This window comes from Typopeltis vanoorti, chromosome 4 (genome assembly GCF_054136105.1).
Source record: "Typopeltis vanoorti isolate ZY-2024b chromosome 4, IOZ_Tvanoo_1.0, whole genome shotgun sequence".
NCBI classification, from domain to species: Eukaryota; Metazoa; Arthropoda; class Arachnida; order Uropygi; family Thelyphonidae; genus Typopeltis; species Typopeltis vanoorti.
Genome location: NC_143552.1, coordinates 154,238,333 through 154,526,690, shown reverse-complemented (window position 1 = coordinate 154,526,690; position 288,358 = coordinate 154,238,333). Strand labels below are relative to the sequence as shown.

At 35.4% G+C, this 288,358-nt stretch overlaps 3 protein-coding genes across 5 annotated transcripts in view; 2 read left to right on the top strand and 1 right to left on the bottom strand.

The window, feature by feature from the left end:
* LOC150107770 (beta-hexosaminidase subunit beta-like) overlaps window positions 1–24,717 on the top strand; it is a 76,533-nt gene extending 51,816 nt beyond the window's left edge. The window contains exons 11-13 of one of the 2 annotated variants that reach the window (XM_090391531.1): window positions 3,414–3,504; window positions 10,456–10,560; window positions 24,583–24,717. In XM_090391531.1, coding sequence (XP_090247657.1) covers window positions 3,414–3,504; window positions 10,456–10,560; window positions 24,583–24,649 — 263 coding nt within the window. In that variant the 3' untranslated portion in view covers window positions 24,650–24,717. Of the gene's footprint in view, window positions 1–3,413; window positions 3,509–10,455; window positions 10,561–24,582 lie in introns of those variants that run through there. The other variant, XM_090391532.1, reaches the window with a different exon arrangement.
* A 5,292-nt stretch (window positions 24,718–30,009) lies between these two features.
* LOC150107769 (leucine-rich repeat protein 1-like) lies at window positions 30,010–85,493 on the bottom strand. Its single transcript, XM_090392183.1, has 7 exons — window positions 85,017–85,493; window positions 77,458–77,654; window positions 74,081–74,179; window positions 66,431–66,847; window positions 46,726–46,869; window positions 40,937–41,088; window positions 30,010–30,247 (listed from the first exon to the last, which is right to left on the bottom strand). Exons 2-7 carry the CDS (start codon window positions 77,635–77,637, stop codon window positions 30,010–30,012), a joined length of 1,230 nt encoding a protein of 409 aa, XP_090248309.1. The 5' UTR covers window positions 77,638–77,654; window positions 85,017–85,493.
* A 24,926-nt stretch (window positions 85,494–110,419) lies between these two features.
* Window positions 110,420–260,717, top strand: mh (DNA-dependent metalloprotease SPRTN). Of its 2 annotated transcripts, none has more exons than XM_090391530.1 (8): window positions 110,420–110,486; window positions 126,801–126,943; window positions 135,685–135,851; window positions 153,052–153,160; window positions 182,092–182,136; window positions 207,325–207,399; window positions 240,112–240,352; window positions 260,050–260,717. In XM_090391530.1, the coding sequence occupies exons 2-8, from the start codon at window positions 126,812–126,814 to the stop codon at window positions 260,469–260,471; spliced, it is 1,191 nt and encodes a 396-aa protein (XP_090247656.1). In that variant the 5' UTR covers window positions 110,420–110,486; window positions 126,801–126,811; the 3' UTR covers window positions 260,472–260,717. The 2 variants fall into 2 exon arrangements, with proteins under 2 accessions (XP_090247656.1, XP_090247655.1); XM_090391529.1 differs by having other exon boundaries at window positions 240,112–240,376.
* The last annotated feature ends 27,641 nt before the right edge of the window (window positions 260,718–288,358 follow it).

Here is a 288,358-nt window from a genome sequence, read left to right as displayed (position 1 = left end):
TCAAATATGTAAGTTCTCTTTTTATTTGAAGAGTGTGCTGTTTGTCCTTGGCAGTATATCTTGATGTGTTGACAATATATGATGCATATTGGTTAGGAGAAATAACTGATTGTTCCTGGACAGTCAGGGTGCCACTACCTGGTTTTCTTAGAAGGCTCCATGCTTTTCTACTGCAGTGCCGAATTTTGAGTCTTTCTACTGTCTCAGTCCATTTCTTCTGTCAGTTGGTATTAAGGCTGTGAATGAGTTCATATGCAATGTCAGGATCACCACACTCTAGGTATTCTTGTTACAGGTTATTACTGTCATTTTCCATCCAGGGATATACTCCTTGCGGAAGTATCTTGGTATGGTCTTCTTACCTACAGCTAAAACAGCTCCCACGAATCTCTTGTAATTATTGCTTGTTGGAGGAATCCAATGGACATATTTGTCAAGATAGGCAGTAAATGTATCCTAGTCGACTTTCTGGAAGTTCCAGCAGAGATGTTGGATGGATCTGACAAGGGCCACCTGCAGACCTACCTCTAATATAATTGGTCTATGTTAGCTTCACGGAAAGTTGGAGAGAACTCTTCTCGATGTAGGTAACAGTTATCCATTTATCTTGAGTGATGAAGCAGAGGTCCGGGTTGTACTCCCTCTTTCAAGCTACTGACCTGAAGGAAGATCTGTCTTTTGCATCAAAAATTAGGTGCATGTTGTGAATTTCTGCCCATTCAGTCAAAGTCTCTCTGCATTCACTGTTGGAAGCATATTTCCATAGTATGTAGTGGCTGTTGAAGTCACCTATATGCATTGCAGGGTGGTTGTGCATTGGTAGAACTTGTGGAGACCACAAGAGGACGTGGGGTTTATACATATTGGTAATGGTTATGTTCCCTATCTTGGTTGTTATCAGATGCACACCGCCGACAATGTTGGAGGACGAGATGTTTAGTACAGTTATGTTACAGGTATAAAATGAGGGTGATGACAGAAAAATGATTATTCAAGTTGGTTTAGTAAATAAGGAGAGGATTTTAATTAGAGAAATACAGTTTTCACCAGTCAGTGGAAATTTGAAAAACTGTTCCACTCATTGGAGGAAACACATGCTGCAATGTTAGTGTGCCTGATTTCTGAAAATATTAACTAGAGATAAGTAACTTAAACTCATTCACAATTTGCTATGGCACATGTAATATTTAGATGACTTTTACATCTCTCTGGAAAAAAAAAATTTAGGCTATGTAAATCGCTACATAATTTATACTAATTGAAAACAGGTCATGTTTATTTTTCCTTAGTTATGGGTGTTGTACACTTTGGTCAGCTATGTCCCAAATTGCCAGCCCATCCATGCTCATTCAGTATCCAGTGGATATCTACTAACAGGGCACACCACATGATGGTAAGGATTGAACATTAGGTCAGAAGCTCCAGTCAGTTCTCCACATTCCTTAAAAGTGATGTGGAGGTCTCCTCCCAGTTATTTGACTTTGACCCTGAAGTGATCCCCAAACTTAGCTCTTTGCTTTATGCAGATGTCGTACTGCTAAACATATTCAGTACAAGTCTCCAAGGTTCTCTAACTAAATTGAATAACAGCTGTAGCAAACTTGGCATGAAAATCAGCAATAAAAAGACCAAAACTATGAAAACAATCAGAAATATAGAAAACTTCAGCTGCATTCTACAGAACAAGTAAAATATTTCAGCTAATTTAATTTGAAAATAAACAACAGAATAAGGGAAGTTGGTATGGTGGGGAACCAGTTGAATAAGTTTATATGGAATAAGAAAGAAACTAGCCAAAATACCAAATTAGCAGTATACAAGATAGTGTTCAAACCAGTTTCAAGTTATGAATCTGAGAATTGGGTTAGAAATGAAGTACTTGATTTAAAGACTAGAGACCACAGATATGGCAAAATCATATTAATAATGAAGATACAGGAAAGAAACTTGATTAACATTCAAGAATGTGTGAGTGAGCTGAGCTAAACTAAGATGTATGGCCACTTAAATAGAATTGGTGAAGAACAGGGGCGAATTCTCCATGCTTGCTGTGCAAGCTCATTAATTGAGAAAGAAGTAATATTTATTTGTTAATAAATGCATGCATTTATAAGCATTCCATTTAGGCTTTTATTTTTGTAGACAGAAGACATCTTAAGCTTGCGCAGCAATAATTGGGCTTTGCATTGTGTATTGAAGGCCGATACTTGCTTGTCTAGTCAAAGCTACCTTGGCTTGCTCGGCTGTAGGAGCTTCCATGTCCTCACTGCAGCAATGTGATTTCATGCGCATGCATAGCCATTTCTGCTCCCTTCACATCATCTTAAACACAAGGCCATGCGCAGTCAAAGTAGCTCTAGCCAGCCTTTACAAGTGTGTGTGTTGCTTGGGAAAATTAAGTTACAACCAACTTTTTATGACAATGTTATTGACCAGTTCATAAAGAAGAACCGTAGGGTAGAATTTGTATTCAAGTGGCTAAATTGAAAAAGATAGAATATCATTTGTAAAATAAATGTTGTATTTGTATGATTAAATGTACATACATTTCTAAATATATAGTTTTAAATAGTCAGTAATTCATTATTCCGCTAATCAGACTTCAATCATATCTCTCACCCCCTGAATGATAACAAGAGCAAGCGTGAATTTCAAGACCAGCATTCGCCTCTGGTGAAGAAAGATGGTGGCAGGAAAAAGACTGAGAGGAAAGAACAAAGTCTAAGTGGATTGATTCAGTCAGAAGTGCCTTAGAAGAATGAAATGTTAAATATAATGTTGGAGCTGACAACCAATAGACTAATTTGGAAGAAAATTGATAGGAGGTTATTAATAATGCAAACTTAATGAATGTAGTGGTGCCATAGTAGCTAGAACACCCCTTGAGGGTACATATCAGGAAATTGATGATGATAGTTATGGGTTGGTGGGGCACCTACCCAACAATATGAGCCAAGTTCTAAATGCATGCAACTATCATGTGATTTTGCATCTAAAATCATTCCTGAAGCTCAAATGAGCATGCTATGTAGCGAAATAAGAAATAGATTGTGCATATAAAGTAATAGATAATAGATAATCTGAGAGAGAGTGGAAAGTGCACAGATTGAATAATCTGTTCAAGGAAGTATGAGAGGCATAGTGACAGTTAAAATAGACCTCACAAGATAAGTCCACAAAGATTAACAAATAAATGGAAACATGCTGCATTTAAAAACTTAAGTGATATATACTCTCAATACAGCAAAAAGAAATAAGCCTGTATAAGGGAAAAAAATTATAAGCTAAAAGTCAAATTATATAATTATATACATGTTAAAAAACAGTTAATATATCTAATCTGTTTATAGAATTTAAAAGTAATTTCAAATGGGACATAAACATTAATATGCATATTCTTTGAAACTCTTCAGGAACCGATGAAGAAAAGGACCTCGTAATAGGGGGTGAAGTCTGTATGTGGGGAGAATATGTTGATGGCACCAATCTCCTTGCTCGATTATGGTAAGTAATTTTTGTCATCATTTATTATAATTTCTCAATATTTTCACTCTAATCTGCTTATGAACAGGAGATTTAAGGGTATCTTCAGTTTGCAGCATGTCCTCATCTTCAATATGTGCACATTTTTCGGTACTATCCCTTGTTATCAAGAAATCTAAAATATTTATTAAAAGCATCTTAGCCTTTTTTTTTTTTTTAAATCCATACACGGTGTTGTTCATAGACTATTGCTGTGTACTGGTGTGAATATCTTTAATATTTTGAATAATGTCTGTGAATGTCTTTAATATTTAATGTCTTTAAGGTGGCAGATGATTCTCAATGGCCAGTGTAAGACCATCAATTTAGGCTTTTTTAATGAAGGTCTGAATTGATTGGAAAACAAAAGCACACCATGCTTGGATGTGCTTTTGTTTTCCACTTTGATACTAAGATAATTAGTATCAAAGTGGAAAACAGATACTTAGATAATTTTTAGCTTCTTTGGGGTACTAATATGCAATGGGGTATATAACCTTGCAGGGACAATTTACACTGAAAAATGTATACAAAAATGAAATCAAAATATATAATTTTCATCATCATCATCAAATTCCTACCATGTACCCTCAAGGGGTGTACAGGATATGACAGTACTACATGAAAAAATTACATCATTACTAACTTCCTATCTACAATTTTCCTCCAAATCAGTCTGTTACTTGTCAAGACTCCAACATTATCAGATCTTATATTTCTATCGTCTAAGGCACTTTGTACCGTATCAATCCACCTATATCTTGGTCTTCCTCTGGGTCGTTTTCCTGCCAACCTGGCAGAGAACACTTGTTTTGCTAATCTTTCCTCTCCCATTCTATTTAAGTGACCATACCATCTGAGATTAGCTCTGCTAACGCATTCCTGGATGCTGACAATGTCAAGTTCTTTCCTAATATCCTCATTTTTAATATGATATTGCCATTGATGCCATCTGTTCACGCCTCTAATCTTTCTCAGGACTCTCACATCTGCGGTCTCTAGTCTTTGGTCAAGTGTTTTACTTCTGACCCAGCTCTCAGATCCATAAGTTAAAATTGGTTTGAACACAGTCTTGTATACAGCTAATTTAGTGTTCCGACTAATTTCTTTCTTATTCCATATGAATTTATTCAATTGACTTCCCACGATACCAGCTTTGCTGATTCTGTTGTCTATTTCTATATTTAGTTTACCATCTTCAGTAAAAATTGTGCCTAAGTAGCTGAAATGTTTTACTTGTTCCACAGGTTCTCCATTCACAACACAGTTGACATTTTCAATGATTCTGCCTATTTTCATTGTCTTTGTCTTTTTATTGCTGACCTTCATACCATATCTATTACAACAGCTATTCAATTTAGTCAGAGAATCTTGCAGACTTGTAGCGGATTTATTTAGTAGTATAACATCATCCGCATAAAGCAAAGAGCTGACATTAACATCTCCAATTTTGATATCAGGTTTAATACCACATTCCTTCATAATGTGATCCATATAGATAATGAATAACAGAGGGGATAATGTACATCCTTGTCTCACACCACATTTAACATTAAACCATCTTCCTGTATGTCCTTCAATTCTAACTGCTGACTCACAACTCAAATAAAGACTAAGTATTGCTTGATATAATGCCTCATTGACACCATATAACTGCAGCGTATTGAATAGCTTCTCTCTTGGCACCTTGTCATAAGCCTTTTCCAAATCGACAAAACTTAAATACAGATCTTTGTTATATTCCCATGCTTTCTCGACTATTTGTCGTAAAGTGAAGATCTGATCCTGACAGCCTCTATTTGGCCTGAATCCAGCTTGTTCTTCACCAAGCTTTTCTTCCACAATTCTTCTCAATTGTTTCTCAAGTATACTTGCATAGATCTTGCCAGGAACACTCAGTAGGGAAATACCTCTGTAATTCTCACATTCAGTTTTATTTCCCTTTTTATATATGGGTACTATGAGAGCTCTACTCCAATCATCGGGAATTCGTCCCTCTGTCCAGGCTTTCTGAACTATGCAGTGCAGCCACTGTAAGACTCTTATACCACCATACTTCAGCATTTCTGGTCGAATATCATCTACTCCTGCTGCCTTTCCACATTTCAAGCCTTTGATGGCTTTTTCTACTTCAAGTATGGATATGTATTCCTGACTGCATGCCTGGTCAGTGTTTTTTACCACTGTGCTGTCATCACTGCTTGTTTTATTTAGCAGTTTTTCAAAGTAATTACTCCATACTTCAAGGATATCTTTTTCTCCTGTTTTCATTTCACCTTTATCATCTCTAATTCCTTTTACAGCACTCTTTCCTCCATTCCTAAGCTTCTTCAACAACCTCCAGAATATTTTGCCACCTTCTTGATATTTATTTTCTATATTCTTGCCAAAGTCCTCCCATGACTTTTGTTTAGCTAGTTTTACACACAGTTTAGCTTTCTTACATTTGTCTCTGTATTCTGTAAGAGTAAAAGCTGACTTATTTGCCAGGAACTTTTGATATGCTTTCTTCTTTTCCTTCACTGCCTCTTTAACTTCCTGTGTCCACCAGGGAGTTCTGATTTTTTTATCCTTGCACACAACCTCACCACATGCCTCTCTGGCAGAATCAATCAATGTTTCCTTCAGAGTTTGCCACTGAATCTCCAAGGTTTGATTCCTGTTCTCAAACTCTTTCATTTTCTTTTCAATAATATTTCTGTATTTTAGTCTACAGTTCACATCTGAGAGCAGCTCAACTTTTATTTGCTTTAAAACTTTCTTACATGTTATTCTTTTCAATATGAAACTCAATTTTATCCTGCTCAAGACTAAATAGTGATCACTTCCAATTTCAAATCCTCTGTACACTCTGGTGTCCTGCACCAGGGAGAAAACATCACTATCAACAATAACATAGTCAATGAGACTTTTCTTATTCCTAGCCTCTTCTCTCCATGTGAATTTGTGCACATTTTTATGTTGGAACATGGTGTTCGTAATAACCAGTCCATGTCCTGAGCAGAAATCCAACAGATATTTGCCATTATTATTAGCTTTGCTCTTTTCTCCAAATTTTCCCAAAATATTTTTGTATGTCTCACAATCATTTCCTACTCTGCTATTTAGATCCCCAACAAGGACCAACTTTCCCTTTTTCATTGTGTCAGTTGCTTTTTCTAAAGCCTCAAAAAATTCCTCCACTTCTACCTTAGTAGAACCTTCTGTGGGACCATAGGCACAAATAAGTCTCATTGTCCAGTTCCCCATTCTCATATTTGCCCACATTACTCTACTTGAGACTGACTGCCATTCAAGAAGATTAGCCTCGTATTTTGTGTTGAATACTATGGCTACTCCTTCTTTTCCTTGATTATCATTGCCTGAATATAACATTTTGTATTTATTGCTCAGAAAGATCTCACCAGTTTTGGTCTTTTTTGTTTCAGTCACCCCTATTATGTCGATCTGGTACTTATCTAATTCCTCAGCTAGCTCCATTTCTTTGCCATTCAGGCTTCTTACATTGATAGTACCGATCTTTAACTCTTGTAATGTTGAGTTGGGGTTTGTTTTCAGATTTTTTCCAGTAGCTGACTTTTCGCTGTTCGCCCTGGTTCCCTGGCGAAAACAACGGGGGCCTTGTTTAACCGGGCGACGCCCCAGCCGGCATGAAATTTTGTCATGTTGTACCATCATTTTTTATTTTGTTTTAACCAATAAGAATACAATTTGGTCGGCTAAATCCCAAATTGCCATATATAATTTTAGATTTCTTTTATATTGTTTTTCTTGTTTAAGAAGTTATTGAATATGTCATAGTAAAATTCTCTATGCTATATTAGTTTTTCACATTTGCATTTATCTCAAATGAGAAACTTCAGATTTTCAGCTTGAAATATTTAAAAAAGAAAATGGCAACCTATGGATACCATCATTAGGTGATGGAATGATTAGATTGATCAAAGGGTGTTTGTCAGGAGCAAAAATATAGACTATGAAAAGCCTGTAAGGAAGATGTCAAAAAGAACTGGTATGAGTGGAGAGTGGATTATAACATTCTGTATCACAGTTGCCTCAGTTTGGCCCTATTAAGACAAATAGACTATGCCCAGGAGTTCATATAATTCACCTTGTTTTTTTTTTTTTTTAAGGTTTCACTGGCCTATGCAGTCAAATATAAATATAGTACAGAGTATTTTCCTAATAATTTATATATGCAACTACTGAGTTCACTTATGAAAATATAACTTTCTGTCTTGGGACTCTTATGGTATTGAACAGAAGGTTTTTGTCATCTTATTTTGTCAGGCCAGCCAATCAAACTTGCACACACTAATAAAAAGTATATAAGCTCCTGGGGTCCATGCATTTTAAGTAGTGCAATTCAAGGCAACTGTGATGTCCAAGGTAATATTCTCATAAACTCTCTGGTAAATTTTGCAAAATAAGTTTCATTGCTATCTGGCTATAACAATGATGGATCAATAATATCCTTAATATTTATATTATATATATTTTTATGGTGATTCCAAACATGAGATGTTCAATCTACAGTACTCTAATGCCATGGCTGGAAAGATGGAAAGAAAGAACAAACTTATTATATTTCAAAACTTGCAGCTTGTGCTTCTTTTTTAAGAAATACATATGCATTTTAGGAGGCTGATGATAATATTAATACAAAAGGGATAGTTTTGCAAAAAATAAAAATAATAATGAAATACAAAAAAAAATACAAGAAAACAAGATCTGTCAGAATACTAGAAAGTGAAAGTTGGTGCAAAAACATGTTGAAACTAGAGATTTATTAAGAATAATAACAAAAAATAATGATGAGTAAAGTAGAATTAGCTTTTACTCAGGAAAGAAAAGAAGAGTGATTGTTGTGAGAGGAATAGAAGGTATATCACAGACCAGTATTTCAACAGTGATGGGTAATGAGAAATATAAAGGTATGTTATAATAATTAGTAAAATTCCAGAAATATTACAAGTGAGAGTCTAACACTGGGTTAGTCCAGCTTATTTCACAGAACATTTTTTTTTTACAACTGATTTGTACTCTTATTGCTTTTTTTCTGGGTGGGGGAGGAGGAGGAAGGTTAATGAAAATATACAAATAATGACATTCTCTATGCTTTTTATTCTCAAAGAGAATAGGCTTCACTCTATAGCCCTAATTTTTTAGAAATTGGCTTGCAGCCATTCTCTGCTTTTGCTATTGCTGGAAGATCAGTGTTGGATTAATGGAGTACAGATACTCAATTAATTCTGTACAAATCTGCAAGATTCCCTGACTAAATTGAATAACTGTTGTAATAAGTTTGGTAAGAAAATCAGCAATAACAAACAGGCAGAACATTAAAAACAACTGTATCCTGAATGGTGAACCTGTAGAAAATTTCAGCTATTTAGGCAAAATTTTTTAATGAAGATGGCAAATTAAATATGGAAATAGACAGTAGAATTAACAAAGCTAGCATGGTAGGGAAGTCAGCTGAATAAGTTTATATGGAATAAGAAAGTCAAAACACTAAATTAGCTGTACACAGGACAATGTTCAAACCAATTTTAACTTATAGATCTGAGAGTTCAGAGAAAGATTAGATGAGTGAACAGATAGTATCAATGGCAGTATCATATTAAAAATGAGGATATTAGGAAAGAACTTGAGACATTGTTAGCATTCTCAAAATGTGCTAGTAGAGCTTATCTCAGATGGCATGGTCACTTAAACAAAATGGGGGAAGAAAGAAAGAAGAAACAAAACAAGTGATCTTTGCCAGGAAAAAAACCCAGAGGGAGACCAAAATGTTAGTCTTCCTCTGGGTGGATTGATACAGTAAAAAGTGCCTTAGACGACCGAAAATAAGATCTGATAATGTTAGTTTTGGCAGATAACAGATTAATCTGGAGGAAAATTGCTGATTGGAAGTTAATAATGGTGTAACTTTTTCATGTAGTACTATCATAATATCCTGCCACACCTACTGAGAGCACACATCAGGAAGTTGATGATGAATAATTCATTATCAGTTGCTCCCTTAATATAGTGCAACTGATCTAATTTGCTAAAACTGAGTGATCATGTTTTCCACCAAATCAGTTAGCACGTGATAAGTAATTATTGAGTAATAAGTAATTTCTTTATACTTCCTTGCTGACTGATCATTAACATTTGCAACACAGATGTTATTTCGTTCAGTTTTGAGAACAGAGGATACGCTACCCATTGTTGTAATCGGCTTGCAAGCAATTTTTATGACCGTTCATAAACAGTAGTATTCCCTTTCCTGAATTACTTCCATGTTTAAAAATACACGGCTTGATCACTGACATCACAGAACACTTATTCACTTTCCACGGAACACAATTTGGGAAACCCTGACCTATAAGGTGGCCAAACAAATGGAGTTTTCACTTAAGAGGGTGTGTGTGCGTGTATATATCTATATATGGAAGCATAGTGGATGTGTAGAAAGGCTTCGTCGTCGTCTGGTAGCGATCTCTAAAAACAGGGTTGCAGCAGATGAGCAGCTCTTCTTCATTTCTCTCTGTCTGTTGCCTCCATCATTCTTAAACCAGTCCATTCCATGATGTCATCAACCACTCTTTGGTTGGCCTTCCATGTCCTCTTCCCTTCAACTTTCTTTCCTTTGTAATATAGTTTTGTCAGATGTCCTGCAAATCTACTCTTTCTTTGCATGTTTTTAAGCAGTGTTCCTATAGATTATGTCAATCAATGGCATTACACACCAACTTTAACCATCTGTCGCTTCTGTGCTAAGGATCTTATCTGTGTATAAAGAAATTTCAAATGTTAAATTGAGCACACATGTATAAGTTTTTTTAGTTACTTCTAATTTAATTATATTTATTGCTAATAATGTATTAGATGGTACACCAATTTATTGCATTAATTTAAATTATTTTTCACCTTTCTTAAAAACAGGCCAAGAGCATCAGCTGTAGCAGAAAGACTTTGGAGCCCTGCTAATGTCACTGATACTGATAGTGCTGCCTTCCGCCTCGATCAACAGCGATGTCGAATGCTCAGGTAATTGCATTTCTAATCTCCAAACTACACCTACTCCTGACTTTTCTCAATGACAAATGTCATTATTGAGAGAGGTTCACTCTGATATCCCATGCCAGGGTGCTCGGCCTAGAATTTCTTCTTGATCATCATTATATTTTATTAGGAGAGTAGTATAATTAACTATCCTAACATAACAATGGCTAAAAATTATATTAAAGTTTTTGATTTTCTTTCTTTAAATCTCAATTTTTTTTTCAATATTCTTTGCTAAGAGCCAAATCTTTTCTTAGATATCTGAATGTTCACTACTTCATTTGGCTTCCTTTTTCCAACAGCATCGATTTAATAGGTAGAAATTAACAAAGCATTTGCTACCACTTAACAATCTTACACAAACCATTCATGTGCCTATAACGTAATGCTTATTCTATTATATAAAATATTTGCATTCAGCCACTGATCAGAGACAATAACAATGTGCATTTTTTTTAGGCTTAGGTGTTGGTTTAAGCTCATCTTCAGGCTTAATGGAATGAAAACAGCACAATGAAATAATTAAACATAGGTTTAATAGTTCCAGTATTTCATTTTTGTCATGCAGAGATCAACTGGGATACAGCATAAATAAAAGTTGTAATTTATTTATTTATTCCTATGGCAAAAGGAATACAGAACAGCTACAGGTCAATGTTCAGTCTGGAAAGCCAATCCAAGGCCTCATCCGTCACTTTGTGGATGTCCTGTAGATCACCACCATGAAATTGAGCCATGGGAGAACAATCACAATAAGGGTGGTCTAACAGCACCCATTTATGTAGTAGGTAGCTACATCTGCCCTTGTTAAGTTCTGATCCTGTTGATTGATGACCAAATCTTCCTAGGAAGAGCAAAAACCAGGCTGCAGAGCACATGGATCTTCTACCAGGAAGCCGCTTGTTGGATCAGTATCCTCTCCATGTCATGGCAGCTGAAAAGAGTTCATCCATGGACCAGAAAAGCTTTGTAAGTTTTTAAGTGAAGACTAGGTGGATTTATGAGTCTGGTGCAGGGGCAGGAGTGGGTTGCTCATTGCTTTATTAAATTCTTTAATCGAGGCTTGTCTTCTCCATGTTTGGTGGAGCAATGTTAGATAGGACAGGCAGCCAGGAGAGAGGGGTGTTTCTCACTGTCCCACTAATTGTGTTCATGGTAGAGTTTAGCTGGGTGTCTATAATATTAGTGTGCACACTTCTTTCCCAGACAGTGGTACAATATTCTGCTGCAAAGAATGTGAGGGCTAGTGTGCAGACCTTAAGACTTCTGCACCGCAACCCCAGGTTGTTCAGGCACGCCTTGAAATGATATTGTTTCTCATTTTAATTTTGTTGGACAGGTTGGTGATGTGCCTTTTATAGGTTAGGTTTCTGTCCAGGCTCACTCCAAGGTATTTTGGGTGAGGCTCGTGTTCTACCATTTTTCCACGTCGATTCGCCTCTGCATTGTTCAGGTGAAATACTGTGGACACAGTTTTTGTTGGATTTGGCTTCCAGGATGTTCAGGTCTATGTTCAAGGTTGATTTCAGGTTGGCAAAGGAGGTAGATTGATTTAAGGTCACTAGGTCATCAGTGTTATGTGGTAAGTCATACACATAGATGTTAAGAAGTAAAGGGGATAACACAGAGCCCTGAGGAAGACCGTTGTGAAAGAATCTAGGCCTGCTCTTTTTTCTGCCAATATGGACCCGGATCTTTCTGTTGGAGAGAATGAATTCGAACATTTTTTCATCCATTTATATTTCTCATCCCTCCATGTACACACAAACACAATAGTACTTCACTTGCACATCACATCTAAAATGTACTCCGTCCAGATTATAATATAATTCTGTGAAGTTCTTTAGTTAAGTAAATTAGTATGCACTATCACAGACAATTTATTACATCATGTTCAGTAAAATATGGACAAAGTCTGAATTGCATAAGCCAAAAAATGAGTCACTGTGTGATAGAGGTGCCAACAAAAAGCTGGAAAGTTTTTTTTGCACCTTATATTTCCTAGCTTTAGGAGGAGGCCCCTGATCCAGACTGTGTCATAAGCTGATGTTAGGTCAATGAAGTGGCTCCAGATTTAAGTTTCTTTTGGAAGCTTGCTTCAATATGTGTTGTCAGGGCCAGGACCTGGTCACAGCAACTTTCTGGCCTGAAGCTAGCTTGTTCAATCAGAAGTGCTCTTTCGATGAGTGGTGAAATTCTTTTAAGAAGAATTCTTTAAAAAAAAAGCAAGGAAGAGCAAAGCAAGGAGATAGGTCATAGATTTTTCACATCATTTGGATCGTTCCCTTGTTTGGACACAGCAATTATTTTGGCTTCCCGCCACAGATTTGGTAGTTTACCAGTCATTATAATTTTTGAGAAAAGGGTGGTCAGCCATGTTTGGCCTTGTTGACCGAGATGTTTTAGAAACTCAGGGAGGATACCATCCACTCCTGCAGCCTTACCATTCTTGGTGAGTTTTAAGGCTACTTAAAACTCACCAAGAATGGCAATTCTTGGTCTGTATCTCTTCCTGAAGATACTGGGTGTACAAGTTCAGGAAGCTCGGGGCCCGTCTTCAGGATTTGTCTGATGGAAGATTGCACAGTAATTTTCCTGATAGAGCTGGGACCTATCTTGGAGGTTTTCAATAAATGATTAGCCATTTGATCAGGAGTTATCTCTGTTATTTTGTGTGTTGTTGGTTCTGCTCCACCTAATTTTCTCAGAAGTGCCAGCTTTTCTAGCTAGATGTGGTGAAATCGAGTTCATGGATAGTTGAGATCCATCTTTCCTGTCTGTTTTTATCCAATGTTGCTATGAGCCCCTTAGCAACAGTTTGGTCTTCGGTTTTTTCATATTTGGCTAAAAGTTCCTCAGTTTCTTTACTCCAGGGATCTATTGTTTTCTGTAGCCTCTAGGAATAGAGGCTTTTGGCTGCAGTTTTGATTAGTTTAACAAATCTTGGATAGCAATTAAGAAGGGGTGGAATTGCTCTAATGGTTTGCTCGATTTGTTTCTGAAATGCATTCCAGTTAGACCTGCGAAGGTTCCATCTTACGCTCCATTCTCGTAATAGGATGCATCAATCCACCTGAAATTTGTTCTTCTCTGTATCTTTTTCCACTGATTCAACATCTTGGATATCTCGCCTTTTGAGAAACCAGTCAGCTCTGCTATTTTCAAAATCATGACTCCAGCAAGGCAAGCACCTACAATTAATTGAACTCTGATCTTTTGTTTTTCCCATGTGATCAACACTATTGATGAGCAGCATTCTTAAATAGTTGCCTAGAACATGTGGTGATGCACGTGACCAAGTATTTTGCATATATGATATTTACATACATCTGCATAAAGGTTTCTAATTCAGTGGCCAGTATGTGTAGACTGATTCACAAGTTTGAAACATTCAAATGAAGAAACTATTGCAATACCAAATTGCTACCTATCCACGACAACTGGATTATAAATTTATCAACCACTCTACTAATGATGAAATGAATGGTGTCTAAGGGTCTGGATTTTGCCTTGTTTTCTTGACACCTTACTTGGATATTATGGTAGATGTGGATAAAGGCAGCAGGGAGTTACAGATGAAGCAAATAAGTTATAGTTTGAAATTGCCAGCCTTATACAAAGCAAAACCTCCTCCTTTGAATATACCCTTCTCAGAATTACAAGTTCTTTGCTCCTTGAATCAAATCACTAATATTATTTATCACAAAGCCTGATAAATGTAATGTTGTAATGAATACCACAGGGATAAATCATAAAATTAATATCTTACTGAGGGAGAGATCAACCTACAGCATGATCAGCAGGAACCCAACAAAGAGTCATATCAATGTATTAAATAATTAGACTATGTACATCATGTTGCACCATCATATTATTTGTGGTTAGCAAAATCGTTGTTGGATGCCAAGTTGGCAGGAAAAAGACTGAGTGGAAGACCAAAGTCTAGGTGGATTGATTGAGTCAGAGGTGTCTTAGAAGAATGACATGTTAGATACAATATTGGAGAGCTGAGAAGTAATAGACGAATTTGGAAGAAAACTGTTGATAGGAGACTGTTAATAGTGTAAACTTAATCATGCAGTGCTGTCATAGTATCCTAAACACCACTTGAAGGTACACATTAAGAAATTGATGATGACTAAATACAATCTTGGAATGCTACTATTGTTGAGAAATTATGAACTCATCACTCATCCAACAGGTCTGTATAGTCATCTTAAAGTACATAAACTACTATGCCCAATAGTGGAATATATTTGCTTTTCTACTTACAACCTTGCCAAATGTCTTTCTCATCTTCAAAATATCAGTGGTCACACTAGTTCTTATATCAAAAACGACTTCAAAGAAAAAAAAATTAAAGATTTGTGTCAATTGGATTACAAAATAATGGTCCTTTGATGTTGTTTCCCTATATGTCAATATACCACTGCAAGGGACTTCAGTTTTTGCAAGATGATTTTGCTCAAGACATTGTAAACGTTTAAATTCACCATCAATGCAGGCTATATTTTACATGGTAAAATAAGTTGTTCAAACAAATCAAAGGAACAGCAATGAACATCCTATCTCACCTGTTTTGGCTGATTATTTTATGGCACATCTAGAAAACCAACTCTTCCATGCCATTTTCTCTCAACCTCACATTTGATTTTGTTTCTCTGATGATGTCTTTGCAATCTGGTTCCACTTAGAATTACTATAATTTCTGGATAAAATAAACTCCTTGTACTCCCATATCAAGTTTACTATAGAATGCAAATCCAACAATGAATCTAACAACAGTTTTTCCCTTATTGGATACCTTATGGTATCCTAAGTTTTCCCTTTTTGGATATCTTGTGTTTCCTGAATAATAATAATTAATCTGGCCATACAGGCAGGGTATTTTAATTTATAGAGTAGTCTTCCTTTACTGGCAGACAGATTTATTCATCCTCACAGATAATAGATATTAAAAAGTCTTGTATACAGATGTGGTCTGATCTTCTGATTCCCATCAGATAAATTAAATAAAATAAAATTCACTAGTGCCAACAGTTATAACGAAATTAAAATTGACAGTTATCATCCATCAGCCAGACTATAATCTGATGCGACAAGAACTGCCATTTTCTTAGCTTAAGGGAATGTCTGAACAAATAGCATGAATTGTTTGCAAGTACAATCTATATACGACACTTGATAAAAAGAGGTTATTACTATTACTATTACTATTATTACGGGCAACTCCAGGGAGTCATTAGACTCATCGAGGGAGGCCCCAAATCATATTCATCACAACTATCTGACATTCATACAGTATTTATCATACCTCGCCTTAAACTCATTCACTGTCACAGCATCCACTACAGACTCAGGGAGCGCATTCCACTCATTCACTACTCTAAAAGTAAAGAACCCAGCTCTAACACCTTTACTAACCACACTTTTGCCCAGTTTCCATGGATGTCCCCTAGTCCTCCCACAACCAGCCCTGTTCTCAAAAATATCTTCTGAATTAATTTTATAGAAACCCTTCAGTAATTTGAATGTCTCAATCATATCTCCCCTCTTCCGCCTATCAACCAATTTTTGCAACCCACAAATCCTCAACCTGTTCTCATACGGTTCATTCCACAGACCTGCTATCATCTTGGTCACTCGCCTCTGGATCCTCTCCACCTCCTCCCCATCAAGAAGAAACCTAGGTGACCAAATCTGAGCACAGTAGTCTAGATGGGGTCTTATCAAGGCTCGATAGAGAGGAACAATAACCTGCTTGTCTCTGCTTGTCAACGTATTCTTCAGCAACCAAGTGATTTGATGAGCTGTTTTGGTCACTTTTGCAATGTGTCCCCTAAATTTCAATTCCTTATCCACCAACACTCCTAAATCTCGTGCCTCATCAATTTCCTGGAGCAGGGTTCCACCAATGCAGTAAACTGCCGCCAATCTTTTCACCCCAAAATGCATAACCTTACATTTTGCCACATTAAACTGACACCCATTCTCCTTAGCCCAGACCTCCAATCTATCCAAATCATCCTGCAAAATTTTGACGTCATCTGCATTCACTATCGCCCTACCCAACTTCGCATCATCCGCAAACAAATGAACTGTTCCTCTCAGATCATTTCCTATATCATTTATGAACAAATTAAACAGCAGTGGTCCAAGAACAGATCCTTGTGGCACACCACTAGTCACAGGCCGTCTTGTGGACTCTACTCCCGAGTAAACCACTCTCTGATATCTCTCCGTCAACCACCCTCCTATCCATCTCACCAACCCTATGTCCATTCCCATATGCTGCAATTTACTGATTAGAATTCCATGTGGAATCCTGTCAAAGGCCTTGGCAAGGTCCAGTAGAATCACCGTAAACCCATTACCCTTATCCAGTTCAGCCGTCACTGTGTTATAATACGTGAGCAAGTTACCAAGGCATGACCTACCCTTCACAAAACCATGCTGTCCCCGATACAGTATCCCATTTTCTTCTATCCAATCTTGTATTTTCCTCTTGACTATTTTCTCTAAGACCTTGACAATGATTCCTGATATGCTAATCGGTCGGTAATTTACAACAGCAGTCTTGGAACCACCTTTATGCAGTGGAACTATTTTCCCCTCTTTCCTTTAAATGAAACTTCCAAGCTTCATTACTGCCACAACCTCTATCAGGTGTCTATCAACTGCCCTGTTCACATCAGCTTTGTTACTTTGAACAGACTGGCTACTCTGCTAAGATTAAAATCCAAGATAAAGACCATTTTTAGAATCTGACAAGTCTGACCTTGCTCCCCATGACATTGATACCAGACACAGAGTTCTTAGGAAACAGACCAAGATTCTTCATTTCAGCAGATTCAAATTTGACTGTCTTCCTTGAAGTAAGTGAAACATTGCAGAATCATCTGAACCTTAATTACTCTGGCTGTAAGCCAATTACAAAATTTTGGGCATGATTAACATTTCATTAACGATTAATTTTTTAGGTTATTTTTGATTAGGTTATGTAATTTTAATGCTAATTTCTGTGCCAAATTTGTTACACCAGTTATTCAGTTTATGAGTTTAATACAGTATCTCCAACTTTCTTATCAGGTTTAATTCAACTTTTTTTCATAAGATGCCCATGTAGATAATACATAACAATGAAGATAATATGCACTTTTGCATTACAACTGAGATGATATCAAACCATTTTCCTATTTTTGCAGAAAACCTCACCAATTGCTTTACTGGCTGAGAATCAATGTCCTTTCCACCCCCAGATTCTGCCACTAGGTGTCCACAGTTTGGTTCTTGTTTTCAAATCCTTCCCCTCCCCAAATCAGGTTTCTGGTATATATACATAGAAAGAGAGGAAGTAAACTGCAGTTTGGATAGATAGAAAACAGATGTGAGATTTTACTCAGAAATTAATTCAGAGGAGAATTATAAAGTGAGTGGGAAAGAATGAGATGCAGTGAAGATGGGAATGAGAAAATTTTTATGTGAAGACTGGTGGGAAATATTAATCAGTGTTGTGAATACTGAGAATGTAAATTGTGTTGTGAATATCAGTGTTGTGAATACTGAGAATGTAAATTGTGTTGTGAATAGTGAGAGTTTAAGATTCAACATGATACAATGTTGCTCATTGAGTGAGACTTCCCACAATGAGTGTTCACTTCATGGAGGTGAGTAATAATATCTGAGTCTACAATTTAAATCTGAAAGCTGTTCAAAGTTTGATGCCTTTTAAAAACTTTCATAGTTTATTTTCAATGTGATATTCATTTTATCCTGCTGAAAACCACTCATTTCTATAAATGAGTGGTTTATTCATGACTAGAGGATGGCCAAAGTGAAGTGGAGGTAGCTAGATGCTTGTATGCAAGTGTTCCGTGATTCATAGACAGCAAAACCAAATCCAACAGCATGTCGAAGATACAGGCTACAACCACAGTGGGCAACCATAACCAATCTCCAATTATATGCTTTTCAAAACAGAACTGCCACCTCATATCATCTATGATCTGAGCTCACATTGACTACAGGAACATCAGTGTTTGCTTCCACTGTGTGCAAGAGGCTTCGTGAAAGTAGTATGTATGCAAAGTGACTGGTAGTCTGCATGCCCCTTTTCCCACACCACAGGAGAGAACACTTGCAATGGGCCAGGCTCCATGTCAAGTGGAACAGTACCAAGACCAATGGGGTTGGTACTGTTTTTAGATCAGTCTTGATTTGCTCTAGCAATACCAAGCATGTTATGATCCTCTAATATCCATGAAGGGGACACCTATGGTATAGGTAGCACGATGGTTGGGGAGGACATCTTGTTGAGTGGATGCACTGGCCTGTATGTGTTTCCTAGTAGAACCATGAATGCTGCAGCATATAGACACAAGTCCTGAATCTTTATGTTCATCTGTATGTATTTGTGATGATAGGGGAGACATCATCATACAAGATGATAATGCTTGACCTCATCTAGTGAAGCTTGTGGAACAACGTTGAAAGTTTATTTTTCACTTGGTTAGAGTATAATAAATTTAGTTTAATCCTTTATCCAAGTGTGAGCAAACAAAGTTTGCGCCTGAAAGTATCTTCAGGACTGGAGTAAGGTGGTACAACACCAGGGCAACTCGTTGCAAAGGTGGAGCAAGAAGATACTTTCAGGCGCAAACTTTGTTTGCTCACACTTGGATAAAGGATTAAACTAAATTTATTATACTCTAACCAAGTGAAAAATAAACTTTCAACATCTTTCTCTAAATCCAGAGTAATTTATTAAAAAAGGGTGGCACACCATTTGGCAACTCCTATAGGTAGAGATGACCTGCTAATGCTTCTGCCTGGTATCTCAACTTGGGCCTAGCTCCCACTGAAGAGACCTCAATAAAGGTCGAAACTAGTCTGGGTAATGGCCCTTCCCTTGATGCATAACATTAGACATATCCGCAAGGAGATGTGTTTTGCATTATAGGAGATACTGAGACAGGAGTGTTGGTAGCTTGCTCCACCTTTGCAACGAGTTGCCCTGGTGTTGTACCACCTTACTCCAGTCCTAAAGATACTTTCAGGCGCAAACTTTGTTTGCTCACACTTGGATAAAGGATTAAACTAAATTTATTATACTTGTGGAACAACATCTTCAAGAAAAGACTATCATACTTATGGACTGGCTGGCCAGACAGCCAGGTCTCCTGACCTTAATCCTATTCTCAAGGATGCTCTAGGAAGACATGCTGCTGCTCTCACCACCCCCTCCCCAAACTTGAGAGACTTAAGGAAGCTTTGTTACCAAGTGAGCTCCTGAACATCATTATATGAAACAATGTTGAGGATGACCACATACAAGGGTGGACTGAAAATTTCTCAGTCTAACAAGGAAAAAACGAATTTATAATTTCAAAATTATTTTTATTTTTCAACATAATCTCCCTTAAGACTAATACATTTATTCCAGCTATGCTCCAGCACCATTATCCTGTCTCTATAGTGGTTCTCAGTAAGATCTGCAAAATACCCCTCTACAGCTGCAACATCTCTTGATTAGAAGAAAAATGCTGACCAGCAAGGAAGAGTTTTAGTTTTGGGTAGAGATAGAAGTCAGAGGGAGCCAAATCTGGGAAATAGGGTGGATGTTCCAACAATTCATAGTGCAGATCCCTTAATTTTCCCATTGCTAAAATACCTTTGCAGGCAGGTGCATTGTCCTAATGAAAGATGATTTTTTCCTTCTGCAACTAGGTGTTTTCTCACGAATCCAAGTCTCAGCCATAGTAACAAATTGATGCACAAAATCAGTTTCATTCTTGTTAAAATGCTCCAAGCACTGTTCGGAGATTTTAATGCAAGTGCGTTTTTGATCTGCTGTGAGCAAGTGCGGCACCCATCTTGCGCAAAGCTTTTTCATTTGCAATTCTTCATGCAAAATATATCCTACACATTCTTTTGAAATGCCTATAGTCTCAGCAATTTCACACACTCTGACTCGCCTTTTGCTTCAGACAGCTATATAAAACAAACTCCTTGATAGAATGACTTGCAGTTTCACATGGAATGCTTATGACAGATGTACCAACCTAGAGAAAAAAAAATCTTGCTGATAGTGTTGCCATCTATTGTCGAGGCAGAGAACTTTTCAGACCACCCTCGTATGTTTCTGAGGCACTATGACAATCTCATTTGGACCTCTTTGTTTTTGACCATTGTCTTCATGTATCCATTTGCTACTGAACTAAACTATTTATTTGCATTTTTCACATCTCATATTTCGGTGTTTGGGTTATTGTGATTTTTCTTTCTTTAATTTATGGAAACCAGTATAAATGGTAATCACTGCCTATTTCAAGCTTCCTACATATGCTTGTATACTAACTCCATTGATAAAACAATCTGCAATAAAGTAATAACACCTGTCCCACATCTCTCCAACATAAAGATCTCCTTATGCAGATCTTTATGTTGGAACATGGTATTGCAGTCAACTCTCACATTAGCAAACAGTGCTATAACAAGATCAATAACAAATACTCATTATACTCTAAATGTATTTAGAGTATAGTGAGTATTTAGTATTTTTAGTAATTGTATTTTTGTAGTTCTCTGTTTATTTTGTATGATGTTCCTTTAATATATGGAATGGTTATAGTTTTACTGTAGTCTGGTTTGTCTTTGTTTTTTATTGAGGTTTTGTAGAGAATTTTGTTAATAGTGTTTCGGCTGTATCAGACAAAATAAACAGAGTACTACAAAAATACAACCTCAAAGCCACCTTTAAACCTCCTGCAAAGTTAAAAAGCTTACTCAACTCACCCAAAGACCCACTCCCTCCACTAGCCCACCCTGGAGTATACCGTATTTATTGTACTTGCAACATGCCATATATAGGAGAAACAGGACACACAATTCCTGTCAGACAAAAAGAACATAAACGACACATTAAATATAATAATTATGGTGAAGCTGGCCTTTCAGATCATGCCCTGAATTCCTTTATACAGAATTGTCTGGAAAAGCACTAGCTGTCTACATTACACTAAAACATGGAATGAACAGAAATTTAAGGAAACCTGTGAGATCATTATCAACCACTCCAATCTGAATAATAATGATGGTCTTAAATCTTAAATTTCCCAAACATATGGAAGGCATATATTCGACCCACAGAACCTTTCGCACTAAGAACAACTATAAACAAGACTGTAAGAAATCTTGTATCTTAAATAACAATTGTAATACTAAAAATAGGACATCATTGTTTCTGAAAGAAAACCATCTGTAAGAAAGAATGTTTAATCCTATCATCATAAATAGAATTTAGCTTGACGTAATTTATAATAATTTTTTTTTTCACTAGAGGATAGAATAATATGATAAAATCATTGTTTCTCTAGCTTACAGTTAATAATGTAACTCAGCTTGTCTTGTATATTTATGTATGCTCCAGATGATGATCTTGATATGAAGATCGAAATGTCGGGATAACAAAAAAAAAATTTTTAACACGGTTGTAAATTCCATAAAATTTTTTAATGAAAGTTATAACAATTTGATTTGGAGCACAGCATCACCTGCATCGAGTAAACAGCTTAGATTAACATCTCCATTATGATATCAGTTTAATGCACTTCCTTCACCATGTGATCCATATCGATGATGAATACTACGAGATCATATGCACCCTGATTTTACACAGAATCATCTTCCAGTACTTCAGTTCTATTCTGTTCTGCTGATTTACAATATATTGGTGTGTGTTGTCTCCTTTACACCCAATAATGGTAAGGGTTTTGAAGAGCTTTTCTCTTGACACCTTATCATATGCCTTTTCCAGCTCTACAAAATTTAAATACAGATTCCTGTAATATTTCCCAACTATTCTGTTTGTTTTTAAGTGAAAATTTGATCTTGAAAACCCATATTTGGCCAGATGAACCAACTATATTTAAATCTCTCTTCCACAACTTTTCTCAGCCTCTTCTCAAGTATGTTTGCATAAATCATACCTGGAACACTCAATGTATAAATTATTGAACTTTCCTACTAAGTTTTATTTGCCTTTTTATAGATGCATACTATAGGAGTATGCAAAGACTTTTGAATTGTGTAGTGTAGCTACTGTAAACTTTACCATCATATCTGAACATTTCTGATTGAATATTTAATATCATTCACTTTTTTAAATACAAAAGTTAAAATTTTAGAACACACTTTACTGAAACTTTGTTTTGACTAAAAATTTTAACAAATATACTAAATACCAGATTTCACTGGATTTCAACCAGCACAGTATCATTATATCGGTTTTATTTTTATTTTTTATTTTTTTTTGCCAGTAACAAATGCTCCAACTGAAACCCATATTGAACAACATGGCCATATTACTGCATGTCTTCTACATCCCAAATTTTATTAAACCCCATTCTGTCAGAATAGTTATTGCAATATATATATATATATATATATATATATCGCTAGCATTTTGTCCCTTTGTCTTGGAAATGGTCCAGTTAAAACAAAAATTGAATTGGCTTCAAAATTTTTGTTAAGATTCCAAATTTTCCCTACAAATCTGTTTGGCCAAAGTTTCAGAATTAATGATAGAGAAAAACCAATAGAAAATGCTTATGAATTTTACGAAAAAGCACCTGATGAAGAACAAATACTGGCTTGTCTTCTACCGATTTATTTGCTTTACAAAAAGTATAGAATTATTATAGGATCTTGCTTTTATAGAATCTTCTTTCAATTCAAATTCCATACTAATTTTTGTGTTTGATTTTATAAGGTAGTAAATCATATATAATTTATTCTTCAAAGGCAGAACTCACCTAGTTCCAACTTTTGCAAACAATATGCAGGCAGTCTCCAACCTTAGATGAATTCATGGTTACTCATGATATACAAATCATGGGTAATGAGAGTACAGAAGACAATTGCACTATGGTCTGAAACAGTAACTTTCATGTAAATTTTTCTAAGGCAGAGACTAACTCAGGAAGTAGCAAGAAAAACATGCCTGGAAAGTATGCTAGTTGGTGATCAGAATTGTATTTATGCAATTCTAGTGATTTCTACAATTCATACGTTTTTCTTCTGAGAATCTAAAATTACAGAGATTTTTATCACATTTCATATCAAAATTTTATATATTTTATACAGAGGTTTTATATATATATAAAAAAAAAACCTTAGTTTTTTTAAAGGGCTGGTATAATTTTCATCCTCTGTTCAGTAGAGCCCTATCTCTTCTTTAAAACTAGTTTAATTAAACTTTTCATATACTCAGTGTGGTGTTACAGAAGGCTGTTGAGTGATCAGAATTGTATTTATTCAACAACTTTCAGACAATACAGAATTGTATTGTCTGAAAGGCAGACAAATGGATGGGTAGTAGAAAGGATCAGTAGAACTTTAAAGCTCTTTAAGAATACTGACAGAAGAAAGCTGAAATACTTTGGACAAAATGAAAGAGGACTTGCAGAACAGTAATAGAGAGTAAAGTTCCTGAAAAAAAAATAATAAATAAATAAGGAAGGGGTAGACTATCAATGAGAGGGATGGAGTGTCTAGAATGACTGATCTTTAGAGAACTGAAGCTTCCAGAAAAGCCTACAACAGGACCACATGGCAAGGACTGGTGTGGCACATCAAGCATCTGAGTGACTATATGGCATGTCCAATGAACAGATGGATGGATGTACTCAATCATACCTTTATCTCCATATTTTGCATTTGCTCTTGAGAATTGTCTGTAATTCAATATTACTGTGGCATAAGCTTTGCTTCCTGATATCAGATTAATGAAAATTACCTACCATCTAAAAGACAATATTTAAATACATCTGTGACATGCATATATATTTATATCTCTGTGTACCATCCATGTAGCCAACTAGAGTGACATTTGTTTGCATGTGTGTCATTTACAACTGCGTACATGCACACAGTTGTGAATGACAAAATTTTCTTTAGTGTATTTGCAAGTTATTTTCAATTTTAAGATTTTTTTTATTTTTATTTTAGGAGAGGAATACCAGCACAGCCCATTTTAAATGGCTTTTGTGGAGACTATGAATGGGATATGGACTAAGTAAAGATAACCTAAGTGCTGCATGTAGTTTCAACTGTATGTTTTCAATAAATTACAAAAAACTTCAATGCTGAATGAACTCATTTTAAAATCATAAGCTGCTAATGTCCAATAAATCCAAACCTGTTTTTTGGAAAAACAAAAACACTGAGAAAATTTTTTTTTTTTTAGCTAAAACTTCATCCTCTTGCTCTTCTTTTTCGCTTCTTCCAGTAACTCTTTCATATCTTTCCTCAAACAATACTTCTCACCTTTCAAGTCACCGGTTCTAGTCAAAACAACGAATTATTTTTAATCTTTATCAACCAGTTTATCAAAAACCTACCTTAACTGGCAGATACATTTAATGAAATGTATCTGCTCATCACACCTCTCAAAAAATTGGTGTTATCAAGTCTTTAATTAATAGGGCACATAAGGCGTGCTCCTCTCCCTCAAGCTTACTACAAGAACTTCTCACTATCAAAACACTAATGGAATTTAATGGTTAAAACCCTAATCAAATCCAACAGATAATTGACTTCTATGTTCCAACACCTCAGGATTCTTCAACAGACTGCAGATTCTGATCCCTCATATTTCTGGCATCTTAGAACCAACTGTTAGAATTTTGAAGAAGTACCATCTCATTCACACATATTTTCTGATCAACAAAATTTCTCATCTGTTGCCATCTACAAAAGACAAACTGGCACCTCTATCATTAGCTGACATTTACCAGATACCATGTGAATGTAATCTAACATACTTTGGAAAAACAGGCCATTCTGTAGAAAAAAGAATTAATGAACACCAATATTATATCGAGTATATGAAACCTCAAAAGTCTGGTCTGGCACAACATAGTACTGACACTAAACACAATATCCAGTGGGATAAAGCTCGTCTTCTCCATAGATGTAGTTTTAAATATGAGCACCTTTTCAAAGAAAGTTGTGAAGCCCTTTTACATCGGCCAAATCTGAACCGGAATGATCGTCTCTCTCTGTCTCCCAAAAGTCTGGGAGATTCTTATCTTGTGTAACCATCAAAAATAGTTTTTAATAATATTATTTATTAATACTAATTTCTAACATGTGGCAACAGTTTTTAATTGGTAAACCACCGATTTGTAATCCGGTTCCTTTGATTGCTTGTTTTCCACACACACACAGATGATGTACTGTTATTTTCAGTACGAAATATCTGTACTTTCATTTCATTAAAGTTAATTACTGTGGTTATGTAATTTATTATTTAATGAATTCTTTCACCTTCCCTTTCTGCATTCTGACAGCATTACTATTATGAATTTTTGCACCAGGGAAACAAGATTTTGTAGCAGCACTTTCATGAAGTACCCTCCTTATAGAATTGCCATAAAAATTATCTGCTTTTGCTCTTTCTCTTGTTTAGTCTTACAATTTTATTTTTGACTTTGGACCTCTTGCTTTTTTTCTGTTCTCAGTTCAACTAATCTTCACAGGCTTCATAAATATAATCTGTAGATCCTTCAGAAGTAAAAAGTTGTGGGTTATACATTAAGTTACAGAAGTTAATAATAGCAAATATTCATTATATAACTAATTAAGCACATTAATATACTGCTAATTATTCTAATTAATGAAACTATGGAGGTTAATTTAAATTAAAGCTAATGAGAGACTAAGAAATTATCTTGGTCTTGCTTATAATACCATGCATACAAGAGATGTTGAAATATTTATATACACCAGAGATCACTCAAATTAAAAGGTGGATTCATTTAAAACAATACTAAATCTGCTGTCATTAAATAATGAAAATTTTCAGCACAAGCACAATGGCTTTTAATTAGGTTTAGTCATAAGTATGTCATAAACAGCAACAATCACACTTGAAATTCATGTACATTCATATGCATTCCTTCAAATATAATTTTAAATTCTCTAAAAAAGAGAAGACTGAAAACCCTTAGTGCTAATCTGCTCTGGTCATGCTGCTCTCAATTTGTCAAAAATCATTAATCTTCCTTGAACAAGCATATACATTTGAGTAATCACTGGTCACTACATGGTTAATATTGTTCTTTGTCTGAGGAGGTATAGTCATTAGTAACTCAACATGGCTTGCTCTATGCCTTTCAGGAAATTACAGGACCATTACTACTAATAGCCCTCAACAACCGTATATCCAGTTTATACACACAGCAGTGATATACTGTAGGTTCTGCCACCTTTCGCACATGGGTCAGATATAAAAAAAAATGTAAGAAGGTAAGCACCAAGACATCTGCTGTGAATAAAAGCCATAAACTCTAATGAAGTTAGTCAAGTGTTGAGCAATATTGGTGGTAATGGTTATGTCTCAGCTAGAGAGGTATGAACTTGGTGAACACGAGAAGTTAAAGAAGCAGTTATGGAAAAGAAGAAAGCATATCAAAAGTTCCTAGCAAATATGTCAGCACATGTCCTAAAAGAATACAGAGAAAAAGGTAAGAGAGCTAAGCTATCTATAAAAGTAGCTAAATAAAAGTCATGGGAAGACTTTGATAAGAATACAGAAAATAAATATCATTAAAGTGGCAAAATGTTCTGGAGGCTATTGAAAAAGCATAGAAATGGATGAAAGAGTACTGTAAAAGGAATCAAAGATGATAAAGGTGAAATGAAAACTGAAGATAAGGATATCTTAAATGTCTGGAATAATTAATTTGAAAGACTTAAATGAAACAAGCAGTGAAAGAACCATACTAGAACATTTTCAAGGGGAATGCAGAGAGGAGCACATATCAATACCTGAGGTAGAAAACACAATCAAAAACTTTAAATGCAGAAAGGCAGCTGGAGTAAATGACATTCAAGTTAGAGGTATGAAAGTTCTGCAGTGACTACACTGCATAATTCAGGGGGCTAGGACAATAGGTCAAATTCCCAATGGTTGGAACAGAGTTCTAATAGTTCCCATCTATATTAAAAAAAAGAAGCTGAATGTTGGAAATTACAGAGGAATTTCTCTACTAAATGTTCCAAGCCAAATAGAGGTTTATCAAGATCAGATTTTCACTTTATGGCAAATAGTTGAGAAATCATGATAATAAGACAAGGACTTAAGTTTTGTAGATTTCAAAAAGGCATATGAAAATAGGCAGGAGTATAGAAAACTTCAGCTGCATTCTGAATGGAGAGAGATTTTAGAATGGAGAATATTTTAGCTATTTAGAAGATGGCAGGTTAAATCTGCAATTAGACAACAGAATAAGCAAAACTTGAATGGTAGGTAGCCAGCTGAATAAATTTATATGAAATAAGAGAGAAATTAACCAAAACATCAAACTAGCAGTATATAAGACGGTGTTCAAACCAGTTGGAATAGAAATAAAGCACTTGATCAAAGACTAGACATCACAGATGAGGTTCTGAGAAAAATTAGGAGAGCGAAGAGATAGCATCAATGGCAGAATCATATTAAAAATGAAGATATTAGAAAGGAACTTGACATTGTTAGCATTCAAGGATGTGTAAGCAGAGCTAATCTAAAGTAGCATGGCCACTTAAATAGAATGAGTGAGAAAAGGTTAGCACAACAGGTGTATGACACCAGATGGCAGGAAAGAGACCTAGAGGAAGACCAAGGTCTAGGTGGATTGATTCAGTCAGAAATGCCTTAGAAGCACAAAATGTTAAATCTACCCTATATATATAAAATGATAAGCCTTTTTATGTCACGTTTTGAAACTCGGGGGCTACCCTGAGTGTCGAGTTTTCAAAATTCGCGTCATCAGAATTCAAGGAGAATTGGGCCTACCAGTCCAGAACTCAAGGGGTTGGGCACCCGTAGGCACGGGGGGGGGGGGTCAGAAGCCCCCTTTCGAGTCTTCAAAATTCAAGGAAAACCAGCCTACCAGTCTGGAACACGGAAGGCATAGCCCCCCCCCCCCTAGTATGCCAATATTAGAGTACTGACAAATAGTTTCTTTTTTTCTGTTCTCAGTTCAACTAATCTTCACAGGCTTCAGAAATATAATCTGCAGATCCTTCAGAAGTAAAAAGCTGTGGTCTATACATTAAGTTACAGAAGTTAATAATAGCAAATATTCATTATATAACTAATTAAGCACATTCGTATATTTAAGCACATAGCGAAACTATGGGGATTAATGTAAATTAAAGCTAATGATAGACTAAGAAATTACACTGGTCAAGTGTTGTGCAATATTGGTGGTAATGGTTATGTCTCAGCTAGCGGGGGGGGGGGGGGGGGGGGGTATGTGATGAACTTGGTGAACACAAGAAGGAAAAAAATTGTGGATAGGAGATTAATAATAATGTAAACTTAATAATGTAGTGCTGTCATAGTAGCCTCAACAACCCTTGAGGGTACACAGGAAACTGATGATGGTTATGTAACCTACAGTCTAGTGCTAGCCAAGTTGGAGATGCCAATGATTAGTTATATAGTACAATGTGCTTACCTAAATCTGACCAGACTTAATCTTACAAAATCTGACCACTGCATGACACCACATTTCTTTCAGCCTCAGACTTCAATAACTTTCTTGCAGTGAATATCTTTAAAACTTTTGATTATCAAATATTTCTAAGAAACAGAATTTGCAAGATTGTCTCATGATTCCCTCATCCTGGCTGTCAAAACTATTCTGGGTGTCGACATGGAGCTATCATAGTTGTGCTAAAATGTAATGCTGAAATACTTCAAAGTGGTTAATCAACAGTCAATCATCATAAAACCCATATTAGAGCATGGATTTTAACATTATCTGCTGACAAATTCAATTCATAAGACTAAATTTTTCACCTATCATTGTTAGCAGTAGTGATACTAAAATAGTACTGCTATTATAGTCACATTTCATTAGTATATCATACTGAATAAATCTAAATGGAGTGATGAATGTACAAGATTAATCTGATGAGGGTAAATCATATATTTGTTATATGTTGTGATTAGTCTTCAGTTTTGTCTCACTAGTTGAGTAATTGATTTAACTGAATATTCTCATACATTTCAGTACCGTTTTATGTCTCCATAAATATCTTCTAACAATTATGACAATCAAAAGCATATCAAATGCTTGACAATTAAAACAATATGAAAATATTCTAGATACCAACAAGCTGCTTCCCTCCCATCCCCTTTGTCTGGAGAACTTAACTAGTTCCATTATCAACTGTGAAAATAAATGTTTAATTAGTGTAATAAATTACTGAAGCATATAAAAAGTTAATTGTTTTAGAGAATTAATTATGAACAAATTTTGACTGATGTCATATTTTTTAGTAATCAAGACAACTGATTAATTATGAAGATTTTTTTTATTATTAAATTATTATAATACAAAATTTATAGGTACTATACAGTGTGACAAAATGTACAAAATGTTAAAATAATTGTCTGTTTGCATATTTTTGTTGGCAAAGAAAAGAACAAAAAATCACCTTTATTGGTATAAAAGTCCTAATTCTCTCAATCATGACAGTAGCAGCAAGGTGTAAATAATTCAAATGCATAGTACCTATATAAGTCTGATTAAAGACTAATCTTCCACAAGGACATCTCTGAACAGACGACAGATATGAGATTAGTTTCCTTGGTAAATCTTCTGCTGTATACTGGATACTAAGAAATATATAAATACTATTAGAATTATCATTCACAATCCATATGCATTTCTTTACATAAGCAGTTATAGTACTTTTGCCCCTTCTCACTCTCACACACCTCTCACAAAAAGTCTCAATGCATACACAAGCTGCACCTCTAATTCCTAATGAAATCTCAGCTAGCACAAACTGTCCACCTTTAGTGCTTCAACTATATATTGTATATGACTACATCTCACATAAAAGCAGTATATCTCTAGAGTATCCCTTTAAAATTCCTGGCTCATTTAGTTCATTTCTTTGTTATTAGTTTATTCATAGTTTTGGTTATATGAGAAGTATATCTACACTCAGACTATTGGTTCTTCGCCTTCAACACCTCCTAATTACACACCAGCTCAGTCTAATCAAGTCCTAGTCCAAAGTACTGTATCATTCTTACCATCAAAAATGCACACAGGTATGTCAAATTAATAATCGTTATTTAATACGATCGCATTTATTTAGCATTTCTGTAACCTAGTTGGATAATTCTTAATAAAGAGGTGCTCCGTTATATAATTTCAAATATAAAAGCAACATGATTTTCAGAATTTCAAAGTATTAATACTTTTTTTTTATAACACCATTTTCACTAGGCAAACTTAAATTTATATGTACACCACAGATTATTTCACCATGAGTTTGTCTGTTTGTCCCCCCCCCCCACTCGACTACTTGTATAAACCAATGCAAACAAGAATTTATGAAGATTTTAAAATAATATAACCAGAAACTACATACAGAATTTTTTTAAAGAGATGCTTGCACAAAATGTTGTACTAAAATTTGCTAAAGCGGAAGGAAATAAATCCATTCCTGGTAATAAAAAAATTTGCTACTATACTTCAAAATCTCTCAGTTACAGTATATGTATAGTTGTATGTTTGAGTTTGTTATATCTATAACAAAAACCCAAACACATAACTATATCCATAGAAATAAAAATCAGCTGAAATGTCTCTTAGGTTCCAAAAAAACTTTTCCAACTAAATACAACTATTAATTAACAGTAATTTCTACATAAAGAAGAGTGTCAATAAAAAATGGGATAATCTAATGGATTTAGTCACACCAGCATGCACATCTTACCTTCCTTTCCCCCAGCTTCACTTACACCATGCCAGAAATAAGTAAACAATACTTTTAGAACAATTATAAATTTATCTAACTATGCACTGTCTCTGGATGAAATAAAGGTATTGAATAAAAAGTCTTAATATTACTCCCCCCCCTGCATTTTTCCTAAAAAAGAATGCCACTGAAGGTCAAACCAAACTAGAAAATGATTCATTTTCATCGTCAAATTCCTGACATGTACCCTCATAGGTAGTAGGTACAGGATATTATGATAATACTACATGAAAACCTTATCAATAGTAACTTTCTATCAACAATTTTCTTTCAAGTCAATCTGTTACATGTCAAGACTCCAACATTATCAGATCTTATATTTCTGTCTTCTAAGGCACTTTTTATTGTATCAATCCACTATATCTTGGTCTCTTGGTCTTTTTCTGCCAGCCTGGAAGAGAACATTTGTTTTGCTAATCTTTCCTCTCCCATTCTGTTTAAGTGACCATACCACCTGAGATTAGCTCTGATAAATAACACATTCCTGGATGATAATAATGTCAAGTTCTTCCCTAATATCCTCGTTTTTAATGTGATATTGCCGTTGATGCCATCTGTTCACACCCCTAATCTTTCTCAGGACTCTCATATCTGTGGTCTCTAGTCTTTGGTCAAGTGTTTTATTTCTAACTCAGCTCTTAGATCCATAAGTTAAAATTTGTTTGAACACTGTCTTATATACAGCTAATTTACTGTTTGACTAATTTCTCTCTCATTCCATATAAATTTATTCCGTTGACTTCCTAGCATACCAACTTTGTTGATTCTGTTGTCTATTTACATATTTAATTTACCGTCTTCACTAAAAATTGTGCCTAGGAAACTGAAATGTTTTACTAGTTATATAAGTTCTTATTCACAATGCAGTTGATATTTTCAATGCTTCTGCCTACTTTCATTGTCTTTGTCTTGATATTGCTAACCTTTACACCAAATCTATTACAACAGTTTAATTTATTCAAGGAATCTTCCAGACTTGTAATGAATTAATTTAAAAGTATTTTTAAATAATTTAACATTATCTACATAAAGTAAAGAGATGAAATAAACATCTCCAATTTTGATATCAGGTATAATACCACTTTCCTTGCCAGCCTGGTTGGCCGAGTGGTTAACATATCTGCTCTCCAGCCAAAGGCTGTGGGTTCGAATCCCTCCATGGGCATGGATGTTTGCGATTATCTGTGAAAATACTAGTAGTGGTGGTTGGCAGTAGATGCCATTGGTGGAATGTTGGAGACGGCAAGCTGTAAAGTAGGTGCACTCCCTGGAGGAGTTAAGTAATAATAGTTATAATGTGATCCATATCAATGAATAACAGAGAGGATAATGAACATCCTTGTCCGACACCAGATTCAACATCTACTGATTTACAACTCAAACATAGACTAAGTATTGCTTGATATAATCCCCCCTTTGACACCCATATAACTATAGCGTTTTGAATATCTTTTCTCTTTGCACCTTCTCATATGCTTTTTGCAGGTCTACAAAACCTAAATACAGATCTTTGTTATATTCCCATGATTTCTCAACTATTTGTCGTAAAGTGAAGATCTGTTCCTGATAGCCTCTATTTGGCCTGAATCCAGCTTGTTCTTCACCAAGCTTCCCTTTCACAATCCTTCTCAACCATTTCTCAAGTATACTGGCATAAATCTTACCAGGATTTATAAGGAAATATCTCTAATTCTCACATTCAGTTTTATTTCCTTCTTTGATATATGGGTACTCTGAGAGCTCTACTCCAATCATCTGGAATTCGTTCCTTTATTCAGGCCTTCTGAATTATGCAGTGCAGCCACTGTAAGCTTTTTATACCTCTATACATGAGCATTTCTGGTCAAATATCATCTACTCCAGCTGCCTTTCCACATTTCAGGCTTTTGGTGGCTTTTTCTACTTCAAGTATGGATATGTATTCCCGATTGAATGCCTACTGAGTGTTTATTACCACTGTGCTGTTACTGATTGTTTATTTTAGCAATTTTTCAAAGTAATTACTCCATACATCAAGGATAATCACTTTCTATGTTCTTACCATAGTCTTCCCATGACTTCTGTTTAGCTAGTTTTACAGTATTTAGCTTTCTTTATTCCTTTGTTCAACCAGAGAGCCATGTGGTGAGGTAATCTGCATGGATAGATTTTTCTATCCATGCAGATAACATCACCACATGGCTCTCTAGTTGAATCTATTAATCAATTTTCTTCAGTGCTTGCCAGTGAATTTCCAAGGTTAGGTTCCTGTTCTCAAACTTTTTCATTTTTTCTTGAATAATGTTTGTGTATTTTAGTCCACAGTTTACATCTAAGAGTTGCTCAACTTTTATTCGCTTTAAAACTTTCTTACATGTTCTTTTCAACATGAAATTCAATTTCATCCTGATGAAGACTAAATGGTGATCACTTCTAATTTCCAATCCTCTATACACTCTAGTGTCCAGCACCAGTGACAAACTTCACTATCAACAATAACATATTCAATGAGACTTTTCTTATTTTTTGCCCTTTCTCTCCATGTGAATTTGTGCACATTTTTATGTTGTTAGTAATAACCAGTCCATGTCCTGAGCTGAAATTGAACAGATATTTGCCATTATTATTAGCTTTGCTCTTTTCTCTAAATTTTCCCAAAATATTTTTGTATATCTGACAAATCATTTCCTAATCTGCTATTTAGATCCAAAAAGGACCAACATTTCCTTTTTCATTGTGTAAGTTGCTTTCTCTAAAGCCTCAAAAAATTCCTTCCCTTCTATCTTAGTAGAACTTTCTGTGGGACCATAGGCACAAATAAGTTTCATTGTCCAGTTTCCTATTCTGATATTTGCCCACATCATTCTACTTGATATTGCCTGCCATTCAAGAAAGATTAGCCTGATATTTAGTGTTGAATACTATAGCTACTCCTTTTCCCTGATTGTTATTGCCTGAATAGAGCATTTTGTATTTATTGCTTAGAAAGATCTCACCAGTTTTTGTCTTTTTTGTTTCAGTCAAACCTATTATGTCAGTAGTCTGGTACTTATCCAATTCCTCAACAGAGCTCTATTTTTGCTATTCAGGCATCTTATGTTGATAGTATTTATCTTGAACTCTGGTGATGTTGAATAGGGATGTGTTTCAGAATTTGTTCAGGTAGCAGACTTTTCACTGTTTGCCCTGGTTCCCTGGTTAAAACAACAGGGAGCTTGTTAAAAAGGGCGACGCTCCAGCCAGCATGACATTTTTTTCAAAAGATAAATAATTTCACTAACAATAAAGTAATTCCACAACAACATCTTTCCCAAATGTTTTTCCACAACTTTCACATAGTATAAAAATTTTAAATATAACTAATATTATCATTAATAAAGCTGACAAAGGAGATATTACTACAATAATTAACAAAGATTACACAAAGAAATTCTAATCATTAACCACGCTACCGGCCAAGACACCTATAGACGTCAAGGTTATCATGGATGTGAAGTGTATATTAAAATTGTAATACCATTGATATTACATTGAAATATATGATGGATACGAAGCATATGAGGATGCTTATTTGATCCATAATGGCTGGTAAGGTGGTTAATGCCTAGAAATTTATCATCATCAAATTCCTGCCATGTACCCTCAAGGGGTGTACAGGATATGATAGTACTACATGAAAAAAATTACATGATTACTAACTTCCTATCTACAATTTTCCTCCAAATCAGTCTGCTACTTGTCAAGACTCCAACATTATCAGATCTTATAGTTCTATCATCTAAGGCACTTTGTACCGTATCAATCCACCTATATCTTGGTCGGGTCGTTTTGCTGCCAACCTGGCAGAGAACACTTGTTTTGCTAATCTTTCTTCGCCCATTCTGTTTAAGTGACCATACCACCTGAGATTAGCTCTGTTAACGCATTCCTGGATGCTGACAATGTCAAGTTCTTTCCTAATATCCTCGTTTTTAATATGATATTGCCATTGATACCATTTGTTCACGCCTATAATCTTTCTCAGGACTCTCATATCTGAAGTCTCTAGTCTTTGGTCAAGTGTTTTACTTCTGACCCAACTCTCAGATCCACAAGTTCAAACTGGTTTGAACATTTTCTTCTATACAGCTAATTTAGTGTTCCGACTAATTTCTCTCTTATTCCATATGAATTTATTCAATTGACTTCCAACCATACCACCTTTGCTGATTCTGTTGTCGATTTCCATATTTAATTTACCATCTTCACTAAAAATCATGCCTAAGTAGATGATATGTTTTACTTCTTCCACAGGTTATCCATTCACAACACAGTTGACATTTTCAATGATTCTGCCTATTTTCATTTTCTTTGTCTTTTTAATGACCTTCATACCATATCTATTACAACAGTTATTCAACTTAGTCAGAGAACCTTACAGACTTGTAGCGGATTTATTTAGAAGTATAACATCATCTGCATAAAGCAAAGAGCTGACATTAACGTCTCCAATTTTGATATCATGTTTAATACCACTTTCCTTCATAATGTGATCCATATAGATAATGAGTAACAGAGGGGATAATGTACATCCTTGTCTCACATCAGATTTAACATTAAACATCTTCCTGTACTTCCTTCAATTCTAACTGCCGACTTACAACTCAAATAAAGACTAAGTATTGCTTGATATAATGCCCCATTGAATCCATATAACTGTGGCGTATTGAATAGCTTCTCTCTTGGTACCTTGTCATATGCCTTTTCCAAATCGACAAAACTTAAATACAGATCTTTGTTATATTCCCATGCTTTCTCGACTATTTGTCATAAAGTGAAGATCTGATCCTGACAGCCTCTATTTGGCCTGAATCCTGCTTGTTCTTCACCAAGCTTTTCTTCCACAATAATTCTTAACCGTTTCTCAAGTATACTTGCATCGATCTTGCCAGGAACACTCAGTAGGAAAATACCTCTGTAATTCTCACATTCAGTTTTATTTTCCTTTTTATATATGGGTACCATGAGAGCTCTACTCCAATCATTGGGAATTCGTCCCTCTGTCCAGGCTTTCTGAACTATGCAGTGCAGCCACTGCATGGTTCAGAACACCATACTTCAGCATTTCTGGTCGAATATCACATTTCAAGCCTTTGATGGCTTTTTCAACTTCAAGTATGGATATGTATTCCTGACTGCATGCCTGGTGAGTGTTTTTTACCAGTGTGCTGTCATCACTGCTTGTTTCATTTAGCAGTGATGACAGCACACTGGTAAAAAACACTCACCAGGCACGCAGTCTCCCATTTACATGTCACCTTTATCATCTCTAATTCCTTTTAAAGCACTCTTTCCTCCATTCCTAAGCTTCTTCAACAACCTCCATAATATTTTGCTACCTTCTTGGTATTTATTTTCTATATTCTTGCCGTAGTCTTCCCATGACTTTTGTTTAGCTAGTTTTACACAGTGTTTTGCATTCTTGCATTTGTCCCTGTATTCTTTAAGAGCACGAGTTGACTTATTTGCCAGGAACTTTTGATATGCTTTCTTCTTTTCCTTAACTTTCTGTGTTCACCATGGAGTTCTAATTTTTCTATCCTTGCAGGCAACTTCAACCCATGCCTCTCTAGCTGAATCAATCAGGGCTTTCTTCAAGGCTTGTCACTGAATCTCCAAGGTTTGATTCCTGTTCTCAAACTCTTTCATTTTTTATTCAATAATCTTTGTGTATTTTAGTCTACAGTTCACATCTGAGAGCTGCTGAACTTTTATTCGCTTTAAAACTTTCTTACATGTTATTCTTTTCAATATGAAATTCAATTTTATCCTACTCAAGACCAAATAGTGATCACTTCCAATTTCAAATCCTCTGTACACTCTGCTGTCCTGCACAAGGGAGAAAACATCACTATCAAACAATAACATAGTCAATGAGACTTTTCTTATTCCTTGCTACTTCTCTCCATGTGAATTTGTGCACATTTTTATGTTGGAATATGATGTTAGTAATAACCAGTCCATGTCCAGAGCAGAAATCCAACAGATATTTGCCATTATTATTAGCTTTGCTCTTTTCTCCAAATTTTCCCAAAATATTTTTGTATGTCTCACAATCATTTCCTACTCTGCTATTTAGATCCCCAACAAGGACCAGCTTTTCCTTTTTCATTGTCTCAGTTACTTTTTCTAAAGCTTCAAAAAATTCCTCCACTTCTACTTTAGTAGAACCTTCTGTGGGACCATAGGCACAAATAAGTCTCATTGTCCAGTTCCCCATTCTCATATTTGCCCACATTGCTCTACTTGAGACTGACTGCCATTCAAGAAAATTAGCCTCGTATTTTGTGTTGAATACAGTGGCTATTCTTCTTTTCCTTGGTTGTCATTGCCTGAATATAACATTTTGTATTTATTGCTCAGAAAGATCTCACCAGTTTTGTCTTTTTTGTTTCAATCACCCTATTATGTCGACCTGGTACTTATCTAATTCCTCAGCTAGTTCCATTTCTTTGCCATTCAGGCTTCTTATTTTGATAGTACCGATCTTTCACTCTGGTGATGTTTAGTTGGGGTGTGTTTTCAGATTTGTTCCAGTAGCTGACTTTTCGTTGTTTGTCCTGGTTCCCTAGCAAAAACAATGGGGGCCTTGTTTAACCGGGCGATGCCCCAGCTGGCATGAAATTTTGTCATGTTGTACCATCATTTTTTATTTTGGTTTAACCAGTAGGAATACAATTTGGTTGGCTAAATCCCAAATTGCCAGCCCATCCTCGTTCGTTCAGTATCCAAGTAGATACCCAACAGGGTGCACCACAAGAAGGTGAGGATTGGATATTAGGTCAAAAGCCCTGGTCGGTTCTCCGCATTCCTTTAAAGGCTATGTGGAGGTCTCCTCTCAGTTATACAGCTTTAGTCCAATTCTCTTTTTTTAGATGCATCCTTTCTATATACCAATGATGATGTGCTCAAAATCCTGGGCATTTTTCATGCTGCTTATAAATGACTAGAATCTATCAGAACATACAAAATTATAATTGTCAGTCATCCTCTCACTAATACAAATAATTTCTACAAATTTCTTTAAATACAATGGACATATTTACAAACAAACTTTCGGTCTTCCCATGTGCCAAAACATTAGTGGTCTCTTGACTGAACTTTTTTTAAAAAGGTTACCAATAATTCTCGGAAGTAGAAAAGTTCTTGTAACCTTATCAAAAGACAGTGGATAATACCTAAGAAGTAATACCGAGGAGAAAATGCAATTGTTTATTGCATTTTCTCCTGGATATTATCTTTTATCATAGTTCCATCACTGACTACTTCATTTAATAATTTTTCACAGTAATCAGAAGAGAAGCAGATTGCTCTATGACCACATTGCCAAGAACTTTTTATGGTTCTTACATATGAACATATGTGCATTATTCTTTCCAAAAACACAGTGTAATAAAATCGCTGTTCATTGCTAGAATCTGTTCAGCAAAAAAATTTTGCTCAAGACATACAGAACTAGAAAGCTAACCTCCTCTTTCAACAGCTATAACCCAAGAATTACTGATAAGATCGCTAACCATTTTTCTCCAAATTTTACAAGAGATGACTTCTATGCATAGTATTACAATTCCAAATCGGCCTGCCCACCTAAAGATAAAATTCCTCCATTGTTACTGGCATCTATTAAATTCTATGTAACTGTATCTTATTCTATTTTGGCCAAATGAGTTGATCAAGTGTAAAAATTTCAGAATACCAATCATGTATTAAATTGATTAAATGTCACATCCATGGAGAACCTATGTACTCTATTTAAAGAAGTGTTTACATTTTTGTGGATACTTCTTTAAATAGAGTACATAGGTTCTCCATCATCCTAACCTAAATCAATGACCAAGTATACCCAAAATCTGGGAAATTATTATAAGAAACTGTATGTCATAATTTTATGGATCTTAAATGTTTAGTAACAGTTTACAATCTTACAATCCTGACTGCACATAAGCTAAACTATTTAGAGCACATAGTCTGAATGAAATGAGTCAGATTTGAAATACACCAACTGAAATAACTGTATGTTAATAGTTTAATTTTATTAAACTATCTTTTTACTATGGTTATGTATGTTTTCAATTCCAAATTAACACAAACTGAAATCAGCATGCAATGCCATTACAACATGAATTATTAAATAGTAAAATGAGAAAGAAAATGTTTGGACAAGATTAAACTGAATCATTTTATGATATTAACTATTATATCTGACAAAAATTAATGAAATTACACCCTCTGTCCAAAAAGAAACTGCACTTTTGATAGAAAATAAAACACAGGCCAATTATAATTATTCAAATCATTTATTTCAATCAATATACTCTCCCTCAGCTTCGATATAGCATTTGACACAGTCAATTAATTCATTAAATGAATTTTTTATATCTGTTTTTGGCATACTGTTAAGGGTTGTGGTTACTGCCACTTGAATGTTTATAATGGTGTCATATCGCTTTCCTTTCATCGGCAAATGAAGTCGGGGGAAGAGAAAGAAGTCACAGGGTGCTAAATCAGGTGAATACAAGTGATCCAACACACAAACTTGGTTTTTGCCCAAAAAGTGTCTCACAATATTCGAACGATGAGATGGTGCATTATCGTGCAAAAGTGACCAGCTGGTATTCATGCCGTACATGACGAATTCTCGCTATCAATCGCTTCAAAACTTTGAGATAAAACTCACCATTGACCGTTTGGCCAGGCAGAACGAATTCTTTGTGGATAATGCCCTTGGAATCATAGAAACAAATCAGCAGTCTTTACTTTTGACTTCTCCAAGCAAATTTGTTTTCAGATGCTCCTCTTTTGGTGGTCTCCACTGAGTCCAAAGCACTCTAGCGTTTTTGGGCTCATACTCAAAACACCACGTTTTGTCACCAGTAATGATCGTTTCAAAGGATGTTTGAGTCCTTGAAACGATGAGCAGTTTTAATGAGATCCTTGCAGTGTTCAATTCAATACATTTTTGTCATTGGTCAACTTGTGGGGAACGAATCGCAAATTCAATTTACAAAAGCCCAAACTCTCGGTCAAAGTGTTGTGCACAGTTGATTTTCTCACGGACGATTTCGGGTTTTCTTTGATGAAATTATGCACTTTTTGGAGGTTAACTTCGCTCAGTCCAGCTTTTCGTCATCCTCAAGCATCTCACAACCACTTTGAAATTGCTTAAACCATTCGTAAACTTAAGTATGGGATAAGCATTCATCACCGTATGCTTTTTGAAGCATTTGATGCATTTCGGTAAAACTTTTACCAAGTTTAACACAGAAGTCAATAGCAGCTCTCTGTTTGAAACTCATTTACCGACCGTTCGTCAAAAAACACTGCCACTCTTGGCACTATAACTCTGCTTCTAATGAAACAGATGTCAAACAGTTGACATAACACTAATGAAAGTTGCCGACAACAAAAAGATACAACAGGTGGTGCCCACTAGTTTCTTCTATTTGCGAAACGTTCATTTTCTTTTTGGACAGAGGATGTAAATAAGAAATTAAGGTGATTTGTATAGGTTTACCTATTTAACACAACTGAAATAGCAGCCAATTCTTGCAAAGAAGGAGGACTAGTATCACTTGAAGAGCAAGATGTACCTACTTGAGGATCAAAGGGATTTTGATGTATGTCTAAAATATCCAAATTCAAATTTCTAATAGTACAGGGTAATATCTGAAACATAAATCAATGACTGATGAGAGCAGAGTAATTTTAAAATAACAAAGCTGTTAACTGACACTATTCAAACATATAAAATATTACCAAACAATAATAGGCACTTATTAATGCACTCAAGGTGTATTAATAAGTGTTTATGCTTGCTATAGATATTACAAATATTAAAATTAACAAATATATAAATATGTTAATAAAAATTTTAAAAAAAGGCCAGAAGTGTAAGTGTAAGATTAAATTTAATTATACATTAGTGTAAGATTAAATTTAACATCACTGTCGCAGTGAAAAATTTCAATCTTTGTGTGAGATAATAGTTATTTCATATTTTAAGAAAAATTTTACCAACACTAGTTTATTCCCTTCAAGTGCTTTTGTATGTTACGCCCCCACTTCCCAAAAGGTAGACCTTAAACAGTGTCATGAGTATATTAAAAGTCAGATAATCTGGATGCCCTGCTCTACACCAAATGGAGTTTTACAATCTATTTCGGACCCTCTGATAAAGAGCATAAAAATTCAATCATCAAATTCCTGATATGTATCCTCAAGGGAAATAGGATACATCATATGATATAACCTATGTATCATCACAGGATACTATAATGGTAATATATGAAAAGTTTACATTATTACTAACTTCTTATGCATAACATTTTCTCCAAATTAATCTGTTATCTGCTAGGACTGCAATATTGTCAAGATTTTATATTTCAGTCTTCTAAGGCACTTCTTAACTGCATCAATCGACCTACATCTTGGTCTTTATTCTACCATCTTGGCACCATATACCTGCTTTGCTAACTTTTTCTCTCCCATTCTGTTCAAGTGACCATTACCACCTGAGATTAACTCTGCTCACATATTCTCAAATGTTAACAATATCAAATTCCTTCCGAACATCTTCATTTTAATAAGATTCTACCATTGATGCCATCTGTTCACTCTAATTTTTCTCTGGCCCATCATATCTGTAGTATCTAGTCTTGGATCAAGTGTTTTTTCTAATCTACCTCTCAAATCTCATAAATTAAAACTGGCTCATCATTATCTTGTATACCACTAGTTTAGTGCTCTGGATAATTTTTCTCTTATTCAATATAAATTTATTCAGATGACTCACCAACATACCATTTTTGTTTATTCTATTGTCTATTTTCACTACAAATTGTGCCATAATAGCTGAGATGTTGCCTTGTATATAGGGAATAGTAACGGTATTACTGTAGTCTTGAAGGGACAGATAAACAATCAAACTTGCTGATTTTGTGCTGTAGTTATTCCATTAATTGTATTATGGAATGTAAGCCAGTACCTAAGCCTAAACACAAGAAAAGTTTGTTCAGTGAGTTTGAAACAACTGAATGGGGACAATGATGACTGGTCATCATTGTCCATTTTGTGCATGATCAGAGTGAAGTGGAGGAATGGTGGTAACCTAGTTCAGTGAAACAACATCCATAGAAACACCTAGAAAAGACAATGCATCAATGGACATGGAATCTTTTTAAGTGAAAATCATCTCTCTCTTCTGGATGCCACCACACAGACCATTCTGAGGAAGGTCTGTGTGGCAACCCAGATGTCAAAACAATATTGTAAGGTTGGAATATTTGAAATTTATAGAGTTAGAAGCTGAGGAAAAGGGCTGAAAAGATGTAGACATGTGTTTATACCAGACAGGCTACATGAGAGAAACTCAAGAACAGAGAAATGATCTTGGCTGGTTAATGGAATGTTATTGAAAATGAGACATCTTTCTTACAGGAAATAAGACAAACTATTTTTGTTACCATTAAAATTCACTAAATTATCTTCATCCCACTTGATAATGACTAGAAGATTGGTGTTAAAGGCAATGGCCATAGAAGATCATAAAGCACGAGTCATTCTGGGCATGACAAGGTTTTGTGAAGAACAAAACAGAAGCAGTGTACCGTCACGAGTAAAACTACGAACAGGACTGTATGCTAGCGCAGTTCTTGAGGTATACTCTGATAATGATGGAAAAGACAGATTAGATGCAACCATCAACCATGACATGCAATGAATGACCAGGGATGAAGCTGATAATCCACTCAACAAAGGGAAGAATGGATAGAAGGCTGCAATGCCAAATGCAATCAAATTCCATGGAAATATCAACAGCAACCACATGAGATTCTTCAAATCTCCATGGCGTGCATTAAAAAGGTGGGTAAGATTAGTAAGGTCTGCTGCAGAATGAGAATTGCAAGATCCACACTGGTGATCACTAATTAGCTGATAAGGCTCCATGTATTGAAGAAGCTGGTTGTTGATTACCTTCTCATCACTTCTAATAGTATTGGGGCGAGGGTCGTGGAACAATAGTTTGACATCTGCCTTATCCTCTTTTTCAGAAATAGGCTGGAAAAAAGGTTGCTTCCATGTTCATCCCAGTTGGCAACATTGCAGTGTCATAGGATATGAAGCTGATATTAGGTGGTAGGACAATCCATAGAAAAAAGAAACAGGTGAGTTTATGGTGAGAGTTGCTTAGAGGAGAATGACTGGAATTATGTTCTAGTAGATTGGTAAACAATATATGTCAGATTATTATTGATAGCAAACAATTCAGCTTCTCTTCCAACTAGGCATGTGAAGATAGAGAAGGGGAGCTAGCCAGAAATATGGATGTTGAAACCTACAAAAATTATCTCAGTATTTAGGTTATTATACTGATCAACTTTCAGAAGTAATCAAAAAAAGACAGTATAGTCATCAGGATTAGGAGAATGATAAAAGCAGCTAATGAAGGCAATTTTATTTATTTATTTATGCTTATGGCTACATGAAAACTGGTAAGTGAAAAGTACAATCACAATTTCCAGAAACAAATGATGAAAATTTTAACACACAAAAGTTCATTACATAAAAGGGCACAACCTGCTTTCTAAGTCTTTCTTTTTTTTTTTTTAAATATAAAGCAAAAGTAACTTGTCATAATTAAGCCAGGGACAATTATCGTCCTGCTGCACCAAGTATGACAAGGCTGCATGTTCTCACAACACTTCACAACATAAAAGTAGCTGTATCCGAGTAGAGAGCAGTTGTGTCTTGTGTGAGAAAACTTGATCCATTAGAGGAGGCCCATTTCACACTGTATCATCATCTAACATGAGGAGGAGTTCTGCTGATACTATGACGAGGACTATGAGAGTAACTACAAGAATAATGTCTTCGTGGTGAAATGGGACTGTGATCTTCTGTTTCCTCCATAACCACCACCACCATTATACCAACTACAGGTCAAGGTCCAGATCGGAAAGCCAATTCAAGGCCTCATCCGTCACCTTGTGGATGTCCTGTAGGCCACCACTGTGAAATTGGCACCTTGGGCAGTCGTACACAATATGAGTAATCGTCTGAGCCATGGGAGAACAATCACAATAAGGATGATCTGACAGCCCCATTTATGTAGAAGATAGCCATATCTGCCCTGGCTAGTTCTGATCCTGTTTATGGATGACCAAATCTTCCTAGGAAGATCAAAACCAGGCTGCAGAGCACAGGGATCTTCTACCAGGAAGCTGTTCGTTGGGCCAGTATTCTCTCCATATGGCAGATATTGATGGCAGCACAGCTGAAGAGAGTTCATCCATGGACCAGAGAGGCTTTCTAGATTTGAGGCGAAGACTAGGTGGGTTTATGAGAGTCTGGTAGGAGTAGGAGTGGGTTGCTCATTGCTTTATTAAATTCCTTAATCAAGGCTTGTCTTCTCTGTATGTGTGGTGGAGCAATGTTAGATAGAACAGGCAGCCAGGAGAGAGAGGTGCTTCTCACTGTCCCACTAATTGTGCACATGGTAGAGTTCAGCTGGGTGTCTATAATGTTAGTGTGTGTACTTCTTTCCCAGACAGGGACACAATATTCTGCTGCAGAGAATGAGAGGGCTAGTGCAGACAACCTTAGGACTTCTGCACCACAACCCCAGGTTGTTCCAGCAAGCCTTGAAATTATGTTATTTCTGGTTTTAATTTTATTGGAGAGATTGATGATGTGCTTTTTATAGGTTAGGCTTCTGTCCAGGCTCACTCCAAGGTATTTTGGGTGAGGCTCATGTTCTACCATTTTTCCACAGAAGGAAAGGTTAAGTTGTCGATTCGCCTCTGCATTGTACAGGTGAAATACTGAGGACACTGTTTTCATTGGATTTGGCTTCAAGTACCATTGCTTGAAGTACCTCTTCCAGGGTGTTCAGGTCTCTGTATTCAAGGTTGATTCTAGGTTGGTAAAGGAGGTGGATTGATGTAAGATCGCTAGGTCATCGGCGTACATATACTTGCTTGATCTGGTATGAGGTAGATCATACACATAGATGTTAAAAAGTATAGGGGATAACCAGTGGTGAGCTATGAAAATTTTAACATAGCACTCGCATAGATCGAGCAAAAAAAAAGAGGCCTAACTTAGACTTTATAATACTTATATTGCGATTTTGTAGAGCTTCTGACAGATATGATAATTCCTGTAGGATATCAATCATTAATGGTAGATCTTTTAAAAATTCCAAATTGAGAAGTCGGTTTAAAAAGCCCTTAAAGAGACGTTCCGATACCAAGGTCTTTTGAAATCTTATTTAATTCTCGTTGATTTTTTGATGATTGATGATAAAAAGCATATAATTTATCCATAAATATTTCAAAATGATTTATTTCTTTAATGTTTTTTTTTTATCGAATTGTCTAATGCTAAGTGTAAACGATGAGCGCAATGCCAAATCACAACGTTGGGAAATTTTTGTAGAAGTTTGATTACAACACCAGATTTGTTTCCTAACATTACACTAGCTCCATCAGAACAAAATGCAATGAAATGATTTTTTATATAGTTATCAGAAAATCCATATGAATTCAAAGTAGTATGTATACATTCCATGGTGGTATTTTCTAGTTCTACAAGATTATTAAATAAGAACAAGGGGCTCGTGCGAGCTCCTTATAGCTCACCACTGGGGATAACACAGAGCCCTGAAGAAGACCGTTGTGAATGAATCTGGGCCTGCTCTTTTTTCTGCCAATATGGACCTGGATCTTTCTGTTGGAGAGAATAGATTCAAAAAGTTGTAGAATTTTTTTACACTTTATAATATTTCCTAGTTTTGGGAGGAAATGAAATGAAGCAAGGAAATCCTCAGCCAAAATAGATCATATTATAAAGGCGATGCCTTTGACATGAGGTATGAAAGACCTAAGAAAAGTACATATATTCCATCCTTCTGACAAAAAGCATCATGTACAATGTAATGCTGAAACTTGAGGTGAGCTGCAGTGTGTTAAATGCCAGCTGAGGTTCAGTAATGAATAAAAGAACAAGTTTACAAGTGGTGCACATCACTGATGTTGATAAAGTCTATGTGGAAATGCTTGTGAAATGTTGGATATTGGAAATCTTGCTGTTTTTTGCAATTTTTTTGTTGCATTTTTGCAACAAAAAATTATTTTGTAGGTTTTGTGGGAGTTATTTTTTTTTATAGTGAAGGGACATATATGATATGAAATGATTTTAGCTGAAACTACTAGTTTTAAGATGTCTTAAAATGAAAATTATTATAAGTCACAAAACAATATGAAACACCAAATTAAATTAATTTTTTTTTTTAATTTACTTTACCTTAATTTGATTCCCACTGGCATGAAGACTTCTTAGAGTTCTTAGTTTACCAATATCAACTGGAAGAGAAACAAGTTGGTTGTGGTTCACAGAAAGTGTCTGTAGTCTCTTCATAGCACAGATATCACCAGGCAAAAAAGTGAGCTATATTAGGTTTTAAAAAATCATCTGTAGATATTAAAATAAATACAATGCAATTTTTTAAAATCTAGCAACAACAAAAAAAAATATTAAACACAAATAAACAAGACTTCAAAATAATAAAATGCAGATCTACAACAGATCTATATTTTAACATTTCAACAGATTACTAAGTGGTACATTTAAACAGCTTATTAAGTTTGCTACTTTGATTATTTTTATTTTGTTTTTTGCAGAAATTACATACATATAAGCATTTCGAACAAATGGCATCACATTTTACCACTTCTTTTCCACTACAAAAACTATCACAGATAAAACCTGCATCTAGATTATTCATGCAGGCTCCTGATGGCATGATGTATAAATGAAAATACAAAATATATTGTCCAAATAGAAAACACTATTCAGACTGACAAGTTCTTTTAATCCCATCCAACTCATTCCACATGCTATCATTTTTAGTTCTTGTTATGTCTAGAATGTTCAAATCACAAACATGCCAGATACTTAAAATTAAAAAAAAAAATAATAATAATAAAATAAGTTTCAACGACTTTATTAAAATATATATATATATATATATATATATATATATATATATATATATATTATATAAAAGTCTAATATTTTGTGTGGAATGCATATACAATAGGGAGAAATAGTTATTTTTGTGCATATTTGAATTAATAAAGACCAGCTAAATGTTCTCAGACCTCAAAACTATGTAATTCTGTGTAATTTGTAGCTACTCCTCAATGTGTGCACTGGAAGCCTTTTTGCTTCAATACAAAACCACCAACGAAAGATCAAAAAAATTGTATGCATGAAATGAGAAACACTGAATATTATTATTATTATGAGACCTTCAGGGAGCCAAGGACTCATCGAGGGAGATATAAATTACCCAAACCTGCTATCATACCGTTCCTTAAATTCATTCACACTAGATGCACTCACTACTGCGAAGGACAACTATTCCACTCACTCACTGCTCTCTAGGAGAAAAACCTAGCTCTTACAACTTTTTTGACTACAAATAAATTTAACTTCCATCGATGCTCCCATGTTCTCTCCCCACATATAACAAAAAATTTCATCAGATGACATGCTATAACACCATTCAAAAGTTTATAAGACCTCTATCATATCACCCCTCTTTCTCCTGTTAACCAGAATCTACAATCCACATATTCGCAATCTATCTGCTAATCTAAATCCCATAATCCAGATATAATCTTTGTAACTCTTCTTTGCACCCTTTTCACAGCTTCTTTATCCCCTTGGAACCCAGGAGACCAAGTGTGGTCTTATCAAAGCCTTATAAAGAGGCAAAATGACTTCCTTATCCTTACATGTCAAGGTTCGCTTCAACATTGCAATTATCCTCCGAGTTGTATTTGCAACTTTTGCTATGTCACCTTTGAACTTTAAATTTCTATCTGCCAATACCTCTTTGCCTCTTCAGTTTCTTGTAGTATAACCCTGATAATATAATATGCCACTGGAACTCTAATCACAATCTAAACTGACAGCCATTTTCGTTTGCCCAAATTTCCAGTCTATTCAAATCATTTTGTAATTGCTGAATATTAGTAGCATCCCTGATTATCCTGCCTATCTTCGCATCATCAGCAAACAATTGCATATCGGATGTTACATCCTGCCTTATGTCAAAGTATAGATTGAACAATAATGGCCCAAAGACTGAACCCTGAGGTACACCACTGATCACATTAAATTAGGCAGATTCACACCCGCTGTATACCACCTTTTGATATGTCTGTCACCCATCCCCTGATCCAAGTCAAGAGTTCATATTCCAATCCCATATTCTCCAGTTTATGCAACAGCCTTTCGTGTAGTATCCTATCAAATACCTTAGAAAAATTCAACATTATCATAGTGTATCCATTCCCTTTATCCAACTTGGCTGTAACATTGTTATAAAATATGAGCAAATTGCTAAAACATGACCTTCCTTTAGTAAACCCATGCTGTTCCTTGCAGAGTATAGCATGTTTGTCCCTCTGTCCAGGCTTTCTGAACTATGCAGTGCAGCCACTGTAAGACTCTTATACCACCATACTTCAGCATTTCTGGTTGAATATCATCTACTCCTGCTGCCTTTCCACATTTCAAGCCTTTGATGGCTTTCTCTACTTCAAGTATGGATATGTATTCCTGACTGCATGCCTGGTCAGTGTTTTTTTATCACTGTGCTGTCATCACTGCTTGTTTCATTTAGCAGTGTTTCAAAGTAATTACACCATACTTCAAGGATATCTTTTTCTCCTGTTTTCATGTCACCTTTATCATCTCTAACTCCTTTTACAGCACTCTTTCCTCCATTCCTAAGCTTCTTCAGCAACCCCCAGAATATTTTGCCACCTTCTTGATATTTATTTTCTATATTCTTGCCAAAGTCCTCCCATGACTTTTGTTTAGCTAGTTTTACACACGGTTTAGCTTTCTTACATTTGTCTCTGTATTCTGTAAGAGTAAAAGCTGACTTATTTGCCAGGAACTTTTGATATGCTTTCTTCTTTTCCTTCACTGCCTCTTTAACTTCCTATGTCCACCAGGGAGTTCTGATTTTTTTTATCCTTGCACATAACCTCACCACATGCCTCTCTGGCAGAATCAATCAATGTTTTCTTCAGAGTTTGCCACTGAATCTCCAAGGTTTGATTCCTGTTCTCAAACTCTTTCATTTTCTTTTCAATAATCTTTCTGTATTTCAGTCTACAGTTCACATCTGAGAGTTGCTCAACTTTTATTCGCTTTAAAACTTTCTTACATGTTATTCTTTTCAATATGAAATTTAATTTTATCCTGCTCAAGACTAAATAGTGATCACTTCCAATTTCAAATCCTCTGTACACTCTGGTGTCCTGCACCAGGGGAGAAAACATCACTATCAACAATAACATAGTCAATGAGACTTTTCTTATTCCTAGCCTCTTCTCTCCATGTGAATTTGTGCACATTTTTATGTTGGAATATGATGTTAGTAATAACCAGTCCATGTCCTGAGCAGAAATCCAACAGATATTTGCCATTATTATTAGCTTTGCTCTTTTCTCCAAATTTTCCCAAAATATTTTTGTATGTCTCACAATCATTTCCTACTCTGCTATTTAGATCCCCAACAAGGACCAACTTTGTCTTTTTCATTGTGTCAGTTGCTTTTTCTAAAGCCTCAAAAAATTCCTCCACTTCTACCTTAGTAAAACCTTCTGTGGGTCTATAGGCACAAATAAGTCTCACTGTCCAGTTCCCCATTCTCATATTTGCCCACATTACTCTACTTGAGACCGACTGCCATTCAAGAAGATTAGCCTCGTATTTTGTGTTGAATACTATGGCTACTCCTCCTTTTCCTCGATTGTCATTGCCTGAATATAACATTCTGTATTTATTGCTCAGAAAGATCTCACCAGTTTTGGTCTTTTTTGTTTCAGTCACCCCTATTATGTCGATCTGGTACTTACCTCAGCTAGCTCCATTTCTTTGCCATTCAGGCTTCTTACATTGATATTACCGATCTTTAACTCTGGTGATGTTGAGTTGGGGTTTGTTTTCAGATTTGTTCCAGTAGCTGATTTTTCGCTGTTTGCCCTGGTTCCCTGGCGAAAACAACGGGGCCTTGTTTAACTGGGCGACGCCCCAGCCGGCATGAAATTTTGTCATGTTGTCATTACAATTTACCATGCAAGGTAAAATATTTCCGATTTAGCTTTCCTCAAAATACTTATACTTTTCTGGCCTGAGCTTTATATATTTCATAACTCCTCTCACTGTTATTCTCACTATTTTTTCCACATCATCTTCTTGTGGATTTCTTGCTTAATAACTTTGGACATCCATTTCACTCCCAACCTATTTATTCTTCAAATAGGGATACATTCAGATACTGCCTCATTTAAGCACTTTTTTAAAGATTCTGATGCATTGCTGATATTTTTCCCATTCAGTAATTGACACCATGGGACCAAAGATAGTATTCTCCTAAGTCGATCATAATTTCCAGCTTTGTATTTCAGCATGTACAATATACATGGAACATTTATCATAAAACGTGTGTGTAAAATTTGATATTAATATCAAAAACTGCTTTCATTGAATAATAAAGAGATCACACATTCATACTGAAAATTTATCTTTTTCTTTTATGATTATTATAGGAATACAAAGAAATCCAAGTTATCAAGAAAAGGAAGTTGACAAATGTTTCATGCATGAGAGCTAAACAGTAAGGTATCCAAATGAAAAATTTGAAGGAAAATGGTGATAAAGTACCTGTTAGATTTCTGCTCACAACACAAGTAAGTCATTACTAATATAACAAATTATAAAATTACAAATTATATAACATATTACTAATAACTAATATATCCTTTGTATAGAGCAATCTTTGTAACTCATTTCAACTATAATAAGACATTCTGTCTGCAGCTGAAAAGATGTGGATTAGATTTTCAAGTTGGATACGAGAATGGCAGATTTTTTTCTCTCTCCTGCAAAACAGGAAAACTGACTAGAAAACACATGCAATTAACAGACAAAAAAACTCTGCAGTGTGTGTGTGTGTGTGTGTGTGTGTAGTAAATAGTACAGCTCACACAGAGCCATACTATTTACTGTAGAGTGAACTAAAATGAGTTCTGGGACTTTATAGAGACATGTAATCATAATAGTGATATTCTGAACCCTTCTGCATTACTATGCTGTGGTGATTTATAGAAATGACACAATTGAACCATAAGCATTATAATGCAAGGACTATAGTGGTATGGTATAGGAAATGAAAGTGCAAAAGCTGCTTAGCATGGCAGCACAGACTCATGAAGTGAATCCTACAGCCATTTTTGGAAAAAGTTACAATGCCAACTGAGGACAAGATAATTTAGCCTCACTACAGGAACACCTGTTTTGGTAGTGATATTTGAAAGAGTGGCAATGATCACCACCAAAAGATTGGCCAACAGTTGGCCTATCTGTACTAAAGTCTGTGAAACAGTCATATCCATATAACTCTTCTTCTTTCACTACGCGTTATTCCCGCTTCCTATGCAGGGTTCGCGTGTTACTTAGATGCGACTTCTTGTTAGTACTACTCCCAACCGACCTGTTGCTTGGTCTGCCGCTGGGGGGGGGGATATATTTTTGACTGTAGAGGCGTATGTTCACGGGGCCGGTTTGCCTGCTTGCAGGATGAAAAATGCCAGATAAACTGGCAGAAAAAACCCTACTGACCGCACCCAAGAACGGCTAACTTGGCTATGCCTGAGGATCCTCAAATTCCTCACGTCTATGACGGGAATCGAACATGGGACACTCCTTCCCCAGGCATATGGTTGCGAAGCGCAAAGCCACTAGGCTAACCGCGCGGTTAGTCATATCCATATAACTAAGAATGGTTAAAACAAAAACAAGTTTGTTTTCAGTGCATCCTATTTTCAATATCGGCTAATAACACTGAAGTATACATGCAATTTTTTAAATGTAAAAATGTTAAATATCTATAAATAACAAACTATCAAGATATGGTCATGCTTAGATAAGTCATTTTAGATACTGTGAGGACTACACTCTTAAATCATCTCTTGAAATAGTTCCCCATCACTAAGCATATTGCATGCGCACACTCACACAAAGAAAATCAGAAAAAAAAAAAAAAATCAGCTAACGCCTTTTTATTCCCGTATACAGGGAGTAGGTGAGGCCATTTAGCCCTATCTAACTTTTGGAGACTGAGTGGGCAGTTCAATCTCCACTGGTACCAATCAGAGATAGATGGCCCAAGGCTATCACTAATTAAGCGGTACTCAGCGAAGAGAGACGGCTCAAATGTGCCGCCATCTCGTGGTCCCTAACCCTAACACAATATATTTAATGTCTGAAATAATGTGGGTTCTACGGTCGATTTTCTTGAGTTTACAGGACGAAAAACCCGAGTTTCCGGGAGGAAAAACCTGCTTGCCCATGCCAGAGATCGACTAACTCGGGAACTCGAAAAAAGGCTTAGAAAAATTTCCTCTAGTCACCGACTAGACTCGAAACTAAGTCTTCCTTCGTGCGGCCAAGCGGCGTGGTTGGCAAACGCCACATCCAAAGTGTGTGTATATATATAGGCTTCTATCCTAAAAACAGTATTGATGTATACATATGTTTGAATTGTAACTATTGTAAAGCCATAAATTTACATTGGGTTACAAGTTTTTGTAGGAAGACTTGCAATCTCTTAGTAACTTTCCCAATTTTTCCCCTTGCATTTATACACCACAGAAGACAAGATATATATTTTTAACTCTCTGCTCAAAAGTTTAAAAAGCACCAACTGCTCATGTTCACCTTTATCAGTTCTTTAAGTTTCACTAGCTTGACATTTGAACTCATCATTTTCATCAGTACTGTAGAAATCAGCATCAGAAAGTTATATTTTTAGGTGTATAAATTAAGATTTCTGCCAATTTTCTGCTAATCTCACCAACAGTTTGAAACAACTGTCAAGTCAATAAAAGCACTAATAAAAGGCTAACATACAAGCTTCTGGGAATAGTCTGTCTTAAATAGTGCAAATTAGAGCAACTCTGATGCTGAAGGTTGCATTTTCAAAAGCTCTGTAGTAAATTTTGAACTTCAAGTTTCAGTTCTGTCTGGCTATAATAGTTGCTAGATTAATTATACCTTGCATGTTAATAGCAGTTTGTAGTATTTTGCCAAAAAGTATCAAGGTTCAAGAAATGTGAAAATAAGCCATAAGTTTTAATTGAAACTATGCATTAAAAATGGAATAATCAAAAACAATAAATTTGAATTTTCTATTTTAATGAGTGCTAGCCATACCAAGACCAATTTTTCAATTCTAAATTTGAAAAAAAAATGACTGGATAGATTGGTTTATAAATGTTGTACACAAGGTAATGAAAATGTTAATTACAAATTAATAATAATATCTTGGATATCCTTTCAAGTATATCCAAGAGAGAGAGAGAGAGATCACATGTTAAGAAGGATGCAGTATGATTTAGGAGAGACCAATGACAAACTTCCTTTTTAGGCAAGGAACCTGTTTTTTTCGTATGTGAATCGAGTCCATGAACAGCTGCAAACTGCACAGTATAGCACATAGATGGTACCATGGATGAGTTAAGAGTTAAATAATCTGAAAACTGTTCTAGAGAACCGAAAATGGAATCTTTTCAAGCTAGCTCAAGCTTTTTAATAAGTATGGTAGTGGTATCATCAGTGATGAAATTTGTCTGACACATCACAACATTCACAAAACATCCAGACCAAGGGTGGAACATCAAACATTTCACTAATTCGAGTGGATACTATTTACTGGAACAATCAAACCAACATTATACAATAGCTATGATTTATTTGGATTTTGGCAAAGCCTCTGATGGAATTTCACATAAGAACCCACTGATTAAAATGCACCAAATATGTACTAATCATTGCATAATGAGATGGGTATAAAACTGGTTGACAAGAAACTGTTGTAGAAGGTAGTAAAGGAGTGAGGTATCCCAGATTTGGTGATATGACCATAGTGGTTTAACATATAACAACTTAGATTCAAATGTCAGGATTAAATTTTCCTTTGCTGATAATGTGAAAATGGTGAAGTAGTCAGCTGTTGGGATGAATTGCCCTTTTAACTCTTCACTCATTCTCTCTCTCTCACACACACTAGTAGTATCTGATATAAGGAGGAAGTAGCACTTAATGAATATATATTCAATGGGCTGTCTTTAGAAATAGGTAATGAATACAAAGATTTGGGGTGTTTTACCTGTTAAAAAATTACATTGGCAACACAACTAGTAAAATTCATGATAACTAATATTTAAGGAATTGACAGCGTATACTAGACATATAGATTAAATAAACTTTAATTTATACTTTCCGATATTTCGGCGAACGTCACGTTGCCATCTTCTTGGGAACTTACTACTAAGACACGTGCACACCAGTACTAATAACAGCAAATGAGACTAAAGCTAGGAAGCTAGCATTTTCCTAAAGTCCTGATGGTGCCCCCTGGTGGGTTATATTGGTAGTTCTTGGCCTTTGGGCTGAAGTTCTTCTGATAAACGTTTCCCAAATTTGGGGCAGTCTCATGCATCCAAATTTGTTGAGGTTTGGCATGTTCCTAAGGGCCGAGGCTGATTCCATGAATAGTCTTTCATACTTGAACTTGCTGCGGTGTATTACTGTGGCTTTCTTCCATTTTATTCTGTGGCGAGTATCCAGAGCGTGGTCTGCAAGCCCAGAGTGGCTGTACTGGTGAAATCGGATGTAATCCTTGTGTTCTGAGATTCTGATATTTGCTGTCCTGCCTGTTTGGCCAAAGTAGGACAGTTTACAGCTGCAAGGGACCTGGTATACCCTAGACCAGGTAGGTCTAGGGGGAGTGGTTGGTCTTTGGTGGAGCGGATAAGGGATGCCAGTTTTCTATAGGAGCGGATAAGGGATGCCAGTTTGAGACTGCCCCAAATTTGGGAAACGTTTATCAGAAGAACTTCAGCCCAAAGGCCAAGAACTACCAATATAGCCCACCAGGGGGTACCATCAGGACTTTAGGAAAACGCTAGCTTCCTAGCTTTAGTCTCATTTGCTGTTATTAGTACTTGTGTGCACGTGTCTTAGTAGTAAGTTCCCAAGAAGATGGCAACGTGACGTTCGCCGAAATATCGGAAAGTATAAATTAAAGTTTATTTAATCTATATGTCTAGTATACGCTGTCAATTCCTTAAATATTAGTTATCATGTTTAACCAGCGTATAAGCCTCTCAACAAGAATAGTAAAATTCAGAAGAATATAGGTTTAATTAAGAGAAACTTTATACTTATAACAGAAAGGAAGTTATCTTGAAAGTATGGTCAATCCAATTGCAAGATTGGATTGACTCAATTTTTTATTGACTCAGTTTTTTTTAATGAATATCAAGAGAACTGACCATTCAAAGCAAATTCACTAAATATTTACATGGAGGAGATGTATCTTAATAAGTTATAAGAACTGGTTGGGCAGTTGCAATTTGCTGAATTTATCTAAGAGATGGAGAAAAAATTAAATTAAAGTGTATAGTTCAGGCTATATATATATATATATATCTTGATGAAACTTGGATGAAACCCTATAAAAGAACATAATAAAAGATATTGAGGAGGAAAAACGTTTTTTTTTTTTTTTTTTTTTAAATGTTGAAAATATTCAGAATGGCATTTGGTAACAAACTTATAAGAGCAGTGAATATTAGATAGTTACAGTTGGAGAGCACAGTTAATTATTACATATGTATGCAATATGTAAAAAAGATGTACATTTCAGAAAGAATGGATGAGGGGAGAATAAGCAATGAGTGTGAATGTAAACTAGTCAAATTTTAGTCAAATGGTAAATCTCATATTACACATACTGGTGTAGCTACAATGCATATTCAAGTACATGGATCCCTAGACATGTAGAAAACCTTAAGTGTTGGCAGTTAATCTTTTTTTTTTTGTGTGTGTGTCTGGATGCAAAGAAAATAAGATAATGAACATGTGTAAACAGAAGTCAATTATATTTCGTAGCTGCTAAAATTACTCATAATCCTAAACCTCCCCTCTAAATATACCATCTACAGAATTGAAAGCAGAATTGAAAGTCTTACGTGCTTTCAAAGAAATAATCTTATTATAACCAAAACCAACAAAAAGGCAATATTAATGTTCTTTCTGACTTCTGATTATAAATAGAAAGCAGACTGTAAAACTTATGCATTAATTGGCAGAGACCCTGCCAAGAATCAACTAAACAAACTTAACTCTTTATGGGATAATGTATTTTCACTTAATCCAGATACAGTTCAAAAAACATAAAACTCACTGCACAAGACCACCTATTTATGGCTTACCCAAGTTACATAAACCAGGATATTTTCTCCATCCAAACTGCTGATTGCATAGGCAGCCCTACATACAAATTCTGAAGTTTCTTTCAAATCTCTCTCTCTCTCTCCTCAACTGTGGATGCTCCTTTTATTTTTAATAAAAGGAACTTTATATATATAATTTAATTGAACTTTCACTCTGCAGGTTTACTAGTCAGCTTTGACATAGCTTCACTTTTTTTACACTAATGTTCCTCTGACATCCCTAGAATTTTTATCATCTAAGTGTTTCCATTGGATTTAGGCCCCTTCATGTTAATCACGAATTCTGGAAAATATCCAGAATTCAGCTGGAATGAAAAGCTTTATCAACAAACTAAAGCTATTGAATTGGCTCCAATATCTCCAATCTTTGCTAATTTCTATTTAGATCAACAAGAACAACAAATCTGCTAATGCCTCTTATTCCATATAGGGAATAGACTGTTTTAATCCTATCTAATTTTTGGAGGCTGAGAGGCAGTTCAAACTCCACCAGTAGCCAATCAGAAATAGATGGCCTAAGATTATCATAATTATACATATCATCAAGTCAAGAGAGACAAGTCTCACCAACTTGCAATCCCTAAACGTAATGCAGGGTATTACTGTCTGGAATAGTGTGAGCTTTATGGTCAACACCGTAAAGTTTGTGGGATGAAAACCCACAAGTTTTAGAAGAGAAGACTTGCAAAGAATCATCATTCCATGCACAAAAGGCATTTTCAGAGTGCATTTCTTGTACCTTAAAGAAGTAGAATATTTCCGCAACTTTCATGCCTATTAATTCAATTAGCCCCATGATACCATCTCCAAAGGATAAAATTCCAACTCCACTGCAACCTGAAGTCTATTCGGTAACATGTGATTGCAAGTTATTCTATTTTGGCCAAACAGGCTGATCAGTTTATGTACACCTTTCTGATATATTCCTTTCCACTGCTTAGTGATACTAATATTGGAACTATTTATAGTGATATATAAGTTGACTGGACCACTACACTCTGTGCTAACATTCTTTTATGACGTCTCATCTATGAAAGATTAGAAATCTATAGCACCTTAGTACTGTGCTTAAGCCATGCATTGTTCTTTTGAACACTTATACAAATTTTGCATGTCTTGCTCACAGAATACCACACCTATATTTGTGATGGAATACTAAAATGTTTAAAATTCTCGATTCTGTTCCACAAGAGAGTATTTCAAGCCTATTAATTTGGCCTGGTTGGCCGAGTAGTTAGCATACCTACTCTCCAACCAACAGGTCGTGGGTTCAAATCCCACCTAGACATGGATGTTTGCGATTGTCTTTAGGTGGAAGATGAATTTCATCACCCAGTGTAAGACTACTGCTCTGCATATTGGAAGCCTGAAGTGGCTGAAAAAGTTATGTTTGGTCTGTAGAGCAGGGTTTCTGGACTATGTACTGCAATATTGACTGTAAAAATAAATAAAAAATTACAAAAAATATATATCATTGATAAAAAAAAATTTTTTTTTTAAACCATCAGCTTATCCACGGTACAAATGTACCATCACAGTTTAGTAATAACCTTTCCTTTCGTGGGTGATGATAATAAAAATTTCAACTAACCATAAACCCATCTCTAAGAGTTGTATTAAGCTTTGCCATTAGATATCTTATATTGATTTTAAAGTAAGATAGTTCATGAATTTTGGATGTGAAACATTACCAGGGGTTGGCAACCTTTTTGGATTGAAGAGCCATTTTTAAAATTATATCTGTTAAAAAAAAAATTTAGGGAGTCGCATGCAGTGATGAGCAACCAATGGTCTGCAGGTTGCATGCGGCCTTCTCAGGTGTTTTGTGTGGTCCACGGTGTTCGTTTTGTACGGCAGAATTAGTATATTTTAATTAAAAATCTATTTTATGAATGTTGATTTTTACATGTGGATTTATTTGTGCAGGTTAAAAAATTAAAATATAGCTAAATAATGGAAAATAAATTAATACTTTCTTATAAAAGAAAAAATTCTTTATGCGGATCGAACTGAGTATTTGATTTACTATTTAATTGCTCATCACTGACTTAAATTTAGAAACTACATTGAAAAATATTATAAATAAATTATTTATTCAGTTTTTTTTTTTATTTTTACACAGTAACACATTATCATCCTTGTAAAACACAGGGGTGGCATGTCAGACGAAATTATGATATGTTTAAATATTAAATAATAAAACAAAGATTTACTCCTCCTTACAAAAACATATGTATAAAATCCAATAACATACCTATTTCATTAATATTTTTTTTAAATTTAAAATATCTTCTTAGTACGACTTTTGCTGTTGAACTTCTTGGGATAGTTTCTCAATATGCGGCAAATAAGCCATAATTTTCATTTTCAAACATGACTTATTGTTTGAAAATGAAAAACATGACTTATTGAGAAATAAGTAAGTTTCTCAACTTATTTTTAATAAAATTCATATTAGAAAATATTTGCTCACAGAAATATGTTGATCCGAAAATTGATAGAAGTCCAAATGTGCATGTTTGAAATCACCGAATGTAAGGGTCCGGTAAACAATTCCACGTGTCAAATACAATCTAATCTTGCTTTTTAAGATCTTCTATTTCAGACCATTTTTTTTTGTACTGCAAGGGTAGAGTTTTGAATTGCACAAATCCTGGGTTTTGAGGTCCTCTAACTGAAGTTGAAATGCAGCCTCCTCAATTCCAGCAAAAGGTGAAAAATTTAATTCGGTAGGATTAATTTCAAGTGGTCACAATAAAAATGACATAGTTGCCTTGTTCTTTCTAAATTCCTCAAATCTCCCATCAAATTCATCATCATCATCATCATATTCCTGCCATTTACCCTCAAGGGGTGTACAGGATATGATAGTACTACATGAAAAAAAAAGACATCATTATTAATTTCCTATCTACAATTTTCCTCCAAATCAGTCTGTTACTTGTCAAGACTCCAACATTATCAAGACATGGACTGGATAGTACCGATCTTTAACTCTGGTGATGTTGAGTTGGGGTTTATTTTCAGATTTGTTCCAGTAGCTTACTTTTCGCTGTTCGTCCTGGTTCCCTGGCAAAAACAACGGGGGCCTTGTTTAACCGGGCGACGCCCCAGCCGGCATGAAATTTTGTCATGTTGTACCATCATTCTATATTTTGGTTTAACCAATAAGAATACAATTTGGTCGGCTAAATCCCAAATTGCCAGCCCATCCTCGTCCATTCAGTATCCAAGTAGATACCCAACAGGGTGCACCACGAGAAGGTGAGGATTGGACATTAGGTCAGAAGCCCTGGTCGGTTTTCCGCATTCCTTTAAAGGCTACGTGGAGGTCTCCTCTCAGTTATACAGCTTTGACCCTTAAGCACCCCCATCAAATTAAGATCGCATATTTACCATAATTTCTTTGAAAAAGGTTAAATTTATGGAATTATTATTAGCCTGTTCTTGTTGATATTTCTTCAACGTAGGAAAATGTAATAATGTGCCTTTCTCTAAGTCTGCTGCAAACAAATATAATTTTTGTTCAAACGAAATCACTTCTTCTAAAAGCAAAACAGCTGTATTTCCCTTTCCCTGTAATTTCTTATTTAGTGCATTTAAATGGGAAGTCATATCCACCATAAAGTAGAATTTTTGTAAAATGTAAATAGAATGTAAAGAAGGATTATCGTGTATGATTTCAAAGAGTTCAAACATGAAAGTATTAAATTTTTCAGCATCGCATGTACTATTTTCAATTGTAAAATATTCTTGACTTAATGTAAAATGTCCTTAATTTATTGCAAATGCTAAATTTAGGGTTTTTATAATTTAATAAAATGAATATAATAAAATTAAATGAATGTTATTTAATAAATAACATTCATTTTGCATTATTCAAAAATAGATTGTTTAATAACAAAAAGAGCTGCAATTATTCATTCAAAGAGCCACATGCGGCTCCGGAGCCGCAGGTTGCTGACCCCTGGACATTACTAATATAAAAATTAATAAATTATGTTTATTAAATACTTTCATCAAAACCTTAGCATCTTCAGGCAACAAATAAATCAGATATAATACTAAAGCAGTGTGCATCAGCACTGCACACTGTTAGTATTATATCTGTGTCTTATGCACTGTCTTAGTCAAATTGGACCATTATATTATTACCTCACAAGCATGAGACTTTGGTTGACCCTTTTAATTTGTTAAATTAGTAACATTAATTACAGATTCTGTAGATTCTTTCAGAATAGTTAACATAGCTTGTATCACATCCAAACTCTTCATATTGAAGAAACTTGATGTAATATTTATTTCTTTAATTCTTTAGGAACAACAGTGGGAAAGAAATAAAGCTACCAGAAGAATTGCAAAGTGCCATGTCAACAATTGATCTCATTGAGATAAGACAAACAGGCGAGATGCTTCTAAATGATGACTATAAGATGCTTTATCTAGATTGTAGTGATATGAGTAAAGAGATGGTTGTGGTATTTAACCCTGAATACAAAGATAAATTTCTTGAATGGCAAGTAATTTCAAACAGAGTAAAGTGAGAAAATCGACTTAGTTATGCATAAAATTCCATTTAAGGTTCTAGTATAGGGAAGAAGTTTGAGTTATTTGAAAGGGCATCTCACAAAGAAAAAGCCTTCATTTCTTGGAGACCTAAACAGCAGAGTAGGAAATTAATACCAGACTTTGTATTAATCCTACACACGAGGAGTGTCAAAACCTATAACACAACAGTACTGTGTGTAGGCAAGTGATTAAAGAGCAAGAAGAAATTTCAACAGCTTTCTAGCTTTATGGAAAATCTAGAAAAGCAGTATGGGGAAGACTAATCCAAACAGAGGTAGAGAGAAGATAAGTTGGTTTGATACGTCTAGATTTTGACAAGTGGCTCTCCTGTTCTTATGTGATTAAATCAGAAGAATGGTGGTGGCCAGTTCAGTGAAATAATGTCCATAAAAGTATAAAAATAAAATAAAATGCAGTAAGTTCTTATGAGAAAGTGACTAAACAGCATCTTTTATAGAGGGGTTGCCTGTTCAAGTAGCTTGCTCTCATCTATACAATCAGAAATTCACAGGAGTGGTGTACAAATGTGAGAGCAGTATTCTAAATCAGTCAGGAGTTGAGCAAGAGAGAAGTAATGTTTTAAATGAAAAAGAATACAGCTACATCCATGGTCTGCTCAACTTACAAGTTTTTTTGGAAACTGAAGAGGCTAGGAGATGTGATATGTTACTACTAAAGATATGCTAGTGAAAGCCAGCCCAAGAAATGAAAACTGATCTTGACTGGCAATCAAAATGTTGTCAGCAGTAAGGAGTGTAGTAAGGATCTTTCTTGAAGGTAATAAGAACAAGACTGTTTTGATAGCATTGAAATTCATTTGATTATTTTCACCCTACTTGAGGATGGTTAGGAGTTAGTGTTTAAGACATTAGTTATTGAACATCTTGAAGCTTAAATTATTCAGCACCACAAGGTTTCTCAAATGATGAAGAGGAATGGAGAGCACAGTCATAAGCAAAACTTGAGAAAGGATTTGAAGTTAGAAAATATTTTAGGTATAGGAGGAAGGGCATGAGTAAGAATACAGAACTCTGGGGTTCCCAGCACTGATAAAAAAATCTGATGAGAGGAAATCATATCCACTATGAATTCCAATGAAGAACCAGAGAGGAAACTGACAATCTGATTACAAAGGGCAGGAGGGAGACCATAAAATGATAGCTTGGTAAAAATATCTTAATATTAGACATGATCAAATCCATTCAAAATATTAACAGTGACCACCTGAGTCTTCAAATATTTGGAAATGTTTGAGGAAAATTTTAAGAAAAGCTAATGATAATGCTAAGTGCTTGCAAGATTGATTTTTCAAGGAGTAGACTGCTTATTACCAATACCACATTACAAAGATATGCAGAAATTCACATGGAGAGAATATACAGGAGTGGTGTACAAATGTGGTTCAAGAAACAAAAAGTATACAGATTTGAAATTGGAAGTGATGAAAAACAAATTATGAAAGTTTTTGACCACTGAAGAAAATAGTGAGTTCTCCAAGAATATATAGCTTGTAACAAGATTACATTCTCCAAGAGCATATACTGATTTCCTTTCCAAAAATTCAGTATATGCTCTTGGAGAATGTATTAAGGAAAATAGTTCCCTAAATTATCTGTAAAAGTAGCCGAATAGTTGTGGGAAGATGTAAGAATATCGTGAAGATGGCAAAATGTTCTGGAGGTATTGTAAAGGAATCAGAAATTATATAGATAGCATAACATAAGACTGAATATTTCCTATATATCTAGAGTAATTTTTTTTGACAGGATATAAGCAATGAGAGAACAGTGGTTGGTCGATTGACTGATTTGATTTTTATGGCACAAAGATATCAAAGATCATACTGTGCCAGGGCACAGGTTACAGCAGTACACATGGTATATGGTTAGTAGTACAATCACAAATATTCATGCCCTTGGCAGGATTTGGAACCCACAGCCTTTGATTCGAACAAAAGCAGGACTGAAACCCAGCTAGAGAGTGTACACTAACCACTTGGCCAACAAGAGAACAGTGGTAGAAAATATTCAGAAAGAGTGAGTACATTTCATTATAGTAGATAGGGAAAAAAAAAACCATCTGAAATGTAAAAACAAAGCTGGAGCAAACATAGAGGTAGTTTCATATATGGAGTTATACAAATTTTACTGTTGCTATGTACAGCCACAGTAAAATTTATATGATTCCATATTTAATATTTTATAACTCTCCATATATAACTTCATATATAATGTTTCTTCAATGTGCGAAATCTGATTTTCTGCTTAGCAGAAAGTCAGATTTTGTACATTGAAAAAAAAAAAGTAACTGCAATAGATATTTTACTAGGATTATGCTGTTAAATTACATATTGCAGTTTACATATTGCAAACCATCTTCAGTATGAAAGAATAAACTATGAAAAATTCAAAACGCAACAAATTAAAACTGTATGCTATAAACAGTGGTGATCTTCACATCAATAAGTTATTTTATGTGAAAAGGTTCCATTGTTTATTCTTCCATACTGAAAATGGTTTGTGATACACAAACTGAAATATCTATAATTTAACAGCATAATCATAGTAAAATATCTTTACTGTGGTTGCATGTGTTCTTTTATTTCAGAAGATTTCTTGTAGCACCCTTCAGTGAAAGGGAAAATAAAAGGAATGAATGAACGAATGAACTGTAGAGGAATTTCCCTACTGGGTGTTCAAGATTTATCTGCATTCCTGAGATGATGATGATGATTATTAAGAGAGACGTCCAGGGAGTCAGGGACTCATCAAAGAAGGCCACATACTACATGCACCAGCTATCATACTTATTCTTGAATTCATTCACACAGCTTGCTCTCACAACATCAAATGGCAATCGATTCCAATCACACACCACCCTATGAGAGAAAAATTTAGTCCTCACTCCCTTCTTAGTGGCATTCATTCTCAGTTTCCAAGGATGCCCTCTTATCCTTTCCTCACCTTCCATCAACTGAAATCCTATATGACTCTTTCAGAAGTTTGTAAGTCTCAATCATATCACACCTCTTTCTCCTGTTTGCTAGGGTCTGCAGTATACAAATTCTCAATTTGTCTTCATAATCAGCATTCCACAATCCTGATATAAATTTTAAACACTCCTTTGCAGTCTCCACTACATCAGAATCACAATGGAAACTAGGAGACCAGACCTGTGCACAAGTCCCAGTGAGGTCTTATCAGGGCCTTGTAAAGAGGCAAAATGGCATCCTTATCTTTACACGTGAACGTTTGTTTCAGCATTGCAATTATCTTTTGAGTTGTATTTGTAATCTTGGCTACATGGCCACTGAACTTCAACTTCCTATCTACTAGCACTCCAAGATCCCTAGCCTGATTGGTTTTTTCTAGCATAATATAACATTTATTACATTCATAACACTCAATATAATATAACATTGGGTACACTTGCAGGAACACCATACTTTTGAAGAGGAAGTTGAATGAGTGCAAGAGAGAAAAAGAGAACAGCTGTTGCATTCATTAGAACACAGAAAAAGACGATGTTCTAAAAAGGAGTTGAAGTTTTAGAGGAGAAAATAGTTTTAAGGAATTTTTTTTAATAATAATGAGGTGCAACACCTTTTGGCAACTGGTATAGAAAAATATGACTTCTGCATTACTACAACCTTAGTATCACCTCTGGATCCGGCTCCCGCTGAAGAACCTCAATAAGGTCAAAATCGGTCTGGGTAGTGACCCTTCTCATAATACATAGCATTATACATGTCAGCAAGGAGATGTGCTTTGCATTAAGGCAAGTGATGTGAAGTCATACCACCTTTACCATGAGTTGCCCCAGTCCTGAAAATACTTCAGGCACAAACTTTGTTTGCTTACACTTGAATAAAGGATTAAACCAAGTACAGTAAAACCGCGTTTTTTATTTGATGTTTACATTCCTCAGCACTAAACCACCTGAAGAAAGAGCATTACAAGTTTGAGTTCTAGTCGTCAAGTAGAGGAACTTTTTTGAAGCCTTTTTTCGACTGGTTTCAGAGTTAGTCGATTTCTGGCACAAGCAAGTGAGTTTTTTCTCCCAGAAACTCTGGTTTTTCGTCCCATAAACTCAAGAAAATTGACAAAATGCACACTGCTTTCAGACATTAAAAATATCATGGTAGGGTTAGGTATTACAAGATGGTGGCACTTGTTAGCTATCTCTTCACTTGCATACCACTTAATTAGTGATAGCTTTGGGCCAGCTATCTCTGATGGCTACCAGTGGAGATTGAACTGTCCACTCACTCTCCAAAAGTTAGATAGGGCTAAAATATCTTCGCCTACTCCCTATATGGAAAATAAGAAGCATTAGCTGATTAACTGTCATCAAAGAAATGGAAAGCCATTTAACAATTTATATTCAGAATCAAAATAAGAGTCCAACATTTTATCTCCACTGCAAAAGTATTAACAGAAAGTTGAGTTGCTACAACCAAATGTAGGAAGGAAAAAAAAAAAAAAAAGCTAAAAATATTTAATTCTTGACAAATTATATATTTTAAATAAACTTATCGTAAACGTACATATCAAATTAATAACTTTCCATCAGCCGTGTACTAACAGTTATGCCTATGTAACGTTTCTCTTCCCCTAAAAATGCAAGAACCAAAGAGGACTGTGTATAATTAATTGGAATAAATTATTTTGGAATTATTAATTTTTACTATCTCAGTATTAAGGTAATTTATTTCAAGAATGTATTAAAAAATTAACAATGTATTTTATGAAAAGAATAAATTCAACTTAAAAATACATTTCTGTGAATGCATTGCATTAGTAAGGGAGGGTTCATCTGTACTAGCATATACAGGATATCCATTATTGATGAGAGGCATCACTGATGGGGGGGGGGCTTACTCTGGTTTTTCTTCCAGCAAAACATACTTATTCTTGAGAACACTCATAAATCAGATACAATATGACAATGCCGAGCCTTAGCTACATTAGAAATCAATTCGAACGGTAACTAATTCTTTCTAAAACAAACAAAATTTGATCCTGGCTTAAAAGTGACCTTAAGTGTTAATTACTTACCATGTTTTCATTAAGGTTCAGTGTTCTTAAAGATTTCTGCATTTCTCCTTGACATAATTCATAGGGATATTTTTCTAACTTATTACCAGATACATTCAATTCAACAAGTCTAAGTTTTGACAGCTCTGGAGGTACATTTACTAGTACATTATTACTTAAATCAAGTTTCTGAAGCTGATTAAGGTGCAAGATTTTGGAAGCTATATTTTTCAACCTACAATTATGAATAGTTAAAGCCATTAGGCTATGAGGAAGCTTCTTTACATAAGCACAATAATCAACAGCATCTTCTATGACCAATTTTGTCCTTGGCTTCTGTACTGTAGTTGGAGGCTGAGAATAATGAATGTTTATATCCTTTTTCTGAATAGCTAAATGAAGTGCATGACAAAATCCTTTCAACTGAATGGGATCAGCCTGAAAAATAAAAAATTAACTCACTTTCATTTATAATATATGGTTTTGATTTTTAAACAAATATATAGGTGATTACAATTAATGTTATATTTGACTCAACACACACAGGTCCTATATTTAAAGTTTCTAATTTTAGTTATATGATCAGATGTAATGCAATAAATAAAAGTTCTCTCTCTCTCAGACACACACACACACACACACACATTCAATGCTTTGATTTTTGAAATCTAATTTCATCTAACTTCAAATAGAAATGAAGATGCCCTGTATAACCACCAACATAAAGTTAAAAATTCTTTGTACAACATTAAAATTTCATATCAGAAAGAAATATACCTTTTGAAGGCAAAAATGATTGGTGTAAACTGATCATATTATTACTTTACTCTTAAAAAAAAAAAGATTAAAATTTAATTTTTTTCTGCCCCTGGAAATATTTTGGTTAACCAACTCATATCCCATCAAAATAATGAGTAAGTTAACATTTAAAGTTTAGAACTAGTTGAATTTTAGGAAAAGGTTAACAACAGCCTATAGAAGTGCACGCATATTACATTTCTGGAAACAGAAAACACCATGATAACAGTTAAGTCAGTTTGTTTGTCTGATCACAGTATATTCTTATACCACTGAGCTTGCTATTTATGTGGTTATCACCTATGAAAGGTAGTAACTAAACCTATAGTACAATAGTACCATAGGTGGGCAAGGATTTTTTTCCCTCCATTTTTGGCAATTATATATATTTTTTGCAAATTTACTTGTATACTGTCTGGAAACACTGCACTAGAGATCAAACATGGAACTTTTATTTTTCAGCCACTTCAGGCCTTCAATAAGCAGGGAAGTGGTCTCACACCAGGCAATGAAATTCATTTTCTACCTAAAGACAATCACAAACATCCATGCCCACAGCAAAATTCAAACCCACTACCTGTTGGTTGGAGAGTGGGTACACTGACCATTTGGCCAACCAGACCAGCAAATTTTTAGACTTCTGTTGATCAGAAACAGTACCAAATAATTCCCAATTCATGAAAATGATTAAACAAGCATACTGTTCAATTTATCAGGAAAATGCTTGGTTTATGTTTTATTGGAGCAAGGACAACAAAGGTGATACTGTGCCACAGCAAAAGGTTATAGCAATACACAAACAGTCAAATATAAAACAGTGAATAATATGCATGCACAGATATCAAGTTATGCAATGCGCATCTACATATAAACAGAATTACAGCAAAAGCCACAGAAGCAACAGTCAGAGGGAAATTAGCAAATAGCATTCATGTACAAATATCAAGTCAAGCAATACACCATCCACATACACTGGTGTCTGAAAGCTATGGCTAAACTACATTTTTACCTGTATATGAAAACATTTTCATAACTACAGCCAAATGTGGACATAAATTTATTGATAGTGATATCTTCATGCTGGTTCAGAATATAAGTCTACAGAGGATTTGAAATTGGAAGTGATCATCACTTAGTGCTAAGTAGTAAAATTACACAAAAAAAGTGTTATAAATTTCATATAAATTAAACTAATATGTTTGTAGCAAAAGTTAAAAGTTTTCTAAGGATGTAGTTAAGGAATTAATGTACAGTTTCATTTCATCAGAATTCATCATAATGTTTCATTTTTTCTTCAATAATGTTTCTACAGTTGAGTCTACAGTTTACCTGTAAAAGCTGCTCAACTTTTCTTATATACTGTTCTTTTCAATGTGATATTCATTATTTTGCTACTTAGCACTAAGTGATGGTCACTTCCAATTTCAAATCCTCTGTAGACTCATATCCTGAACCAGCATGAAGATATCACTATCAACAATGACAGTCAATGAGGCTTTTCTAATTTCTTGCATCTTCTCTATATGTGAACTTGTGCAAATCTTTAAATTGGAACATAGTATTAGTAATGATTAGTTCATATCCGAGCAGAAATCCAGCAGATACCATTATTACTTGCTTAGCTCTTTTCTCCAAATTTTCCCAAAACATTCCTATATGAAGTGTTAAGTGTTGAGAGAAACTCATTAGAGCCTTAACAGAGTGAAAGAGCACTAAGAAAGGAATAAACTGTTCATTAATTCTTTCAATATTTTATCTTAGTCACTGAGACATAATCAGGAATTACAATATGCAACTTATCTCACACAAAACTAAGTGTGCACGAAAGACTCAAATCCTAAATAGGTGGGGTGAGCTCTGTGGGCAGCCTAGAATGTAATCTGGCACCATGAAGTATTAGTGTTTCCCACATTCCAAGAAGTTTAATGCAAACATATTTATTTAGATTAGGTTTGATTTTGCTAAGAATGTGTTAGCAGAGCTAATCTCAGGTGGTATGGTCACTTAAAAAAAATGGGAGAGGAAAGATTAGCAAAGCAAGTGTTCTCGAAAAGGTTGGCAGGAAAAAAAGACCCACAGGAAGACCAAGATATAGGTGGATTGGTACAGTAAAATGTGCCTTAGAACAGGGTTGTCCAACCTTTGGTAATCCTAGGGCCGCATTTAAAAAAAAAAATTTACCCGAGGGCCACATCATAATGTGTATCTAGTAATTTGGTGAGCAGCAGCACCACAACCTCGATAGCTGAACAAACTAACAACACTAATCACGCGCACGTTCCCCGTGAGCATGAGCGGCCAAAGCATGCGCATTTGAACAAAACAGTATAAGAACGCTTCTTTGACACATCTAATATTTGAAAAACATACTATATAAAATGAAAAACGGTACGCATTCGATTCAAATTGTTATTTTATTCGTTCATGAAAATCAAAACCCACTGGACCGCATGTGCCCTGTGCTTTGGACTGCCCTGCCTTACAAGATAGAAATATAAGATCTGATAATGTTGGAGTTTTGACAGGTAACAGATCGATTTGGAGGAAAATTGTAGATAGGAAGTTAGTGATAATGTAAGTTTCATGTAGTACTATCATATCCTGTACATCCCTTCAGGGTGCATGTCAGGAATTTGATGGAGGTTTGATTTTTTGAACAGCAGCTGCAGCTCTAGTCTTTCATCCATGAGTTTCACTGAGTTTTATGTTGTCTTTGTGTATTACAAGTCCTATATTGTAATCCCTGATGATGTCTCAGTGACTGAGATAAAATATTGGAAGAATTAACATTTTTAATATTTTTTGTAGTGCTGTTTCACTCCATTAAGCCTCTAACACGAATTCCTATATACCTAGGGATTCATTTCCTACTTTGCTGTTTAAATCTCCACCACTTTTTACCATTTTCTTTGTCAGCTGCCTGCTCTGCTCTAATGACCTCAAACAATTCCTCCACTTCTTCCTTTGGAGAACCTTCTGTGGGATCATAAGTGCAAATAAGTTTCATTGCCCATTTCCCCATTTTGAAGTTTACCCACATAACTACTTGAAACTACTTTCAAATCAAAAAGTTTATCTTCATGTTTGGTGTTGAATGATATCACTACTCCTTCCTTTCCTTGATCATTACTGCCTGAATATGACATTCTATACTCAATTTAGTAAGATCTCAAATTTTCATCTTCTTTGTCTCAGTACTGCCAATTATGTCCACCTGGTACTTTTTCAGTTCTTCTAAAAGTTCAATTTCCTTTCCATTAATAATTCTTATATTGATGGTTCCTATCTTCAGTTCTTCTGACATTCAGTTAATTCATCTTCTTCTAGATGCTGAGTCGGAGTTTGTTCCAGCAGATGGCTTTTCACTGTTTGCCTAAGTTTCCTGATTAAAACAGCAGAACTTCATTTAACTGGGTGATGTCCCAGCTAGCATGAAATCTCATTATGATGCAACATCATAAGTATTTGCGTTTTAGGCCAGTAAAGATTACAGTCTGGTAAAGTCCCAAATTGCTAGCCAATCCTGGTTCATTCAGTACCGTACAGGCTGCACAACATTAGTGAGAGAATTGCACATTAGGTCAGAAGTCCCAATAAGTTCTCTGCATTCCTTAAATGCAATGTGGAGGTCTCCTTCTAGTTATTTGGCTTTGACCCTTAAGCAACCTCCAACATACAAACATCAAATTCCTGACACGTACCCTCAAGGGGGGGGGGTGTACAGGATATTATGACAGTACTACGTGAAGAACTTACATCGTTACTAACTTCCTATCAATAATTCACCTCCAAATCAGTCTGTTATCTGTCAAGACTCCAATTGGATCTTATATTTTTATCTTGGTCCACCTATTTCTTGATCTTCCTCTGGGTCTTTTTCTTGCCAACCTGGTAGAGAAATCTAATCTTTCCCCTCCCATTCTGTTTAAGTGACCATATCACCTGAGATTAGCTCTGCTAACACATTACTGGATGCTAACAATGTCAAGTTCTTTCCTAATATCCTCGTTTTTAATATATTGCCATTAATGCAATCTGTTCATGCCCCTAATCTTCCTTAGGGCTTTCATATCTGCAGTCTCTAGTCTTGGTCATGTGTTTTATGTCTAACCCAGCTCTCAGATCCATAAGTTAAAATTGGTTTGAACACCGTATTGTATACAGTTAATTTGTGTTTTGACTAATTTCTTCTCTTATTCCATATAAATTTATTCAGTTGACTTCCCCTCCTATCATACCAGCTTTGTTGATTCTATTGTCCATTTCCATATTTAATTTACCATCTTCACTAGAAATTGTGCCTAAGTAGATGAAATGTTTTACTTATTCTATAGGTTCTCCATTCATGATGCAGTTTATATTTTCAATATTTCTACCTATTTATATTGTCTTGTTATTGCTGATACATACATACATAGAGGATAGAATTTAGCATTGCATTACATAATTTGATATCTGGTAAATGTTGTAATAAAAAGATTATAACAAATGACTTAAGTCACAAAAGAGAAACATATTACAGAACACACAAATCATTTGCTTATGGCAAACAATGGGAGTACCCATTACACAAGAAGCTCTGAAAATATGAGAAATAGTAAAAAACTGAACTGTTCCAAGTAAGAAGGCTATTATATTAACAAATGTTGCTTCTGGTTAACATTTATATATATATATTTTTAATAAAGAGGGTGCTTAAGGTTCAAAGCTGTATAACTGAGAGGAAACATCCACATAGCCTTTAAAAGGGTGGAGAACTGGCAGGTAATGGCTTCTGATAATGTCCAATACTCTCACCTTTTCGTGGTGTACCCTGTTAGGTATCTACCTGAATACTGAACGAACGAGGATAGGCTAGAAATTTGGGATTTAGCTGACCAAATTGCATTCTTATTGGCTTAAATCATAAATAAAATGATGGTACAACATGACAGAATTTCATGCCGGCTAGAGCACTGCCTGGTTAAACAAAGACCCTGTTGTTTTGGCCAGTGAACCAGGATGAAAAGTGAAAAGTCAGCTACTGGAACAAATCCTGAAACATACAACCCAATTCAACAGAGTTCAAGATCAGTACTATCAACATAAGAAGCCTGAATGCCAGAGAAACGGAGCTCATAACAGAGTTGACTGAAACAAAACGATCAACATAATAAGGGTGACTGAAACAAAAAAGACAAACTGGTGAGATCTTTCTAAGCAATAAATACAAAATGCTCTTTTCAGGCAATAACAATCAGGGAAAAGGAGTAGCTATAGTATTCAACACTAAATCTGAGGCTAATCTTCTTGAATATCAGAAAATATCAAGTAGAGTGATGTGGACAAATATCAGAATGGGAAACTGGACAATGAGACTTATTTATGCCTATGATCCCACAGAAGGTTCTAAAGATGGAGGAATTTTTTTGAGGCTTTAGAGAAAGCAACTGACACAATGAAAAGGGAAAAGTTCGTCCTTGTTGGGGATTTAAATAGTAGAATAGGAAATGATTGCCAGAACCAAAAATATTTTGGGAAAATTTGGAGAAAAGAGCCAAGCTAATAATAATAGCAAATACCTCTTTTATTTCATCTCAGGACATAGACTGGTTATTACTAACACAAATGTTTCAACATAAAAATGTGCACAAATTCACATGGAGAGAAGAGGCAAAGAATAAGCCATTGACCATGTTATTGTTGATAGTGATATTTTCTCACTGGTGTAGGACACTAGAGTGTACAGAGGATTTCCAATTGGAAATTATCATCATTTAGTCTTGAGCAGGATAAAATTGAATTTCATATTGAAAAGTAGAACATTTAAGAAAGTTTTAAAGTGGATAAAAGTTGAACAGCTCTCAGATGTGAACTGTAGACTAAAATACACAAACATTATTCAAGAAAAAATAAGAGTTTGAGAATAGGAACCAAACCTTGAAGATTCAGTGGTAAGCCTTGAGGTTGTCTGTAAGGATAGAAAAATCAGTACTCCATGATGGACATAGGTAGTTAAAGAGGCAGTGAAAGAAAAGAAGAAAACATATCAAAAGTTCCTGGCAAACAAGTCAGCTTGTGCTCTTAGAGAAAAAAGACAAATGTGAGAAAGCTAAACACTGTAAAACTAGCTAAATTGCAAATTAAAAGGCATGGGAAGACTTTGGCAAGAACATAGAAAATAAATATCAGGAAGGTGGCAAAATATTCTGGAGACTGTTGAAAAAGCTCAGAATGAAGGAAAGAGTGCAGTAAAAGGAATTAGAGATGACAAAGGTAAAATGAAAACTGGAGAAAAAGATATCCTTATTGTATGAAAGAACTTGACATTGTTAGCATCCAGGAATGTGTTAGCAGAGCTAATCTAAGGTGATATGGTGACTTAACACGTTCATTGCCAAGCTGAAAATTGGAATTTCATGTGGTGGCCAAATTTTTTTTACTTGATAGCGACGTCCACGCGATAACGCGCGATTGGCCATTTGGTGAGAACTCGCATCGCACGATTGCAATGAATGTGTTAAGCGGAATGGGAGAGGAAAGATTAGCAAAACAAGTGTTCTCTGCTTGGTTGGCAGGAAAAAGATCTAGAGGAAGATCAAGATATAGGTGGACTGACATAAGAAAAGGTGCCTTACAAGAGAGAAATATAATATCTGATGATGTTTGAGTCTTGACAGATAAGAGATCTTGGAAGAAAATTGTTGATAGGGAGTTGATAATGATATAAGTTCTTCATGTAGTACTATTATAATATTCTGTACACCTCTTGAGGGTACATGTCAGGAATATGATGATTTTAATGAAGGTATTTTGTCCATGCCATATCAATTTAAATAATTTCAATGCCACATCAATCAAAACTTAATGACATTTAAATTATGAATACCTTACCTTTTTGATAACAATATCATGTGGAGGTTCTTTGAATCGAAGAGTAACTTTTCCATCTGCAATAAACTTGGTGAAAATTTGTTCAATATTGCCAACAACCTATGAATAAATAAAGATTCATATATTTATGTCAACTACGTGAAGTATTAACACATCCAAGCTGAACTCTACAATGCAGAACAGATGGAACATGTTTGACTGCACAGCAAGTATTGGGCAGGCACATATTTACATATTTGTCCATGAATAACTATTTCAATTTTTTTCTTTTTTTTTGACAATTTTCATGTACAGAATCGTTACTGTGTTACTAATACTATACTTGTATTCAAATTTCTAGCACTGTATTTTTGAAAGGTCTCAATAGTATTGAAAAAATAATCTTAAAAGTAATCTTATCTATTATCTAGTCATAAACTTATTTACTTTTAAAAATATAATGCATTACTTAATGTTGCTTTCTGCACCTGGTGAAGTATAAATGCTAGGCTTGACAAATTATACAATATCCTACTCAGCGCAAAAAAAGTACTTGCCCCAACTCCTTCCCAAATTTTTTTTAATGATATGCCCCAATAAGTTAATAAGAGCTCCATAAAGTTGAATAGTGGTGCTGTAGCACTATCTGGAGAACATTATCTTTGTGTGAGAACTATACCTAGCAAAAGAAAATCAATAAAAAAGCAGGAAGAGTGATATTTTAAAAAACAGTGTTATTTTTACCACAATCACCATGTGATAAAAATAACACTGATTTTTTGGGGGGAAAATATCATTTATTACATTAATTTTTCTTACTAGAATGGTTCCTTTATATTAAGCATATTCTTCTGTGTTTTTTAAAGTTAAAAAAAAAATTGTATTCAGAAAGTTTTTTTATTATATAAAAAAATTATTTTGTTTAGTCTGCAGCTAATCACCAGCTGGCAATATCTACTTGCCACAGGCAGTCCTGGTCAAATGTATCTGCCAAGCCCTATAAGTGCATAGAAATTTCAGTTTTATGGCTATCACCTTACACATACTACCACTGAATAATGAAACCTTTATGCAGATGTATGTAAATATCACTTAGCGTTTATGCAAAATACTTGGTCACATGTTTCACCATGTGTTCTAGGCAACTATATAAGAATGCTGCTGGTCAGTAATCATCAACAGTATAAACAAAGGATCTTTCAGAGTTCAATAAAGGGCCATTGGAGCATGATTTTGAAAACTCAGAGCTGACTGGTTTCTCGAAAGGTGAAATATCTCAGATATTTAATCAGTGGAAAAATAACTCACATTGCAGGTCCAAGAGAACTGTTGTTCTAAGACAGGAATGATATTACCATCATCTGAAAAGGCTTGTAAGGACAAACAGAACTTCCTGTGTGTAGCAACTGACAACATTTAATGAAGGTTGTTCCTGACCCATATCTCAAGCCATGCGCAGTGAACTGAAGAGGATTGCTATTGGCAGTTGCATGCCTATATATGGAAACCACTAATTTCTATGAAGTTTCTAATTCAGCAGCTAGTGTGTATATATTATCTACAAAAATAAAGAAAAAGGCAGTCATTGGTCACCCTCCTGAGGTTGCACTGCATATACTAGTATTATGAACCAGTGTGACCAGTTATGTTTTCTACGTCTGCAGATTTTTTTTTAATAAAAAGTTGAGAAAAGGAATACAAACTCTTTGGGGAGAAAAAATAAAAATATAAAAAATAAATTTGAGATGTATTCTGCCTGCCAAATGGTTGGCATATCCACTCTCAAATCAACAGGATGCAGGTTCAGATTCCACCCTGAGCATGAAAGTTCATGAATAGCTTTAAGTGGTGGTGGTGGGGGGGGTAAATGATAAATTTCATGGCCCTGGTGCAAGACCATCACCCTCTTTACTGGAGACTAAAGTGGCTTGAAAAAAGCTCCATGCTTGATCTAAAGCAGGATGCCTGCACAATGTAAAAAATAAAAATATATATAAAATTAATAAAAATTAAAAAAAAACAGATAAAAACACTAAGCTCATCCATGAGCTAAATATACTATAGGTTTACAAAAAAAACTTGTGATGGGAACCACAAAAAAAAAAAAATTATCAATTCACTGAAATTGTGATAAATGGTGGGGAATGCAAATGTTGACTAAGAGGTTCAGCTTCCATTCATATCATCACAGCAGAGTCAGAGTGTAAAAAAAGACACTACAGTCATCGTTACTTTTATAAAATAAATAATACTTCCTATGATTTCCTTCACCAAAGAAAATTCAAAATCCTGTAGTATGACATTTCACATAAATGTTATTGGAATATCAACAGGTTTCAAAATGCAGATTTTGCAATAAAAAATAAATGGTTTGCACTTCACAATTCTTACTCTACCACTTTACAATGATTTTTCAAAAACAAAATTAAAGCAAAGCATTTCTTAAATTATTTATTTAAAATAATCTTTGAAAACTGAAGCCCCTTCTTTCTTAGGATATGAAATCAAATATTCTTAGCATAAATTTCCCTTATCCATTAATTTGAAAGATTAGTGCATTGTATTGTGTTTTGCTGCTAAAATAAAAATGCTACTTTGTTTTGCATGTATCTGTAATGTAGTGGACAATTTCATTCCAGTCTTCTGGAAGGAAAGAAAGAAATAAAAGACCATTTGTAGTATTTATTCATGTGATTTGTCTAACAAAATATTTGTATTCATGGATATTCTTTCTCTCCTTAGGCATGCCAATCACACAAAAATTATTCATGTGTCATTAATGTAAGTTGACATATATTCCTTACACCTTTAGTAATTAAATATGCCACCCAAATATAGAATACTTTTTAATTATTGATTATCCATATATCTTGAAATCAACTTTCTTTTCTCTTCTACATAGCTTTGTTTTCAATTGGGAAGAAGGGGAAAATATAAAAATAAATTAAAAAAATTAAGATATATAGAGGGGAAAATGCTATAATTTGCTATGTGCCTGCCTGATACATAAACAAGAAAACATGATGCAATTTTTCACATTTGATTCTATGAGAAAGTACAACAATTTGTCCAGTGCTCAGCATGAATGTGTTAAATGATTAGATATTAATAATACTAAACATTTAATAAATTAGTAAGTGTCCAATATATTTAATATAAAAGCAAATATATAAAACAGAAATTCAGACACTGTAATATGGCAATGAATACACATTCAGCTACTTAGTAGTTACTGAATATCCAACGTATAAATACTTAAGTTCAACACTTAGAAGTTGAATGAACTAACAGCTGCCTGTAATTCAGTGATTAATCAGAAGAGAGAAATGGTTTGCACTAAGTACCAGATATTGTGTCAGTTACTGTATTTATTTAATTAGAAATGTATTTCTACATACCTTATACTTGGATCCTCCTGTATTGTGAGCTGTACAAATGATAATACATATATCACTGTCTTTTATACCAGAAGATTTGCCTTTGCATAAGGTTATAACACTGTGAGCAGATCGTCTGCACCGGATATTTAATGAAGGCAAAAGTCTATTAGCAATCTCAACCTCACAATTTAACCTCATTGATAAGCAGGAAAATCCTAAAATAAAAATAAAATTTTAGCATATCTAACTGGAACCAAATACTATTAGAGCTTATAAATACAAGAGTTAAGCTGTCAGAAAACAGTCCTTAATATAAAGTGAACAATAACTGAAAGATAGGTTGCATTACTAGATGCTAAAAATGTTGTACATTATCATGAAACACTAGCCAGGTATAAAGATGATGGAAAGCGAGCAAGAGATGGGGGCAACATTTAAAATTTAGACTAGAACATATAAAGTTTATTTCTCATCTAAGTAACCAAATATTTCAATCTGAAACTTACAGCTCCAGCTTATAGGCCAGAAAATGAGCCACGTGTTATCACAGAGTACAGTAATTACAAGAAGGGGAAAAATTATTTACAACTAATAAGGATAAGACATCCCAAATTTTGGCACAGAAACAATCCTTATAGTTCAAGAGGGAGTAATGGAGGAAAGCTTCAGCAGATTTTGAATAGTTCCAATTTAAAATGGCACCTACATAAAAGTGGTCTCAAACCAAACATTGCTGTAGTTCTCTGTAGTTGCTGTGTAACTCATGCTGAGCTAGATCATACTTATGAAGAATATAGGACATATTCTTGTAGCAGTCTCTTCAACAGAAGATCTTGTTTGTCCAAAATATGGGAGATACCTGGGAAACACCATGGAGGAAGAGAGGAGAATTGCTTATCCTTGTACTGAACGTAGCACAAGTACAACTTAAAATTCTTAATGACTAAAGTGTATTTGTTCTCAACCAGTTGCAATGTTTTATAGAAAAAAAAAAAAAAAACATTCTGGAAGGAACAATGCTGACACTTCTACATGGAAGTTGAGTTAGCATTGGCTAACTCAACTTTTTATTGGTTACTATAATGCTATAGTATGTATATTTAAGTTAAGGGATATTACATCTTATATTGTTTCATAGCCGAATATAGAAACTACATAAAGTTCGGCGAGTCCATGCATAAGCAAATACCTGGATAGTGCAACACCTAACCCATTTGGTAGTGCAATACTGAGGCAACTCATAGTAAGGGTGGAGCAAGCTCCATTCACTATTCTTGGTATTTACCCATAATGTGAAACCCAGCTCCTAGGAGCTGTATTGCTGTTCTACATTATGAGAGAAGGTCACTGCCCAGACCGGTTTCAACCTTTATTGAGGTCTCATCAGTAAGTAGGTAGACCTAGTTAATACCAAGTTTGTAGCAAACAGAACTTACATACCCTACTATAAGAATTGCCAAGAAGGTGTCCTAATAAATTACTAATTATATGAAGAGCCAAAAGCTTCAGTTCGGCGACGTGAAATTATTTAAGTTAAGGGATATTATATCTCATATTGTTTCACAGCCGAATAAACTCAAAGAGTTTCATGCCGAATATAGAAACTATATAAAGTTCGGCGAGTTCAAGCGTAAGCAAATACCTGGATAGTGCAATACCTAACCCTGGGTAAGGTCTGGGTAGTGACCTTCTCTCATAATGCAGCTCCTAGGAGCTGGGTTTCACATTATGGGTAAATACCAAGAATAGTGAATGGAGCTTGCTCCACCCTTACCATGAGTTGCCTCAGTGTTGCACTATCCAAGTATTTGCTTATGCTTCGACTCGCCAAACTTTATATAGTTTCTATATTCGGCATGAAACAATATGGGATGTAATATCCCTTAACTTAAATAATTTGACGTTGCTGAATTGAAGCCTTTGGCTCTTCATATAATTAGCTATAGTATATATACTACTTCCATATTGAAATTTCTGTACTTGTAACTTGTGTTAAAATTTCTGGAATAACTACGCAGAGAGAGGAATGGAATAACCTATTTAATAGCTAAATTATGTATTAAAAAATAACACTGGGTTTATGGGTCGTAGTGATTTAATAACCCTACTAGTTTTGCACTTAACCTAGTGGCTTCATCTGGGTTGGAATGAACATACAAATATATAAGCGTTAAATAAGAACCATTACATCACTAAAATCATCACTAAATGTGTAGGAACCATTATACAAAAATACAAGTACAACAGAAACACATGGAGTGTGGATGCTGGCACATGGTCAGTCATTGTTTAGCAGGTGTGTCCGATAGTTTGCAGAAAAATTAAAGTCTGATGTGTTTAAAGATCTAATGAGTGACTTCCAAATATCACACAAAATCATTCCTTGGTTTCTGTTTAGAGTGCCTTATGAGTAAATTACCATTGTAGCCTCTTTGATGCTATGGGAGCTCTTATCCCATTATATTGAATGGGATAAGAGGTCCATACTGTACATAGAAGACAGTATGGAGCTCTTATCCCATTCAATATTGTGATGTAATGCCAGGCCTGAGATGTTTTCTCTGTTGTTATTGACATCTCCAATATGCTCCTTTCGTTTTATTTCTAAACTTCTCGATGTTTGCCCTATGTAATTAAGGCCAGAAGAACATGGAATATTGTAAATTATCTGTTCCCTCAAGACATCTCTCAACTCTATAAACACTATCTCAACTCAAATATTTTCTGATAGAATGAGAAAATCTACAAACAAATTTCAGGCCTTGCAATGGAAGCCCTCTATGTCCTCCTTGTGTGGATTTATTCATGGAAAAGTTCAAAAAAAGATTTCTTGTTATCTACAAATCCTAACCGTCACTTTGGTGGAGAACTGTAGATGACACATTCATAATATAAACACATGATTTTCTGGCATCTATTAACCCCTTCCACCATAAAATCAAATACACTTTAGAACTTCAAAATGAAGGAAAGTTACCTTTTCTAGATGTTCTAATTATGAAAAAAAGCAGATGGAGCCATTTCTTTTGGTGCATACTGTAGGCCAACACATACACAGGTCATTATCTACATTTCTCCTCATTGCACCATATTTCACAAAAATTAAGTACTGTACATACACTGAAAAAGAGGATGATCTCTATTATAAGAGATGAAGGAACCCTAACAGAAGAATTATATTCTGTTATCCAACCATTAATCAGCAATGGATATCCTAAAAAAATAGCACAAAGAACTCTCTGATCCCTCTCCACAACAGATCCATGACATTCACTCATTCATTACAGCCTCAATTTCCCATCCCTTTTATTGGCAAACTTTTGCTAAACACTGCAAATCTCCTGAATTCTCATGACATTAGAGTGGCCTTCAACCCCATTATGATGGTAAGAAATCTGTTATGCTCACCCAAGGACCATAACCTTTTCAACAAACATCCTGGTTTACAATATTCCATGTTCTTGTGGCTTTATTACATAGTGCAAACATCAAGAAGTATAGAAATAAGACAAAAGGAGCATATTGGAGACATCAATAACAACGGAGAAGACAGCTCAGGCCTGGCATTCCATTTCTCCCAAACTCACCACAACATTGAACGGGATAAGAGCTCCATGCTGTACATAAAAGACAATTTCAGCTCTCCTGCAACATCAAAGAGGCTACAATGGTAATCCACTAAGGCACTCTAAACAGAAACCAACGAATAATTTTGCATGACATCTGGAAGTCGCTCATTAGATTTTAAACACATCAGAGTTTAATTTTTGAATGAAGCCACTAGCTTAAATGGTAGTGGTGAAACTAGTAGGTTTATTAAATCATTACGACCCATAAACTCAGTGTTAGTTGTTTTTATTACATTAGTTTTTTTTTGCCGAAAAAAAGCAACACACTTATCGTAATTATGTATTATAAATTATGTATTATTAATATCTGACATCCGTGGAGTTGGATCATGGGAGGTACACACTACTGCACACAATGCTCATCTGACCAGGCTTTGAACTGATTCAACATGTCTACACCCACAACACACTCAGGCAATGTATTCCATTCACCATCAACTCTCCATGCAAATAACCTATTCCTCACTCCTCTGCTCACACCCTCCTTATACAGTTTCCAGTGATGGCCTCTTGTTCTACCTCTCCCATTCTATGAAAAATCCCCATATCGACCTGACAACAACCCCTGACTAGCTTATATGTCTTAATCTGCCCTCATACTCCATATTCCAAAGACCACTGACCACCTTTGTGAATCTTCTCTGGACCCTTTTCAATGTATTTGCAAGACATTTTGACAGCTTAAGCTGGTATTATCAAAGACATTTTTAAGATGCACACTCCAAGGGAGACTAGAATTACAAAGACATCATCATTTTATTACAAACAATACTAGGAATTACATTCAAAGGAACAGTTAGTGCACATGCTTACATTGGAATCCCTCTGTGTACAGTAGCATGTTTGAGGACTAAAATATTTGGCTGTAAATTAAAATTAAATATATCTGATAAATTTATTTTATACAATTGAGGAACAGAAGAGTGGAAAATTATCTCAATTGTATGAAATAAATTTATCCCTACTGTTTAATTTGTACATAAATGATATAAGAAATAACCTGAAAGGAAAAGTGAATTAAGACAATGCGGAGAGCTTGCAAGATATAGATGGACCTTTACTGATAAAATGATGGTGGTAGACAGAGCTGAAGTTTACATGATATATTACTAAAGGTAACATAAAATTACTTAGTTATTGAAAAATACACTAACAAGTAGAGATAAGGAAATTGTTATTCCTCTTTATAAGGCATTGATATGTCCACATCTGGATTACTGGGCTCAGATCAGGTCTTCCACATTAATCCCTGTTATATCTATTACTGCAATATCTTCACCTAGATGATGCACTTGCAAAATGATCCCTCAATAATTCAACTAGTTCATCTCATTCAGTCACTTTCATACCATCTGCATTCTTCAGAATCATTCTGCTGTAGTCATTCTTCCTTTTACTTGCCACATACTAAAAGAACTCTTTTGGATTACTCTTGGCTCATTTGACTAATCTCCTGTCATATCCCAATTTTGCCTTCCTTACCATACCAGTCACCTCTATCTTTAAATCTCTTCCACATGCACTCTTTCTTTCTAATTCCTGCTTAATGCTGTAAGTCACCCATTTAATTACCAGTTTATTAATTCTCTTAACGGTATGGTCAGCTGCTTGTTCCTTCAAACATCCCTTTACTACTTCCCATGAACTACTAACATCTTTTCCCTGAAGTCTATCCTCCCATGGTACCACTCCAATTAATTTTCTAAGTTTCTCATAGTTCCCAGCTTCGTAATTTCACATGAAACCCTTCTTTACTGAAAATTCCATTGCCATAAGAATAACTGAAAATTCCATATGCTTAGTCACCTCCCAAGTCAAAACTGAATGATCACTCTTGCAATTGGCAGTAATACAATCACCTTAGTTATACACAAATCCTCAGATGAAATCAAGGTCCAGCACTCCCAATCCTCTAGCACCTTTCATTACATGCAGCCTTAGGTTATTATTCCTAAGTTGTATAAATTGCATTCCCTTCTGTCCACATGATGTTTGCTCTTTACAATCTATATCCCCATAATTAAAGTCACCCATAATAATTACCTGTCTTCCAATTGCTAACACATATCACCCACATCATCTTTTGCATTCCCTGGCCTATAGCAGCAACCAACCAAATACTTTGTCATGCTAGCCTGCATCTCATACAAGACAGACTCAAATACACTGCTTTCCTGTTGCACCACCACTGTTTTAGGCTACAACCATCAGTAATACTCCTCCCCCCCCATCCTACTGGCTCTATCTGCTCTGAAAATACTATAACCTTCACTTTCTATGCCAATGATTATATCATTTGTAGCAGCCATGTCTCAACTAATACCAATAAGTTTTGGCCAATAGGAACTAACCAATGCTAAAAATTCCTCCTTATTTTCCTGATATTTCTAGAATTAGTATACATAAATGATATAAACCTCATAGGTCCATAATTAACACCTTATGCTCTGTACCCACAGTCCCATTCATATTTACAACTTCAGAAACTAAAGACAGCATTTTCTCTTTGATCACACACCTATTTATTTTATTGATGCTCCCTCACCTGCTTCCCCCCCAACAACTAGTTTCTCTGATCTAATCCTACTACATTCAACATAACTTTTTCTAAACTCTTAACACCAACTCCATTTAAGTGCAAACCACCTGCCTTATATAAGTCTTTTCAGCCATCAAACTCACTCTACACATCAAGAAACTGCACTCTCCATTCCTGTTACACAACTACACATTGAGTCATTTGCAATTATGGCTCATCCCCATGACTCACCATCTATCATATCATACTCTCTATCATACCATGACAACAGACTCACCATCTTTACACTCTCACTCTTCTCTTTTGCTACTGTCAGTAACCCTTTCATGTCCTCCCTCATACCATGCTTTTCTCTCTCCTGATCATTTGTACTTGCTAAAACAGTTCTTTCACTTTACTTCTCTGTATAACAGCATCAATAGTCATTAATCTCTGTACTAGGAAACATGATTTTGTCATTCCCTCCCAAAACACCACTTATCATAGAATCTCCATACAAAATTCTTTCTACTCATTCTTTAATGAGCATTCCTTTCTCTTGGTTAGTACCACTTTTTTTTTTCCCTTGGTCACACCATCTCCAAACATTTATTCAGTATCTCAAACTTACACTTCATCCTATGAAAGACTACATGTAAGCACTCTCTCATTACATTTTAAATTTATATGAAAGATAACCATGGTTACATGTTTTATATCCTGTGATATTTAAAACATGCTATTATTCTCTTTTTACATACTGAAGATATTTTGCCACACAAAATGTGGGTTGTGTGGATAGAGTGATGAGTAGTAGTAATAATAATAACAACAAAGGAAATATCTGCAATTAATGTGTAATGAAAGAATTTCATTATTGTGGTTTACGTGCTTCTGTATACACGTGTCCCTGCATTGCAAAGAAAATATTCAAGCCATATATATATATATATATATATATATTTTAATCCAGTGGAATTCATTACTAACATAACAGATCATACCACCTTAACTATGCTATCCTACCCCCAAAGGTTTAATATCTCATCCCACCATCTATAACAGATGATGAAATTTCGTTTATAAACTTTTCGCATCCCAAAACACCCATCTTATTAAATCTAAACGCAATGGAAATTTCGCCATTTACTTGAATTAACTTGTATGGAGACATTTCACTGTCAACTTATGAGTTGACAGTGAAATGAGTGTAAAATATCGAACTTTTCAACGCAACCTACAATATAACAGGTAATATAAATTTCCTCGATCTTCAAGTAAATGGCTAAATTTCCAGTGCTTCATACTAATACTAGATACCTTTCATTATATTTAAAAATGTTTAAATTACCATCGCAATGCATAATCCCTAATAATTGCAGCAATGGGAAGGAGAAATTCTTGTGTATGAGAAAAAGACTATCACTTACCAAATAGACTTCTACGATTTTTTTTTTTTTTTTACTCTCAAACTTCAGTTTCCGTCAATCCTTATTATTCATTACTGAGGGTCAGATAGTACCAGAGAGCATAAGAAAACGTTGCATACAAGTTATTCAAAATTCCCTCCTTTTCGCATCCAAAATTTAACAATAGGTTTCGTTCAGAGATGTATAAATAACTATTACAAGGCTAAAATAAATACTATTGCATCAAATAATAATAATACATTAGCAACTGCAAAATAATCTTTCTATTTCAAATAATAGCGCGCTTCGATTGCCGACCCTAGGATATTGCGCTTAAAAAAAACGGAAAATGACGAAACTACCGAATGAAATATATATATATATATATTTATAACTGCCCTTGAACAGCATTTATTTTTTAAAAGTAGTGCGATCATTTCAAAAACAACTTCGCTTTGCTATTCGGCTGTAAAACAATTTGCAGATATTATTAGTATCACTGCTGTTGTACTTGTCATAGTTAACTAGTGAAGTCCTACATTCCAGTTTACCCACACTAACCATTATTCACAATATACTTTTCTCAATGCGTTAAAACACTCGCAGAGGGAGACTGAATAACCATTATACGTAAGATGCCTATCATACTTCTAAAATTGATTCAATGACAAAGTATTGATAACTTCAGGCAACCCATTACACTCGTAATAATAATTTTAAAAAAATTAAATCTTATATTCCTACTTACTATATTTTTAATCAACTTCCAATAATGACCATTTCTTCTTTTCCTTCCTGTCATATATTGAACAATTTTCCCTGCATCTATTCTCTAAAAACCTCTTAGCAGTTTATATATTTCTATCAAATCTCCTATCTTCCGCCTATCTGCTAATTTTTGTATTCCACAAATCCTCACTCTATGATTCTATTCTATTCTTCATTCCACGATCACTCTAAGTTCGATTCTCATCATGACGGGAAGAATCTTTATATGGATTTTTTTTTTTTCAGTTTAAGATGAGTTAGCCTATCTCATATGATGGTGACAGACATTTTCTCTCGGAAACTTGGGTTTTTCATCCCGCCTACAGACAAATCAGCCTTCAGAACACACACAATTAACTGACAAAAATACTAGTGGTGGTCGACAGTAGATGGCGTTGGTGTAGATGATGATGATGATAGTAGCGGTTGGTGTAGTTAAGTGGTGGAGAAGGGGTGTGGAGTAGGTGCCCTCCCTCGATGAGTCTCTGGATTCCTTGGAGGCATCATGAAATAATAATAATAATAACGATCATAAGAAATATTCCGACAACACCTAAAAGCTTCTTGGTCACCTGCTTTTGAATCCTCTTACCCACTTCTAGATCTTCAAGTATAATTAAAAATCAGAACACACAGAAGTCCAAATGCCAAAGGTCCAAACAAAATAATAATAATAATACAGCTATATGGTTATAGCTGTTTTTTTTTTGTTGTTTGTTTGTTTTAAAGCTGTTGTATATAACCCTCAATTATAATCCTATATAACAACTTTTTAGGATATTCTTTCTTTCAATCTAATATAATTATTGTTCGAATCATAAATGAATCTGCCAATGCCTTTTATTTTCAAATTTGAGTAGGCTAGACCATTTTAGCTCTATCTAACTTTGTTGAGAGATCGACAAACTATAAACCATGCATGCTTAGGCGAGTGTGGTAAACAATACCACAAGCTTGTGCTCCATAATCTCAAGACTGTGTATTATTGTCTGAACTAGTACTAGTTCTAAGGTCAATTATCTTGCTTTGCAGAGTTACGAACACGGAATGAAAAATAGCCTCAGAAAACGCTCAGTTGGCAACTCTGAGGATATCGTGTACGCTACGAAAGGATACGCCATATCCTCAGAGCTACATAGGAACCTCTTCTCAATCAATCGATATTGTAATTATTCTATAATAAACACACAAAGGTTAAGTAACTGCTGTGTAACCTGTAAGAAAATAATACTTCCTACCTCTATATTATTTACTAATAAGGAAATGGTAAATGCACTTACAGATGTTTTTAACTTCAAAGTCTCAGGAAAAAATTCTAATATATATATATATATATATATATATACATATATATACACTGTATATACATAAATACAAACGCTTTTTATTCCCCTCTAGACAGTAAGAAAGGTCCTTTTAGCCCTGTCTAACTTTTACTGAGAAGCATTTAATCCCATCTTTGCGTGTATTCTATAAATATTTCCAATGCAAATATTCACCTAAAATAGCATCAATAATTCCCCTACTCAGTGCTAAGCCCATTGGAACAAGTACAGCAACGCCCGACATCCTTTCATAGTACACCTTAAAACCCACATTTCTTTTCCTCCCCTTCATCCCTGCTACTGCTGTACTGTAGAACAGCCTTTCCTCTGATGTATTTCCCAAGAAATACAATACACGGGCTTTAAAATCAAATGTAAACGAGTTTCTCCTTTCCCAACCCACTACCTATATTCGGTACTAATGTACTATAAGTTGAAGAAACAATCTCTTAGGCTAAGATAATAAAAAAAAAAAATTAAATCGCCACCGCTAGCCAATCATAGATACCTGATACAAGACTCTCATTAATTATAACTGGCAACCGGACAAGAGAGGGGACTGATAAGTGCAGCCATCTCGTGAACCCTAATCCTAACAATATATATATATTGTCTGAAATAGTGTAGGTTCTACGTTTGATTTTCTTGAGTTTACGAGAAGAAAATCCCGATTTTCAAGGAGAAAAAAAAAATCTTGCACATGCCAGAAGTCCACTAACTCTGTAAAATACACAGTGCTTTTAGCTGCTTTGGATAAAGAGATAGTTGCGCATGAGGAGGTTCTAGAGCCGTCTCATAACTTGGATAACAATTCGGCAATGGAGACAGACAGTATATCAGCAGGTATGCTAAAGGAGTGATCAGGGAAACTGGCAAGGTACTTGACATATTTGTGTAATTTGAATGAATGGAAAATTTTGGAATGAATGGAAAGAATGTATGAAAATCCTGTTGCACATGAAAGGTACAAAAACTGGTCTGCTTCAATATCGACCTCAGTATCTCTGGAGTAGCTATAAAGATATAAGATTAGTTGATGAGAACTCACATATGGAAAGGGATGAACAAACAAAATATGCTCTGCAATGAACACCATGAGTTTACTAATTATAAGTAGCAAACGATGAAGAAATGGCAAAAGTAGTGCTGCCACATCTTAGTACCTAACCTTAACAGGATATGGTTTTGTCAGAAATAATGTGGATTCTGAGGTCGATTTTCTTGAGTTTATGGGACGAAAAACCCGAATTTTCAGGAAGAAAAGACCAAAAGCTCTTGACGGAGATCCACTAATTCAGGAACCACTCCTCTAACCAGGCTGGCCTGGTTGGAGGAGTGGTTAAACTACTCGCTCTGCAACTAAGAGACTAGCAGTTTGAATAACACCATACATGCTGAAGATTATCATTTACTCATAGATGGATTCCGTTATGGTTAAGACCATTGCCATGTTTATTGAAGGCCTAAAGCGGCTTGATAAATATCCCATGATTCATCTTTAGAACAAAGTTATCAGATTATTTAAAAATAATTTAAAGATGCATAATTTTGATGTGTGTTCCGCGAGACGTAGCACTGTGATTGCGAAGCAGTCTAAACCAAGCAAACCGCGGTAATATCGTATTTCATTTGTTCAAGTAACAAGTGGCTGTGTAGCTAAGTGGAAGGGAGTTTATACTCCACGGCAATTAACCGCATGGAGGAAGATATGGGTACAAATTTAATCGCCGACTAGAGGAACATTTGAAGCATTTTTTCGACTATTCCCGAGTTAGTCGATCTCTGTCGCAGCAAGCGGGCTTTTTTCTCTGGGGAACTAGTCTTTCCCAGAGAACCGTTTACAATTCTTGTTTTGTTGTGGCTTGGGTGGTTGAAGTCGCAGTCATGTTTGCTGACCTACTGCCGACCAATTCTTGCGCTATAGACAACATTCTCATACATTAAACTGTTAAATCCACACTATTTTAAGACATTAAAAATATTATTTTAGAATTAGGGACCACGAGATGGCGGCACTTGTTAGCCGTCTCTTCATTGAGCGCCGATTAAATTAGTGATAGTCTTGGGTCAACTATCTTTGATTGGCTACCAGTATTGGCTATTCAGATATAACCCGAACTTCCATCAAAATCAGGAAGCTCATTCCATACCAACAGAGCATGTTCACACCACAATGAAGACTGTTCTCCCCTTCTGAACCTTGAGTTTTGTTTGTAAGGCAAGCTGGATCCATTGCTTCATGGCAGCCCTGCAAAACACTCTGCCTACTGTCGGTGCAGACAAAGTATATTGTAACTCGTCGGGTCACATGACTTTTTTCCAGTCTTCCAGAGTCCAGTTATGGTGTTCCTGATACCACTGTATACGAACTTTCTGGTTCTTTACGGAAACCAGTGGTTTTCATATAGTCATGCGACTACAAATACTGATTCTCTTCAATTCCTTGCCCATAGTTCGGTGAGATATGTGTAGGGAACAATCTTCATTAAAGGCTTGGTCAATTGCTGTATGCAGGAAGTTCTGTTTGTTCTTACAAGCCTTCTCGGACAAAGATGATTCCGTTCCTCACAGACAATCTTGAACCACAGTTACGCCTCTTAAACAAGTAATTATTTTCCAACTGAATAAACACCTGGGATATCTCTTTTGGATAGACTAGTCACCTCTGAATGTTTTCAGAATCGTAACTACAGCCACCTGTAAACCCACAATAAGCCCTTGATCGATCTCCGAAAAATTTTTTGTTTTTCCCATTGTAATGAACATTACTGACAGTTACTGACCAGCAGCATTCTTAAACAGTTATCTAGAACACGTGGTGACGACTAAGTATTTTGCATATATGCTGCATAAGTGACGTCTGGATACATCTGCATAAGAGTTTCTGTTCACAGTAGCGGTATGTGTGTTTACTTTTTTTTTTTTTTTAGAAAGGATAGCTCCATGCTTTTGTAGTAAAACCACTCTGCTGAACTGAGAGAAGAAAGATTAACATTACATTCACCTGTGGATCTTTTTATACCTTTCTTTATAGTATTGTACATTTAAAGATGATTTCGTGTTCGGCTGGTTCCTATTTGTTAAATTTGTGGAAGGAAGTCTGTATAAATGATGCATTTTTTATGAACAGCAATCTGAAAATTGTTCACATTTATGTATAGAAAAGCATAGAAAAAAGCATAGAGGTAATTTATTGTCTGTACACAAATGGCCCAAGGAAGAAAGGAACAGAATCTGTTGTCTAGGGAAAATGTCATGAAAAAAATCCGCCATCGCCTAATTCCCCTATAGGGAGTAAGTAATACCATTTTAGCTCGATCTAATTTTTTGGAGAGTAAGGAGAAAGTTACATCTGAACCCTATATCTAACACAGATAGCTAATTATACATTGCATCCAGTGTAGCAAGGCGGCTGACAATTGCCCCATCGTGTAGTCCCAAATCCTAATATTATGTTTAATGTCCGAAATTAAAATAGGTTCTAGGGTCAATTTTCTTCAGTTTACGATCGGCAAATCTCAATTTTCCGTGAAAAATTCCTGCTTGTCCGTGCCTAGAGATCGACTCACTTGAAAGTCGGTCGAAAAAAGTCTTAGTAAAAGTTTCTCTAGTCAGTAACTAGAGTTAAACTTACGACGCTCTTTCTTGGGGTGGCCCAGTGCTATGAACGCTTCCACTTAGCTACGTGGGTGCTTTAGTGAAGACTTTGCATGCTCAAATGATTAAAATGGAATAGGCATGTCTTTTAACAGCACACATACTGTCTGTTATTGAGTTTAAAGGGTGTAGTAATTTTAAGAATATACAAGATAGAATAGGACGGTGTGTGACGGTAATAATATCATGAGGATGACTTCAGTCCAGCTAGGTTAGAAATCCATGGTTACAGTATTAGAAGCGGTTTGTACTAATGCTACGAGGTGGTGTCTAAGAAAATCAAATTCTTGTGGAAGGTCTGCTATAGACCTAGTCAATGAGCTGCTAGTGACGATGAAATTATCACCAAATAAGCATAATTGGTACTAAACGATTAAGCAAGATGGTTGAGTTTAATTTAAAATATTGAAAGAGTTCCAGGAAAATCAGATGAAAAGAAAAACAGCAGAATTTTCTGATCTCTTACGCCTAGTCTTCCTAAAGTAGCATGTTGTTACGGAAAGAACTCGACGTCAAAGAGAACAAGATCAGATTACAGTCAGCGAGAGTCAGTAAAAGAGGTGACTATTTGTGACAGTGATCATGCTGAACTGACTGGGAAATAGCTGAATGAATGGAAAATATATTTATATTTATATATTATTTATATATTATATATTATATATTATATATATATATATATATATATATTATTTATATATTATATATAAATATAATATATTTATATATTATTTATTAACATGTAGAAAAGATGACATTTTGAACATCAATGCAGAAGGTTATGACCAACTAAGGAGAATAGTGTGTTCAATCAGATTGTGGTAGTCGTTAGATGGGAAAGATATCGACAGTGCATGAGAAGTATTTTTTAAATACATCAGTAATGTAGAAGATGCAGAAAGTGGAATCAAAATGAAAGTGCAGTCTTAATAAGCAAGAAACGTTACATAAAAATATCACATGGTGAAGTTTGTTCCTCTGGAATTTCAGCAATACCTCTTTTGTTCAATAGAAAGATTAATACAGTGAAAAATATTAGCTAATCTAAGTTGCTAGAAGTCCAGTAAATAACTAAAATGTTGTTGGTAGGCAAGTTCTTGGGTGGTAATTACTTGGAAGAGTTCCTTTTTTGTTGTTTTTCAAGATGAGAACTGTCCTTCCTGTTGCCACCTTCTCTTCCATTGAGCCTGTTTGCAATAAATTGTTAAATTGTTGAGCCAATCGAGTATAAATACTTGGCAAGCATTTGTGCCAAAATTCCTGCAGTTCATCTTTGCCTGGAGAATTTCAATTCTTAATTTTCTTTGCTGGGATTTGGCTCATTTCTGCGATTATGACAAAGTTTTCAATCTGAGTGTTGTTAATTTGCATTTCAACATCTATAATCCACTAAATATTTTTACATTCTTTTGGATTATCCAAATCAATATTTTGGTGAAACTGATGCTGGTTAGTTTTAAACGAAATATTTTTGCTTTAATAGAGAATATGCTGTAGTCACAGTTCTTTGATTTTGTTTTTCTGATATTTCCTTTATTTTTTTTTTTTCAAGGTTGAATCGCTTCACTATACTCGTACTGCTTTTGATAATTTCTTAGTTAAGTTTTCCTTGTTATAAATTCTTCAAATAGCTAACATCTGCTCTAGGTTTTTTTTCTTACTCTTGATTCTAAACGTAATTTCCATCCCGGTGTTCCCTTTTGGCTTTATTCATCTGTGCTAATGTATAACTAAATTCTTTTGAAACTACAATTGCGCAGTAGTGCATACACTGATTTGTTTCTCCAGTTCTTTTTTGTAGGACTTGTTTCTATTACTAAGTCGATTTTGTTCTTTATTGCAGCGAGATCTTGCATTCAGCTTAGTTTCAGTGTCGAAAGTCACCGTGTTTCTCTGGTGTCATACATTTGTTTTACAATCATACATCTCAGTTCTCACTGTGTAGCATTTAAGTGATCCTGCTAGTTATTATTTAGATTATTTTCGGGCGGTTTTGCGCTGACGTGTGCAAACATCACTTCCACTGGGGTACAGAGGCTCTATTATTATTATTATTATTATTATTATTATTATTATTATTATTATTATTATTATTATTATTATTATTATTATTATTATTATATTCTAAATTCAAAAATTCTGTATAAACCTTATTGTAAATATTATTATTGTATGTAATTTATACTGAGACATAATAAAATGTTTAAAAAAAAAAAAATTATTAAAGGCCTGTTGCGCTCAGTGCAAGTGGCGTTTGCATCTTCTGAGCTAGGCGGCCCAAAGATCTTCGAACAGTTCACGAGATAATGCATCCCTGGCACGAGAAAATTGGTTTTTTCCCTCTGGAAACTAAGGTTTTTCGTTCCGTAAACTTACGAAAAAGCGAACCCACATTATTTCAGCCAATATCAAATTCTGTTAGGTAAGTACCAAGAAATGGCAGCACTTGTTTGCCAGTCTCGTCATCGATGACCACTTATAATTAATGATATTCATGGGCCAGCTTTTATCGGTGGCGATTGAACTGCCCACTCAGTCTTCAAAAGCTAGATAGGATTAAAAGGCCTTGTTTACACCCTAAAAGGAATAAAAAGCGCTATCTGATTATTATTATTATTATTATTATTATTATTATTATTATTATTATTATTATTATTATTGTGAAGAGAGACCCTATTGAATCAGGAGTAACCAAGGGATGGCACATATCACAACGACTAGCTCTCATAACATTTCTTGAAGTCATTGACTTTACTTGCACTAATGAACATCCAATGCAATCCGTTCCATTCATGTATCGCTCTATGAGAAAAAATCTACTGATTTTTTTAATTGATTGCCTTCATTCCCATCTTCCATGCGTGCCTTCTTGTCCTCATGAAGAATTCTATGCATATCCTGCGTGCAACTTTCAATACATCGTAATTCTCAGTCTCTAATCCCTCTTTCCCCTGTTTGGCAGCGTTTCAATCAACAAATTCTGAATATGTCTTCTGTGGCTGATTAAGGATAGTTGGGGCCCGTAGGAAAATTATAATTGGGGCCCCAAAAATAATAATTAAAAATAATAAAAATAAATAAACGTTAGGTGACACATAAATAAAATATTGTACTTTTGAATTTTTTGAACTTCTGGATTTTTCTGCCTGTTAAAGAGTTAAAGGATTATAAATAATAAAACTTTTTATTTATTCTTCATTTTTTAAAGTGTTTTATCAGTTTTTTTACAATTTTACAAAGTTTTTTTTTACTTGCACTACACTCAAATAATGAAAAGACGAAAAGTCACATAAAAAGTTATTTTTGAAACAATCACCTCACTCTTACACGATGCAATAACAAATGAAGTTAAGGAGCAACCAGGCGAAACTTCCTATCTGCAATGCAATCAGTTTTCGTGACCTCGAAGCTGTCAAGAGCGCCGCGCGCCGACATTGGTAATGCGGTTTAATTTAAAACGTAGATTGCCGGCGCTGTTCAAAATACAAAATACGAAGCTTGTCAACTATCGCCGACATTGGTATTGCAGTATTATTTAAAGCGTAGATAGTGCGCGCTGCTCAAAATACGTATTAAAATGTAACAATTGTTTTGAAAAAAATTCGCTTACAATAATAAAGATTTTTATGATGTTTACTGAAAACATTAATCTATTTTAAAACACTAAAGGAAAATGTCTTGGCTTGGGGTTCCCAAAGCTTGCGGCTCCTAGGCACATGCCTCATTGCCTTAATGGGTAATCCGCCACTATATGTCTTCATAATCTGCATTTTGCAATCTCGTTGTCATTTTTAACACTCTCCTTCCCCCCCACCTTTCTCTGTCTCTACTCTGTCACCATCACTATAGAAACCAAAAGACCACATCTGTGAATAACAGTCCAAGTAATGTCGCGTGAAGTCTTTATAAAGACGAAAAACAACTTCCTTAATCTTACATGTCAACATTCGTTTCAGCATTCAATTTATCTTTTATTTGCAGCGTTTCTCAAAGTGGGGTTTTTGAGAATCAATGAAATGAAATTTTCTCGGTGATCCGGTCGAGAATTTCATTATTAAAAAAATAATTATTTAAAATAATCTTACTTTCTACATTTTCAGATTCAGTTTTAAATACGATATATTTAAATCCTATTAATTAAAAACACCTTTGTCATTATTGGTTTAATTCTAATATGTATTATGTTTCCTTACATGCCGTATATCTCAACACGCAACAATATAGGGGTACATAATGGCAGGTACTATGTGCTGCCAAGGTGACTAATCCTAATAATCTTATCCTAATTTTCAAAAATTTCAACTGAAATTCATAAAGGTATAGTTCGCCCATCGTTTGTAGGTCCCTGCTTCGCGTCTTTCCAAGAATAGTCGATTCATGCTGAAGGGGAGAAAGAAATGAAGGAAGTCCGAATTGGTCGCCAACACGCGAAATCACGTGCTTTATAGGTAAAATTTTCCCACTTTTATACAAGCAACATAGTTAACTACAATAATCATAAAAGAGAAGTTAATTTTCTGACCGGTAATAATAAACAACTCATTCCCACAATACGGACTGATTAGCCTATTATTGGAATGGATTCTCCTTTTTCTGGGATTCGCAGAAGTGTCGAAGGATCTCTAATCGGTGGGCGAACTATAGCAGAGGGCTAAAACGTCCTCTCCTACTCCGCATAGGGAAGAATAAAAGGCGTTAACGGATTTACTATTATTTTTTATTAGTATAATATCTTATATTGTATTCGGTACAGTCACTGGAATCCCAGAAATATCAGATCGACCTTTCCCTAAATCTGTTGAATTAATTAACCTTGCATATCTTGTATGGTTATAATAAAGCATATAATCATTACTGTAATCCAAGTGTATGCAAGAAGGAGCATATAGATTTAGGCTGAGGACGGCCTAAGCTCGCCTTTACGCAGTATCGTAATTGGACTTCTGTGGTATTTTATAGTCACTGGAGTTGTCCACTAACCCATCATGTCCTGTTAGTATTGCCGCTTCCCGTCCGGGACTGCTTATTGGCTATTCACAGCTAGTCACATATCTGGTGGCCATTCCCCGATCCACAACCTGAGGACCCGTCCAGTGGCATGCAGCTTTTCCCCGTGGGGGGAAAGATCCCAGACCGGAAAGCATACACAATCTTTTCAAATTATGGCTCACTCATTAGGAAGATGTGCCTCCATATAACCCTTCAGGCGTTCTGTTAGTATTTTGATTAATTGTTGCATTCTACAGCACTGCCTTATGTTCTTATGAAGAACAACCAAGACCGATTTTTTCCACTCCTCGGAGACATAACCTGATCTCCATATTTCATTACACACCTTATGCATTTCTTTTACAACCGATTAACTTAGCAGATGCGACTGGAGATTGGTTTGCCACTAGTCCAGGCACAGGACAAGATGACCCAATATCACCAATCATCTTCATCACACATCTGGGAAGAACAATAGATAAGATTAAAAAAGAACGTGGAGGCATTTCAATAAATGGCATGAGAATGAACTACCTCCGTTTAGCAGATGACATTGTCCTGATCGAAGAAGACGCAGAAAACCTTGAAGGACATTGCAAACACAATACACAGAAAGAAAAAGAAATGGACTAAATGTCAACTTTGAAAAAACTAAAACAATGATATTTGGACATCAGGAGTTACTGAACAGAGTTACAATAGACATTCAACAGGAAAATGTGACACACTTCACATATCTTCGATGCCACATGACGCGTGACTTGGACTCAAAAAAGAGGCAAAAATTAGAATAGCCATTGCAACAACTATTTAAAAAGCCATAGACAAATATGGAGGAGCCGAGCTATAAAGATGCAATCTAAACTGTGTATTGTAGAAACCTGTATCTTCAGCGGCATGCTCTATGGATGTGAGGCCTGGGTACTCCTGAGCGAATCTGAAAAAAGGATATTAGCATTTGAGAGGAAGTGCTAACCATATATCCCAATTCCAGGTAACATTATTCCAATTTGAGCAGCGGGTCTGGAATTTGGTTGAAAAGATCAATGGAAAATTTGGTGGACGTCTCCATGGTTTGGCACAGATCTCTACATTTTCCCTGCAGTGGAACTTAAGTAGAACTAGATTATGTTATGACATGTTGATGTCAAGATTTTTTATCCGAATTACCTATTTATAAAGGAAGAAGAGATAGAAATTCGACCAATACGAGTACCAATACCTTAATTCATTTACGTCAAAGCCTGGAGATTAATATTGCGAATCCTCCACATGTCTTCTAAAATATGGAAGAGCCGAGCTATAAAGAAGCAATCTAAACTGCGTATTATAGAAACTTGTATCTTCAGCAGCATGCTCTATGGATGTGAGGCCTGGGTACTCCTGAGATAATCTGAAAGGAGGATATTAGCATTGGAGAGGAAATGATATAGAAAGATCTTGAGAATAAGCTGGATCCAGAAAATGAACAATGAGGAAATCTACAGATGAATACAATCAAAAGAAAACCTAATCTAGAAAATAATCAAAAGGAAACTACGTCTCTTTGACAATATATGTAGAATGAACTATGAGAGGAAAACAAAAACGCTGCTGTTTGGGATGAATGAAGGAAAGAACAAAAGAAGAAGGCCAAACAAAGAATGGGAGATGACATTGTCAAATGATGCAGAAACTCTATACACAAACTGAGTCATCTTGCACAAAATAGAATGCAATGGAAGAATCATATCAAGATGGGATCAGACACCCACAGCAATGAATTTATTTCATATTTTATATCTGCAATAATGAATGTCCACAGTCCTTACTATGTGGTGTTTTGTATCTGCTGAATGTTATTCAAGAAGCATTCAAAAAATCAGATGCACAAACCAATGCGTATGCATTTGTTTTACAGGCTCTAGCGACGACAGTAATAAATAAATAAAGAGAAAGAGAAATTCAAAGACGTACATTGCTAGTGAGACTACTTACACTCTGAACGCTATTAAATGGTTCTTGTGATGTACAAATACAGAATTTATTATAAATGAAAATAGCTCAGTGGAAGTGGTGTTTGCACTCTTCAGCGCTAAACCACCCGAAAACTGACTTCGAGTTCAAGTCTAGTCGCCGACTAGAGGAACTTTTACTAAGTCTTTTTTCGACCGGTACCCGAGTTAGTCTATCTCTGGCACGGGCAAGCGGGTTTTTTCTCCAGAAAACTAGGGTGTTTCGTCCCATAAACTCAAGAAAATCGATCCTAGAACACACACACTATTTCAGACAATTAAAAGATTGTGTTAGAGTTGATGCGGCACTTGTGCTGTATCTTCACTGCGAGCTGCTTAATTAGTAATCTAATTAAGCAGCCTATCTCTAGCTATCTCTGATTGCTTACCAGTCCAGTGGAGATTGAACTGCTCACTCAGTCTCCAAAAAGTTAGATAGGGCTAAAAATTGCGTCGCCTACTCTCTGCATATACGGGATAAAAGGCGCTAACTGATTTTTTTAAATTTCAATTTCAGTGTACAGTTTATTTTGATTTACAATTTACATTATCTGTTTCTTTTGTATTCACATGCAATAGGAATGCTGACTGCACTCATTTCACTTTTTCCCAATGCTATTTTTAAATCGATAACTTTTTCAAAAGATCCCAAAAGAATGAAAAACTGGAGCAGTAATAAATATTCATAACAAAGGTGTTAAGGACAAATGTGGAATTTGTCCTTAAGACCTTTAAGTCCAGAGGCATTACTCACTTAATAACAGCATCTAAACTATATGCAAAAATTTTAAAGAACAGACTAATCAAATATACAGAAAATTATTTAGAAGAATAAAGCGGTTTTAGAAGAGCGAGAGGGCGCACAGATGCCTCTTTCACAATGCAACAGATAATAGAAAAAGAAAAGAATTTCATCTTCCCACTCTTCTTTTATTTATTGACAACGAATAGGCGTATGATAACTTGAACAGAAATCTACTCTGGAAAATATTACAAGACCATAAAATACCTCCTAAATTAATTAAAACAATAAAAAGTCTAAACAGAGAAACAAAAATTTGCATCAAATTTGCAGATGGAACATTATCAGAACCTATAACTATAAATAAAGGAGTAAGACAAAGTTGTGGCTTAATCCCCAATCCTATTCAAAATTAATATAAACAGAATTCCAGAAGAATGGAAAACAACTGTCCAAGATGGAGTTAAACTAGCAAATAATATACAGCTAAATACAATACTTTATGCTGATGATCAAGCACTAATTTCAAATTCAGAAGACAAACTCCAAATTGCAACTAACCATCTAACTGAAATAACAAAAAAAAATTTAATGAAAATCTCTGAAACAAAAACAAAAGCTATGGCAATGTGTGGAAACACTATTCAAACAGTCAAAATTATGCTTAACAATAAAATAATAGAACAAGTTACAGAATTCAAATACTTGGGAAATATAATCTCGCAATACAATACTGATTCAAAATTGGAAGCAAGACTACAAATTTACAATAGAATGAATGGCATAATTAAAAGAAATTTTTAAAAATAAATGACAAAATTAACTCAATTAAGATTACATAATATGACCTCTAAACCATCTCTCAAATTTGAAAGTAAAACTTAGATTCTAAAACAAAGAAACAAACAAAGACTGCAAGCAGCACAGATGAAGTTTCTAAGACCTCTCCTGGGACTCACTAGGTTAGATAAAAAGAAAAACAGAGAAATAAGAGAACGATTAGATACAAAAAAAAAAACATCATACAAGAAATGGAAGGATATCAACAAAATTGGCTACACCACATAGAAAGAAATGAATAACAATAAGATTTCCAAATTTTTATATAAATATAAATCTACAAGAAGAAGAAGAGACCGCGGACGTCCAAGATTAAGGTGGACAGATCAACTTCATCTGCAGAACAGGAACAGGACATAAAAAGCCTATACCTGAATTGCTCAGAGGAGACGAAAGTTTTTAGTAGTAATATTTTTCTTATTATCATACATAGCACTTCATATACAATTAAAACTTATTACATATTCTGCTGAGTACAAAATTCCTTACACACTTTCTTCTTCTTCTTCTATGGCATTACAGCTTGTCCTCCCATTTTTCGGTTTCATAATTCACTACGAGGTGTGGTCGTTATCCTTACTCTCAACCGTGTGTAATTGTCTGTGAAGCATTCTGTTCTTAAGAGCGATTTATCTGCTTTGCGGGAGGATAAATCCTGCAGTCCACGCCCAAGATCGGCTAACTTGGCTGTCTGAGAAAGATCCTTAGCTCCTCACATCAGCGACAGGAATCGAATGCAGGACACTCCTTTCACACGTAACCACTCGGCTAACTGCGTCGACCTGTACACACGTTTCTTTTTAATATTTTTTTCTTTGAATATAAATACACATAATTTTTTTTCGTATCAGTATCATCATTTATTATTATACACCGTATTTACATATACATTACAATAATTTTCAGTCTATGATTATGAGGATTAGTTGATTTGGGGGGGGGGGGGCTATCCCACATACTTCGAAGCTAGGGTCAACTTTTATGAAGAGAATGGGATTAGCCTTCACTATTTATGTTGTTTGGTACTGTTTATGGAAGAAATGTAGGATGCTGATGATTTGTGAAGTGTATATAAGTGTTATATAAGTTCAACCGGTTCCCGAGTTAGTCGATCTCTGGCACGGACAAGGGTTATTTCTCCCAGAAACTGGGGAAACACGGCTTCGCCTACTTCCTATCTGATGTGATCTCACAAATAACCGTATGAGATGTTGAAGGGTCAAGAGATGTAAAGAATTTTTGTGGATAGTGTTTTTTTTTATATTTTTATTATTATTTTATTTTTATTTTTATTTATCTTGAGCCCATACACGAGCGGTTCGTAGATCAACCTATAGTACATTAGCACCGTGTATGGGCTGGAAAAGAAGGTACTTGTTCCTATTGGATTTGAATGGCATTCCTTAGGAAACAAATCAAGGGGAAGATTTCCATAGAATAGCAGTTGCAGGGATGAAGGAGAAAGAGAGTGAGACCGATCGTCTGTGCGAAATTGGGGGAAGTGAGTTGGTAAGAGATGGGTCATTAATAAGTCTGATTGCTCTCCTCTGTATCGAGTCGAGCATTTTGAGGGAGATTTTGGGGGCCAGACCCTATATGTGGGAGCAGTATTTGATGGCTAGGTGGATATGTGTTATGCGATAGTGTATTTTATTGTTACGAAGTAATTCCTTAGTAACATTACGTAGTGTTTCAGATTTTTAATGATCAAGATTCTGTGCAGTATCACTATAAAAGATTGGAATATTGGCTGTTGTATATAAGTCCCCCAAATCACTGTTGAAACAATTTTCCTATTGTTTTTAATTTTGTTAGGTGGCTGTTTGATGTGTTTGTGTGGACTGTTATACCATGCCCTGAATAGTGATTCAGGGCACGGTATAACAGTCCACACAAACATGTAGGAGTATTTTTATGTTATTAAATGCACAGAAAATTAAAAGATATGAAGCCAAAATAAACCAATATGTACAAAATATGCAATTTCGACGTTCAGTGGAAGACTGGGTGATAGCATTGCGTACTTTCTCTTCATGAAAGGTAAGGATACGGGTGCAGATCCCAGTAACTATCCTCCAGTAACATGCCTACCAATTATGCTTAAGCTATTCACTGCAATCACAGCAAATTACATATACCATTCCTGATCAGATTTATCAGATTGAACAAAAGAAAGGCAATTTTCAAATATCTAAATGAACAAAAAACCAGATCCTTATTAATAAAATGATCCTCAGAAATTCCAAAAGTCGAAAACCTAACTTAAACATGGCATGGATAGACTATAAGAAAGCTTTCGATTCCCTCTCTCTCTCTCTCTCTCTCTCACACACACACACACACACCTGGATCATTAACTACAGACATTTGGAATTAGCAAAAACATTCGTTCGTTTCGTGTTGATGCTATGAAATCATGGATAACAACTTTAACACGTTCATTGCCAATCACGCGATATCGCGCGATGCGAGTTCTCACCAAACGGCCGATCACGCGTTATCGCGTGGACGTCGTTAACTAAATAAAAAAATAAAAAAAGTTGGCCACCACACGAAATTCCAATTTTCAGCTTGGCAATGGAAGTGTCAATGGAATTATCTAAAGTGATTACTGGTCACCATTGCTCTTCAACATTTATTTGATACCTTCGTCTGTGATTTTGAAGAAACCAAACTTGGATAAGAAATTCCTAAATATAATATTAAAATTTCCCATCTGTTGTATACGGATTACTTGAAGTTAAATGGGAAATCGGCACTGCAAATAGACTCTTTACCGAACACAGTTGGTATTTTCAGTCATGACATCAAAATTGAATTTGGTTTTGATAAATCAGCAATTTTATCTATTAAACAAGGAAAAATTAATGACGATAGCAATTTTAATTTTGATCAAGAGAAATATACAAAAACTATTTCAGCTAATGAACAATATAAATACGTGGGAGTGTTAGAAGCCAATGATATTCTCCATTCGAACATTAAACAACAGGTAGAAAAAAAATATATCAAAAGAATTATTCTGAAAACAAACCTAAGTGGATTAAACACAATTAGAGCAATGAATTCTTGGGCTATACCAGTGATTCGATACACAGCGGGCATAATAGATTAGACAAAACGAAACCTGGAAAAATTAAACCCAAAACTAGAAAATGAATGACTATGCATCATGCATTACATCCATGAATTGATGCCGACAGGTTGTGCCTACCAAGGAGAATAGATGAATGGGGTTTGCTGCAAATGAGATACACTGTGGAACAAGAAGAAATTAGTGCAAAAAATTAACATTGACAACTCTGAGCAAATGTTTCAAGCAATTACACAAGAGAGCCTCCTAAAAGCAACAAGAAACAAATCCGATTACAAAAAGGAACACCAAAGTAACCGATATCTGCGCTTGAAAAATACCCCTTGCAAGGCCAAATTTCTTCGAGATACTGTGAAGAAATTGACGTAACAAGACGAGCCAATGGCTACAATATGGATATATTAAAAAAGAAACAGAAGGATATATTCTTGCAGCTCAAGAACAGGCCTTACAAACTAATGCAATCAAAGCAAAAATTTTGAACACCAATAATAATAGCAAATGCAGATTATGCGATCAGAAAGATAAGACTGTAGAACATCTAATCAGTGCCTGCAGCAAGATAGCGCAAACTGACTATAAATATCGCCATAATCAAGTGGCCAAAATAATTCATTGGCGTACAACCAAAAAAATATGGCTTACCTACTTCTGATAACTAGTGGTAGCATAAAATAGAAAGAGTATTGGATAGCGAAAGAGCAAATATTCTCTGCTACTTTAAGCAAACTGAATGACATTTGGAACAAAATACACCTGACATCACCATTATCGAACATCGACGGGTTTGGATCATGGATATCTCTGTACCCAGTGATAACAACATTAACAACAAAGGACTGGAAAATATTACTAAATATCGAGATCTGGCAATCGAAGTTGGCCGACTGTGGCTTAAACACACCGAAGTCATCCTAATATTTATTAGTGCACTTGGTGCAATTTCAAAAAAAATAAAACTATCTAACTATTGACTAGAATTCAACATCAACGAAGTGACCCTATATGATCTACAAAAAACGCCATTACTTGGTACAGCCCACATCTTACAACGCTACCTGACAGACTATTCTTAGATTCTTGGGTAGACTCAGTTGTTCTGTATCACAAGTCAAACCGTTGTTTGACTAATATTTGTTGTTTAAATCTTGTTTTGACTGTGTATCAATTATGTGAATAAATACATAATAAAAAAATAATAATAATATTTTTTTTTCAATGTCAAATAATACTTTATTATCTGTCAAATAAATTATATACATATACATACAATTTATATAATACATATAATACACATTTTTATATAATACATACAATTTAATATAATTCCATACAATTTAAAAGATAATACTACAATTTTTAACTTGCGGTTCAATTCAGATTCCAATTTATCGCATACTTTGTACAGTGCACAAGTCATATAGTTCAACAATTCGCGTGTTATTGGTGATATCGCTGTATTATTAGTAGGAATAACGATTTTAGCAATAGTTTATAATCAGTTATAGTTAAGTATAGATTATAAGATTATACAATTAACTATCTATCTAAATAATTTTGTTTTCAGTACAGAATGACAGGAAAATATCTTATTTAAATTGCATAAATGATTACCTAAATATAAAGAGCCAATAGGCTTCATTTCGGCGATATAAACATTATTTAAATTAGGGGGATATTAAATGCCACATTGTTTTAAAAACCGAATAAGAAACTCACGCTAGTAATCGGCGATGACTAGTGTGAGCTAATGCAAGTAGTCCTAGTACGTAGTACAAACTCAGGCAACTCGCAGCAAAGGAACTAAAGTTCTGATAGCTATTCTTGGTATTTTCCATAATGTAAAAACCCATTTCCTAGGAAATGCATGCTGTTCTTACATTATGGTGGGAGCTCACTACCAAGACCGGTTTCAGCCTAATGTGTAAGTAAAGCCGGCTCTAAAAATTCGGACGATCCCTAGGCCACTCAATTGTGGGCGAAAGACCGTCCATCTCAGAGTTGGCTGCACTCAGTAATGGCCTTCCACCCACCACCACCGAGCAGAACCACTCATATTCCAAAGAAAAGCATTCACCGACAAAGCCCCTCACAGGGCCGTGCCGGAAAACACTACCCCGGAGACTCAAATTGCTCCCTTAAGGCAAAAATCTTAAGAGAGCGAACTCATATTAGCATTTCACCGGTTTCAGCCGTAATTGAGGCTTCATCAGTGAGTAGCTAGACCAAATTAATACCAAAGGGTATAGCGAAAAGAACTTATATACTCTGCTATAAAAGTTGTCAAAAAGATGCACCCATTAAGTTACTTAAATATAAAGAGCCAATAGGCTTCATTTCGGCGATATAAACATTATTTAAATTAAGGGGATGTTAAATCCCACATTGTTTTAAAAACCGAATAAGAAACTCAAAGATTGAAATCAGAGAGTTTCATGCCGAATATAGTATAATAAACTATAAAAGAATCGGCGATTACTAGCGTGAGCTAATGTAAGTAGTCCTAGTACGTAAAACAATGTGAGATTTAATATCCCCTTAATTTAAATAATGTATATATCGCCGAAATGAAGCCTATTGGCTCTTTATATTTAAGTAACTTAATTGGAGCACCTTTTTGACAACTCGTATAGCAGAGTATATAAGTTCTTTTCGCTATACCTTTGGTATTAATTTGATCTAGCTACTCACTGATGAAGCCTCAATAAAGGCTGAAACCGGTTTGGGTAGTGAACTCCCACCGTAATGTAATAACAGCATACATTTCCTAGGAAATGTGTTTTTATATTATGGAAAATACCAAGAATACCGATCAGAACTTTACCACCGTTGCTGTGAGTTTTCCCGAGTTTGTACTACGTACTAGGACTACTTGCATTAGCTCACGCTAGTAATCGCCGATACTTTTATAGTTTATTATACTATATCGGCATGAAACTCTCTGATTCCAATCTTTGAGTTTCTTATTCGGTTTTTAAGATAATGTGGGATTTAACATCCCCTTAATTTAAATAATGTTTATATCGCCAGAAATGAAGCTTATTAGCTCTTTATATTTAAGTAACTTAATGGTTGCACCTGTTTGGAAACTCGTATAGTAGACTATATAAGTTCTTTTCGCTATACCTTTTGGTATTAATTTGGGTCTAGATACTCAGTGATAAAGCCTCAAAAAAAAAAAAAAAAGGCTGAAACCGGTGGGGGGCTATTATGAGTTCGGTCTCTTAAGGTTTTTGCCTTAAGGGAGCAATTTGAGTCTCCGGGGAAAGTGTTTTCTGGCACGGGCAGATGAGGGGCTTTGTCAGTGAATGCTTTTCTTCGGAATATGAGCTGTTCTGCTCGGTGGTGGTGGGTGGAAGGCCATTACTGAGTGCAGCCAACGCTGAGATGGACGGTCTTTCGCCCACTATTGAGTGGCCTAGGGATCGTCGGAATTTTTAGAGCCGGCTTTACTTACACATATGGCTGAAACCAGTCTGGGTAGTGAGCTCCCACCATAATGTAAGAACAGCATGCATTTCCTAGGAAATGTGTTTTTACATTATGGAAAATACCAAGAATAGCTATCAGAACTTTAGCTCCTTTGCTGCGAGTTGCCCGAGTTTGTACTACGTACTAGGACTACTTGCATTAGCTCACGCTAGTAATCGCCGATACTTTTATATAGTTTATTATAGTATTTTCGGCATGAAACTCTCTGATTCCAATCTTTGAGTTTCTTATTCGGTTTTTAAACAATGTGGGATTTAATATCCCCTTAATTTAAATAATGCATAAATGATATTCACAATGCATTTTACATCTTTTTTACATTCATATTTACAATGATTATTTTAAATTTACAATGATTCATTTTTTATGAAATCCATTGTAATATTTACTTGGTGGCTTCTTCCATGAAGCGTAGTAGAGCTTATCCGAATAACATTATCAGTATCTTCATTATTATTATACACCTTACTGACTGTTTTGTTATATAACCTGCAGCCTTTGATTATGAGGATTACGTGTGGGTGAATGAGGCGAATTAATCCCACCTACTTCGAAACCTAGGTTAGCTTTTATGGAGAGAGTGGCATTAGCCTTTACTATTTATGTTGTTGTTACTATTTATGGATGGGATATAGGCATTAAATGCTGGTGATTTGTGATGTGTATATTAGTGTTAATGGTATATTAACTTTGTTGGTATATTTTCCTCAGTGTTTTAATGTTTTGTAGTTATCTATGTGTTATAAATTTCTTCGTAGGTTGTTGAGGTGCGTGGGTATCTGATGTGATCTCACAAAAAAACCGTTTGAATTGTTGAAGGGTGTAGAGGTGGACAGAGTTGTTGTAGGTCGTGTTATACGATATGTGTCTCTGTTGTTTCGATAGGTGATGTTGAAGTAATTCCTTATTAACATTATGTAGTGTTTCAGATATTTAATGCTCAGAATTCTGTGTATCACCATGTGCTGGTCGGATATTGGTTGTTGCGTATAAGGTGTCCAAATCACTGTTGACACAATTTTCCTATGTAATATTTCTAATTTTGTTAGGTGGCAGTTTGATGTATTTGCATAGACTGTTATACCGTATCTGAATGGAGATTTGCAGATACCATGATATAGAAGTTTTTTTTTTTTTTTTTTTTTGTTAGATGGAATAATGTCTTTTACTTGGAGGAGTTTTGCTACGATAATCCGGAGTTTGGTATGTAGGTATTCTATATGTTTTGTTCATTTAAGGTGGCAATCTATATAGAGACGAAGGTATTTTGCATGTGTTACAGGTTTGATTTTGGGACATTGACAGGTTTTTTTTGTTGTTAATGCAGCGGTATTTGTGACAGTGTATCGATAGTGATACGTGGCGCATGATTCTTGGGTTGTGTATTAGCAATGCTTTGGTGCCGTTGATTAGAATTGCATTTTGGTAGAAGTATGTTGTGATTTCATTTAGGTCTTGTTGTACTTTGGAGAGAGAAACATGCTGATGTCTCTGAGGATTGCTCGTAGTGCGGTGTCATCTGCGTACTGAAATATTTGACTTCTTATGGTCATGTTATGAACATCGTTAATGTATATGTTGAATAGAGTGGATGATAATATGGAGCCTTCAGGGACTCCGTATTTTATTTGTATACCCTGGCTGTGACATGTACCTATTTTTGTCAGTTGTGTTCTGTTTGAGAGTAGTTCCCGAACCATGTATGCAGTGTTCCTCTTATACCTATTGAGAATAGATTGGTGAGTAGCATGTTATGTTCAAGTGTATCAAATGCTTTTGTAACGTCAAGCAGTATAAGGACGGAGTACCTGTTTTTATCGAGAGCTTTGTTTATTGCGTTGGCGATGTCTTCTAATAATGTGATGGTGCATTTTGTTTTCTGAAAGCCGTATTAGTTTTGTGAGATGATGTTATACTTCTGTAAATAGTTCTGTAGTCTGGTGTGTGTTATTTTTTCTAGAATTTTTGAAATGACTGGTAGGTTAGCTATTGGTCTGTAGTTCTGAGTATCGTTTCTTTCACCATGTTTGATAATCGGCGTAATTATTGCAGTTTTCAGTTATTGTGGAATAATGCAAGTGTCGAATATTATGTTCACGAGTCTCAAAACTATTGGATTTATTTGTTCAAAGTGGCTTAAAAGGTCTGTAAGTCTTATTTTGGGTATTACTGGAGTGGTCTTTGGCTTTAGTTGTAGGTGTGCTTCTTTCAGTTCCTGTTTTATTACGGGAAGAAAATAGATAGTTTGTTGTTGACTTTGTGTCGGTAGTTTTATGTTGATGGTTGGTAAATAGTCTTTTTTGAGTTGTGTGATATTGTTTGAATAAGTCTGCTAGTTCCTCTTGATTTGTGTCCTGACCGAAACTTTTTGCAATAAAATCTTGTGCTGAAGTTTTCTTTTTTCGAGTTACTAATTCGTTGAGTGTAGCTAATGTTTGCTTCATGTTGTCGTTATATTCCATGAATTTTTGGAAGTAGAAGTGTCTTTTTGCCCGACGAATTTTTGTTGTTAGTTTATTTCTTGTGTTTTTGTATAAGGTTTGTAAATGTGTGTTACTACGTGAGTTGTTTAGTTTTTTCCATATATTTTATTTTAGAGTAATACTATTTAGTATAATAATAATAATAATAATAATAATAATAATAATAATTTCAAAGAAGCTATCTAACTATTTACAGCAATTAAACATCACCGAAGTGACCCCATATGACCTACGTATGGAACAGTCTATATTTTACGACGCTACCTGACAGACTATTCTTAGATTCTTGGGTAGAATCTGAATTGTTCTGTATCACCAGTCAAATTGTTGTTTAAATAATATTGTTCAAATCTTGTTTTGACTGTATCAATTATTTGAAGAAATAATAATAATAATAAACCAATCCAAAAAGATCACTGCAATCCATTATCAAATAGCTTTTAGCTAGGATGACCATACGTGCCGTTTTGAACGGTACAGTAACGTTTTTTTTTTTCCATATTTCCCCGCCTTCCAGTCGTTTTAATAAAAATATCAAATTTGTCCCGTTTTTAATAAAAACTATAAATATTGGTCAATCTTAAATTATTATTCATAACCTATAATCTATCAATATCATGGATACCAGTAATTTGTATAAACATGGAGTCGCATTGTTCGATACGAAATGTTGATAACTGCAGTGATTTATTTAGAGAAAAGAAAAAAATACATGTTGGCAACACTTGCGCGTTTCAGACGGGACGCCTGTTCTGCTGTAGCGTTAATTTTTATTTTGACTGTATGCTAACTGGTGGTTTAAATTTCATATTTTTTAAAGCTTTAAGTCTCTCCTTGTAATGTCAAAGAAGCGAAACTGCAGTTTTAATGGCGATCTCCAGAAAGAATTAAAATTTATTAAACTGGACAAGCTGTATAGTGATGGAACAAAAGTGGTATGCCAACATTGTAATGTCCATTTTTCCGTTGCTCATGGAGGCAGAAGCGACATCAACCAAAATCTGCGTATCCAGAAGCATAAGGATGCTGAAAGGACTCTGGCGTCAGTTAAAAACATCAGCTCAAAAAACAACTGAAAATTTTAGTGGATTCAGGAGAAATCAATGAGAGATGAGAATTTCTATGAAACCAGCTCAGAATATGTCAACAAGTGGAAGTGCAGTTTAGGAAACACTGAGAAGTTCAAGTGGGTGCTACTAAGGAAGACAGTTGAATGGAAAGAAATACAGGACGGCCTGAACGAGGAACTCACCACACGTACAGAAACAGAAGAAACTCGTGTATTCGATCAGTGGACCCTCATAAAATTTATAATTGTGAGGCAGTTGGATATATGGAATAACGAAATCGTTCTTGTATCTGATATCTGATAGATGGGTACTGATTTTTTTTTTTGAAATGAGCGAAAAACGCCTAGACTTTCAAGACTTTTGTAATATTGTAGAGTTTATTCTTTCTTCCAAGAATTACAGCACCTGTTGAGAGAATAATTTCTGGTATGAACAGTATGTGGTCAAAGGAGAAATCTGGATTAAGTGTTGAGACAATAGGGGTTATATTAGTTGTAAAACAATATTGCGTCATGGATTGTAAGAAGTTTAATGATAAGGTGTTGAAAGACCTAAATTTGCTACCTAAGATCACTTCATCGGAGAAATATTCATGGTATGATCGTGGTGAAATACAGTCCCCCTCTAAGTCTACCTAAATGTTTTGTATGGGTACTGTCACTGAAGAATAATGGTACGCTCAATATGTTTATGTAATGAAATTTTTTTATCGTCTTCCATGAATACAGAATATTACATAACCCATATCCCGATGCTATCCCAATGTCTCGTTTAAGTCTCATTGAAATTTGGTTAGCCTACCTTTGTGAGTCTCAAGGCGTCATGATTCCACTGACTCATGTAATAATACTAATAATAATTCAGTAGCTCGAAATGCAGTACATTAGAATCCGCTTAATTTATTAGAGTTGAAAAAAAAAAATCAATTTTTGACGTGCTGGTCATAACACCGCTAGGAGGACGTGTGTTTGACAGGTTTCTGTTTATTTGATGAAGTGATTTGAACTATAAAATTGTGTTAAAACAACGGTTTGTTAGTAAGTGTTTTTAAAATGAAAGATGTCCATAAAGTAATTTTTTTAGTTTTAACATATGCAACGGAATTTGTATTAAGATGTTTATATAAATATCAACATTTTAATATGTGCCACTGAAGTGTAGAATGAAGTCTTGAATCAGCTATAAAGTGATATAATCAACCGACAATTTGTTTTTGCAAATACATCGCAAATAGTAATAATTACTCACTACTAGCTTTGGAAACAGATAATTACTGTTTGTATAGGTGGGGACCACAAACAGTGGTCCCCACCTATATTTCGATTTATTAGCAGGATGCTATGTTTGAAACGTGCTGTTTTCTTTTTTCATGTCTGTGCGCAAGTGTTATTTATTAGATTTATTATTATTATTATTACCCCAAGACCTCATGGAGTCAAAGACATATCTGAGAGGTCCTTTTATCACACACACAGCTCATCATACCGTGTCTCAAACACACTCAATCTCCTTACAGACACCACACTCTCAGGCAAGGCATTCCAATCATTCACAATCATTTGTGTGTATGCGTGTAAAGGAAATGCTTGAACATTTGTGTTGGCTCTATTTTCCCTTATCATAAAATGTTATTACTTCTAAATAAATCCAGTACAAGTCTGCAAGATTCCCTGACTAAATTGAATAGCTGTTGTAATAGATATGGTATGAAGATCAGCAATAACAAGACAAAGACAGTGAAAATAATAAGAAGCATTGAAAATATCAACTGCATTGTGAATGGAAAACCTATAGAACAAGTAAAACATTTCAGCTACTTAGGCATCATTTTTAGTGAAGATGGTAAATTAAATATGGAAATAGACAACAGAATAAACAAAGCTGGTATGATAGGAAGTCAGTTGAATAAATTTATATGGAATAAGAAAGAAATTAGTCAAAATACTAAATTAACTGTATACAAGACAGTGTTCAAACCAATTTTAACTTATGGATATCTATATTAGGAAAGAATATGACATTGTCAGCATCCAGGTTAGCAGAGCTAATCTCAGGTAGTATGGTCACTTAAGTAGAATGGGAGAGGAAAGATTAGCAAAACAAGTGTTCTCTGCTAAGTTGACATGAAAAAGACCCAGAGGAAGATCAAGATATACATCATGGATTGATATGGTAAAAAGTGCCTTACAAGATAGAAATATAAGATCTGATAATTTTGGAGTCTTGACGGGTAACAAAGTGATTTGGAGGAAAATTGTAGATAGGAAGTTAGAAATGATGGAAATTTTTCATGTTGCACTACCATATCCTGTACACCCCTTGAGGGTACATGGCAGGAATTTGATGATGATGACGACGACAATTTTTTTTATATTAAGGCCATTTTTAAACAAGAATAAGCCATACTTTTAAAGTTTGTAGGTCATGAAATGTGTTTTGATTGAAGGAAGATCCTCACTTTTGTGAGGAATTAAATAAATCAAATGATATTTGTTTACCAATTTCATGTAGGAGTAATGTGATTTTGTAGCCACTCTGTACCTTTAGTGTTGTAGATTGTTTGAGATTAGATAATCCTGTTCTGATGTTCTAGAGACAAAAATATGTATGTTTTCAGGAGTGTTGTCGCCAGATTAGATTGCACCCTGAGGCAAACAGTTAAATATCGCCTCTAATGGATTATAAGACAAAAATATAAGGCAATCTCCAATTGCTATTTTGTTTTTATTACAAGAGAAACATTAATGCAAAACAATTACATAATAATGTTAATTAAATGTTTGCTCTACAGGGATATTGCAGAATAAGACTCTTTATAAGCTCTTCTAAATTTAAATTATAAGCTATGTCCACCTCTATCGATATAGTTGCTAGACCAGCTAATCTTTTTTCGGCAAATAATTTTTAATCAGTTTAAGTTTGGAAAAACTTCTTTCCTCACTTGCTACACTAACAGGAATTGTTAGCGTAGTGATGGCACGTACCACAATATGGCTGAACAACTTCCCTTATTAAGCCGTGCCACGAGGCAGGCTGCTCTATGCTACATCCCATCAATGGTACTGGATTTCAGGCATTTTCAGACCTCTGATAAATGTATACTGGTTTCATGCTGGGTGACATTGTCTGTCACCTCAAGACTTACCCAAACATCCATGTCACAATAGGAATCAAACTCTCATTCTAATGGTTGGTCATCTGGTTGCAAGTTTGACTTAAGCTACCCATGATGGCAAGTTAACTGATTTTAACACAATGACTAGATATAAATAAATCATGTGGACCAGATAACATACAAGGAATTATAATCAAGCATCTTCCGTCCCTGGCCCTAGATTGCCTACTTCGCCTATCAAATAATAGCCTAAAACAAGGAAAAGCTCCAAAAGACTGGAAGACAGCCACAGTCATACCAATCTTGAAGCCTAACAAACCTCAAGACTTATAGACCAATTTCACTTGCTTCAATTGCAGGCAAATTGATGGGAAAAAATTATAAGTTTGAATTAATATCTTAACAAAAATAGTATACTACCACATTTTCAGGCTGCTTTAGAAGAAATCACTCAACAACTGATCAACTTTTCTATTTAAACCAGTCAATTCAAGATAACTTCCAGACCAAACCTACCAAATCCACCATTGCAGCTTTTATAAATTTCAGCAATCCCTTTGATAAGGTGTGGAGGCAGAAACTCTTTTCCAATCTTTGTCATATTGGAATAGAATGGAAAGTTCTAAACTGGATTTATGACTTTCTAAGAAATAGAGCAATTCGAGTTTAAATAAATAATATCTTTTCCAAGAAAGTGAAAATAAGACAGGGACCCCCTCAAGGCAGCATTTTGAGCCCACTCCTTTTTTCCATCTACTTAAACGACTTAGATTAAAATATAAATAAAGAAACAAAGATAGCTATGTTTGCTGATGATATGGTCCTATTCTCAGCTCACAACAACTTAGAAGTGTTGTGAGCTGAGCAGAAGGTCACTTAAACAAAGCTGTCGGAAGTTTCTACATACTGTGAAAACCAAAAAATCAAAATTAATTCTACTAAATCAGAAATTTATGTATTTACCATTAATAACCACTTCAGAAAGTGGAGACCAAAGATTAAGCCAAACAGTCAACTAATTACATTTAATGAAAACCCCAAATTACTCTGAATCCATCACTAAACTTCAATAAACATATCAACAATATTGCAGTCAGCGCAAAAAGAAGACTAAATATCATAAAAAGTATCTCAGGTAAAGAGTGGGGAGCCGATGCTAAAACCTTAAAAGTCACATACATCTCTATTATCTGACCCATAATGGAATATGCTTCACCCATCTGGATGCACACTTCACCAACCAGTTTAGATAAGCTTATAAAAATTCAGAAAAATGCAGCTAGAATCATATGTGGACTAAGGAATACAACTCCTGGAAAAATAGCAGAATTTGAATCCAACCTTGTTCCTTAAAAAATTAGGTGACAAGAAAATCTTACTGAATTGGTAGAAAAAAGAGCCAACCTTGCACATTATAGAACAAGTGAACTTTTTAAAAAGTGGTAACCAACAAACAGAATAAAAAAAAAATCAGTAATGGATGAAATCATGGAAAATAAAATTCCCTTGGATTGTCCAAATAAGATAGCCAAATACCTAGTATTTCCTCAAAATCAATAGAGGAAAAATATAGTTATTAACTTTGAAATATGGAAACATGAGGAAAAAAAGCCTAGAAAACCTTGAAAACTTGAGATCATTAGCTCTTTCAAAAATAATGGAATATGGACCTGACTCAATAAAGATCTACACAGATGGCTCCAAAAATCCAAATTGCAATTCTGGGAGTGGCATACTCATTTCTGGCTCTCAAAATATAGAACTAAAAACAACCAACAGTTTAGGATGCAACTCATACCATGCAGAATTAATAGCCATTAATACAGCACTGCAGCATTTGAATAAACAAAACCCAAAGGAATTTATATTTTTCACAGATTCCTTAGCAACCCTACAGGCTATTAAGAACTGCTACACTAGCCATCAAGAAATACTTAGAGACATAGCAAAAAACATAAAACTACATAAGGATTCTGAAATAATTTTCCAATGGATTCCATCCCACATGGGATTAAAGGGAAATGAAACTGCAGATGAAGTAGCAAAAATGGCTGCAACATCAAGTGATACCACAGATTTTGATCTTTTTAAAACTACTCAAAAAGAAAACATAAAAAGGATTTCTCCAGGATCTACCATCAACTCCAAGTTTAATTGCTGTGCCACACAAGACCAATCAAGTTTAGCAGTGGCATAAAAGTCTTCCCCATCTGCAAAACCTGTAACATCAGGGAAGCATCACCAATGTATTTACTACACTGTATGAATATTTCTAAATGTGAACTTTATAACAACCCAGAAAAGGTACTGTATAAAATACATGAATTTGACCTCTATGACCTGGTGTAATATACCATGGGATAATAATAATAAAAAAAAAATGATGGCAAGTACAGTGTACTTATTTTGCATAAAATACCTCTCCTTCTAATTCATCAAGCAGCACAAGATCTGATATAAATGCTCATGCTGTCCAAAGTAGTCATTATCAATTTTTCTGATATATACCCTCAAGGGGTATATAGGATACTATGATAGTTTATTTATTATTATTATTTTTTATTTGTCTTTTTTTTTTCTCTACTGTATCACTCCCACACATGAGGCCACAAGTTCTATAGCAGATAAATGCTGTGTGAGAGCATTTATTTTCTATTATTTTTTATTTTTATATTGATCCCATACATAAGAGGTTGAGGGATCTATAGGCACATCAGTGCTGTGTGTGTGGGGTGCAGATGAGGATAGAGATTTATTTATTTTTTTTTTTGTGAAGAGTTGCAGGTTGTAGTTGTTTTGGAATACTTCTTGAGGAAGGCTGTTCCAGAGGATGGAGGTGGACGGAATAAAAAAGGAAGGGGAGAAGCAGGTTCTGTGTGTTTGCAGTTGCACAGTAAAAGAATACTGAGCAGCTGCTGTTCTTGTATTAACAGGTGCAACTGAAAGTTAAGGAATGATAGTTGCCAATTCAGTGGATCAGTGGCCATGGAATAGACGATGCTGAAACACTGCACCTATAGGAGAGAGGTTGAAGTGAGTCTGTAAGAGAGGGATTATCTGAGCCTAATTGCATGCCTCTGGATGGCATCAAGGATTTTAAGGGAAGTTTTAGGTGCACTACCTCAAATATGTGAGTAATAGTAGTCTAAACATGGACAGATTTGGGATTTGTATATAGTGAAGAGTTGGTTGGATGTAAAATGGGCTTTTGAATGAAAGAAAATGCCAAGTTTCTTGGATGCTGAGGAGGTTATTGATGTGATGTGCTTATGCCAGGAAAGACTGGATGTAAATGTTAGTCCAAACAAAGAGATCTGATCTTTTCTGGTTATTTGTGTATTACTGAGAGTAAGATAGGTGAGCTAGGATCTTTTATACAAGAAAAGGCAAGACTGTGTTTTGGTAGCATTGAACATCAGGTTGTCCTCACCCCCTTTGGAGGATAATATGTAGATCATTGCTTAAGGCACTAGTTATATTATTATTATTATTCTTATTTCCCAAGACCTCGTGGAGTCAAAGACTCATCTGGGAGGGCCTTTTATCACGCACACACACATCTCATCATACCGTGTCTTAAACACACTCAAACTCCTTGCAGACACCACTCTCTCAGGCAAGGCATTCCAATCATTCACAACTCTGCACGAAAAAAATCTGCCTCTCACTCCCCTACTCACACCCTCTTTATACAGTTTCCAGGGGTGACCTCTGGTTCTCCCCTGATCTCCCACTATTCTCTGTAGAACTTCTCCACCATTGATCTTATAACAACCCTTACCAACTTGTAGGTCTCTATCATATCGCCCCTCTTCCTTCTCTCCACCAGACTCTGCAAATTACATCTTCTCAATCTTTCCTCATACTCAACATTCCAGAGGTCAGAAACTACCTTAGTCAGTCGCCGTTGGACTCTTTCCAACATCTCTTCATCCTTCTGAAAACCTGGTGACCAAATCTGGGCACAATAGTCCATGTGTGGCCTAATCAAAAGCCTTATGCAATGGAACAAGAATTTCCCTACTTCTACACGTCAGTGTCCTCTGCATCATTCCCAGAAGTCTATGTGTTGTCTTCACAATTTTGGCGATGTGTCCCCTAAATTTTAGATCCTTATCCACTATCACCCCCAGATCTCTTTTTTCCTCTACCTCCAACAATATATTCTCACCAAGCATAAATTCTGCATCACATCTTTGTTTTCAAAATTTCTAAACCTTACATTTTGCAACATTGAACTCACATCCCCATTTCCGTGCCCAATCACTCAATTTATTCAAGTCTTCTTGCAAGGCCACAACATCTTCACTACTCTTAATAGTTCGTCCCAACTTCGCATCATCTGCAAACAACTGAATATCTCCATCCAAATCTTTGCCAATATCATTATTATACAAGTTAAATAGTAATGGTCCTAAAACAGACCCCTGAGGCACTCCACTAGTGACTTTCCTTTTTCCTGGATATCACCCCCCCCCCCATACACAACTTGTTGATACCTATCAGATAGCCAGTCTCCAATCCAATGCACTAATCTAATATCCAACCCCATCTGCTCTAGTTTGACTGTCAACTTATCATGAGGCACTCTATCAAAAGCCTTTGCAAAATCCAAGTATATTACTGTGTATCCTTCTCCTCTGTCCAAGGAAGCAGTCACTTTATTGTAATAAGTAAGTAGATTACTAAAACATGACTTCCCTTTAGCAAACCCATGCTGTCCATCAAAGATAATACCATTGTTGTCAACCCAACTCTGGATCCTAGTTCTCACAAGCTTTTCCAACAACTTAACCACAACACCTGACACAGAGATAGGCCTATAGTTTGATGCTGCTTGAGTTCGATCACCTCCTTTATGAAGTGGCACAATCTTGTCCTCCTTTCACTCTTTAGGAACTTGACCAAGTGCAAGACTCTTATTAAAAAAATATGTCAAGGCAGGTGTCAACTCTCTGGCACATTCCTTCAGAATACGCGGTGATATATTATCAAGTCCCACAATCTTATTTACATCTAGTTTACTCAACTCCCCAAACACCTCTTGCTCACTTACAGTGAGTCTCTCCTCCCCATCATCAACTGCTCTCAATCTCTCCATGAAGTCACATTCACAAGATTGAAAGATCTTTATGAACTGCTCATTAAGTATCTCCACCACACATTCTGCAACAGCTGTCTTTATACCATTTCTTCCAATCAGTGTCATCCTTCCATAATCATTCTTTCTTTTGCTGGCTTCATATCGAAAGAACTCCCTAGGATTCTTTTTGGCTTCATTAACTAACTGCTGTTCATACCTCTCTTTAGCTACTCTCACCAACCAAGTCACCCTCCTTGCCTGGTCTTTGTAGACCTCATGAAATTGGTTACTTCCACTTCTCTTATGCTGCCTCTACAATGCCCTTTTTCTCTGTATCGCATGCTTAATCTCTTTATTCATCCATCTCACACCTACCTTATTTAACCTTCTCACCCTTGGAATACATTTAGACATTGCATCTACTAAATAGTTTTTGAAAATCCTCCAAGCTGCATTGATCTCTTTTCCAGCTAACTCCTCATTCCATGCTACACCTGCAAGCTGTCCCCTGAGCTCTTCATAATCTCCCCCCCCCTTGTAGTTCCACATATACTCTTTTTTCACATGGGTCCTTGCACTGCTGGCAACCACCTAGATAATCACCTCATGGTCATTTTTACCAATTGGTGGATGAGTTGACACCTCATTTATAATTACATCCTCTGATGAGATGACCAAATCCAAGACCCTTAATCCTCATGTGCCCTCTGTTACATACTCTCTGAGGTAGTTATCCCTCAAAAACTCAAGAAACTCATTTTCTTTACTTCCAGTTGCTATCTCATCATTCCAGTCTATATTGCCATAATTAAAATCACCCATAATGATCACCCTTTTCTTATTTGCTTGGCTTATTTGACTATACATTTCACTATCACCACCATCCACATTACCAGGTCTATAACAACATCTCACCAAGTATTTGATTCTATTCACCTCTATCTCACACCATACTGCCTCAAAACCACTGGCCCTATTTCCCTCTTGCATCTTTACCTTGTATGGACATAACTCTTTCTCTATCATCAATAGCACTCCCCCTCCCTTTTTACCACTTCTATCCTCACTAAACATATCATACCCTTCCATCTCTATTCCTCTCAGGATGTCGTCCTCATCTAACCATGTCTCACTTATTCCCACAATCTTTGGGTGAACAGACGCAATTAGTGCAGCCATTTCATCTGCCTTGTTTCTCATACTTCTAGCATTGGTATACAAACACGACAGCTCATTTCTGGATCTACAGCTAGTTCCACTTATACCACTCACTTGATGTGATCTCTCCATGCTGGACTGGGGCCATTTCCCTTTCTGCTTCTTCATTTTAGAACCCTTTTCAATTTCATGTTTCCTCTTGATCCCTGGTCAACTCATTTCTTTCCTGCCTACACATTCCCTCACCTCCTCTTGGAGCATCCACCTTTCTCACGCTGTGAACCCCTGTCCACCCTGAGCCTCCGTTTCCCTGCTCCTCTTGCACACCCATTCTCTCATTTTCTATACTCATACCACTCACTTCTTCAATCTCTCCTGTCTTACTCTCCTGCTCTTCCACATCACTCCCCTCTCGATCTGATTCATTCTCTCTATTTACTTCTCTACCTTCCAGCAGCAATCTCTCCAAGCGACTCACACCATAACCACTCAAATGCAGTCCATCGCTCCCATACAGCTCACTTCGTCCCTCAAATTCATTCCGCACATTAACAAACTGTACTCCCATCTCCTCACACATTTCAGCCAGAATATCATTCATAATCCTTGTTCTCTGCCTCATTTCACCACAATCATACCTAGGCAACACACTGACCACCCTTCCTGTCACACTATTCTCCTTTATCTTTCCAAGCAGTCTCCTGACATTCATTCTGACATGCTCTTTGTTCTCTCTCAAATCATTTGTACCAATTAATACAATTAACTCTTTTGCTTGCTCCCACCTCATATCCAGTGCCTCAATCACTCTACTCATTTTACCACCTGGAAAACATAAATTGTGCATTTTATCCTCTAGCACACCTTTAATAATGGAGTCGCCATACAACGCCACTCGCTCATCTTTCGTTAACTCTTTCATGCCATCATGATTTATTTTAATAGTTTTGACCTGAATTCTCTTAATTTCATTCCGCATCCATTTCATTTCTTGCCTCATCCAATCCAATTCGCTTTCTGAATCTCACAACACATTCTCTCTATCATTAAATCTTTCTAACTCTCGACCCCCTCTTCTCACTTTCCCTCTCATTCATCCTTCTTTGTTTTCGTACTTTCGGTCCAACATACGTCCAACTTTTGCTATCATTCTTCTCACTTTTACTCTCATTCATCTTTCTTTGTTTCAGTACATGTGTCCAAGTTTCGGCATCATTCATTCTTTTTTCACTATCATTTATTCTTTCGATTTTTTTCACTTGCGATTTCTGCGTCACACCATTTCTACTTTCATTTGTTCTCTCAGTTTCATTTCTTTCTGCCACTCTCACCTCACTTTCGTCCCTTTTAACATCCGTTACGGTTTTCAAATCGCCCTTTTTCTTTTTTCCTGATTTTTTAACATTTTTTTGCCTCTCTTTCTCACCATCCTTCTCTTTCAAACGTGCACTCGCGACACAATTGTTACTAACACTTTCTGTCATCAATTTCATATTTGCATTCATCACTTCCTCATTCAGGTCTCACTTTGCACACACACACCCTTCTTTCATCCGCACCAAACATCCACAAATCATTTATGTAATTGAAGGAATACACATAACAGACCTCACACTTAACGAAACGACTGAAATCCAAATTAAAATCATGTAATGACAATGCCGCTGCCATATTTTTTTTTTTTTTTCCCTGCAGGTTACTAGGTCTAATAATAACAATTTCGTGATTAAGTTTAGGCAAGAAAAATCCTCCACACTAATAATACCGGTAGTGCACAATGTTTACAGCCACTCTTACTCATTACACATATATAATTAATTATTCCTAGAATAACTTATCTGAATCAGGAGCTCTTCTTAGGTACGTCCACAGTGCTTGGCTCACTAGTGCCCTCTTGTATAGATGATCTTTTATCCTCGGATGTGCATGGTTTGTCAAATGAATAGGATAAGTGGAGAATACTATTGTTTGCAAAGCTGTGGATGGGATTAGTGGTTATTTTAAGTCTTTTACATACAGGAGAAAGAGAGGTGATAGGACAGAGCCTTTAGGCACTCCAACTTTGGTGATTAACAAAGAAGGGAGAGAACCATCTGCCATGACTTGTAGAGAATGATCAGAGAGAAAGCTAGCTACCATTACAGAGGGTGACAGAAGGATGGCAAGTAGGCCTCGATGCTACACTCACAGTCGAAAGCTTTGGAAATGTCAAGGACAACAGCACAAGTTTCTCCAAACCTTTCCATGGTATGTGTCTGGTAGTGGGTGATGTAGGCTACAAGGTCAGTTGTCGATCTTAAATGGCAAAATCCATACTGGTGGTCACTGATTAATTCATGGGCCTCTAAGTAACAGAATAGTTCATTATTGATGACTTTCTTCATTATTTTGGAGAGGACAGAAGTGATGACAATTGGTCAGTAGTTTGACAGTAGACTTCTATCACCCTATTTTGGAATAGGATGGATATGAGATTGCTTCCATTCATTGGGATAAGTACCAGATACAGTAGAGATGATGCAGGATGGGTGTTAGCCATATTTGAGAGCAACTGGGGAGATGCCATTAGGATCAGAAGACTTCAGTAACCATGTTATTTAGTAGTTTTCTTAAGTGTTTTTGTCAAAAAAACTCTAGGAAGCATACGGTGCTTGGATTCCGGTGTAGTAAGAATCATTTCCTTTGGTCATCTATGCAGGAGTTTGAAGAAAAGAGTGATGCCAGGAGGTTAGCTTTATCTGTGAAGTAAATTATGCTTCTAGATGAGACAGAGGTGGAAGTGCAGGAGAGCAGAAGTTGGTTCAACAGCCTTTGCAAGTGACCAGAAGGTACAGCTTCCATTTGGACAGGAATTGAGTTCTGCTGGTGGCCTTTAGCGAATCAGATATGGATCTACTGATTTGCATATGTTGTGTGCTTTATTATAGGCAGGGTACGAAGCTGGAGTTCTTGATATGAGCCAAATACAGTAAGCTGAATTTTTTTCTTTGACTGCTTTGACACATTTTCAGTTGAACCAGGGCTTGGAATGTGGATATGGATTATGGGCTGAATGGGAGATGAAAGCCTTCATACTAGTGAGAATAATTTATGACTTATTCACAGTAGGTGTTAGGGTCAGGTGAGTGGAAATAATAGTCAGACCAAGGAAAGGAGGAGTAGAAATTCTGGAGATCATCCCATTGGCTCCTTTATAGTGCTAGAGGATGCAAGGTCGGGATTGGTTGGGGATGGGTAACCTGTGAGAGGAAACTTGTACGAGATTGTGGTCTGAGTTGCTGAGAGGAGAGGTGACCTCTATGGTGTGTATGGAAGGAGAACTGGGTAAAAAAGAGATTCAAAGTATTTGGAGAGTGAAGAGAATTATCAGGAAATTGAGTAGATAAATGTACAATTTGTGTTATGAGTAGTTATTAGTGTTTAGAGACCAATAAATGAAGGTAACTGAGTAGGGCAAGGAAACCTAGAGCCAAAGAAGAACAAAAGTGGGAGATTCTGAATTAGCCATTTTCTGGCAGGGTGTATCAGATTTAACAAAGACACCAGTGTCACCCTTGTTGTGAAAAGAATCGTGAAGTGTGTAATTTGGGTACTGGAGGTGGACAATAGTAGATATAGCTGTAATCTGGGCTTCTGTCAGAAATAAGATGTCTGGTCTGGAAGACTGCAAATGATGCTGGACTTCATTTAATTGTTTGTGTTAATGCCATGGATATTAGTAAAGTGGATGTGAAAGTGAGTTTTTAGTGAAGAGATTCTGGTATAGTTTGTATGTTGTGGCTGGTTGTGATGTGACTTTTTTTGATGGGATTAGTTTAAGGGAGATTCACTTTGTCACAGTGTCATTGTTATTGTTTGTGAGATACTTCATAAGTGTGATCACAAGTTTGAATAGTTGGAAGGATATAGTTGGGATGTGCAGTGAAAGAAGGACATGACATCCACACAGAGAGAAACCAGTCTCCATGCCATCATAACATTGTCCCCAACCTACCTCTACTCGGACTCCCTCTCCAGGCATGACCTGGCAGAGTATGTTGTGGCAGGATTATGTGTTAGGCCTGTGCACTAACTGGCAGCTGGCCTGTAGCACCACCATTTTAACTGCTGTACCCACAAAATGGAGGAGTTTATGGTTCTCTAAGTATGTTTGTCATGGCCTTGAAGCGTTTCACTCAGACAACACTCAGAAGAGAAGGGGGAACATTTGCTATAGACATACTTTAGGTCAAGAACTATCTGTTGATATTCCTTTTGAAGAGTTAGAGGTTAGGAAATAGTTTGTGGTAAGGGCTGTGCCACAGAACTGAAGTAGATGGAATAAAAGGTGAAAGAGTAGTAGAGTCATCACTTCAAGTATATAAGTTCATTGGACAGTCGTTACTTGTGTTGCTATAGGTTTAGCAGAAATTGGGGATATAATGGAGTTCTTCTGAACAGCATACATGAATATATCTGTAGAGAGAGACAGACAGTGCAGAAACTGTCTGTGTGATAAGGACTAAAGAGAGTTCGAGAGAGGGATCATAAATCATCTCAATTGCTCCCTTCCAAACAGCATCAAGAATTTTAGTTGCTTACACCACTCTAAATGGGAGAGCATTGTTATTCTAAGCAGTATTATTCCAAATCTGCCCAATAGATGAAAAATGTCTTAAGTGAAAATGAATGTGAAGTTTATGGAAGCAGATGTTATAGATGTAATATGTCAAGAAAGGTTAGAAATAAAATAGTTTCAATAATAGAGGTGCTCTCTTGACTGTTAACTTAAGCATTATGTAAGGGAAGAATAACTAAGATTAAAAAAAAAAAATTGTAACACTGTGTTTTGGAAGTAATGAAGGTGACCAGGTTATCACCAATGAAGGATAGTGTGAAAATCATTGTTTAAGACAAGATTTGTCATGTGAGTAGGATTGAATATAGAGTGCCGTCATCCAAAAAACTGTGAATAGGGTTTGAGGTTATTGAGAGTAGGTTATTTATCTATATGAGTAAGATGGTGGGTGAAATAACAGAGCCCTAGAAGTATTCATAAAATCTGAAGGGAGAGCACCTTCGACTATTACATAGTGAATGGTAAAAATGGCAATCCAATGACCTAGGAAGGCAGATTGTAAGATGGAAGTTTGCCTTCCTAAGTAAATGGATTGTCATATTTTACTCAAATCATTCACCGTGTAATAGTCGAAGGTGCTCTGTCTTCATCTTCAGCCCTCAATGCCAAATCCTATCAAAATCCTTGGAAATGGAATGTGCAGAAACATGGGTTTTCTCTAAGACACTTGGCCAGAGGCAAGTGATGTGTGCAAGATCTGCTGTGGATCTTGGTAAAATCCATAGTAATCCCTGATTAATTGACATTTCTCCAGGTGTCAGAGTTGACTGTTGGTGCCTACTTTATTACTTTAGGCAACACTGAGATGAAAGTAGTAGGTCAATGATTTGATAGTAGACAATCCCTCCCTTTTTTTTAATTGGCTTGCTTCCATGCCTAGGGTGAATGCCATATGAGTATAATAGAGTGCAGAGATGTTAAAGAACAGGTGTTAGTTCAAGAGCACATCTCTTGAGCACAGTTGAGTACCATCATGACCAAAAGCCTTTTTGGTATCCAGATTATTCTATGATTCTTTTGATATCTTTCTGGCTGAAGGCCACAGGAGGCATGTGATGCATTATTCCAGGTAAAGGAGAAGGTAATTTGCCTTAGTCATTTATGCAGAACTTGAATAAGAAGAATGATGCCAGGAAGTCAGGTTTATCTTTAGGTGATGTTGCAATACTATCATCTGGGTGAGACAGATGGACAGAAGCTGCAATGGTTTTCAACTGAAGCAGAGTTCAGTATAGGCCATGAATGAAGCTGGAGTTTGTCTCATTCCACTTAAGTTCATTTTTGGGCTACTCTGGTGCTTTGGAAGAACCATAGCTTGGATATAGCATTGGAATTTCAAACATTGGGAAATAAAGGCTTTCATTCCAACATTGATCATTTTTGTAACAAGGTCATGAAAAGGATCTGGAGAATGGAAACAATAGTCTATGGAAAGGAGGAGTAAAGGTTTCAGAGATTTTCCCATTTGGTATTATTATCATGTCAAAGTATGCAAAGTTGTGAATGGCTGATGATATGTCATTCCACTAGGGTTGAAACTTTGATGAGATTGTGATCTGAATTACCATGAGCCACTACCATTGAGAATATCCAGAGAACTGGCTAAGAAAAAGATTATTAGAGAGGATTTCCAGGAATTCTGGTCAGGAACAGTTTACTTCAGGTCATTGCTTATAGCAAAAACCTCTGCAAATTTCTTCAAGTTTGGTTAATGGAATTGAGAAAAGAGGAATCTACTGTTAACTGCTGACTTTTAACTTAATACAGACTACACAGTCTCTATTGTAATTTAAAACTTGGCATTTAGTGTCACTATGTATTACTCTATATAGTTTTCCTTTACACCATATAGCTGAAGTGTGTTTGAACAACTTTTTTTTTGTTAACATCTTGTTATATGCCTTTTTCCAGATATACAAAACTTAAATAATCCTCCGTGTTACATTTCCATGATTTCTCACTTGTTTGTCTTAAAATTGAAAATCTGATCCTGACAACTGCTATTGAGTCTGAAGTCAGCTTCTCCATTCTTTTCGAGAAATTTTCTTTGCCTCAGGTATGCTTGCATAAATCTTACCAGAAACTCAATAGGGAAATTAATCTGCAATTCTTACATTGTTGTATTTCCATTTTTATAGATGCATATTATGACAACTCAATTTTAGTCATCTCTGGAATTTAACTCTTTGACAAGGCCTTCTGAGTTATGTAGTCGCCATAAAATTGCTATATCCACATATTTAAGCATTTTGGGTTGACTCTCCAGCTCCCTTTCTACATTTCATGTTTCTGATTTTTATTATTATTACTATTTTTTTTTTTTACCTCGAGTACTGAAATGTACTCCTGTCTGCATTTCTCTTGAAAATTTTCTACTACTATTCTATTATAACACCTCCAGGGAGTCCAAGGACTCATCGAGAGAGAGCATCTATCTACAACTTTCTGTCTCCACCAACCGCGACTGCCTTCATCATCTATACCAATACTATCTACTGCCAACCATCACCACTAGTATATTCACACACAATCATAAACATCCACGCCTACGGCAAGATTCAAACCCGCAGCCTTTTTGGCTGGAGTGCGGATACGCTAACCACTCGGCCAACCAGGCTGGCAAAGATAATGCAACCTACAGGATTTAACAATCTTTTGAAGTAATCACTCCAGACATCAAGCATATCTTTATCTCGAGTTTTTAATGTCATTTATATCATCTGTAATTCCTTTAACAATACTCTTTCCTCCATTTCTGTGCTTTGACACATTGCTTTCTACATTTTTATCTATTTCCTTAGGACACATGCTGACTGGCTAGGAATTTTTTTAGACTGTCTGTTTACATTTTTTGTCCACTATTTGGAGTTCCTATTTTTCTATCTTTGCAAAACAACTTCATTAAGTTTCCAAGGATTTTTTTTCTATAAAAAAAAAACTTCGAATAATATTTGTATAATTCTTGAATACAGTTTATATATTTTTTGATTCTACAATTCACCTTTGAGAACTGTTCAGTTTTGATTATTTTAAATCTTGTGCATATTTTTCTTTTTAATTTGAAATTCATTTTTGTCCCATTCAAAATTAAATGGTGATCACTTCCTATTTCAGATATCCTGTATACCATATCCAGAACCAGTGAAGAGTCTATTATAGCAATTTCTGTTATAGTATTTGTCAAAGCCTTATAGTTTTAATGTTAATTTAAAAGAAATTCATTACAGCTAACTATTTGTTTGGTTCCTCCCTAGTTAGAATTGGTGTAAGATTGATCCCTCACTTGTATATGTTGTACCATACATAAAACTATTATAATTTTTAAGTTTTATTATATTGGTTTATTATTGAAAGTTATAGAATTTTCACTTTTTTAGGATGCTTATTGATGTCTCAGGAGGATGCTGATTTTGCCCTTGCCTTACATTTACAAACCCAGTATGACAATGAAAGTGATTTGGCAACGAGTGATATTTCAGAAGAAATCTTGGAAATGCATAACTTAAGTCCAGCAAATAAGGTTAATTATGACCACCTTTCTTAAAATAGAATATAAGAATAACTCCAAAGTATAATTTTAGTCTATTATCTCTTAGCATATATATATATATATATTTTTTTTTTTAAATAATATATATGAGATATGTTAGCTTGCAAATTATTATTATACCATAGTTTTATATATGATATGTTTGTCTAGGAAATAATGCTGACATTTGCATTTAATTTCATTTATGAACAATGACTATTGAATAACATTAATATATTTCAAATACACTTATATGGTCATAATCCCAAAAGCAAACTTGTGACTGGATGTGTTTTGATATGATTGGTTATAGACATCAGAAAACATTGGTAATGTTAGAAATTTGATTTTGTTAGACAAATTTTCAGTTTGTATGAGTTCATAAAAAGGATAAGGCAGTAAATACTGGTTTCTGTGGAAGGCAAAACAGTAATTAAGAAGTACTTGATTACTGATTTGCCTCTAATTACTGAGGAATGCCAGAAGTTACAGCCTTCACAAAGTTACGTAATGAAGAACTAGTATGGATGCAAATAAATACTCAGACTAGTATTCTAGTATCCTGATTACATTATGTGGGTGCAGTCACTAGGACTACTGGTTAGTTTTGTTCTTCCACTGGACAGGAATGATTCTTCCATATCTAAGATTAGCATGTGCTGATTCTTAGAACAGTCTTTACTTTCAAAACAGCTTCTTTTTAATCCCCCGCCTCCCCATCTCACCAGCATGAAGAGTATTGAGCACATGGCTTGCTAACCTAGCCATTTACATCAGTATTCCATTTCTGCCTTTCTCTTCAGCTTGCATGCCCTTTCTGCTCATCTTAGCTGTGTGTGTGTGTGTGTGTGTGTGTATATATGTTGTACTGTATATAATACACACGCATTTGCTGTACTGTATATAATACACAAATAAAGTTAGGATAAGCAGGAAGAACACTCATGTGTGCCGTACTGTGCACATATATATATATATGTATGTATTCTATCTGCTGTACAGTTCATATTTCTGAGTTCAAGGTCCAAATCCTCTCCAGAAATGGTCCAGAAAAGTTCCTCCAGTTTGAGTGGAATTGATCTGCCAAACTGCATTAACTATTAATTGTTATTATTAATTACTTCTGTGTTTTAATGCAAATGATATTTATTTTTTTATTTTTTACTTTACATAAATATCTTGCTCTTATTTCATTTGTATTTTAGTTGTGCTTTGCGAACTATCTAAGTACCTATTTGATTCTATCCATCCATCTTTGTCTGTCCACCTATAAACATGTAACAGCCTTCACTATGGCTGTATGGAGCTTCGGGATGTCTGAGATCTGTTCTAAAATTTGTCATCTCAATTTTGGCTTATATTATTCTTATTTAGTGGCAAAATCAGTAAAACAATATGAAATCATTCTTATAGTGAATAAATTAGTGAATTTCTTTTTATCTTAGCATGAATGCTGTAGGATTTTGCAGCAATTATCCCTTTGAGCAGTATATATATATATATATATGTGTGTGTGTGTGTGTGTGTGTGTGTGTGTGTGTGTGTGTGTGTGTGTGTGTGTGTGTGTGTGTGTGTGTGTGTGTCACCTGTTTCTATCCCAAAAACAGAATCAATGTACATACATTCAGGGGTTGCTTAAGAGTCAAAGCCAAATAATTGATAATTAATTGATCATTTTTATAACAAGGTCATGGCATGAAGACTTCTGCATCACCTTTAAGGAATGCAGAGAAACAATTGAAGCTTCTGACACATCTAATCCTCAGCTTTACATGGTACACCCTGTTAATATGGTTAGTATGTATCCACTTGGTGCAACATGATGAGATTTCATGCCAGCTGGGGCATCATCTGGTTAAACAAGGTCCCCACCTTTTTTTTTTTTTTTTTTCTGTCTTGCAAAACTAGCTAACTGGCTAGAAAACATATGCAGTCAACAGGTATAACATATTTGTCTCTCTTAGTTGCTTTGACCAGGAAACTAGGTCAAACTTTTCATGGGCAGTGAAAAGTCAGTTACTGCAAGCTCAACATCTCGAAGAACAAACCCAACATCAGAAAAACTGAAAACAACAACAACTAGGAGTATAATGAGTATTAATGGAAAGGAAATCGAGCTTGCAGAAGAACTAGAAAAGTACCACATGGACATAATTAGCATCACTGAAACAAAGAAGATGTAAACAGGTGAGATCTTAAAAATAAGTATTGACTGTTATATTCAGGTAATAATGATTATGGAAAGGAAGGAGTAGTGATAGCATGCAATACAAAATATGAAGAAAAACTTCTTGATTGGAAGACAGTTTCAACTATAGTTATGTGTGCAAATTTCAATTAGTTAAGTTTTAAGAGTTCACTCGAGCAGCCGGCTGACAAAGAAAATAGAAAAAGTGATACTTATTGGAGATCTAAACAGCAGAGAAGGAAATGAATCCTACAAAGCATTTAGAAATTTTGGGAAAATTTGGAGAAAGGGGCAAGGCTAATAAGAAAGGGTGGGGACATTTTTTGGTTCCAATTAATCATAGTGAGTAGACACTCACTGGTACTGTAAGTTGGACATTCATGTTTATGAGATTACTATATAAAAAAAAAGAAAGTGAAGTTCTTCTGTAACAAAATATTTTCTTTTGGCTGGAAAAACCTGATTTTAAATTTTATTTTATCTAGGATGCAAAGAATGTTTAATGGCTTGGCAGTTATATTTTATGAATAAGCTGTCTCCTATAGACAATAGCAAGGTTTTTTCCATCCAGAAACTTTTTCCTCCCATCTTGCAAAACTAGTTAACTGGCCAGAAAATATATGCACTCAACAGGTATAACATGCTTGTCTCTTAGTTGCTTTGACTAGTTCAAACTAACCTTGTATGTTATTAATATAGACTCACTCTTAAGATATTCACAATTAGAAATTATTAGATCTGTACTTTGTTGTGCACATCTGAACACTGCATGAAGCCCACGTTTTCTGTAGGTGATATTCAGTGCTTTACAAAATATTTAAAGTACTTTTGAAAAATTATCTTGTATTACACAATACAGTATTACACAACACAATATTTCTAATATCAGTCCTACATATCACTGGTTCTAGAATCTATAGCACATGATACCAATGTGCTTAAGAAGTTGAGAAGATAGAATGAACATGGTGATGTTCTTTTTGAACACCCAGTCAAGGAGGATAGATGGAATGATAAAGGTGGAGGAGGAGGTTGGTTGGCTTGTAGTTGGAGCTGTGTATGTTTGCCACTACATTTTGTAGTCTTTGAGGAAAGTGAAGATGGTGGATGCCAGCAGGGGAGAATTCTCTATGCTTGCTGCGCAAGCTCATTACTTGAGAAAGAAGTAATATTTATTTGTTAATAAATGCATGCATTTATAAGCATTCCATTTAGGCTTTTATTTTTGTAGACAGCAGACGTCTTAAGCTTGCGCAGCAATAATTGAGCTTTGCATTGTGTATCGAAGGCCGATGCTTGCTTGTCTAGTCAAAGCTACCTTGGCATGCTCGATTGTAGGAGCTTCCAGGTCCTCGCAGCAGCACTGTGATTTCATGCACGTGCATAGCCATTTTATGTCATCTCACTCTGTTGCTTAAACACAGGCCATACGCAGTCAACGTAGCTCTAGCCAGTGAGCTTCAGCCAGCCTTTACAAGTGTGCATGTTGCTTGGGAAAATTAAGTTACAACCAACTTTTTATGACAATGTTATTGACCAGTTCATAAAGAAGAACTGTAGGGTAGAATTTGTATTCAAGTAGCTAAATTGAAAAAGATAGAATATCATTTGTAAAATAAATGTTGTATTTGTATGATTAAATGTACATAAATTTCTAAATATATAGTTTTAAATGATCAGTAATTCATTATTCTGCTAATCAGACTTCAATCACACCTCTCACTCCCTGAATGATAACAAGAGCAAGCATGAATTTCAAGACCAGCATTCGCTCCTGGATGCCAGGTTAACCAAATTAAACTCTTCAGGACAACATCTGGAATTTTTAAGATTTTTTGTAAAATTCTGAATGGGAAATGTATTTTCTGGTCAAGAAGACTTTGGGATTTGTACAAGATTAACAGCTATACAGATGTTGAATAATGATTTGAGCAGAAAAAGGTACCACATTTTTTGGAGACTAATGTGTTTGTACCAAGATTGGTTAGTTGGTTTGGATTTATGGCTGAAACAACTCAGGAAACGAGGCTAATGTAGTGCGTTTTTGTTCTTCTGGCTGGTGCTTCTGATTTTCTTGAAACCACCTTGTGCCAGGAAAGGTCAGAGGTAAATATCAGGCTGAGAATAGGAATCTGATCTTGTTTGAGGATATGAGTATTATGAAAGTGTAGAGAAGGTAGGTGGTATCAACTGCTACCCCCTCCCCAACAAAGGGGAGAAAATTTTTACCACATTATCTTCACCCTCTATTGAAGAGTGTCATGCAGGTCAGCATTTAAAAAAAATATTATATATAGAAAATCTTGGAGCTTGCAGTGTTTGACCATGCTCTCTCTCTTTCTCACTCTCTAACAACAACTGTTTTGACAGATACTGTCAAGTCAGGCAAATTAAATTTCTCAATTTCTTTCTATCTTTCCAAATTCTTCTTTTATGAACACTGTGCCAGTTCAGGTTTATCTTTTCTATGTCTTCTCTTATCTGATCTCTCCATCTTTTTTGTAGTCTTCCTCTTGGTCTCTTTCCCTCAAATTTCATTTCATATATTCTTCTTGATATTCTTTCTAACTTCATTCTTATTCGATGTCTAAATCATTTCTAGAGATTGTAAGCATTTCTTCAACACTTTTTAGCCCTAAATTATTCCTAATGTCCACATTTCTTATTCTGTCTTTCCTTGTTTTTGCCAACATCGTCCTTAAAATTTTCATTTCCATTGCTTGTATTCTATTCATGGCTCTTTTTGTTAACAAAAAATAACTATTGTTAATCAAAAGCTTGCACTTAAATGGGATCTTGCTGTCCCAAAGTAGACTACTTGCACTGTTAAAAAAAAGTTTGACCTAGTGAAATCCTCTTCATTATCTCCTGGTCTGAACTTCCATCACTAGAAAGTATAATTCCCAGATATTTGATTTTTTCACTATTTCAAGTCTTGTCCATTGAGTGTAACACCATTAATGTTTGCATTTCAATACAATTTAAAACCATGCTCTCACTTATCCTACTATTTATATGTATCCATAGTTCTATGTCACACTGCAGTAATCCCTCGATTAATGCACCCCCGATTAGTGCGTCTTTTTTTTTCAATACCCAAATTCGATTAGTGCACTGTTGTGTCCCAATTTATGATTTTTATTCTATCTAGTAATTTCCTCTCCTCTATGTTCTACTATTATCTATGCTCGAGATATCACCAAAAATTTTACTAATACTTAAGTTATTTCTCCCCTTAGTACCCCTAATATTTGTATTTATACTGTGCCTTTTGAGATATTTAGTTTGAGATATTATATACAAAAACAAGGAGAAAGAACTCAAATATGTCCGAAAGTGAAACAATGTTGCAGTCATGACACTTTATCTCGTTTCTTAACACATTAATTTCCCGCTTTATTAGGTTCGTAATTTTTCAAGTGGTGCATCGGACAGCAATTTCAGACTACTGTTTTATCATTGGACAAAAGGTTTATTAAAAACTTTAACATGGTACAATTCAATTTTTGTTATTACTCAATTCAATGCTAAACTAAATACTTACAAACTAACATTAACTTATTACAAGTAATTAGGCTATGATTCAATAATGGGTATTATGATCATGCCGCCATACACATTCAACACATAAATTCATTTGACACGGACATATAAGATTAATTCACACTATTTAACTATTCAAACTTAAGTAGATTAACTAAACCTTTTACTGCACTAACACACAACTATGACATTTTAACTTTCCTATACATTACAATAGACATGCAAAATTCTCAGGACACTTAATTATTCATATAACATTAACACTAGCTAGCTTATTTTTAATATATTCTGTCAGATACTAAAGTCCTAGTATAAATTTTCCTTGGTCACTTCAACAGTTCCGTATTAGAATAATGATACTTATTACAGACAAATTTTAGTTAATATTAGATATATTTTACAGTACCTTTCTTTCTTGAGTTTTTCATATGGGCCTTTACCTTTTTCTGATTGAACTAGTCTGGTATAACCTCTCCGATAATCTGTTTCTCCTACGTTCCTTTTGGAATTGAACTTTGCTTATGCAGTCTTAACCTCTCGTAACTTAGGGCACACTTTGAATCATCTATATAACGGCTGTACAACTCGCGACGTGGATGTCGATATCTTTACAGCTTTCCCTTTCTCGTGGTTGTCACTGAAGTTGAAACACAAAGAATATGTTTCATTTTCTTTGACTCTATGGCATTCTTCGCTTCTTACATAGGAAATCCGGAATCGAAATCCCGCTCACTTTTGTTTCCATGTTGTGACGACGGAGATATAATCCTAATCTCCACTCAGGAAAACCGCGTGAAACCTATGCCATGGAACTCGTAGAGAACTCCTCGGGAACAGAACCAAAACAAAAACCAAAAAGCCTTGTGGGGGGGGGGGGTTCCCAACCCTTTTATACCTGCTCTCCTAACGGCACCTTTTTTAACTTCTTTTCTCCGCCCCCTTCTTGATTTTACTTCACCGACCAATTAGGGTGGCGTTTTTCTGCCAAACATCCTTTGGTCGGCGAGCCAAACGATGTCTCAATCCGGGAATCGGCCCTGTCTGCGATAATCTGTTGTTTTTCTTCCTCTAGCCTCTAACTTAATCCCCTTTCCAAACTTTTTATATGAATTCACTTAATATTTTAATCTCTAGCCTCTGACATACCATCTCTTATGACTAATCCTTTTCTGTCTTATTTAGTTAAAATTTCTCTTTTAAATCATATCACAATATTAATATATTCTTTCTTTTGTTAGTTAGTTTAACAAACACCTTTATTTTTTATATATTTTATTGGATGCAAGAATCTTTCTTTTAATTAATTCAACTATTATCTTTTATGCAGGGTTTTTAATTTATTTTATTTATTCTTCATGTTACACCATGATAGCTGAGAATTCTATATTCTTAAGATATCAGGGTGTAACAGCACCTCTAAAAATCAATTAGTGTGCCTATATACATCTTAAAAATAAATGTTACAGATTTTAAAAATTTTCTATCTATACATTTTTATGGCTAACTATTTTGAAAAATCACTCACCAGAATGAAATAATTTAGTTACCGATTTAAAACATTTTACAAAGTTATTTTTAATGGCATACTACACTACTTCCATGTACACTACATATACTATGTTCCAAATTTTCACTGCCAAAATTTATGTCGTCTGCTATAGTACGCCCACAGATTCGAGACCCTTTGACACTTCTGCGCATGTCACAAAAAGGAGAATCCATTCCGATAATAGGGTAATCAATCCATCTTCTGGGATGAGTTGTTTATTATTACACGTTGGGAAATTAACTTCTCTTTTATGATCTGTGTAGTTTTTAAAGTGGTAACTATTTTGCTTGTATAACAGTTGTTATAAGTCACTGATAGTCAGCCAAAAGAGATTTCACAGAAACAATTTGAAAATATTTTTCGTACAATCGAAGTTTTTAAGCAGCAATGCTTAGAGGCTGACCCTGATGAAGAGAGAAGCAGTAAAATTTGCAGACAAGTAGAAGAGGCAATAGGGCCATATTGTGGGTTATATGAAAAAAAGAAACAAAATGCCCGCCAAATTATGTTAGCTCAATTCTTTTTAAGAAGTAGAATAATAAAATTTATATTCGGAATATGTTTTATTGTCTTTCAGCTTCATAGTTTTCCTTTAACTAGACCCTGAGACATACCTTAATTCTTTTATAAAAAAAATTAAGGTTCAAAAAAGAAATTTGAGGAATGAATTATACTTTTCCCCATAGGTTATTATATTCAATTAGTGCATTTTCGATTAATGCGCCTGTTTTAAATGAGAGAAGATTATTTTTTACAGCCATTTCGAACAAAATAGGTTTTGCCATCTCTTTTGTTTAGTACACTAGTGCCACAGATATGCACTAGTTCAGAAGCAAGAAGAGACTTGTCAATATATTTGAAAACTTTGGCTTTCCCTGGATAGGATGACTTCCACTGCAGGTCAAAGAGTGAATGAAGAGTGATAACAGCCATCACCTTTAAATAGGATGCAGGATTATTTATTATTATTATTGCTATTATCAGTTTTGGATAGAAAAGTGTGAACTAGATGCAGTGTTCCTTTATGATCATATTCTAAACTTGATGGCTGGGTTATGTTTGTTTCTTTTCTTTCATATATGTAATAGTACTATTTGTGTCTGATAAATATTTTTACTATGCTTACACAATCTTGCTTATATTATTATTATACTACATTCCTACAAATTAGTTGCACAGTAATTCATTTTTAATGTAATTAAATGAATTAATAGTTAAAGCTTAATTAATAAAGTTCTAATACATATTGTTGCATGTATATATTTTCTTGCTTCGTTGACTGATCAACATGCACAATTACATTTACAATAAAGCATGATAGATATTGTAATACATCATATATCTTTATAGCAGATACCTGCATTGTAAGTGGTGTGTGCTTATGATTCTTTTTAAGTAGGTATGTTTTTTGTTTCTGAATGTAGTGTCTTTGATTTTTTGTATTGTTTATAGGCTAAAGTAACCCCAGAAGCTGTTGCATCTACCTCAGTTGTTGATGAAAGTTTTGAGGTGATTGATCCTAATCCTGATATTCATGCCTTATTTCTTGAATTTAACAGATTATATTTTTGGAACCAACTGGATGGTGTGGAGGTGCGGTGGAGTAATCGTATGACATTGTAAGTAGTAGTTAGTCATATAACTGAAATAGGTTTCAGTAGTTTTAAACTCTCAATTCATATACTTGAATGTTTAAGCTGTCAGCAGGTAAAAACAAATAATTTATTTTTTCTCATAAGACAATCCAGTTAGTTACAAGAAATATTTACTTTTTTTTTAATGTGAATTCTACCCACAAAAAGCTGCAAACTTATCGTACATTAGTGCTATGGTTGGGCTAAGGCTTAGATAATCCATAACCCTACTGCATTTGAGGCTGTCACAAGATACTTTGATATCCAGGAAGGTACTTTGGTGTCATAGTGGACAATAATATTCACATACCAACTTAAAACATTTACTGCCATCCGTGTCCACAGGCTGTGGATTTAAACCCATAGCCTACTGGATCAGAGAATGGATGTGCTTTCTAGATTAGCATAATATGGAATGCTAGTCTTTTATTTTTCATTTGTAGACAGAAGAAGCATTTGTGAAATAAAATACAAAATTACTTTACAAAAGCTTCTGTCCACATTAGATATACTACATAAAAATAAGTATTGGGACAGTATTATAGTTCAGAAAAATTTAAATTGCACATTTTTCACTAGTTTGTGGTCCATCCTGTGGTGATAGTCCACTTTACATTCTTCCAGATATACTTTTCCACAACTGGTGATAATGACTCAAGTATTTTGGACCATTCTTCCTTCAGTTTCATTGCCAGTCCATGTACCATTGTTGGGTATGCTGGTCCTAATGCTCAATAGATACCTGTACCTCCCAAAAGCATTCTGCTGGGTTTAGACTTAGCCTCCCTGAATACTAATCTGGTGTTCCACATGATTTTCCTCAAACTATATAGCACCTACATTATGATATATGGTGCATTGTTTGTAAAGAGATATAATCTGTTTCCATTAGACTGCCACATCATAAAGATTTCATTATCAAGAAGCATTACATAGTGTTGCTTAGAAGGATGAATGCTAATGCTTTTCATTAATCCTTTTATGAAACACTGTAGAACACTTCTCCATCCTTCTAATCGACATTCATACTTCATACATAGAGACTGGCTTCACAACAGTTGCCTCAATCTCCCATAATGCAAAGCACACTCCCTTTCAGACAGCTATATTGCTTTGCATTATTGGAAGGGTCATTATCCAGACTGGTTTCAAACTCTATAGACCAGGAAGATACTATGGTTAAAATTAATGCAGACATCATATGATTTCAATATACATATATATATAAAAAAAAGGTTTAATGACTGTTTCCGAGAGATAAAAAGATGACAAGATATATTTAAAAAAGATACTACTAGTTTACTAGTTTCGTTACATGAACATCCTCAGGTATCACAATCAAAGAAGTATATAAAAAATTACAGAGACTTAAAATTGTACTAACAGAACAAGTATAAAAACAGCAGCGTGTTTGAAAAAAATGCAAGTATGAGTTCCAAACAAACGAATACTACGCTGTCGCGAGTGCGCCAGTACTGAACAGAAGCAATGTGTGCGTCCGAGAGATTGTAACTCAGGCTGTTGTTGATATGAGAGGAATCTAGAAAAATTTCCCTAGATTCAACAATCTTTCTTTCGAGTTAATCGTAGCACACATGGATGTTGGAAGTTTGAGTCCAGTTTACAATGTGCTGGCGGCCTTCGTCTGAGTTAGCTGAAAAGAGAACGTGGCTAGAGAGAGCGCCTGCTCTAGTATTGTTATAGGAGATATCTATACGGTGTTCATCCAAACGTAGAAGGATGGATTTAGCAGTCTGTCCATAGTATGGCTTTCTGCAATCACACAAAATCTTGTACACTCCTGGAAACTGAGTAGGAAGATGTTTCTGTTTATGTTTGCAAAGTAATGAACGAAGTTTGGGAAGCGTAGTGAAGCACGTTTTGAAGTTGAATTTCTTGAGAATTTTGGCCAGTTTTGGTGAAAGAGAGCTGATGTAAGGCAAGGAGATGAAGGCTCTTGGGGAAGAGGGATCTTCAGAAGTAGTTGAGTGCCTGGGGGAAAGAAATTTGTCAATTTTCTTTGGAGAGAAACCATTGTTAATAAACGTTATTTTTAAGAAAACGGAGTTCATTTTCAATTTCTGTTTCTTCTGTAAATAATGATTTGGCTCGGTGAGCTAAAGTGGAAATAATACCACATTTTTGTGGGGGATAGTGATGGGAGAAAGCATGAAGGTATCTGTCAGTATGAGTAGGCTTTCTAAAAATTGAGATTTTAATGCTCTCAGCACATCTGGTAAGTTTGAGGTCTAAAAAGGGAAGGCAGTCATCTGATTCCAGTTCGAAGGTGAAAGAGATTTTTCCATGGCACTTGTTTAGGTGGTCTAAAAATAAATAGAGGTTATTGACACTGTTTTCCCAGATGAGGAAAATATCATCAATATAGCGGTACCAGACTTTTGGTTTAAAGTGAAAGGAGTTAATAGCTTTTTCTTCAAAATCGTTGAGAAATATATCCGCAAGAATCGGAGTGAGTGGGCTGCCCATAGACAGACCTGAGTTTTGTAAGTAGATCTTGTTATCATATTTGAAGTATCATGACTTTATGCAATGGGAGAGAAGAGCAAAGAGTTTTTTTGATAATTTGTTCTTGAGAAGATCGAGGACTTCTTGAGCAGGTACATTTGTAAAGGGAGAAACAATATAAAAACTGGCTATTAAATCTGTTTTTTTAAGTTTGATGTCCTTGATTTTAGAAACAAAATCTGCAGAGTTTTTAATATCTCATCCCATCTCATCTTCCTTATACCCTCTTTTACCTTGCAGTGTCGAGGGTCCATTGATCATCGGACCTCACTCCGTTTACAGGATAAGGTGGTCAGCCTTATGCTCCAGTGTATCCTATGGCCTGTAGTGTTGAGTTCTCAAGGCCAGTTTGCCTGCTTTGCGGGATGAAAAACCCCAGAATAAACTGGGGAAAAAACCCTGCTGTCCACGCCCAAGACTGGCTAACTTGGCTATGGCTGAGGAAGATTCTTCAGCTCCTCACGTCACCGACAGGAATCGAACCTAGGACACTCCTTCCCCAGGCATATGGTTGCGAAGCGCATAGCCACTAGGCTAACCGCAATGGACGAGTTTTTAATATGTGAAGAGGAAATTCCAGAAAGATTTCTTAGAAAACTCGCTAGGTATTTGGAGAGATTATACGTGGGAGAGTGTATGCCCTCAACTATAGGTCTGAGTGGGCAGTTATTTTTGTGAATCTTGGGTAGACCATACAGTCGAGGTATCAAGGGATGAAGTGACCTGAGAGAAAGCCGAATGTTTCTTTGTAACTCTAAGGTGGTTTTTAATAAATTATTAGTTCTATTGTTTAGTTCCATCATAGGGTCATTAGCAATTTCTGAGTAGGTATCACTATTTAAAAGTTCCAAGATTTTATTATGGTAATCAGACTTGTTTAAGATGACAGTTGCATTCCCTTTGTCTGCCAGAAGGATAACTATGTTACTATTATCTTTTAAGGACTTGATAGCTTTCCTTTCAGAGTAAGAAATGTTGTCAGGTGGAGGTCTAGCTTTATTTATAGAGAAAATTGCTTCCATACAGAGGAGGTTAGCGTCTTTGTTTGGTAATAAAGAAGCTGCCTTTTCTATCTTTGTTAAGAGATGTTCTTTAGGGATGGATGTAGGAGCAGTGACAAAGTTGAGACCTTTAGCAAGTATGCTTCTTCTGCCAAAGATAATTGATGGGAAGACTTATTGATGACAACTTTTTTTAGATAGGAAGAGTCAAAATGAGAAGTTTTGCTATCCTGATTATATTTAAGAGAATCATATTTTCTAATGAGTTTTATTTTATTTAAATTCTGTATTTTAGAAGCTTTAAGAGTGCTAATTTCTTTTAAATGGTTCCAAGATGAACTGTCTAGAGAATGAGAAAAACGTGTTACATAATAGGTCTATCTTCTTGGAAAAATAAGCAGCAAGACAACGTTTGGTATCACAAATGCGTTCCGATAAAAGATTGTTACACCTGATATCTTAGGAATATAGTATTCTCAGCTATCATGGTGTAACATGAAGAATAAATATCATAAATTAAAACCCCTGCATAAAAAAAAAATGAATTATTTAATGAAAAATTTCTTGCATCCAGTAAAATGTATAAAACGTAAGAGTTGTTGTTAAAGTACCTGATAAAGGAAGGAATGTATTAATATTGTAATATGACTTCAAATAAGGAATTCTAACTAAATAAGTAGCTAACAAAGGAAAGTATAGATTAATATTGTAATACGATTAAAAATGAGAGAGTTAAGTAAATAAGTAGAAATGGGTGAGTCATAAAATACGTTATGTGAGAGATTAAGTTATTAAGTAGAATTCTTAGAAAAAGTTTGAAAGGGGATTAAGTCAGGCTAGCACAAGAAAAGCAAAGCTATTGCTTAGGGCCAATCCCCGGATTGAAACATTGAGAACGGGCTTTCTGATCAAATGACGTTTGGCGAGAAAACGCCACCCTAATTGGTCGATGATTAAAAAACAAGTAGAAGGAGGAGAAAGGAAGTAAGAAAAGGTGCCGTTAGGGAAGCAGCTATAAAAGGGTTGGTAACCCCCTGAGAGGACTCTTTTTTTGGATAGTCGCTTTTGGCCTTGGAGTTTGGTTTTGGTTCCGGTGGAGTTTACGGGGTTTTCCTAAGTGGCGACAGGGGTGATATCTCCTCGTCACAACACGGAAACGAAAGTGAGCGGGATTTTGCTTCCCGTTTTCCCGAGTAGGAAGCAAAGAAAATTTTGCCATAGAGTCCTAGAGAAGGAGGGATCTTCTTCGTTTCGACGCTAGTGATACGTGATACAGCTTTCTGCTTTACTACGCAAAGCAGAAAGCTGTAAAGAGATCGATGTCCTCGTTGCTGATAGTAGAGCAAATATATGTGTGTTAAAGTATTCCAGAGTTACGAGAAGTTATACCAGAGGCTCGTTTGGAAAAGAATAAAGGCCCATTACGAAAAGCTCAAGAAAGGTACTGTAAATCATAACCTATGTTAGCTAGAAATTTGTCTGTGCAAAGTATCGTGATTCCAATACAGAACTGTTGAAGTTATACTAGGACTTTAGTATATGATAGAATATGTTATGTGTAGATTGACTAGTGTTAAAGATTTGTGAATGATTAAGAGTCCTAAGGTATTTTTACATGTCTAATATATTGCACAAGATATTTAAATGACATAATTGTGTGTTAGTGCAAATAACGGTATAACGGAATAGTGTGAATTAAGTAATTACGTATCCTAAGAATTGAATGCCTAATGTAATGTATAAAATAATTGAAATGTCACAAGTATGTGTTAGCAGTGAATGATTTGTTAATCTACTTCAGTATGAATAATCAGATAGTGTGAATTGATCTAATTTGTTCACATGAATTTATGAATTAATGTGTATGGCGGCATAATCACAAATAGCCATATTGCTTATAATGATTTCATGTTAGTCTATAAGTATTTTAGTTTAGTATTTGAATTGTATCATGTTTAGAAACTTAATAAACCTTTTGTTCAATGATAAAAGAGTTGTCTGATGTTGCTAATCCAATGCACCGCTTAAAATCATCGTACCTAATCACGAGGGAAATTTAATGTTGAGGAAAGAGATTAAGAGTCACGACTGCAATAATATTTAAATACTAAGAGATATATTAGAGATTGACTTTCTCTCTATTTATGACAACATAAATGGTGCAGTTGATAACCACTTGAAAATATTGTACTTAGTCACGTGGAAAATTTAAGTTGAGAATCGAGTTAAGTGTCACGACTGCAATAGTTACACTTTCAGATATATTTGAGTTCTTTCTCCTTGTTTATGTATGTAATATCCTAAACTAAATATCCCAAAAGGCGCAGTATAAATACAAATATTAGGGGTACTACGGGGAGCAATAACTTAGATATTGGTATAAGTTTTGGTAAAATCTCGGGCATAGAAGTTAGAAGAATATAGATAAAATGAAATTTGTAAGATTAGAGTAGAAATCGTAAATTGGAACACAACAAGATCTAGTTTTGCTCTCCTATAAATTCTTTCAGCTCTAGTGGGTTTTAATTGATTCTTTAAAATTAAGGAAGCGTGGAATAATAGAATTACACTTACATCTTTTTAGAAATACAAGTCTGTTGATGTATAATCCAATCGCTCTGAGATTCTTCTGATATTCTTTGACCAGTGAATTTAATTCCTCGTCATCAGGAAAGTAGATATTTTCAAAATTCATTTTTAGTCGGTTGGAATATTATAAAAAAAAGGTTTAATGACTGTTACCGAGAGATAAAAAGATGACAAGATATATTTAAAAAAGATACTACTAGTTTACTAGTTTCGTTACATGAACATCCTCAGGTATCACAATCAAAGAAGTATATAAAAAATTACAGAGACTTAAAATTGTACTAACAGAACAAGTATAAAAACAGTAGCGTGTGTTTGAAAAAAAAATGCAAGTATGAGTTCCAAACAAACGAATATTGCGTGCTGTCACGAGTGCGCCAGTACTGAACAGAAGCAACGTGTGCGTCCGAGAGATTGTAACTCAGGCTGTTGTTGATATGAGAGGAATCTAGAGAAATTTCCCTAGATTCAACAATCTTTCTTTCGAGTTTTTCTCATTCTCTAGACAGTTCATCTTGGAACCATTTAAAAGAAATTAGCACTCTTAAAGCTTCTAAAATACAGAATTTAAATAAAATAAAACTCATTAGAAAATATGATTCTCTTAAATATAATCAGGATAGCAAAACTTCTCATTTTGACTCTTCCTATCTAAAAAAAGTTGTCATCAATAAGTCTTCCCATCAATTATCTTTGGCAGAAGAAGCATACTTGCTAAAGGTCTCAACTTTGTCACTGCTCCTACATCCATCCCTAAAGAACATCTCTTAACAAAGATAGAAAAGGCAGCTTCTTTATTACCAAACAAAGACGCTAACCTCCTCTGTATGGAAGCAATTTTCTCTATAAATAAAGCTAGACCTCCACCTGACAACATTTCTTACTCTGAAAGGAAAGCTATCAAGTCCTTAAAAGATAATAGTAACATAGTTATCCTTCTGGCAGACAAAGGGAATGCAACTGTCATCTTAAACAAGTCTGATTACCATAATAAAATCTTGGAACTTTTAAATAGTGATACCTACTCAGAAATTGCTAATGACCCTATGATGGAACTAAACAATAGAACTAATAATTTATTAAAAACCACCTTAGAGTTACAAAGAAACATTCGGCTTTCTCTCAGGTCACTTCATCCCTTGATACCTCGACTGTATGGTCTACCCAAGATTCACAAAAATAACTGCCCACTCAGACCTATAGTTGAGGGCATACACTCTCCCACGTATAATCTCTCCAAATACCTAGTGAGTTTTCTAAGAAATCTTTCTGGAATTTCCTCTTCACATATTAAAAACTCTGCAGATTTTGTTTCTAAAATCAAGGACATCAAACTTAAAAAAACAGATTTAATGGCCAGTTTTGATATTGTTTCTCTCTTTACAAATGTACCTGCTCAAGAAGTCCTCGATCTTCTCAAGAACAAATTATCAAAAAAACTCTTTGCTCTTCTCTCCCATTGCATAAAGTCAGGATACTTCAAATATGATAACAAGATCTACTTACAAAACTGAGGTCTGTCTATGGGTGGCCCACTCTCTCCGATTCTTGCAGATATATTTCTCAACGATTTTGAAGAAAAAGCTATTAACTCCTTTCACTTTAAACCAAAAGTCTGGTACTGCTATAATGATGATATTTTCCTCATCTGGGAAGACGGTGTCAATAACCTCTATTTATTTTTAGACCACCTAAACAAGTGCCATGGAAAAATCTCTTTCACCTTCGAACTGGAATCAGATGACTGCCTTCCCTTTTTAGACCTCAAACTTACCAGATGTGCTGAGAGCATTAAAATCTCAATTTTTAGAAAGCCTACTCATACTGACAGATACCTTCATGCTTCCTCCCATCATTATCCCCCACAAAAATGTGGTATTATTTCCACTTTAGCTCACCGAGCCAAATCATTATTTACAGAAGAAACAGAAATTGAAAATGAACTCCGTTTTCTTAAAAAAAACGTTTATTAACAATGGTTTCTCTCCAAAGAAAATTGACAAATTTCTTTCCCCCTGGCACTCAGCTACTTCTGAAGATCCCTCTTCCCCAAGAGCTTTCATCTCCTTGCCTTACATCAGCTCTCTTTCACCAAAACTGGCCAAGATTCTCAAGAAATTCAACTTCAAAATGTGCTTCACTACGCTTCCAAAACTTCGTTCATTACTTAGCAAACATAAACAGAAACATCTTCCTACTCAGTTTCCAGGAGTGTACAAGATTTTGTGTGATTGCGGAAAGCCATACTATGGACAGACTGCTAAATCCATCCCTCTACGTTTGGATGAACACTGTGGAGATATCTCCTATAACAGGACTAGAGCAAGCGCTCTCTCTAGCCATGTTCTCTTTTCAGCTAACTCAGACGAAGGCCGCCAGCACATTGTAAACTCGAAAGAAAGATTGTTGAATCTAGGGAAATTTCTCTAGATTCCTCTCATATCAACAACAGCCTGAGTTACAATCTCTCGGACGCACACGTTGCTTCTGTTCAGTACTGGCGCACTCGTGACAGCACGCAATATTCGTTTGTTTGGAACTCATACTTGCATTTTTTTTTCAAACACACGCTACTGTTTTTATACTTGTTCTGTTAGTACAATTTTAAGTCTCTGTAATTTTTTATATACTTCTTTGATTGTGATACCTGAGGATGTTCATGTAATGAAACTAGTAAACTAGTAGTATCTTTTTTAAATATATCTTGTCATCTTTTTATCTCTCAGTAACAGTCATTAAACCTTTTTTTTATAATATTCCAACCATGTAAAAATGAATTTTGAAAAAAAAAAAAAATATATATATATATATATATATATATATATATACACACATACACGATTAACTAACCCTCACCACCACAAGGTAAAAGAGGGGAAAAGGAAGATGAGATTAGATACGTTTCAATATATATGTATTAAAAATGTATTACCATTTTTCTCCTCACTTGGTTACAAAGCATATTATTACACTTGACAAGAAATTATACTCTTGTTTTAATTCTTTACTCAAGCATAAGCAAAGTTACGCTTGAAGTATCTTCATGACTAGTCTGCTTGTATATGGAGGCTGTTGACTTCTTGTCAAGTATAATATACTTTGCAGCAAAGCGAGGAAAAACCTTTTACAACTATATCTGATCCAGAGTATTTTAATAATATGCTAATACACTATTTTATTACTTATATTATATATGGAAAATATATGACATCTGCATTGATTTAACCTTAGTATCTTCCAGGGTCCAGTTCCCACTGATGAGACTTCAATAAAGGTCAAAGCTGATCTGGATAGTGACCCTTCACACAATGCAGAGCAATATACATATCTGATAGGACGCACGCTTTATATATTATGGGATGCTGAGGGAGTTGATGAAAAGTCAACAGCCTCTGCATATTAATAGACTAGTTGTGAAGACATTTCACATTCAAACTTTGCTTATGCTTGGGTAAAGAATTAAAACAAATATAATTTCTTGTCCAGTATAATATACTGTGATTGATGTTTGGCTTATGTGCAGCTATTCTTTTGTAAAAATAGAAACTGCAATTATCCACATAGTGTTCTTCTCCTAATCTGAAACCTTGCAGACTCTGAACTTCTGGTTGATCATTTCAATGTTTATTGGAATTAAGATTTCTGCATTACCCTTCCAAAAATTCTTTACTCCTGTTAACATTCTTGATTACCCTACTCATCTTTACATCATCAGCAAATAGCTGTGTGTTGCCTATCATATCCTTCCCAGTATCATTAATATAAAGATTGAATTAACAGTGGACCAAGGACTGATATTTGTGGTACACCACTAGTTACCTTAAATCTTGCAGACTCACAATCCCCATATACCACTTTTTGATATCTGTCAGTCACCCATTCTTATCCACGCTAACATTTTATAATCCAACTCTCCAATTTATGCAACAGTCTTCCATGCTGTATTCTGTGGAAAGCATTAGCAAAATCCAAAAGTATCATAGTGTATTCATTCCCCTTGTCTAGTTCAATGGTAACGTTGTTATAGAATGTGAGCAAGTTGCTAAAACATGACCTTCCCTTAGTAAACCCATGTTGTTCATTGCAAAGTAGAGATTCACTGTCAACCCATTTCTGAATGCGAGCCCTAACTAATTTTTTTCAAAATCTTCATCACCACTCCTGAGATACTAATTGGTTGATAGTTGGATACATCGGTCTTTGCACCACCCTTGTACAATGGAATTACCATAAATTCTTTCCATTCCTGTGGAATCTTCCCTGTTCTGAGACTCATATTAAACAGCCTGGTCAAAGGAATAGCCAGTTCAGTTGAACACTCTTTTAGCACCTGTGCTGATATCTCCTCAGTCCCTATTGCTGAATTCTTATTCAGTTTGTGCATCAGCTCTAATACCTCCTCTTCTTACACTTGAGTTTCTTCATTCAGTGAAGAAGTAGCAGTGAACTTAATGTTGCATACACCAGGGTGATAGATTTTGACAAAATGGGTACTCAGTTCAGCAACCTCATCTGAATCTGTTACCCTCACACCATCTGCATGCAGAAGAGTTATTCTTTCATATTCATTCATTATTTTACTTGTAGCATATTGATATAATTCTTTGGGGTTTATCTTTAGCTTGCAAAGCCAGTTTCTTTTCATACTCAGACTTAGAAAGCTAAGTCTGGGTATGAAAAGAAACTGGCAAGGAGGTAACCAAAGAAAGCTAAGTCTGAGTCTATTCTGGCCTACTGCTTATAATTTTTGTAACGGACATCGTCCTTATGAACACTATTTCTTCCACATCATCTGTTTTTTACGAATCCCTTGCTTAATAAGATTACACATCCATTTTACTTCTACCCTAATTATTCTTCAAACTCTTGGGACACAATTCTGTTAGTGCATCATTTAAGTATTTTTTAAATGCTACCTTCCACTGTCGATATTCTTCCCATCCAGCAACCAATACTATTCCACTGAACTCAGTATACTCCTCAGTTGGCTAATTTTCTGCTTTGTAGTTTCAGCCTGTAACCTTTTCTGAATTTAACATTCATAAACTTAGTCACTTTGTCATGTACCACATGATCACTGTCACTAACTGGAGGCAGAATAGTTATGTCTTTAATTGAAACACCCTCTGACACTATAATCAAATCTAACTATCTTTGACTTAGTTCCTTCTGTCATATGCTGTTTGAGGAAGTTCTCGCAACAGCTCAATAAATTCAGTTTCATTCTTATGAGATTTTACTGCTCCCCAATCAATATTTGGATAATTTAAGTCTCCCATTATAATTACTCTTTTCATGCCCATCATCTCTATTTAGTGATGCATTTCTTCATCAGTAGCAACTGATCCACCAGATCTGTAACAACACCCCATTATGTAATTAATCTTGTTAGATTCCATCTCACACCAGATGGCTTCAAATTCATTGCCACATGAGACATACTGTTACTATTACTACAATCATAGGTCTCAACTGTAACTGGATTCACGTCATCTGATATCATTAGCATCATGCTCCCTCCTTTCCTATCCTGTCTATCCTTGAGAACTAATTATCGTGGTTCATGTTTTGAATGTAGTTAATAGTGTAATCATATATTTCAACTGTGACTGAGACATGAGCTAATATACACATGCTTTTAGAACTTATTATTGTGATTCATGTTTTGAATATAGTGAACTGTCTGTCTCTCTGATGACGTCCACATAACGTTGGATGAAATATATTGGGATTTTTGAATAAAATTCTATATATTTTTTGTTACATGTGCAAGCTGTGAAAGTTTTTTAAATAAAAAAATTCTACATTTAATCTTTCAGACAGTCAGATGAACATGAAACCCAAGATTTCAAAGAAACAGTGATTCTCCCCTATATACAGTTAGTCATTTTATATACAGTTTCTTATAACAGTTAGTCACAAATAAGATATCAAGGCTACTATGACAACATAGTATAAAGGTTTCCTTCTAACTCCTCTGAAACCTCCAAACCTCCTCATCCATCATTTAAAAAAAACTACCTGTGGGTTGTGCTACATTGGACAGACAGACAGATCAGTAGTTACATGCAAGTCTGACCACATCAAGTGGAGAATGAAAGAAAATACAAATCAGGATTGGCAGCACATGGAACTGAAACTAAACATCAAATACTATGTCAACGAACCAAAATGCTCCTCATAGATTACAATTTCTTCTCAAGAGTGTTCAAAGAGTTCATCTGAAATGATAAAACAGTGCAATAAGAAATGAGATGAGATGATTTTACATCAGGTATAGTTTTCTCTCAAACATGATATGCACACAGTTGCAAGTAGCTCACAGAAGACCATGAACTGGCTGATATTTTCATACCACGTGTGCTTTCTTTGTTATTCCTGTTTTCAAACATTGTGAATGTGATCTGTTTATAATCTGATTTTTATAGTATTCACTTCTTTCTCCTGGTGATGTGAAACACATGGATTTCATGAAGCTAGTTGAATAATTAATGAACTATTTCAAATTCCAGTCATTTTTATGTGGTAAGAATACTGGTAACACTATTGTAATGTGAGTTGCGGAAGTATTTTTAAGTGATCTAACATAAACCATACCTCTGTCAGGCTACAAGCCTGCTCTCCCAGCATCTTTGATCTTTTCTTAACCAGTTTTCCTTCCAGATATACTGTAGAGGTTACCACATCTTAGTAACACATCATAATCTTATGCATGTTTCCTCTCCCTCAAAATGCACCCAACTTTATGTCCTTGGGCACCACAGGGGTGTCAAATGGGACAGCCTCTTAAACTTCTACTCTGTTTCTTTTATCAGACTATTGCTTCTGTTCTAATTCAAACATCTGCTCTGAGTGAGTTTAAGAAATTGTTCTGACCAGTGTGAACATCTTCATTCCACATTCCATCCAAAATTTTCACTCACTTTTTAAGCCATGCTTTAACATGTGTACCAAAGCATTTCAAGAAGGAAAAAAAAAATTCATTATACTGCAGGTGGCTTGGATTGACTTCATATTTAATCTACACTGACACCGCAACCATGACTTCTGATCCCTTGCAAAGGCCATCAAACATACTTCTACCTCTTTCTCATCCAAATGGCACCAACTTATACCTAAAGATAGTTGACCTCCTACATGATTCTTCTCTAACTTGCATAGATAAGGCAAATCTCCTACCCTACCAAAAACAGCGTATCATATCTTCTGTGTTCTTTTGGCAAAAAAAGATGTCAGAACACTGACATTTACTTAGTCTTTTCTGACATAAACCTGGTCACTAGCACAACCTTAAAAAATCACCTCCTACCCTCCTCAAAACAGTGTATCATATCTTCTGTGGTCTTTTGGTAAAAAATACATCAGAATGGTGGTCTTTAAATAGCCTAGATGCAAAAAGGTGTTCTGGTCTCGATAGTATCGCCTTAGTTGTATGCAAAAGTTTTGTTCCAGAAATAACACCTGTTTTGTGTCATCTCTACACTGTTTTATGTTCAGCTAGCACTTATCTCAATATGTGGAAGCAAGCATATATCCAACTATTAAAAAAAAAAAAAAAAAAAAAAAAAAAAAAAAAAAAAAAAAAAAAAAAAATTGGTTGTTGGGGAATAGGTATGCCTTCAAATTGCTGACCCATCCCACCGTTTTATATTTTGGAAAGGAGTGATCCATCACTCCTCTCCAAAATATGGAGGTCATCAACAGTGTCAAGTGGGTGGATGACTTCCTCTCTCTCTCTGTCTTTTTTTTTTTTTTTAACTACCTAGAGGTTCACCAGTTAATCAGTGACCATCATCATGGATTTTACTACTTTAGTTCCATGCCAGACATCTTAGCCTACATCACACACCACTGGTCAATGGTTTAGAGATGCATGTGTTGTGTTGCTCTTGACATTTCCAGAGCTTCTAATGATGCCTACTCAGTAAATTGCATCCTTTGGTCTGTCTTCTGCCCTCTGTTATTGGATAGCCAGTGTTCTCTTTGGTTCACTGTGTGTGTGTCATGGTGGATGGCTTCCTCTCTTTGAGCTTCTCCAATGCAGAACTCAATGTTTTGTTCTGTTGTTGCCTGTTCTCTTTCTCCTATACATAAATGACCTACTTTCATTGATTAATAATCCTGTAGGTAATAGTGCACTCCATTCCTTCTGCTTGCTAAACAAACTATAGCACACAAACATTCAAGCTTTAATGTTTGAAAGCTTTCTGAAATCTGAAAGCTTTAAACACTGCTCTTCATATTATTCATTAGGGAAAAGAATAACCTAAGTACTACCGAAATGCAGTCTTACCTTTCTCACCAAAAGAATCTTATTGAGCTCACCTCACCTTGCCTTACCTTAAGGAATACAGAGATCACCAGACAGTATCAGATCTCTCCTTGGACTGACATTTACTTAGTCTTTTCTGACATAAACCTGGTCACTAGTCCAGTCTTAAAAAAAAAAAAATTAGGCATTCTTTTCTGCTCGAGACACTAGTTTTCACCTATCTAGCCATTAACTCTATACAAATTCCAAATTTATCCAACCTTCAATACTGTTGATTAAGTTTGGAATGGTGCACAAAACCTCCCTAAAAATGCTTGATGCTGTTAGAGAGTGATTCAGCTGATACACATAGATCTTGCTCGCTGATTTACTTCAATCACTGTCTCATGGATAGTGTTTCAGCTCTGGCTTTTTTGCAGGTATACTTCCATGCATGCTTCTTCACTGAACTGGCATCCATCATTCCTCCAGCTTTCCATTGTATTGTAAACATGAGCAGCACTGCTCAACCTCCTGTTATTATCCAGCTGCAAATGCACTGAACCTGATTCCCATCTTTTGTTTTATTCCATCTGTCTCTATTCTAGGGAACAAATTTCTTCACAAAGTGTTTCCTAACTACAACTTCTAGCTTTTAAAGATAAAATGTCAGTAGGTTCCTTCTGAACCCACTGACGTTTGCATTTTTTAAATTAAGTTTATTACTTAAAATGAGTAATATTTTACTTAGATATCCTGTAGCATTATTACAGTAGGAAGGTCAGTTACATTCAAAAGATTAAAGAATGAAATGAGTTACATATAAGTGATTAAATTGTTGCCGAATACAGTGCAAGAGAAACATCATTATAATTTAGAGGAAACAACTATCTTATAGTTAGGAGTTGAATTATAAATCTGAATAATTACTCTTGTGTACCTCTTAAATTCGGCAGTTGAGGATTATTCCTTTCCACAGTTTTGTAAAGGCCATGTGTCTATGTAATTACTTATCCTCTTTATGCTGTGATTGTTAAAGCTGCTAAGTCAATATAGTTATTATAGTATTCAAGCTGACAATGACTAAGGTCTTCATTTTCTTTGAATAATCATTCATATGTAAAGTAGTTTCAGTGGAGCCTCTGTTATGTCATATTTACTTACTTTCAGGAAATGTAGTCCATATGTATTTCCTGCAGGTCTCTGACCTAGATCAAATTGTGAGAGATGACATAAGCAGGGGATATAATATACTGTAGGGTGCAGTGGAAGCAGTTTGTCCTTGACTAAAGGCAAGAAAGAAGAAAGTTTTTGCAACATCTTAAAATGTATGTAAATTAAATTTTCTTGAAACTTCATTTATTCTGAGATGCCTTTTATATATGATCAAAATTCCCTTTTCTTCTGTTGTGCATCTATTGTTTCAGATGGCAAGTGAGTAATTTTAAATGGAATTTAGGCGTGATAGCTATATTAAGTAATTTATTAAAGTTGTTATTTCACTAGTGGTACCAACCAGGATCATTAGAGCCAAAACATTGGAAATGTCAGAAGCAATTAAATGCTTCTGACATTTCCAATACTGCACATATTATATAATGTGAGGAAATAGTTGGAAGTGCAAAATGATGACAATCAAGGGCAGAATATTAAATGTTAAAAAGAATGGCTTCATCTGTATTCCTGTATTAGGAAAGTAGTTTGCATATAATATAAATATTTGAAGTTTTATTTTTAATATCAAGTTTTTTTTATTAACTTTGCTTTTTCTTTCTGACATCATCATCAAGCTTGTCAAGGATATAAGCCTAGAGTGGCCTATTCCAGCTTTAGAAGTCATCGTTGAATCTTTTAAGAGGACGTCTTGGTTTTCTTTTTCCTAGTGATTTCTAATTTAAGGCTTGTTTTGGTAATCTTTCTATTTTCATTCTTTCAACATGTTCCATCCATTTATGTTTATATTTTTTAATTTTTTCTGTTTTAGCTCTATCTAACTTTTGGAGACTGAGTGGGCAATTCAATCTCCACTGGTACCCAATCAGAGATAGCTGGCCCAAGGCTATCACTAATTAAGTGTCACACAGTGAAGAGATGGCTCAACAAGTGCTGCCATCTCGTGGTCCCTAACCTTAAAACAATATATTTAATGTGTGAAATAGTGTGGGTTCTATGGTTGATTTTCTTGAGTTTATGGGACGAAAAACCTGAGTTTTCAGGAGAAAAAAACCTGCTTGCCCATGTCAGAGATTTACTAACTTGGGAACCAGGTCAAAAAAAGGCTTAGAAAAATTTCCTCTAGTCACCTACTAGATTTGAAACCAAGTCTTCCTTTGTGCAGTCAAGCATCATGATGTTCAAACGACACATCCACTGAGCTACACAGGCTCTTTTAATTTCTTTCATAATTTCTTCATTTCTTTTCTTTATAGCATAACTTTCACAATTATATGATTTTTAACTGTCTTCTTCTGAAAATGCTGGTGGTTATTACCTGATTTAGGTAGCAAATCTATATTCCATTTAAAAAAGTACTCAATATTTCAAATAGGCAAGTTTTGAGATTCTTTGGTCAGGAAACAAGTGGGAATATATGACACAAAAATATCTGACACCTGTACCAGCATGCCTTAATCATAATATTTAAGGTATTATGGCAATAATTCAGTGCAGAGTAACATTAAAATTGTCATTAAATTGGCCTTTTTATCCTTCATAATAGAATAACTGTCACTTTTTTTTTTTTATGCACAAAAAAATTTCTTATTCCACTGAAATGTTTATTAGAGTGTCCTGTTCTTTGTTTATTTGTTTTCGTTAGATGTGCTGGAACATGCCGTTATGAAAGACGTGGGGGATTGTGTTCAATCAGCCTAAGTCAACCACTTCTTCAGTTTCGTCCTCGTCGAGACTTAGTTGAAACTCTTCTTGTAAGTAAAAGATCAGTAATAAATATCAATCATGGTAAAATAAATTTTTGACTGACCAGTTTTCAGTATTGTGCAGTAAACTAAAAGTTATTTATTTTATCAAATTCCCTGACACCTTTATTTTGAATCATTTGGCATGCTTTAGGAGTGTCAGTGAAATTCAGCTTTAACTTCTTCAAAAGCTCCTAGCAGATAACCAGTGTGATAACTGAAATCAAATTGGTGTAAGTCATACCTGTTTTCTCATTATTTAGAACAAAAGTCTCATGCTAGAGTTATAAAGTTTGAAATCTAAGTCCAGTGAGGTTATGTTTGCATGTCATCATGTGTTTCAATTAAGCACTTTACGTTAGGATAAATTTAAGCTGGAAGTCTATAGAAGATCACAGGATCTCAAAGGAGAAATGGCATGTTTTTTTTTTTCATCCTAAATGGAGAAGAAAAATTGCTTGTATGAAAACTAGTCTCTCATTCCTTCCTTCCTTCCTTCCTTTCCCATATATATATATATATATCATCAAATTACTGATATGTATCCCCAAGTGGTGTACAGGATATTATGATAGTACTACATGAAGAACTTACATCATTACTAACTTCCTATCAACAATTTCCTCCAAATCAATCTGTTATCTGTCAAGACTCCAATTATCAGATCTCATATTTCTGTCTTCTAATGCACTTTTTACTGTATCAATCCACCTATATCATAGTTGTCCTCTGTTTTTTTTTTTCTTGCTAACCTGGCAGAGAACACTTGTTTTGCTAATCTTTCCTCTCCCATTCTGTTTAAGTGACCATATCACCTGAGATTAGCTCTGCTAACACATTCCTGGATGCTAACAATGTCAAGTTCTTTCCTAATATCCTCATGATGCCATATGTTCATGCCACTAATCTTTCTCAGGATTCTCATCTGCAGTTCCTAGTCTTTGGTCAAGTGTTTTATTTCTAACCCAGCTCTCAGATCCATAAGTTAAAATTTGTTTGAACACTGTCTTGTATACAATGATTTAGTGTTTTGACTAATTTCTCTCTTATTGCATATAAATTTATTCAGTTGACTTTCTACCATACCATGTTTGTTGATTCTGTTGTCTATTTCCATATTTCATTTACTTTCTTCACAAAAAATTGTGCTTAAGTAGCTGAAATGTTCTGTTGGTTCTCCATTCACGATGCAGTGTTGATATTTTCAATGTTTCTGCCTATTTTCATTGTCTTTGTCTCATTATTGTGATTTTTATGCCAAATTTATTACAATTATTCAATTTAGTCAGGGAATCTTGCAGACTTGTACTGGATTTACTTAAAAGTATAACATGCTCATGAAGTAAAGAGCTGAGATTATCATCTCTCTAATTTTGATATCAGGTTTAATACTGCTTTCCTTCATAATGTGATCCATATAGATAATGAATAACAGAGGGGGAGATAATGTACATCCTTGTCTGAAACCAGATTTAACATCAAGCCATCTTCCTGTACTTTGTTCAATTCTAACTGCTGACATACAACTTAAATAAAGACTAAGTATTGTTTGATATAATGCTTCATTGACACCATATTACTGTAGAGTTTTGAATAGCTACTCTCTTGACACCTTGTCATATGCCTTTTCCAGATATACAATACTTAAATACACGTTTGTTATATTCCCATGATTTCTCAACTATTTGTTGTAAAGTGAAAATCTGATTCTGACAACCTCTATTTGACCTGAATTCAGCTTGTTCTTCACCAAGCTTCCCTTCCATAATCCTTCTCAACTGTTTCTCAAGTATACTTGCATGAATCTTACCAGGAACACTCAGTAGAAAAATACCTGTGTAATTCTCATATTCGGTTTTATTTCTCTTTTGTATATGGGTACTATGAGAGCTCTACTCCAATCATCTGGAATTCAACCCTCTGTCCAGGTCTTTTGAACTATGCAGTGTAGCCACTGCAAGATTTTTATACTTCCATAATTGAGCATTTCTGATCAAATTTGACCTCCCCCCTGCTGCCTTTCCACAATTGAGGCTTTTAATGGCTTTTTCTTCCTTCAAGAGTATAGTATGCATTCTTGATTGCCTGCCTGTTGAGTGTTTTTTTTTTTTTTTTTGCCATTATGCTGTCACTGCTTGTTTCATTTAGCAATTTTTCAAAGTAATTACTCCATACATCAAGGATATCTTTTTCTCCAGTTTTCATGTCATCTTTATATCTGATTCCTTCTACAGCACTCTTGCCTCCATTTCTAAGCTTTTTCAACAACCTCCAGAATATTTTGCTACTTCCTGATATTTATTTTCTATGTTCTTGCCAAAGTCTTCTTGTCAAACTATGTTCTTGTCAAACTAGATAAGCAAAAGTCATGACTTTTGCTTATCTAGTTTTTCATAGTGTTTTTTTAGCTTTTTTACATTTGTCTCTGTATTCTCTCAGAGCACAAGCTGACTTATTTGCCAGGAACTTTTGATATGCTTTCTTTTTTTCCTTCACTACCTCTTCAACTTCCTGTGTCCACCATGGAGTTGTGATTTTTGTATCCTTGTAGACAACCTCACCACATGCCTCTCTGGCTGAATTAATCAATGTTTTCTTTAGGGCTTGCCACTGAAACTTCAAGGTTTGGTTCCTATTCTCAAACTCTTATTTTTTCTTGAATAGTGTTTGTGTATTGTAGTCTGCAGTTCACATCTGAGAGCTGTTCAACTTTTATCCACTTTAAAACTTTCTTACATATCCTGTTTTCAATATGAAATTCATGTGGAACATTGTGTTAGTAATAACCAGTCCATGTCCTGAGCTGAAATCCAACAGGTATTTCTCCAAATTTACCCAAAATATTTCTGTATATCTGACAGTCATTTCCTTCTCTGCTATTTAGATCCCCAACCAGGACCACCTTTTCCTTTTTCATTGTCTGAGTTGTTTTCTCTAAAGCCTCAAAAAAATTCTTCCATTTCTACATTAGTAGAACCTTCTGTGGGACTATAGACACAAAAAAGTCTCACTGTCAAGTGCCCCACTCTGATATTTGCTCACATCACTCTACTTGATATTGCCTGCCATTCAAGAAGATTAGCCTCGTATTTAGTGTTGAATACTATAGTACTCCTTCTTTTCCCTGATTGTTCTTGCCATTTTGTATTTATTGCTTAGAACGATCTCACCAGTTTTTCTTTTTTGTTTCAGTCACCCATATTATGTTGATCTGGTACTTATCCAATTCTTTTGCTAGTTCCATTTCTTTACCATTCAGATTTCTTATGTTCATAGTACTGTTCTTGAACTCTGGGGATATTGAGTTGGCATGTGTTGCAGGATTTGTTCCAGTAGCTGACTTTTCACTGTTTGCCCTGGTTCTCTGGCAAAAACAACAGGGGCCTTGTTTAACCAGGTGATGCCCCAGCTGGCATGAAATTCTGTTATGTTGTACCATCATTTGAAATATTGGTTTAACCCAAGAAGAATGCAATTTGGTTGGCTAAAGCCCAAATTGCTAGCCCATCCTCGTTCGTTCAGTATCCAGGTAGATACTAAACAGGGTGCACCACAAGAAGGTGAGGAGTGGGCGTTAGATCAGAAGCTGTGGTTGGTTCTCCACTTTTTTTTAAAGGCTTATGGAGATCTCCTCTCAGTTATACAGCTTTGACCCTTAGGCACCCCTGAATACACACACACACACAATTTATGGAGATATATATTATCTACACACTTGAGAGGATGCAAAACCTATAGCACATTGTGTGGAGTTAGTGGTCAAGTAGAAAGAAGGAACCTGTGGACAAGTAAAGGTTTTAGTTCTTATTAGGAAACTGAATGGGAGAGACTGTTCAAAGAACAGAGATAGATAGAAATGAAGGAAGAGGATGCAAAGTTGATCCAATATGTTTGGAGCTGGACAGTGATTGGATGGTGGCCAGTGTTTACAGGCTTGAGGGAAAGTGGAGGAATGGCACCATCTACTTCAGTGGAGCAGCACATGAAAATATCTGTATATATATATATATATATATATATTATAAGGTAAGTAGTTGAGTTTATTGATAGTGAATGAATTTGAGGAGAGGTTTGATAGATATTGTGTGTATGACAGTTAGTGTGGGTCTTTCACAGTGAATCTTATGACTTTATAGAGATATCTGTATAATAATAATAATAATGTGGTAGATTACTTGCTCGAAATGGGCACTTTGTCTTTCAAGACAGGTTTTGTAGCACATGCGAAGTTTCTCTTTCATCTTGGAGAACAGGGGTTGGGACATCTGCTTCACATATCATGTGATTAGGGAGAAGAATGAAATCTGTTAATGTTTCTTAAAGAATTTTATCCCTTAGTTCATCAAGGTTTGAAGACAGGTCATGGTGGAATATCATTCCTTCAACAGACCCCAAACAAAAGTGATGTGAGATCAGTAAAACGTGAAGGGTGCGGGTGAACCTCGAAATCAGCCTTACAGGGAAGTGTTGTCCTGTTGGAATACCTGTGCACAAAATGGAAGGTTTTTTGCACTACACATCATGAAAATCCTGGGTGAATGGAACCACTCTTTTCAATAAAGTAGGGTCAAATCATACCATTGCCAGGAAACCGCACACCATGTGGTGACTTTCTGTTGTGAAGATGTTTCTCTTGAACAAATTCAGGTCTCGAGAAACCAAGAAACCTGTAGGCTCGTCCGTTTACATGACCACTTAGATGGAAATGCTTCGTCTGAGAACCAGACATTATGGAGGAAGGACAGACCTTCATAGACATTGGCCAGCACGTGTGTGTGGAGATATTCCTGCTGCAGCATAATCCATTGCTGTTAAACACTGACCCATCTGAATGCTGTATAAAAAGGCACCCAGCTCTTTAAGGATTCTCTGTAGTGACCACTTCAGTATCCCAAGTTTTACCACTGTTCAGCATTGACTGATTCTCATTTGTGTTAACAAATGAGAATCATGGGCATTTGTGGTCTCCCTAAATGCACTTTGCATTATGGTAGAATACTCCTGGTACGTCGGAACCTCTCAGTTAAGGCAATGATGACACTGTTGCTTGGGCATGTTTATGGAAACAATGAACAAACTGCTCACAAACATGTTGTAGGCTTGGACCATTTGCTCCATAAAAACAAAAATAATACGCAACAATAAACATATTTTCTTCCAATGTCAACACCATTATTATTATTATTATTATTGTTGTTGTTGTTCCGGGCAACTCCAAGGAGTCGACAGACTCATCGAGGGAGGCCCTAACATCATGTCAAGAACAACTATTCGACATTCACACAGTATCTATCATACCTTGCCTTGAACTCATTCATGGTCGTAGCACCCACAACAGACTCTGGAAGCTTATTCCACTCATTCACTACTCTCCAAGTAAAAAACCTAGCTCTAACACCCTTGTCAACCATGCTCTTGCCCAGCTTCCATTCATGGCCCCCTAGTCCTCCCACCACCAGTCATATTTTCAAAAATATCTTCTGGATCCATTGCTATAGCTAAATGTAATGCCATAAACTCTACATGTGCTCTTCTGTTAATGTGCATGCAGTCAAACGGCATATCTCATAAAGGGGAATGTTGAAGTTCAGTACTGTTTTTTTTTCATGTCATACTGTATTTGAATTTAAATAATTACCTTTTTAATAAAGAAAAGAAATGAAAACAATCATTTTATTGAGGTTTGGACTGTTATTATGGGCTTCACGACTTTCTTTATATAATCTTTCAAGAAGAAAATAACTTTTATGTAGGACTTTAGTTTTCTTCAAATGAATTCCCTTCGTCTAGTGGATAAGACTTGACTAGCTAAACCAGACTTATCAGATTCTTAAAATATTCTCATAATGTTCTTTTAAATGAATCTGAGCAGAACGACCATTGCCCTTAATAAAAAAAACCTCAAGGGTTCCTGTAAACTCCAGGATAAGAGAGTGGAGAATATTTGTCTTTTAAAGAAGCTAGGAAGGAATTTAGTTTTCGAACTGGAGAGAAAGAAACTTGGAGGTCAATCTGTCAAAGAAGTCCTGTAAATTTCTCTGATAGTCCTTTTGACATATGGAATTGAAATTCTAGAAATGTCTTCTCAGAGAGGATTAGAATGAAGGCCATAATCATTAATTATTTTATCAATTATTTTTGTATTATAACCATTAGATGAAAATAGTTCTGATAAATGACACTTCATTATTTAAAAGAGAATCAGTAGAACATAGTTTATGTGCATGGTGAACTAAAGTTTTAATCACACCATATTTTTGATGGAGGTAATGACGAGAAGCAGCATTTATGTTTGCTAGTACAAGTTGGTTTCCTGCATACTGAGAACTATAGACTGCCATTAGGTTGATGCAAAATAAGAAAATAATCCAGTAAAACCAAATTTAATTTTTGGATTTACTGTATTAATTTTTACGAGAAATTCATGAAGTTCAGAGAAGGAAAAATTCCATACAGCAAAAATATCATTAACATATCTGTACCAAATAGATGGTTTAAGAGAAAAAAGATTGAGGATATGATGTTCAAAACGTTCCTTAACATAAATTACTGGAGTAGGAGAAGTAAAAGACCTCATTGCTGTTCCTTCTATTTGCTTGTACAGTTTGTTCGACAACAGACAACCTGAATTTATGACAAACATCCAGCTGGATGTTTGTGAAGAGCAAAATTACATCAAACTGATTAAAAAATCTGTGGGTTGTAAAGATAATCCTGATATTATTTATTTTTGAAATCTTCTGAATTTTAATGAAGAAGGAAGAATTTCCTCTAAATTTGGAGAAATTTGACAGAATATTTTGAGACCAATTATATATTTGGTTTAATCCTTTATCCAAGTGTAAGCAAACAAAGTTTGTGCCTGAAGTATTTTCAGGACTGGGGCAACTCATGGCAAAGGTGGTATAAGTTCTCATCACTTGCCTTAGTATCCCATAATGCAAAGCACATTTTCTTGCCAACATGTATAATGCAATGCATTAAGGGAAGGGTCACTACCCAGACCGGTTTCAAACCTTTATTGAGGTCTCATCAGTGGTAGCCAGACCCAGGGGTGGTGATACTAAGGTGAAAATAATGGAGAAGTCATATTTCCATCTGCCAGTTGCCAAAAGGTGTCACACCTTATTATTAAAATTCTCTGGATTAGAGATAAGTTGATGGAAATTTTTTCACTTGGCTATGCTACCAATTATATATTAGGTTTAATCCTTTATCCAAGTGTAAGCAAACAAAGTTTGTGCCTGAAGTATTTTCAGGACTGGGGCAACTCATGGCAAAAGTGGTATAAGTTCTCATCACTTGCCTTAGTATCCCATAATGCAAAGCACATCTCCTTGCAGACATGTATAATATGATATTTTGAGAGTTTATAGGTCAGACAACCTATACAAATTACATTGTTATTCTCTTAACTAAATTGACTACATGTCTTCAAAAGTCTTTAGCCAGATTAAATAATTACTGTGACAAATTTGGCATTAAAATCAGTTATGCAGATTGACAGAAACGTTAGTTGCATTTCAGTAGAGAGCCTGTATATTTTATCTGATCAGGCACAATTTTTAGTGAAGATGGCAAATAAGATATGAAAATAGATAATTGAATAAACAAGTTTTGTATGGTAGGAATCCAGTTGAATAAAACCATAGAGAAATTATCCAAAAACCAAATTAGAAGTATATTCTATACTTCTAATTGATGTTCAAACTAGATTCAAGGTACAGATCTGAGAGATGAGTTAGAAAGAAAAAAGTTTATCTTTGGGGGACCAAAGATGTGAATTAGGGATATGAACAGATGGCATAAGCAGCATTTTTTTTTTTTTTTTTTAAATTAAGATATTAGAAATACACTTCCTTATTTTTTTAATATTGAAGAATGTCTAAGAAGAGTAATATAAGATAGTATAGTAACTTAAAAAGAATGAGAAGCGAAAGATTAGTAGTATCTCAATAGCCTGTATGACATGATGCATTGTTGAAAGAGAAATGAGTTAATCATAAAACCACTACAGTGTACAAACCATTGCATTCATCCTTCCACACGACCAACTAAAAGTCCAAGTCCATACCAGAAATTGCTCCAGATCACTACAATACAAATTGATTCTTGGGATCAATTTCGATTCAATGGAAAAAAGGTGTAGCATGATTTGTTACTCTACTCTTCCATAGAAATCGATGCTACTTGTTTGTAGAATGTTTCTTTCACTTGGTTAGAAAGTAAATTATACTAGACAGAAATTATATTCATGTTTTAATCCTTTCTCTAAGTGTAGACAAATAAGCTTGCATGTGAAGTATCTTTGCGTCCAGACTACTTGTACAGCAATCCCTCGATTAATGTGCCCCCCCCCCCCCCCAATTAGTGCATTTTCGATTAGTGCGTCATTTTTTTTTCGATACCCAAATTCGATTAGTGCACCTATATACATCTTAAAAATAAATGTTAAAGGTTTTAAAAATTTTAGATCTATACATTTTTTATGGCTAATCATTTTAAAAAATTGCTCACAGGATGAAATAATTTAGTTACCGATTTGAAATATTTTACAAAGTTATTTTTTAATGGCATACTACACTATTTCCACGTACACCGTGTTCCAAATTTACACCCAAAATTTATGTCATCTTTACATAGCATTTTGCTGATCATATCTCGTGCAATTGTTTTCCCTTTTTTATTTTAAATTATTTTTGTAACCTTTAATCATGAGTAAAAGAATTAGTGAGCAAAAAATAGAAGTGAGCAAAAAAATAAAAATGATGGTACAACATGACAAAATTTCATGCCGGCTGGGGCGTCGCCCGGTTAAACAAGTCCCCCGTTGTTTTCGCCAGGGAACCAGGGCGAACAGCGAAAAGTCAGTTACTGGAACAAATCTGAAAACACATCCCAACTAAACATCACTAGAGTTAAAGATTGGTACTATCAACGTAAGAAGCGTGAATGGCAAAGAAATGGAGCTAGCTGAGGAATTAGATAAGTACCATATCGACATAATAGGGGTGACTGAAACAAAAAAGAAAAAAACTGGTGAGATCTTTCTGAGCAATAAATACAAAATGTTATATTCAGGCAATGACAATCAAGGAAAAGGAGTAGCAGCCATAGTATTCAACACAAAATACGAGGCTAATCTTCTTGAATGGCAGTCAGTCTCAAGTACAGTAATGTGGGCAAATATGAGAATGGGGAACTGGACAATGAGACTTATTTGTGCCTATGGTCCCACAGAAGGTTCTACTAAGGTAGAAGTGGAGGAATATTTTGAGGCTTTAGAAAAAGCAACTGACATAATGAAAAAGGAAAAGTTGGTCCTTGTTGGGGATCTAAATAGCAGAGTAGGAAATGATTGTGAGACATACAAAAATATTTTGGGAAAATTTGGTGAAAAGAGCAAAGCTAATAATAATGGCAAATATCTGTTGGATTTCTGCTCAGGACATGGAGTGGTTATTACTAACACCATGTTCCAACATAAAAATGTGCACAAATTCACATGGAGAGAAGAGGCTAGGAATAAGAAAAGTCTCATTGACTATGTTATTAACTGGTAATTAATTTACGGAATTAACAACGCATATAAAGTAAATTAATTAAAGATAACTTTAATGAATCACTTCTATATTTCGACAATGTCACATTGTCATCTTCAGGAACATAAAGATATGGTATGTGCACTACAGGAACTAACAAAGCAAATGAGGCAGAAATTAAGACACTAATTTTGTTCCTAAAGTCCTAATGGTGCCCTCTTGCGGGCTAATTTGGTAGTCTTGGCCGTTGGGCTGAAGTTCTCATAATGAAAGTCTCCCAAATTTGGGGCAGTTTCATGCACCCAAATTTGTTGAGGTTAGGAACGTTTTTTAGAGCTGCTGAAGATTCTTTGAATAATCTTTCGTATTTAAACTTGCTGCGATGGATTATTTTTGTCTTCTTCCAACGAATTTTATGGTGGGTATCTAAGGCATGGTCTGCCAGCCCAGAGCGGCTGTACTGGTGAAACCGGATGTAGTCTTGGTGTTCTGAAATCCTGATATTTGTTGTTCTGCCTGTTTGGCCAAAGTAGGACAATTTGCAGCTGCAAGGGACCTGGTATACACCAGGTAGGTCTAGGGGAAGTGGTTGGTCTTTGGTAGAGCGGATAAGGGATGCCAACTTTTTATATGGTCTGTAACAGGAAGTAAGGTCATATTTCTTGAGGATATTAGTTATTTTTTCAGAGGTGCCCTGGATGTAGGGGATAGTGATAGACTTGGTGTAGTCTTTATTGTTGAGGGGGGGAGGGGGGTTGTGGTTTTCAGGTTTTAGTATTTTTTGGATTTTTTTGGGGTTATAGCCATTGGCTAAGAAAGTGTTGAGGATGTGGTTTAGTTCTATAGTCAGGGCCTTGTCATCTGAGCAGATTAATTTTGCCCTGTTATATAGTGTTTTTATCACCCCATATTGTTGTGAGGGGGGGTGGTGGGATTGCTGGTGAATGTATCTGCCAGTGTGGGTGGGTTTTCTGTAAACAGAGAAAACCAAAGATCCATCAAGCTGGCGGGTGATTAAAGTGTCTAGGAAGGGTAGGGTGTTGTTTTCCTCTTTTTCTAAGGTGAACTGGACTCTGGGATGTTGGTTGTTTAGGTGTGTTAGGAAGGAGTGGAGTGAGTCTGAGCCATGTGGCCAAATAGCAAACACATCATCCACATAACGAAGCCAAATAGTGGGTTTTTGTGGGGCGGAGTTTAAGGCTTTTTCTTCAAATGTCTCCATAAAGAAATTGGCCAAGGGTGGGGAAAGTGGTGAACCCATGGCTGTCCCCTCTATCTGTTTGTAGAACTTTCCTTGCCAAACGAAATAGCCTGAGTTCATTGTGAACTGAAATAGGGCTGAGATATCGGGAGGAAACTTGGCTTGGATGAGCTCAAGGGTTTCTTTGAGTGGGACATTAGTGAATAGGGAGGAGACGTCAAAACTGACCATTATGTCAGTGTGTTGGAGTGTGAGGTTTTCTATACTGGCTTTAAAGTGGGCCGAGTTTTTTATGTATGATGGTGTGTTGCCAGTGTAGTGTGTGAGCGTTTTGGCTAAATGTTTGGCTAATTTATATGTGGGGGAATCAATGCCATCCACTATGGGACGTAATGGCACATTTTGTTTATGTATTTTTGGGAGTCCATATAATCGAGTCCATATAACCATATAATGACATATCATGCACATCGGCAAGAAAGGAATTCGAAAAAATACGTAGTCGGCACATAAAAAAATACGAGAACCTGACCAAGACTTCTACGTCTGTACCCCAGCCACCACTTAACACAGTAGTCAACCTCTCGTCAGCAGTTTTAAAGCCTGAAGCACTCACCGCACTTTCACGTGGTCACAATTTCGCCTTAGCTCCAAAAAGTATTCCTGCTGAAGAAATCATGATTCAAATAGAGCGTGGAATTCGCAACCTGCCTATCCATACCGCCAACAACGTGAGACTGGATGTAGTCGGTGTTCTCACTAAAGCCAAACCTCCAAAATCCAACTTATCCAAAAACGAATATACAGCCCTACAAGAATTAAAAAACAACAAAAAAATAGTAATCACCAAAGCTGATAAGGGAAGCGCCACTGTGGTACTCAATCAAAAAGACTACAAAGGTAAGCTAAATTCTTTAATACGAGACCGTACTACTTACCTCCCCATTGAATATAATCCGACCAGCTCTCAGATTAGAACTATCCACAGACTCCTTAAGAAAGTCACTTCTTGGCCTGTGGAAGTCACCAACAAGCTTAAACCTTATAACTCTAGACCCCCCCCGATTATATGGACTCCCAAAAATACATAAACAAAATGTGCCATTACGTCCCATAGTGGATGGCATTGATTCCCCCACATATAAATTAGCCAAACATTTAGCCAAAACGCTCACACACTACACTGGCAACACACCATCATACATAAAAAACTCGGCCCACTTTAAAGCCAGTATAGAAAACCTCACACTCCAACACACTGACATAATGGTCAGTTTTGACGTCTCCTCCCTATTCACTAATGTCCCACTCAAAGAAACCCTTGAGCTCATCCAAGCCAAGTTTCCTCCCGATATCTCAGCCCTATTTCAGTTCACAATGAACTCAGGCTATTTCGTTTGGCAAGGAAAGTTCTACAAACAGATAGAGGGGACAGCCATGGGTTCACCACTTTCCCCACCCTTGGCCAATTTCTTTATGGAGACATTTGAAGAAAAAGCCTTAAACTCCGCCCCACAAAAACCCACTATTTGGCTTCGTTATGTGGATGATGTGTTTGCTATTTGGCCACATGGCTCAGACTCACTCCACTCCTTCCTAACACACCTAAACAACCAACATCCCAGAGTCCAGTTCACCTTAGAAAAAGAGGAAAACAACACCCTACCCTTCCTAGACACTTTAATCACCCGCCAGCTTGATGGATCTTTGGTTTTCTCTGTTTACAGAAAACCCACCCACACTGGCAGATACATTCACCAGCAATCCCACCACCCCCCCCTCACAACAATATGGGGTGATAAAAACACTATATAACAGGGCAAAATTAATCTGCTCAGATGACAAGGCCCTGACTATAGAACTAAACCACATCCTCAACACTTTCTTAGCCAATGGCTATAACCCCAAAAAAATCCAAAAAATACTAAAACCTGAAAACCACAACCCCCCTCCCCCCCTCAACAATAAAGACTACACCAAGTCTATCACTATCCCCTACATCCAGGGCACCTCTGAAAAAATAACTAATATCCTCAAGAAATATGACCTTACTTCCTGTTACAGACCATATAAAAAGTTGGCATCCCTTATCCGCTCTACCAAAGACCAACCACTTCCCCTAGACCTACCTGGTGTATACCAGGTCCCTTGCAGCTGCAAATTGTCCTACTTTGGCCAAACAGGCAGAACAACAAATATCAGGATTTCAGAACACCAAGACTACATCCGGTTTCACCAGTACAGCCGCTCTGGGCTGGCAGACCATGCCTTAGATACCCACCATAAAATTCGTTGGAAGAAGACAAAAATAATCCATCGCAGCAAGTTTAAATACGAAAGATTATTCAAAGAATCTTCAGCAGCTCTAAAAAACGTTCCTAACCTCAACAAATTTGGGTGCATGAAACTGCCCCAAATTTGGGAGACTTTCATTATGAGAACTTCAGCCCAACGGCCAAGACTACCAAATTAGCCCGCAAGAGGGCACCATTAGGACTTTAGGAACAAAATTAGTGTCTTAATTTCTGCCTCATTTGCTTTGTTAGTTCCTGTAGTGCACATACCATATCTTTATGTTCCTGAAGATGACAATGTGACATTGTCGAAATATAGAAGTGATTCATTAAAGTTATCTTTAATTAATTTACTTTATATGCGTTGTTAATTCCGTAAATTAATTACCAGTTATGTCTAACCAACGTATAAGTCTTACCACTAGGACTATGTTATTGTTGATAGTGATGTTTTCTCCCTGGTGCAGGACACCAGAGTGTACAGAGGATTTGAAATTGGAAGTGATCACTATTTAGTCTTGAGCAGGATAAAATTGAATTTCATATTGAAAAGAATAACATGTAAGAAAGTTTTAAAGCGAATAAAAGTTGAGCAGCTCTCAGATGTGAACTGTAGACTAAAACACAGAAAGATTATTGAAAAGAAAATGAAAGAGTTTGAGAACAGGAATCAAACCTTTGAGATTCAGTGACAAACTCTGAAGAAAACATTGATTGATTCTGCCAGAGAGGCATGTGGTGAGGTTGTGTGCAAGGATAAAAAAATCAGAACTCCCTGGTGGACACAGGAAGTTAAAGAGGCAGTGAAGGAAAAGAAGAAAGCATATCAAAAGTTCCTGGCAAATAAGTCAGCTTTTACTCTTACAGAATACAGAGACAATTGTAAGAAAGCTAAACAGTGTGTAAAACTAGCTAAACAAAAGTCATGGGAGGACTTTGGCAAGAATATAGAAAATAAATATCAAGAAGGTGGCAAAATATTCTGGAGGTTGTTGAAGAAGCTTAGGAGTGGAGCAAAGAGTGCTGTAAAAGGAGTTAGAGATGATAAAGGTGACATGAAAAAACGAGAAAAAGATATCCTTGAAGTATGGAGTAATTACTTTGAAAAACTGCTAAATGAAACAAGCAGTGATGACAGCACAGTGATAAAAAACACTGACCAGGCATGCAGTCAGGAATACATATCCATACTTGAAGTAGAAAAAGCCATCAAACGCTTGAAATGTGGAAAGGCAGCAGGAGTAGATGATATTCGACCAGAAATGCTGAAGTATGGTGGTATAAAAGTCTTACAGTGGCTGCACTGCATAGTTCAGAAAGCCTGGACAGAGGGACGAATTCCCGATGATTGGAGTAGAGCTCTCATATTACCCATATATAAAAAGGGAAATAAAACTGCATGTGAGAATTACAGAGGTATTTCCCTACTGAGTGTTCCTGGCAAGATCTATGCAAGTATACTTGAGAAACGGTTGAGAAGAATTGTGGAAGAAAAGCTTGGTGAAGAACAAGCTGGATCCAGGCTAAATAGAGGCTGTCAGGATCAGATCTTTACTTTACGACAAATAGTCGAGAAAGCATGGGAATACAACAAAGATCTGTATTTAAGTTTTGTCGATTTGGAAAAGGCATATGACAAGGTGCCAAGAGAGAAGCTATTCAATACGCTGCAGTTATATGGTGTCAATGGGGCATTATATCAAGCAATACTTAGTCTTTATTTGAGTTGTAAGTCAGCAGTTAGAATTGAAGGAAGTACAGGAAGATGGGTTAATGTTAAATCTGGTGTGAGACAAGGATGTACATTATCCCCTCTGTTATTCATTATCTATATGGATCACATTATGAAGGAATGTGGTATTAAACCTGATATCAAAATTGGAGATGTTAATGTCAGCTCTTTGCTTTATGCGGATGATGTTATACTTCTAAATAAATCCGCTACAAGTCTGCAAGATTCTCTGACTAAATTAAATAGCTGTTGTAATAGATATGGTATGAAGGTCAGCAATAAAAAGACAAAGACAATGAAAATAGGCAGAATCATTGAAAATGTCAACTGTGTTGTGAATGGAGTACCTGTGGAACAAGTAAAATATTTCAGCTACTTAGGCATGATTTTTACTGAAGATGGTAAATTAAATATAGAAATAGACAACAGAATCAGCAAAGCTGGTATGGTGGGAAGTCAATTGAATAAATTCATATGGAATAAGAAAGAAATTAGTTGGAACACTAAATTAGCTTATACAAGACAGTGTTCAAACCAGTTTTAACTTATGGATCTGAGAGCTGGGTTAAAAGTAAAACACTTGACCAAAGACTAGATACCACAGATATGAGAGTCCTGAGAAAGATTATAGGTGTGAACAGATGGTATCAATGGCAATATCATATTAAAAATGAGGATATTAGGAAAGAACTTGACATTGTCAGCATCCAGGAATGCATTACCAGAGCTAATCTCAGGTGGTATGGTCACTTAAATAGAATGGGAGAGGAAAGATTAGCAAAACAAGTGTTCTCTGCCAGGTTGGCAGGAAAACGACCCTGAGGAAGACCAAGATATAGGTGGATTGATACGGTACAAAGTGCCTTAGACGATAGAAATATAAGATCTGATAATGTTGGAGTCTTGACCAGTAACAGACTGATTTGGAGGAAAATTGTAGATAGGAAGTTAGTAATGATGTAATTTTTTCATGTAGTACTGTCATATCCTGTACACCCCCTTGAGGGTACATGGCAGGAATTTGATGATGATGAAAAATAGAAGTGTGAAAATGATTTGAAAAGTAATCTGATTGGAAAAAAAAACTTGAATTAATAAAGAAAAATGAACAAGGCAAGTCCAGAGCAAAGATAGGACAAGAACATAAAAATGGGTGAATCGACTGCTGAATACACAGAGAAAGGTAAGGCTGCTTCAAGTTCATCATGCATGCACTCTAAATCAAAGTATTATAATGATGGAATTAGAGAGACTTCTCTTTACTTGGATCAACGATTGTAACCAAAATTGGATCCCACTAAACACTGGCCTTATTAAATCAAAAGCATTGTCTCTTTGTAACCTAGAAAGAAAGGGCTATCAATGATGGAAAAGAAGAAGAATTCCACGTTAGTGCTGAGTGATTTGAGGGTTTCAAAAAGAGAAATAGCCTACATAATATTCTAATCGCAGACGAAACTGCAATTGCAGATAAGGAGATATCCAGAGATTTTGAAGAAAATTGTGTAAGAAGGGAATTATTGTGATCAACAAATATTAATGTCGATGAAACTGGCCTTTTTTTTGGAAGCGAATGCCTTCCAAGACTTTTCTAACCAAATCAGAGAAATCTCAGCCTGGTTATAAAGTCGCAAAGTGGAATGAAATTACTGCTAGCAACATGCGAGCCGTTTGGAAGCACATTCTTGCACATTGTGCAAATGATTTTAGAGGCTTTTCAAATGAATCTAAGTTAATTAAATCTCATTCTGAGAAGTTGAATGATTCCGACCTGCTAAATTTAGATGCACCGCAGGAAGATCCTGAAGAATATGAAGAAAAGTCCAAAGAGGTTTCACAGAAACTATTTGAAAATAGTGTTCATACAATCGCAGTTTTTAAGCAGCAATGCTTAGAGACTGACCCTGGTGAAGAGAGAACCAGTAAAATTTGCACAAGAGGCAATAGGGCCATGCCGTCAGTTGTATGAAAAAAAAGAAACAGAATGCCCACCAAACTACGTTAGCTCAATTCTCTGTTAAGAAGCAGAATAATAAATTTATATTTTGAATATGTTTTATTGTCTTTCACATTCATGGTTTTCCTTTAACTAGGTCCTGAGACATACCCTAATTCTTCTGTAAAAAAAACTTAAGGGTCAAAAAAGATATCTGAGGAACGAATTATGCATTTTCCCATAGGTCACTATATTCCATTAATGCGCCTGTTTTAAAGAACGCATTAGGCGCATTAATCGAGGGATTGCTGTATATAGAAACTGTTGACTTCACATCAGTTGCCTCAGTATTCCATAATACATTATACACACTTCCTTTCAGATGTGTATATTGGTGTTCATTATGGGAAGGGTAACTACCCAGGACTGTTAGACATTTATTAAGGTCTCATTAGTGGAAGCTAGACCCTTGGAGATACCAATGGCTAAACGAATGAAAATCATATTTTTCATATGCAACAAAAAATAATACATATTTTCCTTACCACCCTTCTGAATACTCTTTTGTTCCTTGTCTGAGTGTCACCCTTGCATTTCCATCTGCTGATAATCTCATGCCTAGTTGATTTTGGTGAAATGATGATGATGCATTCATTCATCAGTTTATCAAATGGATAGGCCACTGTCATGTTGGAGGTTTCAAGAGTATTAACAGCACTAAGAAAGGATTAAAAGCTATTTTAATTCTTCCAATTAAATGTTTTGTCTTCCAATTAAAAAAACAATTTTAATGCTTCCAATTAAATGTCTGTCACTGATATTTTCAGAGAGTACAAACTAATACTTGTAACACACACACACACACACACACACACACACACACACACACACACACACACACACACACACACACACACACACACACACAATACTATATGAAACAGATGGATATAACTCTAAAATCCTATCTAGGCAAGGATTAATGTTTCTCAAATTTTGGAAAGTTTCTTGCATCTGCATTTATTTAAATTTAATTTCTGAGTCCTGCTTCAGATTCCAAAAATAGTCTTTCTTTTTTAAATTTATTATGATAGAGCATGGTGGGTTTTTTTTTTTTTTCAGAAGATCCTGCAAGTAGTTTCCAATACATGCAAGACCAGATGGATCATAGTCATGATTGCAGATGTATGTTTTGTGCTCATCTAAACAGCCACCATATGTTTAGATGAGCACAAAACATATATCTGCCTTGATTGGGAAAGAATAATGATCTACCTGTCTGTCCAAAGTATGCCAACTTGCAGGAATAGGGCACTTGATGCACTCCAGACACTGAGAGAGGAGGGAGCTGATCTTTGGTGGAATGGATGAGGGTAGCAAGTTTCTGATGGGACTTAAAAGCTGTGCAGAGGTTGTACTTTTTTTTTAAAGACCTGGCTATTTTTTTGGATTTAACTTAGACATAGAGGATGGTGATGGCATTCTTGAAATCCTTCTAAAGAGATGGCTGAGAATTGGGGAGGGAGGGGAGCAGGATTGATTATTTTTTTAATTCTATAAGAAGTATAGCAATTGGATAGAAACGGTGTTGTGTATATGGAAGAGGGGTTCCACTGAAACAAAGATTGTAGGCTATATTGGTCAGAATTGGGAGGTGGGGGTTTGTGAATGTGTCTGCCAGTGTAAGTGGGTTTTCTGGATACGGCGAAGGAGAGATTACCATTTGGAAGGCATGCCACTAAAAGATCTAGGAAGGGTAAACTATTATTTTTTCCCTTTTCTATTGTAAACTGGATCTTGGATATAGACTGTTGAGGTGACAGAGGGAAAAGTTTAAGGTTTAAGATAAAGTTTGAGGGAAAGCTGAGTTTATGGCTCATTTTTTAAAATTTTCCATGTAAAAATTGGCCAGTGAGGTGAGAGGAGAGAACCCATAGCTAAGGAAAAGAGATCAAGTAACATCAAGCTGACAGCTAAGGAAAAGAGATCTAAGATATCAGAAGGAAAAACTTTTTTTTAAGAGTGGTAAGGTGTCATTCAAGGGAATAAAAGTTTTTAAAGTGGATAGTTTTTTATATAGGATGTGGTATGATGGGAGAAGTAAGAAAGTTTGTTAGCTGTTTGGACAATTTGTAGCATAGGGCATCAGTGGCACCTACTATAGATCTTAGGAGGAGAATTAAGTTTATGGATTTTAGGTAAACTGTATATCAATGCAGGATAGGAACCGAAGGGCTTAAATATATTTTTAATTTTTTTTAGCCTGTGTGTTGGTGGGATTGTAATCTAATGGGATGTAGGTAGAGAGGTCTTGTGATTTGTAAAATGAATATCCATTTTATGATTATATTCCATGGCATTAAGGAAGACTGGCATTACTCTTCTGTGCTCTAGTGATGACATTACTTTTATCTTTTCATAACTTTCTGTTGACCAGTAAATCTATTACTTTTTGTAGGTTAAGATTGGGAAAGAATATTGGCAACATCAAACTGAGTTTTTTTGTTATTATTATTATTAAATGACACCTCCAGGAAATCCACTGACTCATAGAGGGAGGGCACCTACTCTACAATTCTCAGTTTCCACCACTCAATTCACGAGTATCTTTACAGATAATCACAAACAACCATGCCCATAGCAGGATTCGAACTCGCAGCCTTTTGGCTGGAGAGCAGATACGCTAACCACTCAACCAGCCACGCCGGCTGAGTTGTTGGCTATTTCTGGAGCTAAGTGACAGATTCTGTGTTTTATGTTACACATTAGGTCTAGAATTGACACTTTTTTCATATGACAGATGTGGCTGAGGCTTATGTTGCTGATAGCATCTTCGTTGAACCTTTTTGAACACAAGTTCAGTATGGTATGGAGAGACTGAATTTACAGCTGTGATTTAGAAGTGCACAGAATGTTGTACTTTTTATATGCTTATTTTTAAGAATTATTTTTGGGCAGATATTTCTGAAATGTCTGAGAGAATGGACCAATGCTCAGGGTTGAGGATCGCTGAGAGCTCCAATCATAACAAGCTGATGGTGGCATTGGTAATGGTGAGACTGGTGCATGTTACAGCAATCTGTTCTCTCAGCAGTGCAAGACTAGCATATTTGTAGAGGGCTTTTTTTAGAATGGAACCTGATACGTTTCACCAAAGATCAGGTCCCTCCTCTCTCAGTGCCTGGAGTGCATAAACTGCCTTGTTACTGCAAGTTGGCATGCTTTGGACAGATAAGTAGATCACCAATCATCCATTTAGATGAACAGAAAGCATACATCTGCAGTTACGCCTATAGTCAGTCAGGTTTTACCAGTTGTAAAATCTTCTGGAAAAAAAAACATGCTCCATCACAGTACATTTAAAAAAGAAAGACTATTTTTGGAATCTGCAACAGCACTCTGAAATCAATTGAATTTAAATAAATACAGATGCAAGAAACTTTCCAAAATTTGAGAAACATTAATTCTCGGAGATCCCAACTTACAACCAGGCCTCCTACGAAGGGGGAAGGCTGAAAGGTTCTGATAAACACCTAGAACAAAAATGATATTAAAGTAACTGATATAACCACAGCAAAGAACATATCTTAAGAACCCTTTAACCCCCCATGTTTCATCAAATTGTAATAATTTGTTCTTTTTCTTTTAGGATATATAAGAAGACCTCAGTTCCCTCATGGTGATTATCACAACTTTTCAGCACATCCTCTCATACAAATGCCCATAGATGATGGCATCCCATCTAGATAGGACTTTAGAGTCATGGCCATGTGCTTCATTTAGTGGTGTGTTGTCTGTGTGTGTGTGTGTGTGTGTGTGTGTGTGTGTGTGTGTGTGTGTGTGTGTGTGTGTGTACCAGAGGTTGAAATGGTTTTGAACCAAAACGAACCACTGACCACAAGATGCTTTGGCAATGATGCATCAAGTGCTATGGGATAAATCGAAGTAACACTGTTGCTGTGACATAACAGAGAGAAACATTTGGGAATCTGTGGAAATAGCATTAGCTCCTAAACATCAAAATATAAACTTATATAAACTTAAGTATCAACTTGTCTAAATGCATCATAGTCATCATTAGCCAAACAAGTGCACACGAATGCATAAACTTGCACAACATGCTGAACAATGCAAACGAATTGGAAATATTTTAAAAAACATCAGTCTCTTCTATAACAACATAGTTGGTTGTCACATTTATTAGTCTTAACTGTTTGTCATCAGTCTCTTCTATAACAACATAGTTGTTTGTCACATTTATTAGTCTTAACTGTTTGTCTACTAGTTTGTATGTTTACACCTGAAGAAATCCTGTGTAATTAGGATGAAACATGTTAATCAAAAATAGTTGCTACCATCTTATTCTGGTTTTCTACCTTATAAACTCTTATACACGCATACATATACAGTGGCGGATTATCCATTAAGGCAATGAGGCATGTGACTAGAGGCCTCAAGATTTGAGGGTCCCCCCAAGCCAAGACATTTTCCTATAGTGTTTTAAAATAGATTAATGTTTTCAGTAAACATAATAAAAATCTTTATTATTTTAAGCGAAAATTTTTTCGAAACAATTATTACGTTTTAATACGTATTTTGAACAGTGCGCACTATCTACATTTTAAATAATGCTGCAATACCAATGTCGGCAGTAGTTGACAAGCTTCGTATTTTGTATTTTGAACAGCGCGCGTTATCCATGCTTTAAATTAAACCGCATTACCAATGTCGGCACACGGCACTGTTGACAGCTTTGAAGTCATGAAAACTGATTGCATTGCCGAGATAATAATAAGTTTCGCCTTGTTGCTCCTTAACTTCATTTGTTTTTGCATCGTGTAAGAATGAGGTGTTTGTTTCAAAAATAACTTTTTAATGTGACTTTTCGTCTTTTCATTATTTGAATGTAGTGCAAGTAAAAAAAAACTTTGTAAAATTGCAAAAAAAACTGATAAAAAATTATTAAAAAATAATAAAATAAAAAAATAAATAAATAAAAAGTTTTATTATTTCATCATCATCATCATATGTATCAAGGATTTAGGCCTAGTATGGCCTGTTCCGGCCTTAGAAGTCATCGTTTAAGAGGACGTCCTGGTTTTCTTTTTCCTAATGGCTTGTACTTTAAGGCTTGTTTTGGTAATCTTTCTGTTTTCATTCTTTGAATGTGTTCCATCCATCTATGTTTATATTTTTTAATTTTTTCAATTACTGGTTCTTGGTTTAATTCTTTCATAATATCTTCGTTTCTTTTGTGATCAAATAGGGTATACTTTGCAGTTTTTCTTATAAACTTCATTTCTGCTGTTGTTAATCTTTGTTTGTCTTTTTGTTTTATTGTCCAGATTTCGCTTCCATACATTAAGACCGGTAGGGCTAATGTATTGTATACTTTTAGCCTGGTTTGTTTTTGAACTAGGTTTGGTTTAAAAGTAACAGGAGTTAATTACTCCTGTTATTTTTAAATATTTTGCAATTTTTATGTTTATATCATTTTCATTTTCATAAGTGATCATACATCCTAGGTAGTTAAACGAATTCACCTGTTCTAAGATCTTGTTATCTAATACTATTTTAGTTCTTGCTGGATCTTGTCCTTTAAAGGCCATAGTTTTTGATTTTTCCGTTGATATTATCATACCATAATCTTTGGATATCTCATTTAGATTTAAAATAGCTTTCTGTAAGTTATCTTCAGAATTTGTAATTATTATTTGGTTGTCTGCAAAGAGGAGAGCGTTTAAGTTAACTGTAGGTGAAAGTTTAATTCCTTGATGTAAATTTTTACTCCATTTTATTATTATTTCATTTAAGTAGATATTAAAAAGAGTTGCTGAGAGGGGACATCCCTGTCGGACCCCTTGGTTTATCTCTCTTGTATATGATAGCTCGTGATTTAATCTTATTTGTATTTGATTATTTTCATATATACTTGTGTCAGCTTTTAGGATATTATTTGGTATTTGTCTTTCTTTTTTCTTTTAATATGTTAAATAATATGTTTCTTTTAACTTTGTCAAATGCTTTTTCAAAGTCAATAAATGCAATATGTGTTTCTAAATTGTATTCTCTTCTTTTCTCTATTATTAATTTTAGGCAGAAGGCTGGGTCTATACATGATCGTCCTTTTCTAAATCCATTTTGTACCTCTAGAATAAAGTTTTCGGAATATTCCATTAGTTTGTTATTTAAGATTCTGCTGTATATTTTTTAACATGAATTTAGTATACTGATACCTCTATAGTTTTTAGGGTCATCTCTATTACCTTTCTTAAAGATAGGAATCACAATTGCTTTTTTCCATTCTATTGGGAGGATACCAGTTGAGTAAATTTTATTTAAAAATAATAAGAGTCTTCCTTTGAATCTTGTTCCTGTGTATTTATATAGTTCTGAACCTAGCTTATCTTCTCCAGGTGATTTTCCGTTTCTTGTTTCTTTCAGGCTGATTTCTAATTCTTCTTCAGTTATTTCCTTTTCATTTTCATTAATTGTTTGCCAGTTGTCTTTTTTAAAATATTTGTCTGTCCACAGTTCTGTGTAGTAATTTAGAAATTCTTCTAATTTCAATTCAGTGTTTAATTTTATGTTTTCTTTGGTATCTGCATTTAGGTGTTTCAAAATTTTATATACGTTGGGTCTTATTTTATATAAATCATGTTCTAAATTAGAAACAAATTTGTTCCATGATTCTCTATGTCTTTTTCTGACTTCTCTTTTAGCTATGGCTCTTATTCTTTTATATTCTAATCTTTTACTGCTTAACCATTTGTGATAGGCTTCTTTTTTCTTTTTGATTATTTCTTTCATTGTATCATCCCAGATCTTCAGTTTTTTCTTTTTATTGTATTTTTTGGTCTTTCCTAAGCTTTCATTTGCTGCTGCATTTAGTATCATTTTTATATTAAGCCATTCTATTTCTATTTCTTCATTTTGTTTTATTTTGTCTAGATATTGGTTAATTCTTTGTTCATATAGCCATTGTACATTTATGTCATTCAATAGTCTAGTTTTATAAACAAATGTTTCAATTTTTCTTTCTGTTCTTGTTACTTGTAGCCATTTAGGTGGAAATCCTAATTTTATTTTAACAAGGAAGTGGTCACTGTTTATTTCATATCCTCTGTGAACTCTAACATCTAGTGAAAATTTTGATGTCTTTTCATTTAGTATAAAGTAATATAATATTGATTTCCATCCTCTTGCTGCCCAAGTATATTTATGTATGTCTTTATGTTTAGAGAAGGAATACATTATTTTTAGGTTATTATAAACTACAAAGTCAATCAATTTTTTACCATTCCTGTTTAGAGTATGTTTTCCACGTATTCCTATATTATTATTAATTTTCGTGTTTCCAATTCTTGCATTTAAGTCTCCTGCTAAAATTACGTAATCATTTTTATTTGTTTTATTATATATGTTTTGTAGCTGATTATAAAAATCAATATTATCTTGTTCTCTCCCCACTTCTGGGGCATATAAACCAATTATTGTTAAATAGCCTCTATCTATTTTTATTCTAGCTTCTATTATTCTTTCATTCCATAATTTATGTTTTAACTGTTTTGAAAGGGAGTTATGAATCCAAATCATGACTCCTGCTTGTGCTCTTTGGTCTCTGTCGCCTCCACTGTATATTACATTAAAATTTTCAGTTCTCATAGTTACTTTTAATTTCTTTTTTGTTTCAGTGATTACTGCTATTTTAAAATTTCTTTCATTTAATAACTGGTCTAATTCTATTTCTTTACATGCTATTCCTCTTACATTCCAGTTTGCTATGTGTATTATATTTTGTCGTTTCCATTTTCGTTTTCCCTTTTCCATTCCAGGGTTGTTTCCCATAGATTCAATCCGATTATCTTTTTCTGTCAGCTTACAAGTATGGTTATGTTCTCCATGTCAGGGGACTAGCCTGACGATGGAATAGTTCAGTGGTAGGGCTGCTACCTTAAGGCTTCTGAACTCGCCTTCTTCCGAATTTAAACCCATAGGAGGAATAGGGTATATTGAAGGGGAAAGGGTAGATTATAGAAGAAATATAATAAGGATTATAGAGAGACATAGTTGTAAGGCCAGAAATGAAAAGACCCCATGGCCCTCGAGTACTCTAATAGCACAAGGGTCATAAAGTACGAAGAGTTGGCTGATAAGGCCTTATAGGAAAGATTAAAGTAAGTGGGTCTTCCTCAAAGTAGAAGAAGGAGAGGATAGATCCAGCTAGGGGTCCATGGGAATGCTGCTTCCCTTACAATCAAGATGATTGCCCCTTATGGCCCTGTTGGTCCACGAGTCCTTATTCAGTATATTCGGACCACCCCACCATATATATATATACACACACACACATGGTGGGCTCCCCTATCCGCCACCCAGGGGACGCGCTCTCTAGGGGTTACAGGGTCCCCTGAGAGGTTTTATTATTTATCATCCTTTAACCCTTTAACAGGCAGAAAAATCCAGAAGTTTTCAAAAAATTCAAAAGTACAAAATTTCATTTATTTGCTACCTGACTTTTATTTTTTATTATTATTATTATTTTTTTGGGGGCCCCCCTCAAATATAATTTGCCTAGGGGCCCCAACTATCCTTAATCTGCCACTGTATATATATTTATATTTGTATAAGTTTATATATATTTACTTATTTATTGACTATTCAGAATTAATTTAAGAATTCTGATAGTGAAAAAAATGTTACAAAAATAGTATGCCTTTATTTATTACTATTATCAAGGGAAAAAAAATTGATAATTTAAATTTATTGAAATACAAAATGGAAATAAAAGTTTTATTTATAGAGAGGATATAAGCAGTGTGTTTATTTAGTTATGGATTTAAAAATGTGTGTGTTTCAGATGGAGCATTATTTTCTGAGAGCGAGATTATTTGCCCCTAACCCAGAATGATTTACCAGAGCAAAAAAAAAAAAATTTTGCTCCTCTGGATTAAATTCTCAAAGATAGAAACTAAACATCATTTGTTTAGCTGGAGAAAAATATGCTTACAAAAAAAAATATTTCGTTCTTCCACACTGGAATAATTATCTGATCAAAAAGGATTCATTCTTCGGTTATTTATTTCAACCCTTGGTTTGTAATTTCTGAAGATGTTTCAGTGACTGAGACAATTTTGGTCACTGAAAGTCTTTTCAATATTAAAGACCGAAGTCTTTAATATTGAAAAATTAAAATAGTTTTTAATCCTTTCTTAGTGCCATTACTACTCTATTAAACCTCCAACATGATGTCCTTTCATCACTTAAGCCTTAAACATGCAGATACTAATTATTCATGGTGAAGAGATAGCACACAAAGCAAGACAATATGGTAAATCAAAACCATGATTATCTAGACCAGCCGTGGCCAACTTCATTCTATACAAGGGCCATAATATGATGAGTGGTAGCTTCACGGGCTACACACTTTTAGACAGAACTTAAATAAAAATAAACTCTGCATTTTTTCAAGGCAGTAGTTATATATATATCGAATTACTATATTTGTTAAATCATTTTATTACTGGGAGAACAATATAAAATACATGATTGATTTAAATATAAGTTGTTAAATTAAATTTAATTACATATTTCTGTTTTTTTTACATGTAACACAACTTAATGGGAACACTGGACATTCATGTGCGGCAATAAGTTCATCAAAGTCAATTTTCAACAATGATGACAATATTCATAACAAATCCTGAGGGTGGTCATCAGTCAGTCGGCTTCTTTGTGACGATTTAACCACCCTCATAGTTAAGAAAGTGCCAACGTACTTCTCTGTACAACACTAAATCGTCATATTCTGCCTCCATTTCTGTTAGAAAATAAAGAAACTTGCAGCATGTCAAGGCCCGATTTCCGCCCTTAATTAGATTCACACACTTCATTACAGTTCTCATGACATCCTCTATTTCCAGAATTTTACCACACAGAGCCTCCTGATGTATAATGCAGTTTTCAATACAGGGCAATTGATTCCAGCCTTTCTTAGTAAGCCAACTAAGTCTGTTTGAGTACCATGCATTGATTTGGCGTCATCTGTCACAATAGCTATGAGATTATTGATGTCACCAGTACCATTTACAACCTTCATAACTGCATCATAAATGTCTTGACCTTTGGCTGTGTTATGCAATAACTCTAATGCTAGTAGCTCTTCATTAATAACAAAGTCTTTGGAAACAGTTCGAATGAAAATTAGAAGTTGAGCGGTATCTATTTTGTCAGTTGATTCATGCAGAGCCAATGAGAAGTAAGCTGAATCTGTAATAACACTTTTTAATTTATTTAATATATGAGAACCTATTTCCTCGACTCTTTTTGTTACAGTTTGTTTTGATAGTGGGAAGTTTTCAAACTCGCTGGCAATTTTATCTTCCCCAAATGCACGTGCCATTTTCACAGAACAGTGTTTTACAAATACGCCATCAGATAATGATTTTTTTGCTTTTGCTATCTCTGCACTTACAACAAATGATGCCAAGAGTGAGCTTTTTTGTATTGATGTTGGTTTAGTAAAAATATATTTCTGAGCACTAACCTTTCTCTTCAAATTATGCACTATTTTAGTACGTAGTTGTCCAACGTATTCTTAGTATTTAGCAGCATGCTACATACAGTACCATGCTGTATTTGCGTTTGAGGTTATATTCCTTGTGCACAGACAATACTTGCAAACTCAAGGCACTGTTTTTGTTGTCGTTATTGTTTATAAACAAAAATTCATTTTCCCATTTCTCCTGAAATGACCTGTTTTCTTCACAGATCTTACGTTTCTTACTCATAGTATACAAAGGCTGAAGTAACTGACCAGGGAACACAAACTGCAACAATAACACTGTTAACTGTGAAACTGAGCCTCTGAAACTGATCACTGTAACCAGAGCAGAGCAAGTGACTTTCAGTGATGTGTTACTCTTGAGCGCATAGAAATCTTCCACTCCCACTACTACAACTCACACAGAGAAGCAGTAGATTTTATAAATTGAGTAATCTTTTTAAAGCAATTTTCATTCCATGTTGAGAATATAAATTGTTTCCGTCATCAGAAATAATGAATATAACTTGTATATCAATCAGAAAATCTGCAGTCGAAACTAATAGCTAAGTTGATGATACATATAATTTTTATTATATTATTATTACCTAGCACCTCCAGGGAGTCCAAGGACTCATTGAGGGAGGACACCTACTCCACAACTCTCCATCACCACCACTCAACTACGTTCATCATCTACACCAATGCCATCTACCGCCGACGACCACCACTAGTATTTTTTGCAAACATTCATGCCATGCTGTGGGATTTTAACCCACAGCCTTTTGGCTGGAGAGCGGATACACTAACCATTCGGCCAGTCAGGCCGAATGGTTAGTTGGCCTGGCTTCCAAAGTATGTTTTGCTGATCAGAAATAGAATCCATGTTGTGTATTGACTATAGTTTAATATAGTTTTTATCCTGCTGCATGCAGCACAAAATCAAGTTACGGGTCTCATGCGGCCCACGGGCCTGCTGTTGACCACCTATGATCTAGGCAATTAAATTGACTTGCCTTTCTAAAAAGATATTGGTATACGATAAAAAAAAATAAATCAGCCAATGCTAATTTTTTTGCTTTTAACCCTCTTTAGCTTTTGGAGACTGAGTGGACAGTTCTCTCTCCACCAGTAGCTATTCAGAGATAGCCAACCCAAGACTCACTAATTATAAGCAGCAGCCGATGAAGAGACTGGCAAAGAAGTGCTGTCATCTCATGGCTGATCAAGTGCTGCACCATGCTGATGAATTTTTTGTGGATAGTTTCTACTATCCAGGCCAGTGGAAATATGTTTTGCTGATCAGAAATAGAATCCATATTGTGTATTGACTAATGCATATGTCTGTACTATAAGTACTTAATTAGCAAATTCACCCAACCTCAACCCAATCAAATATTTCTGAAAGTTATGGAATCTATTGCAAGAAGTGTAGTCACTGCAGCCTTCTTCATTCAAGAACTGTGGGATGCCTTGAAGACATAATTACTATTCTACTAGATGTCTCTGCTGATATCAGTAGACATCTAGTAGAATCAGGGCCATAATTTTTATAAAGCAACCCAAACAATATTAGGCAAGTGATCATAGTTCATTATTATGTCAGTGTATATATAAGTATATATTTGAAATCAAATTATTTGGTTTTCTAATCTTGAGTAATATATAATTTATTGTGGTTTACCTTTTCAGCATGAAATGATACATGCATACCTTTTTGTAACACACAATAATAAGGTAAGATATCTCTCCATATATTTTTTTAAGGATTAATATTTTCTTTTATGTTTAAAAGAAATGTTTAAAATATTTCATAACATATCCTTGAAATGTTTCATAACATATGCTTTGCTGCTGAACTGATTTTGATAAGAATTTTGTCTAAAAAAGAAACCAAACTTTTCGAAAATAGAAGAAACTAGTGGCGCCACCTGTTGTATCTTTTTGTTGTCGAAAGCAGCAACCTTCATTAGTGTTGTATCAATTGTTTATGATATTTGTTTCATTAGAAGCTGAGTTATAGTGCCAAGAGTGACAGTGTGTTTTGACGGATGGTTGGAAAATGAGTTTCAAACAGGGAGTTGTGATTGACGTTTGTGTAAAACTAGGTAAAAGTTTTACCGAAATGCGTGAAATGCTACACAAAGCATATGGTGATGAATGCTTATCCTGTACTCAAGTTTACAAGTGGTTTAAGTGATTTCAAAGTGGTCATGAGACACTTGAGGATGACGAAAAGCTGAGCCATCCAAAAACTGGACTGAGCAAAGTTAACATCCAAAAAGTGCGTGATTTCATCAAAGAAAACCCGAAATCTCTGAAATTAATTGAATATGAATTGGGGATTCCAAAATCAACTGTGCACAACATTTTGACCGAGAGTTTGGGCCTTCGTAAACTGAATTCGCGATTTGTTCCCCACAAGTTGACCGATGACCAAAAAATGTATCGAATTGAACACTGCAAGGACCTCGTTAAAACCGCTCTTAAGGATTCAAACTTCCTTGAAACGATCGTTATTGGTGACGAAACATGGTGTTTGAGTATGAGCCTGAAACAAAGCACCAGAGTGCTGAGTGGAGACCACCAGAAGAGGGGCATCCGAAAAAATTGCTGGAGAAGTCAAAAGTAAACACAATGCTGATTTGTTTCTACGATTCCAAGGGCATTATCCACAAAGAATTCGTTCCTCCTGGCCAAATGGTCAATGGTGAGTTTTATCTCAAAGTTTTGAAGCGATTGATAGTGAGAATTCGTCGCGTCCGGCATGAATATCATGATGTAGGCTGCTGGTCACTTTTGCGCGATAATGCACCATCTCATCGTTCGAACATTGTGAGATGGTTTTTGAGTAAAAATCAAGTTTGCATGTTGGATCACTAGCATATGACTTCTTTCTCTTCCCCTGACTTTATTTGGCGATGAAAGGAAACTGATACGACTCCATTCAAAACGTTCAAGTGGCAGTAACCACGACCCTCAACAGTATCCCAAAAACTGATATAAAAAACTCATTTAGTGAATCAATTGACTGTGCCAAACACTGTATCAAAGCTGAGGGAGAGTATATTGATTGAAATAAATGATTTGAATAATTATAATTGGCCTGTGTTTTATTTTCTATCAAAAGTTCGGTTTCTTTTTGGACAAAGGGTGTACATTTGAGCTGTTTTACACACAGATTAGTTCTCTTACATTTTTCTCTGTATTCTTTTAGGGCATCTGTCGACTTATTTGCTAGGTACTTTTGGTATGCTTTCTTCTTTTCCAAGACTGCTTCTTTAACTTCTTGTGTCCACCATGGTGTTCTTATTTTTATATCTTTGCAGACAACTTCACATACTTGCCTAGCTGACTCAATCAATGTTTTCTTCAGAGTTTGCCACTGAGATTCCAAGGTTTGCTTCTTATTTTCATTTTGTTTCATTTTGTTTCTTTAATAATGTCTGTATTGTCAAGTCTACAATTTACTTGTAAAAGCTGCTCAACTTTAATCCTTTTTTAAAACTTGCTTACATACTGTTCTGTTCAATGTGATATTCATTTTGATTCTACTTAGTGCTAAGTAATGGTCACTTCCAAATATTTCAAATCCTCTGTGCACTCTTTTATCCTGAAACAGCCATATATCACTATCAACAATGATGTAATAATTGAGAAATTGTATGCACTTGCAAATGCAATTGTGAAATAGTATGGAGGGTGAAGAATTCCAGTAAATACTTACCATTATTATTAGCTTTGCCCTTTTCTCCAAATTTTCCCAAATAATTTTCCTATATGCCTGGTGGGATTCATTTCCTACTCTGTTGTTCAGATTTCCAACAAGGACCACTTTTTCCCATTTTCTTTATGTCAGCTGCCTGTTCTAATGACTCAAAAAAAAATTCCTCCACTTCATCCTTGGAAGAACTTTCTGTGTGACGATGAGCACAAATAAGTTTCATTGTCCGTGTCCCCATTTTGAAGTTTACCCACATACCTCTATTTGAAACTGCCTTCCAATCAAGAATTTTATCTTCATGTTTGGTGTTGAAAGCTATTGCTGCTTCTTCCTTTCCTTGATCATTATTTCAGGAAAATAACATCCTATACTTATTATTTAGTAAGATCTCACCTATTTTTGTCTTCTTTGTTTCAGTAATGCCAATTATGTCCACGTGGTACTTTTCCAATTATCTGCAAGTTTGATTTCCTTTTCATTAATACTCCTTATATTGATGGTTCCTATCTTCCAACATCAGAAGAACTAATGCTGGATTTATTCTTCTTCTTCTTCTTCTAGATACTGAGTCTGAGTTTGTTCCAGTAGCTGACTTTACACTGTTCACCCTGGTTCTCTGATGAAAACAGTGGGGACCTTGTTTAACTGGGTGACACCTCAGCCAGCATGAAATCTCATGTTGTACCATCAAATGCATTTCTGGTTTAAGCCAATATAAACAGAACAGTTTGGTCAGCTGAATCCCAAATTACCAGCCCATCCTCTTTTGTTCAGTACCTAGTAGATACCTAGTAACAGGGCACACCACATGAAGGTGAGGATTGGATATTAGATCAGAAGCCCCAGTCAGTTCTCTGCATTCCTTGATATGAATTCTGTCCATGAAAGGTTGGAAACCTATGGTATTACTGTAGTTTGGCTACTACAGATTTTTTATTTCATTTCAAATATTAACTTTATATATATTTTATTTATTTTTTACTTAACCTGTGAATCCTGCTCTGGAGATCAGGCATGAAACTTTTTCAAGTCACTTCATGCCTCCAGTAAGCAGGGCAATGGACTTGCACTGGATGATGAAATTCATATTCCACCTAAAGACAATCACAAACATTCTATGCCTATGGCAGGATTTGAATCCACAGCATGCTGTTTGGCAAGCTAATCCAGTAACCACTTTGCCAATCACATCACTAATTGCTACTGATTATTATGCGATACATTAAGAGGATGGTATTGCATAATATTCTTGTTTAGAATGTCTCTCAGATTCCATATGAAAGGTGATTTGTTTTTGCTGAGAAGTGCTCCAGCTTTAACTTTTCACACAATACTTCTATGATATAAATATTTTATTACCTATAGAGAGACTTCTCATTCCTTGCTTCTGGAATTATTTTTTTATACATGCAATTTGAAGTCATGATACTTATATCTCATTACCTCAGTTGCTTTCCCATAATTTGAATAACCAACCAGCCAGTCTCGTGCATGACTAGTTAACTGGGGGGGGGGATTAATGAAACTATATTTTTATCTTCTAGAATTGCAATTACCTTGATTTTTTAATTAAAAAAAAAACTAAATTTCCCACAAAAAGCATATTGTTTGTGCTTCTACTACTTACTAGAGAATTCAGCCATTTATTCTGATTCTCTTGCTGCACCTTTTTGAACAATAAAAATATAGCTCATGTTACTTCTGGTATTAACCACAGTTCAGAAAACACCAAGTAAAAATTGTTTAACTCAACAAGTTGTCTATGTGTCATGGCATACCTCATCAGGAATACAATGTTTTAATTTGAAAAACTTATATTAATGGATTGGTCCTGTAAATATAAACTACCATAGATGGTTGTTAAATTATTGATATACATAGTGCTGAAATTACAAAAACATGGCTTGTTGAGTTGTGCTATGTAATGTGTCATAACCTAGTCTCCAGCTTGTTAGGTTTTTTATATACATTAACCAAAGTTGGTTTAAAATAAGACCTTGATTTTTGTTACACCGTTGGACATGTCATTTTAGCAGATTTTTTGAATTTGCGTTCACAGTTGAATTCAACATACGGACATTCTTGTAAATTGCCAAATACTTAATGTTTTTCATTGGTAGTATGAAAAGCTAGGCCAGATTTGTGTACTCGCATTGTCTCTATATCTTTAATATGTTCGTTCATGCAAATTTCTCCTGAGTGTCCCATCTCTCTCTGACATAACATACCACATGCATAAAATTTTATGTCTGGTCTCTGAAATGGTGAATGAGGCTGTTTTGGTAACCTGAGCATTATTGAGACTTTCCTTTTGATAAAATTATGGAGACTGCTACCATGTTTAATTAATTAAATTAATAATTAATTTAATTTCCTGATGTTTCTACCTTCATATTAAGGTTATCATTTGGAGTACACATATACAAAGGCAAACTACTTTATAATTCAAACAGTAATGCCACTAGGGACACTAATTTAATTAACCATTATTCTACTAGCCTGATCTCTTGCAGATAAAAAAATTCCTGCATCAAAGCTTTAATGACTATAATCTTTAGATTATAGCCAGGCTTTAGGAGCATGTCCCCGAAGTAATCAATTTCTTGTTCCATTTTGTTGTCAGTTGATAATGATTAATGGTCTTTGAGTGCCTTTATGATATCTTGCTCCTGGGTAGAATGATAATGGGAGGCAGCATGTAAATATTTTCCAGTGCTTTTTTCTGTATAGTGTGAAAGACAGTCTGTTTTGATCCATTAGTAAGATTAATGCATGTAGAAGAGGAAATCCTATTTCTTCAACTTCCACTGTGAAACATATTTTTTGATTTAAGCTATTCAGGAGATTATTACATGTTTTCTTGGACCCTGGCAAGACAAAGGAAAATATCGTCAATATATGTTAGCCACATTTAGGGCTTTGTGTAACATTTTCAATGGCTATCTTCTCAAAGGATTTCATGCATATATTTGCATGAGAAGTGTGAAGAAATCAAAGCTCTTATTGCTACACCCTCTTTTTCTGTTAATAAAAAATATCTAAAATATCTGTCAGATCTAAAACTTTATACTTAATTTTGTTGATGAAATCCTTCAAATTCTTGATGTATCCTATATGTGCATTTATGGTGCACCTAAAATTCATAAAGAACGTATCCTTTTAAGACTAATTGTCAATACTATCTATCCAAATATTTAGTTATACTTCAGACTCCACACACATAGGAACCATATGTTCCAACATTAAGAAGTTGACAGAATTAAGAATACTATTTTAGATCTGTCAGATATTTTAGTGAGTTTGGATACGTCTTTTTTTCCAGTGTTCCTAGAGAAGGCAGACACAATACAGTTACTAGTAGACCATATTCTGCTGGATGCTATCAACTTTTTCAAACATTGTCTAGATGATGTTTGAAAAGGTACTTTTGTGAAATTTGAAGACTTACTACGAATGGAAAGAGGATCTAGCAATGGGAATGTTGAATGTAGCCATCGAAAAATATCACACAGCCTAAATGTGGCTAATGTACTATATTTACTCGAATATAACTCTCTCTCGCATATATCTCACACTCTTAATTTTACTTTGTGAAAAAAAGAAATTAAAAAGTTTCTCATATACCTCACACACAAAAAAAGTTTAAAACTTCAAGAAATAGATAGTGAATGTTATGGCAGTTTCAGATATTTTGAAATTCGGTTGAAGAGAATCAGCATTTCAACTCAACAATCATCGGTTTTCCTTTGTCATTGAGTTGCGTGATCTTTTGTTAATATTGCACCAGTCATATGCACATCTTCATAGCTGCGCTATGGCTACAGGCTTACCATTGCTGTCCGTTTCAGCTCCACTTTCACTTCTTCTTAGTCCTTTGTGAAGGATTGTTCATAAGGTATCTCAAGTTTTGTAAATTACTGTTAATTTTTGCTTGAAATATGGAGAAATATTCAATTTACAGTGCTGGTTTTAAACACAGTTATTGATTTTGCAGAAAAACGTGGCAGCAGCAGTACCTGAGTTTACAGTGATCAAGTTTAATGTGCAATATTGGAACAAACAGAAACTTGCATTACAAAATACCACTAAAGATTCAAATATATCGCGTGATGAAGATGGGTGGCCAATTGCATAAATAATGTTGGTAAATAATTTATTGACATTAATTGTAATTAAAATATACCTTTATTGAAGAAATGCCAGATGAACAGGCAGGATTTCAAAAAGGCAGAGGAACAAGAGATCAGATTGTCAATGTGAGATGGATAATAGAAAGAGCAAAAGAATGTCTACCTTTGTTTCCTTGACTTTTGACTCTGTAGATCACATGAAACTGTGGAATGTGTTAAGAACAGTGGGAGTACCAGAGCATTTCATTATCCTTCTGAGAAATCTTTATTATGAACAAGAAGCTACTGTCCAAACAGATCTTGGAGAAACTGAATATTTTACAATAGGTAAAGGGGTGTGGCAAGGATGTATTTTATCTCCATACCTGTTTAACTTGTACAGTGATTACATTTTAAGAATGGCAGGGCTGGAGGAGTCTTCAGTTAGAATTAAAATTGGTGGAAGAAATATTAATAATTTGAGGTATGCAGATGATACCATCTCGCTAGCAGAATGCAAAGAAGATTTGGAAGAACTTATTATGAATGTTAAAGAAGAAAGTGCTAAATATGGCCTTAAACTTAACCTCAAAAAGACAAAAGTTATGCCAACATGTGAACTTAATGATTTTGAAGTAGATGGGGAGAAAAAGGAAGTAATTAACAATTTTGAGCTCTTCATCATCATCATCGAATTCCTGCCATGTACCCTCAAGGGGTGTACAGAATATGATAGTGCTACATGAAAAATTTACATCATCACTAATTTCTTATCTACAATTTTCTTCCAGATCAGGCTGTTACTTGTCAAGACTCTAACATTATCAGATCTTATATTTCTGTCGTCTAAGGCACTTTGTACCGTATCAATCCACCTATATCTTGGTCTTCCTATGGGTCGTTTTGCTGCCAACCTGGCAGAGAACACTTGTTTTGCTAATCTTTCCTCACCCATTCTGTTTAAATGACAATACCACCTGAGATTAGCTCTGGTAATGCATTTCTGGATGCTGAAAATGTCAAGTTCTTTCCTAATATCCTTGTTTTTAATATGAATATTGCCATTGATGCCATCTTTTCACACCTCTAATCTTTCTCAGGATTCTCATATCTGCGGTCTCTAGTCTTTGGTCAAGTGTTTTACTTCTGACCTAGCTCTCAGATCCATAAGTTAAAACTGGTTTGAACACTTTCTTGTATACTGCTAATATAGTGTTCCGACTAATTTCTCTCCTATTCCATATGAATTTATTCAATTGACTTCCTACCATACCAGCTTTGTTGATTCTGTTGTCTATTTCCATATTTAATTTACCATCTTCACTAAAAATCGTGCCTAAGTAGCTGAAATGTTTTACTTGTTCCACAGGTTCTCCATTCACAATGCAGTAGATATTTTCAACAATTCTGCCTATTTTCATTGTCTTTGTCTTTTTATTGCTGACCTTCATACCATATCTATTACAACAGCTATTCAATTTAGTCAGAGAATCTTGCAGACTTGTAGCATATTTATTTAGAAGTATAACATTATCCGCATAAAGCAAAGAGCTGATATTAACATCTCCAATTTTGATATCATGTCTAATACCACTTTCTTTCATAATGTGATCCATATAGATATAATGAATAACAGAGGGGATAATGTACATCCTTGTCTCACACCAGATTTAACATTAAACCATCTTCCTATACTTCCTTCAATTCTAACTGCTGACTTACAACTCAAATCAAGGCTAAGTATTGCTTGATATAATGCCCCATTGACACCATATAAACGTAACGTATTGATTATCTTCTCTCTTGGCACCGTGTCATGTGCCTTTTCCAGATCTACAAAACTTAAATAGAGATCTTTGTTATAGTCCCATGATTTCTCAACTATTTGTCATAAAGTGAAGATCTGATCCTGACAGCCTCTATTTGGCCTGAATCCAGCTTGTTCTTCACCAAGCTTCTCTTCCACAATCCTTCTCAACTGTTTCTCAAGTATACTTGCATATATCTTACCAGGAACACTCAGTAGGGAAATACCTCTGTAATTCTCACATTCAGCTTTATTTCCCTTTTTATATATGGTATGAAAAGGGAAATTGGAGTAGAGCTCTAATAGATATACTATTAGAGCTCTAATCCAATCAACGGGAATTTGTCCCTCTTTCCAGGCCTTCAGAACTATGCAGCGCAGCTACTGTAAGACTTTTATACCACCATACTTCAGCATTTCTGTTCGAATATCATCTACTCTTGCTGCCTTTCCACATTTCAAGCTTTTGATGGCTTTTTCTACTTCAAGTATGGATATGTATTCCTGACTGTATGCCTGTTGGGTATTTTTTTACCACTGTGCTGTCACTGCTTGTTTCATATAGCTATTTTTCGAAGTAATTAGTAAATACTTCAAGGATATCTTTCTTTTTTTCCCATTTCATGTCACCTTTTATCATCTCTAACACCTTTTACAGCAGTCTTTCATCCATTTCTGAGCTTCTTCAATAAAATTCAGAATATTTTGCCACCTTCTTGATATTTATTTTCTATGTTCTTGTCAAAGTCCTCTCATGACTTTTGTTTATCTATTTATCTAGTTTTACACAGTGTTTAGCTTTCTTACATTTGCCTCTGTATTCTCTAAGAGCACAAGCTGACTTATTTGCCATGAACTTTTGATATGCTTTCTTCTTTTCCTTCACTGCCTGTTTAACTTCCTGTGTCCACCATGGTGTTCTAATTTTTCTATCCTTGCAGACAACTTCACCACTTGCCTCTCTAGCTGAATCAATCAGGGCTTTGTTCAAGGCTTGCCACTGAATCTCCAAGGTTTGATTCCTGTTCTCAAACTCTTTCATTTTTTCTTCAATAATCTTTGTGTATTTTAGTCTACAGTTCACATCTGAGAGCTGCTCAACTTTTATTCACTTTAAAACTTTCTTACATGTTATTCTTTTCAATATGAAATTCAATTTTATCCTGCTCAAGACTAAATAGTGATCACTTCCAATTTCAAATCCTCTGTACACTCTGGTGTCCTGCACCAGGGTGAAAACATTGCTATCAACAATACCATAGTCAATGAGACTTTTCTTATTCCTTGCCTCTTCTCTCCATGTGAATTTGTGCACATTTTTAGGTTGGAACATGGTGTTAGTAATAATCAGTCCATGTCCTGAGCAAAAATCCAACAGATATTTGCCATTATTATTAGCTTTGCTCTTTTCTCCAAGTTTTCCCAAAATATTTTTGTATGTCTGACAATCATTTCCTACTCTGCTATTTAGATCCCCAACAAGGACCAACTTTTCCTTTTTCATTGTGTCAGCTGCTGTCTCTAAATGCTCAAAAAATTCCTCTGCTTCTACCTTAGTAGAACCTTCTGTGGGACAATAGGCACAAATAAGTCTCATTGTCCAGTTACCCATTCTCATATTTGCCCACATCACTCTACTTGAAACTGCCTGCCATTCAAGAAGATTAGCCTCGTATTTAGTGTTGAATACAATGGATACTTCTTCTTTTCCTTGGTTGTCATTGCCTGAATATAACATTTTGTATTTATTGCTCAGAAAGATCTCACCAGTTTTTCTCTTTTTTGTTTCAGTCACCCGTATTATGTTGATCTGGTACTTATCTAATTCCTCAGCTAGCTCCATTTCTTTGCCATTCAGGCTTCTTATGTTGATAGTACCGATCTTTAACTCTGGTGATGCTGAGTTGGGGTGTTTTTTCAGATTTGTTCCAGTAGTTGACTTTTCGCTGTTCACCCTGGTTTCCTTTTGAAAACAGCGGGGACCTTGTTTAACCGGGCGATGCCCCAGCCAACATGAAATTTTGTCATGTTGTACCATCATTTTCTATATTGGTTTAAGCCAATAAGAATACAATTTGGTCGGCTAAATCCCAAATTGCCATCCCATCCTCATTCGTTCAGTATCCAGGGATACCCAACAGGGTGCACCACAAGAAGGTGAGGATTGGACATTAAGTCAGAAGCCCTGGTCGGTTCTCTGCATTCCTTTAAAGGCTATGTTGAGGTGTCCTTTCAGTTATATAGCTTTGACCCTTAAGCACCCCTTTTGTGCTCTTAGGATCCCGAATTGATAAAGATGGGTATTGTACTGAAGAAGTTAGAAGGTTATTATTACTTGGAAAGAAAGCAATGAAAAAATTAAGCAAGATCTTTAAAGATATTAGCCTTGCAACAAAAATCAGAATCATGAAAGCAATGGTATTCCCTGTGGTTCTATATGGATTTGGTAGTTGGACCCTGAGAAAGAGTGAAAGAAGAGAGATAGATGCTTTTGAATTATGGGTTTGGAGATGCTTACTGAGAATACCATGGAGTGCAAAGCAAACTAATAAATCAGTGATAGACAGAATAAAGCCCGATTGCTCCCTCGAAGCTATGATCATCAAGCAAAAATTGTCATAGTTTGGACATATTATACGAGCAAATGATAGTCTGGAGAAGATGATGCTTGCTAAAGTGATGAAAGTAGGAGAAGAAGAAGACCGAGTATTAGATGGGTGGATGGAGTTAAAGAAGCAACTGGAATGCTCCTGGAAATTCTGAAAGATATGGCCAATGACAGATCTGAATGGAGAATGTATGTTCATAGAATCACTAGGAGTAGAAAACAACTCGATGGAACATAACAACAATTAAAATTTAAATGCATTCATTCTATAAATAATGAGAAATTATAAATTATAATGAATATCAAGGATTTAATTATAAATGCCAATTTAGTTTTTTCCTGAAAAAAACTAAGTTTTTTAAAATCCCTGCATATACACCCTCTGTCCAAAAAGAAACCGAACTTTTGATAGAAAATAAAACACAGGCCAGTTATAATTATTCAAATCATTTATTTCAATCAATATACTCTCCCTCAGCTTCGATACAGTGTTTGGCACAGTTTCAATTGATTCGTTAAACTAGTTTTTATATCAGTTTTTGGGACACTATTGAGGGTCGTAGTTATTGCTGCTTGAATGTTTTCAATGGTGTCATATCGGGGAGAGAAAGAAGTCACAGGGTGCTAAATCAGGTGAACACGGTGAGTGATTCAACACACAAACTTGGTTTTTACTTAAAAACTGTCTCACAATGTTCGAATGATGAGATAGTGCATTATCATACAAAAGTGACCAGCTGCTGTATCACGATATTCATGCCTTATGCGACGAATTCTCACTATCATTCACTTCAAAACTTCAAGATAAAACTCACCATTGACTGTTTGGCCAGTTGGAACGAATTCTTTGTGGATAATGCCTTTGGATTCATAGAAAAAACAAATCAGCATTGTCTTTACTTTTGACTTCTCCAAGCGACTTTTTTTCGGATGCCCCTCTTCTGGTGGTCTCCACTCAGCACTGTGATGCTTTGTTTCAGGCTCATACTCATCGTCACCAATAATGATCGTTTCAAGGAAGTTTGAGTCCTTAAGAGCGGTTTTAACGAGGTCCTTGCAGTGTTCAATTCGATACATTTTTTGGTCATCGGTCAACTTGTGAGGAACAAATCACGAATTCAGTTTACGAAGGCCCAAACTCTCAGTCAAAATGTTGTGCACAGTTGATTTTGTAATCCCCAATTCATCTTCAATCCCACGGATGATTTTGTGTTTTGTTTGATGAAATCATGCACTTTTTTGGATGTTAACTTCGCTCAGTCCAGTTTTTGAAGGCCCAGCTTTTCGTCATCCTCAAGTTTCTCATGACCACTTTGAAATCGCTTAAACCACTTGTAAACTTGAGTATGGGATAAGCATTCATCACCATATGCTTTTTGAAGCATTTGATGCGTTTCGGTAAAAGTCAATCACAGCTCTCTGTTTGAAACTCATTTTCCGACCGTTCATCATAACACACTGTCACTCTTGGCCCTATAACTCGGCTTCTAATGAAACAAATGTCATAAACAGTTGACACAACACTAATGAAGGTTGCAGCTTTCGACAACAAATAGATAAAACAGGCGGTGCCACTAATTTCTTCTATTTTTGAAAAGTTTGGTTTCTTTTTGGACAGAGGGTGTATCTTGCACCATAATTTGTAACTTTAATTTTGGCGAAAAATGTGAGAGTTATATTCAAGTAAATATGGTACATTGATGATATTTTCTTTGTTTGGACAGGTTCCAAAGAAAATAATTATAGTTATAGCAACTTCCTGAATAGCTTAAACCAAAAAATGTTTCACTGTAGAAGTTGATGGAAATAGGCACCTGCTTTTCTGCATGCACTAATCTGGGTGGGAGATGCAGTTCATTGCCTGGTGTGAGACCACTACCTCACATATTAATGGCCTGAAGCGTTCTTAAAGTTTGACGTTTGGTCTCTAAAGAAAGGTTTCCAGCTTATGTTAAAACAAACAAAAAAAAAAAAAAATACAAATCCTGAGAATGTTGATAACATTTTAAAAATGCCATCAACTGTTTTGCCACATATCCAAGAAAATGTAGAATACAAAGTGCAGGTTCTTTACCTTACATAAAAAACATCACAGTAAAATTGCTAATGTGTAAAGCAGTCTAACTTAAGTTGCTTTTATACCAATAACAAAGCTGCAATAATGCTTGGGTTGCCAAAATAACTTCATTCAGGTTAACTCATAACATAGATGACTATCTGTGAGTGTGGTATGTTATGTCAGATAGATGGGCCACTCGGGAGAAATTTGTATGGAAGATATTAAAGATGCAGAAAAAAAGGTGAGTGCATATTCTCGCTTTTCATACTACCGACGAAAAACATCCAGTACTTTTGTAACTCATGAATGCTAAATGGTGAAGTAAACTGCTTTATTTACAAATCAAAACTGATGAAATGACAAATTGTCCAAAATAGTGTAACAAAAATCATGACATTATTTTAAACTCATTATAGTCAGCCTACGTAAAACCCAAGAAGCTGGAAACTGGGTTTTGATAGCTATTATATACTTCAGCTCAGTAATGAGCTGCATATTTAAAATTTCTGCATGATGTGCACCATCAGTTTAATAACAATTCTATCTATGGCAATTTGTGTTTGAAATGAATCTGTTAATATAAGTTTTTCAAATTAAAATATTTTATTCCGCTTGTTTAATTCATCTGTGGTTTGCCTGAATACCACATTCAGTACCAACCACAGATGCTTAAAAAACAAATATATAGTTAATTTTCTCATATAAATTTATTCGTATTTTGTTTAAGAAATGGATATAACTAGATTAGGTGACATTTTGGAAGGTGAAAGCTATCCTCAGAAGCAATATCCGTTAGATTGAAGACAGTCTAAGGCCAATAAGGCTTTTGATCAACATATATTTTACCTGTGATAACATGTGACAGCAGGGTATAGAGATAGAATTTGCACAGAAGAATGAGAATATGCTTGATATGACATGTAGAGATGGGATACTTTCTCAGATATCGAAAACTTTTGTAAATCATATTATCAAATATCCTGCATTCATAGTAGAGAATGGCAGAACAGTATAAGATGGTCCAAATTATTAACTGAACAGATACCTGCAGAATGCAGTAAAGAGGTTGATCAGCATTCATTATGGCCCCTGTCATGAAAGGTTTGCTTACGCTTGGATCCGCCAAAACTTTTATAGTTTCTCTATTCGGCTTTGAAATAATGTTGGATTCAATATCCACTTAATTTGAATAATTTTGCATCATCATCATCATCAGCAGCAAATTCCTGCCATGTACCCTCAAGGGGTGTACAGGATATGATAGTACTACATGAAAAAAAATTACATCATTACTAACTTCCTATCTACAATTTAACTCCAAATCAGTCTGTTACTTGTCAAGACCCCAATATTATTAGATATTATATTTGTGTCGTCTAAGGCACTTTGTACCGTATCAATCCACCTATATCTTGGTCTTCCTCAGGGTCGTTTTGCTGCCAACCTGGCAGAGAACACTTGTTTTGCTAATCTTTCCTCGCCCATTCTGTTTAAGTGACCATACCACCTGAGATTAGCTTTGCTAACGCATTCCTGGATGCTGACAATGTCAAGTTCTTTCCCAATATCCTCGTTTTTAATATGATATTGCCATTGATGCCATCTGTTCACACCTATAATCTTTCTCAGGACTCTCATATCTGCGGTCTCTAGTCTTTGGTCAAGTGTTTTACTTCTGACCCAGCTCTCAGATCCATAAGTTAAAACTGGTTTGAACACTGTCTTGTATACAGCTAATTTAGTGTTCCGACTAATTTCTCTCTTCTTCTATATGAATTTATTCAATTGACTTCCTACCATACCAGCTTTGCTGATTCTGTTGTCTATTTCTATATTTAATTTACCATCTTCAGTAAAAATCGTGCCTAAGTAAGTAGCTGAAATGTTTTACTTGTTCCACAGGTTCTCCATTCCCAACACAGTTGACATTTTCAATGATTTTGCCAATTTTCATTGTCTTTGTCTTTTTATTGCTGACCTTCATACCATATCTATTACAACAGTTATTCAATTTAGTCAGAGAATCTTGCAGACTTGTAGCAGATTTATTTAGAAGTATAACATCATCCGCATAAAGCAAAGAGCTGACATTAACATCTCCAATTTTGATATCATGTTTAATACCACTTTCCTTCATAATGTGATCCATATAATGTGATCCAGATAATGAATAACAGAGGGGATAATGTACATCCTTGTCTCACACCAGATTTAACATTAAACCATCTTCCTGTACTTCCTTCAATTCTAACTGCTGATGTACAACTCAAATAAAGACTAAGTATTGCTTGATATAATGCCCCATTGACACCATATAACTGCAGTATATTGAATAGCTTCTCTCTTGGCACCTTATCATATGCCTTTTCCAAATCGAAATAATTTTGCATCGCTGAAGTGAAACCCTTTGACTCTCCTTTTCAGTAATTCTTGGTGCCTTTTGTGATGTGACACCTATTTTTAGCAACTTGTATGGTAAAGTATAAGTTCTGCATCACTTCAACCTGAGTATTTATTTACATTTGGGTCTGGCTCCCACTGATGAGACCTCAATAAAGGTCGAAACCAGTCTGGATAGTGTCCCCCCCCCATAATGTATAACATCATTCATGTCCACTAGGGGATGTGTTTTACATTATGGGAAATACTAGTGATCAGAGCTTGCTCCGCCTTTACTACGAGTTGCCTCTGTGAAAGGTTTGCTTACGCTTGGATCCGCCGAAACTTTTATAGTTTCTATATTCAGCTTGAAACTCTTGTAGTTTCTTTCTCTATTTGGTTTTGAAATAATGTTGGATTCAATATCCACTTAATTTGAATAATTCATTATGGTTATTATTATTATTATTCATGACACCTCCAAGGAGCCTGAAGACTCATCGTGGGAGGACACCTATTGTACAACTCTCCGTCTCCACCACTACACTGAACCTCTACTACCAATCATTTACATCAGCACCATCTACTGTCCAACACCACCACCACAGCTAGTAGTTTTTCTCTGTAAATTGCATGTGTTCTGAAGGGCCGATTTGTCTGTATGCTGGATGAAAAAACAGAGTTTCCGGGAGAAAAAAAACTCTGCTCACTTCCATATGAGATTGGCTAACTCACCTTCGATTGAAAAAGTCCATATAAAGATTCCTCCCATCATGACAAGACTCGAATTTAGGCCTTTTCCAATTGAAGGGTGCAACGTACTGTCATTCTTCCAATTGTGCTACGGAGGCACTTAAATTATAGGGACTACTTCTGTGTTAATAGTGATAACTAATTTCCTTACTAAGATCATCATCTGGAATATACAGGGCTCCAGAAATCCGCTCGGCATAGGTGAGTTAATAGAGACAAGTGGCAAATGAATTTTCAGCCTCATTTTAAATGTATTCAAATATATAAGTTATATTATGTCCTCACTTCCTTATAATTCTTCTTATTTGGCTCATATTATTTACTTCGAACATGTATCGTTATTTATCTCATAAATTCTTACTTTATATCAGAATCTTAATTTTACTTCATTAACTCTTTAATTTATGCAGTCTCAACATATACTTTGGGCAGTTAACAACTTTAAGGATATTGCACATGGGCAGAAGACAAAGAGATTTCCATTGGGCATTGGGAATTCCTTTGTTTCTTTGCTGGTGCTGGTTCTATCTTCGGATTCAGGGAAAATTTCTATTATACTGTGCCACCCTGAATCCTAGATTTTTGAACAAAGAAAAATCAAAGAACCAGAACTAAACATAGCACACTATCTTTAATTTCTTGAACTATATGAAGGAGTTCAAACCTCATCTATTTCTAACTTAGTTTGCAGTCGTAGCCTTCCCTATAAATTACCTCCCACCGTGGTTCGATTATTTGTGAGCGGTGCAATAGAAAACAAAATCAGGCAAGTCAACTATTGAATCTAAAGAAAACATTTAATTACACTCTAGTCAGATTACATATCATAAATAAACTTTGGCACATGCTTGCTTCAATATCAATCTCAATGAAAAACATAATTATCTAACCCTTCTCACTCTCTCTCATAGCATGTATAAGTATCAGTTCATTTAAAACATTCTATCAAAGGTAAATCATGAGCTTAAACTCCACAATACTAAAGGTTATTCGTTCATTGACATTAAAATTAACCCTAATTTCTTCATTCATGTCTCAGAGTTACACTGCCCTCTTAAACTATATCTCTAAAGTCCTTAAAATTCACAACCTTCTAAGCTTAATGTCCAACTAATAATCACAGTCTTTCTTCTTTTATACATTCACTAATCAGATTAAAGTTTCTACTTTACCAATTGCCGGAGAACTATTAGAACATAACACATATCACGATATATCACGATATAACATCACCTCCAGGTCCAACTTCCGTTCTGCTTGGTTAGTATTACCCCACTGAATGGTCCGGACTGGATATATCTCCGGCGACGAAGGCAGGTGTTCACTGGTCATCTACCTCAGCAAGGCTTAGCTGTCTCTGCAGTAATCAGGAACTCAGCTCTGCTGGGCAATTCCTTAGCCAGCGATCTCCCAAGGACTCCTCGGCATTCTCCCTCGCTTTCTGCTTCGATGATCCTTCCAAGGAATGGAAACGAACATCAGTAAGTGAAGAGGACGACAAGAAAAAGGCCCGAGCTGGTGCTGCTTCGCTTTTTAAATCCCACAGCCAACACTTCGTTACTACATCATTAAATTTCTCCCTCTTTGCTCAGGTAACCTTACATCTCCCAGCACCTACTGCCATAATCTCCCCTAGCATGCTCTTCAGTGGTGGTGACGCGTGCTCTCCTTCCATCTTCCACGTGTACTTGGTGTACGTGTTTTGCTCTTGGCTATTGGTACTTAATCCGACTAGTCTTCTCCCAGCAATATACAAGTATTTATATAAATTTAGCAAAGTTTAAACAATGGACTATTTATAGAAAATGCATTACAACACAAAGTGTAGACAAATATATACTTAATTATTAATGTTTCTGGTAATCTACAAGTAACTTTATCCATCTGATATATCAGTATATGCCAAAATGTAAGTTGCATGTTAAGTTCTGAACAAAATATAAATTAATACAGTTTCATTCAGAACTTAACAGTTATATATATATTTGAATACATTTAATTACATTTAAAGAAATTTATTTCCCCTTCTGTGGAAATAAATTTCTTTTTCTTTGTATATGAAAGACATCATAAATATCCAGTGTGGAGTTCCAGAAATCCCCTCCCCCATTTCTTTCATAACAGTATTATACAGTGTTTTTCTCACTTCGCACATGCATCATGACTCATCATACTTTTGTTTTTCGTTTGTCATGAAATGAGAAAAATGAGCTGCCCATTATGTGCTATCATTATGGCACTTTACTTAAAAAAAGTGAATTTTGCACACTTCAGGAAAAAACCAATTAGTTTTCCAAATCACAAATACATTAAAATTAAAAGTAAATTAGTTATCACGTTTGATAAATAAATATCAATCAATGCATTCATTTAGTTCAATATGTTAACCCTACATGTATATACAGTATGCACGACATGTAATAGACAATCTATTATATTAAAAAAATTAATTGTGATTTTCTCACAATGTGCAATTTCATTAACATTAGAAACCAGTAATTATAAAACAAAAAATTGCTGCAGTTTAATTACAGGGATTGACATAACATCCATATTATATCCATACATCTTATTCTTTAGGTGCTGTAAAATGGTTGTGTGTGTGTGTGTGTTCTCTTACCTTGATTTTGTTTAATATCTATACCTTAATTTGTCTTGTATGTTTACCAATTGAACTGCCTTGTTGCTTTTTAGGTAACTTAGTTTCGTAAACTAAGTTACTTCCATCTTATGGCCGCAAATAGTAAGGATCACATGTGCAAAATGTCAAGAACAAAGAAAGTGCTTCGAGCTGGAGCCAAATTCTTTGTCTGATTTACTGGTGTTATATTCTAATTTTCACTCAGATCGGTGCACTCAGACGGGTAACCCCCGTGTAATGTCGACCTTCGTGTTTGCAGTGGCCTCAGGTTATGAATTAATCCCCTAATCTGTCTGGAATTTTAGTTGACTAGAGGTATACTTGATAACTAATATTTAAGGAATTGACAGCGTATACTAGAAATATAGATTAAATAAACTTTAATATATACTTTCCGATATTTTGGCGAACGTCACGTTGCCATCTTCTTGGGAACTTACTACAAAGACACGTGCACACAAGTACTAATAACAGCAAATGAGACTGAAGCTAGGAAGCTAGCGTTTTCCTAAAGTCCTGATGGTGCCCCCTGGCGGGCTATATTGGTAGTTCTTGGCCTTTGGGCTGAAGTTCTTCTGATAAAAGTTTCCCAAATTTGGGGCAGTCTCATGCATCCAAATTTGTTGAGGTTTGGCATGTTCCTAAGGGCCGAGGCTGATTCCATGAATAGTCTTTCATACTTGAACTTGCTGCGGTGTATTATTTGTTGAGGTTTGGCATGTTCCTAAGGGCCGAGGCTGATTCCATGAATAGTCTTTCATACTTGAACTTGCTGCGGTGTATTACTGTGGCTTTCTTCCATCTTATTCTGTGGCGAGTATCCAGAGCATGGTCTGCAAGCCCAGAGTGGCTGTACTGGTGAAATCGGATGTAATCCTTGTATTCTGAGATTCTGATATTTGCTGTCCTGCCTGTTTGGCCAAAGTAGGACAGTTTACAGCTGCAAGGGACCTGGTATACACCAGGTAGGTCTAGGGGAAGTGGTTGGTCTTTGGTGGAGCGGATAAGGGATGCCAGTTTTCTATGTGGTCTGTAACAAGTGGTCAAGTCATGTTTTTTTAAGATTTTATTGATTTTTTCCGAGGTGCCTCGGATGTAGGGAATGGTGGATTTAGAGTAATCTTTTTTGTGAAGTGGAGGGGGTGGTGGGTTGTGGATAACTGGGTTAAGTATTTTTTGGATTTTTTGGAGGGGGTAGCCGTTGGCTGAGAAAGGTCCCTTGCAGCTGTAAACTGTCCTACTTTGGCCAAACAGGCAGGACAGCAAATATCAGAATCTCAGAACACAAGGATTACATCCGATTTCACCAGTACAGCCACTCTGGGCTTGCAGACCACGCTCTGGATACTCGCCACAGAATAAGATGGAAGAAAGCCACAGTAATACACCGCAGCAAGTTCAAGTATGAAAGACTATTCATGGAATCAGCCTCGGCCCTTAGAAACATGCCAAACCTCAACAAATTTGGATGCATGAGACTGCCCCAAATTTGGGAAACTTTTATCAGAAGAACTTCAGCCCAAAGGCCAAGAACTACCAATATAGCCCGCCAGGGGGCACCATCAGGACTTTAGGAAAACGCTAGCTTCCCAGCTTCAGTCTCATTTGCTGTTATTAGTACTTGTGTGCACGTGTCTTTGTAGTAAGTTCCCAAGAAGATGGCAACGTGACGTTCACCGAAATATCGGAAAGTATATATTAAAGTTTATTTAATCTATATTTCTAGTATACGCTGTCAATTCCTTAAATATTAGTTATGTTTAACCAGCGTATAAGCCTCTCATCAAGAATAGAGGTATACTTAGACACAATTTACGTTATATGTAATTTCCTTTGTTCTAATACAAGCTTTTTGATTTCACAATATTCAATAACTTCAAAAAATTATTATTTCCAAGTTAACTAACATCAAGTTTTTCTATTAATACACAAGTATTTTAGTGGGACTTAGCATACTTGTAAAATCTGTATAAAAGGCAAGTTATTACAAAATTTCCTTTTATTCAAGATTTTACAGTGCACAATTGTAATATAACCCTAAGTTTATTTTCACAGCTCACAACCCCGAACTAGAACCCTCATTCACCTTGATTCCACTCTACCATACACCACCCTCTGATGTCTGTCTATCAGCCCCCCCCCCCATCCCTATCCATGCCATCAGCCTCATACCCATTTCCATTTGCTCCAATTTATGTAATAGTTTTGCAAAAGCCCAGCAGGATCATGTTATAGCTATTTCCTTTATCCAATTCTGCTCTCACCTTATAAAATGTGAATAAATTACTGGGGCAGGACCTACCTTTTACAAAGCCATGCTGTCCCCTATAAAGTATCATATTTCTATCCATTCCTAAATTTTACTTTTAACCAACTTTAACCACCACTCCAGAGTTACAAATTGGTCTGTAATTTGCTACTTGGAGTAATGGAACTATCTTACTTTCTTTCCACTCCTTTGGAGCCTTGCCACAGCTGAGACTTAAACAACTTCATCGGAGGCACTTTCACCCACACATTCTCGTAGCACACGAGTAGACATTCCATCCAGGCCCATTGTTATTCTCATTGATATTTTTCAGTATACTGAGTGCCTCTTGTTCATCTACCTCAGTGCTCACATCAGTCTCTGTACCTCAGTAATTGCAAAGTCCACCACCTGGATGATATACCCTTGCAAAGTGATCACTTAGTAACTGAATTATTTCTTCTGCTTTTGTCACTTTCCTACCATCAGCACTGAGTAAAGTTATCTTTCCATAATCATTCTTTCTCTTACTTGTTAAGTAGCAAAAAAACACTTTTGGATTTACTTTGGCCTGCTTAACAAATTTTCTCTCGAAATCTGATTTAGCATTCCTTACTATACTATTTACCCTTTTTGCTTGTGCTTTATACTGCTCATGGGCATGCTTGATCTTCTTCTCTTCTCTCCCGTAGTCCTAAATGGACCATTGGGTCATTCATGGCTGGTAGGTGATATTCTTTGTTAGCCTCCTCCAATCATCTCGGTCTCGTGTTCTTGATGTCAGTTGAGAAAGGGAGGAATTTGTCCATTTTAATCGAGGTCGGCCCCTAACCCTTGGTCCCAAAACGATTTCTTCTAGTGTTTGCTTTGGAATGCCATTAGCCCTCTCCACATGTCCGAACCATTTCATCTGTCTTCTTCTGATGACTGTCAGAATATTTTCCCTTCTTCTCCAGTCTATTGAATCAATCAGTTTTCGGACATTTTCATTGGTTTCGTGAGCGGTGTAGGGAATTCTCAAAAGTCTTCTGTAAGTTTTCATTTCAAAAGACAGGAGCCTCCTCTCATCTTCCCTCAATAAAGTCCAGACCTCACAACCATACAAGAGGATAGAATTCACCAAGGTGTCAATTAGTCTTAGTCTGGTTGTGATTGCTATTCTGATATCTCCCCACAATGGTTTTAACTTCTGTAGGGTCATGGTTGCCTTAGCAATTCGGTATTTAATGTCGGTTTTTGAACGACCATCTTGACTCAACGTGCTTCCTAGATAAGTGACCTTGTTTACATTCTCAATTTGTTTATCTCCCCACAATGGTTTTAACTTCTGTAGGGTCATGGTTGCCTTAGCAATTCGGTATTTAATGTCGGTTTTTGAACGACCATCTTGACTCAACGTGCTTCCTAGATAAGTGACCTTGTTTACATTCTCAATTTGTTTATTGCCAATTTGTATCTTTAAGAATTCAATGTCTGATTTGGAGGTTATCATTGTTTTTGTTTTTTGTAGGTTTATGTATAATCCATATTTTTTTTAATGTTCCGAAAACGCGGCTGGTTATCTCTTGTAATTCATCTTCACTTTCTGCCAGAAGATCAATATCGTCTGCAAAACGTAAGTTATTTATTCTTAGTCCACCAACTACTATTCCAGTGTCATATTCATGAAGAGCTTCATCTATGACATATTCCAGAAAACAATTAAAAAGAAGAGGAGACAAGATACATTCCTGTCTTACCCCCTTTCTGCCCGGAACAGTTCACTGCTGTAATTTTTCATTTAAATTCTCATATCAGATGAGGAATAAAGAGATTTGATAATACTAATGATTTTGTTGTCAATACCATAATGTTTAAAATTTTCCATAATGCCTCATGCCATATTGAGTCAAAAGCTTTTTGAAGGTCTAAAAAGTTGACAGATTATTTTGTTATGTTCTGTGTATTTTTCGCCTAGTATGTGTATTGTAAAAATGATCGATTGTACTTCTGGACTTCTGAAAACCCGCTTGTTCATCTGATAGTCTGCTTTCTATTTTCTTTTCAAGGTGATCATGCTTGATCACCTTGTTTATATTCCTTCCACAGTGCTTTTTTTTTTTGAAGTTCCTGATTTATATTGCTGGTCATCCACTTAATCCCTACTCAATTTATTCCTTCCACAGTGCTTTTTTTTTTGAAGTTCCTGATTTATATTGCTAGTCATCCACTTAATCCCTACTCAATTTATCCTCCTGACTCTGGGTTTGCACTGTGTGTATACTCCAGATGATGACCTTGATATGAAGGTCAAAATGTCAAGTGATTATTTTGGTTTATATTAAATTGAAGTTTTACTATAACATGGTAGTTATTTCCATAATTTTTAAAACATTTGTACATTACATCCAACTTAGTCTGCACAGTTTTCTCTTTTTTCTGCATAAATTTCTCTGTAGCAAGTAACTGCACTTGCATCATTCTGTCTACTTTGCTAAATTTCTGCACAATGGGGTTCATTTCCTCAAGCAACCAATTTGTCTTATTAGCAGAGGCAGATGCCTGTCCCAATTATTTCACTGTACACATATTTTGTAGGATCAGCTTCTCTTTCATTCTCTTCTGCTTTTTTCTCTTTTCTTCTTCTACAATTTTTTATGCTTCTAGATCTAAAAGAGGTTTTAATTTGTGAGATCTTCCACAACTTCCACTAAGTGCTCTACATTTTCATTATCATCCTCCAACTCCATGTCTTTAGCTAGCAGCACTATCTTGTTAAGTCTTTTGTAAGGCTTTATCGTTGTTGAATTCTGTGAGTATATGAACATATATTTTCATCAGCATCTTCCAAATACCATTCATACAATCTACTATTACCTCACTCTATCCTATATCTACATACAATGCAAGATATCACTTTCCATTCAAATGGCTGAGGATTTTTCTCACCATCAGTATTAGCAATAACATCCCCATCCATGATTTGCAAGAGTGAGGTGGTATTTTTTCTTTTCTTTCTTTTCTTTCATGGTATTCTGTGAATGTGTTAGTGAGATGGCTGTCATAAGTATGAGTCGTTGTAAGTTGCATATATCATAAGTTGAACTTGTCTGTCAATTAGATCAGTGCTTCCCAAACTGTGGGCTGCGACCCCCTTGGGGGGGGGTAGGTTTTGTTGAGGGGGCCATGAAATAATGAAAACAAATTGAAAATGTCTTAAGACTAAGTAGATTTTTTTTAAAAGAAACGTATTTAATTTTTATTATTTCTTTTTTGTCATTTTTTATATTTTAATGGGAAAAAAATCACACATTGGTGCGGGTTCAGAAATTTTGCTTCCTGCGTATTTCGGTGCTTAATGAATATTAGTAAATATATGCTTATTCATATACGTTTCATTTCAAAGCAGAAATCTAAGAATTGCAGTTTCAAATATTTCACCTGATATTGACTTTTTGTGTAGCAGTATTGAAACACATTCATCACATTAAATTGTTATTAAACTTCTTTTATGTTTTTAATTCTTTCTTTATTACTAATCATTTTACGTTTCATGTGCTCGTACTGCAAACGTACAATAACAATATATCTGTCTATATAAAAATATGAGATAATGTGCCATGTCAAGTGTGTATGTAAGATGCTAAAAATGTATTATTTGCATTTGATTTTTGCAATATTCGCTGTGTATGTTTTGTATTGAATATAAATACAATAAATATTATAATAATATATGTCTATATTATTGAGGGGAGGATGTGAAATATTCTAATTTTTCCAAAGGGGGCCCTGACATCCAGAAGTTTGGGAAGCACTGAATTAGATTATAATGGCTGCTATTGATAGCTTTTAAAAGGAAAAATGTTTGACTTACATACATTTCTTGTAATTTAAGAAACTGAATAAAAAATAGAATAAATGTATATTATAGTGCCTTTTTAATCCCTAACTCTTAATTTTAAGGTGTTCTGGAAATATTCTTTTGGCTGATATATCCAGATTTACTGGATATATTCCACCAAGGTAATGTGTAAGCAGAGGATCTGGTGGTTGTTGAATGACCTGATTTCACTCGAGTTAAGCATACTGCACATTGTGGTAACCTGAACATCATTTCAATCTTCATTTAGATTCTCATAGTTGCGCTTTAGGTCAATGAAGTCATGCAAATCTGCCTTAGCTATTTCAAAAAGAATGTCATCTCCTTTTTCAGGCACAATAATTTTTACAAATTAATGGTTTATTATTTTTAACTATAGTTCATTTGTTTGAGGGATTTAAGAATGTTAATAGTAAACTTGGTCCTAACAGAATAAGAGGGTCATTCTTCTCTTTGCAGCTTATTATGTCTGTTAAATTGATGCATGTGTTCTTATGAAGTTTGAGTAACAAATGATATATGAATTAATCTGTTTTCCTCATTATGAGGATTTTAGCAAAATCGTCCTCTGCTGGAACATTGTTTTAAATGAAAAAATTTTTAAATGTTTGAAAATTGTGAATGAGAAACGTTTGAATACACAATTGATTAATAGCAATTTCTGTATTCTTTATCTAATGGACTTGTGTACATTACTATTTAAAATGTAATGCATTGCTCAAAATTTTGTTTCTTTAGGATCATGATGGTCATGGACCAGAATTTGTTAAACATATGAGAAGAATAAATAGTCTCTCAGGAGCTAATATTACAGTAAGTTATAATTGATAGCAGTTCAAAATTTGTATACTGTAGCATCTTTAGATCTGAGAAAGTTGATAAATATTGGTTGTGTCTGAGAAACAAATAATAGTGTAGTGCTTTTTTTTTTTTTTTGAAACAATCAAATTAATAAAATTATAATAAAAATTTAAAATGATTTTGGTACAGGAAAAAAAGTTTTTGTATCATCTTACTTGTTAATTATATACTTTCTTTTTACAGCAAGGGAAGTCAAATCAACCACAACATATCTAATAATAAATACTTCCATTATAAAGTTATTTTTATCATCATCGTCATCAATTTCCTGCCATGTAACCTCAAGGGTCGTACAGGACATGTTGGTACTACATGAAAAATTTACATAATTACTAACTTCCTATCTACAATTTTCCTCCAAATCAGTACAAAATGATGGTACAACATGACAAAGTTATTTTTAAAGGATTATAATGGATTAGTACACATTCTACTGCATACATACACAAATTAATCTTACATCAATTTTGTGAATGATTTTATTCTTGGTTTCCTGCATGTCTACATATATGCAGACACTAGTAAACAGGAGAAAGGTGATATGATTAGAGACCTTTAAATTCTGGAAGGGTTAACACCCTTTCAGAATTTAATGCTGGTTGATGGAATTTTTCATGATATGGAAGGTTGGGAGAGGATGAGAAAGTATTTATTGAAGTTGATTGTGCGGTTAACAAAGGGATAAGGTCTAGATTTTTTTCTCACAAAGCAGTGGAGAATATCATTTTTTCCTATATGTGTTAACTTCAGAAATTTGAGATCATCTTCTAGTGTTGAAGCTTAAGTAATGAATAAGGGAAAACTGGCTTGATTTTAGCCTAAAAATTATTTTTTTTAAAAAAATTACATTATTCTATAGAAAATGACTCATTATTTCATGGAATTCAGTATATTGGAGTTATTTATGGAAAAAAACACTGCCTTATAATATTTCTATAATGGTTAATATGGAAGAAAATTAGAATTTATTAAATATATATATTTAATAAATTTTCAATTTTTCTGCCTAGTTTCATTGTCTTTGTATTTTTATTGCTGATTTTCATATCAAATATAAATATAAAATATTTATATATAAATACGAGGTGTTATCAAAAAGAAACCAGACTAGGCTAATAAAATCCTTACAACTTACCCAGTTTAAATTTGCACTCAACCCCCCCCCCTTCAAAGGGGTCCCCTTCCAAGTTCATGCAGTGATCCCATTGCTTTCCACCATACTCTAAATGCTTACTTGAAGTCTTTTTGTTGAAGCACATTAAGCACTGCTTGCGATTCGTCTTGGATCTCCTTAACCGTGTCAAACCACTACCCCTTCAGCTTGTGACTTCTTTTTGGAAACAAAAAGAAGTCACAAGGGGCTAAGTCTGGTGAGTAAGAAAATGTGGGATGACTGCCATGCTGTTGTCCGCCAAAAACTTGCATGTTTTTGAGTTGCTGTTGGAGGGAGCATTGTTGTGGTGGAGAAGCCAGTTGTAGCTTCACCAGAGTTCTGGTCTTTTGTGATGAATGTCTTCTCTCAACTGGCTTAAAATGATGGAGTAGAATTCTGTATTGACTATTTGACCAGGTGGGACGAATTCTTGGTACACAAGCCCCTTAATGTTGAAAAAGACAGTCGACATGCTCTTTATCGTACTCCTCACTTGCCTTCTTTGGTCTTGGGGAATGTAGGCTCTTCCACTGTGATGATTGCTGTTTTGTCTCCGAGTCATGGCTGTAAACCCAAGTCTCATTCCCTGTGATGACCCTTGAAATGAAGGTTGGGTCATCATTGCCTTTTGACAAAGATCTTGACAGACATTCACATTCTAAAAGGACATCAGGGAGAGAAGAGAAGATTGGCTAACAATATTCAAAACACAAATTGCAAAATGTGAGTTACATAGCATGTATTTATTTGCTTGTGTCTCAGTCACAGTTGAGTTAATGAGAATGCACTATTACAATTCAAAGGGAAACAGTGGATAGCTTTTGTAATTCAAAGTTATATAGCGTATTCATTATTACAAAAAAAAAAATAATAAAAAGTCTGAACAATTAATAACAATTATTTCCCAAAACTTTGAGACTGGTATGCAATCAAAGCAGTTAATTTAGATGGCTGTAAAGTTTCCCAATTATCAGGAAGCAGATGATCAAACTTAAATCTACTGGAATGAAGATTTTTATTCCAAATTTTATTCCTAGATTTTTATTCCAAAGAATTCCACGTCTAATGTCAGTGGCATCATAAGCAAGACTAGACTTTTCAGATTCTGAGAATTTGATGTAGCCCTGATGTTCTTGGATTCTAGTCTGAGAGCTCCTCTGTTCATAATAAAGTTGATAAGTGAGGCACTTGATAGAGGCAAGAAAAGAGGTGGTATTTATCTTTGGTAGATGGTAGAGAAGAAGGGAGTTTCTGAGCTGGTGTACTTTGTATTTGAATTGCAAAAGCTAGCCATTGTTTCACTTTGAACTCTAACAGTACATCCTCCTATTAACTCAGCTATGACTGAGGCACGACCAAGTAAAAGTTGTTTTATGATAAGGTGACAAATGTGTTGTATAAGGGAGAATCATATACATTAATATTCTTGGACTTTGCCAAAGCATTCAACAGATTACCACATAAGTTGATGTACAAGCTGCATTGGATAGGAATAGATAGTATATTAGATGGATTGGAGATTGACTCTCAGAACAATACCAGCAAGTTGTGTATGATGGAACTGCCTCAGAAAAGGAGGGTGACCAGGTATGCCTCAGGGTTCTGTTCATTAAGATATTATTAACTTGCTTGTTAATGATATTTCACATGGATTGACTGGGGATCTACAAATGTTTGCCAATTATGCAAAGTTAGGTAGAATTATCAGGAGTAATGTCGATGTTAATTCTCTACAAGAAGATTTGAATAGACTTTTAACTTGGTCAAATGAGTGGGGTTATAGTTTTAATGTTAATATGTGCAAGGTGTTGCATTTTGGAATGCAAAAATATAAGGCTGTGTACTATATTGATGCTGCTGTACTTCAGGAAGTGGATGACATCTGGGATCTTGGAGTGATAGTAGACAGTGAACTGAGGTTCTGAGGGCACATCGTACATGTTGCAAAGACTACACATCATATTGCTGCTATGATCAAAAGTACATTGACATGATACGGAGCTGGTGGTGCATCTATATAAGGCATTGGTCAGACCACGTATACACTATTGTGCTCAGATTTGGTCACCTAGTTTCATTGTGATGTGGAAACAACAGGCACCAAAGACGAATAACCAAAGTGATATCAGGACTCTGGAGTGTTGGTTATGAAGAGCGTTTTAGAGAATGTGGATTACAGAGGTTGGTGGATAGGAGAAAAAGAGGAGATATGATAGAGACATTCAAGTTAGTTAAGGGATTTTATCAGATTAATATAGAATAAATTATAAAAAGAGTGGGTTAAGATGGGAAGAATAAGAGGCCATCCCTGGAAGTTCTAGAGATGTGCTGAAGAAGGCAGTGAGGAGGAGATTTTTTATGTGGAGTATTGCTAGTGAGTGGAATGCATTGCAAGTGCAGGTAGTATAAATAACTTCAAAGCTCATTATGATAGACATGTTACTAGTTGAGTAGGCTTTCCAAGATGACTGTTGATTTCATAGAGGTTACAAATAATAATAATAAAACACTTGTTTATTATTATAAGACTTATTTGTGCCTATGGTCCCACAGAAGGTTCTACTAAGGTAGAAGTGGAGGAATTTTTTGAGTCTTTAGAGAAAGCAATTGACACAATGAAAAATGAAAAGTTGGTCCTTGTTGGGGATCTAAATAGCAGAGTAGGAAATGATTGCTAGACATACAAAAATATTTGGGGAAAATTTGGAGAAAAGTGCAAAGCTAATAATAATGGCAAATACCTGTTGGATTTCTGCTCCGGACATGGACTGGTTATTACTAACACCATGTTCCAACATAAAAATGTGCACAAATTCACATGGAGAGTAGAGGCAAGGAATAAGAAAAGTCTCACTGACTATGCTATTGTTGATAGTAATGTTTTCACCCTGGTGCAGGACACCAGAGTGTACAGAGGATTTGAAATTGGAAGTGATCACTATTTAGTCTTGAGCAGGATAAAATTGAATTTCATATTGAAAAGAATAACATGTAAGAAAGTTTTAAAGCGAATAAAAGTTGAGCAGCTCTCAGATGTGAACTGTAGACTAAAATACACAAAGATTATTGAAGAAAAAATGAAAGAGTTTGAGAACAGCAAAGCTCACCACATGCCTCTCTGGCTGATTGATTAAGCCAGAGAATCATGTGGTGAGGTTGTCTGCAAGGATAGAAAAATCAGAACTCCCTGGTGGACACAGGAAGTTAAAGAGGCAGTGAAGGAAAAGAAGAAAGCATATCAAAAGTTCCTGGCAAATAAGTCAGCTTGTGCTCTTAGAGAATACAGAAACAAATGTAAGAAAGCTAAACACTGTGAAAAACTAGCTTAACAAAAGTCATGGGAGGACTTTGGCAAGAAAATAGAAAATAAATATCAAGAAGGTGGTAAGATATTCTGGAGGTTGTTGAAGAAGTTTAGAAATGGAAGAAAGAGCACTATAAAAGGAGTTAGAGATGATAAAGGTGACATGAAAATGGGAGAAAAAGATATCCTTGAAGTATGGAGTAATTACTTCGAAAAATTGCTAAACGAAGCAAGCAGTGATAATACAGTGGTAAAAAACACTCAACAGGAATACATATCCACACTTCAAGTAGAAAAAGCCATCAAAGGCTTGAAATGTGGAAAGGCAGCAGGAGTAGATGATAATCGACCAGAAATGCTGAAGTATGGTGGTATAAAAGTCTTACAGTGACTGCACTGCATAGTTCAGAAAGCCTGGACAGAGGGACAAATTCCCGATGATTGGAGTAGAGCTCTCATAGTACCCATATATAAAAAGGGAAATAAAACTGAATGTGAGAATTACAGAGGTAATTCCCTACTGAGTGTTCCTGGCAAGATCTATTCAAGTATACTTGAGAAACGGTTAAGAATTATTGTGGAAGAAAAGCTTGGTGAAGAACAAGCAGGATTCAGGCCAAATAGAGGCTGTCAGGATCAGATCTTCACTTTATGACAAATAGTCGAGAAAGCATGGGAATATAACAAAGATCTGTATTTAAGTTTTGTTGATTTGGAAAAGGCATATGACAAGGTACCAAGAGAGAAGCTATTCAATACGCTACAGTTATATGGTTTCAATGGGGCATTATATCAAGCAATACTTAGTCTTTATTTGAGTTGTAAGTCGGCAGTTAGAATTGAAGGAAGTACAGGAAGATGTTTAATGTTAAATCTGGTGTCAGACAAGGATGGTCATTATCCCTTCTGTTATTCATTATCTATATGGATCATATTATGAAGGAAAGTGGTATTAAACATGATATCAAAATTGGAGGTGTTAATGTCAGCTCTTTGCTTTATGCAGGCGATGTTATACTTCTAAATAAATCTTCTATAAGTCTGCAAGATTCCCTGACTAAACTGAATAACTGTTGTAATAGATATGGTATGAAGGTCAGCAATAAAAAGACAAAGACAATGAAAATAGGTAGAATTGTTGAAAATGTCAACTGCGTTGTGAACGGAGGACCTGTGGAACAAGTAAAACATTTCAGCTACTTAGGCACGATTTTTAGTGAAGATGGTAAATTAAATATGGAAATAGACAACAGAATCAACAAAGCTGGTAATGGTAGGAAGACAATTGAATAAATTCATATGTAATAAGAGAGAAATTAGTCGGAACAATAAATTAGCTGTATACATGACAGTGTTCAAACCTGTTTTAATTTATGGATTGGAGAGCTAGGTCAGAAGTAAAACACTTGGTCCAAAACTAGAGATTGCAGATATGAGAGTCCTTAGAAAGATTAGAGGCATGAACAGATGGAATAAGTGGCAATATCATATTAAAAACAAGGATATTAGGAAAGAATTTGACATTGTCAGCATGCAGGAATGCATTAGCAGAGCTAATCTCAGGTGGTATGGTCACTTGAACAGAATGGGCGAGGAAAGATTAACAAAACAAGTGTTCTCTGCCAGGTTGGCAGGAAAACGACCCAGAGGAAGACCAAGATATAGGTGGATTGATACGGTACAAAGTGCCTTAGACAATAGAAATATAAGATCTGATAATGTTAGTCTTGACAAGTAACAGACTGATTTGGAGGTAAATTGTAAATAGGAAGTTAGTAATGATGTAAAATTTTCATGTAGTACTATCATATCCTGTAAACCCATTGAGGGTACATGTCAGAAATTTGATGATGATGAGATCTTTAAACAGAACTCAGGATTAGCTATGGGTAGTCTGCTCTCTCCGGTACTTGCTAATATATTTCTTGAAGAGTTCGAAGTAAAGGGATTAATTCCTCAACACTTAAACATAAAATCTGGTACCGTTTTATAGATGATGTTTTCCTCATTTGGGAACACTGTTTAGACAACCTCAATATTTTTCTAGATCATCTTAACAACTTTCATCAGAAAATTAAATTCACCCATGAACTACAATCCAACAACTGTATTGCCTTTTTGGACTTAAAACTTATAAGATGCTCTGAAAATATCACAATCTCAATTTTTAGAAAGCCCACACACACACACATACCTTCATGCTTCCTCCCATCAGTACCCTCCGCAGAAATTTGGTATGATTTCAACCCTGGCACATCGAGCCAGAATTTTATTAACAGAGAAATGGAGATTAAAAATGAACTTAATTTACTAAAAAGGACCTTTCTCAACAATCGCTTCACTCTTAAGAACATTGAAAAATTTCTCTCTCACTGTCGTTTACCTACTATTGAAAATACTTTTTCCCCAAGAGCATATATATCTTTGCCATACATCCGCTCCCTTTCTCCCAAACTGGCAAAAATTCTTAAGAAGTGTCCTTTTACACATTCAAGAACACAGAAGAGACATATCCTACAATAGAGAACCAGCACTCTCTCTCAAGCCATGTTGTATTCTCTATAAACTCCAACGAAGGCTGCCAACACCTCAGAACTGGTCTCAAATGTCCAATATACATACTTGTTATGGTGAACTCGAAAGAAGGATACTTGAATCTAAAGAAATATCCCTCGATTCAACCCATATGAATAACAGCCTCAGCTACAATTTATCTGATGCACACATTTCTACTGTCCAGTATTGGCGCTCTCGAGATAGCTCACCCAGGTAGTTAACTTCAATTGGAACTTTAGCACGTTTTCCTTTTTTAAGCTGTACTACAGTTTTTTATGTTAGATCTGGTGTTGTTATTTTATAATGTTTCTGTTATTTTTCATATAATTCTTTGTATTTGACACCTGAAGAAGTGATTTTTTCAACGAAACTAGTAGTGTCTCGTGATTCATTTAAACTATATTAACACACACACATTATTGGTTGATGAGAATGATTTATCACTTAATAATCGGAAATATGCCAAATTGATGCTGCCAAGGTCTGTAAAGTATTTTATCTTCATTTAGTATACATGATAATTGATTCTGCATGTATCTTCATACTGTGGGTGGTGGACTAAGTGATTTTTTAAAAAAAAAATTTACATAATTTGGAAACCCTGCTTCAGAGCATGGATTCTTTTTTTTTTTTTTTTTTTAATGTGTATGGCAACATACCATACATAGGAGAAACAGGACGCACAATTCCGATCAGACAAAAAGAACATAAACGACACATCAAATATAATAATTATGGTGAAGCTGGCTTTTCTGATCATGCTCTGAACACCTTACATAGAATTGACTGGAAAAGCACTAGTTATCTGCATTACACCAAAACATGGTATGAATGCAAATTGAAGGAAGCTTGTGAGATCATTATCAACCACCTCAATCTAAACAATAATGATGGTCTAAAAATCCCATACATATGGAAGGCATATATTTGTCATACGAATCCTTCCTCTCTAAGAACAACTGTAAACAGGACTCCAGAAAATCCAGGATCCTAAATCTATAATGATAACTTTAATACTGAAAAATAGGACATGTTGTAATTTTTAATTTTTTTTTTTTTTTTAAATCAAAAATAACAATTGTAATAATAGAAATAGGACATCACTGTTACTGGAAGGAAAGCAAGAATGTTTATTCATGTAATTAAAAATTAAATTAGCTTGATGTACATTTTTTTTTTTTTTTTTTTTTTCGCTAGAGGTCATGCCGGTGAGTAACATGTGATCATATCATTGTTTCTCTAGTTTACGGTTTGAAATGTAACACAGCTTGTATTGTATAATTATGTATGCTTCAGATGATGTTCTTGATATGAAGATTGAAACGTCGGGATAATAAAAAGAATTATTCTAACACGGTTGTAGAATCCATAATTTCAAAAATGAATGTTGATCACCGTGTAACACTAAAAGAAAGGACTAGAGCATGGATCTTTTAAGTCACTCCTGCCTCATCCAATAATGAAGCAGGAGTTACACTAGATGATAAAATTTATCTTCTACATTCTTACAAATTCATACAAATATTCATAACTCATACAAATATTAATACTTGTTAGTTGAAAAGAGTATGTTAACCACTCAGCCAACAAGGCTGGCCAATACACACGTAAATTAACTTACCTTTGTTGGAAATAGACCAAAATCAAACAGTATCACACTGTTTGCCTCAAAGCTGAAACATAAACTTGAGGTTAACATAATCATTAATAATTAGTTCTTTGTGTGTTCCTGATCAGACTTAAAAATATCTGTAATTTTGTTTCTATCTATGTTTCCTGACTGAGCAGGACAACAGTATCACAGTCCAGATTCCAACATAACATTCCAACCAAGATGGTAGCAGGTTTATGGAATGAACCTTATGAAAACAGGTTGAAGATTTGTGGGTTACAGAAACTGGTCGATAGGCAGAAAAAGGAGTGATATTATTAAGACATGCAAATTACCGAAGGGTTTGTACAAGATTAATTCAGAAGAAATTTTTCAGAATAGGTCTGGTGGTGGGAGAACTAGGAACCATCCATTGAAACCGAGTAAGAGTGTAGTTAGCAAGGATATTAGAACTAGGTTTTTTGCTTGAAGAGTAGGGAATGAGTGGAATAAGTTGCCAGAGTCTGTTGTGGGTGCCACGACTGTGAAGGAGTTCAAAGCAAAGTATGATAGATACTGTGCAAATGTTGGATAGTTCTTGACATGATGTTTAGGGCCTCCCTCGATGAGTCTAAGGACTCCTTGGTGTTTTCTGTTCCTTGTAATAATAATAATAATAATTCCCTATAAAAAATAGGAGGTGAGATTTTTCTGCATTTTAAAAGCCTAGAACTATACAAAGAATGATCCAAAAATTGACTTTGTAGATTTCGTAAATTTTGTAATTATCCATTTATTAATCAATGTCCATTAAACTCTGTTTGAATGCTTGTTGCTTAACACTTCGTGTAGAAGTTAGCAAGCTGATGTGATATGCATGGACTCATAGCCGTTTCTTCTTTCTAGTCATATGTGCATATGAGAATCAAATTTAAAAAAAATGTTATTTGCAGTCAGTTTGCACTATCTTCATCGATCTCCTCATGCCTGAGGGCAAGTGACCTTGGCAACAACATTTCTCCATCTACTTCTATCTCTTACCATGGCAGTTGCTTCTGCCAAGGAAAGCCTTGAGATCCTTTGAATTTGATCTATCCATCTTGCTCTTGGTCTTACTTTCCTGCGTTTACCTTCTACTTTTCCTTGCATGATTTCCTTCTCGATGTTATCACCATCTTGTCATGTTATATGAACCAAAATATTGACGTATCTTCTTGTTGACTATGTTCATTCAATCCTTTTTGATATTTAATTGATTGAGAATACTGACATTGGTTCTTTTATCCATCCATGAGACGTTCAACATCCTCCTCCAGCACCACATTTCAAAACTGTCATGACTCTTTGTCTCTCTTACCAAGTGTCCATGATTCTGCACCGTAGAGAACGATTGAGAAAACAAGGGTATTCACTAGTTTATGTTTGGTAGCGTTAGAAATATTTTTAGCTTTCCATATATTTTTTAGTTGTGTCACGGCATTCCTTCCCATAGCAATTCTTCTTTTTATTTCAATTTTTAAGTCCATATTTAATGCTTTCCCATTCTACTCTTCCGATAAATGACATCAGTTCTCTTTCATTACTGGCTGTAAGCACAGCATCATCTGCATACCTGAGGTTGTTTATCTTCTTACCTGCAATTGAGATACCACCTTTCCATCCATCAAGAGCTATTCTCATTATGAATTCACTATAGAAGTTGTGAATAGGTCAGGAGATAGGATACATCTCTGCCTAATCTCCTTTTCTATCGTAAGACATTCTGAGATATTTTAGCCTATCTTCACTGTTGCTGAGTTCCTGTCATATAATTGTTTTATTAAGTTGATTAGATATTTTGGAATTCCCATTTTGTTCAGACATTTCTAGAGTACTTCCCAATTGACACAGTCAAATGCCATAGTGTAGTCCAAAAACAGAGATACATTGGGATATTGAACTCATGGGTTTTTTCTATTAGCTGCCTTTTGTTTGCAATTTCATCCCTGGTACTGCTACCATTCCTGAAGCCAGCCTGTTCATTTGGGATTTCTACTTCAATGTAGTTTTTCAGTCTTTCTTTAATTACATATAGCAGAATTTTGCTTGCATGAAATCAGTGCAATGGTCCTATAGTTGTTGCAGTTATTAATATTTCCTTTCTTGTGTAATGGTATGAATCTTACCCAATCTTCTGGCCAAATGCCCTTTTCCCAAATTTTGTTACATAGTCTAAAGATAATTTCTGTTCCATTAGGCCCCAGGGTTGTGAGTAGTGATCAAACCCTGGTGGTGTACCTTTCTTTAGTTTAAAGCCCATTCAATTTTGTCCTTTAAAATATTCGGTTCTTTTTATATGAGTTCCTCTTGTCTTTCTTCAAGATAGTAGTGTCTTTATATAGATTTTCACAGTAGCTTTTCCATCTGTTGAATACATCATTTCATCATCATCATCATCATCATCAAATTCCTGCCATGTACCCTCAAGGGGTGTACAGGATATGACAGTACTACATGAAAAAATTACATCATTACTAACTTCCTATCTACAATTTTCCTCCAAATCAGTCTGTTACTTGTCAAGACTCCAACATTATCAGATCTTATATTTCTATCGTCTAAGGCACTTTGTACCATATCAATCCACCTATATCTTGGTCTTCCTCTGGGTTGTTTTGCTGCCAACCTGGCAGAGAACACTTGTTTTGCTAATCTTTCCTCTCCCATTCTATTTAAGTGACCATACCACCTGAGATTAGCTCTGCTAACGCATTCCTGGATGCTGACAATGTCAAGTTCTTTCCTAATATCCTCATTTTTAATATGATATTGCCATTGATGCCATCTGTTCACGCCTCTAATCTTTCTCAGGACTCTCATATCTGCGGTCTCTAGTCTTTGGTCAAGTGTTTTACTTCTGACCCAGCTCTCAGATCCATAAGTTAAAACTGGTTTGAACACTGTCTTGTATACAGCTAATTTATTGTTCCGACTAATTTCTTTCTTATTCCATATGAATTTATTCAATTGTCTTCCTACCATTACCAGCTTTGTTGATTCTGTTGTCTATTTCCATATTTAATTTACCATCTTCACTAAAAATCGTGCCTAAGTAGCTGAAATGTTTTACTTGTTCCACAGGTTCTCCGTTCACAACGCAGTTGACATTTTCAACAATTCTACCTATTTTCATTGTCTTTGTCTTTTTATTGCTGACCTTCATACCATATCTATTACAACAGCTATTCAGTTTAGTCAGAGAATCTTGCAGACTTGTAGCAGATTTATTTAGAAGTATAACATCATCCGCATAAAGCAAAGAGCTTACATTAACATCTCCAATTTTGATATCAGGTTTAATACCACATTCCTTCATAATGTGATCCATATAGATAATGAATAACAGAGGGGATAATGTACATCCTTGTCTCACACCAGATTTAACATTAAACCATCTTCCTGTACTTCCTTCAATTCTAACTGCTGACTTACAATTCAAATAAAGACTAAGTATTGCTTGATATAATGCACCATTGACACCATATAACTGCAGCGTATTGAATAGCTTCTCTCTTGGCACCTTGTCATATGCCTTTTCCAGATCGACAAAACTTAAAAATAGATCTTTGTTATATTCCCATGCTTTCTCGACTATTTGTCGTAAAGTGAAGATCTGATCTTGACAGCCTCTATTTGGCCTGAATCCAGCTTGTTCTTCACCAAGCTTTTCTTCCACAATTCTTCTCAACCGTTTCTCAAGTATACTTGCATAGATCTTGCCAGGAACACTCAGTAGGGAAATACCTCTGTAATTCTCACATGCAGTTTTATTTCCCTTTTTATATATGTGTACTATGAGAGCTCTACTCCAATCATAGGGAATTCGTCCCTCTGTCCAGGCTTTCTGAACTATGCAGTGCAGCCACTGTAAGACTTATTATTACTATTATTACGGGCAACTCCATGGAGTCATTAGACTCATCGAGGGAGGCCGCAAATCATGTTCATCACAACTATTTGACATTCATACAGTATCTATCATACCTCACCTTAAGCTCATTCACTGTCACAGCATCCACCACAGACTCAGGGAGCGCATTCCACTCATTCACTACTCTAAAAGTAAAGAACCCAGCTCTAACACCTTTACTAACCACACTTTTGCCCTGTTTCCATGGATGTCCTCTAGTCCTCCCACAACCAGCCCTGTTCTCAAAAATATCTTCTGAATTAATTTTATAGAAACCCTTGAGTAATTTGAATGTCTCAATCATATTTCCCCTCCTCCGCCTATCAACCAATTTTTGCAACCCACAAATCCTCAACCTGTTCTCATACAGTTCATTCCACAGACCTGCTATCATCTTGGTCACTCGCCTCTGGATCCTCTCCACCTCCTCCTCATCAAGAATCAAGAAGAAACCTAGGTGACCAAATCTGAGCACAGTTGTCGAGATGGGGTCTTATCAAGGCTTGATACAAAGGAACAATAACCTGCTTGTCTCTGCTTGTCAACATATTCTTCAGCAACCAAGTGATTTGATGAGCTGATTGGCCACTTTTGCAATGTGTCTACTAAATTTCAATTCCTTATCCACCAACACTCCTAAATCTCGTGCCTCATCAATTTCCTGGAGCACGGTACCACCAATGCAGTAAACTGTCGCCAATCTTTTCACCCCAAAATGCATAACCTTATATTTTGCCACATTAAATTGACATCCATTCTCCTTAGCCCAGACCTCCAATCTATCCAAATCATCCTGCAAAATTTTGACGTCATCTGCATTCACTATTGCCCTGCCCAACTTCGCATCATCCGCAAACAAATGAACTGTTCCTCTCAGATCCTTTCCTATATCATTTATGAACAAATTAAACAGCAGTGGTCCAAGAACGGATCCTTGTGGCACACCACTAGTCACAGGCCGTCTTGTGGACTCTACTGCTGAGTAAACCACTCTCTGATATCTCTCCGTCAACCACCCGCCTATCCATCTCACCAACCCTATGTCCATTCCGATATGCTGCAATTTACTGATTAGAATTCCATGTGGTATCCTGTCAAAGGCCTTAGCAAGGTCCAATAGAATCACTGTAAACCCATTACCCTTATCCAGTTCAGCCGTAACTGTGTTATAATACGTGAGCAAGTTACTGAGGCATGACCTACCCTTCACAAAACCATGCTGTCCCCGATACAGTATCCCATTTTCTTCTATCCAATCTTGTATTTTCCTCTTGACTATTTTCTCTAAGACCTTGATAATAATTCCTGTTATGCTGATTGGCCGGTAATTTTCAACAGCAGCCTTGGAACCACCTTTGTGCAGTGGAACTATTTTCCCCTCTTTCCACCCCCTTGGGACTGACCCAGTCCTGAGGCTCAAATTAAACAAATTGGTCAAGAGCACTGACAATTCTTTGGCCGCTTCACATATGACACAAGCTGGTATACCATCCAATCCCACAGATGTATTGACATTGAGGTTCTGTAATAGACTAGTTACCTCTACTTCATTCATCACAATTCCAGTATAAGCTGTTGGTTCTTCCATTCCTGCAAAGTCACCGCCTGGATGATATACTCTTGCAAAGTGCTCGCTCAATAATTCCACAATATCGACTGATTCGGTTACCTCCCTACCCTCAGCATTTTTTAAGATCATTCTACCATGAGCATTTTGCCTTTTATTTGCAACATATTGAAAAAACTGTTTGGGATTCTCTTTAGCCTGCATGACCAATTTCCTTTCGTAATCTGCTTTTGCTTTTCTTACCACCCTTGTTACCATCCTGGCCTGAACTTTATACTGTTCTTGCGCCTGATGGTCACCCTTCTCCTTAAATTCCCTCCACAGTTGTTTCTTTTTTTGCAGTTCAAGCTTAATAGTGTTATTCATCCATTTAACCCCTACTTGATTTATTATTCGGACTCTTGGTATACAGTCAACCATTGCCTCCTGCAAGCAGTTCTTAACCACCTCCCTTCCATTTATACCACCATACTTCAGCATTTCTGGTCAAATATCATCTACTCCTGCTGCCTTTCCACATTTCAAGCCTTTGATGGCTTTTTCTACTTCAAGTTTGGATATGTATTCCTGACTGCACTCCTGGTCAGTGTTTTTTATCACTGTGCTGTCATCACTGCTTGTTTCATTTAGCAGTTTTTCAAAGTAATTACTCCATACTTCAAGGATATCTTTTTCTCCTGTTTTCATGTCACCTTTATAATCTCTAACTCCTTTTACAGTACTCTTTCCTTCATTCCTAAGCTTCTTCAACAACCTCCAGAATATTTTGCCACCTTCTTGATATTTATTTTCTATATTCTTGCCAAAGTCCTCCCATGACTTTTGTTTAGCTAGTTTTACACACTGTTTAGCTTTCTTACATTTGTCTCTGTATTCTGTAAGAGTAAAAGCTGACTTATTTGCCAGGAACTTTTGATATGCTTTCTTCTTTTCCTTCACTGCCTCTTTAACTTCCAGTGTCCACCAGGGAGTTCTGATTTTTTTATCCTTTCACACAACCTCACCACATGCCTCTCTGGCAGAATCAATCAATGTTTTCTTCAGAGTTTGCCACTGAATCTCCAAGGTTTGATTCATGTTCTCAAACTCTTTCATTTTCTTTTCAATAATCTTTGTGTATTTTAGTCTAAAGTTCACATCTGAGAACTGCACAACTTTTATTCGCTTTAAAACTCTCTTACATGTTATTCGTTTCAATATGAAATTCAATTTTATCTTGCTCAAGACTAAATAGTGATCACTTCCAATTTCAAATCCTCTGTACACTCTGGTGTCCTGCACCAGGGAGAAAACATCACTATCAACAATAACATAGTCAATGAGACTTTTCTTATTCCTAGCCTCTTCTCTCCATGTGAATTTGTGCACATTTTTATGTTGGAACATGGTGTTAGTAATAACCAGTCCATGTCCTGAGCAGAAATCCAACAGATATTTGCCATTATTATTAGCTTTGCTCTTTTCTCCAAATTTTCCCAAAATATTTTTGTATGTCTCACAATCATTTCTTACTGTTATTTAGATCCCCAACAAGGACCAACTTTTCCTTTTTCATTGTGTCAGTTGCTTTTTCTAAAGCCTCAAAAAATTCCTCCACTTCTACCTTAGTAGAACCTTCTGTGGGACCATAGGCACAAATAAGTCTCATTGTCCAGTTCCCCATTCTCATATTTGCCCACATTACTCTACTTGAGACTGACTGCCATTCAAGAAGATTAGCCTCGTATTTTGTGTTGAATACTATGGCTACTCCTTCTTTTCCTTGATTGTCATTGCCTGAATATAACATTTTGTATTTATTGCTCAGAAAGATCTCACCAGTTTTGGTCTTTTTTGTTTCAGTCACCCCTATTATGTCGATCTGGTACTTATCTAATTCCTCAGCTAGCTCCATTTCTTTGCCATTCAGGCTTCTTACATTGATAGTACCAATCTTTAACTCTGGTGATGTTGAGTTGGGGTTTGTTTTCAGATTTGTTCCAGTAGCTGACTTTTCGCTGTTCACCCTGGTTCCCTGGTGAAAACAACGGGGGCCTTGTTTAACCGGGCGACGCCCCAGCCGGCATGAAATTTTGTCATGTTGTACCATCATTTTTTATTTTGGTTTAACCAATAAGAATACAATTCGAATATAATATAATACAATACAATATAATAATACATCATTTGTATTGGTTAAAATTTGGTTGTTTGAATCAGCTATGCTAGATGTATTTGGTTTAAAGTTTCTGGTTATGAGTTTGATTTTCTTGAATAGATCTTTGGTTTTATTAGAATGTTCTTCAATTTCTACACAATGTTTTTTTAAAAACTTGTCTTTGAATGGCATGGTATGAAAATTAGTTTTTTAATGCCTTTTGATAATTCAGAATACTTTTGTATATGTGTTTCATTAGAAAGTCTGGTTGCCTTGATTTTCTTCTTTTTTCAATTTGAACTAGTTTTTCATTTGAGATCCATGGGCTGTTTATTTTGGTTCTTTTGGAGCAATAATTCTTTGCTGTCTCAAGAATTATTGCTTTTGTTTTATACCAAAGTTCTTCCAGTGTTGTTTCCTCTATAAGTTTCTTAATTCTGACAGTCTGGTTTCTACTGCAATATTATAATTATTATTAACTCTTGAAACCTCTATTCTTGAAGGATAGGTTAGTTTATTTAACATTAAATGTATTTTTATGTCTGCTATGAAAAGTTGATGATCTTGAGCAGTCTGCACCTGGAAGTGTTTTTACATTTTTCATCATGGATTTCTATCTCTGATTGATTAGAATAAAGTCATTTTGGTTTATGGTTCTATCTCCAGGTATATAGTTAACAATTCACACTATAGCAAACACTTTTACAACAAACTCACTCACTATAACATGAATGTCCTGATCAGATTCCCATAGGTGGAATGCTGTTCTAAAAGAAATTCACTATATTAAACTATGTACTATAACAGACCATTCTGTTGTCCTTACAGTGTTGCCATGGCAAGAGTTTACTAACATATTGGAATAAGTTTACTGACGCAGTAAACTTATTCCATTCTTTTTTGCATGCTTGTATTGGATTTAATCTATGTAATTTCTTATTTTCATAATTTTTGTATTTCTGTAATCCAGTTTGCTGTTAACTTTTTTTCAAGAAGCAAACTGTTGGTCTAATGAAAACTATGTTTTTATGTGATGAAAATACTGTAAATGTATTATTTCATCATGGACAAAAAGTGTGTGTGGTCATTCATATGATGTACATAATTTCCACTCTTATGCAGATTAATTTTTCTCCATTGTTTTGTATTTTCAGTCTTAAATGCAAAACTGGTTGATGTGATCTCCCCCCCCCCACACACACACACTCTCCACACTAATTGTACACTTTCTTATGTGAGTCCCATCCATAATCCTTAGCCCACTCATGTTACAAATGTAGTACATTTGTAACATGAGTGGGTTAAGGATTTCTTGTATTTTCATTAAGTTTTACACATTTTTATTTTTACATAATCTGGAAATCTCGCTCCAGAGTCCATACCTAGAATTTTTTCAAGCCACTTCAGACCTCCAATAAGTGAGGGAAGTGGTCTCACACCAAACCATGAATTTCATCTCCCACCTAAAAACAATCGCAAATATCCATGTCATTGGACAGCAGATATGCTAACCACTCAGTCAACTAAGTCAGCAGTAATGAATTAGTCATTATATAATGCATTTTTGAAAATCATGGAGACAACTACCGTGTTTGAATAAGAACTTTAGATTAATATAACTAAAATCTACATTCGACGTTTCGACCTTTATGTCAAGGTCATCTTTTGGAGCATATACAACTATACACAGAAAACAAGCTACACCGCAATCAAACTGGTTTGTTAAAGATACTGACCAACCGCTACAACAATTGTTGGCCTGACCTCAGGTGGAAAAAAAAAAAAAATTATACATCAACGCTAGAGTCCTATTATTAGTGTTATCTGTTGGTTATAGAAATACATTGGATGCAACAAGTATCTATCTATATACATATGTTATCATCATGATTATACTTGTACATTACAGCCAGTTGGTATGGAATGGTTTCTAATACTAGCTGAAGATTGGCTAGAGTCATGACTTATGCTGGGTCTTATATATTAGGTTGGCTGAATGTGTGCATTCCAGATCCTTGGAATTTTCATGCCATCTTTGTTGTTGATAACAACACATATAAGCTGGTAAATTATAACCCAACAAAAAGGATAAAGAATAAAACAGAGAAACTGCTCAAGTCCGTCACTTCTTGGCCACCAGACACGGTTAAAAAACTCAAACCCCACTATGCCTTCCCCCCCCCCCCCAAGAATACATAGGGTCCCAAAAATACACAAACAAAATGCGCCCCTTCGACCAATCGTGGAAGGAATAGACAGTCCCAATTACCACTTAGCCAAGAAATTAGCGGCAACACTCAAGAAGTTGGTGGATCATTCCCCCTCCTACATAAAAAAAAATACAACACTTTATAAACAATTAAGAACATAACACTCGACAAAGATGACTTATTAGTCAGTTTTGACATTTCTGCCCTTTTCACTAATGTCCCCAGCAATGATACAGTTCTCCTACTACAGAACAAATTTCTGCCCGACATTACGGCCCTCTTTGCCCACGTACTACAGTCCAGTTACTTCATGTGGCAAAAACAAATTTTACCTACAAAAAAGAAGGTACAGCCATGGGCTCACCACTATCCACCCCAATCACTAACTTCTACATGGAAACCTTTAAGCAAAGGGTTCTTGATTCCGCCACGCTAAGACTGACAGCCTGGCTTAGATACGTTGACGATGTGTTCGCGATATGGCTGCACGGGCGACAAACACTAAACACATTCCTTAGCCACCTGAACAAACAACACGAACACATACAATTTACCATCGAAATCGAAAATCAAAATTTGCTCCCGTTCCTACCAACAATAGTCACACGTCCTCCTTCAGGCAGTCTATCCTTCACGGTCTACTGAAAACCAACACACACTGGCCAATACATATATGCTAATTCATACCGCCACCCATCACTAAAATATGGAGTCATTAACACCCATAAAAACAGAGCTACAACAATTTGCTCTAACCAACAAGCCCTGAAACAAGAACTAAATATCATCAGCGACACATTCATAAATAATGTGGCTTTAACAAAAATACTATTAATAAAATACTCCATAAAACAACAACAAAAAAGCCATCCCATACATTAAAGGGTTATCAGAAAAAATCAACAGAATCCTACAACATTATAACTTCAATGCCACCGTTAAACCAACCACTAAACTTAAAACCATATTCAACTCCTCTAAGGATCCTCTCCTCCCATTCGCACATCCTGGAGTCTATTGCATCTGCTGCACCTGTAACTTACCGTACATTGGTGAAACAAGACGGACAATCCCTATATGCAAGAAAGAACACATTAGACACATTAAATATAACCATTATGGTGAAGCAGGCCTCTCAGACCACGCGCTCAACACCTTACACCAAATCAACCGGAAAAGCACCCGATCTTTACACCACACAAAAACCTGGTATGAAAGGAAATTTAAGGAAGCCTGCAAAATCTGGATAAACCACCCAAATATCAACAAAAAAGATGGCATGAAAATTCCAAGGATCTGGATGGCACACATTCAGCCTGCCTAATATATAAGACCCAGCATAAGTCAGGACTCTAGCCAATCTTCAGCTAGTATTAGAAACCATTCCATACCAACTGGCTGTAATGTACAAGTATAATCATGATGATAATATATGTATATAGATAGAAACTTGTTGTTACGCCCAATGTATTTCTACAACCAACAGATAACACTAATAATAGGACTCTAGCGTTGATGTATAATTTTTTTTTTTTATATATATTTTATATATATATATATATATATATATATATTAACATCATTCCAGCTAGTTGGTTTTTTTCACCAGAGGTCAGGCCAACAATTGTTGTAGCGGTTGGTCAGTATCTTTAATAAACCAGTTTGATTGTAGCGTAGCTTGTTTTCTGTGTATAGTTGTATGCTCCAGAAGATAACCTTGACATAAAGTTCGAAACGTCGAATGTAGATTTTAGTTATATTAAACTGAAGTTGGGGGGTGCTTAAGGGTCAAAGCTGTATAACTGAGAGGAGACCTCCACTTACCCTTTAAAGGAATGCGCAGAACCGAGCAGGGCTTCTGACCTAATGTCCAATCCTCACCTTCTCGTGGTGCACCCTGTTGGGTATCTACTTGGATACTGAACGGACGAGGATGGGCTGGCAATTTGGGATTTAGCCAACCAAATTGTATTCTTCTTGGTTAAACCAAAATATAGAATGATGGTACAACATGACAAAATTTCATGCCGGCTGGGGCGTCGCCCGGTTAAACAAGACCCCGTTGTTTTCGCCAGAGAACCAGGGCGAACAGCGAAAAGTCAGCTACTGGAACAAATCTGAAAATAAACCCCAACTCAACATCACCAGAGTTAAAGATCGGTACTATCAACGTAAGAAGCCGGAATGGTAAAGAAATGGAGCTAGCTGAGGAATTAGATAAGTAATAGATCGACATAATAGGGGTGACTGAAACAAAAAAGACCAAAACTGGTGAGATCTTTCTGAGCAATAAATACAAAATGTTATATTCAGGCAATGACAATCAAGGAAAAGAAGGAGTAGCCATAGTATTCAACACAAAATACGAGGCTAATCTTCTTGAATGGCAGGCAGTCTCAAGTAGAGTAATGTGGGCAAATATGAGAATGGGGAACTGGACAATGAAACTTATTTCTGCCTATAGTTCCACAGAAGGTTCTACTAAGGTAGAAGTGGAGGAATTTTTTGAGGCTTTTGAAAAAGCAACTGACACAATGAAAAAGGAAAAGTTGGTCCTTGTTGGGGATCTAAATAGCAGAGTAGGAAATGATTGTTAGACATACAAAAATATTTTGGAAAAATATGGAGAAAAGAGCAAATCTAATAATAATGGCAAATATCTGTTGGATTTCTGCTCAGGACATGGACTTGTTATTACTAACACCATGTTCCAACATAAAAATGTGCACAAATTCACATGGAGAGAAGAGGCTAGGAATAAGAAAAGTCTCATTGACTATGTTATTGTTGATAGTGATGTTTTCTCCCTGGTGCAGGACGCCAGAGTGTACAGAGGATTTGAAATTGGAAGTGATCACTATTTAGTCTTGAGCAAGATAAAATTGAATTTCATATTGAAAAGAATAACATGTAAGAAAGTTTTAAAGCGAATAAAAGTTGAGCAGCTCTCAGATGTGAACTGTAAACTAAAATACACAAAGATTATTGAAGAAAAAATGAAAGAGTTTGAGAACAGGAATCAAACCTTGGAGATTCAGTGGCAAAATCTGAAGAAAACATTGATTGATTTTGCCAGAGAGGCATGTGATGAGGTTTATCTGTAAGGATAAAAAAATCAGAACTCCCTGGTGGACACAGGAAGTTAAAGAGGCAGTGAAGGAAAAGAAGAAAGCATACCAAAAGTTCCTGGCAAATAAGTCAGCTTGTGCTCTTAGAGAATATAGAGACGAATGCAAGAATGCTAAACACTGTGTAAAACTAGCTAAACAAAAGTTATGGGAGGACTTTGGCAAGAATATAGAAAATAAATATCAAGAAGGTGGCAAAATATTCTGGAGGTTGTTGAAGAAGCTTAAAAATGGAGGAAAGAGTGCTGTAAAAGGAATTAGAGATGATAAAGTTGACATGAAAACGGGAGAAAAAGATATCTTTGAGGTATGGAGTAATTACTTTGAAAAACTGCTAAATGAAACAAGCTGTGATGACAGCACAGTGGTAAAAAACACTGACCAGGCATGCAGTCAGGAATACATATCCATACTTGAAGTAGAAAAAGCCATCAAAGGCTTGAAATATGGAAAGGCAGCAGGAGTAGATGATATTCAACCAGAAATGCTGAAGTATGGTGGTATAAGAGTCTTACAGTGGCTGCACTGCATAGTTCAGAAAGCCTGGACAGAGGGACGAATTCCCTATGATTGGAGTAGAGCTCTCATAGTACCCTTATATAAAAAGGGAAATAAAACTGCATGTGAGAATTACAGAGGTATTTCCCTACTGAGTGTTCCTGGCAAGATCTATGCAAGTATACTTGAGAAACGGTTGAGAAGAAGTGTGGAAGAAAAGCTTGGTGAAGAACAAGCTGGATTCACGCCAAATAGAGGCTGTCAGGATCAGATCTTTACTTTACGACAAATAGTCGAGAAAACATGGGAATATAGCAGAGATCTGTATTTAAGTTTTGTCGATCTGGAAAAGGCATATGACAAGGTGCCAAGAGAGAAGCTATTCAATACGCTGCAGTTATATGGTGTGAATGGGACATTATATGAAGCAATACTTAGTCTTTATTTGAGTTGTAAGTCAGCAGTTAGAATTGACGGAAGTACAGGAAGAGATGGTTTAATGTTAAATCTGGTGTGAGACAAGGATGTACATTATCCCCTCTGTTATTCATTATCTATATGGATCACATTATGAAGGAAAGTGGTATTAAACATGATATCAAAATTGTCGATGTTAATGTCAGCTCTTTTCTTTATGCGAATGATGTTATACTTCTAAATAAATCTGCTACAAGTCTGCAAGATTCTCTGACTAAATTGAATAGCTGTTGTAATAGATATGGTATGAAGGTCAGCAATAAAAAGACAAAGACAATGAAAATAGGCAGAATCATTGAAAATGTCAACTGTGTTGTGAATGGAGAACCTGTGGAACATGTAAAACATTTCAGCTATTTCGGCACGATTTTTACTAAAGATGGTAAATTAAATATAGAAATAGACAACAGAATCAGCAAAACTGGTATGGTGGGAAGTCAATTGAATAAATTCATATGGAATAAGAGAGAAATTAGTCGGAACACTAAATTAGCTGTATACAAGACAGTGTTCAAACCAGTTTTAACTTATGGATCTGAGAGCTGGGTCAGAAGTAAAACACTTGACCAAAGACTAGAGACCGCAGATATGAGAGTCCTGAGAAAGATTATAGGTGTGAACAGATAGCATCAATGGCAATATCATATTAAAATCGAGGATATTAGGAAAGAACTTGACATTGTCAGCATCCAGGAATGCGTTAGTAGAGCTAATCTCTGGTGGTATGGTCACTTAAACAGAATGGGCGAGGAAAGATTAGCAAAACAAATGTTCTCTGCCAGGCTGGCAGCAAACCGACCCAGAGGAAGACCAAGATATAGGTGGATTGATACGGTACAAAGTGCTTTAGACGATAGAAATATAAGATCTGATAATGTTGGAGTCTTGACAAATAACAGTCTGATTTGGAGGAAAATTGTAGATAGGAAATTAATAATGATGTAAATTTTTTCATGTAGTACTATCATATCCTGTACACCCCTTGAGGGTACATGGCAGGAATTTGATGATGATGATGAACTAAAGTTGTTATTCAAACATGGTAGTTGTCTCCATAATTTTCAAAAATGCATTTGGATCACCGTGTAAGCTTAAAAGAAAAGTCATTATATAAGAATGCTATGACAAATTAACACTTCATTTTATGATCGTGTACAATCATTTCCTTGTTTGTAAATGCTAGATCAGGAGTCTCAAACTCAATTGGACCGCGGGCCATTTGCTATAAAAGTGTATCTCAAGTTGGCCGCAAAACATTTTCGACTAAATAAAACCTGTGCTGATTAGAATCGAAGGAAAGTGAAAAAATGAGTTTAAATAAATTGGAAAATTAATAAAAAAAATTCTATTTATTCTAAGTCATTACAAGACATATAAAATAATAGTATAATGATTATGACAACTCAAAAAAAATAATAATCATCATGTGTATCAAAGATTTAGGCCTACCATAGCCTGTTCTGGCCTTAGAAGTCATTGTTGAATCGTTTAAGAGGACGCTCAGGTTTACTTTTTCCTAATGGCTTGTACTTTAAGGCTTGTTTTGGTAATCTTTCTGTTTTCATTCTTTGAACGTGTTCCATCCATTTATGTTTATATTTTTTAATTTTTTCTATTACTGGTTCTTGGTTTAATTCTTTCATAATTTCTTCATTTCTTTTGCGATCAAATAGGGTATACTTTGCAGTTTTTCTCATAAACTTCATTTCTGCTGCTGTTAATCTTTGTTTGTCTTTGTTTTATTGTCCAGATTTTGCTTCCATACATTAAGACTGGTAGGGCTAATGTATTGTATACTTTTAGTCTGGTTTGTTTTTGAACTAGGTTTGGTTTAAATATAGAGTTAATTACACCTGTTATTTTTAAATATTTTGCAATTTTTATGTTTATATCTTTTTCATTTTCATATGTGATCATACATCCTAGGTAGTTAAATGAATTCACTCTATTGCCATGGCAACACTGTAAGGACAACAGAATGGTCTGTTATAGTAGATAGCTTAATATAGTGAATTTCATTTAGAACAGCATTGCACCTATGAAAATCTGATCAGGACATTCATTCATATGTTAAAGTGAGTGAGTTTGTTGTAAAAGTGTTTGTTATAGAGCAAATTGTAGACTATATACCTGGAGATAGAACCAGAAACCAAAATGACTTTATTCTAATCCATCAGAGATAGAAATCCATGATGAAAATTGTAAAAACACTTCCAGGTGCAGTGCAGACTGTGCTTAGATCATCAACTTTTCATAGCAGACATAAAAATACATTTGACGGTAAATAAACTAACCTATCCTTCAAGAAAAAATAATAATATGAAGAATATTTTATTATATTAATATTTACAATAGATAGCATTTAATCCAAATTAAACCGAAATTAAATTTTATTTGAATAAATCAAATAAATCATTTTAAAAAAAGTATAAACTCACATTAATAACCTGCACAAAAATTTACAGTGCCTCCTGTCAGTTTGAAATTTTTTGTGTTTGTGTTGAAATAAAATACTTCTACATTTTTTTTTGGTGGGGGGGGGGGGTCTATATTTTGGGGAATTTTTTAAATGTTACGGAAAATATTTTGAGGAAAAATAATATTTTTGGGTTAATATATATATATATATATATTGTGACTATTCATTTTTACTCGGTAGTGTTGGATTCTGATTATATAGAGATTAGAGTAATTATTATTTGGTTCAGAATCCAACATAATCTTCCATCACCAAGGCTAGACTTGTAAATATTATTTAATGTAAACAACTTATTTTACAATTTAATATTCATATAACTACCTTTAATTTTCTCTAATATTTAATTATTTAATCAAGAATATATGTATTAATAGTAGAAAAACTCTGCGTTAAAATCAAGCTATTTAGCTTATTTCTATGTTAATATAGAATTTATATTTGATAATTTAACTGCGCATTAATTGAAATGTAAATATTCTTATTTTGTTCCTGTTTGTAGAAATTTAGCATTATGCAATACCTCAATTATATTATGTTTTGTTGTCATGGAAACGTATGTTAGATAGCTTGCACGTTTTGGAACACCACGTGAGGAGAAGTTTTATTGAAAAGAGTTTTAGAAAGAAATCACGAGAATAATATAGGCGCGAAGAAGGGATATATAAGCGATGAACGCTGAAATTATAGAGGAATTAAGAGAGAGAGAAAGGAGAGGATTGGCATTAGATTGGAATCGGTGCATTCGGCATTTGGAAATCACAGTACGTTAATAGCAAGTCGGCAAGTCACTCAAGCAGCTAAATAAGGTCTACTAGTCGAGAGGCGGTTAGCTAATAAGTTGTAGAATAACAATTATGGCTACAGAAGACAGCTGAGTGACTACTAAATAGACTAGCGATATTTGAGTTGAGATTTAATTTCAGGGCCGACCTGTCAAGGACACACACAATCTTGAAATAAAGCACGGAGTTACTAGAATAGTAGAGGCTGTAAAATTGAAGTTTACCATTAGCTGTGCTTAGAAATATATTGCCTAAAGAATTAAATGAATGCAGGAAGAATGAACAGCTGTGCATACAAAACCTCAAGTTAAGGAATTATTGTGTATTGCCTTAATTCATAAGTGATCAGTAGTATTTCATGCAAGAACGTTTGTTTATGTGTATAATGACCGACGATTAATTCAGTTATTGCTTAGAAGAATTATTTTAATGAGTGCCATATACTGTTTAAGTGTTTACAGTTATAAAAAAAGTGTTTACGTATAAGTTTATGAAGAAAGAAGATTATCGGTAAGATTATTCCAACCATTAATATTCCTTTGCAGAGAAGTGTGAGAGTTTCATCCTAGAATTTCCTTATACTAACAGTAACTATTGAGGAAGTTAGCTAAAGTGTAAATTTAAAAGTGTTTGTTTGTGAAGAGGTATTACTGCAATTTTTATTGTATTTTGGAACTTAAGGAACTGTGAGAAGACTGTATTATAGAGATAATAGATTTACCATTGTATGAGTTGTATGATTGAATTTATCTGAGGAGTTAAAATGTTTGTGATATCTTAATTACTGATTGAAGTTAAGTGTAAAATTTGTGATTTTAAAATTAAATGTTTGTTTTTGTTAATCAAAAGATGTATTTTGCCTGAATCTCTTTTACTGCACCATTCATAAAATATTTGAACCAGAGCGGGTAAATTAAGTAAGTTAAATATTCTCGGCCAGTATATATAATAACAACATATAAAGGAAAGGTAGTTGAGAGTTGGTTTTTCTTCAATTCTTGAACTAATTCAGATATAAAGTGGCGCAGTCTTTAAATATAAATTTTCTTTATATTTGAATTAGAAATCAACTTGCAACTTATTAATTGTTTAAGAACATCATAGTGATTAACATATCGGATCCAAGGTAAAGATTTAGAAGTAGGATCCAACAGTAGAAAATATTATAAATTATTTTAAATGACTGATACCGGGAGATAAAGAGATGACATGGTTTATTTAAAAAAATTTACTACTAGTTTACTAGTTTCGTTGAATGGATCAACTTCTTCAGGTATCACAATCAAAGAAATATACAAAAAATAACAGAGACTTAAAAATTGCATTAACAGTACTAGTTCAAAAAAAAACAGTAGTACATTTTGAAAACAGTAATGCGAGCTTTATTTCCAAATAAAAATTAACTACATGCTGTCACGAGTGCGTCAGTATTGAACAGAGGCAATGTGTGCATCAGAAAGATTGAAACTTAGGGAGTTATTTATATGGGAAGAATCTAAGGCAATTTCTCTGGATTCGACAATCTTTCTTTCGAGTTCATCATAGCACACATGGATATTAGAAGTTTGTGTCCAGTCCAAAATGTGTTGCCGGCCTTCATCTGAGTTAACGAAGAAAAGAATGTGGCTAGAGAGAGCGCTGGCTCTAGTCCTGTTATAGGAAATATCTCTACGGTGTTCTTCTAAACATAGAAGGATGAATTTAGCAGTTTATGTAGTATGGCTTTCCACAATCACATAAGATCTTGTAGACTTCTGGAAACTGAGTTAGAAGATGTTTCTCTTTAGGCATAGTGAAGCAAGTTCTATCATAAAAAGACTTTTATTGATAAAAGTCTTTTTAAGAAAAAGACTTTTCTTAAAAAGTCTTTTTCTGTTTCTTCTGTTAGTAAAGATTTGGCCTGGTGTGCTATGGTAAAAATAATACCAAATTTTTGCAGAGGGTAGTGATGGGAAGAAGCATGAAGGTATCTGTCAGTATGAGTAGGTTTTCTAAAAATTGAGATTTTAATACTTTCAGAACATCTGGAAAGCTTCAGATCTATAAACAGAAAGCAGTCATCGGATTCCAGTTCGAAGGAAAAAGAGATTTTTTCATGAAACTTGTTTATGTGGTCCAAAAATAATTTAGGTGGTCCTAAAATTTAACTTCAGAACTTGCTTCACTACGCTCCCAAAACTTCGCTCCATACTTAGTAAACCTAAAGAGAAACATCTTCCAACTCAGTTTCCAGGAATCTACAAGATCTTATGTGATGGTGGAAAGCCATACTATGGCCAAACTGCTAAATCCATCCTTCTATGTTTGGCAGCACCGTAGAGATATTTCCTACAACAGGACTAGAGCTCCTGTTGTAGGAAGAGCGCTCTCTCTAGCCACGTTCTTTTCTCCATTAACTCAGGTGAAGGCTGCCAACACGTTGTGGACTGGACACAAACTTCTAATATCCATGTGTGCTATGATGAACTTGAAAGAAAGATTGTCGAATCCAGAGAAATTGCCTTAGATTCTTCTCATATAAATAACTCTCTAAGTTTCAATCTTTCTGAAGCACACATTGCCTCTGTTCAATAATGGCACACTCGTGACAGCATGTAGTCAACTTTTATTTGTAACTAAAGCTCGCATTACTGTTTTCAAAATGTACTATTGTTTTTTTTGGACTAGTACTGTTAATTCAATTTTTAAGTCTGTTATTTTTTGTATATTTCTTTGATTGTGATACCTGAAGAAGTTGATCCATTCAACGAAACTAGTAAACTAGTAGTATCTTTTTAAATACACCATGTTATCTCTTGGTATCAGTCATTTAAAATAATTTATATAATTTATATATATACTTGCATAATATAGTATTTAATTTCAGTATTTTATTTTTTTCCCAACACTTGACTACATTTATTATTAACCAGCCTGCCAAAATTTGGACTCGAAGATTGTGAACATACGATCTTCATTATGGCAGAAAGGTTGATGTCGGTTAATCTTGATCTGTGGGCTGTTTTGTTACCTTTCATACATGAGAATAATTGTTCACATAAATAAGTGCTTCCAAAATAACATAGAATATTTGCTGCAAACTTTTTTTATTTCCGGATATTTTTGGTACACCAACTTCTTGGTATTTCACTTTTAGAATGGAAATCAATAAGTTCCATTTGAATACAAATAGGAGCTTTTTAGAAATTAAACGAAAAAGGATCTGTAAAAAGTGAAAAACTTCTAATTGCTCCTTAAAATCTTTAAATCGCCTCTCAAATTCTTCTTTTATCATTTCTAGTTTGGGACAATACTGAGAAAAGGTAAAACTTTGATTCTTATTGTTTAACTGTTCACACATAGGAAAAGTAATTTAGAATATTCTCTTTTAAATGATTTTGAAACAAAACTAACATCTAAAACTTTCCAGTGCATCATACATGTGTGTTATTAACTGATCTTTCCCTTGAAGTTTGACATTTAAATCATTCAAATGTCCTGTAATATCAACTAAGAATGCTAGATCTTGTACCCATGTCTGATCATTAAGAAATGCAACATCATGATTTTTCATTTCTAGGAACAATTTGATCTCCTCTAAAAGTAATAAAAAGGCTTTTCAGAACCTTATGACAAGATAACAAACGAATCTTTGTGTGATAAGGTAGCCCTTCAAATTCACTCTCCAAGTCTTTTAAAAATTGTGCAAACTGGCAGTGATTGAGGGTCTCTGAATCGGATGAAGTTCACAGTATTTGTCGCAGGCTTGAGTACGCTGCTCATTTCCAATACTTTGGAGCACAGGACCTGCTGATGAATGATGCAGTGGAAAGATTGCAGTTTTGGAATGTCTGGATACATTTCCTTTAACTTTGCTGCAAGTCTTGACACAAAACCTTTATTTTTACCTATCATTGCTGGAGTACCATCGGTTGTCACTGCTACGAGCCTGTTTAGAGGAAGTTGGTATTTTTCAAAAATGCTCCACACAGTGTCAAAAATGTCTTCCCTTGTAGTGGTTACATGGATGGGAATCATTTCCAAGAACTCGTCAGTAATATTCATATTGTCATCGCAAGCCCGAAGAAACAAAGCAACTTGAGCCACGTCGTGAATATTGAAACTTTCGTCAAGTGCAATTGAAAAGCACTGTGCGTTTGTGGATATTTCTTGCAACTGGTCATGCAGACTATCTGCCATTTCGGTTATTCTTTCCATCACAGTATTTCTGGACAAAGAAATATCACGAAATACTTGCAGATTTTTGGGACATACGTTTTCGACTGCTTTTATCATACACTCCTTAACCAAGGAACCGTCACTAAAAAGTTTGGAATGTTTCATAACTGGCTCTCACTGCTGATTTATTATCTTTCATAATTTTTGAAAATACTTGTTGTTGACTTTGAAGTGAATTCTTCATACTTAATTTTTCTTCTCTCAGTTTACCCTCCAAGCGTGAATATTGTTCTTTGTGAATTTTATCATAGTGCCTTTTTATATATTGTATTCTTTGGTGACACTAATTGTTTCATTACAAATAATGCACACAATTTTGTCCTTTGTTTCAGTACAGAAGTAATTTAATTCATTTTTCTTGAAATTTTCTCTTCTCATCAGCAATTTTTCTTTTTCTTGTTGGCTTGGAAAGCGACATTGCCTCGGTGAATAAATATATTCTTAATTAAGTATAATTTCTGGGAAATGCCCATGCTACTCCTCTAAAACACTATTAATATAATTAACGGCTATTTTAGCCTATTTTTGTTTAGGAGTGTCTCTTATATTTAATACATTGGCTAACATAACTCAAAAGGGGTATATATATATATATATAATTTAGGACATTACCAGAGCTTGGATTTAGAAGGCATCTTTAAACCAAAATCAAGGTATGTACATAATTTTTCAACATTTTTTATTCTGCCATAATTGCCTTCTACACTCGCCCGTAATGTCCTAAATTATATATATATATACCCCTTTTGAGTTATGTTAGCCAATGTATTAAATATGAGGGACACTCCTAAACAAAAACAGGCTAAAATAGCCGTTAATTATATTAATATATTATTAATATTATTAACAATTTTTATAAAAACGTTTGAATAGAAACGCACAAAACTGTAGACCATTGCACGATTCTATTGCAAATAAAAAAAAAAAATAATAATAAAAGGGATTCTCTCACTGCTAGGTTGTCGTTGAATCGTGCACATGAACTTCAAATATCACTGATTGACTGTAGCAGGCAATTATAAACTCATAGCTGGATTTCCATGAGTGCGTATGCTGTGCGTCACGTGAACAGCTGGTAGCCAATAGAATTCAACTTTTTCAATACGCTACCAGCAGCGTGCTATAAATTAACAATGAAAGAATAAATATAGTTTACGATTGTTTAGAATTGGATCTAACATTGAAATTGCGATGTAAATTTTTATTACTGCAATTACATTATAGCAGGTCGTTGCATCAATATTGTAACTATAAATGTCATATGAAAACGAGTAAATTGATACCATATTTACGCGAATATAACTTGCACTTTTTTCCCCCAAAATTGAAGCTAAAAAATCATGGTGCGAGATATGCGAGGATTTTTAGAAACTAAAGTTTTTAGGAAAAAAAAACTGAAAATGTGGATGACTTACCAAGAAAAAAAAAAAAAACCTCTTCGTTATAGCTACTTCCTGCCTCGAGTGCAGTTTTCTTGTGTGCATTGTCATCTTCTTTCTCATTATTCCAAGTAAAAATTACAAGTAATTTACAAGATTTCAGATACATTACAGATTGGTGTGGTATTAGCAAAAGATCGCGCTGCTAAAACACAAAGTCAAGTCGACATTTTTGAGCTGAAATGCTAATTCTCTTCAACCAAATTCCATAATACCTGAAACTGTCATAATATTCACTCTGTCTTAGTTTTGACACGTTTACGAATTTTATTGCAGCTTTGTGTTTGAGTTAGTGGGGCACTCGCACACATCTAACTAAAAACAATAGATTTTAGTTAGATATTGTGTTTGCTGGTGAAACATATGGTTTTGCTTAAGTCTAAATGGCATGGTTAATGGGGGGGGGGGGGAATGTGACTCATTAGTTTGTGCCATTTTTATACCAGTTGTCTCTAATTGCACTAAATAAATATATTACATAGACAGCAAATGTCTCTGTACTTTATTCAGTGGTACAATAAAACTACTCATTTTTTTGTTTTGCATCTGCAGTATAATGGCAGTTGGGGAAGGCGTGTTGTTTATTACTGCGGGGAGCGAGTTATCGTCCCGAAGTGAAAATGGTTAAAGTTTATTTTCGTGTGCGATGCACAGTACATGCAAAACTTTTTAATTTCTTTTTTCATAAAGTAAAATCAGGGTACAGGGGTGTGAGTCATATGCAAGGGCGAGTTATATTCGAGTAAATACGGTATTTCTATTTTATTATAAAAAGCAACCATCCTTTTTTTAAAATCTTTCCTGGAGGCATTGGGGGGCTGCACACTGGACTGTCAGTTTGACACCTTTGTGCTAGACTGAATGTATGGTAAACAATGCTGCTGCATCATTTTTTTGGATGCACAAGATATTATGATAGTTCAAAATAATATTTTGACTAGTTTCAATTCCTGTCGCTATTTTTCTTTCAAACTGGTTTGTTATTTTTTGAATCTCAAATTTGACCTGATCTAGAATTTTTTTTTCTTTTAAAACACCTCTGACTTCATCAAATTTAAGTTCGCATAAGTTTAGAAATTTTCGACACAATAAATAAATATTAATACCAAATAAAGTATTTCTGTTTTAATAAATTAAAATTTTATCTTTACATTAATTCTTTGTTGCTACCAACAGGTTTATCACAATTTCCATGCAGAAGTAGATGCGTATCGCACACATTGGTGGCGGTGCAGTGGTATTTGCAAAACACGTCCTCCTTATTATGGCCTTGTGAAGCGAGCAACTAACAGACCACCATCCTCAAGAGACTTTTGGTGGAATACTCATCAACAGTCATGTGGTGGAAAGTTTATAAAAATTAAAGAGCCAGAACCGAAGAAAATTGTAAAAAGAAAATTTCCTTCCTCAGTTTCATGTAAGCATGAAATTCCATGCACCGGCAAGTATATATGAATTTGAAGATGCAAATATTATATATTAATTATATGATTGTTTATATTATATTGATGATTGACAGTCTTAGTGGCTCTATTTCTTTTATGGACTTCTTGTAATCAGCTAAAATGAAAATTTTATAGTAGATAACCCTACTAGCCATAATGTACAGTAAATATGCACAATAGCAAACAACTATAATGAAATGATGTGCTATAACAAACTGTGGAAAAGTCTGAGCCTAAATCCCATAGAACCAATGCTATTTTAAGCTCACTATTGCAAACAGTAAAAGCTCAAAATCTTCACAATAGCAAACTGAATTTCCTAGCAAACGACATTACAATTACTAGGCAAAGAAAATTATGTGAAATCATATATTGACAGCAGAACACAAAGAAAAGTCATAGGAAACAGAACAAAAATTGCAAGAAACAGAGCAAAGGAAATGACAAAAAAATCATACATTGACAAAAAGATAGCCAAGAACCATTTGTATTTCTTTTAACATGAAGAAATAATAAACAGTAATGGAGAAATATGAGAAAGAAGAGTATAAAATTATCTACTAATACCTGTAATTCCCTTATAGGAATAAGGTAGGCCATTTAGCCCTCTCTAACTTTTGGACACTGAGGGACAGTTCAATCTCCTGGTAGCCAGTCAGAGATAGCTAGCCCAAGACTATCACTATTTATAAATGGCAGCCAGTGAAGAGACAGCTGACAAGTGCTACCATCTTGTAATCCCTAATCTTTACTCTATATATTTATTGTCTGAGACAGCTAGGGTCCTACAGTCAATTATCTTGAGTTAATGGGATGAAAAACCCCAGTTTCTGGAAGTAAAAATCCACATTCCATGCCAGAGATCAATTAATTTGGGAACCAACTGAAAAAAAAAAGAGGGGGGGGGGCTTAGAAAATGTTCCTCCGTCAGTTACTAGAATTCAACATAGGTTCAGGCAGGCCAAGTGCTGTGGAGTGTAAATGCCATTTTCACTGAGCTACATAAAACCATTATCATCATCATATTCCTGAAATATACCTGCAGGTGATATACAGGATCTTATGATAGTACTACGTGAAAAGTTACGTCATTACTAACTTCCTATTGACAAATTTCCTCCAGATTAGCCTGTTATCTGTTAGTCTGTAATCTGTCAACATTTCAATATAATCAGATTTTAATGTTTCTGTCTTCTAAGGCACTTTTTATGGTATCCACCTACATCTTGGTTTTTCCCTATGGTTCTCTTTCCTGCCATCCTGGCAAAGAACACTTGTTTAACTAATCTTTCCTCTCCATTCTGTTTAAGCGTCTATAACACCTGAGATGAGATTAGCTCTGCTAACATATTCCTGAATACTAACAATGTAGAGTTCATTCCTAATATCCTCAGTTTTAATGATACTGCCATTGATGCTATCTGTTCACTCTACTAATCTTTCTCAGGACTCTCCTATCTGTGATCTCCAGTCTTTGAACAAGAGTTTTATTTCTAACCCAGCTCTTAGATCCATAAGTTAAAATTGGTTTGAACACTGTCTTATATACAGCTAATTTAGTGTTTTTACTAATTTCTCTCTTATTGCATATAAATTTATTCAGTTAACTTAACTAACCTACCATACTGGCTTTGTGTTGTCTGTTTCCATATTTAATTTACCATCTTCACTAAAAATTGTGCCTAAGTAGTTGAAATGTTTTACTTGTTCTATAGGTTCTCCATTCATGATGCAGTTGATATTTTCAATGTTTTTGCTTATTTTCATTGTCTTTGTCTTTTTATTGCTGACCTTCATACCATATCTATTACAACAGCTATTCAGTTTAGTCAGAGAATCTTGCAGACTTGTAGCAGATTTATTTAGAAGTATAACATCATCCGCATAAAGCAAAGAGCTGACATTAACATCTCCAATTTTGATATCAGGTTTAATACCACTTTCCTTCATAATGTGATCCATATAGATGACGAATAACACAGGAGATAATGCATATCCTTGTCTGACATCAAATTTAACATCAAACCATCTTCCTGTACTTCCTTCTGTAATAAGTGTGGTCATATGTTCAGTATTCTTGTCAGCTGAACATATGACCACATTCTTGTCAGCTGAACGTTAATGATCGATTGCCTATAGCTATGAACTGCTACCATATATTTATTTCTCTTATCTCTAGTGCTCTATAGTCTAACAAATTTATTTGTTTAATGACTGTGCTAGTTAGACTATATATTGAATGCGAGAGTATAAGATCTTAAACCAAAGACGAAGCAGATATCATTTGCATTCCCCACTTATATTATTCTTATTTTAAACTAGTCATTGCTTAAATGTAAATCATAATAACTTCTATCATATGCAGGTTCATATTTTTTTAGGATAGTGCAATGATAAAATCAGTGCAGTGTGTTGTTTACAAACCATTTAAGTCCAAAGGAATTATTTACAGACGATACATACGGTATATCACAAAGCCATTACAGTATTCTAGGTATTCTCAATTCTTTCTACTCTAAACTTAGTTCTAAACTAACTCACAATTTAGCATAACATTACTTGAATATAGGACTTACCTTTGTTAAGCCTAATTCTCCTTTAACATACAATATTTGTTCAGCAGACAGGCTCTCACATCAAACTCTTGTACACACACGTAAGTCTCCTTTTTATCTTTCTGTCTGCTTACTGACATGATCCTGTTTTTCCTGCCAAATTTCTTCTTTGTATGGGTAGTCGACTGTGCCTTTCTTCATTGGATCCTTAACATAGCAGCAATGTGTGGTTCCTTCCTTCCTTCCATAGCAACTCGACACATCTCTCACTTGGCAATGGTCCAGATAGACGACTTGAGCTCATGATACTTCTCTTTCAACTTCTGACTGCAAAATTTTTTTAGGTCTTCTCTCACCTAAGTCCCTGTAACACAGGGACTTAGGTGAGAGAAGACCTAAAAAAATCCTAAGACTAAACGACATTTCTCTTTCACTTCCGACAGCAAATCTTGGCATTATGGGGACTTAGATAAGAGAATGCCTAAAAAAAATCCCAAGACAAATTTCTTCTTGGACTATCTACCTTATATAAGCCTGAATCTTCATTGTGCGTTTGCACACGTCTCTCGAAACTGGTCATGTATTTACCTTCGGACATGCTGACATCATTCCTCATGATCTTTGGAATTCTTTGTCTCCATGACAACTATGGGCATGGTGACATCATTCTTCGTGGGTCTCTGGAAATTTCCATCAATGGCAATTCTCAGAATTTTCTCACTAATCTTAGCATTATCTTACTCTTATTGACTTAACATTATTTAGTAGCTGTACTTGATGACATCATGTGCCACATTAGTTTAACAAAGGCTCGATACAATATTTTTTTCATTAAGGATTATTAAACAAATTTCTCAGTACATTTTCCTATAAAAAAAAAAGAAAAACAACTAAAACCGAACATGATAAGTTACGAAGTCATTTATCATGAGAGATTTTACACTTCGATTCTAACTGATAACTTACAACTCAGATAAAGACTAAGTATTGCGTGATATAATGCCCATTGACTCCATATAACTGGAGCATTTTGAATAGCTTTTTTCTTGGTACTGTGTCATATGCTTTTTGCAGGTCTCCTAAACTTAAATACAGATCTTTGTTATATTCCCACAATTTCTCAACTATTTGTCGTAAGGTGAAAATCTCATCCTAAAAGCCTCTATTTGGCCTGAATCCAGCTTGTTCACCAAGCTTCACTTCCACAATCCTTCTCAACTGTTTCTCAAGTATACTTGCATAAATCTTACCAGGAACACTCAGTAAGGAAATACCTCTGTAATTCCCACATTCAGTTTTATGTTTTATTTCCCTTTTTATATATGGGTATTGTGAGAGCTTGAGAGCTCTACTCCAATCATCTGAAATATGTCCCTCTAAACCATGCTGCAGCCACTGCAAGACTTTTTTATACCTCCATAATTGAACATTTCTGGTTGAATTTCATCTACCCCTGCTGCCTTTCCATATTTCAGGCTTTTGATGACTTTTTCTACTTAAAATATGGTATGTATTCCAGATTGCCTTCCTGTTGAGTGTTTTTTATCACTGTGCTGCCACTGCTTGTTTCATTTAGCAATTTTTTAAAGTAATTACTCCATACATCAAGGATATCTTTTTCTCCAGTTTTCATGTCATCTTTATCATATCTGATTCCTTTTACAGCACTCCTGCCTCCATTTCTGAGCTTTTTTTTTTCCAACAACCTCCAGAATATTTTGCCACCTTCCTGATATTTACTTTTTATGTTCTTGCCAAAGTCTTCCCATGACTTCTGTTTATCTAATTTTACACAGTGTGTTTAGCTTTCTTACATTTGTCTCTGTATTAAGAGCACAAGCTGACTTATTTACCAGGAACTTTTCATATGGCCTTCTTCTTTTCCTTCACTGCCTCTTTAACTTCCTGTGTCCATCATGTAGTTCTGATTTTTCTATCCTTGTAGACAATCTCATCACATACCTCTCTGGCTGAATCAATGTTTTCTTCAGGGCTTGCCATTGAATCTCCAAGGTTTGGTTTCTCTTCTGAAACTCTCATTTTTCTTGAATAATGTTTATGTATTTTAGTCGACAGTTCACATCTGAGAGCTGCTCAAATTTTATCCACTTTAAAAATTTCTTGTCTTGTTTTCAATATGAAATTCAATTTTACCTTGCCCAAGACTAAATGATGAGCATTTCCAATTTCAAATGCTCTGTACACTCTGGTGTCCTGCACCAGTGAGAAAACCTCACTATTAACAATAACATAGTCAATGAGACATTTCTTATTCCTTGCCTCTTTCCATGTAAATTTATGCACATTTTATGTTGGAACATTGTGTTAGTAATAACCAGTCCATGTCCTGAGCATAAATCAAACAGGTAATTGACATTATTATTAACTTTGCTCTTTTCTTCAAATTTTCCCAAAATATTTCTGTATATCTGACATTCATATCCTCTGCTATTTAGATTTCCAACAAGGACCAACTTTTCCTTTTTCATTGTGTCAGTGGCTTTCTCTAAAGCCTCAAAAAAAAAACTCCTCCACTTCTACATTAGTAGAACCTTCTGTGGGACCATAGGCACAAATAATTGTCATTGCCCAGTTTCCCATTCTGATATTTGCCCACATCACTCTACTTGATATTGTCTACCATTCAAGAAGATTAGCCTCTTATTTAGTGTTGAATGCTGTAGCTGCTCCTTCTTCTCCCCTGATTGTTATTGCCTGAATATAACATTTGTATTTATTGCTAAGAAAGATTATAACAGATTTTGTTCAGTCACCTCTATTATGTTGATCTGCTACTTATCTAGTTCTTCTGCTTTTTTCATTTCTTTGCCATTCATGCTTCTTATGTTCATAGTATCGATTTTGAACTCTGGTGATGTTGAGTTGGGATGTGTTTCAGGATTTTTTCAGGTAGGTGACTTCTTGCTGTTCGCCCTGGTTCCCTGCCAAAAACAATGGGGGGGGGAGCCTTGTTTATCCAGGCAACGCCCCATCTAGCATGAAATTCTGTCATGTTGTACCATCATTTTAAATTGTGGTTTATTCCAATAAGAATACAGTTTGGTCAGCTAAATCCCAAATTGCCAACCCATCTTCATTCGTTTCAGTATTCAGATAGAAACCTAACAGGGTGTACCATGAGATGATGATGGATATTTGGTCAGAAGCCCTGGTCTTTCTCCGCATTCTTTTAAAGACTGTGCGGAGGTTATTCCATATAAATTTATTCAGTTGACTTCCTACCATATGAGCTTTGCTAATTCTGCTGTCTGTTTCCAACTTTAATTTGGCATCTTCACTAAAAGGGTGCGTAAATAACTGAAATGTTTTACTTGTTCTATAGGTTCTCCATTCATGCAGTTGATGTTTTCAATGTTCCTGCCTTTTTTCATTGTCTTTTTAATGCTGATTTTCATACAAAATTTATTACAGCAGTTATGCAATTTTATTAGGGAATCCTGCAAACTTATCCTGAATTTATTTAAAAGTGTAACATCATCTGCATAAAGTAAAGAGCTAAGATTATCATCTCCAATTTTGATATCAGCTTTAATACTGCTTTTCTTCATAATGTGATCCATGTAGATGATGAATAACAGTGAAGATAATGTACACCCTTGTTACACACCTGATTTTACCTCAAACCATCTTCCTGTACTTCCTTCATTTCTAACTTCTAACTTACAACTCAAAGTATTACTTGATATAATGTCCCATTTACACCATTTAACTGGAGCGTTTTGAATAGCTTTTCTCTTAGCACCTGGTCATATACCTTTTCCAGATCTAAAAAACTTAAATACATATTCATGTTATATTTATATGATTTTTCAACTGTCTTAAAGTGAAAATCTGATCCTAACAACCTCTGTTTGTCCTTAACCCAGGTTGTTCTTCTCCATCACAATTTTTCTTAGCAGTTTCTCAAAAATAGTTGCATAAATCTCAATATGAACTCAGTAGAGAAATTCTCTGCAATTCTCACATTCAGCTTTATTCTGTTTTTTATAGATGGGTACTATCAGCGCTCTATTTCTATCATTAGGAACTTGCCACTCTGACTAGGCTTTCTGAATTATCCAGTGTAGCCACTGTAAAACTGTTATACCTCCATATTTTAGCATTTCTAGTCACATATCATCTACTCCAGCTGCCTTTCCAAATTTCAGGTTTGTGATAGCTTTTTGAATACAAATATATATTCCAGATGGCATTCATGTTGAATATTTTCTACCACCATGCTGTCACTGCTTGTTACATTTAGCAATCTTTCAAAATAATTGTTTCGTGTAACAAAAATATCTTTATCCTCAGTTTTCTTGTCTCCTTTATCGTATATAATTCCTTTCACATACTGTTTCTTCCATTTCTGAGCTTTTTCAACAGCCTCCAAAATATCTTGCCACCTTTCTGATGTTTATTTTCTGTGTTCTTATTTAAGTGTTGTAATGGTTTTTGTTTAGCTAATTTTACACAATGCTTTGCTTTGCTTACATTTTTCTCTGTATTCTCTAAGAGCAGAACCTGGCTGACTTGTCAGGCCCTTTGGATATGCTTTCTTCTTTCCATCACTATCTCTTTAACTTCCTCAGTCCACCATGGAATTCTGATTTTTCTATCCTTGCAGTTTACCTCACCACATGCCTCTCTGGCTGAATTGGTCAAAATTTTCTCTAGGATTTCCCACTGAATCTCCTAGGTTTGGTTCTTGTTTTCAAACTCTCAGCTTTTCTTGAATAATGTTTGTGTATTTGAGTGTACAGTTCACATCTGATAGCTGTTCAACTCTGATTTGTTTCAAAACTTTCTTACATATTGTACCACCTTCCTGATATTTATTACTAACATGGTGTTAGTAATAACTAATCCATGTTCTGAGCAGAAATCTAGCAAATACTCACCATCATTATTAGCATTGATCTTTTCTCCAAGTTTTCCTAAGACAATCTTATATCTTTGGTAATTATTTCTTACTCTGCTGTTTAGATCTCTTTTTGCTGTTTAGAGGCATTAGATCTGTCTTCTGTAATGCCTTGAAAAATTTCTCCTCTTCTTCCTTAATAGAATCTTCTGTGGGACCATAAGCACAAATATGTTGTTTTCCACTTCCTAATTCTGATATTAGCCCACATCGCTTTACTTGATATTGTCTGCCATTGAAGATTATCCTCATCATCATCATCATCAAATTCCTGACATGTGCCCTCAAGGAGTGTACAGGATATTATGTTAGTAGTGCTTAAGGGTCAAAGCTGTATAATTGAGAGGAGACCTCCACTTAAAGGAATGTGGAGAACTGACTAGGGCCTCTGACCTAATGTCCATACCTCACCTTCTCATGGTGCACTCTTTTAGGTATCGTACCTGGATACTGGACAAATCAGGATGGGCTGGCAATTTGGGATTTAGCTTTATTTTACATTGTGGTTTAAGCCACAATGTAAAATGATCCTCATATTTACTGTTCAATACTATAACTACTCCCCCTTATCCCTGATTTTCATTGCCTAAATATAACATCTTGTATTTGTTGCTTAGAATGATCTCACCTGTTTTTGTATTCATTTCAATAACACCCATTATGTCAATCTGATATTTATCCAGTTCTTCTGCTGGTTCCATTTCCCCATTGATACGTATGTTGATGAGATCAAGATTGGTGCCAGTCTTGATCTCTGCTGCTGATAAGTTGGAATTTGTCCAGTAGCTGACTTTTTACTTTTCACCCTGGTTTCCTGATGAAAACAATCGGTGCCTTGTTTAACTGAGAGATGCCCCAGCTGCATGAAATATTCATGTTATGCCATCATTTTGTTATGGTTAAAGCCAGTGTTTCTCAACGTGGGGAAATTTGAGTATTTTGGGGGGCAATTAGAAAATGTACATGTACATATTTATATTATACTGTTTCAGAACTTGGCTGACTATTATGCTGGGGGGGGGCAAAATCTTTGAGACACTGAGGTGGGACATGATCAAAAAAACATTGAGAAACACTGGTTAAAGCCAATAAGAATATTATTTGTTGGCTAAATCCCAAATTGCTAGCCCATCCTCCTTTGTCAGTCTTTTTTTTTTTTTTCAATTAGCTGTTTTACAGTATGCTGAATCAGCAACTTTCTGTATCTCTAAATTCACTTCGTTCTTCTACTAAATGTTTTCTATATAGTTCATTTTCTTTTTCAATATTGCTGTATTCTGAATCCAACAGACTTTTTCTTCTATAAGTTGAACAGTTTCATTTTTTGCTTTTTTGAAAATAGGTAGTATAATGGATTTCTTTCTGTCATCAGGAGCCGTTCCTGATTGTGTGCAAAGTGTACCATTGAGGTGAAAAATTTAGGTTAAAAACTCAAATTCTAAATCTGAAATTTAGAATTTTTTACCTTATGAATAAAGTAGCTTTGAAACAGAAAATGAGCTGTTACTCAAACAAATTTCATAATTTTTTTGATTAAAGAAATACCGTATATCTGTAGTTTTTCTTGGTATCTTTAATTGTAATTTAATTTTAATTTGTATATCTGTAATTTTATTTAATTTACAATTCTGAGAGAAATCGATATATGTCAGCTGTACATCATTAGGCCTTTGTCTAATTAAGAAGCTAACATTCACACCTGCTGATACACAAGACGATGGTGGACGATTTTAATATGAGTGATTACATTTGCTGCAACATGTGTGAAATGTATGGCCTTCGCAGAACAAGAGATTTTTGAAGTGAGAATGAAACGGAGAAACTTATTTTTGCGAGCGAATGTCATAAGTGTGAAGAGAGAAAGAAGATTAATAGTGGTGAGTTGAAAGATGAAGCACGTGATAACATGATTGGCATAGTTAGTGCTGCAAGTGGTATGAGTGACTGTACAAATGACATGGTGGAAAATGAAGAGTAACCAGATAGTAATGGAAAAGATAGCACAATTATGTGGGGTTCTTCACAGAACAAAATGTGAGATTGAGTGGTTAGAGAAATAGATGGTGAGCATGGGCCAGGCTTCAGAAGTGAAAGAAAGGATAGAGAAAGCATAGCATGAAAATAAGAATTGGATTTTGTATGGCGATTCATTGATATGAGAGGTCCTTGAGGAGAGTGTGACAAAGTCTTGTTTTCCTGGAGCTAAGATAAAGGATGTCAGTGATGCTATAAGGATGCAGAGAGTTAAGGTGAAAGAGATGTTTATTTTGGCTGAATAATATAAGCACGTAAGAAAGCAAGAAAGATATTTAATTAACCAAATATTTCGGTCTGGAAATAGCAGACCATCTACAGTGGCACTACAAGAACAGTTTTAAAAAAAAAATACAAGGTGGAATACTAACAATAGATCATTTAAAAATAGAACAAGCCGCATGATGTTATATCACTAAGTATTAAAGGAAATATTTTTAAGCAGAGACATGATTGAAATATAGATATTAATTAATAATATTAAATAACATAAAATTAATATGAATTAATGAGTTATCCTAATTAGACTTTCCCAGATTTTTAATATAGATATACAGTCATTCCGATTCAGGTTAGGACGATGGAGTAAGGCCTCTACGCTTTCTTTGAATAAGCGTTCAAATTTATAATGGGATCTATGTAAGAGGCAAGTTTTTGACCAAAGGATGTTGTGGTTAGTTTCAATCCCATGCTGAGCCGATCCAGATTTTTCAGGTTTGCTGTGATGAATGGAGGATTGATGTTCTTGGATTCTTTTTTCAAGAGAACGTCCAGTTTGTCCAAAATAGGAGAGATCACAGTTGCATAGAATTTGATAAACTCCAGGAAGAGACATAGTTGAGCGTTTGTCTTTAGGAGAAGGAAAATGGGAGGATAATTTATTAATAGGTGAATACGTAGCAGTTAACTCATATTTCTTCAGAATTCTTGCGATAGGTTCTGAAATCCTGGATATGTATGGAATTGGAACTCAACATATTGAATATTTGTTGTTTTGTGGTGGATTATAAGAATCGAGAAGATGTTGAGTACTCTTTTTTGGAAAAGCCATTGAGTTTCATATGTTGTTGGATAGTAGAAAGTTCTTTCTGTAGAAAATTAGAGGTAGAACAATTAGTTTTGGCTCTTCTGATTAGACATTTTATGATTCCTGTTTTTTGACAAGGATGATGGGCTGGTTCTTTAAGAATATAACGACCTGTGAAAGTTGGTTTCCTGTAAACTGTAGTTGTAAGAGTATTTGAAGGTGACTGGATGAGGAGAACGTCTAAAAAAGGATAACTGGTTGTTTTCTTCCATTCAAATTCCCTGCAACTGTGATCTCTCCTATTTTTGGACAAACTGGACGTTCTCTTGAAAAAAGAATCCAAGACCATCAATCCTCCATTCATCACAACAAACCTGAAAAATCTGGATTGGCTCAGCACGGGATTGAAACTAACCACAACATCCTTTGGTCAAAAACTCGCCTCTTACATAGATCCCATTATAAATTTGAACGTTTATTCAAAGAAAGTGTAGAGGCCTTACTCCATCGTCTAACCTGAATTGGAATGATTGTATATCTATATCAAAAATCTGGGAAAGTCTAATCAAGATAACTCATTAATTCATATTAATTTTATGTTATTTAATATTATTAATTAATATCTTTATTTCAATCATGTCTCTGCTTAAAAAGATTCCCTTTAATACTTAGTGATATAACATCATGCGGCTTGTTCTATTTTTAAATGATCTCTTGTTAGTATTCCACCTTGTATTTTTTTTTAAACTGTTCTTGTAGTGCCACTGAAGATGGTCTGCTATTTCCATCCTGAAATATTTGGTTAATTAAATATCTTTCGTGTGTTTACGTGCTTATATTATTCAGTCTTTATGTCACAAGTATCCTTAAAACATCAAATTTATTTTGGCTGGTACAAATGATTTAGCAAATGATGAGGTTGGTATGTAAGAAGATGTGAAAGAGTTGCTAGTGCTTGCAAAAAAGAAGAGTGAGAAAGTAAAACTTGTGAGTCTGTTGCTGTGGTATGATAGAGGCAAGCTGAGATGGCGAGCTATGATTGCAAATGAGTCAGTACACAGATTGCAGTAGGAATGGTGTGGAGTTTGATGGAAGGAAGGATTTATATAAGGTGGATAGCTTACATCTAAACAGATTTGGTGGTAGGAATCTTCAGAATGTGCTGCTCAGTCTCACTGAGCAGCATATCAGAGCAAAAACTTTTCGAAGCAAAAAAGGTTGCTCAACCTTATTCAAAATAAGGTTAAGCAGTTTTTGGTATCGGTTAGCACAACTGTGCTAATTTGGCCACATGGCTCAGATACACTCCACTCCTTCCTAACACACTTAAACAACCAACATCCCAGGGTCCAGTTCACCTTGGAAAAAGAGGAAACAACACTCTTCCCTTCCTAGACACTCTAATTACTCGCCAGCCTGATGGATCTTTAGTTTTCTCTGTTTATAAAAAACCCACCCATACAGGCAGATACATTCACCAGCAATCTTCCCCCCCCCCCCTCAGAACAATATGTGGTTATTAAAACACTATATAACAGGACAAAATTAATCTGCTCAGATGACGATGCCCTAACCACTGAAAACTAAACCACATCCTTAACACTTTCTTTGCCAATGGCTACAACCCCAAAAAAATACTAAAACCAGTAACCCCCCCTCCCCTTCACAATAAAGATTACACTAAATCTATCACCATCCCCTACATTCGGGGCACCTCTGAGAAAATAAGCAATATCCTCCAAAAAATATGACCTAACTTCTTGTTATAGACCATATTAAAAGTTGCCATCCCTTATCTGCTCTATCAAAGACTAATCACTTCCCCTAGACCTACTTGGTGTAGGTCTAGGGGAAGTGATTAGATAAGGATTTCAGAACACAAAGACTACATCCGGTTTCACCAGTACAGCCACTCTGGGTTTGAAGACCATGCCATAGATACCTGCCATAGAATTCGTTGGAAGAAAACTAAAATAATACACCTCAGCAAGTTCAAGTACGAAAAATTATTCATGGAATCATCAGCAGCTCTAAAAAACATTCCAAACCTCAACAAATTTGGGTGCATGAGACTGCCCCAAATTTGGAAGACTTGCATCATGAGAACTTCAGCCCAACGACCAAGACTAGCCTGCTAGGGAGCACCATTAGGACTTTAGGAACAATATTAGTTTCTTGCCTTCTTCCTCATTTGCTTTTGTTAGTGCCTGCGTGCACATACCATATTTGTATATTCCTGAAGATGGCAGCGTGACGTTGCCGAAATATTGAAGGTATTCATTAAAGTTTCCTTTAATTAATATCCGTTTTATGCATTGTAAATTCCTTAAGTTAATTACCAGTTATGTATGACCAACGTATAAGCCTTGCTACAAGAATAACCAATCTAGCTACACTGCCTCTGTTTGGAGAAAGTGATCATGTGGTTTGACCTGGGAGATTGCCAGACATGCAGAATTTTCCAAGAAGATATATATGTAGAATTACAAAGCAGGTGATCATGACAAGCTGACAGCTTTCAGCAGAGCAATGGCATATGAATTTGGAGGGGAGAGATGTGGTTGGTGTGTGGGAGGTGGTCAAAGGTTGTTTGAAGAAAGCAGTATCTGCTTTCTTCAAACTTAGACTCAAAAGGATAAATCAGATGGGAGTTAGATGGATGAATAGCTTCATTAAGCAGGAGTTGCAGATAAAGAAAAAGTAGTAGAGGGATTATAAAGAAAAAGATGTTCATCATGCCTGTGAGCAGTATAAGGTACAGACAAGAAGGATGACCAGTATGGTAAGGAAGGCCAAAGCTAATTATGAGAGAAAGATAGCTGATGAGGTGAGAAGAAATCTTATGGAGTTCTCTCGCTATGTGGCAAGTTAAAGGAGGAATGACTATGGAAAGATATAAAAAAATGCTGATGGTGGGGGCAGTAACAGAACCAAACCAAATAGTTGAATTACTGAGGAGCATGAATAGAGAGGTTGGAGAAAATGGAGGTACTTAAGAATATTGCAGAACCTCAATACAAACACAGCCATGGGATTAGATGGCATATTTGTCTGTGTATTATGAAAATGTGCAAGAAAATGATCAGCTCCTATCACCATGCAGTTTAATTTAAGCCCCAGTAGTGGGAAGGTGCCAATGGAGTGAAAAGAGAACAAAATAGTCCCATTGCATAAAGGAAGCTCGAAGAAAGAAGTAACAAATTATAAGCCAATCAGCATATCAGGAGTATTGGCTAAGATGTTGGAGCAATTGGTGAAAGACAAGGAACAACATGGTTTTGTGAAGAGTAGGTCTTGCCTTAGTAATTTGCTTACTTTTTATAATCAGGTAACATTTGAGTTGGATAAGGGAAATGACTGTTCTGTGATATTGCTGAACTTGGCAAAAGCATTTGACAAGATTACATATATGATTCGGATTTTGATGGGTGGCTGATGGACAGATATCAAAGAGTGGTTTATGGAAGAGTTTAGTCCATGAGAAGGCAAGTGACCACCAGTGTACCACAGGGCTCAGTACTTGGTTCTCTTTTGTTTAATTTGTATATCAATGATATAGGAAATATTCAATTGTTTGCTGATGCTAAATTGGGAAGAGTAATGGTAAATGAAGGTGAATGCAGAGATACAGGAAGACTTAGACTATGTGGCCAAGTGTAAAGTGATGCACTTTGGGAAGTGATCAGAAGCTGTGTACTATATTGATTGAACTGACACAGGTACAGATTTTCTGGCCTCTTCCTGCAGTTCAGAGGACATATTGTGAAGGTAACCAAAATAGCACATCATATTACATTGTTGTTGAAGAACACACTGACAAGCAGGGATAGAGATGTTATTGTTCCTCTATATAAGGCCACATCTAGATTACTGCACACATCTTGATTCCCGGATTCTCTGGTGATTAAGAAATTGTGGAGAGGATCCAGATGCAAGTGATAAAGATTGTGACAGGTCTGTGGAATGCTCCCTATGAGAATAGATTGATGGTCTTTATTGCCTATCAGCTAATTTTTGAGTCAAAAGACTCAAAAATTAGCTGATAGGCAATAAAGAGTAGACGTAATAGAAGCATTTAAGTTAGTAAAGGAGTTTTACAGGATTGTCACTTTAGGCTTTTTTTAATACATGGCAAGAAGGGAGAGAACAAGGGTTCACCAGTGGAAGCTGTATAAGAGTGTGGTTAGCAAGGGTGTTAGGACTAGATTTTTTGCTTGTAGGGTGGTGAATGGGTTGAATGAGTTGGCAGAGGTGGCTGCGGGTGCTTCATCAGAGTGAATTAGTTAAGGAGAAGTGTGATAAGTATTGTGTGAATGCTGGCTATTGTGTCAATAAATAGATCTCCCACAATGAGTCTTTTGACTCTATGGAGATACCTGTAATAATACCTGTAATATTAATAAATGTTAATTGTGGATTTTCGTTTTGATAATTTCACTCTTTTAGTTCCTTCTTATGTTTCCTATTATTGCTTTTATTTGTACTTTCATTTTGTGGTTATGTATGTTTCCTGCCAATCCTTTGTTCCATCATCGGTGTATTATTTCCATTTTCTGTAATTGCTTTTGTTTTCTTTCTCACTATTTCCTTTGTTCTGTTTCCTTTTATTTCTTTTATTCTCTTTCTACTACTTTTTGTTTCACAGAAAATGGAATAGGGAATCATTCCCCCCCCCCCCCATACAAACACACACACACACACACACACACACACAAAAAAAATCAATATAGTGAACCTCGGTCTATAGCTATAACAAAATGTCTCTGGTCCTTAGGAGTTTGCTACTATACCATGCATCTACAAGGGTGCTGAAAAGTTGTGATAATCACCATGAAGGAATTGAGGTAGAACCACGTAACTTACACATTATTCTATATACTCCCCATGTAGTGTTATTACACTTGTTACAATGCTTCTGCATCATTTGTAATCCTCTGAGAAAAAGTCTTTAGTTTGTTGCACAAACCAATTCTCAGCTGCAAATATGACTTCATCATCTGTAATAAATTTTGTTCCTTTCAAGTGTTTCTTTACATTTGTAGGAATAGGAAATAGTCGGATGATTCAGGTGAATAGGATGGGTGAAGCAGACATTGAAAGTCAAAGTTGTGATAATCACCATGAAGGAATTGAGGTAGAACCACGTAACTTACACATTATTCTATATACTCCCCATGTAGTGTTATTACACTTGTTACAATGCTTCTGCATCATTTGTAATCCTCTGAGAAAAAGTCTTTAGTTTGTTGCACAAACCAATTCTCAGCTGCAAATATGACTTCATCATCTGTAATAAATTTTGTTCCTTTCAAGTGTTTCTTTACATTTGTAGGAATAGGAAATAGTCGGATGATTCAGGTGAATAGGATGGGTGAAGCAGACATTGAAAGTCCAAGTTGCACATTTTTTGCACATTGTCTTTGGGTTTCATGAGCAGTGTGAGCAGATGCATCTGCAAAAGCAACATGCCTCTGCTCAGTTTCCCATGGTGTTCTCTCTTCATTTCCTTCAGTGCTGTTGAAATTGCTGCTGTAACAGTTTAACCTTTTTTGAGATTCTTGTTAAGTATTATACCATCCATATCCCAAAAGACAATGGCGAGAACCGTCCCTGCTGACTTTTGAGTTTGGAACTTCTTTGACTGTGGAGAAACTTTGTGTCTCTACTCCATTGATTGTTGTTTGGTCTCTGGGTCATAGTGATGAAGCCATATTTCATCAGCAGTCACAATACGAGCTAAAATGTTTGTACCTGATTTCTCAAAATGACCCAAAATTCCTTGAGATGATAGCACACATTCTCTCTTTTGGTTGGTATTCAAACTTTTTGGGGACCCACTTCGCTGAACACTTCTTATGTCTAGATGTTGGTGGATAGTGACTCCAACCCATTCCCTGAATATCCCCAGAGTCTTTGCAATTTTTTTGGCTGGTATTCATCTATCATCAAGCATCATGGCATGCATTAAATCAATGTTTTCAGGTATGATCGCTGTGGAAGGTGTTCCTGATTTGGGGCATCTGTTGTCTCAGGATGGCCTGTTTTAAACTTGACTACCCATCTGGTAGCTATTAGATATGCTGGGGCACAGTCCCCTAAAGTCTCTCACAAAGTTTAGTGAATCTATCTCAGTTGCAGACTTTTCTTGCAGCACAAAAAACTCTATGACGGCCCGCACTTGTGTTCCTTCAAATTTCTTCAAAACCTCTGACATGTCTTCTTATATATCCTAAAAGAAAAAGAACAAATTATTACAATTTGATGAAACATGGGATTAAACGGTTTTAAGATATGTTTGTGGCTATATCAATTGCTTTAATATCTTTGTTTTAGGTATTTTTCAGAACTTTTCACCCTCCTCCCATACTCTATATAGACATTGACCAGAATATGGATGTAATATGCTGATAAATTTCATCTTTCATGATACATTATGTGATTAAATTGTGAAGCTATTTATTATACAACCTATTTTACACATGTTCTGTTTTCCATTTTCAAGTTATTGGTAAAAATATAAATGACAGCACTACTAGTTACTTTTAGAACTGAGTATAAAATTGAAACATTAGCATTAAAGTAATTGATATGGGTACAGATCATCAGAAATATTGGTGATTGTTTGATATGTATGTGATGAACTTTTCTACAACCAGTCTAGTGCTTTGATCATATGTAGCAAAATATTTTTCGATTCTAACTTGGCATTAATTGCATGCAAGACATTTAATTTTGGAACTATTACTAAATCGACACAATTACTACTTCATATGGTTTGTAGTCCATAAAATGGGTTGTGGTCTATGAAGTATTAAAACATAAAGCTATTAAATGTAACTTTTGTTTGTGTTAAAATTAATGGCACAAGATATATTATATGCTTGCTAGAGCAAATCCCTAGTGATGAGAGAAATAGTTTATGTTGCAAGGGTTTCTGTAATGAATTTAAAGGAGGTGGGGGGGAATTGATCCCCCTACTCCATTCCCATGAAACCTAACAGGAACAAATCTAATAGAAATGGCAGGAACCATACATAACATGGCATCATCAATACCAAATGCTTCTATATGAATGTCAGCACTAAATATTAGTACACAAAAACTACAACTGCAAACATTAACGAGCAACATAAGAAAGAAAGAAAAGTATGAAGTTATTAAAAATGAAGTTTTAGAATTAATATTTAAATTTCAAACTGTTACCTTAGTTTAAATTAACCACTGTGCTGGGCCTTAATGTATTTATATTTCTGTAAATACTTGGTTGTGAAGTATTAATTGATGAAGCATAAATTATTTGATATACTTCATCTGTTTGGCTGATTAATGTTACCTGAAATTTTCATAATAAACTGAATTTTCTTTATTGATCCCATACACAAGAGGTCAAGAAACCTATAAGTACAGCACATCAGTGCCATGTAGGGGATGCCGATGAGGAACGAGATAGAAGTTTATTGATGTTTTTTTTAGTTGCTGCAAGTTGTAATTGGTAATTGTTTGGGAATACTTCATGAAGGAGGCTGTTTCAGAGGACAGAAGTGGACAGAATAAAAGAGTAAGAGAAGCAGGTGTGTGTGTGTGCAGTTGCACAGTAAAGGGATGCTAGGTAGCTACTGTTCTTGTATTAACAGGTGCAACTGAAAGTGAAGAAATAAGGGATCACCAGTGAGCTTAATTGCTTGTATGTGAACAGTATCAAGGATTTTAAGAGAAGTTTTAGGTTCACCACCCCAAACATGTGAGCAGTATTCTAAGCATGGTCAGATTTAGGATTTGTATATAGTTGGTTGGTTGGGTTAAAATAGCCTTTTGAATGAAATAGTATGCCTAGTTTCTTGGATGCTGAGGAGGCTATTGATGTGATGTGTTTATGTCAGGAGTGACCGGAAGTAAACATTAGTCCAAGCATAAAAGATCTGACCTTGTATGGTTATTTATATGCTACTGAGAGTAAGGATAGGTGAGCTGAGATATCTTTTTTTGTGAGAGAAAAGGCAAGACTGTTTTGTAGCATTGACCCTGACAAAGTTGTCTTCACCCCATTGAGGGATAGTATAAAGATCAATGTTTAAGGCACTGGTTGTAGATGATCTTGTGGCCTGGGGTGCCAGACATGGTTTGTGAGCAGTGCTTGGATTTCCGGATTATGTTTAAAAAAATTTATTAAAAAAAACCCACAAAAATAAGGAAAAAACTTAATCTCTCCCTTCCCCCCCCCCAGATTATAAAGCTAATTGTGCTAGAATACTTCTAATAACATTTTGTGTTGTTAGAATGATGTGATTTCTAAGATGAACTGGTGAGTTCGAAATAATGCTGTCAGTTCTGTTGAACTCTTAATCAGAATTGCTAATAAAAGATATATAACTTTAGAAATTGTGTTTTTAAGTTTTGCAATACCAAAGTAACATTATGTTGAAGGTCATGTAAACTATTGCTATGCATCACTTTTAAAACTTTAGAAGTTTCTTAGTTTAAATGATAGTTTGTCTGTTGGATAAGAAGTGAATATTTTATTTCTTTTTTAACACTTTACAATAAGGTACTAAATAGAGAATATGAGAATATCTGCAGTCGGCTCCTATAACCATCATCCTTGGAGGGAGAAAAACATAGTTGAGGATGTATAACAAAATAACAAATTTTGCTATGGAGACCAGAAAGAAAGAAAGACTAGAATCCATTGCACTTAAATGGGAAACATGAGAACACTTGAATAACAAAATATGGTACTTTGGATGCAACAAATACACACGGGCAGATTACACATCGAATTTGTTTTTTATGCTAGAGGTTATTATATTATCAACTAGAAATTTAATTATTATTGAAATTGAGCATATATGAGATAGGAATTACATTAAAACAGACCATAAGTGAGAGAAAAATATAATTTCATTAGAATTTGGTTCATATCAGTAATGAGAATATTTCTCTTTTTCTGTGTGCACTAGCATTCATTTTTGTTTAAAAAAAGTTAGTTAATCTTATGTAATGAGACTTATTTCTACAGATTAAGTCACTTTTTGATCATTTTTAAATAAGAATCTTTGCTTGAAAACACATTCATCAAACAAGAATGCAATGTTATATCAAATTAAAATTTTTATTTTTTATTTTATTTTTTAGCTATTCAGAAGTTTAAAACGACAAGAGGAGATATTCGTACCTATTTTACTTCCATTACTAAGGGTAAACCTATGAGCAAAAATAAAGTTCTCTCATCATCACATATTAAAAGAGTAAGTGTACCTGGAAGCAACAGTAAGAATGATCACATAGGTGTTAATAATTCGTTTACTAAAAATGTGGCATCTGGAAGTAGCAGCAAATCTAAGTATTCAGGACTGAATACGTCATCATATACTAAAAGTCTGGTAATAACAGAAAGAAAAGACTCATCTCATTCACAAAATGTAGCAAGCAAAGAAAATCTTTCATCAAATATTTATAGATTTGCAACTTCTGAAGAAAAGAAAGAAAAGACTGCATCAAGGAACCACTTTGTTCCATTTTCTGGCAAAGGACATGTACTAGGTGGTGAAAAGTAATATTAGTATTATGGACTAAACGATAGTTGCAATCTTTAATTCCCATTTTGTGTAAATTGAAGGGAAAAAAAATTCATTTTAACCAAACTACTTTTTTAATCATTTTATTAGCTTTGATGTAAATGTTTATGCTTTTAAAATTATTTTGCTCATGAAGAATTATGAAGATAAGATTTTACTCGTTATTAAATAAGAAAAACCAGTAAGTTGAATAACTGTCAATAAAATGCTATCTGCTTTTCTGTATACTTTTTTTTTGTCCTATAATTCAGTAAATGCTAACTGATGATTGAATTTAGTTTTTAATTTATCTTTCTATTTCAGAGTAATAGTGGCATGTTAAACATAAGCCCAAATATTTGGCATAATTATAATGCCTGTAAGCTAAGCTCTCAAAAGGAAGAATCTGTCCGAATCACTAATATAAGAATAGGAAATTATATTTAAAAAACACAGTAAATCTCAAAACACTTCCTCTGTTTTGCACATGCTACAAAATCATGATATTAGTGCATAATATACACATAATATCATCATTGCAGAAATTAGGTAATTTCCATAAGGGAAAGTTGAATATTTATATTCAAATAAACAGAATGGGAGAAGAAGGATTAGCTAAACAAATGTTCTTTGCTAGGTTGGCAGGAAAAAGACCAAGATGCAGATGGATCGACACAGTAAAAAGTGCCTTAGAAGACAGAAATGTAAGATATGATATTGGAATATTGACAGAACAGGCTAAATTTGGATAGTTGATAGGAAGTTGGTAATGATGTAATTTTTTCATGTTGTATTACCATAATATCCTGCACCTCCCCCGACAGCATATGTCAGGAATTTGATGATGATGAATTCAACTCACATGCTCATATCCTATTCTAGAAAAATATTTGTAATATTATTTAAAATTGAATTATTTCACAATTAATAAAAGCAATTGACAATATGAAAATAATACTGTAACATTAAAAACCAATGACATATCTACAGAATTGAATAAAAATAGAAGAGTAAGGCAGGGATGTAGCTTAGATCATCTCCAGTCCTAATATATATATATATATATATATATATATATATGTATGTGAATGAATGATCATTAACTCGGTTAACATACATATTTTTTAAAAGAATTGAATGACTAGAACCAAGATTTAAGTAAAAAGGTTTTAATATTAAAACACTACTAGTTTTGGCTAGTAACATCCTTTATGGCTAGCTTGGACATAACTTCTTTGTTCACTAATGTCCCAACAGATGAAGTTCTAACATTACTCAAGGACACGTTATCCAAAAAAATGTTAGCCTTGCTTACACATTGCATCAAGTGTGGTTACTTCAAATTTCAAGATACTTAATATTTACTTAGAGGATTTTGAAACCAAGCCTATCTCTTCCTTTATTTTAACACCTAAAGTTTGGAAACGCTATGTAGATGTCTTCATTATTTGGGACCATGGACATGATTCCCTTATGGTTTTCCTCGAACATCTCAATAGCCGACATCAAAGTATTAAGTTTACTGCCAAGCTTGAAACGGATAATTCCTTGCCTTTTCTTGATGTCAAACTGACACGCTCTTCTGGTAAACTCAAAATATCGATGTATAGAAAGCCAGTGCATACCAACAGATATCTGCATAGTCAGTCCCATCACTTCCCTCCTCATAAGCTTGGAATAATTTCCACCTTGGGACATAGAGCCCGTTCTCTTCTGAATGACCCAAATGAACTTCTTACAGAAATAAACCATCTTAAAACTTCTTTCAAAGTTAATGGATATTCCAAGAGAATCATTGAAAAATTCCTTCTTAATCCTCCTAGACATCGCTCAGAAGAAACAAATAGATTCAAAGGCAATATATCTATTCCTTACATAAGTACAGTTTCACATAAATTAGCAAAAGTTCTAAGAAAATACAGTTCACTCCACTTCCAAAAATCTTTCTTAATTAGCCACCCAAAACCTTGTCATCATCATCTAAAATACCTTGGTGTATATTGTGATTGTGATATTCCTTATTTTGGGCAGACAGACAAATCTGTTGAATTGCATATGGAAGAACACACGAGGGACATTACTTACAAGAGGCAGCGAGCCAGTGCATTATCAAGTCGTATCCTTTTCTCGGCTAATCCTAATGATGAAAGCCAAAGTCACAAAGTCTGCTGGGAAAAATCTACTAACATCTTCCGTTGCAATGATGAACTAGAGAGAAAAATCATAGAATCTAGGGAAATCATCTTCAATCCTGTTCATCTAAATAATAACTTGAGCTACAACCTCCCAGATAGTCATTCAGCTGTAATCATGTACCGCCGTTCACGAGATGCTACTAGCACACACTTTCCCAACAATACAACTAACGAAAGAACAGCTTTAAATACAACCACAACGATTTAATGTCAATTATGTATAGACTCTCTATGATGTTCATAGTTTATTTAAGCTTTAGTGTTTTTTCTTTTTTCTTTCTTTTATAATGTCACCTGATGAAGGCTGTTACAAGCCGAAACTAGTAGTGTTTTAATATTAGAACCTTTTTACTTAAATCTCGGTTATAGTCATTCAATTCTTTTAAAAAGATATATATATGTCGCAGGGAAATGATGAAAATAGGGTTTTGATCAAATCCCTAAGGGATATGATCAATTCACGGAAGATGTTAAAATAACTCTGTGGGGTGATTTCCCTGAAGAAAGTAAGTGATTTGATCAAATCCCTTAACTGTTTTAGTGATTTGATCAAATCCCTTAACTGTTTTAGTGATTTGATCAAATCCCTTAACTGTTTTAGTGAAAAGATGAAATAATATTGTTTAGATATTAAAAGTATTTATTAAAGATGAAATAATATTGTTTGGATATTAAAAGTATTTATTTAGTAAACCATGCATTATTAAATGTAGAATAGTTAATACAACAATAGTCATTTAAGCTGATATTTTTAAAAACAAAAAGGATATTTTTAGTGAAATTTTAAACATTTTTCGTGGATATGAGCTCCCCTCTGGCGTCCATGCTGGCTAAACATTACGCGAGGAAGGTTGCATGCATTTTTATTATTGTTTTCTATATTTCGAGTTTTATCAAGTACCTACCGTAGAAAAATGAGTTCAGATATAGCAAAAAATCAAACTCTGACCGAATTTGTATCTGAAGAACAGTTCAATGAAACTGTCAGGACGTTTTTGAACAAGCGGCATGAAAAAGAAAAACCTTTGTGGACTCGCGAAAGGATAGAAGAAGCTGTCACAATCATTGAACAATTTAAATTAGCACCACTACTTAAACTGTAATGGACACATAAACAGTACTATTATGGAAAAAAATACGATGTTATGGAAGTAGCTAAAAAATCTTTGATTTTGAAGAGAAAGTCTGAATTCGATCCAATTGTGAAAATAGTACCAATGGAAAATTTTTACCACATACTTCGGGAAACCCATCAGTCAACTGGCCACGGAGGAAGAGATAAAATGCTGTATAGTTTGAAATCGAAATACCTAATACCTACTTCAGTTGTACTGGAGTTTTTAAAGCTGTGCATGGTATGTCAGTCTAAAAAAAATTTCCAAACAAAGGAATCGTTGTTTGCCCAATTGTATCTAGCGACTTCAATCATCGTGGCCAAGTCGATTTAGTTGACTTACAGTCGACACCAGATAGAAATTACAAATGGCTATTAAACTACCAGGACCACGCGATGAAATTCAGCTTTCTTCGACTGTTGACTACAAAAAGAGCTGCTGAAGTAGCAATGGAGCTATTAAAAATATTTTTGGAAGTAGGTTGTCCTCATATACTACAAAGCGACAACGGCCATGAGTTTACGGCTGCTGTCATACAAGAATTAACAAGCCTGTGGCCAACGTGCAAAATTGTAAATGGTAGGCCTAGACATCCAGCTAGTCGAGGATCTGTTGAGCGATCAAATCAAGATGTTGAAGCTATGTTACGTGCTTGGCTAATTGACAATGACACAAAAAATTGGGCTATAGGTTGTTACTTTGTTCAATTCCAAAAGAATTCCTCTTTTCATTGAACCATTAAACAATCACCTTACAAAGCTTTATTTGGAACAGAACCAAAAACAGGACTCCAATCTAGTCATATTTCGAAAGAATTGCTTGAAAAACTTGTTACTGAAGAGGACTTGGATCTATTTCTTAATCAGCAGGACCATGACATTATTTTAACACCAGAAGACTTACCAGCAACTTTCTTAGAGAACAACAACAACACTTCAACTTCAAAAGATCCACCAGCATCTGAATTAATTGATTACAATGCTTCAACTTCAAATGATCTATTAATAGTTAAATCAACCAACAATAACACTTCAATGTCACACGATCTACCGGCAGCTGATTTACTCACCAAAAAGGCTATAAATTTAGAGGATCTACCAGAAATTTAATCAATTTCTTTATCGACAATAAGACAACTCGAACCAGTTAACAACTCTACTTCAACTCCTGCTTCAACAGTTAAAACATCTGTAGTGTTACTTGCATCAGAAGGGGAAGCAGCTGTCAGCAACAGTAAAGCATGTTGTGTTGTTTGTAGAATGGAATCTGCTGGAGCCCATTCATGTGACATTTGTAAAAATCGGGTGCACTCAATATGTGGGAATACAGTAGGAGAAGAAGGATATGGATCGAAAATTCTATGCTATTTATGCCAAAAAGAAGAGAGCATTAAAGATTCAAGGGAAAATGGTGCAAAACACCTGAAAAGATCAGCTGAAAAAATGAAAGAAGTTTCTTTGAAGAAATTTAAAGACGTGTTAGTGAATTCCACAGTTTTGGTGTATGTACCTAAGGTAGATAGAGGCCCGTTAGATGGAAATAACATCGTGGGGATCGTATTAGATATAAAAAATAATTTATACCAAATTGGTACCTCAGTTGGAATTATAAAAGATTGGCTACCTAGAAATGCTCTTCAAATAGCTACTACAACATTTACCGAAACAGTTTCACAGATTAACCTAAGTCTGCGTGAGATTGCAAGAAAATTATCCGTATTTGGAGGTCGAGGATTTAAGAAGTGTTCCTCTGAGCAATCCAAATTACAATGTAAAACAAAAAGATGTGCCTGTAAAAAAAGTAACGCACTTTGTAACTCGAGATGCCACAAATCAGCAACGTATTTTAATAAAAATCAATAGACATTATTATTTATTAATTACATTCACGAAAAATTTAAAATTTCACTAAAAATATCCTTTTTGTTTTTAAAAATATCAGCTTAAGTACCTATTTCTTTTGTTAATTAGTTTCGAATAATTAATTTGTGTGTGTTTCAATGACTATTGTTGTATTAACTATTTTAGATTTAATAATTATTTCATCTTTTCACTAAAACAGTTAAGGGATTTGATCAAATCACTTACTTTCTTCAGGGAAATCACCCCACAGAGTTGTTATTTTAACATCTTCCGTGAATTGATCATATCCCTTAGGGATTTGATTAAATCCCTATTTTCATCATTTCCCTGCGACATATATATATATATATATATATATATATACACACACATGTGGTATTAAAAGAATGCAATGTGTAAATAATACAGAAATGCAAAGAACCAAATTATCAATGATGATGATGATAGCAGATAATTGCTAATACAAAAATGAATTACAGGTAACTCTCTAACTTTGATAAAATTGGTACCAAATATGGAATGCACAATCAGATTTGTGATAAATGTCCTCTCAGTATTTGAGTCGTGACAAAAAAAAGGTATTTTAATGACTCTAGTATTGAAAGAAAAATTATTGATATGTGCTATTAATGATGCTTATTTAATCATGTATTACCATTGTATCCCATATACTCTTGACATGTAGCAAGGATTCATTTAAGAAAGAAAAGGCAAGTTAGGTTCTTCAACAAACAGAATTAAAAGCTGAATGGCTTTTAATTCTGCTTGTTTGCAGGATTAAAAGCCATTCAGCATAATACAGTTTGCTCTTGCTATAGCAAACACTTATAAACACTCAGCCAACCAGGCAGGCCTGGTTGGCCGAGTGCTTAGCACATCTGCTCTCCAGCCGAAAGGCTGCAGGTTTGAATCCCGCTGAGGGCATGGATGTTTATGATTGTCTGTGAAAATACTAGTGGTGGACTGGTGTAGATAACACCAGCCCACATTGGTGATGACATTGGTGTAGATAATGATGGTAGTTGCAGTTCATTGTAGTTGGTGGATTGAGTGGTAGAGACAGAGTTGTAGAGTAGGTGCCCTCCCTCGATGAGTCTTTAAACTCTCTGGAAGTGTCATGTAATAATAATAATTATTATTATTATCATCATTATTATCACAGACTTGGTTACTATAGTAAATTATTCTAAAGTCCTGATTAAAGCTCCGTAGTCACATTGGAATGAAACAGTTTACTATAACAAAATAAACTAATTCTGGGGTTCTTTTGAGTTTGCTGTAGTGAGAGTCAATTGTATGTAAATGAAAGTTGAGGACAAAAATCCTCCTCTTCTCCAGCTTTAAGCTTATATTTATAACTCAATAAATATAAGCTTAATACTCAGCACATATAATAATTTTCTCGATTGTGCTCTTTAAGGATGTTTAGGTCCAACTTTTCATTAGTTCTTTGTTCTGTCAGTAGTTTTATTTCAGGTTGGTTTGTTGCTTCTTTGGGATTTGACTAGCTCTTACCTTTTCTCTCTCTTCTAAGCCAGTGCAAACTCTCAATGCAGATCTTTTTTTTTTTCCTGTAATTTTTGCATTAAACACAGGTTGCTGCATTTTCCTGTTCTGTTTCAGTGACCACACCATATAGTTTAAGCAGCTCACATAAGAGCTAGAAACCCTTACAGTTTACTATAAGGAAAACCAACTGAAACCAAATCCCAGTAAAACCCAAATGTGTCTTTTCCATCTCAATAATAGGGAGGTGAAGAGAGAGTTGAATATAGAATGGAATGGCGTAAAACTGGTCAATTATCCAAATCCAACTTACCTAGGTGTTACACTAGTAGGACCCAAATTATAAGCGACACATAGAGAAGACAGCAGCTAAAACTCAAACACGTAATAATATTCTGTGCCGATTAACATCATCATGGTGGGGTGCAAATCTACAAGTACTGCACATCTCTGCTCTGGCACTCTGCTTTTCGACAGCCTAGTATGCTAGCTCTGTGTGTAAAAGATCATCACATGTCAAAATTATTGATAAGGTTCTTAATGAAACATGGTGGTACATTACTGGCTGCCTTAAGCCTACAAAAATTGACCATCTATACTCACTGTCTGATATTGCACCTCCTCACATCAGAACTATACAGAATAGATATGAGTAGAAACAACAACTAAATGATGAACGGCATCCTTTGTATGGACTTGTTGCAGTACATAAGAAGCTAAGATCAAGGAAAAGTTTTATTCACTCAGTGGAACCATTGGTTGATTCCATAAAAGCTACAAGGTCAAAAAATTTGGCAAGAACAATCTCCAGAGGCTCTGAACTTAAAAGAATCTCTTCCTTCCAGCTTACATCTCAACTGGCAAAGATGGAAGACATTGAATAGACTTCATTCTGGAATGGGCAGATCAAAGCAGAATATGGCCAGATGGGGCTACGCAGACAATAACAGCTGTTCATGTGGTGAAACACAAACCCATGGATCATCTTCTGCAATGCTACTTAATAGACATTAATAATATGTGTACCCGAGAAGATTTAATGCAGTATAATGAAACTGCTTTAAAGTACATTAGTCACTGGATGAGTGAAATTTGACATTTTATGTTTTTGTTTAATATTTCATGCAAGTGGCATTTCTGTTTTTTAATGTATGCTTTTAATCCCTATTCTTTTAATGTCTATTTTTTAAATGTATGCGTTTAATCATTTATATGTATGCTCTTACATTTTCTGTAGTTCACACACGAAATAAATAAAAATAGTTTAACTCTAGCTACACATTCTTGAATGTTAATATGAGGGATGTTCCAAAGTAATTAATGCATGCATGATCACTGACTTGGAGCATGAGTAGTCTTGAAACATGCCATCTTTTGTTCCTTCATCCCTCTTCTACAATTTAGATATATCTCACATTATGTTCTCTCTGAAAACAATACTTTGCTATAAATTTGCCAGAATTCTTTTTAATGCAGGAACTACAAGTACAGTTTATTATAGTGAGTAGCTTGCTATAGCAAATTTCTTTTAGCATAGCACATACCTGTGGGGCTTTTTGTTGGGACTTTTCAGTGGTTTGTTATACTGGTGATTGTTATAGTGAGAGTCAACTCTAGAGTTGAAAATGGTGAAAGACCAAGTGAAGTAGCTCAAAAGACACTACACAGTTATCATTAATTAGTTGATGCAATAATTGTGAGCCAGTCAAAGAAGATAAAGGCATCATTTGTAAGCTAGTAATATTACTCTTCAAAAAAACAACTTGTGTGTGTGTGGTAGCATTACAGAGAAAATAAAAATTTTGTAACTTCTCATTGAAATTTTAAAAACATTCTAAACTTCACAGCATCCCATAACAGGCAAGGCAGCTTTTTTAGATAGAAAGTGTTTCCACAGACTATCATGCTGGCCATGATTTCAGTACCATTGAAATTGGAGAATTAGCTTTCTCCAATTTTAATTGTCTTGTGATATGGAAATCTAACAGAAAGGTTGGGGTAACAATAGACCTATTCAGTGACTGGTTTATTAAAAATTCATTTTTGTTCTGTATTATGTTTTGTTCTGTTATGTTATGTTCTGTATTATGTTCTATGTTTTGCCAACAAAACATAGAATATAAGTCTCTATTGCTATTAGATAATGAACCAAGTTTTGCAAAATCTTGCTGCACTTAAAACATGCATCTTGTAGAAATTGTTTCTGGAACTAAATATATCATCAATCATATAATACGGCCTATGGATCAAGGCATTATACAGACCTCTAACACTCACTATCTTTGCTATTTTTCTTGATTAACTGATGCATTTGACAAGTGTCAATAGAAGAATTTTTGGAAAATTTATAACAAATGCACTAACTACTGAAGCATGAAAAAATGTATAACCTATCATAGTAGAGGAATGTTTTGGATCAGAATTTGAGAACTATACTATTAGGAATAAGCTTGTAAATGTGATGAACCAAGTGAATTTGAAATTGATGCTCCAGATATTCAGGCATTATTTGGATAGTGTGATGACCTACTCATGAACAAGGAATTGCAAGAATTAACAGACTGAAATTTCATATATAAAAAAATGCTAATCAGTGAAGACTTCACTTGACATCAGTGAAGAGGTCTCACCTCAAAGTTTTGATAACTAACATTTTATCCAGGTGTCCATTCACTAAAAATTTTATCAGGAAATAATCCAGATTTGAGTGAAGATGTCTTAAAATATTGATATTGCATGATAAGAAAAAGATGGTGATGCAGTTGATATTGCTTGTAATGATTAGAAAATGTTTTTTGATTTTCAATAAAATATTTAAGTCTGAACAATGTATTTTTGTTGTGTTTATAAGAATGTGTGAAGCATAACCCATCCTGTACTACACACATTATTTTTACCTCTTAATAATGATTTTTAACATTTTTTAGAATGCATGCCTTTTCATTAGGCAGGCAAGATGTGACTATACATAATTGTGTGCTATCAAAGTTAAGTTGCATTTCTTGTATTACAATGTATGTAGCTGATGAGTTTTACATGTTTGTCAAAGCATGCTTTATTTTATTGAATTTTTTTTTTTTTTTAAATCTGCCTGTTTATAGCTGTGTTTACTGACAGTTCCACCCACAAAGAGTTGGAAACTTTAGTACCTTACTACCACAGGTGGATTAGATCATCTGAGAACACTGTTCTGGAGATAAAACATAGCACTTTTTTCAACCTGTTTCAGGCTTCCATTAAGCAGAGTTATGGAAATTAATTTCCCTGAAATGTGAAACACACCATTAAATAACCAATGAAACTTCCATTTACTTAACTTAATTCTGAATGCATTGCTATTTGTTTGAAGATTATGAATAGTCCAACATATGTATCATATGTGTCCACTGTTTTCAAGAGAATTAATGTAAAGTTCAAAATTCAAAACAGCAGCACACGAAACATGCTGTGATATTAATGAATTGACAAGAGAAATTATCTTGAAATCCAATTAGATTTGGCTTCTCTAAATCACTTGCTGTATGTGGTGGAGTACATCATTTCTGTAATTTTCACACAGAGGTGAAGAAGAATAAATATAACAGTAGTAATGATCCTAGATGTGCCACGGATGTAGGGTATGGATACCCTACATCCGTGGCACATCTGAAAAAATAGCCAAGATACTAAAACAGTACAATCTACACACAGCATATAAGCCCCACCGCAAACTGGCTACCCTTATCCCACCCACAGAGTATCATGGAAGAAAACCACCATGCTCCACCACAGCAAATTCAAGAAAGAGAGACTTTTCTTAGAAGCAGCAGCAGCTCTCAAAAACCAACCAAATCTCAATAAATATGGTTGCATTAAGCTTCCGAAGATTTGGGAAACACTGATCACCAGAGTTCCCACCTTACATTCCAGGCCACCTACTACTGCCCTTAGAGGGCGCTCTACCTAGATAGGACTTTAGTGTCACCCACGTGGTTGGGCTTAGTATTGTTTGTTATTTGTGCATATGTTACATTAATTGTTTTTGTAATCCCCGTAGATGTCCTAGTGACTAGGACGAAATATAGGAAGTATTAAATTCTATTTTAGTTCTTTCTGAGTGTTGTAAAAAATCCATTAAGCCTCCAACATGATGTCCTCACAGCACTTAAGCCTCTACACAAGTAATGATCCTAGTTTTTATATTTCCACACATTCAGACTAACAGCTGTCTTCATTTCAATTAATATATAACAAAATTATATAATTTGTTATAGAGGATGTTTCAAATTAAAGTACAGTCATACCCCGAAGTTACTCGGTAGGTGGGACCAACAAAAAGTGCGCAGGTCGAATTCGCATAACTCGGGGTATAATTTTGCATGTAATTTATATATACAAACATACAATTGGGACCAAAGGTTTACAAAAACACCTATATTTTTTAAGAAATATAATCATAATTGTAGTTTTTCGTACATAAAAAAGAAAGTTATTTCGATGTCGATGGTTTCATAAAATCTAATAGATTCGTCCGATGGCATAATGTCTTTTTCTTGTCACGCAAAATTTCTTCATAGCAAGCTAATGATTTTTTTATTCCTTGCCTTGTGGCTACAATTCATTCCTCATTAGAATCTGTCCTCCAAAATCTGTAAACCTTTCTTTTATGATTGTTCTTACTGTGGATTCCTGTAGATCGAACTTCTTTGCTAGCTCACAAATTTTCATTCCACCTTCAAAATCCTTAATGATGTGTTGTTCTTCTTTTAATGACATTATTATTTTTTATGTGATAAAATTTTTTATCAAGAACATAACATTAAACAATCGTAAGGTTTGTAGATTATAAAAATCGTGTATGAATGGAGACCGCACGAAACACGTCAGTGCTTGTTCACAGCATGTGCAACACTGCCGAATGCAGCCGGCGCAGGAAAGATACAACTAGTGGTGAGGCGTGAAGTGGGATGGGAATATGTACATATAAGAAACCACGTAACTTTGGATTCGCGTAAGTCAGGGTATGACTATTATATTCAGAGCAATCTCTAGAAAACTGGTAGAGAAAATATCCTCAAACTTGGTGAATACCCTAACCAGATCATGAGGAAGAGAGTTTGGCAATAAAAAAAAAAGTTTGTAAAATGACCAATGGGGAAAATATGGTGCTGTGAAAGAGAGGATAGTGAATTTTGCATACCATGTGAGCAATAAGGTGGTATAGACACGAGAGTGAGGCTGACTCTACAGTCATTTCGCTTACATGATAGGTCTCACGTTGCCTGAATGAACCTTGCTTGTTAATTGTTTCTGCAGGAACAGCAAAATGCTGTAGTAGCACTTCATAAGTACAGATGCCTGATGATGATGAAAAGTCTTAATGACACCAAATGCAGTACAATGCATGGTTTGTCAATTGGAAGAGATAAGCAGTTAATCAGTCCAACCAGGAAATGGTAAATCTGAAAATTCTCCAAATGACAATATGATATGGAGAACTTGGACTAAAGTGTTGCAGTCCTACCCATATAAACTCAGCCACAGACAATAGTTGAAAATGGGAGATTCCAGCATCCAAGAAATGTTTGTGTTGACATTTCTGGCATGCATGAAAGTGGTCCAAGATTGGCCTTGGAACATCCTAATAATGAAGTGCATTTTCATGTTTGTTTAAGTACTGCATCTGTGATATATACAGATAATCCCTATGCATTTCAACAAGTTTTACATTTGCTAACAGTATAGATAGGATTTATCGCCAAGTTTGTCATCGGGCCATTTTTCTTTGAAGAAATCAATGAAACTGGACTTGTGACCAGCACAGACACGTTAAGATGAGCAGTTTCCTCATCCCACAACTGCAACAAATAGGCTGCCTGAGCATCAACAGTGTTGATGCAAGTTAGAACACCTCCCCATATAGGATGCGAAGTTCAACAATTATTGCTTCAACATTTCAGAGGATAGGGTAATCGTGTTCATTTTCTATGAAAATGTCACCGTGTTTACTAGAATGTTACCCTTTGGCTTTGGGATTACCTCAAAAGAAAATGTCCTCACCTGGCAGATTTGAAAGACAAAATCGCACATTCAGATCAGTTGCATTCTGCCATAGACAATACTGAACAGCTCTTGGTTCTGCACAAAGGCCACTGCATTAAACATTGTCCCCAATGACCAGATGGTAATTGGAGGCAATGCATAGTTTGAAGGGAAACAGTTCTAGATGACACACTAATGTCATCTAGAACTGTTGTCAAAGATATTTTACTGATTACTACTCGAGTTACTGTATGGGATTTAACTTTTTAATGAATCCTGAATGATAAATTAATAAATCCAATTTATAGTATTCTATTTGTGGTAGTTGTTGGGTAGCTTGAGTATGAGATGTGATCTGAATGCAGAACCATATGAGTTGCTGAAGGGTCTGGGGGATGTAAAGAGTTGTGGTGGGTCACTTTATGCGATATATATATATATATATGTATTTGTTGTTATGATGTGTTGTTGAAATAATTCCTTAGTAACATTAGGCAGTGTTTCAGACTTAATGCTCAGGATCTTGTGTTTAACCATAAGCAGTTCAATTATTGGCTGCTGTACATGAGGTCTCCAAATCACTTGAGTAAGGTTTCTAATTTCGTTCGATGGCTGTTTTATGTGTTTGCGTAGACAGTTATACAATACCCGAGTAGAGATTCGCAAATACCATGATATGTAAAGTTTTTTTGCATTAGAACTAATCATTATTTTATGGCATCTTCATGGAGTCTCTCATGGGAGATTAACCATTATACACATCCTATCCTACCTTCCCTTGAATCCATTCACTGTTAGGAAACTCACAACCAATTCTGGCAATCCATTCCACTTACTCTCCATGCAAAAAATCTAGTCTACACCCCCCCCCCCTACTAACTACACTCTTACACAATTTCCACGAATGGCCGCAATTTTATAAAATCTCTTTAATATCTTTAAAGTTTCTATCATGTCCCCTCTTTTCCACCTGTTAACTAAACTCTGTAACCCACAAACCTTCAACCTATGCTCATAGGGAGTATTCCACAGACCTATCACCATCTTAGTCACTCATTCTCTGAATCCTCTCTACCACCACGTCCCCAAGAAACGCAGGTTTCTTGGGGACCAGGATCTGTGCAGAGTAGTCAAGATGTGGCCAAATCATGGCCTTATAAAGAGGGATAACTACTGAATCTTAACTTGTTAGCATGTTTTCAACATCCAAATAATCCTTTGAGCTATTTTACCAACTTCTGCAATAATTCCTCTGAACATCAACCTTTCTCCACTATTATCCCCAAGTCCCTAGCCTCATCAATTTCCTGCAATCCAATGCATCAATGTGATGCACCATATGCAACCTTTTCAACCCAAATGCATAACCTGACATTTGCAACATTAAATTGACAATCGGTATCCTTGCCCACAATGGAAATTTATTTAAATCATCCTGCATCAGCTATTGCTCTTCCCAGTTTGCATCATCAGAAAACTGAATATTCTCCTTCAAACCTTCTGCTATATCATTAACATACAAATTAAAAAGTAGTGTCATCAGGCCATTTTTCTTTGAAGAAATCAATGAAACTGGACTTGTGACCAGCACAGACACGTTATTAAGATGAGCAGTTTCCTCATCCCACAACTGCAACAAATAGGCTGCCTGAGCATCAACAGTGTTGATGCAAGTTAGAACACCTCCCCATATAGGATGCGAAGTTCAACAATTATTGCTTCAACATTTCAGAGGATAGGGTAATCGTGTTCATTTTCTATGAAAATGTCACCGTGTTTACTAGAATGTTACCCTTTGGCTTTGGGATTACCTCAAAAGAAAATGTCCTCACCTGGCAGATTTGAAAGACAAAACCCTCGGGTACTCCACTAGTCACCATCATTCTCCTAGAATCCACTCCATATACACTACTTTCTGATGTCTGTTCATCAGCTACCCCCTTATCCATGCTACAAGCCTCATATCCATTCCCATCCTCTCCAGTTTTTGTAATAGTTTCCCATGTATTCTGTCAAATGCCTTGGCAAAGTCGAGCATTATCATGGTGTAGATATTACCTTTATCCAATTCTGCTGTCACTTTCTTATGGTGTAAAATGTGAATAAGTTACTAAGACAGGATCTACCCATTACAAAGCCATGCTGCCCACCATAAAAGTATCACAGCGCTATCCACCCACTGTCTTTTTTTTTTTTCATGTCTTTTACTCGGAAGAGATTTGCTGCAATGATGCGTAGTTTAATATGTAGGTATTCTATATATTTTGTCCATTTAAGGTAGCAATCTATGTAAAGGCCAAAGTATTTTGAATGTGTTACAGGTGTGATTTCAGGACATTGCCAGCTATTTTTGTTAATGCAGTAATATGTGTGACTGTGCGCATGATTTTCGGATTATGTATAATTAACATTTGCATTTTGCTGCTATTCATTATAATCGAATTTTGGAAGAAGTAAGTTGCGATTTTGTTTAGGTCTTGTTTTGCTTTGGAGGGAGTGGTGTTGATGTTTATGTGGACTGCTGGCACAGTGTCATTGTATATTAATTATATTTGACTTTATGTGACCAGGTTGTCAGTGTCGTTAATGTATATGCAAAATGCAAAGTATTGAACACAATAATGATTTGAAAGGCGAGAAGTATTCTATGAGGGAGAATGTAAAGTGGTTAGAAGAGGCAAAACTGAAGACTTGCAAGAAGGTGAAGATTGTAAGTCTCCTACCATGCTATGATAGAGGCTAACTGAGGAGGAGGGCATTGATAGCCAATAAGACTACATTGTGCAAAAAGAATGATGTAGATGGAGAGAAGGATTTGTACAATGCTGCTGGACTATCTAAATGGTTTTGGTGTCAGGTGTCTTGAGAGAGCTTTGTTCACTGAGCATGCGGACGTGCAAATTTAGGGAAACTTAAGTAATTGGAAGCAGGCAAGTTTGTGTGCAGGCACCAGTGCCGAAACGAAGGCATGGCAAAAGAGGCGCCCACCTCAGGCGTAACTAGGTTTGGGGTGCAAAACGTGAAAAATGTAAAAATATAATAAATCAATAGATATAAAATTCCACTATTTTATATTGTATTTTTAAATTTCGGCAACACAAATTCTGCAACACGCTGCAATTCATTTTGATAAGGTTGATAGTAAGTATTTAAAATATTGCATTTAGTAAAATTTAGCTTGTTACATTTAAATTTTTCAAAATTTTTGTCATTTTTGGATTAGGGGGCACACGTTAGACATTTGCATTGGGTTAGGGGGAAGCGCAAGTTAGACACTTGCCACAGGCGCTTCATACCGTCGTTACTGTACTGGCAGGCACCTATGAAGGAGGGAATGTGAGAATGACCAAATGAGGAATCTTGTCTCTCAAGCAAAAATATGGAATAGGGTGGTTAATTCAGAAAGTATAGGTGGGTGGGGGACTAAAGGGATGTGGCAGTTTCTATATATACTAATGCCAGAAATATCAGGAACGAGAGGAGGAGTTTTGGGTATTGGTTAGTGCAACCTCGCAAAAAGTTATAGGCCTTAATGAGACATGGCTAACAGCAGATGATGTAGTTATAGGAATTGAGTGTGAAGGGTTTAGTATTTTCAGGATAGAGAAGATAGGATGAAGGGAAAGGAGTACTGCTGATGATAGCAAATGAATTGCAACCAAAAAAGAATAAGAGACAGGCGGGAAGGTGGATGTTCATTTAAGCAATCTGGTGTGAGATTAATGCCAGTAAGATAAAATATACAGTTGGTTGTTGCTTTAGGCCAGGGAGTTCCACAAATGATCTCGGAGACATGCATTGCCAAATTAATACAAGTACAGGTTTAGTGATTCTTATAGGGGACTTCTATGGAGATATACACTGGAAGGAAGAAAGATTACAACCGGTCAAGACATATATATACGTCCAAGTTACCATGGATGCGAAGTGCATATTAAAATTGTCATACCATTGATATTACATTGAAATATGTGATGGATACGAAGTGTAGAGGAGTGATGTATTTTATCCATATTGACAGTGACGTTAAATTGTATACCTAGGGTAAGGGAGGTTAATCGAATAGGAGTTAGGTAAAGAGAAAGGTGACCAACAAACTTGTGAACAGTACAAGGCTCAGGCGAGAATGGTGACTAGCATGGCAAGGACGGAAAAATCAGATTTTGAGAAGAATTAAGCAGAGCAGGCAAATTGTAGGCCAATGAATATCTCAGGCATGACGGTAAAGTACTAGAAAAATTGGTGAAAAAAATAATTCCAGATAAAAATATGATTCTGTTGGAGGGTCAACATGGCTATGTAAAGGTTGGTCATGCCTTAATAATTTACTAACTTTTTATAACAGACTAACAGCTGAGTTGGATAAAGTAACTGGATACGATGATTTTCTTGTATTTTGCAAAGGCATTTGAAAAAATACCGCATGGGACACTGTTACACAAATTAGAACAAATGAGGATGGACGTGACACTGGTTGAGTAGATAAAAGGGTGGTTGCTGGACAGATATCAAAAAAGTGGTATATGGAGGGGCAGAATTTAGCCGAAAACATGTGTCTAACGATGTGCCATAACATTCGGTGCTGAGACCATGGCTGTTAATTTGTACATAAATGATATAGAAAATATTCCAAAAGGAAATGTTCAGTTGTTTGCTGATGATGTAAAATTCGGTAGAGTAATAGTTAATCAAGGCGATGCGTAGAGCTTGCAGGAAAATTTAAATAGGCTGTCAGTATGGGCAAAAGTTAATGGGTGTCAGTTTAATGTCAAAAAATGTAAACTTATGCATTTTGGGATAAACAGATTACAAGCCATGGATCACATTGATGGCAATAGATGAAGCTAGAGATTTATGAGAGGTAGTAGACTGAGAGTTAAAGTTTAGAGGATATATTGCTAAGGTAGCCCATAAGATTACTTGGCTATTGAAAAGCACATTAACAAGTAGTTATTCCTCTTTATAAGGCCTTGATACGTCCACATCTGGATTACTCTGTTCAAGTCTAGTCCTCTGTGTTTCTTGGGGATGAGGAAGCATGAAGAGGATTCAAAGGCGTGTGGCCAAGCTGGTAAGTGACACGTGGAATGTTCCTTATGAGAATAGATTGAAGGTTTGTGAATTGCAGAAGTTGGTTGATAGGCGAAAAAAGAGGAGATATAATAGAAACATTTCTTCTTTTTTGAGCTTCACTTCAGCTCTTTCATGTCTTTTCGATGTTATCCACCCATCTCCTCTGGGGTAGTCATTTAGGCCGTCTTCCATTTGGGTGATGTAAAACGTTTCTCTTCACTAGCCTGTAATCTTCCATTCTTTCCAGGTGACCTAACCATCTAACGCGACTAGCTTTGGTTTCATATATTATTAGTGGCTTTTTTATAAAGATTATAGAGTTCTTTATTTGTTCACTGCCTTCATTCATCTGTCACAGAATCTTTGTTTAGACTGAATATTTTTCTTAAGATTTTGTTTTCGAAGCGTTGTGATTGATCTTCATCAGTTTTTATTATATTCCATATCTCTGCACTATATATATAATACAACTGGTCTAATTAGATGAGAGGAGATGCTGAAGCAAAATATATGATTTATTATCTGCTTGGATTTTCATCTTTATTTCTATTTGGATCTTATTATCTTTAATTATTATAGAACGTAGATATTTAAATTGTATTGTGTTTTTTAATATCATGTCAGCAAACTGAATAGTTGATGGCTTATTGAGATCATTATCTCTAGATACTTTTAAATATTCTGTTTTAATTTAATTTTAATTTTTTCTAAATATTAATTTAATATTTAGACCTATTTTTCTGAAGAGGTTTTAAGGTTTATAAAAGTTTCAATGATATCATCTGCATACCCTAGCAGTGGTGCACCCAGAGGGAGACCCTGGCACCCCAAACAAAAAGGAAAAAAAAACAAAAAAAACAGTAGAAAATTTCCAAAAATATTTTCCTAATTAAACGGCCCCGCCTACTCCCTATACGGGAAGAAATAGGCGTTAGCTGGTTTTATTTATTTATTATTATTTTTTTTTATTGATGTTGTGTCGTGTCTTCTATTTCTATACTAAAATTAGCGGTCACATAAGGTGAGAATACCCTATAGCTCTCGGAAATCACGGCCACTATGAACGGAAGGCGAACGAAGTAGTGTTCGGGAGGACCGAGCGCTACTTCGTTTGCCCGAGTCGGGCCAGAGGAGATGACGGGTATCATGTATTGGCGATCACTGCAGATGCTCAGTCATAGGTCGTATGCGATGCGTAGTGTGTATTCTCAAACTGTCTACTCAATTCCACTCCCACCCACAAGATTTATCATGCTCTGCGATCTAATGATGCAGAGCATGATATAGTACTTTTAGTTGTTTCTCGTATTACTTTTTCCAAAGCTACGAGGTTAAATAATATAGGTGATATCGCACCTCCTCGTTTTAAACCTGTGGAGATGTTGAATAGCTCTGACAATATGCTGTTGGCGAGGACTCTACACTGATTTCCTGTACACACATTTTAACCACTCTGATTAATTTTTCTGGTACAACCCATTCCTTTAAGATTTTCCATAGACTTTCTCGATGTATGCTATTGTATGCGTTTTGGAAATCAATGAAGATATTATGATTTTCTTTACTGTATTCCCGATTGTTCTCTAGAATTTGTCTCAAGGTAAAAAGATGATCATTGATTGAACGGCTTCTTCGGAATCTTGCTTGATATTCTCTGAGAATTTCTTCTGAATTTGGAATAATTCTTTTTAGAATAATATCAGACTGGATTTTGTAGTTGGTATTTAAAAGTCAGATGCTTCTATGGTTTTCACATTTTCTTTCATCACCTTTTTTTGTGGAATAGGGTTATTATTGATTATTTCCAGTCTTCTGACAATTTTTAATTTTTCCATATCAGTTTAATTAGTGTGAACAGTTTGTTAGTTAATTCATTTCCTCCAGACTCGCTTTTATATGGAAGAACCTGATAAAGGTTCCTCACGTCATGGACGGGGAATCGAACCCAGGTCTTTCCTCAAAGCGCTTCGTCTATACCGACTGAGCTATGGAGACTACTAATTATTTATTAATTAAGAGCCCCTGTAGTGTTAATTAAAATAATAATTATTAATTTTTTTCTGATTATTAATTGTTTCCTCTTATATTTTGTATTTTATTATATTTTTATGGTTTATTATTTTATTATATATTTTTATTAATGTTAAAATAACAATAATAATTATTATATTATTTGACACCTCCACGGAGTCCAGAGACTCATCGAGGGAGGGCACCTGCTCTACAAGCTCTATCTCAACTACTCAATCGACCAATTGACCTCAACTACACCAACGCCATCTACCGCCAACCACCACCACCACTAGTATCTCCACAGACAAGCAAACATCAATGCTAACGGCGGGATTCGAACCTGCAGCCTTTTGGCTGGAGAGCGGATACGCTAACCACTCAGCCAACCAGGCTAATTAATTAATTAATCAATAAAGAGTAATAATAATAATAATAATAATTATTATTATTATTATTGTTGTTGTTGTTGTTGTTCTTATTGTTATTATTATTATTATTATTACACAGGAAAATCATGTCAACAGGGATCTAGACACCTTACACGCAACAACCAATATCTGACAATCACATGGCGATACATAGAATTCTGAGCATTAAAAACCTGAAACACTACATGACATTAACAAGGAATTACTTCAACATCACCTATCGAAACAACAGAGACATATCGTACAACACGACCTACAACAACTTTCTACATCCTCCACACCCTTCAACAACTCATACGGTTCTTTTGTGAGATCACATCAGATACCCACGCAAATCAACAACGTACCAAGAAAGTTAAAACACGTAGATAACAAAAAAAAAATTAAAAAACGAACTCTGGAAAATATACCAACAAAGTTAAGAAACCATTAACACTAATATACACATCACAAATCACTAGCATCCAATGCCTACATCCCATGCATAAATAGTAGCAACAACACAAATAGTGAAGGCTAAATCTCACTCTCTTCATAAAAGCTAACCCAAGCTTTGAAGTAGGTGGGATTAACTTGCCTCACTCATCTACAAGTAATCCTTATAAGCAAATGCAGAAATTTGTATGTATAATCACTCTTTCTCAAACTTTAAAAAAAAAATTTTTTTTAATAATAAATACGGTGTATAATAATAAAAGATGATACTGATATGAAAAAAATTATAGTATTTATATTCAAAGAAAAAATATTAAAAATTACGGTACTCTAACATGTGTATAGAATTTTGTACTGAGCAGAAATGCAATATGTTTTAATTGTATATATATATGTAAATACTCTGCATAATAAAATATTATTATTATTATTATTGATACACAGTCAAAGCAAGATTTAAACAACATTATTTAAACAACAATTTGACTGGTGATGCAGAACAATTCAGACTTCGTTGATGTTCAATTGCTTAAATACTTGGATAGCCTCTTTGAAATTGCGCCAAGTGCACCGATAACTATTGGGATAACGTTGCTGTGTTTAAGCCACAGCCTACCAACTTCGATTGCCAGATCTCGATATTTAGCACTTTTTTTTTCCAGTTCTTTGTTGTTAATGTTGTTATCACTGGGTGCTGCGATATCGATAATCCAAACCTGTCGATGTTCGATAATTGTGATGTCAGGTCTATTGTGTTCCAAATGCTGATCAGTTTGTATTCGAAAGTTCTAGAGAATTTTTGCTATTTCGTTTTCCAATACTGTCTCTATTTTATGCTGCCACCAGTTATCAGAAGTAGGAAAACCATTTTTTTTCCTTTTTTTTTTCCCTATACATGCCAATGAATTATTTTGGCCACTTGATCATGGCGGTATTTATAGTCAGTTTGGGCTATCTTGCTGCAGGAACTGATTAGATGTGCTACAGTCTCATATTTCTCATCGCATAATCTGCATTTACTGTTATTACTGATGTTCAAAATTTTTGCTTTCATTGCATTAGTTTGTAATGCCTGTTCTTGAGCTGCTAGGATAAATTCTTCTGTTTCTTTTTTAATATATCCATATCCTCTCTCCAGCCAAAAGGCTGCGGGTTAGAATCCCGACATGGATGTTTGTGATTGTCTATGGAAATTCCAGTGGTGGCGGCGGGTGGTAGATGGCATTGGTTTAGTTAGTGGATTGAGTGGTGGAGACAGAGAGATGTAGAGTAGATGTCCTTCCTTGATGAGTCTTCGTACTCCCTGGAGGCGTCACGTAATAATAATAATAATACTGTAGCCATTGCTACGTCTTGTTCACGTCGATTTTGTCCTCAATATCTCTAAGAAATTGGCCATGTAAAGGTTTATTTTTCCAACGCACATATCAGTTATTTTGCTGTTCCTTTTTGTAATCGAATTTGTTTCCTGTTGCTTTCAGAAGATCCTCTTGTGTAACTGCTTGAAGCATTTGCTCAGAGCTATTGTCGATGTAACTTTTTAAGCTAATTTCTTCTTCCACAGTCTGTCTCACTTGCAGCAGAACCCGTCCACCTATTCTTCTTGGTAGGTACAACCGGTCAAAATCACTTCGTGGATGAAATGCATGATGCGATAAATTAAAGAAATATCCAGATAACACAGCTTTAAAAACCGAATATAAGATAACAAGGAATCACCTTACAACACGAATCAGAAATGCAAAAAGAAGCTACTACAGAGACAAACTAACCTCTGCACAAAACAACATGAAACAAACCTGGCAACTGATCAATGAGATGCTAGATTGTGTTCCCAACACCACCGCCTCTGATACCATAAAACATAGCTTCATGAAAGACGCAAAACCTATCCGACAACTAGCAAATGGCATTAACCAATACTTTGCAGACTCCATCCAAGAACTGCATAGAAATATTCCCCCAATCACAAAACGTGACCCTCCACTTGGACCACAATGAAAACAGACATTATGGTTCCCAACCATAAAAGAAGCAGAACGTCTCTCTGCAATACATCAAATCAAACCAAACAAAGGCTCAGGAAATGATGGTATAAGACCTATGGATATCAAGCAACATGCAACTGGCGCAGTTTTTGATGAGAACAGACGTGTTACTTTAGATTGAGCCTGATTACATTGCATACAAGGTTTCTCAGTAATCTCATATTGCACTGGTGCTAACACAGTGTGATTCCTACTATCTCCCCCTCTGTACGAAAAGTGCAAGAGGTCAAATGGCCGGCAGGCCCCACCCGCAATGAGGACCAGTGGTGGTATTAAGGTTTTATAGGGAGGTAGGTTTCTAACTGTGGCCAAGTGAGATATTGATACTCCTTTTCCCAAACTAGTAGGTTCTAAGAAGACTTTGCTAGTAGACTAACTCAGTCTACAGGACATTTACTGGCAGGCTTCAAGCCCTGCGGGATCATATATTGCTAGTAGTCCATCTAGGTCTACAGGATACTTTGCTGGCAGGCCCCCGGCCCTGCGGGATTATTATACTGCTTTTAACCCATCTCTGCTGGCAGGAATCGCCACTTTGAGATGGACAACATCAAAGATCACATCCAGTTCCTTAACAAGGAGCAGTCTCTAGAGGTGCTCAAACTTATAATAAGCAAATTAGAAACTGACTGGCCAGGATTTATTAAAGAGTACATTCACTCTAATGATGGAGAGGAGGAGGAGAATGAGATCTCACAAGAGGCTCTCATTGCTGCTCTGTCACCAAAATCCCACTGTCAAAACATCTCTCAAGGGGAGCACTCTTACAAAAGAAGAAGAATCATAGAAGACCAGATGGATGAAGACACATGTACATTAGAAGTCCCAAGGAACACCGAAAAGGTTCCACCAGTAATACTAAGGGACAAGGACAAATGGACCACTGTCACAACAGCCCTTAGGGAAAACAAAATTGCATATTCCTGGGCAAAAAATCAAGATGAAGGAGTCAAAATCTAACCAGCCTCAGTCACTGACTACAGACAGCTAACAAGATTAATGGATAACAAAAGTCTCCCATATCATACTTTTTCCTTACCCAGTGAGAAAAATCTCAAGGTTGTGCTTCACGGAGTGACCGAGGGTGTCACCTGTGAAGAAGTCACCACTGACCTTATGAGTCAGAACCTAACACCAGTGAAAGTGAGCAGGATGCTTAGGGAAGATAAACGACCAATGCCACTGACACTTGTAGAAATTGATAAGACACAAAAAGAGATCTATGAATTAACAACGATATGTGGCCTCAGAATTTCTACTGAACCACTAAGGAAGAGGTCAACAGCTGGGCAGTGCCATAGGTGCCAAATGTTTGGCCATGCCCAAAAACTTTGCAAGGCAAATTACAGATGTTTAAAATGTGGTGAGGGCTACCAGACAGTCATGTGTACAAAACCAAGATCCACTCCAGCTAAATGCGCCAATTGTGGAGGACCTCACCCTGCAAACTACAAGGGATGCATTACACACCCAAATAACCGAGGGTTACAAAAAACTACCCTTCCAACGTAATTCAGCGATGCTCAAGACAGCCATGCCAGTCACACCTCAGCCCAAACTATCTCTAGCCCAACAACTCAAGAAAGGAAACAAATGCCTAAAACGTATGCAGAGGCAGCACGAACAAAGGCTACTCCATCTCATGATCATATAGGCTCAAATCTACCATCAGTACTAACTGCCTCACTAGCTACCATGCTACAAGAATTCAGTATGACGAATCCTTCGCCGTCCTCCACGAAAAGATTCCTACAAGGCACCCACTCAATTCTGACAGCCCTCAACAATGAATAGAATAGAAGAAAATTCCATCTCAACTCTCTCATGATCACGGCATGGAATGCCAACGGACTCAGCAATAAAACTCTAGAACTACAAGAGTTCTCTCACAGGCATAATCCTGACATAATACTGGTAAACGAAGCACATCTCAGACCAGCTAATAATCCCAAATTACGGAACTATACTATGTACAAAACAGATAGACTAACCGGAAGCGGAGGAGGAACAGCTATATACATTAAAAACTACCTAAGCCACAATGTTCTGACCAATCCCCAAACCAAGAACCTAGAGATAACAGGAATTGAAGTTAATACCAACAATGCTGGCAATATTAAAATCTATGCTGTATATAATCCACCCAGCATTCCATTGCTGATATCTGACTTGGACTCCATTCTCGGCTTTGCTGACTCCATCATCATGGCTGGTGATTTGAATGCCAAACATAGAGCTTGGCATAGCTCCACAATCAACGATAAAGGTCGAATTCTAAATAATTACTCAACGCAAAATTCTATTGTTGTAACCGGGCCCAGAGAGCCCACCCATCACAGCTCAACTGGAAGTTCAGATGTACTTGACATAATTGTCCTCAAAAACATCAGATACCAATATCAGCTGGAAACAATAAATGAATTTTCATCAGATCCTATTCTGCTACAACTTGGTACACAAGAACAATTCTCCCCTCCCCACTCTTTCATATCTTGGGACAAACTCTCCAGAATCCTACCTGATTACATTGGCCGTTCCTACTATTTACACTAAAGAGGAGAGAGAAATGGCTGCAAACAACCTTACCAGTCAAATCAAAAATGCAATAAAGTCAATTACCCAAACTACAGTTTTTCACCCTAGTGGACGGATCTCCGAGGTGATTATGGATTTTATTAGACTGAAAAACAAGGCCAGAAAGAGGTATCAAAACACAAGAGCCCCTCAAGATAAAGCAAACTTGAATCAATTAAACAGATATGTACGTGAAGCCCTCCAAAGGCATCGAAACCAAGAATGGGAATCTAAGCTAACAAAATTAAACCCTGAGGACAACTTCATATGGAAGTTTCTGAGAACCTTCCACACCAAAAGACAAGTTTTACCCCCAATTCAAACCTCTAATGGTATAGCTCACACTAATGGGGAAAAGGCAGAGGGCTCTGGCTGACAGCTTGGAAAGTCAATGCAACCCCTCATATGAAAATTTGAACATCAATCTCATCTACAAGATTCACCGCCGAGATAGGCAGGCCATAACACAACAAAAAGATGACCTAGAACCTCTCACATCTACTTCTCCAACAGAAGTTATAAACATTATAACCCACCTGAACAACAATAAAGCTCCAGGCTCAGATGGAATTACAAACAAAATAATTAAACTACTCCCTAGAAAAGCAATTGTACATCTAGTCAACATATTTAATGCCATCCTCAGACTCCAGTACTTCCCTTTAACATGGAAAATAGCAGATGTCACACCAATCAAAAAGATGGGAAAAAACGCTCAACTCCCTGAAAACTATAGACCTATCAGTCTTCTGTCTAACCTTGGAAAGATTGCAGAAAAAGTAATCCTCACAAGACTTCAATTACAAACGGATAAACTAGATATAATCCCAAACGAGCAATTTGGATTTAGAAAAAACCACTCCACCGTTCAGCAGATTCACAAGCTGATTGAATATATTTCCGAAGGCTTCAATTGGAACCTTCATACAGCTGCAGTCTTTTTAGATGCCGCAAAGGCTTTTGATAAGGTGTGGCATCAAGGTCTTCTCTACAAACTCATCACATTCAATATGCCTATTAATCCAGTTAAAATAATTCACTCATACCTCAAAGACAGATACATGCAAGTCAAAATAAATGAAACTGTATCAACCAGATGCAAGGTTCTGGCGGGAGTGCCGCAGGGCTCACTCTTGGCCCCTTTGCTGTTTTCTATCTATATTGCTGATATCCCTCAAAACCCAAGCTCAACAATCACTGCATTATATGCTGATGACACTGCATTATTAGCAAGATCTCTCAGCCCCAAACTAGCTATTAAGAGACTTCAAAGCAGCATTCACACGCTGGAAAGATGGTTTATGGACTGGAGAATTCAAACCAATCCACAGAAGAGCTCAGCCATACTCTTCACTAGAAAAAAGCCTCAAATCAAGGAAGATATACATTTACTAGGTGTTAAAGTCCCATGGCAGAATACAGTCAAATATCTTGGAGTAATTCTGGATAAAAAACTACAATTCACTAACCATATAGAACACATAGGTTCAAAGGCATCCAAAGCAATAGCGCAGCCCTACCCCATAATCAACAGAAAAAGTAAATTCGATACTCAGAACAAACTGCTCATATACAAGATGGTAATACGGTCAGTCATAACTTATGCATCTCCTGCTTGGAGTCATACTTCTAAAACAAATATTCAAAAGCTGCAGAGAATACAAAACAAATGTCTGAGAATGAGTTTGGATGCTCCGCGGTTCATCAGACACTCGCAAATTCACAGAGACGTCAGCATTCCCTACATCACATCTCTTCTTCATGACCTAGCTGAAAAGTTGTTCAATAAGACAATTAATCATCCGAACCCACTGATCAAACAAGCATCAGACTATAATGAAGCAGATTTCTACAAGTACAAGAGACCCAAGTCAATTCTATGCTCAGCTGAACATAGTTAGTCTCACTGCCCTTTCAGGGCGAGCTTAAAGCTCAATAATTCTCCACACAAAGAACTTTCCTTTTCAGATGAAGGGGAATATGAAAACCATTTATGCTTCACCCATCAAGTCAGTACCGTTATGCGTTATGCGTTATGCAACTAGCTTAAGTCCTATCTTACTAAAATTAATAAATAAAATATTGAAAACAGGACAGATACCAAGTATGCTAAAGACCGCCATAATCACACCCATATACAAACATGGAAAAAGAAATTTAATCAGCAATTACAGACCCATAGCAACATTACCAATTATCAATCAAATTATGGAGCGGATCGTACTGAAGAAACTCACAGCATACAGAGAGACCTTTCATATTATTCCCAAAACACAATATGGTTTTCAGAAAAATAAGGGAACAACATCTCTCTTGGAAGACTTTACAGACGTAATTAATACCGCCTTAGACAAAAACAAAATTGCCATGGTAGTCTTTATTGATGTAACTAAAGTATTCGATACACTCACACATCATACCTTGTTAGAAAAGCTGAAGCATGTTGGAATAGACGGGTCTCTGCACAGGTAGTTTACAAACTACCTTCAAAATAGAAAGCATATCAGACGTTGTGGAGTACCACAGGGACTGTACTCTTAGGGCCCCATTTATACTGTTGGAGGCCCGAGGCGCAACATCATTATGAGGCCCTCAAAAATTAGCATTTTTTTTAGTT

Coding starts and splice junctions, on each gene's coding strand:
- LOC150107769 (XM_090392183.1), bottom strand. CDS start 77,637: ATGAGGTTAAATTGTGAGGTTGAGATTGCTAATAGACTTTTGCCTTCA. Junction 74,180..77,457: donor CAGGAGGATCCAAGTATAAG/GTATGTAGAAAT, acceptor ATTTATTCATAG/GTTGTTGGCAATATTGAACA. Junction 30,248..40,936: donor ATTTCAGTTGTGTTAAATAG/GTAAACCTATAC, acceptor TATATTTCTTAG/TATCCAGTATACAGCAGAAG.
- mh (XM_090391529.1), top strand. CDS start 126,812: ATGTCTCAGGAGGATGCTGATTTTGCCCTTGCCTTACATTTACAAACC. Junction 207,400..240,111: donor TCTCAGGAGCTAATATTACA/GTAAGTTATAAT, acceptor TGCTACCAACAG/GTTTATCACAATTTCCATGC. Junction 240,377..260,049: donor GCATGAAATTCCATGCACCG/GCAAGTATATAT, acceptor TTTATTTTTTAG/CTATTCAGAAGTTTAAAACG.